Raw genomic sequence first — 241,244 nt, 5'->3', positions numbered from 1 at the left:
AGGATGATGGTTAAACTGGACGAATACCGGAAGTTTACAACATGCTATGGCAGTAGCCGTTATTTTCTCAGTGGGTTGGATGTGCTATGAGGTAATGCACACACACTGGAACTTCCATATGTTTAAGAAGAAAAGGAAAAAGAATATGAACTACTGACGTGTTCTAGAAAGTCTGCTGAATGACCTGCTCAACTTATAAAAAAAAATTGCTAGTTGAATCTATAACCGCCTCTATAGAAATTAGGGAATGTGAAGATATCATAGAGGTTTTCATTAACCCTTGGAGGGACAAACAGTAACGTCAAAGCTTATCAATTCCTTAATTATATGGTAGCTAGGTGCGCAGATGGATTCAAGCTAATTAAAGTTTATAGGATGCATAGTAAAAGTAAGAAAAGTTTTTTTAAAAGTACTCGTAATTTTAGGACAGGTTGGATTTAGAATGCCTGAACAAGATGGATTGGATTTGTTTCAATTTAGTATTTTGTTTCTTTAATCCTTGCACTGTGTTATCCTTGTCCGGATAATGGAGTCACATCTTACCTGATCCTCATCTTTGAACTTTCAGCTTCATATAAGGTCATTGATAAAATATTTCACCCAACTTGGTACTTTGCAGCTTTATTTCAAATCTACAGATGTATACAATGAGAAGTGGCAAACAGCATGGATCATCCCAGCGTTTTGGCAAGTCCTGTCATTCTTTCTCCTATGTGTTATTTGTGCTCTTTGGGCGCCCTCTCAGAACTCAACACGGTAAAGCCAAAGAAAAAGAATTTTTTTTCTTAGTTAAGGAACTCATTACCACATTTGGCATGACAGATATGCTTGCTCTGGAGATGTGAGCGAAGAGTTTGACAAGGACGACACAACACTAAACCTCATAAGACCGGTCCGAATGCCTTCTAAGGATGTTCGAAGTGCACCTGAAGCTACACCAGTGCAAGGTAGCAATGGAGTATCAAACGGTGATTCGGAAGCAGACAAGATCGAATAAATTTAAATCCGGTTGCAAATCTGGTGTCCTTCTTGTAATACCAAATTCCCAATAGCATGTATTCTCAAGTAGGGATGAAGACACAAAACATTCCCAATTCCAGGTTACGACTCTCACTTGACTTGGCTTTTCATTTGTTATTTCTGAAAATTTCTTCGTTAGTGTTGTCTCTCTGCCCTTGTCAAATTATTTATTGAATTGCTCAGTTATTGGTGTATGAGATGAGAATATAAATTTAAGTGGGTTCCCGTGCTCCTGATTCTTTAATATGATTATATGAAATTGATAGCTTTTTCATGCGAAGCTAAGGTCTCGAGTAGTTTCAACGACCTGATTTACATGTCGTTTTTCCTTCTTGGTTCACTTGAACGACAACTACAACTCCACTTTCTATCCTCCTTGATTACTAAACTCCACGTCGTCTTTGTCCTTGCAAAGTGCGAAGTGCCCGTAATCTTGATTTGGCTGAAAAGGCTTCTTATGTGAAATTACGACACTCGATGATTCAAATGTTTGGGTGGGGATCACGCATCAGATGCAAGTAGATATTTTTTTCCTTCCAAATATTCTTAAATGCAAGGCAGCAAAACATGGCAATTATTTTCCTGATCAATGGTTTATTTTTCTTTTCTTTTCTTTATTTTCTTTTAAGCTATCTAGACCCAAACAGAAGTTTGAGGCTCTAAGCTACAACAAAATTCTCACTGTTAGTGAATCAACCAACCTTAACACCTCGACATTTAGATCAATAAAGAAGGAAACTTATTTTGCCAGGATAGTCTTGACTACGAGATATGAGCTTCTGGAAATTCCAAACCACCTACAGAGGATGCGGCCTGGATTGCCAGCAATATTACATGGACTTTAACAATCTGAAACTTATATATGCAAGGTTTTTAGCTACCAAACATCTTGAGCAATTCTCCGTTAGTTTCCCATCAAATTGTGGACGCTTTGTCTAATCATACTAACTCAATCAGAGCTGGAAACATTAATTACATGGTATAAAAGTCACAAGAAGTCTGAAAAGGAAACTGATTCCATTTCCCATATGATCACAGCCAGAAATGCAACATGATACAAGATGCATCTAAAGCTACAAAAGGGAACTGCTTGTGGACATTAAAAACTGAAATAAAACACACATGCAACAAATTCCAGTATGAACAAAAGAAACGAAAAATAGAATGTGCTAAGCTAGGAGAACAAATCGAATGCTTACAGAGTAGAAAGCATTCGGGCCGAGGAACTTGGCTTGTTCCGGAGAGCTCTTCACAGACAAGGTGATCTCGCCCATCAGAGAGAACATTGAATGATGAAATTCAAGCGAAACAGAAAGCTCAGGAAATCCCAGATTGACCAGCCACAACATCACCCAGCCACTCCACAAAAAGCAATAAAATAAAAGAATCTGTACTAGGTTTGTAACTCTCAACTTCACTCCATCAATGAGATCTCCTTCTCATCATGTTCTGGGAAACAGCGTATCCTTCGAAGAAATCCAAGACAGCAGTCTCCAAATCCTCTGCAGAGTACTTGATGCAATTCTCCGGGTGCCTTCCGCTCTCCAGATGGCTCCTGAACCGCCCAAGAAACGATCTATAAGCTGGGATCAACTTCTCAGATATGGATATTCGCAGCTCCTCCCTGAGCTGAGTATCGGGCACCAACCACGCTGCTTGAGTCCTGTGAACCTCCTCAAACATGGTGTTGAACTGCTTGAACCTCTCTCGCAAAGCAGTCTTGGAAACGCCAGACGAAAAGCTCCCACTCACATGCAATCCCTCATCTCTCAAACAGTGCAACACCCCCATCCAACTCGCCCTCTCGTAACTAGTCGCGGCCTGCCTCAACTTTCCGGATAGCTTCTTCAGATAGTCGTCTCCGATCATTTCTCTCAGCTCCGGCAACCCTTTCACTTTCTGGACAATGTAATGCACGTTGTTCATCATAAACAAATGCGCTAAGGGTGCTTCCTTGTAATGCTTCGACTTGCCCTCCAGATTGAATTGCAAAATCACAATCACCCAAATCAAATGAAGCGCCAAAGGAGTCCTTCCCTCTAGCTCCGCAAACTCCATATCCGGAGTCGTCGGATCACCCGAATACCTTGACCCCGTAGACGGTTTTGACACGACGAGGTTATTCATAGTCTGCTTGTAATCCGGAATCAAGCTTATATAATTCATCACGTACCTCGTCAGCGGGTGAATCGTCCCTCCCGGCACCGGAACCCTCGATGGCTCCCGAAGTACCGCGTTCTCGAACTCCGATAAGATTCCCCTTGCTGCCTCCGAAAGCCGAGATAAAATCTCCGCCGCCTGAGTCCGAATCGACTCGGATGATTTCGATTCGAACACGATGTCGATGTCCGGTATCAAATTCATCAGCTCGTCGTGGAGGTCAAGGGTTTTGAACAACTTCTCGGGGGATCTCCGGCTTATACTAATCGCCTCGGCAAAATTGAACAACTGGAACGCCGGGCCCTTAACCGTCTCCAAGAAACACTCGTCGTCCACGGATGTTCCCATTTCTTCGAATATCTGTTCACAGAGCTTCTTCTCGCTTGCAAACAAAACCCTGACGCAGACTTTTGCGGCCCGTATCCACCGCCGTATCTTCGTCTCCAGCTGCTCCCACTCCAACCTCTGAATATCGCCGATACTCAGTTTTTCGATCCCTAGCCTCCGAAAACTCGCGTCGATTGCCGGTTTTCGGACGCTGCCGTAGACTTGAATGCACTCGCGGAGGTAACCGGCGGAGATCATCCTCTCGGCTATGCTTCGGAGGTCGAAGATCGCATCTGAAGGTACCAGATCGATCTCGCGGATGCTACTGGTGGATCTGTAGCTCGATCTTCTGCTGGAGTCCGCGAGATCCCCTCCTTCGAAATGGTCGTCGACAAGGTCTCCGAGTTCAGCAGAAGGAGTACGAGGAGTAGCAGAATTAAAAGAAGAAGAAGAAGAGTGAACAGAGGAACTGGGATCGCTGGTGATGCTGGTGAACGAGTCGGTCTCGAAGGGAGAGGTGTTGGTGAAGAGGATGTTGCGGAACTCTTCCTCGAGGCGAGCCATGGCGATCTTGATGGTGGCGTTGACCTTGTTGCCGCTCTGACTATCGAGGGAGGTAGAAGACAACGAGAGTTGGATTTCATCGACGGCCTGTAAGTACCGATCGACCTCCTGGCGATCGGACTCGAAGATCATTCTATCTCTCGCTTCTTCGCAAGCCGTCCAGTCCCACACTAGAATTATCTTCTCCGCCGCATCTAACAGTATTCTGCAATCCTCCGGCGGCGGCTCCATTCCAAGAAAAAAAAAAAAAAAAAAATCTTATCTTCAAACGAATAAATCTGGTAAAAGCCGGTGCTTTAGTTGGTGGTGGAACTATTTGGACTGAGATAGTAATTGGTAAGAAAAATATGGAGCTACAGAGAGAGTTTTGGAGATAACGGCTATGCTGATGGCGGCGATGATGGTGGAGCTCAGGACATGCATGTATGTATGTATGAATGGCTCCGCTCTCTTTTGCATTCTGGTTTTTTTTTGTTTTTATTAAAATATTTTATTTCGGGGTTTGTCTTGACAATGAATTTTTGGAGTACAAATTGCATACGTAAGATATTACGAGAAATTAAGGACTTGGTGTTGACAATTAGACTTTACTTGTGTTTGGCTGCCACTCTCTCTGTCTAGATTCTGTTTTGGGCCTGTCACACTTGTTTAATCAATATGCGGTAGAAAATTATTAATTGTTAAATATTCTCAGAATCTGAAAATAATTCTAACAATACGATATTTTTATAATAAAGTAGCATTTCACATCATCCATATTGAACAAATAATAATTATAAGAATTTTTAGTTTAAACTGGATACTCATAATATCTAAAATATTTTCATAATATCTCATTACTATTTAATATTTTATTATTATTTTATTATTACTATTTACAAAATACTTAAAAATGCTATTATTTTAAAATTATTGCAAGAGTGTAACCTGGCACTTTAAACAGATACATCTTATCAATGAGTTTTGACTGAATATTAATTAATCCTTTGCAGTGAAATTAGACCACAACAGCTCTTGACCTATTTGTCCGTACCATCTAAAATTTGACCAAGATGTAAAAATTTGGCCTACATTTTAAATAAGTTATCTTATTTATGAGCTAAAGTAGTTTATATTATTCTCTCTCTCCAAACAATATCATTTTCACGATACCTTTTCTCATAATTTCTAAGTTTTTATATATATTAATTTTTAGGTTGTTGGATATAACATGAAGCTAATTTTCTACATATTCTGATCCTTTTATTGGAAATTATGAAAATAAAGATAAAAAAATATATATTTGATATATTTTTAATAGAATATGAGTTTAAAAAATAGAAAAAAAATAATTAAAAAATGACTAAGATGGTTAATCGGTTCAGCTTTTGAATGGGTAATTAAAAATGGCATAATTGACTACAAACTTTGCATAAGGATATAGCTAAATCAATACTAATGCTCTTAGTGGATGAAAAATGTTATTTATCACCTTTTAAATCGTGGTCTCTTGATATATTATGAAATGATTAGTAAAACATGGAATAAAATATAATCATTTGATGTCGCATATTTCATGGATGAAATGGTGCTTAAAATAGAGATATCTTGTATGGATCATTTATTCATTTAGTTTGCACTCGTTATTGCTATTCGGTTGGTATTGTATTGTACAGGCTTGTTTGTTTTTACAACTCCTCCTAACTCATATTATTTCATCTCATCTAATTATTACAATTTTTTCAATTTTTGATATAAAATAAAATAAAAAAATTTAACTTTTTCAAATTCTAAAATAAAAATAATATTAAAAAAATATATTCTAATAATATTTTATTTAATTTTTAAGTATAATCTTAATTCATCTCATTTTATCTGTAAAAACAAACTAGACACTTACACACCTCTCGAAGCCAAAAAAATAAAAAAATAAAAAAAATAAAAAAAAAAGGCAAGGGAAGGGAGGCCTGGAAGGTTACGAAGTTGGCGTCCATTTGTCCACGTCAATAACTATTTGTTAATAGTTCGGATATTTTTGGGACCTAAACTCGGCCCAGTGTTTGGTCCATCGAATCTGTTAGCTTACTTTGAGAGAGGGCTATGGGCCACATACAAGCCCAGTTGAAGATCGAGCAAAAATGATCGAGTGATGCGCTGGCTCTTACACCCGGCCTTCTCTCTAGAAATTAGCGAACCTCTATATTCAGGCTTTCTGCCTCGGTACCCTATTAAAATGGGAAAATATTTATTTAGTATAAAATAATTTTAGTCATTTCACATAATGTTAGCAAATGAAATCATTAAAATACTCCATGTTTTATACTAAAATATATACTATTCATTTCACTTGAAATAGATCAGAGAATTCTTATCCAACGATATCAACCTAGCTATCCACTACCAGTATTCGACATTCATTTGCATGCATATATCGTTTATACATGTATGTATATATATAATATACAATAATTACTATTGAAGGGTACAAGACTATTCTTTAATCCATCAAATTATTGTTTATATTTACAATATAACGACTGAATTATCAAAGTAATTAATTCATCTATAAACTATATATATATATATAGTTTATTAATTCATGTCGTGTGTGTTCCATTGATCTCACCTTAATATGTAAAATTAGAGTCTGTTGAATTGAAAAATTAGAGACAACGAAAGACAGTTCAACAAAGGATAAGTAGAATTTGTGTCGGAGATGATGATCGTTAATGTTCCCTCTTTATTGCTTTTGCGGATAGACATTGCTTCGTTTGTTTTCACAATTCCTCTCGATTCATCTCATCTCATTTCATATAATCATTAGAATTTTCTCAAATTTTCTTACAAAATAAAATAAACAATTTAACTTTTTCAAATAAAAAAATATATATATATTAAAAATATATACTCTAATAATATTTTATTCAATTTTTAATTTTAATCTCAACTCATCTCATCTCATTTACGAAAACAAATACGACAGTAGCTCGATGCTAATCTTTGTGTTGCAAAATTTTTGGAAACATTTTGAGATTCTAGTAGCTTTTTTTAATTCAAGAAAAACACTTTTTTTTTTTTTCATGTAATACCGTCCGAAACGTGCTTAAGGAAAAAAAAAAACATTTTAAAAGTTTGAGAAAGAAAGTAATGTTTGAAATTTACATAATATACATAAATTGGGTCCATATGCATTAATGAATTTTCATTCGACCTTAAGTTCTCTTCGCAAAAGGAAAAAAAGAACTTCTTCTATGATGATATACCAACAACTAATTCGTTTTTAAATACTTGGGGATATCCTCGCCTGATCAAAAATAGAAAATGAAAAAAATTCTTTACACAGATGATGAGAAGTCAAAAGGAAAAATTATTATGATCACTATGATGCCCTGACCGACTTGCATTAATGCTGTCCGAGGAAATCATCCTCCCAGAGTACCCGCCAAGGCCTTCATGTGAACTTCTTGATACGTGAGCTTGTGGCACTGAATCTGCATAGCCGTCTCGAAGCGATGGTAAGACATGCATTGCCCTAGCCTCCCCTTGCCCTCCCTCCACCTGTATCTCCTCTATCCTTCTAACAGCTTCCATCATGTCCAGCCGTTGCTCTGGGTACGTTTCAGTGCAAGCTGCACCTATGTAGAGAAGCTTTTTCATCTCAACGACTGAATTCCCAGAGCTTGCAATCTCTGGATCAAACACCTCAGATTCTCTCCCATCAGCAATGGCCGATGCTACCCATTGGACCACATCAATGCCACCCTTAGTATTGCTTAGATATTGAGAAGGATATTTCCCAGTAAGGATTTCAAGAATGACAATCCCTAGACAATAGACGTCACATGCAGGAGATAGTTGTCCAGAATGAGCTGCCTCCGGTGCCTTGTATGCAAACAATTCTTGCGCTGCATTTGCAGGGTTGATCAATGGGCTAAATCCATACTCGGAGATCAATGGGTCATAGTCAGGGCTGAGAAGAACATTGCTGGATTTGAGATTGCCGTGGGGTATGTCAGAGGATGCAAGTTCGGTGTGAAGATAACCCATCCCTTTAGCAATTCCTTTAACAATCTTCAGACGGGCAGGCCAATCAAGTTCTGTGGGTGACGGTCCACGCTCACCTAAAGAAGTAAAATAGTCTTATTAGGACTCATTACTCATTAATCTCGTCAGATAAAATAACCTAAATCACAAAAAATGCATATATAGACTTCGCATTATACGTGCATGGTCCTAAGCAGACAGAGGAAACTTGAACAATTCATGTTCATTTTTCCTTCTGATATTCTTAGTAGTAAGCTGCATAGGTTCAAAGAATCAAAAGTGCAGAGTTCACAAGGGTGTTTTTCTATCAAGTCGTACCATGCAATAGATGAAGTAAACTACGTCCGGGAATGTACTCGTAGACCAACAGCTTCTCGTCTTTTCGGTAATGGTAAGCCAAAGGCGTCAAGATATTCTGGTGGCGTTGGTTGGCGAGCCGCCTCATCTCTGCATCAAAAACATCTCTTCCAAGTGTATTCATTTCTTTCATCCTCTTCACCACCACTGCCACCCCATTAGCCATCACGGCTTTGTATGAAGACACCAATGCCCCATTTTCAAGCACTTCTGCGGATGCCTTCATCAAATCCGACAACCCAAAGACACCCTTTTCTTCATTCACCACCACCAATTCTCCCATCCCGACGCCCTTGCAATTAATGGATCCTTTACGGCTTGAGTTGTTGCCCCCTCTCGCATTGAATCCGCTTCTTTCCCATTTCGCACAGACTGAGACACGTGCACCTCAACGGCTTCTTCCTCGACATCTTCAGGGGCATCGAAATCTTCTCTATTTCGCCTAAACCTCACAACGAGCACAGCAACAATCGAAATAAACGCCACTACTGATGTCATGATCGCGGCAATCATCTTCTTTGAACCGTCCCCATTGCCAGTGGTCGGCTGATCAATTGCCTTTTGGCACTCCCTGCCCAACTTTTCCCCACAAAGTCCAGCATTTCCGGCAAAGGAACTTGCATCAAACCTAGAAAAGCTGCTAGCCGGGATTTCCCCTTCCAATCTGTTGTTTGAGACGTTGATTGATGTTAATGTCGGTTGATCTAAAGAAGGAATTTCTCCTACAAATTGATTGTTTTCAAGATGCAATTCCATTAGATTGGAAAGTTGAGCTAGTGAAGAAGGGATTTTGCCCGTAAGTTTGTTGTCAGAAAGATAAATTTTCTTCAAGGACTCCATTTTTGCGAAGTAATCCGAGGGAATTTCACCCGAAAATTGATTCCCTGACAAGTAAAGGGCCTTCAAAGCACCTAACCGGTTGAATTCGGGGATCGGACCCGAGAAGGCATTATTTGTAATGCTAACACTTCTAAGCGCCGGCATTTCAAGTAAGGCTTCAACATCTATTTTCCCCGACAAGTTCATTCCTTGAAGGCGAAGTCCTGCCACAATGCCATTGTAACAAATTAGTCCGATCCAATAGGCCCCTTCTTTGCATGGCAACGAGCCAGGCACCCAAGAACTTAGCGCATCGGCTTTTGTAAATGAGTTTTTGAGCTTAAGCAAAGCTTCAGACTCGATTATAGAATGCGTCGTGGGAGAAAGGACCAAGAAAATAGATAAGCAAAGATATGGCCGAAGGAGAAGCTGAGCCACGGCCATTACTCAGCCGGTATCTTGATGCCCAAGGAAGGCCTTCTTGGCCGCTGAAGATTTTGTTGTAATCTTCTTCTTTTTTTATTTTTATTTTTATTTTCTTTTTGGGGCCTTTCTCCGATTTACCGATTTTTGGATCTTCCTTAATTTGATGGGCTATTTGTGAATGGTGTGTATTCTTCTGGGAGAGAGTGCGAGGAGAGCCACAAAATCAGAGAAACCTAAGGGCTTTACGGAGAATGAAAAGTTGAATTGGTCAATTCTCAAACATCAGAACACCTCTTGATTATTTTAGTCTAATTATCTATATATAACTAGCAACTAATTTTGCAAAACTAACGGAATTTCATGTTATACGTTACCTACTGAATTCTATCAAATTTTTATAACAGTTTTTGTTTTGTTTTTAAAAAAAAAAAAAGTTTTTTTTATCATTTTCTTTATTAGTCTACTTCTATTTTTAAAGACACATACAAAAATGCCTAATAAAATAAACCAAATAATTCTATTTAAAGGTTTTTATATCACACAACATCTACGTATCATAATTTAATTTAAAAAATAAATTTTTATATTTTGAATCTTACTGATCTAATCTTAACATATAGATGGTGTGCAAGATCTTTAAATAGCATTTTTCAAAAAAATTATAAAATATTTGTTTTCAAATTCGTTTCCTAGAATCAGACGTTAGGCAGTGTAGCGGTTGAGTCTTGATGTGGTGTTAATTTTTGTTCTTTAAATAAAGTGAAATAATATTTGTAGTAGTGAGTCCATACATATTATATAATTATTTTGAAAAATAAATAAATAAATATAAGATTTACATTAAAAAATTAATTTTTAATAATAAATTATAATTTTTTAAAAACAATTTTATAATATTTACACACTCTGCGACAGTACGTACCATTACTTTTAAATAAAATGATTGCTTAGACATTCTCAATCCTTCTTTCTCGAGGGCTGGAGGCCCACCAAGCAACTTTGATAGCCTTCCTCGAGAAAGACACATGGCTGGTTAGGCTAACAACTAACCCTAGTTATGCGTTCTGTTGACATGTGTTCATGCAGCTTCTGTGCACTGCTTTTCTTTTTTTTGTGCAGTGTTTTTTTGTAGTTTCTTTTGTGTGATGTTGTTTCTAGGAAAATAAAAATCTAAAAAAAGTAGTGTCTTCAGACTTTGGTCCGAATGGAGTAGTGGTCCCCCCCCTCCGCATTAACGGGATTTGGTGGGGTTTGGTGAATCATACCCTGCTTAGTCGAGGTATGTGGCTTTGTAACCTCTGTCGTAGACAGATGTGGTATTTTCTCTAAAATCTAGATCTTTAGAGATTTACCGTCTAGACTAGACCATGTCAGACATGAAAGTGTACTGGGAAGCTACTAACTATTGTAATTGTCTTGTTTTTCAAATCAACTTTGTAAGTCCTCTCTAAATGAAGGGTTATATCCATTTTATCCAAAAAAAAAATTGGGATGTTAGGAGAAATGCATGTATATTATAAAATTAAAATATAAAAATGATTTTGTATTTTTGGACCTTTTGGTGCTTGTTATAGGTTGCATTTAGATATTTAAGTATTTTCAGGTATTCTGTGTGTTGGATGGAGGGGTACCCACGTGGACAGACCCTTCCCCTGCATGCGTTACAAAGCAATGTAACGCATGCCATGCATTACTACCATTTAAATGACATATTGAAGGCTGGCCTTTAAGACCAGCCATGTGGGGTGGACTATATAGCCTCCCTCAGTTGGTTTTTTTGATCATTTGAAATACAAAATTCTCTCTCTTTTTGTTCTCTCTTGAAATAGTATTTAGACTGTGGATGTGTTTAGTATTACTACAGTCTATACTACGTAGTACACTTTGCCACTAAAAGGAGACGCTTAAGATTTGCTAAACTGGATAAACTTGTGAAGCAACTTAGTAAGCTGTGCTTGAGATATTTTTCGTTGTGCTTTCTAACACTGTGAATAGTAATAAAAAAGTAATGATAGAATATTGAATAATAGTGAATAGTAGTGAAAAGTATGTAAATAATAATAATAAAATAATAAATAATAGTGAAGTATTTTCAATACTTGAGTATTGAAATTAGTCCTTAGTTTAATTTTGAAAGCTTGAAATTTGTTTTAACATTTTAAAAATTTTTTAAAGAAAGAAGATATGTACCGTAAATTTATAAAAAGTACTTTAAGATGCTAAAAAAATTAAAATTATACCTTTTTAAAAGCACCAAATTGATACTGTTGATGAAAATATCATGTAAATGACGCTACATTTTTTAAAAATCATTATAGCAAATTTTAAAATTGTTTTACGTGCATGTTAACCATACAAGAAACAACTTTTTAATACTATATTTTTTAATAAATTACAAGCTTCAATATAAAAGTTGGATCATCGGGAAGCAAATTAAGGCATTGCCTCCTATGCTCCCACAAAAATTGATTAACTATAACATGATATTTTCATTGTCAGATGAAAAACGATTTGTGGGAATTTAAAGTCATTCTATGCAGACCCTTTTTTTTAAAAAAAAAAAAAAAAAATAGGATTTACTCGAGAAAAACTCATTTTTTATAATTAATCTCACTTGTATCTGAGATTTTTCTTGTAAAATATAGTATTGTCATATCCTTTCAATTACACTTTGTTCAGGCAGCATATGCATCCCATGCAATCCATGCAACCCACGGCACATAGCCTGCAGCTGATGCAAATGATTCTAAGCAGCACGCACAACGGCACCTCATGCAGACTCCATACAACGTACACAGCAGCATCAGGAGCCTTCCAGAATAACCTCAACAAACCACCTGTTGTAACCAACTCATTTGCTAGCTGTAAAATTATCCTGACAAGTAGAGAATATTCTTTATTCTATGTATATATATTGAGAGGCTCTGCCTCATTGTTTTTGTAATGGAAACCATATAATATACAGAGCACAAATTCGAGCATGGTATCAGAGCATACCTATGATACCTAAGACTCCTCGTCCACCCTCCTCTTTTTTTTCTTTTTCTTTTTTCCTTTCCTTTGCTATACGGCATCATGTATGATTCCTCAACCACCCTCTCTTCCTCCTCTCATTCTCTACCTTTACTTAATTTCTCTCATATTTTCTCAGTGAAACTTACTATCGAAAACTATCTACTCTAGAAAGTTCAACTGGTACTCTACCTGCGAGGCCAACGTCTCTTCAAATACGTTGATGGTTCTTGCCCAGCTCCACCTAACCAACTACCTGATTCCTCATCCAACCCAGAATACGAAATCTAGGTTCAGCAAGACCAACTGGTCATGTCGGCATTAATATCCTCTCTTTCAGAATCCATCATTGCTCAGATAGTGGGATGTACTTCTGCTCGTGATGTTTGGCTGTCATTGGAATCTACTTATGCCTCTCCCTCTCAACCTCATTTAATTCAAACCCAACTTTAGCTTGCCTCCCTTAAGAAAGGTTCATACCCCATATCTGCTTACTTTCAAAAAGTCAAAACTCTCGCTGACACCATGGCTGCTACTGGACGTCCTTTGCCTTCCACCGAGTTTGTGCCCTATCTTTTGGCTGGCCTTGGACCTGATTATGATGCATTGGTGTCATCTGTAACCACACAACTTAATCCCATCTCTACTAAAACACTTATGGGTCATCTTCTTGCCCATGAAGCTCGACTACAGCATCACGCTGCTACTGCCTCTATTTTCTCATCACCTGAAGTCCCAGCAAATGTTTCCACTTGGTCTCCTTCTTTTAGTCGTGATCGTGCAACACGTGGTCATCCAAACTATGGTTGAAATCGTGGAGCTTGTTCGAGCACCCGTGGCCATGGTTTTTTGGTTTTACAAGTACATTCTCCACCTTCCTTAACTGACTCTAGACCAATGGGCCAAGTTTGTAATAGGGTTGGCCATACGACTCTTACTTGTATCTACCGCTTCAATCAAGCCTATACATCTATAGCTCCTACCTCAGCCCATTACAGTACCTCCCACGATACATCAAATGGAGCTTGGTACCCTGACACAGCGGCAGCAAACCACATTACGAGTGAGCTTGCCAATCTGAACCTCCAGTCTGCAGAATACCATGGTCTCGATCAACTTTATGTTGGCGATGGCTCTTATGTCCCAATCACACACTCTGGTTCAGCTTTCTTCTCCTCTTCTTCATCTCAATTTATTTTGACTAAACTACTATGTGTCCCTTCCTTTGCCAAGAACCTCATTTTATTTGTCAGTTTTGTTCAGATAATAATATATTCTTCCAATTTTTCTCTAATCGTTTCTATGTAAAGGACTGCACCACGGGGAATCTATTGCTCCATGGGACAACAACTAATGGACTTTATACTTTCTCACCACAGTCCCCTTAGGTTCATTCCAACTCACTTTCTTTTGTCCCACTATGACACTCACACCTTGGCCACCCTTCCCTCAAGGTTGTCCGTTATGTCCTTCTTCAACATGGTCTTCCTTTTGATGAAACGTCCTCTATGAATTTTTGTAATGTTTGTGCTATGACCAAGCATCATCGTCTACCATCTTATACTAGAACCATTAAATCTGTTACACCTTTTAATCTTATTTTTAGTGATTTATGGGATCCTTCACACCATGTTTCAACTAAGGGCTTTCAGTTTTATATATCATTTGTAGATAATTACTAGGGTGTAAAATTTAACCGAAAAATCGGATCGGCCCGAACTGGTGTAACAGGTTCGGTTTTGGACCGGTCCGGTCTGGAACTGGTTTCTGTAATTCCAAAACTGGCCAATATCGACCCGGTTCTATACTTTTTAGGACTGGACCAGACCAGTTCCCTATATTATATATTTTAAATTAACTTTTTTAATATTATATATAATATTTTTTACATTATATACAATTTATATGTATAATATATATAATAATATAAATTATAATTATATATAAGATAATGTTATTACAATTTATAATAAAAAATTTTAATCGTAAACGTGAAGATTTATTTGATCATATGTTTTAGACATAATATATATATATTAATAACATTTTATGGCCTAATAAATTCTCAACACATTCATTTTAATAAATACATAATATATTACTAATACTAATATACATCAATATATTAATTACATTTCGCTTTAATTAATTAGTATACTAATATATATTCGTATATTAATTATATTTTATCTCATAATACTAATACTATTAAAATTGGAAAACCGGACCGGAATCGGTAAAATTGGAGGTACTGGTTTAGGAGGGTAACCAGTGCGTAATCGGTTTTAGGAAATGCAAAACCGGTGCATACTAGTTCAGTCCTGAATTTTGTCTAAAACTAAACCGAACCGGACCGGTTACACCCCTATTAATTACTCTAGATATACATGATTGTTTGCCATGCAACACAAGTCTCAAGTGCTATCCATTTTTATTAAATTTAAGGCTTATATTGAACTACAGTTTAATACAAAAATTAAGCAACTTCAAACTGATTGGGGAGGAGAATTCAAATCTTTTTTCTGAAATTCTTTCTACCTCTGGCATTATTCACTGTCTTACCTGCCCTCATGCCCACACTCAAAATGGCATAGTGGAACGTAAGCATAGGCACATTGTAGACTCGGGATTGGCCTTACTTGCACACGTTTCTGTCCCACTAATTTTTTGGCCCTATGCTTTTCAACATGCCATATGTTTGATAAACGTGCTTCCATCTTCTTCTTTTCATAACTCATCTCCATTTTTTCTTCTTCACAAAACTGTCCCTGATTTTATCTCTCAACGCGTGTTTGGATCAGCCTGTTGGCCTTTAACTCGCCCATTCAATTATCATAAATTTGATTATAGGGCCTTTCAGTGTGTATACTTTGATCTAAGTTCGGCCCATCGAGGATCCATCTGTTATCACATTCCATCAAAACTTGTATATATCTCAAAAGACATTAAATATGATGAAGCCTATTCTCTCTTTGCAAACATCTCCAAGACCACGCCATTGTCTGAGTCCAAGTTTGTTTCTCTCTCACTTTTCAACTTTACTCCAGGCCAAGCTCAACATGCCTAGTCCATTCTAGGCCCAATCCCCATTTCATCTTTTTCACCAAACCTTCGTTCATCTCAATCTATGCAACCTAGTGTTCTACTGCAACCATGTTCAATGGTCACTCGCTTGCAAAGTGATTCCTCTCGCCCTCGTCAGTTCACTGATGACACCATTCGGTGGCTACCCCTACGTGCTCATTTATCCCTTGCTTCCAAATTTCCTAAAACACCTTTGTGTTTCTCCGTTGCCCACAAATATTCAGAATTGAGAAAAGCCATGTCTAAAGAGTTCAATGCACTCTTAGCCAATGATACGTGGACCCTTGTGCGGGCCTCTGGCTCCTAAGCAATCGCCAAGGGCTTGGTATTCTCGCTTGAGTCAAAAGCTCATTGATCTTGGCTCTAACACTTCCTCTGCTGATCCCTCACTATTTGTCTACATTCATTGTGATGCTATAATTTATACATTAGTCTATGTATATTATTTGATTGTCACAGGTTCAAGCATAGACCTTATCACCAATCTTCTTCAAGCTTTATGCCTAGAATTTCCAATTACAAACCTCGACAAGCTAAACTTTTTCCTGGATGTTAAAGCAAACTACACAAGTGATGGACTTTTTCTCACTCAAAGAAAGTATATTGTAGACTAACTTGATCGAACCAACATGACCTTATCTAAACCTGTTAAGATACCAATGGAGACATCAGAGTAGCTAAGTATTCACACTGAAAATTTGTTTGAAGACCCCTCATTGTATTGTAGCACTGTCGATTCCCTCCAATATTTATCATTCACAATACCTGATTTAGCATTTGCCATGAGCAAGGTCTTTCAATACATACATGCTCTTAGAGTTCCCCACTGGCAAGCAGTAAAAAAGATTCTCATATACTAAAGCATACCTCTCAACTTGGCCTGTTTTTCCATAAATCCACATCAATGAACATCACTGCATTTTTGAATGCAGATTGGGCAGGGTGTCCCGATGACAGGAGATCAAGTAGTGCATGTTGTGTCTTCTCTGTTACTAATCTAATTTCATGGTCCTCCAAAAAGTAACCTACAATAGCTAGGTCCTCCACTAAATCAGAGTTCAAAGCTATAGCCAACACCTATACATAAATCATATGGGTTCAACATATGTGTCGGGACCTTGGAATTAATCTTACCACTGCTCCAACCTTATTTTGAGACAATTTGGGAGCAACATATCTGTCTTCTAACCCTGTTTTCCATGCACAAACAAAGTGTGAAAATAGATTTCCACTTTATGTGAGACAGAGTTCTCAACAAGTCACTGTCTATGACTTTTATCTCATGAAAAGAACAGCTTGCAGATATTCTAACCAAACCATTATCTACTGCAAGGTTCTTGTTGCTCTGCTCCAGACTTCGCTTATGTTCACTACCACTCGACTTGAAAAGGCATGTTCAAGCAATACAAGCATCCCATGTAATCCATGCAACCCATGACACACAGCCTGCAGCCGATGCAAATGATTCCAAGTAGCATGCACAACAGAACCCAACGGCACCTCATGCAGACTCCATGCAACGTATGAAGCAGTAACAGGAGCCTTCGAGAATAACCTCAACAAACCACCTGTTGTAGCCAATTCATTTGCTAGCTGTAAAATTGTCCTAACAAGTAGAGAATATTTTTTATTCTATATATATATATTGAGAGGTCTGCCTCATTGGTTTTGTAATGGAAAACATATAAATATAAGGAGCACAAATTCGAGCACTTTGTGTCATAAATAATTTCGTACAAATTGTCCTACCGAATTGAAGAGGTTTAAGTTTGCTTTCACGAGGTAGTAGATGGGACCGAGAAATAAAGTGAAAAAGTAATGGGAATTCTTTGTTGGAAAGAAAAATAGTTTGTTTTTATAATCAACCTAACCCAACTCAATTAAACTTAATTTAATTCAATTTTTAAATAATCATCTCATCTTATCATTATAATTTTTTTAAATTTTTATATAAAATAAAATAAATAATTAAATTTTTTTTAATTCAAAAATAAAAATAATATTAAAAAAATATATTCTAATAATATTTTATTTAACTTTTAACTTTTATCTCAATTTCTTTTATCTTATCTCATATTATCTTATATGTAAAAACAAACGAGACAAGTCTTTTGCATCTATCTTGTTGTTTCTTGGCTTTCACGAATGATTTTATTGAATACGAAACATTGTGAAATCCCAATTTAAAAGAAATTGTGCGACGTTTTGTTGCAATTAATGAAGGTTTGGATAGTAAATTGAGATGAGATGAAATGAGATAAAAGTTAAAAATTGAATAAAATATTATTTTTTAATATTATTTTTGTTTTGAAATTTTAAAAAATTGAATTATTTTTTATATTTTGTTTAAAAATTTAATAAAATTATAATAATTAAAAGAGATGAGATAAATTGAGAGGCTATCTCAATCCAAACAATCAATTAATTCAATGTGTTCTTTTTCGTTCAGAGAAATGGGAAATTCAGCTATTTAATTTCAGCCTATTCTATTAATTTGACTGACTCGAAAACGAGAAAATTAAACATGCCTTAACTTTTTCATCTTTGTAATAAAAACTGGGAGATGAAATCTTAAATTCATTTTTTATTGGTTATAGAGAAAAAAAAAAAAATGAGTGTCCTGTGTTCAATGCGTGGCTCAATACAAAATAATACTTTTACCATGGTCATGTAATTTTAAGGGAATTTGTATTATTCGTATACCAAGATATTCGAGGGAAAAAGAAAAAGGCATTTGAGGCTAGATTCAATGATTTACATTCTTTTTTAAATTTCTGGGATCCATATTATATTCTTATTGAAGATAAACAATAAATTTATATTTCAAACTTATTTCTACACCATTTTAAATACTTGACTATATGCTTTTGTATTTTCTTTTCTTAGCAGCTATATATTCAATGAGAAATTCTATTTAATGTATGTGTAGATCATTTATTAAATGAGAAAAAAATATCATTTTAAGAGGAATATTCTTGTAATTTTAAATAATTTTAAAAATAAAATTACTTAAACTTACATTGTAGTCTCCAAATAAGAATTGTACGTAGTATTGCTCTATATCTAATTCCTATAGTTTAAGGGTATTTATAATTTTGGTAAACGGAGATATTTATGGTAAAACAAAAATATTGACAGTATTTGAAGCCAAATACATGAATAGTTATTTGAAATTATTTGAATTCGTATATATCAGGCTGAGGCTAATCAATAAATTACTATTTTAATTTTATTTATAAGTCATTTTATATGCTTATATTGCATTGTAATATGCTTTTTATATCTATTGATGCTTATATACCTAATTCAAATTTGTCATGAACCAATTTTCGTCCTATTTCTGAATTCTTGTTGTGATAATTATTCCCAACTTTTATAAATTGTTTTGGAAAAAATTATAAGAGACACCTTCTAAAAGGCTACTCAAGCTTAACGGAGGGACTAATCCAAAACTTATCATCTTAATAGTAGTTATTTTAAAAAAATAATATCATGTATTAAGTTTTATTATTCTAAATTATATTATCGATGCGACATGCTTGAATTAGAGCTGAAATCTAACGTATTTGGTGCGATTTCGGTCAAAAATTAATGCCGCACTGACGGTTTTTGGAGAGCTTTAGAACTGCCTGATTAGGGGAGAGAAAATTGGCGTCTCCGGTGTCAACATGAGTTGGTGCGGTTCCTCAGTCTGTCATCGGTGTCGTTGTAAACGAGGAGAGGAGCAGCGGGTTTTGCTGTCCGTTTCACCTCTTTTTTTTTCTTTTTTTCTTTTTATATGAAACTCGTAACTAAAATGATGTTGTTTCATTTACTTAAATGAAACGACATTGTTTTATATACCTATAATATATATTATATATATAATTTGCCAGTTTAACGATTTAGGTTTGATTTTGATCGAAACTGAATTGATCGGTGTTGGTTTTCTTAATTTTATACTGTCGACCATGGGGAACTACTAAGAGGTTTGGTATTTTAATTAAAATTTGATAAAAATTAAGTTTTAAAAAATATTTTTAAAAAATAAACGATATAAAAATTAATATTTGATCCCTCAAAATTATATTTATTAACTTAATATCCAAGATTAGATTTTCTGATTCCGCTGCTGTCGGCTGACCGGTTCTGATTTAATTTCGATCGGTCCGCATCGACAAAAGTCAGTCCCTCCTAACTTGAGCGGGTATGCATTTAAATGGAAAATATATTAAATCATTTGAAATATCAAGTCAATAATTATAATAAAAATTGAAATAAAAAGTAACATCGTTGGAGGTGAAAGTTGCTACACGTGAATTGAGTTCGTGCGTGACAATGTCACAGTGCAGTGGTGCCGAAGGAGGTGGGCACGCCCCAAGGTGCAGGATCGCGAAACGTAGCGACCAAAATCAACGTCACTAAACATGTCATTGTCAACTCAAATAGTTATAATAAAAAGAGTCGGGCTACCTCCATTTGACCGACTGTGTTTTTTAAGTTTGTTTTTTTAATCATTAAATAAAAAAAAATTCTATCAAGCGGTCAAATAGATCAGTTCATTAAAAAGGTAAAGTAATTTTATTCTAATAAAAAATATAAATAAATAGCATCATTTTTTTAAAAAAATAAATAAATAACATCATTAAAATAGTTGGTGGAAGATGGTAAGAGTCAGGACGTGAATTGAGTGATTGCGTCACTGTAAGTGGCGCCAGTAGCTGTGGGCTCGCAGCTGCAAGGCGCCGTATCACGAAACGTGGGAATCAAAGCCGACACCATCTAAAATGACGGAACCACCCCTGCTAGAATTGTCGAATTGTTTTTCACGTGCTCTGAACGAGTCTCGACGAAACGTGGCGATGGCGCCGCTTGCTTTAATACACTTGGGCCCACTGACTACTGGTCCTACCGTTCTATACCTAACATCGTCAGTGTTTTAACTCCGTCAGTTCGCTAAGTTACTGAAGTAGACATCTAAATTCCTCGAACCACAAAAATACCCTTCAAGCAATGAAATTTTATTCGCGAAGAGGACTAGGAGTCCTATTTGTGGACTGTACGTAGCGCTATCCTATGAAGAACAGAACAGATTATGGCCATCTCTACATAGGCATTAAAAAAGTTTGAAAAAGAAAGGTAAGGAAACGTCATGTTTTTGCAACAGAATTTGCATAAATGTGAATTAACACAGTCCAATCAATATAGGCCACTTACTCTTATTTTGTGTGAAGCATCACGATCACGTGTGTGGGACATTGTATATTCAAGGTGTACGTGTGTGGGGGCGATGGGGCGAATGGATTTTTCTCTGTGATATGAGGAAGGAACGGATTTTTCCCTCTTCAGAAAGAAGGAGGCAAAAAATAAAATACTGCTATTTCATTAATAAAAACACTATGTAAAACAGTCTCTATTTATGGACTATAATAAGAATTACTTTTCTTTATATACAAAATCATATTTTTTAAAAATTAATTTTTCTTATTAAGAAAAACTCTCATATTAAATTATGTATTTTTGAGTCAAATAATAAAAAAATATTATTATTTGATTATTATTTATTTTTTTCTATTATTTTTTTATATTTTGTAATTACTACCCTTGTAAATTATATCATTTAGCCTCAATTAGATTTTTTTTTTAAATTCAATCAGTTGGTGGAGAGAGAGAGGAGAGAGAAAAAATAATAAAATAAAATTTGTACTGTAAACAGTATATTTTAAAATTTATAAAAATATTATTCATAACTATACAGATTTTTAAATATATATAATTCAATATAATCTAATTTAAGATAATATTATAGAAATATATAAATACATATGCAATACATAATCCAAAACCAGTGTTAGGTCCAAAAATAAAACAGGTCAGTTGTACTCTTTCAAAAAAAAAAAAAAAAAAACAGGTCAGTTGTAAAGAAAGCCGGATCTGACCACAACTCAATATAGGGCAAGTTTGTAAATGCATCAAACTGGGTAAGCATGTCGAGGATGACAGCGTCTCCCTGTACGATTAAATTGTCTACTCAATTGGGCAAGTTTCTATTTTATCTTCACGCAAAAAACATGTGCTCGAAACCAAAAGGCAAACATTTAAAAGATATCGTTTTCATATAAGAAGTTTTCATCTCACTGTTATATATTTTTATAATTTATAATATATAATAAATAATTTAATTATTTTAAATTTTAAAATAATATTATTATTAAAAATTAATATTTTAATAATATTTTATTCAACTTTTAATTTTAATATAAAATTATCTAATCTTTCTCAGGTTCAAAACACACACGCCCAGGCTCGTTCCGAGCAACCAGTCATTTGCCAAGCCCTCCACCCCCAAATATTCATACATTGCTCCCGAAGCAGAAGAGCGTTGAAAGCACCAGCATTTTATTCTTGTGAAAGCATATCTGAAGCTGCTTCTAGCCAGGAAAACATGTCGAATCCCAGAAAGGCACCAGAGAAGTCCAATTTTGCACAGAGATGCAACCTCTTGAGCCGGTACTTTAAGGAGAAAGGAAGTTTTGGAGATCTTGGCCTCGGGATGAGCAGGCAACTTAAATCCAAAGGTGCTATATCTTTATTTATCTTCGTATCTTTACTGGGTACCCTTATCGGTCGCGTTTGCTTTCTGTAAATCGTTTGTTGTTGGCTTGTGTTAATCGGCTGTCCAGAAAATCATGCTGCTTTTTTTTTTTTTTTCTTGTATTGAAACTGCGTATATTCAAATAAAAAATTGATGTTCTCTTGGTGCTTTGAATTAAGTTTGATTTACACGGAGTGTAGCTACGCTTTTAGATCAAAGTTTCTTATAGTTTGTTAATTGCCCATTCACGTTGCAGAAACTCCTCCCGAAACATCTCTGCCGGCGGCAACCACTCTGGATTTATTGAAAAACATGGAGAATTCAACTGATCAGGCTTTGAGACAAAACGGCGCCGTGGCTCCCTCAAATGCGCAACCCAAGGTTTTCCTTCCACAGCTTGGTTGTTTCGGTGCCCAAAACTCGATCGACATCGCTGCCAATAGGACTGATCTCAGGTGTGTGGCCATTTGTGTTTCCTTTCTCCGCCCACTAATATATAAACAGATCTTAAGAAAAGTACCCATCGTTTATTCTTCTGAGGCGCAAAGCTAATTACCTCAGATTTGATACATTAGGCCATTAATCTCAGACTTTCATACGTATAAGTACATTGTGAGATTACTGAAGGCCCCCAAAACCTAATAGTACCAAGGGTACATCGGGAAAAGAAAAATTCATGCACGTATAGAGCTTAATTTTATGCATACAATTAACTTTATAGCCATTAAATCTTCTGTGCTTTATTCTAAATTAGCAGTAGTATCTGTTTTGTGGCAGTACGAAACCGGAAATCAAGGAGCCTGAAGCGTTGTTGACAAAACAAAAGGAGCCTGAAGCAACAGCTCAGATGACAAAACAAAAGGAGCCTGAAGCAACAGCTCAGATGACAATATTTTATGCCGGCGAAGTACATGTACTGAACGATTTCCCGGCGGACAAGGCAAGGGAGATCGTCGCCTTGGCTAACAAGGGATGCTCTAGTATTTCTAGAGGCTCTACGTTTATTTCTGGCGTGAAAAATCTTAGATCATCAGGATGTTCTATGGCTCCCGAATCAAGTTCTGTAGCCATGCACAAAAAGAATTCCACCCAAGAACGCCGTCTGCAAGCTGCTGGTTCTGGTAATATATTGCCCCTCCTTTTTCCCCTGTGAATGGTTTACGAGGAGCTGTTAATGAAGGGTTACGACTAGAGACCTAAGAATTAACATCTTTATTGCATTTTTTTTTCTACATCTTAGATCTTCCGATTGCAAGGAGGGCTTCGCTTCACCGGTTCCTTGACAAGAGGAAAGATAGGTAAGCACTTTTTCGAAGCTAACAATTAAAGCAAATATATATATATATATATATATATATATATATATATATATATATTTTAATGGTTTTAGTTTTTGTCTGATTGATTAATAAACTAAAATCCTCTGGCCCTTTTTTTGGGTTGTTTTTCAGGGCTGCGGCAAAAGCACCGTATCAAGTGAAACCACCTTCCGAAGCCTCTCCAGATTCCGAGGAAAGGAATCCATGGTTTGGGCATGAAGATCAATCTTCAAAACATCTTGACCTTAACTTATAGTGACTGCCACCAGATCACCATTTTCTATGACATAGGTTACCTGATCCCTCCGGCTCCGGCGGCTTAAAATCCTAACTATACATGTAATACTTGCGAGGCATTCTGCATTTTTTATCTTTTTTTTTCGGGGTTCTCTTATTTAGAAAACTCTGTACATGTTATTAATCGATTAGATCCAATTTCTAAAAACATGAAATCTGGAAAAATTCCAATTCCATGTCGTTTTCGTACATATTTCGTGTGGTTAAAAATTCATTCACGTGAAGGCTCCACCAGGTAAAAGCTGTACCGAAAAAATGTATGGGCTTGTTGGACTCCTGGAGCCATTTTGTGTAATGTCTCGTTCACATAGTGAAATTAAATAGATGCTTTTAGTTAAAAATTAAATAAAATATTATTTTTTAATATTATTATTATTTTTAAATTTAAAAAAGTTGAATTGTTTATTATATTTTATGTAGAAATTGAAAAGTTATAATGATGAAATAAGATGAAACCATTTATATATCCAAACGGGCCCTAAATCTCGTATCCAGATGGGTAAAGACTTACTATCTGTCACTTAAAATTATATATCACAATATAGATATAAGTTTCAAATTCTTAATTATACATAAATCTCATAATTTTAAATCAATGACTCCAAAATAATTAACTAGGGATACTACGAAGTCTTAAACATCAATCTCTCAACATACCACGTCATCAGAGCACGACAAATTTACTTAATAACATTCTCCAATCACCATGATATCCTTCTTATGCTTAATTCACTATACTTAAATAATCTCACTCATGCTCCCTAATCTTGATTCTCAATTGAAACATTCATATTATCTAAAAAATATAGTAGAGATAAGGGGTGGGTTATCAATAACTCAGTAACCATAAAACATATAATAGTATGTAAACATTAGTCTTTTCGCAGAGTTCAAAATGGAAAACTCTATATACAAGCGTTTTCGCGTACCCTTGCGCACAAAACGTGACCTGACATCCCTTTAAACGCTGCGTTTTGTGGTGTGGGACTGGCAAAATTCAACCGCATTCCTCCTCTATTTTTTCCCCTCCGCATCCCTCCCCTTCCCTCCCATTATCTTCTTCTCCAATCTCTGAACCGTAGCAACCCCTTTTCTTATCTCCCTTTCTCTCATCTTCTCAATCTCTGAACCATAAAGACGCCTTCTCAATGAGCCTGTATGAAGCCCTTCTCTTGTCTTCTCCAGTCTCAAACCCTAGCCTGATCATGCCTTCTGTCATTCCCCCGTAGCAGCCCCTTCTCTTCTCTTCTCAATCTCTGAACTGTAAAAACGTCTTCTACATGAGCCCATACGAAACACTTATGTTGTCTTCTCCAGTCTCGAACCCTAGCCAGATCCCCCGTATCCAAAGCCCTCGTAGCCAAAGCCCATAGCAAGCCCTTGTAGTCAGATCTATCTTTGGTAGCCAAAGGACCCTAACATTCTCGAGGACTTCTCAAATCTCTCAACCCTAGCTAAAGCCCCAAATCATTCTTCTGTAGCTACCCACGACGCCTTCTCCATTCCCACGTATCAAGCCCCAAGTTTAGTCTCCACTCTACATGGGTTACTCTCTTTCACTCTCTCTCTCTCTCTCTCTCTCTCTCTCTCTCTCTCTCTCTCTCTCTATCTCTTTGTGATTTTGGATTGATAAAATTTAGGTGGATAAAGTTTGTATTGTGGATTTGTTGAGTGAAATATTGTTCCTTGCACTGTCCGTGTGTTTAGAAATGAAGCAACTGGATATATATCCACTCATGATATTGAGTGATAGTATTTGTAAATTTAGGTGGATTGAGTTTGCATTGTGGATTTGTTGTTAGTACTTGTGATTAAGTTTGCAATGTCAAGTGTAAAAGTTAGTTTTTGAATTTGTAGTTTTTAGATGCTAGAATCGTGAGTAATTGTTGTATTTGATTTGGGGAGAGGGGGGTACTGCAGTTGCAATGATCGATACAGTCAGAAACTGAAAAGTCTTGTTAAGTATTGTTTACTTCTTAGCTTTTAGAAACCTACAAAACAACATGCTTTCTCCAATCATTTGTTTATCTGCGAATGTTTAGTTTAGATGGGCCTTTTTATATTTTGTGTGACACAGTGTCTCTTGGTTGGATTTGTTAATGACAACCATTTTTGTTGTTGTGTGCTTTCCATAATTTAATACTGCGATTCCAATAAAAATGATGAAAAACCATGCATGGTGGGGCCATTCATAATGAGCCCTTTTAAGAGATTGATAGCTATTGAGAAAACTTTTTTGGTCGATAAAGTGAAAATTTTAATAACATGGGCATCCAAGAAAAATAGATGAAAGATAAAGACATATGAACAAATGATACTTTGAGAGACCAAGAAAAGTCTTTGGCCCAAAGCCTTTTTTTATGTTTAGCATGGCTTCCACCCTTACAGAAATCTATAAGATCATACTCCCTTAAATATAAAAACATGGATCAACTCAGATTACATTTAGGGGGAACTCAAGTTAATACATCAACAACTAGTAATTTTCAAGTTTGCTTCATTCATGCTATAGAATTGGTTGAAGTCATGGATAATGAGAACCTAGTTGGTGTCATGAAACCTAAGTCATGGATAATGAGAACCTGGTTGTTACACTGACAAATGTTATATATTTCATGTCTTCGTACAAAAATTTGAAATTTTACATACCGGTCGTTTGTTTGTTTATAATCAGGGATTACCAAACTACAAGTATTTCAAATGGACAGATAATAGTGAAGACAGAGAAAATAAACTTGTGAATGTAGAAATTGAACTGTCTTGGAAAGAGGAACAATTTCGCAAAAGAGAGGAAAAGATTGCGAAGAGGGAGTTGGGAGTGGAAGTCGACCAACTCAGTATTCAAAGACAACAAGCAGACATCCGGCGTAAACTCACAATACTTCGTATGTATTGGGTGATTTCCATCATAATTTCATTGTACTTCATACAATCACAATGAAATTCCCAATAAATGGAAAGTTTGTATGTCGAGTATTTGAAAACTTTGTTGTGTATAATCTTGAACTCCCAATTCGCTCACTTTGTTGTAAGGGACTTAGTCTTTGTGTTTAGCACTTGGATACAATGGCCTCTTATGTTTTGGTAGCAAAGAATTAATTAAGAATTGAATTCCGTGGTATGACATTATTGATCTAAATTCATTTGTCAGATATGGATGGATGGCTTCAAATAGTTATGGATTAATATGCCTAAAGGTAGTGTTCCTAAAGTGGGATTTTGATGCCTTTTATTTTTTAGATATTAAGGTCTAAAAGTATAAAATAGATTGTGGCCAAATGTGGCACATGTAATCCTGATTTTATGCCATAATATTTTGAGAGATGCAGAGGATATCATTCCCTCAATTCATGATTGGCCAAGAGCACAAGCCTATTATGCACCGGAATGTAGGTGTGGTATCAATTAACAACAGGCTAGAATATGTATCGCATGCACCTATTGGAACCACTGGAACCACCAAGTCAAACAAATCCCGATCTACTTGTGTCATCGGACATAGATATAGGAAAGGGCATATAACTACTATCTGCTTGTCAAATTAAATAGAAAATATGAATAAATTCCTTAATAAAAAAAAAAAGTCTATCATGCATTTGCTTCTTCCTAGAAATCAAGTACTTGTAATATGTATGCATGTAGACATAAAAAGTGTCTACAAAAATGGCACATGAAATTAAGGGTATACGTTGGACAAAGATCATCACTAGTAACCATATTCACCAGTGCATATAGATTGTTGTTTATACATGAAAAAAGTGTACAAAAGACCCATTACTCATCATCAAAAAGTGCTTCAACCAGTACTCTTAACTCTTTTAATATGTATCGCATAAAACAAGGGTCTACGAATAAAATCTTCATCAATATATCTTCACATCATATAATTTGCTACAATAAACCGCAAGACCAGATTACATCACTCCTCTGAGTGATCTACTTTGATATCCCCAACCACATGTACATACAGGTCCGGTTGTGTCCCAGACAAGCTATCCAACTGTGGTCCATCCACTCCAAGTTACATCTGTAAATATGATAAAACATTGACTTAAAAACTTGATTTAAAGATCATGCCAACAAAATCACCCGTATAAGAGTGCGTGACATCGTTAGCATTGTTAATTACACTTTCTTGACTCTCAATCATTGGTTGGCAAAGCTAGGTTTCACTAGAGTAAAAAACGATAGTGTTTCTTTGCGGCTAACAAAAAAAATAAAAGAATCCCATCAATAGAAACTCGTACAACAAGTCCAAATCATATAATTTAACCATTAACCATTTACACAAGATAATTTAGAGGCAGTTAGAGGTTGCTATAGTTCAATCATCTTATGTTGTATTAGCTCAAGCACTTTTACTATAAATTGGTATAGTTCAATCAATTTAACGATATAAAGTGACAAGAAATTACCATCAGGCTAGCATGATATAAAGTGACAATTTAGCAGTTCAATTCAAGTTTGAGACATGAAGCTGCTAGCTAGGTATAAGCTAAATCAAATTAAGAATCTAATATGCATGCTGATGATCTGCTTTTATTTTTGGGTATGGGTTTAGCGGTCTATCTGGTTGTGAAGAGAACGTAGGAGAGGAAGAAAGAAAGAAAACTGTGTCATGGGTTTATTGGTTGTTATGGACCAAATGAAGTTGATGCAAAAATCTCCATTTTCCGATTTCAATCTTAGTTTTACTTGGTTGAGGTGAGTTTTTTGTTTTTTGGGTTTTTTTTAAACAGTGTTCTATACACAAGTTAAAATGATCTCTCATTTCCCATTACATGGTTTTATTGAATTGCAGGGTAATAGATCATTTGTATAAGCTTCTCAATAAATAAGGAATCGTTTGGTAATTGCTTGACATTGAGATTTCAGGAAGCTATAGGAAACTCCATGCATTAATTCAATTGAATGGTTGAAATGACATGTCTTTTGGCTAGATGAAAGAGTAGTACCAAAGGATCATGAAGACAGTAATTATAAGCTTGCTAATGATGGGTTTCTTTCTAAGGTATGATTGTGGAAGGTGTTCTGATTTCATTTTTACTAAGACTGTTTGTTGGCAGATTTTGATTATACTGCTGTTTGCGATACCTCAGCGTCTTATGTTGAATATTACCCTCAGTTTACTTGGATAGCATAGTTATGTTGAATAATTATCTTACAAAACAAATTTAGGAGAGCATAGTTTGTTTATGACTTTGTTGAGCTAAATTATGATTAGTTTAGGTTCAGGAAAAAAAAAAAAGATGATGTTGGTCATGGGGAGAGGTAGAGAGCAGGGTGTTTGGTGGGGATGAAAATGTATATTGAGAGTGGCATAGAGGATATTCGAGTAATGTAATTATGTATACACGGTATGTATTATTTATAGATTACAATGTGCAATAAAGAATATTCTGACAGTGCTAACAATCATAACAGAATGAGAGTGACATACGTTTATTTCACCACTATACTTTTATCTGGTGGAACCTTGGGTAGCTGGGTCTGTTGTGGCTCAATATCCCCCTGTAAGATGGAGAGTAAATGCTGATTACTCCCATCTTGGATAACAATTGATTAAATTTTGGAGAATGTATCAGTTTAGTGAGCAAATCCGCCAATTGAGCAGAGGAAGGAACGTGTGCAATGGAGATTTGGCTAGCTAATATCTTGTCTCGAACATGGTAGCAGTCAAGTTCGATGTGCTTCGTTCATTCATAAAACATAGGATTTGCAGTAATGTGCAATGCTACTAAGTTATCACAATACAAGGTTGCAGGTGCTAAAATGTCAATGTGCAAGTCATGTAGAAAGTATCGCAAACATGTAAGTTCACAAGCAACGACAGCCATGGCTCGGTATTCCGATTCAGTCGAAGAACGGGAGATGGTGTTCTGCTTCTTTGACTTCCAGGAAATGAGGGAATGACCGAGAAATACATAGAAGCCATTTGTGGATTTGCATGTGTCAGGACAATTGGCCCAATTAGCATCAGAATATGCAATGCGTTCAATCTTGGAGTTGCTAGAGAAGAATATGCCCTAACCTGGGGTGCCCTTGATATATTTGAGGATCTTGAGGATGGCATTGTAGTGAGGAACTCGTGGCTTCTCCACAAACTGGCTGAGCAAATTAACACTGTAATTCAGGTTCGGTCTTGTGTTGGTGAGATAGAGAAATTTGCCAACTAATTTCTTGTGCAGAGAGGGGTCATGGAATACGTCTCCATCATCCTTGATTAGTTTGATATTCGGTTCCATGGGTAAGGGGGATGACTTGGCTCCAGTAAGCCTATTTCAGAGAGTATGTCTAGCGCATACTAGCGCTAGCAGAGCTGAATGCCTACCTTGGAGCGAGTTATTTCCATGTGAAGAAAGTATTTGTGTAGTTGAGGGATGCCCAGGGAGAGGCTTCATGTACAATTCTTCATCGAGCTCTCCATATAGAAATGCGTTATTGACATCCAACTGTTGGAGATCCCAACCTTTGATGGCAGCCACTACAAGAAGGCAATGGATAGAGACCAATTTAGCAACCGGGGAAAAAGTGTCATGGAAATCGATACCTTCACATTGTGTGAATCCCTTTGCGACCAATCTGACTTTGGCTGGTTTGATGGACCCGTCAGCATTGAATTTGTGTTTATAAATCCATTTGCATGAAATCGGCTTCTTTCCAGGAGAGAGATCGACCATGGACCATGTCTCATTAAGCTCGAGAGTAGTGAGCTCTTACTCCATTGCTGCAAGCCATATGGGTTCTTTGATAGCTTATGTATAAGAGGTTGGCTCAGTGTGCATGGAAATAAAGGTGGTGAAGGCTTTGAAGGAGGGTGAGAGGGTGTGATAAGAGAGAATAAAGGAGAGAGGAAAATTTACCTTCGAATTGTTGAAAGAACCGTGATCTTCATGCTCAAGTACTGATTGGAGAGAGGCTGGTACAATAGCTTGCTGACAATGGAAATCTTTGAGATAGGCTGGAGCTTTTTTTGAGTCTGGTGGAACATCTTGGGAAGCTAGTGGAAGATGAAGTTTCGGTAGCTGGGTGAATCTGGATTGTTGTGCCAATGGGTGAGGAAGAGTTGGTTGAAGTGGAAGGGTTGGAGGGAGTAGGAGTGATGTGAGGCTAAGAAGATTGGATTGTTATATTGGGAGGTGTAGGATATGGAATATGCGGAGAGGCAATGTATCGAAGTGAGGATAATTGTGGGCAATTGTTTGGCGGTTGTTTGAAAGGGAAAATAGCTTTATGGAATATGACATCACGGGATAGAAATATCTAGTTGGTATTGAGATCGAGAAGCTCGTAGCCTTTGACACCATACGGGTAACCAAGGAACAAGTATCGCGAGCTCTTGAGTTAAATTTGGAGCGATCATGGTTGTTTGTAGAGGTAAAACATAGGCAGCCGAATACTTTGAGATGTGAGTGGGTGGGTTTGGTGTTATAGAGAAGTTCGAAATGAGACTTGAAAAGAAGGAGAGGAGTAGGGGTTTGGTTTATCAAGTAAACGGCAGTGGTGATGAAGTCAGGCCAATAATGCATGGAAAGGCCAGATTGAAACTTTAAGGCCCTTGCAACATTGGGAATGTGCTGATATTTGCGTTCGGCTAAAGCGTTTTGTTGGGGTGTTGCAACACATGTTAATTGATGTATGACACCTTTGGATTGAAGATAATTTGGCATGTGAAATTCAGCTCCATTATCGATTCTAATTTTTTTTATTTGAGTTTCGACTAGAGAGAAAAAAGTTCTGGAGAGATTTTCGAGCCTCTGATTTGGTTTGAAGGATGTAAATCCAAGTGCAACGGGTATAATGATCAACAATTGTAAGGAAATATCGGGCACCATGTATACATGTGTTCTATTTGGACCACAAATGTCTGTCGAGATAAGATCAAAAGGCTTTGTTGCCATGATGTTAGATGGAGGAAAATGTAGCTTATGCTGCTTTGCAATTGGGCAAATTTCATTGGGAGTTTTAGGGATCACTTTGGGTCTAGAATTGTCTTTGTAAATGTCATTTAATATGCACTAGGTCATTGAGTTATGCCTAAACTGATAGTGCCATAATTCAAATTCATCAAGTTTGGAAACATTGGAGGAATTGACAGCATTTGAACATAATGCAACAAAAAATTAATGTAGAGCAGTGGGGTTGGGTCGCGACATTTGGAGGTGATATAAGCCATTATGCACCTTCCCCAATCCAATCGCCATCCTAAATGAAAGGTTCCTGATATAACAACAATCTGAGAAGAAAATTAGACAACAATGCAAATGATTTGCTAAGGACTTTGCTGAAATTAAATTAAAGGAAAATGCAGGTACACATAAGACATTTTTTAGTGTTAAGGATTTAGAGAATTGAACATCATTGAGATGAGTGGCTACTGTTGTGGCTCTATTTGGAAGTTTAATATTGTGTGAAGCAGAGGTAATGTTGTGAGCGAAAAGAGAGGGGCTACAGATCATGTGATATGTAGCTCCATTGTCAATTATCCAAGTGGTGTTTGTGGCTGTTAATGGGTGCTGTGAGTGAGTGAATTGCAAAGAGAGATACCAGATACGGGGGAAGAATAGGAGACACGAGCGTGGTTTGCTGCAAGTGTGGAGGTGGCAGGATGAGAGGGATGGAGTAGAGCTAGGAAATGGTTGTACTGCTCCTGAGTAATAGGTGGTCCATGGCTGATTTGTTTTTGCTCAAGAGTAGATTGATTAGCAAACGATTTATACTTATTGTGGTTCTTATGGCCAAGGGGGAAACTGTTGAGTTTATAACACTTATCTTTGTTATGCCCTGGAATGTGGTAATGAGTGCACAATGGAAGATGAAGATTAGCTTTGAAACAATGTTCCAGAGAATGTCCAGGGATGTTGCAGTGGGAACAAAAGAGGAGGTCCTTGCGTGAGGAGGATGAATTGCGTTGGACTGGTCCCCTAGTAGCCATGGTGATGGGCACTAAAGGTGAGTGAAGTTGCCTATGTCGTTCTTCCTGCTGAACAAGTGAGAGGACACGATTGAGCGCAAGGAGGGCATCATGAAGTAGGATTTGGGCCGAACAGTATCATAAGAATCATTGAGTCCCATAAAGAACTGCATGACTTTGCCGCGGTGTGTGTATTCCATGAGAGTCTTCACCAAACCACATGTCCAAAGAGGCATGGGTTCATAAATTTCCAACTCATCCCAAAACCTTTTGAGCTTGTTATAATATTGGCTGACAGAATCTTCTTCCTACTTAAGAAAAGAGATAGATTTGGTTAATTGGAAAATGCGTGGGGCATTTTGGATTGAGAATCTGTCCCAAAGGTCGTTCCACACGTTGGCCGCAGAATCTGCATGAGCAATGCTCAACCGATGTTCTGAACCAACTGAATGATGGATCCAGGTAATGATCATATTGTTGCAGCGTTCCCATGGGGCATGTAGATGATCAGAATCATTTGAGCGTTTGGGGATTTTGGGGTCAATGAATCCAAGTTTGTTTTTGATATTCAGAGCCCATCTTATGGTCCTTGCCCATGTTACATAGTTCTCAGTTGTGAGTAGGTCTGGAACGAGCGGATTTGAAGCCCCTTCCCCAGGCTGAATGTAGTAAGGACTCGCAGGATGGTGAGGATTGGTTTCGAGGTTGATTTCAATATTGCTAGGCATGGTGGAATCTGTGTTTGGGGAAAGTCCTGATTCGGCGTTAGAGGTGGGTTGGCTCATTGCTCGATACCATATTGAGAGTGGCATAGAGTAATGTAATTATGTATACACGGTATGTACTATTTATATATTACAATGTGCAATAAAGAATAAAGAATATTCTGACAATGGTAACAATCCTAACAGAATGAGAGTGATATGCGTTTATTTCACCATTATGCTTTTATCTGGTGGAACCTTAGGTAGCTGGGTCTGTTGTGAGCTCAATAGTGTATGAACCATGGGATGGAATTGCAACAGGAAAATTATACAAATTTTCTTCACTTCCTCGTATTAGAATCATCTAGTAAGCTTAATAAAGTTATTTTTTTTAAAGGTTTTGATTTTGCCAATTATAATTGATTATCAGTAATTTAAAAGGAAAGAAAACAAACGTTAGAAACTTTTACAAACTTGGTATTGAAAAGATTAACATTAAAAGATATAAGACAATAAATCTACAGTAACATGCCTCTGCTTTCCTTTTCATCTTTCATTTTTTTTTTTTTGTTTTTTTTTTGTTTTTGTGCTCTGATTAGGATATTTATTAGTTGCAAGGCACTAGTTTACCAGTAATTAACTACTTGGGTTTCGAGGGCTTTGCACAGTCACAGATTAATAATAAGTGAAAAAGAAATGTATGGTTTATTGATAACTAAAGCATTTTCGATGGCACACACATGATACATATAATCCCTTCAATGAAAAATGAGTAGTACTGATGAAAATCATCTTACATTTTTTCGCTGCCGTGCTAAAAGCTCCTCGTGAATTAGGGCTATCATTGATTCAATGGTTAGATTAGGTGCGAATCTTATAGCACGTGTTCAAGTTTGAGTCAAGCTCATAAAACACCACAAACACAAACACCAAAAATACAAATATTTGTCAATTTCAAATATTTAACTTTTTCATCTAATCATTACCTAATAATTATCTAATAGTTACAACTTTTCTAAACTTCCAAACAAAATACAGAATATAATTAACTTTTTCAAATCTCAAAACAAAAATTATATTAAAAAATTATATTATAATAATATTTTTATTTTATAATATTTTTATTCATATTTTTTTTTACCTTTCCTAAATCCTATAAAATATATTAACTCAAATAATTTTTTTACTATTTGCAAATCATTTTATTATTATTCACAGATCATCTCATCACATCTCATTATCTAAACATGATTACAAATTTTAAAGTAAATAGAAATCGCTGAACATCTTGAAATTCATATATAATTTTTTTTTATGAAAGAGTTTTGTCTCTACTTACGTACACACGCCACTTGCTATAAGGTCATTACAATCATATAAAAAAAAATAAAAATCAATACTTTTTATGTTAACTTTCACATCGTTGTTGATGTGTTGGCTGTTTGGGGCGAGGATATAAAATTATAATGTTAAATGAGAAGTCATGGAGAATGGATATATGTTCTAGTTTCAGCTTCAAGCCTTTGATGATGGATGGTGTTCTTTGTTGGCAACTGAGATTTTTCACAGTTATTCTAAAAATATGATCTTTGTAGCACACAATCAATACCGAATCAACATATCCATTATATTCTATCATTTCATTTCATTTCATTTCTTTTTTTAAACAATCAAGCAAATTTCATTATAAAAGATGATACATGAAGAAGGGGTAGGGTTCTCCTACAAACACTTAAGAACAGTAACAACAGTGCAAAGTGGTGGATAAAAAAGAAAAAAAAAATTTTTTGCGATCAATTTATTAGTCTTCACTCATGTCCTACAAAGAGGACGCTGTTTTAAAATATGATAATAAGTTGTTCGCAAAAATTTGCTAACAATGGAACCATCGTTGGTGGCGGTGGAATCTTTGTTGAAAGCAGTGAGAGTGGTGAGTGCATTGTTGTTTATTGTCTTGAGATGATTTTTGGAGAAATCTGCAATCCCTTCTTCGAGATCATCGATTGGGAAAAGTGATAACATAGTAGAAAACACGGAATCGAGTTGACTCATCTGCAACCAGTGATCATCTACGTTCCTGCGCTCCTATGATGGCACACGGAAGACATGCACCGATGGGATGGAGACGTGGTAGCCCAGATCTGGAAGATCTCGGCGAGATGAATCTGTTGGTACGACGCATGTAATTATCGGAGACGTCGGTGCTCAGTGACGAGTGAGAAACAAGTGTAGAAACAAACCGCGCGTGAGGGCCACGCGCCGATCTTTTTGGCGCCACTCCGCTCTGTCCCAATAGATCGGTGGCTGTAGGATAGGGTGGTGGGGCGCATGTAGGCAGATGGCGAACGAAAAGTAGCAAATCTGACCAAAACCAAACCGGTGGAGGGAGGAGGGACCAAACACTATTTTGAAAGTGTATACACAGTGTGGAAATGGAAAGGAGAAGGAGAGGTTCGGCAATGACTTTCTTTGAAATGGAATTTTCTAGAGAGAAGGAAGAGGTTCTCTCTCTCAAAAAATCGAAAGGAAGAGATGATAGAGTTAGTTACTATATTCTATCTAATTGAATATAAAGTATTGCAATGTACCTTATAATAATATTAGATATTATAAATACACGTTGAAGCAGCTAATTTAATTATTATTATTATAATTATTTGCAAGGTAAAATGAAAAAACTCAATCTCTTATCCAAATAATTCGTATAGTACAGACTTTCCCTTATTAATTATTGTCTGCAATCTAAAATTATAAAACAGAGTAATGTTCCATATTATTTTTTTAATATTTTCTTCTCATTATTTTATAATGTAGTATAAATAATTAAAAATAATTTATTATATTTTACTTATAAAATGATGATTTGATCTCACCTTATAGAATTCTAGAAAATGAAGAAAAAAGAAAGATATATAAAATTCCTATAAAGAAATGCTGATGTACACTAATCGTATCGCGATCCACAACAAAAAGATTTCTCTATAAATAGCTGCCCACTATTTTTCTATTTTCCTCTTTTAGAGGCCACGCTCTTTCTTTCTTTCTTTCTTTTTTTTTTTTTTTTTTTTTTTTTGGGTTTCCGTCACATTTTTCTCTCTCTTTATCGAGGCCCTTACCCGACCCCCCTCGTCCCCCAACCCTACCCTCAGTTTCTAGGAGCATCGATTTTCTCGAAAATCGACGTGAAAAATGCAGCAACAGAGGCTGAAGCAGCAGCAACAGGCTTTGATGCAGCAAGCTCTTCTTCAACAACAGTCTCTCTACCACCCTGGCCTCTTAGCTCCTCCTCAGGTTCGACCTCTATCCTAACACTTCCTATGATTCTCGGTTTTGATATTATCGGTTCCAATTTGTACTCGTTTTCGCTTCGATTTGCCTCTTTTTTGTTTTTGATAGACCAGTTTTGCATGTGGTTAGGCGGAATTGGATTGTAGGAGCTAGGGTTAACTCGGTTTCTTCGAACCTGTATTTGAATGCTAAGGTTTCCGATGTATTGTGTTTATCTATGGTTTCCTTTATTTCTATTTGGTAGGAGAGAATTGGATGGGGTTTTGAATCTGACATTACCTAATTTTTCCTTGTTCTGTGTCTGGTTACCGTGAAAATTTCGGGAATTCAATGGGACCTAAAATTCATTGAATGATGTTCTGTATGCTATTTTGGTGTTGTGAAATGAAACACTATCCTCTAATGAGCATGTTATCGTATCAGGCTTAGTTGATCGTGGGCTGTAAGACAAGTTATAATTTTTTCAGATGAATTTTTACCGGAGATCCTTATTTCAAAGTTTATGGGCCTTTTGATGAATTTGCGTTATATCTTTACCATTTCTCTATTATTGCATCATAGAAAGGTTTAGGTACTGTGCCTTACCATGAGTAAACTCCTCTTTTTAGCTAGTAGAATCTCTCTTGATTTTGTATCTTATTTTCTAGTAAATCATTGAGATTCTATTCCTTTTCACATGCATTGAGAGTCTTTGTGGTTGTGTTGTTCATGTCAATAGCTGCTTGGTTGCTCTTGGCTACTATTTTGTAAAGTTGTGCAGAATTCTCTCTCTCTCTCTCTCTTTCTCTCTCTCACACAGAATATGGAAAAGGACCCAATAAGTGATGTTGGTAGTCGACCTTAAAGTTTCGATTTGGTAGCATTTAACCAGGTTGGAAGTGGTGGGCAGTGGCTAGAGTAGAAAATTCCTGTGATATGACAGTATCAATCAGTTTGAACAGCACTAAAGTAGCATTTTTCATCTGTAATTTTAAAATTATCAAGGGCCATATTTGATTTTTCCTCCATTTTTTTGCATGAAAATTTTTCAATGAAATTTAATTTTTTGGCATTATATTTCATTGCTCGCCATCATTGCTAAAACCACCTTGACACATTCATTTTTGGACATAATACCCTTTTTATGGCAAAATATCATTTCTTTTTGCCTTTCATGCACTTGGAAGTAAATTGTAGCCATGTAACACCCCTTCCCTTAGATTGGGAATATTATGAACATTCATAACATAATGCCCGGTGAAGAGAATCGAAATCATGAAAATACCTCATTTATTGAATGATCAAACTAACTTAATAAAACAGTCTTTGATAACATAAAGCTGAAAACATAATAAAAAGGCATAAACTGGTTCTATGTGGTGATCACTTGTTCAAATATCATAATCATAGACTAAATCCTTGTGGAAGTAACACTTATTCCAATCTAAGTCTCTGAACTAATCTACTCCTGGCCATCATTACATATGTACATCGGTCCAATTGTCGTTGACCGTATATAACATAACATAATATGTAGTGAAACACACTTGGATCTGTGTTATTACTTAACATCTAGTGAACCAAGCTTGAGTTCGTGGCACCACAGAACGTATCATTCAATGTAGTGAAACACGCTTGAGTCCGTATTATCACATATCATATGGTGAAGCACGCTTGAATCCGTGGCACCCCATATTGTATCATAACATGTAGTGAAACACGCTTGGGTTCGTGTTATCACATATCATATGGTGAACCACGCCCGAGTCCGTGGCACCACATAACATAACCTGTGATGAAGCACACTTGGGTCCGTGTCACCTCAAAACATCATATCTTTCTTGTGATGGACCACATTTGAGCCTGTGGCTTGCACATCCACTCATAACATGAGACCAATTTTAAAGTTCCCTCGTCATTCATGTGTTTTCTATTAGCTTTCATGATGCATGAGAACATGTTTGACTTCATGAATTTACCAGGCATGGCATACTCTTGTGCATGGCATAACATTATACATGGCATATTAATATGAATTTTACCACCACATCGCATAACATAGGCATGGCATAACATGATCTAAATATTACATGAACATTACATGGCATACATGATTTAAATATTACATGAACATTACATGGTATACATGTGATTTTCATAACATCTCATCCATCTAACAATCCATACCAACATAGCATCATAAGCATATCATCAAAATTCATCGAGATTCGTGCAAAGGGGCCTAACCTTGACTTAGCTTGTAGCGTAGCGTAGGTAACGTCACATTTTTATGCACAATCAGAATAATTACAGCACACATATACTTGGTTTCTCCTTTTGATATATACAATATTTTTACTTATCAAAAAAAAAAAAAATTACAGCACACATATAATTATGATCATGCTACTTACCTCTTAGCGTTGCTTCCACAATCTCACGTCGTAGCTCGTGGCCTATACAAGACACTAATCGTCACTAACGTTTCTAGAAAAACGTGTTGTAACATGCTAATTACTTAAAATCATACCACAGAGATAATTTAATACATATTTAGTTATACTAAGGTTAATAGATAGTAATATTATTTAAAAATCATAAAATATTCCTTGATTTTCTATTTAAAGTATGACATAATAATTTTATTAAAATCAGACTAAATAGACAATGGGACTATTAACTAAAATAATAGACCCAATAGTATGCTTTAAAATATACTTTAAATCCTATAAATATTTTCTGATAACAAATAAGTCTATGACTACTATATTTATTTAAGTCAAACTTTGGCTTGACTTAAATTCCGCCCAGCCCCAATTAAGGAAAACAGCCCAGTTAAAATCACTAGAATAGTTTCTGTTAAAAATGCAATCTGGCCCAAACTAATTTTAAAACACAAGTTCCATTTAAACCCATGCTTAGCCCACGTAAATGAACAAGGTTCCTTCAAGAGGTGTTTTACGGAAAGGCTATGGGAAGTGGGTTGAAGGTATTTATGTAAAACCCATAATAATGCATGGGCTTTTTGGAAAAGTCTGAAACAAAATAAGCAAAAGAAGAGAAGCATAGAGGCTTGGGGGGGGGGGGGGACAAAAGCCGTGCGATACTTACCAAGAGAGAGGAGAACCAACTGCGACTGTGGGTCTGGGTGGCTGGGAGTCACCACGACACAACTAAAAGCTCCCCCTGGACATGGTGGCGCACGAGAGAGAGAGAGAGAGAGAGAGAGAGAGAGAGAGAGTCAAACGGAGAAACCAATGAGGAGAGGAGGAAGATTCTGGCATGGGCTTACCCAGAAGGTGTGGGTTTGATGGAAAGCGACCGGCCGGCAGTTTTTGAGTTGCTTGAGAGGTGACCCGACTTTTCTAGTGGTCGACGGAGGAATGGGCAAAAGCACACAAGGACTGTTTAGTTATTGATAGTGGAGAGAGAGAGAGAGAGAGAGAGAGAGAGAGAGAGAGAGAGAGAGAGCGACCGAGAGGTGTTTATGGCTTACTGAGAGAGGAAAGGTTGTGCAGTTGCCTCTGGGTCGGCGGTTTCTGTGGGTGCTTAGTTTGTGAGAATGGTGTCACGACTCTCTGTGTAGGGAAATTTGATTTTACTGGGGGTTTTGGTCATAGGATTTCGTGGGTTTGATGGAGAGGAAAAAGAGAGGATTTTATGGGAGGGTTTTTGACGTGAGAGTTGGTTTCCAATTAGGAAACTATCCAAATTAAGGAAAAAAAACACTGAGAGGCATATGGGCGTGAAGGGTGGAAGAATCCTACAAAATGACAATCACTATCTCAAAATAGATCTTAAAAATAATAACATTACTAATAATAATAATAAAAAAAAATTCTAAATCTTAGTCTAGGACCTGTATGTTACAAGCCATTGCGCTTAAGGCTTCCTTGGCATTACGCACTGGAGAAAGATTGCATCACACAAAGCTCAGAGTTTAAGGTCTGAAATTTCAGCAAAGGATGTTCTCTATTGAATAGTAAACGTCACATCCATATAGATTATAGTGACCTAAGGAGAACCCAAGCAACATTTGAACTTATACTCTAAAAAGAGTAGTCAATGTTTTTTTTTTTTTTATAGGTAATCAAGAAGTTTTGTTCATAGAAGTAAGCAAAGCTCAAGTACACATGGAGTATACATGAGAACAACCTAATTAGAGTTTACAATCGAAATGAGAAAATTATGGACATTTAGCCCATTACAAACATTGGCCCCCCGCCCATAACAGTGTTTTAAAGCAGAAAACTTTAAGCTCATCCATTGTTCTCTTGCGATCTTCGAAGCTTCTATCATTTTTTTCCTCACCAAATACACCACACATAGGAACCATTCTCCAGATTGTACACCAGTCCAACACCATTACTTGGCATTTCCTTCAATTATATGTGGTGAAGATCTTGTCCAAAGATGTTGTCCATACGAAAAAAACTGTTTTTGAAGGAGCTTTCGTCTTCCTTATACTCTACCATGGGAACATGGTCATTCCAGGTCATTAGAACTTGGTAGAACGATCTTACGGTGAGTTTAGCTTTCTTGGAAGGGCTCTAGCTCATCTTGTCTATGGCATCCTCTGTCATGCTTACAAAATTCAATGCCGCATAGAACTTTGTGGTAGTCTCGAACTCCCAATCTTGGGCTGCCCTAATGAAATCTACATTCGATTGAGGGGAGCCACTAGAAAAGACCCTAGAGATCAGCTATTGCTGCATCATTTTTTCATGCGAGCTCAAAAATGGCAAGGAAGGTGTCTTGGAGGCTTTGTTCACTCCACCATTTATCAAAACAAAATCTAACACGAGAGTCGTTGCCCACCACACTATGTTCATGTCTTCGGAAGATCTCCTAATGTATTTTCACAAATCCACCCCATATGGGCCGCGCAACTCATTTGAGCACCATCCTTTCCAAGCTTCCGCAAACTGTGAATCTATAATGGACTTCCATAGCCCCCCCGCCCCCCCCCCCCCCCCTTCGTGCTAGTACCTCCACAACCATTTACTCAACAAGGCTTGGTTGAATTTCATAAGTTACGGATCCCCAATCCACCCCCAAAAATTGAAGTACATACAAGTGACCAATTAATCAAATGAAATTTGAACTCTTCCCTCAATCCACTCCACAAGAAGTCCCGTTGTAGCTTCTTAATATGGTTGGCAACCTTTGTGGGGAGTGGGGGGATGACAAAAATAGGTGGGTAGGTTAGGAAGAGTACTTTTAATCAAAATGAGCCTACCACCTTTAGACATATACAACCTCTTCCAAGAAGTTAATTTGCGCTCCACCTTTTCAACCACGCCATTCCAAATCGTGTCTGATTTAAAGGTAGCACCCAAAGGTAAGCCAAAATACTTCAGGGGTAGAGATGATACCTTACATCACAAGGACAACCCCCACCAGCACCAATTTAGAGTTTGAGAGATTCTCAAAACCCGAGACAACTTCAAAACTAAGAAGTAGAAAACTCAAAAATTGGATATGCCCGAGATTTGCTCCACAAAAGATGAGAGTATCGTTACCAAAAAGCAAGTGAGAAATATCAATGGAGCCAATCACCATTCCCCACCGAAAAACCATAGAGAAAATCACCTTCTACAAGGCCCACAATCATCTTATTGAGAGCTTCCATGACGAATAAAAAAAGTAAAGGAGAGAGTTGTCTCAAACCATTGGAGGAGTCGAAGAAACCCATTGGTGAGCCATTCACCAAGATAGAGCATCAAACTGTAGAGATGCAAAACTCTACCCATATATGCCATTTTTCCCAAAAGCCACATCTTGCAAGTAAATAAAGTAGAAACTTCCAGTTGATGTGATCATAGGCTTTCTCCATGTCTAATTTGCAAAGTAACCTGGGTTATCTAGATTTGGGTTGTCCATCCAAAACTTCTTTTGCAATTAAGACCGATCTAGGATATGTCTACCTTTGACAAATGCGTTTTGTGGCTTCGAAATTAACTTTTCCATTACTGTACTCAATCAATGTTATAATTAGTAAGGAGCCAATATGAGACTTGACTCCTATATAAATAGATAACTGGTACCAAATGGTAATAGGACTTGGACTTTTTGGGCTTTGAATGCCATCCCATACCAGTTAACTAGTAAAATCCATAGTACGCCCAAAATAAAGCCTAATGGATCAAGAGCAAAGCCTATATCAGAAATGATGAGTTTACAAAAGCACCCCTAATTCCTAAAAGAAAGCGTAACTAAAATAGAAGAAACAAGCCTTTTGCTTCCTGTATCACATCATCATTAATGGCTTTTTTTGTTTGGAGAAATAAGCTCATTCTAGCTCAGATTTTTATATTTTTAATCTTCGATTATTATTTGAACCTGAATTTGTAGCCACAAATGCTGTAGGATTCAGTTTTCTGCCAGAAAAGGGGAAAATGTGTTTCTATTCTCTCAACTTGATCATGGCATGTAGTATTTTGGAAATGGAAGTGGAAACCAAAGCATTTGAATAACATAATGTCCAAAAGCTGAGCATCCTATGGAAGTTTCTAGGTATAGTCTTGTTTTAGGTTGAACAAGGGAACTCTATTTTCTTACGTGCTTTAGGTCGGTCTGCGTCTAGTTCTTTTCTTTTGAAATGTGGCAAATACCTTACTCAATTTGGTTTAATCCTTGGATTGAAATGGTCTTATGTTGGTAGAGCGATATTTTTGTTTTATTTTGTTCTTTTTATTTTCTTTTCTTTTTTCACATTTTGGTTTTGCAGATTGAGCCAATTCCAAGTGGAAATCTGCCTCCTGGTTTTGATCCAAGTACTTGCCGCAGTGTGTGAGTGTTTGTCTAGACAATGTTCTGTTTATCTTTGTTTTTTTTTTTTTTTTTTTGGTTTGATTTCGTGCTTGTTTCTTAAAGCTTGATTAACCTTCACACTTGTGAGCCTGTTCACGCCACTTTCATATTCCTTAACCAGAAACTGATAGTAACTCTCCTTTGAGTCTCTTGAGCTATACGAAGGGCTATCATTTTTATTTATTTATTACCTTTTTTAACCTATGCCACTAAAGTCATTCAGGATGGTATTAAGTATTATGATTAGGTGTGGGTTATAGCTTGTTTTGAGAATGAGATTGAGTAGATATATTTTGTCCCCCCCCGCCCCCAACAATCATCTACAGCTCTTAATCTCTTTACTGTTATTTCTTTTGAGAAGTAAAGATAATCTTTTTACTATTGAACCACAGATACGTGGGAAACATTCATACACAAGTAACAGAACCACTTCTCCAAGAAGTTTTTGCGAGTACTGGTCCCGTGGAAAACTGCAAGCTTATTAGAAAGGAGAAGGTAGCTTTTCACTTATCTTAGATGGTTATCCTTTCCTTTTTGGGTATTTGAATTGGTTTATACTCCATTCCTGAGTTCTTCAAACTTAATTCAACTGACAACTTAACAAAATTTTGTTGTTTTCTCTGCTTTTGCAGTCATCATATGGTTTTGTTCACTACTTCGATCGCAGATCAGCTGCTCTTGCTATATTGCATCTGAATGGGAGGCATCTGTAAGTGAAATGCTCAATATTTTTTTGATCTGTCTTTTGGTTCTCTCTTACATCTTTTTACGTGATTTTCAGGTTTGGGCAGCCTATCAAAGTTAATTGGGCATATGCTAGTGGTCAGAGGGAGGATACATCAGGTTGATGCTTTTTTCACACTTGCACTTTTATACATGCAATCAGTTTGCATTTATAAGCACGGGCTCTTTATTTTACTTGTAGTAATGCTGTGCAGGTCACTACAACATATTTGTGGGTGATCTCAGCCCTGAGGTTACAGATGCTACATTATTTGCCTGCTTCTCTGTTTATCCTAGTTGTTCGTAAGCTTCAGATCTCTGATTCCTCCTGGATTCTTCTTCTTCTTTTCCTTCTGGGTAGACTAAGATGCTTGAAGAAACTTTTTAGAACTTCCGGGAATACAAAATTCATTAGTAAACAACCATATTCATGATGTGTGATGCTTACAATAATACTTCATGCCTTATTGGGTGCACTTAGGCTCTATTTGGATTCAAAGATGAGTTGAGATGAGTTGAGATGAATTGAATAAAATATTGTTAGACTATTATTTTTTAATATTATTATTGTTTTGTGATCTGAAAAAGTTGAATTTTTTATTATATTTTGTGTGGAAATTTGGGTAAATTGTAATGATGAGATGAGTTGAGATGAGTTTCCAATCCAAACTGGGGCTTAATCTAATAGTTGCCGGTTTCAGAGATGCAAGGGTTATGTGGGATCAGAAGACTGGGCGGTCAAGAGGATTTGGGTTTGTTTCTTTCCGGAGCCAACAGGTGATGCTTTTGTTAGTGTCTGCTTGTATTTTGCATTTCTTTTCTGTTGTGATGTTGTTCATTACCATAGTTTTGACATTTTTCCTGTCTACTCAGGATGCACAAAGTGCAATAAATGACTTAACGGGTAAGGATTATCTTGTTATATTTTATATTTTCTTTGTTCTGCTGTAATGAAGCTGCAATTATTATCTTTAAGATGCTTTATTTTGGGTGATACCCTGAGGTAAAACTGTGGATTTAGCTCATTTTCTTGAATCCATTTAATTTTTTTTTATAAGTAAACAATTTTATTAAATAATGATAGGCATAGCCTAAGTACACAAGAATCGAATCCATTTAAAACAGCTGAGACTCTCAAATTTAGTGCGAAAAAAGGGATTAGATTTAGTAAATCAAATTAAGAAAATAAAGCATTATTAGTACTAATATTATAATCTCTAGAGTTATTTCTTTTTTTGACAAGTAAAAAAATTGATCAAAGTGTTTACACATGGAAGGGTTACTTCTTTCATGTATCCATGCCGTGTACCTATAAAAAAAAATGTCCCTGCGCTGTGCATATTGTTTCCGTTCAAGACATATACCTTGTATATTTCTTGTATCTATTCTTTGTGACCATAATGTGAAGTGCGGGATTAATTTTTCAGGGAAGTGGCTTGGCAGTAGACAGATACGCTGCAACTGGGCCACAAAAGGTGCTGGTTCCAATGAAGACAAGCAGAGCTCGGATGCCAAAAGTGTGGTAGAACTAACAAATGGTTCATCAGGTGAGTCCAGTTGGGTGTGGATCACCATTATACTGTTACCAGTCCAGTCTCTTTATAATTATGCTCTTTTCGGGGGACTGGATGGTGGGACCGCAGATTTTGGCCTACCTAAGTTCAAATTTTTGTCAATTCCCCTCAGACTTCATGACTAACTGTTGTTGTGCTAAGCATATGAAAATCCTTTGCTTTGTATCTTCATTGTGCAGAAGATGGCAAAGAGACGGCAAATAATGACGCTCCAGAGAATAACCCTCAGTATACCACTGTTTATGTGGGCAATATTTCTTCAGAGGCAAGATACCATCCCTTTGTATATCAGTTCGTTGTTTTGTTCATTTACATGTGCACACATACACTGCATGCTCACAGATACAAATTAGTATTTGTTCTGCTGTGGTTGTGAAAGTTCTATATACTTACTGTGGGTTACAGCAATGAGGTGAATTTCTGCACTTTATGCCTTCCAGCTTCTCAGACTGACTCCATAAATTTCCTGAGAATAGGGAGGGGGAAATATAGGATTTTCTTTCTAATCAGTTCTGCATGTTCCTTGGAATTATCTGTATCCTTTTGGATATGTAGGTTTTAGTTTTTCAGGCTTTTAAAAATCCGTCTCCAAGTAATTATATTTTTTCATGATTGCAGGTCACTCAGCTTGATCTTCATCGCCACTTCCATGCTCTTGGTGCTGGAGTTATTGAGGAGGTCCGGGTCCAGCGAGATAAAGGCTTTGGTTTTGTGAGATACAGTACTCATGCTGAGGCAGCCCTGGCTATTCAGATGGGAAATACTCAGTCATATCTTTGTGGCAAACAAATTAAGGTGTGTTTTCCCGCTTTTTAGTAAGGCTATATTGTCGCCACAGAAGGATATAGATTATACTTGCCCATGCTTGCAGTGGTACAATACTCATGCCAAGGCATCCCTGGCTGGTAAAGATGTCTTTGCTAGACAACTTGGGTCATTGTTATATGATTTATGAATGAAAGGACATGCTTATGCTAGATTTGTTAGGGGGGGGTGTTCAGACTTCTCTCTCTTCTCTTTCACCTACTCTCTCGTAAGTTTTATGTGGCCGGGCTTATCTTCAGATTCAGTAGCCTTTTTTTTTTTTTCAATTGCTGTTGGTATTGATATCTCAATATTTGGTAATGCAAAATGCTGTTTTTAGTGTTTTGATGTACGCCACATAACACTGTCTTTTCAATGATCGATAAATCAGTAAAATACTCCCATGAAAAATTAAAATCTATGGTAACTGTAATACTTTTGGTGCTAATATTTGTATTAATTCTTCATGATAGTAGAATTTTTGAGATTTTCACATATATATATATATATATATTTTGTCTTTGCGTTACAATTTCTGGATGAACTAAAATATCATTTGGCAGATGGTTTGGGAATCTTTAATAGAATTGTTCTATATATATATATATATATATATATATATTCTCTCCCTCTGATTAATTGGGGACTGGGTATATTGACCCTTAAATCGGTTTCTCCTTGTTTGTAGTGCTCTTGGGGTAGCAAGCCGACACCACCAGGAACAACTTCAAACCCACTCCCCCCACCTGCAGCTGCACCTTTACCTGGCCTTTCTGCCACTGATATTTTGGCCTATGAGCGGCAACTAGCCATGAGCAAAATGGGTGGAGTTCATGCTCTTATGCACCCTCAGGGGCAGCACCCTCTTAAGCAGGCAGCAATGGGCATGGGTGCTGCTGGAGCAAGCCAGGCTATATATGATGGTGGGTTCCAGAATGTTGCTGCTGCCCAGCAGCTCATGTACTACCAGTAGTATACGCAATGAGAGTTTGGTTATATGGTGAAACTCTTATATCCTGCTTTCTGCAGAATTTATTTCAGTTTGTAATCCTCTAGGAAGCTTTTATATTATCTTCTTCTTCTTTTTCCCCCGTTCTCCAACGGTGAGGTTGTTGTTACCCTATATCATTTCATATGCTTGCTTTCTGTTTGGATATATGTATCATGATGTATGTTGTGTTTTCTACTTTGTAGTGATGATGAGTGATTAATGATATTATTAGAGGGAATACAAACCATAGTCTCTCTTTAAGGCTTTTCAGAGTAACTGGAATCTACCCATGCATCATTTGTTCGTCTCATTTTACGTTTCCGAGCTCTTGGATATGTATTAGTGCAAAACTTGATGCTACAACCTCAGTCGCACGATGAAACCAAAAATAATTTCGCAAGGTATTCTTACATCAACTGACTTTCAACTTAAGCACAAAAATGAAATTGTAACACTCCGCATTTTAGTGTATTTTTACTAAAGGATTATTTTTATTTATTTAAATTTTATTCTCGTATTTTAAAATTGGTTGGATTTTTAATGAGTTTATTTCTATGATTTTAATTTGGTGAAAATTATTTTTATGTGCTTTCTTAATATTTATTTATTGTTATGCATTTAAATTGCTTTTAATATTTATTTAATTACTGTGGGATTTAATTATTTCAATTTGACTTTACCATTACGTTTAAATTATTTTATTTAACTTGAAGTTTTGAAATCGTTTCCGTTGGATCATTTTTGTGACCCAAGTTATGAGGATTGGACCTCATTTCTTTTCCCTCTAATTTTTCTTTTCCTTTTCTTTTTCTTTTCTTCTTTTCTTTTCTTTCTTTTTTTTTCTTCTTCCCGGTTTCCTCCCCGGTGCGCGAGTTCCTCTCTCTCTCTCTCTCTCTCTCTCTCTCGCCGTGCGTTGGTTTCTTCCCCAGCCCGCCGCCGTGCGCCGGCGGTGGTCGACACCGCCCGGCTCCTCTGCTCCCCCTGCCGCCGGCGATCACCCCCCTCCATTTCCAGCTCCTCCATCGCCGCCGTTAACCACCACGAACCCATTGAAGCCGCGGCGTTCCATGCACCACTGCGCCGCCGTCGCGCCACCTCCGGCCACCATCTTTCTACCACATCATCCTCGACCTCTTGGCAACCCATTGGACCCAACCCCAGCTCCGATCCGTCACCGGTGAAGTCCCACCAAGCCCATTTCCGATTTGTTTATTTTTGGCCTAAAACCATCCCTTGCGCCGCCACCCACGGCAAACCACCACTACCACTAGCTTCACCGACCTCTCTAGGCCCTACCCTACCATTTTTGGGTCTTCGTTTGTCCTCGTTGAAAAGTGGGTATCTGTGACCCACGGCCACAGTGTATTTTACACTGTGGTGTTGCTCAGACATCACCACTTGCAGCTTCGTGATCCTCCGGAAATTATTATATTGCACTGTAAGTATTTCTCCAAAGAACTTTCGTAATTTAAATGTATTTTTGCACTAACCCATTTCACTATATTTTTGGCATGCCGGACTGAGTCCGAGGAGTTCGGGGGTCGGATGGATTTGTGATTGGAGTTGTTTGGTTGAATTGGATATTGGTTGTTGATGGGTTGGTTGGATTTGTTGGTATTGTTCATTGATGGATGTTAGATATTGTGTTGGTATATGTGCATTTCATTATTTCATGCATGATCATATTTGTAAAAGAAAACTGGGTTTTCGTGTATTGCATTCATGTTCATGTGATTTGAAAAGCTATGATTTTATGTGATAATATTTTTGGTGCGTGTGTATCACGACCCCAAGCCGAGATGGGGTATTAACTCGGTGGAGCTCCTCTGGTTACTCGGGAGCGGAATATACTGAGTAACGTCCCCTGGATTGTCGTCGGGCGACAATGGGATCGGACGAGATGGTCTCGTGCCGACTCCGTGGTCCTTCTGCTGGCGGGGACTAGAGGATGTTTGGCCATGTACGCGCTGGGCGCGGAACTGGGCATCGCTCGTTGCGTAGTGTGGGTGCTTGGCCATGTACGCGCTGGGCGAGGAACTGAGCACCGCTGCGAAGCCAGGACGTGCGGATGGTCCATAGGGGAGGCCATGGTGCATATGGAAATAATGCATGGTGCATTTGGAATTAATGCACTATTTTCTGGGAAAATAGTGCGAGTTGATTTTTGGGTAAATCATTTTCTGGGAAAATATTTTACGGATAATTTGGACCAAAATGAGATTTTGGTGTGTGTTGGAAAATTATCATTTTCGGGAAAAATGATGTTTTGTGGAAAATGCATATTTTTCATGTGCATGCATGTTAGTTGCATTTAATGCATTTTATATTACGTTGTTTGAGTTATACTTACCTGCGATACCATTTTGTGGTAACGCAGATTTTGATGCTGAGGAGGAGGAGGGCGAGCCTGAGGAGACGGCTTTGCCTGAGGAGTGATCTGGGATCACTTGTTTGTATATCTAAAACTATTGTAAATTATTTTATGGATGACTGTATAACTGCTATTTAAATCTTTACTGATGTTTGATTGTAAATAAATTCTGGTACTTAGTTGACTATCCGCTACGTTATTTTATTTGTACACTGTTGCATGTACATACACTGGCACTTCGTTGGGATGTGTGACCGTGTTGTCACCATCCTGGCGTCTCGATCCCTGTGTATTTATATAAGGGGGATTGGGGGCGCCACAGGTGGTATCAGAGCAGTTCGGCTCTGGGTAAAATCACATGTCCCTTAGGATAGTACCAGAAAATTATTTTTATTATTATTTTAAAATAATAAAATTTTTGTTTAAGTGGTGTAAGTTAAGTTATTTATTTTATATTATGAGTTTATTGCTATTTTATTTTATGTTAATTGATGTTATTTGATTTATTTAATTTTATTGCTTTAATTAGTGTTTACCTTTGGTTGAGTATAGTTTTATTGGCTTTATTTATTTTATTGTATAATAATTCTGTTGTTTATTTATTTTACTGTATAATAATTTTGTTGTTTATTTATTTATTTGTATGTCATTTTAATTTAATTGTTTTATTTTATGGCGGATTATTTTATTGTTATATTTATTTTATGGTGAACTACTTCATTGGTTTTATGCATTTTGTCGTATGTTATTTTATTTATGGAATTTTATTTTATTTTGTTTTGTTCGAAATTGAAAGGCGGGTTAAGGGTTATGTTATGACAGGAAGATGGTACGACTGAGAAGGCCATTGTTAGGTTTAAACATTGGTATAGTAGGCCTGTACTCTTGGTGATTGGTTGTTTTAATATCAAGGCTTGAACATCAGGGTCTGGGTGAACTCTTTGGATTAGGTACTCAAGTTGCTGCTAAGGAGGGGAATAATTTTTAATTGCTTAGGATAATTGAGGATTTAGGTTCCGTAGAATTTAGGTAATGAGTCTTTGGGGTAGGAGATTGTAAGTTCAACGAATGTCAATGTTAGATTTATGAGAAGTTCATCTAAGGTTTGTGGCCCATAGTTTTTTAGAAAATAAGTTAATGGGATTTAAGCTGGTAGGTTCAACAAGCAATTAAGAGATTACTTAGACTAGAAGTTTTTGATCTTGCCGACCTCGATAAGAATTTGATAACATTTGGGGTTTTAGAATTTACAAGTTTTATAAGGCGAATGTTTTAGATTTGAGTTCATCGATCTTGAGGATTTCAGGAAATGATTTATATCTGGGTTAAGGTTTTAGAATTGCAGAGTTGAATGACTGAATTAAAATAGGATTGATCTGAGTTGAGTTATTGATATGAGAATTTTTTTAGGGGAGAATTTCTTTGGAGATGGAGGATGTTGATCTAGTTCGGTTAATAATTGTTTTTAGCTTGAGGTTACAGTGACAGGTTAATGATTTAATCCATATCAATTTTAAGGATAATAGATGGTGACGATTAAAGAAATGATTCTTATTGATTTCGAGGATATAGGTTTAGTGATGGAAATGGTAATGATGACCACCTGCACGTTTGGAGGATTATTGGTTTTGGCTAAGGGTGCGTAAGATTGATGTATAGTAGTGGTGAGTGGTTATGGATTTCGGAGAGTATAGGTCCTAGTCTCATTTGGTTTGGAAGAAGTGGTTTTGGTTGGTGTGGAAGAGGAGAACGCAATAGTAGTAATTCAAGAGACCTTGGCTTGGAGTTTTTGGTGAGTCGATCGAAGTGTGCAATTGAAGTGGGTTACTCAATGAATCATGGTTGGGAATAGTTATTGTGATTATCTTCAGGAATTAATTGTGACTTGAGGTTACCTAGGAATTTAAATTTTTGAGGCTATACTTTCTTTTGGAGTTTAAGCATCTAGTTGGTTGAATGAAGGACATTGTTATTTAATTTGAAGTGAGATTGATGGGATGTCACGTATGGTATATGAAAAGATATTTGAAGTTGAAGCTTAGGCATCAACAGTGGATAATATGATCAAGTATGTGGGGGTAATAAAGCATTAGGATCCTTGGGTGCTTTGCAATGGCTTTTGGTAGATTGAAGATTTGATCAGTATGGTTTGCCCTGAGGTTTAATAGTGATGTGCTATTGAAGGAACTAGTTGTGTTAATACTAGCTTATTGGAGTAGAAATAGGTGGGCAAGTTACCAAGGAGGTTTTGTTAATGTTTTGGTGAAGTCAATGGTAGTTCGTTGTGAGTTTAGTCACCGTTAGATTAGATGTTGTTTAGAATGTAGATGATGAGCTTTCGGGTTTAGGTTGTTAGGTAGAAGTCTCTAGGCACTCTTTTTGATTCGCTAGGTTGGAATTGAGTCTTTTAAAGTATGTTCCTTATCGTAGATGAGACGGATGTATTTTGGGTTGAGGTTGCTTATTTTTAATTTGGGATGCTGAGGTTGGTTGATATTGGTTTTCTGTCAATGATCATGGATGTATTTTATAGAATTTGATTTTGATCAAGGCAGTAGAAATTAATTGAGGAATTTGAGTTAGAACTCGTGGTTTTGGGAGAGAGTATTTTTTTCTACCAAATTGTGATAAGAGTTTTGGTTAGTAGGAATGGAGCCACCTTGTACTCGATGGTGTTAGTTTCATGAGAACGTAAGTTTTATGCATGAGGCGAATATCAGAGTGCGCAGCAGAAGCGTGGTATTTTTGTTGTAGTCAGGAGTTCAAATTGTGCTGATTTGAAGAATTAATGGTGACTTGAATTTTGAGAAGATACTTGTGATTGGTGATTAATCATTTGGTTGTGCAAAATCTGTTACTGATGGTTAACATTGGAAGTGGCTATTAGGTTTCCAATAGTAGAATTCAATAAAGGTTTAGAAGTTGGAGCATAGGAGTTGATTGCAGTTGGCACATATTATTGTAAGGGCTTTTGATCATTGGAATTTATTGGATGTTGTATTAAGGTTCTCGAGGAAATGAGATTTTTTGGATAGCAGTCACTCTAGGAATACTGGTCGTGATGTGTCATTGGGGGACTAAAATGAGTATGTTGGATAGTGCCATGTTCATTGAGGAATGTGCCACGTGCCGTCAAGTTAAGGCTGAGCATCAAAAGACCTACTGGTAGACTTCAACCTCTCCCTATTCCAGAGTGGAAGTGGGATGATATTTCTATGAATTTTGTTGTGGGTTTGCCGATGACTCCTAGTGGGAAGAACTCTATTTGGGCGATTGTTGATGTCCAAGATATGTTGACCATTTTCAGATCGTAGAGAAGGTTGGGTTTGTTGCTTATAGAGTGGCCTTGCCAGACTATTTTGGTGGTATGTTCTTAGTCTGCTCTTAGTTGAATCTTATTCCTGTCTTAGTCTTAATGTTGACCTTGCCAATTTCGAGGACGAAATTTTATTTAAGGGGGGGATGTAACACCCCGCATTTTAGTGTATTTTTACTAAAGGATTATTTTTATTTATTTAAATTTTATTCTCGTATTTTAAAATTGGTTGGATTTTTAATGAGTTTATTTCTATGATTTTAATTTGGTGAAAATTATTTTTATGTGCTTTCTTAATATTTATTTATTGTTATGCATTTAAATTGCTTTTAATATTTATTTAATTACTGTGGGATTTAATTATTTCAATTTGACTTTACCATTACGTTTAAATTATTTTATTTAACTTGAGGTTTTGAAATCGTTTCCGTTGGATCATTTTTGTGACCCAAGTTATGAGGATTGGACCTCATTTCTTTTCCCTCTATTTTTTCTTTTCCTTTTCTTTTTCTTTTCTTCTTTTCTTTTCTTTTTTTTTTTTCTTCTTCCCAGTTTCCTCCCCGGTGCGCGAGTTCCTCTCTCTCTCTCTCTCTCTCTCTCTCGCCGTGCGTTGGTTTCTTCCCCAGCCCGCCGCCGTGCGCCGGCGGTGGTCGACACCGCCGGCTCCTCTGCTCCCCCTGCCGCCGGCGATCACCCCCCTCCATTTCCAGCTCCTCCATCGCCGCCGTTAACCACCACGAACCCATTGAAGCCGCGGCGTTCCATGCACCACTGCGCCGCCGTCGCGCCACCTCCGGCCACCATCTTTCTACCACATCATTCTCGACCTCTTGGCAACCCATTGGACCCAACCCCAGCTCCGATCCGTCACCGGTGAAGCCCCACCAAGCCCATTTCCGATTTGTGCATTTTTGGCCTAAAACCACCCCTTGCGCCGCCACCCACGGCAAACCACCACCACCACTAGCTTCACCGACCTCTCTAGGCCCTACCCTACCATTTTTGGGTCTTCGTTTGTCCTCGTTGAAAAGTGGGTATCTGTGACCCACGGCCACAGTGTATTTTACATTGTGGTGTTGCTCAGACATCACCACTTGCAGCTTCGTGATCCTCCGGAAATTATTATATTGCACTGTAAGTATTTCTCCAAAGAACTTTCGTAATTTAAATGTATTTTTGCACTAACCCATTTCACTATATTTTTGGCATGCCGGACTGAGTCCGAGGAGTTCGGGGGTCGGATGGATTTGTGATTGGAGTTGTTTGGTTGAATTGGATATTGGTTGTTGATGGGTTGGTTGGATTTGTTGGTATTGTTCAATGATGGATGTTAGATATTGTGTTGGTACATGTGCATTTCATTATTTCATGCATGATCATGTTTGTAAAAGAAAACTGGGTTTTCGTGTATTGCATTCATGTTCATGTGATTTGAAAAGCTATGATTTTATGTGATAATATTTTTGGTGCGTGTGTATCACGACCCCAAGCCGAGATGGGGTATTAACTCGGTGGAGCTCCTTGGTTACTCGAGAGCGGAATATACTGAGTAACGTCCCCTGGATTGTCGCCGGGCGACAATGGGATCGGACGAGATGATCTCGTGCCGACTCCGTGGTCCTTCTGCTGGCGGGGACTAGAGGATGTTTGGCCACGTACGCGCTGGGCGCGGAACTGGGCATCGCTCGTTGCGTAGTGTGGGTGCTTGGCCATGTACGCGCTGGGCGCGGAACTGAGCACCGCTGCGAAGCCAGGACGTGCGGATGGTCCATAGGGGAGGCCATGGTGCATATGGAAATAATGCATGGTGCATTTGGAATTAATGCACTATTTTCTGGGAAAATAGTGCGAGTTGATTTTTGGGTAAATCATTTTCTGGAAAAATGTTTTACGGATAATTTAGACCAAAATGGGATTTTGGTGTGTGTTGGAAAATTATCATTTTCGGGAAAAATGATGTTTTGTGGAAAATGCATATTTTTCATGTGTATGCATGTTAGTTGCATTTAATGCATTTTATATTACGTTGTTGTTTGGGTTATACTTACCTGCAATATCATTTTGTGGTAACGCAGACTTTGATGCTGAGGAGGAGGAGGGCGAGCCTGAGGAGACGGCTCTGCCTGAGGAGTGATCTGGGATCACTCGTTTGTATATCTAAAACTATTGTAAATTATTTTATGGATGACTGTATAACTGCTATTTAAATCTTTACTGATGTTTGATTGTAAATAAATTCTGGTACTTAGTTGACTATCCGCTGCGTTATTTTATTTGTACACTGTTGCATGTACATACACTGGCACTTCGTTGGGATGTGTGACCGTGTTGTCACCATCCTGGCGTCTCGATCCCTGTGTATTTATATAAGGGGGATTGGGAGCGCCACAGAAATGATCCGCAAGGCAATGATGTTGACCAGCTGTTTGCAAACTCGACTAATACTACTACAATCTTAGTGCATCATTACTAAAGAAAAACTAGTTGGTTCTGAGAGGGACGCATCAGTCTGTTTCCAACCTTGCAATATATTTGTCATAAAATTTTGCTGCTCGTTCAAGATCTCCAAGCTCAGTGTAGCAATCGGCAATTGCTCCATAAGCTTCTGTGTTTCCCGAGTCCTCCCCTTCTCTCTCAGAGATTGCCAAAACGGTGGAATGGTATTTGATGGCTTCCTCGTACTTGCCTTGCCTTTGCAGTGACGCTCCTGAAAGATCATCTTTGAATCAGAAGAACTTGATGGTAAAATCACAACTATATGACCCAAGAAATTATGTTTTTTAAGCAAAACAAATAAACCAAAAGAAGGCTTAAAACAAAATAATAATAATAAAACCAAGATCCCTGGACCATGCCTTTGGCGGTTTGGTTTGTCGATTTTGTATCATAGAAGTAATCAATCATAAGAGGCCAATTGCAGGATAGAGAATGCAAACAAACCTAAACCCCTAGCAGCCTTCTTCTCCTCGGTAGGATCATTTGAATTATGAGCAAGCTCAAGAGCTGTTTTAAACTCCATCAAGGCCTTTTCCAGTTCTTGATTCCTCAAAAAATTCTTTCCAGTCTTCAGTTTAGAAATCAACTCACGCTTCTTTGGATCAACAATCACTTCATTCTCTGATATTCTTCCACCAACAGGAGCATAACTCAAGCTAGGCGCATAGGACTCAATTTTAGCTTGCCTTCTTAGAGCTGCATTGATCTGGCGCAGTTGTTCATTCAGCTGCTTCAATTAGGGGAAGAATGTGCATAACATAGTAGATCTACACTTCAAATTCATAATATATATACATACATACACATACCCCCCCGCTGCCGGGAGAGGGGGGGGGTGGTTTGTATCAGGAAGGGTAGCATGGGGCTCCTTTCCATTAATTCACATAGCCACTGCCAATTATAATCCTTACAATGAGGTAAGAAATGAAAATACTTCCAGGTGATATTTCCCATATTCCATTTCAAACTGAAAAATGCTTACTTTATGAAAAGAGAACGAAATCATCCTATATTCAGAAGCTTGGATGTCCTAATCAGCTGAGTCTCATTGTCTACAAAGTGATCCTTCCTCTACAAGTGAAGAGAGACCAAGGAAGTGAAGATATAACGCTAGAGGCGGCAGAGACATTAACAATTCATGCATGTTGGGAATTGAGTAGGGAATTTCCATGCCTCAATATTAAACTTCTCCGTGGCTGCCTGGGTAAAAAACCTGGCCTTTGGATCGTTCTATATGAGGCACTTTCTTACACTTTTTCGTCAAGATAATAAAAGAATGAACTTTGCAGTAAACAAATGAAATTGTTTTTTAAAGGACAAACAATTCTACCCAAAAAAATAGAGAAAAAACCAGATATATATTCTGAATACATTCTCCAAAGAAATCATAACCAAAAAAACTAGAGAAGGCCACAAAGCCAATGGTACCTTACCTCCAACAGTGGCTCCTATAAGGGCCACAAACAGCAGTAATGGCATGTTCATATTGAAAACAGAGTTATCAGCCTCGCATGTTTCTGCCAGAGCTTTAAGAGGTGTAGTTAACATCAAGGCATTACCAACAAGAAATGCCATCGTTGGGGTTCTTAACTGCATGTTCCCCTGTCAAACCGATAATTATTGATCAGATGGAAGAATTGACCACAGTACTCGCCGTAAAGGAGGAAAATGAAGAGGTGCAAAGAATGGAACCTAGAACACATACATGGTAATTTGGAGCTTGTATATATCGCTTGAAAAATTTACGCTGACTTAACTTATTTGTTTTTATAGTGATATATTGTTCATTTTTTACGTCGGTCGAATGAAATCCAAACCATGAAAATTTTATTTAGCGAGTTGTCTGTTGAACTCTTTTCTTTTTGGGAACCTCTCCAAGGCAGGGTCCTTTGGACCCACCCCTGCAGAGTAAACTCCGGTCCCGTGCACCGCACCCTCGGAAGTTTCCCTACACAGAACTGGTTAAATCGTTGGCTTTTCACCAGGGAGTGTGACCCCAAATGATTGTTTGCATCCATGAGGTGTTGAATATTGGACCTTGAAGGGAGTGATACTTCAAGACCAAGGCCTTCACCACTTGGGCCAAACCCTTGGGATTCATTGTCTGTTGAACTTGATAGGAGCGGCTAACTTGGAAGGTAGATGTTGTACTAAAAAAACAAGAGAGAAAATAAAGAAACAACCTGCAACAAAACTTTGCATAATATTGTTCTCTAAAGCAGTTTTTACAGGTATTGACTCTGCATTTTATCATTTGGAGTTTTCTTATTCTGCTACTGCAGCAGGAAAATGCAACATCTGCCAGAACCATCATTCATAGGAAATATATAGCCACTGATATTGGGGAACTCACCATCATACCTGGCATTGTAAGTTTGCCAAAATACGGCAAATCTCAGATGGCCCACTTAAAGTAGCTCTTGAGGACAACACAAACCTCTCCACTTCATATGAAAGAGAAACCAGCTTCCCTGATTCAGTCAATGAATATATTGGCATGTTAGTCAGAGGATGATTATCTATATTGGAGTCGATTTAAAAAACCCTGAAGAGATATCCACTTTCAATGATGGTGGTTTGATGAAATATTATGCATTGCAAATATATAAATATAGCTTTCATTTTTGGAAAGTTTTTATTTATTATGCAGAGCCATCATCATAAATCACGCAACACGTACCATCTTTTTTTTTTCAGCTTCTACTATAATCATCCCTCGATGATCTAAAATACCCTGGATTCTGGGAACGTATCTATAAACTTCTAATCAGAAAATAATATTTAGAAAAAAAAAAAATGTTCAAGACCCACCCATATACTTTTTTTACGTACTTACTTCAATAATAAAACATTCACAGTTCGTATTTAGCCATATTTTCAACAAAAAGTACGCTTATAGAATTACAAATTGAACACTGGTACCTAAAATTCTTTGCCTTTCCTATTTTGGACAACGAGATAATTCAAATAAAGTCCACTTCATTTTCCCTAGTATCTGTTTTTTCATCGGCAACGAAACGGAGCTTAAAATATGAACTCTTCGAAATCAAAAGGTTAATTGAGGTCTGTTCGAGCCCATTCTTAAGATTTTAGCTTAAAGAGCAATAATTTATTCAAATATCAGAAGAGATTATAGTAAGCAAAAAGGTGCAGAATGATTGGACAAGAAAGAAGTGATTGTATACGGGAGGGATAACTAACCGGGAGCAAGTGATTTTCCGGTGAGTGGAACGGGCGGTGGAGACCGGCAAGGTTTCGGGGAAGTGAAGAAGCAGGAACAACGGAGCAAAACCGTCATTGCTTTGGATAAACGTTGGGCGGGGGGCTGCTCCTTTACGCGAGATAGAACTGATCCGTTCAATTTCTAACAGAATATATTAGATTTTTCATTAAAGAGTAAACTTAATTTTATAACATATTAATATTTTTTAAAAGTTTTGTCCGAGTTTTAGATCAATTTTTATAAAATTATTTGTATGATTATGTTCATATTATCAATTATTTATTAGATAATATAAAACTTATTTTATATATCTATCTCTTCCTCTCGTCAAATTTTACATTTTAAAATATTTATTTTTTTACTATTTTCTTTCTAACTTTGGCTTTAATGATAGACACACAATGTAAGAAATTTTTTCCCTTTCTATAGGTCCAAATAACAAGTCCACGAGGGACCTCGAGAAAATAGGAGGTCCAGGAGAGCCCATCCTGGCCCAACAATCTTTCTTTAGGAGAAGTCATTAGGCCTCTGCGAAGCACTCGACCCATAAGCAAAATCAACCTGTGAAACAATTCCTTGCATGGAAAATACGAGCTATAGGGATAAATGAGATTCGTCACCCTGACACATCCCAATAACGGCTAGCCCTAAAAAACCTGTACATGCAAGTGGGTGAGAGATGCATAAAACCATCAATCTCCTGATGATAGGTATAAAGAGACTCAACAATGATCACTCGTAGGCTAAAGTTTAGTAAAGAGCTACGCCATATTATGACACCACTTTCAGAACTTTATACCACATTAATAATGCCACCTCAGGAGTTGCGTTCCATTAAATAATTTTGACCAAACAACAATTGAAGCGACATGAGCCCTACGAGGCAAGGTACGTGGTGTCTCCACCCAAAAACTTTGTATAAAATCTAACTTCATGTACGAAGAACTCTCTTTGATCTCTTTAAGCTATTATACAAATTACTAAAAAGATATACTAATTTAAGTATCGAAAACTCCTCGACCTTCAACATGGCCCCCCTCTCTCTCTTTGTTTTCTTAAATTTGAAGGTGTAAAAGCTTTAGACCCGAGTTTCTGAAACTTGACCTAAATGTATACGAAACACGATGTTAGCAAATTATTAGTAAATATTATTAGAAAAATAATATAAATACAATCATTTTTATAATCACATTTTTAATTATAGATTTTTTGTAAAATAATTTATATAAATAATATAATTTTTCAAAAAATCCAGAATTTAAAACTAGATTATATAAAAATGTTGTAAAGTGATTGTTCGATTATAATTACAATAACACGATTGTAACAGTCGTGTAACTTATGTTTATTGCATTGCTTTGCAATATGGTCGCTATCAGTTATGGCTAACTAATGTTGTTTGTTGCATTGGTGTCCAATTAAATTTGGAAAACCTTTTAATTTAATCGTTCAAAGTTAACGTTGGAGTATTTTAATTTTTTTTAATGGTTAAGGAAACAACTAGTGAAGTTGTATATTTTTTAAAATTTTTCTTAATGATTAAAGATATTAAAAAATATTTAAAATAAAATAAATAAATAAATTTGCACTAGTGGTACACCCAGCATTAAACGCTGGGCGGCCAACTAGCACCGCCCATTTAGTTTTTTACCGAAATGTGTTGGATCTTTAAACAATAGAAAATGCTAACTGTACTTAAAAAAAACTTACTCATTTCTACATTAGTTATTGATATGTTAAAAATTATGAAATTTAAATTTAAAAAAACAATTGATAAAAGGAATATTGTAAGGGAAATTATAGGACATATAATACTATTCTTAAACAATTAGATGGGTTAGAGAGACTGAATTATATATTTGTAAAAACTCAGTAAATGAAATTGGAAGGTAAAAATCCAAGAAAAAGTTATGAAATTGATGAAATGTCAAATAATGATTTCATTAATTTGTAATTCTCAATCTCAGATAGATACCGTTAATATCTAATTTTATATTAATTTTCGATTCTATTTATATTATGATTGACATTGTAAATATTCTAAGAAAAATGTTACTTTGACATTTAAATTTGACACCTCATTTTCACACCTTTTTTATTTTAATTTATTATTATTTTTATCTAATAAGTAATTGTTAGTGTATTCTTTTTTTAAATGTTTTAAAATGATAAAAAAATATAAATAAAAAATTGAAAAAAAATAAAAAACTCAATTTAGTTTAATGGTCAAATGAAGCGGTATTACTCAGGCGGCAGAGTAGTACCACTCATATTCTAATGGGTGTTAAACTTTGGAGCACAAATTAGTTTGGATAATGAGATAAGATAAGATATTTTAAATGAGTTGAATAAAATATTATTAAAATATTAATTTTTATTATTTTTATTGTTTTAAAATTTAAAAAATTAAATTATTTATTATATTTTATATAAAAATTTAAAAATAAGATGAGATTAACATCTATCCAAACAGGCAAGAAGTCTGGGTTTTTCGTCAGAAGAAAAACAGAATTCTCTCCCGCGTTTCCCTCTCATCTCTATTTTCTGTTAACAGATCCCTCAGATCAGATGCATCACAAAGACACCGAACAAACTACAACGTTCGTTTCCCGTTAGGGTTTTTTGCTTTGCCCCAAAAATTTCCGAACTTTCCCCCCCTTTTTCTCTTTTATTTCCCCGCCTTCCCATGACCCAAACACCACCTTGAACCCTCGTTTTCTCAAGACCCTCCGATATGGGTATCTCCTTTAAGGTCTCAAAGGCCGGTGCGAGGTTCCAACCAAAGCCTCTGCTTCCTCCCGAGGTGAAGGTCGTCGACGACGTGTCCGAGACCTCCAAGGATAGCTCAAGGAAGCTACAGGTAAAATTTTGTGAAATGATTCGATTGTTTGATTAACTACTAAGTCCGGTTCGCCAGGAAAAGAAATTGAAATTGAGAGAATTCGAAAGTGGAGGAGAGAATAGAATTGAAACGGAATTCTAGGTCTTTGATTTCATCTTGGTTGTGTGCCAAAAAGCAGAGAGTTTTGGTATATAAAGCAGAGAACAACAGGAATACTAAAACTGAAAATCTAAAACTTCTCTCTTTGTTTTTTTTTTTCAATCAGAAATTGAAATAGATATCTAGACATTTTCTTCTTTCTCAAAGAAAAATAATGATTTTACTTTTACTTATATTGCAACGAGAAAAACTCTTTTTGTATGATTTGGTTTGAAGCCCTTGAGTTGGAAGGCTGGGGAGTAGGTTTGATGTAATACTAACTTTAATTATATTAATTTCCTTGTATGATAGTTTCGATTGTGTTGTGATACAGTGTGATCTTGATCTTATTGAAGGAGCTGAAGATGCTGCAGGCGTGTCTGCACCATCCTGGTCTTCTGAAGGACTAGTTCCTTCTGCAGGTTAGAGGCATCGTTGGTTTAGTTGGCCACATAGTCAAGTTTGGATCCTGATGGTTTTTTCCCCTTCTTGCAGAGAATGAAGTTTCCTTCACATTGAACCTATTTGAAGATGGATACTCAATTGGAAAACCCACAGAGGTTTGTTGTAAAGAACGTTAGCTGGATGATACAATTGAGGAATAAGTTGAATGGAAAAATTGACTCCTCGTATCATTATATGTATTGCTTTCTAATACTGTTTACTTGTGAATTTTCAGAATGAAGCTGCTCATCAGGCTAGTCTTCAAGATGTTCCAAAGTTGTTACATCCGTATGGTAGAGCCTCCAAAACTCTCTTCTCGGTACATTTCTACTTGTGCCCCACTCCACCTTTTTTTCAAGTTTTTTTTGAAGAGGTGTGCGATTTGAACAAAATATCCTCTTTGTGGCTTCTTTGGTTGACGTTTTGTAACACCTCCTTCCCGTAGGATAGAGATATTACTAACATTCATAACATAATGCCCGGTAAAGAGATTCATATCCTGAAATACCTCATTTATTGAAATTCATAAAAAATATTAAAACTGAATTGAACATGATTGTTTCGAAAACTGAACGTAACGTAAAAGAACATACCTAAACTAATCCTATGAATGACATAAAAGAAATCTAATTCTTGTGTGAATATCACTTATTCCTTCCGAAGTCTTTATACTAGGTTTATTCCTGGCCATCTAGCTCTGCGTCATTATAGACACCATCTGCGAGAATTAGACATGGAAGAAAACAAGAAGACAAACAAAAATGAGTTGAATACTCAGTAAGTAGCACATCATACCGTAAAATATAATCTGGCCTAGCATGGACTTAATTTTTGAAGACTCTTCACAACATATTTACACTATCACAGATTCACAATCATACACATAACATAACTTTTTGAAAACTTTGCATACGTATACATATCATCACAAATTCACATGGTATATATATATTCATCATTAACATGAGCGGAAGCATACATAATCATGGCAAATATGTAACGTGAATGCATAATAACTTGTTTATCTTGTTTTAACATAGAGTGAAACACGCTTGGGTCCGTGTTTCACTTAACTGAATAACATGGAGTGAAACACGCTTGGGTCCGTGTTCCACTTAACTGAATCATGGAGTGAAACACGCTTGGGTCCATGTTTCACTTAACTGAGTAACATGGAGTGAAACACGCTTGGGTTCGTGTTTCACTTAACTTGTGGTTAACCACGCTTGAGTCCGTGGCACTGTCTTAAAACTTCTTATCTTTCTTAATGCATGAGAATCCATTAGGCTTCATGAATTTTCTTAACATGACATTTTCTTGTACATGACATAGCATAACATGACATAACATAACATGATCTGAACATTATATGACATGCATGATCTAAGTACTACATGAACATGACATACATGATCTAAGTACTACATGGCATAAATGATCTAAGTATTACATGTGAACAATGAGAATTCATTAAGCTTCATGAACTTCTTTAACATAGCATATTCTTATACTTGGCATAGCATAACATGGCATTTTCTTGTACATGGTATAGCATAACATGATATAATCATAACATGATATAATCATAACATGATATGAACATTTTATAACATTCCATGGCACACATGATCTAAGTACTACATGAACATGACATACATGATCTAAGTACTACATGGCATACATGATCTAAGTGTTACATGAGCATGACTTGCATAATCTGGCTATTCTATTACATGGCATACTTGACTTGAATTACTACATAAACATCTCATGACTTTCATATGATCTTAGTAACATTCAATCAATCAACAAATTCATTCATTCAAGCATAATCTCATATTTCATCAAGATCGTGAAGGGAATCTAACCTTGACTTGTTTCTTAGCGTAACGTAGATAACCATCATAAGCACATCATATTTTCATACATAACAATAATATGTATACATAACAATAATAACAATCATATTCACAGTACTCATGCATTTGTATGATCATACTATTTACCTCTTAGCGTTGCTTCCTGATTTCCAACTTGTAGCGCGTTACCTATAGGAGGTACTAGGTGATACTAATTTCCTAGCAAAACGTGTCGTAATGCTCTACGTAATTAAATATGTATAATGGAATTTAACTAAAATAATAGGCTCCATAATATACTTTAAAATCCTTTAAATAACCTTTTATAAAAATTGTGTCTATAGGCTCTTAATTAAGTAAGTAGATAAAGTCCATGTAAAAGTAATGTTTTTCTGAGAATATAACCAACCCAATAAAATACTAAAACATGTTTTTGTAGAGCACCACTAGCCCACTTTAAACCATAAAACAGTTTCTGTCAACCCAAGTTCATCCACTTAAATTATCATATATAGTCCTTTAAATATAAAATAGTAGAAAATATCTACATATTATATATTTTATAAAATAGCACTGTAGTGATTTTGCAACTCAAGTTTAATAATATTGAAGGCCCACATTAGAAAACAGTCTTCTAAAATAATAAACCAGTTTCTGTAAGATTGGGTCCAGCTTAAAACATGGCCCGTGTAGATAATAGGCCCTCTTCAAGTTTATAAGGCTCCTGGCTAAAAGGCTTAAGGCCCATAGCCCATTCTAATATCAGTAAAGTAAAAGCCTTAAGGGCTGAGAAAGAAATGCTCCTGAGAGGAGCATCGTGCGACGGAAGGCAACTCACCGAGAGAGGGACTGAGTGCGACGGCAGCTCTGGGTGGCTGGAGTGACCGGCGACGCAACTGGGGGGGTCCCTATGGTGGTGCGACACCGAGAGAGGGAGAGAGAGAGAGAGAGAGAGAGAGTTTAGAGAGAGAACCATCAAACCGAAAAACACTAGGGAGAGAAAATGGTGGCTGACGGCGATGGGCTTACCGAAAGGGAGTGAGCTCGATGGGGTTGGGCTGGCCGGCAGTTTCTGGCACCGTGGGTGGTGCTCCGCCGTCCTATGGTGGTCGGCGGCGGCTGGGCAGAAACTAAGGCTTATGCGAAATTGTTGTTCATCTGGGTATTTTAGTGTGTTTAAAACAGTGGGTTTACGTGAGATTTTATAGACGATGGGGAGGGAAACGACGTGACTCCTCAGAAGATATGCGACATTTGAAGTTTGCTACACTTGGAAATTATTCCTATGAGGATACGGGTTCTGAGAGGATTTTGGGGAATCAAGTTGTGGTTTCAAACTAGGAAACTAATCTAATATGCAAACTAATGGAAACGACGTGACTCCTCAGGAAATCACTAATTTACTGTTAGCATATTTTCTAAGATGATAATAGAAGTAAAATAAATAAATGTAAAATCTAATAAAATAATACTAATACTAATACTAATAATAATAATAAAACCTATCTTATGGCCTAATCTTAGGATTGGGTTGTTACACGTTTGCATGCACTTCTGGAGAGCAGTGTTTGCCATTTGGGTTGTTTGATTAACACAAGAAAGTTCACTCATGAGAATTGGTGATCTGGATTCACCAGTGCTGGATTTCTTTGTGCAGACCTTTGGTCTCATGTGGTGCAAGTGGAGAAAGGTTTTTTTTTGGATTTCTTAGGAACTACTTTATTTACTCTTTTTATGAATGTGCAATGTGTCAGTCTATTTACTCTATGCACTATTCTTTGCCTTCGGCATCATAACCACTGTCTATATATCCTTACAACTTTGCCTGTATTTCCTATAGGCTTTTCTTACTCTAATCTGTTTCCCTCTCTATTTGTGAATCCATTTGGAGGCAATTGAATCTGGCCGATTGCCTGGCGATATTCTAGATGATATACCCTGCAAGTTTGTGGACGGGACACTTGTATGTGAGGTGAGTCATCTAACTATGGGGTTTTACTTTTACCAGACATATTATGAATGTTTTGGCTCATCAGAATAAATGATAAATAGAAAACTTAAATGAATGGTACGAATACTAATATTCGTATGTATATGCCAACATACGTACATGTGTGAATGCATATGTGCAAGAGGCGAGAAATTGCTTAAGCTCACTAACTTTCTTTCCGATGATGTCATGATACTGCCACACAATTCTTTACCTCAATTGTGGACAGCAGTATTGTTAGCGAATCCTGTTCATTTTAGGTGACCATTTGAACCATTTGACCAACAGCAGCCTTCCTCTCTACCATTACTGCACAAGTCATACTAGACTATCTTGCCCCAAAAGAAGGGGAAAAGAAGAAGAAGAAGAAGAAGAAGAAGCCAGTGAACCAAATGAAACACCTCCTATGCTTGCACTGTTTTGACCACCATTATGTTAGTATTGGTATCATTGAGTTTGCCTATCACAAGAAGTGTACTGCCTCCACCATTATATCCATCGGATAGAGCAACTTTTGTGAACATCTAATGTCTACTGTTTTAGCTATTCGTACCGTTGACCATCTCTTAGACGTTTAGGTTATGATATGATTATTTAGTGCAATTTATATTTAGGATTCTTATAATTGCAGATACGAGATTTTTGTAGGTGCAGGATTATCGGAAGTGCGCTTTTTATCAAGGTTCTGGTGATCCGAAAAATAATGGATACCCTGTTGTTAGTAAAGTATGCCTTAAGATGTCATTGGAGAACGTTGTGAAAGATATTCCATTGATATCGAATAATTCTTGGAGTTATGGCGATCTGATGGTAACCACGATTGGCACCTCATCTCTGGCTACTAAATTTCTATCATGTATTGGGGTGAATTCTCATGTTTATATTCATTCAAATGCAGGAAGTGGAGTCCCGCATATTGAAAGCATTGCAACCACGACTTCATCTAGATCCTACACCTAAGTTGGATAGGCTTTGTAATAACCCAGTTCCCACAAAGGTAATGAATTGTTAGATAAGAGCTCATGTCACCGATCTGGAGGATGACTGTATCTTTCTTAACTATCTTGCACTCCATTTGCAGCTTGATTTGGCTCTTTCCAGTGTCCGGAAAAAGAGATTTAGGCAGCCACCTGAAGTTACTGTTACTTCTAGTATCAAGACGCATGGGAAGACAGTTTGCATAGATAGAGTACCGGAAAGCTCTAACTCAAGGTTGGGAGATGCAGGAATCATTTCTGGAAATGTGATGCCACAGCAAGTACATGAAAATCTTACTATACAACATGTTGGCCCAACAAATATGTTAGCCTTAAGACCAAAGAGCTTTGTATCAGATGCCTCAGTTTCTGCACTACCTGCTGCTTCCCATCAACCAAGGTATCAAATGGGGGTTGGGACCCCCAGAAGCATGCAGGATCCTGGTTCAGGACCTGCTATTAATGCATCAGGGGCTTCTCCTGCTGGGCAGGACATGATGATCTCTTATGCTGAAAATGTGAATTCAAGTGTCTCTGTTCTTGGAAAGAGGGAGAGTCAGGATGGGCAAATGTCACCCTTGTCCAGTTTTAACAAGAGAGCAAGACCTTCACCTGCGGGTCTTGACGGAATGCAACAGCAGCAAATAGGGCCGCATGGTGATGGACTACACCGTTCGGACATCAATTGGAAGAATACTTTGTTACAAGAGCAAGCAATGGCAAGGGGAGGTCCATATGCAAATACTGGCATTCAAAAGTTTTCCCAGCAGGCGTTTGAAGGGGCTCTGAACCAGGATGCTGGGACAATGCCTTCCGCTGCAGGACAGCAGGGAACACGATATGGTACCAAGGAAGAGCAGTTTGAGATAGATAAAATAGATGGTTCAGATATCTACCGCAGTAAAAATGATATGCAGGTGATGGAAACAGAAACAAGCCATTTGGACCCGCAGCAAGCACGGCAGCAAAGATTACCACATAATGCATTCATGAGATCTAATTTCCCCCAGACATCTTGGAATAATCTTGGTCAGCAAATGGAAAAAGATGCAAGAAAAGACGACCAGCTCCATAAAAGGAAATCAGTTCAAAGTCCTCGGATTTCTACTGGTGCTTTGGCTCAGCCCCAATTATCATCAAAATCGGGGGAGTTTTCTAGTAGTTCAGTGGGACCCCACTTTGGACAAGTTGCAACAGCTGCTGCTCTTGTAGCATCACAAAAGGAGAAAGCAATAAGCACCTCAGTTCCTACTGTTGGTGGGACCCCTTCTTTGGCTTCCAGTGCTAATGATTCCATGCAACGTCAACACCAGGCCCAGATTGCTGCAAAGCGCAGATCAAATTCTCTCCCTAAGACCCCAGCAATGAATGGAATTGGATCTCCAGCTAGTGTTGGTAATATTAGTGTTCCATTAAATGCAAACAGTCCTTCAGTTGGATCACCACCTTTGGCTGATCAAACCATACTTGAAAGGTTCTCAAAGATAGAAATGGTGACAATGAGGTATTCTGTTTAAGTGCTGCATTCTTCTTTTAATTATAAAAAAAAAAAAAAAAAAAAACTGTTTGCTTCTTCGTTTGTAGTGTTATCTCTATACTGGCTGCGTGAACTGTTAACATCGTCTTCATCAAGATGGACGGGAAAAATGTTCTCATCCCATCCTTTGAATATGTTAAAGCTCTTTATTATACTTGTTTCCTAACCCCCTACAATAGTCCATGAAGGGTTAGACAAGGGATATTTTTGTCAGATCTAAGCTCCACCACTTTTAATTTTGATTTCAGGCATTATTTTTTCCTTGCCGAGATAATTGATAGACAATTATTCACCACCTGCATTTTTTTCTTATTTTCATTTTTGTTTAAATTCCTTTTTGCTGCATCCTGCACGTTTTATACAATGCAGAAGTTTCAGGATGTATACATTTCCCAAATCATATTAATCTACATTCTATGGCAGTATAGTCAATCCCATCCTGTTATGCATATTTGATGGATTTCTGTTTCAGGCATCAACTCAACTGCAAAAAGAATAAGGTTGATAATCACCCCATTAGGAAGCCAAACACATATCCCCTTCAACCCCTGTCAACTCATCTCTCCACTGCTTCCAATAATGAAGATCTCAAAGATGATGCGAGCATGAGGTCGTTATCTAAGTCACTTGCAGGTGGCAGCATGAATATCTGCAAAATAAGAGTCTTAAAATTTATGCAGCCAGAGCATATTCCTCAAGGTTTGTTGTTTTGTGAGTGTAAAATATGTAATCCATTGTGATGTTTTGATGATTCGCTCCTTTTGCTAAAGTCCAACTTTTGCTTTTGTAGAAAATGCTGTTTCGTATAGGGTAAGAACTAGAATGATCATGTCAGAGAAGCCATATGATGGTACGGTAGCAATGCATTATGGAGAAATAGAAGATGGTGATTTTCTGTCTGCAGAGGATCGTCTTCCTTCATTACCGAATACGGTAAGTTTTGTACAAATTCTAAATTTGCAGTCCAAGAAGGATTCACCTGTTGATTGTTGAATTGGTTAACACGGGATATTTTCAGTTGGTGATATCAACACAGATGATTCTCTGATATTTGATCCTGTTAAGCCATGTCCTCAGTTGGAACTTGGAAATTTTGAATGTGTTTTCTAATAATTATATCTACATATTTTGTGGTTTTCTATTTTTTCTCTTTGCACCTTTAATTCTCCACTTGTCTTCTTTGAGACCCTTTATTTCGTAGCATCCACTTGCTAATGAAATAAAGGGTAGTTGTTATCGATTTGGATTGAGGCAGGAAAGCTTAGCACAGCATTAGTTTTGTGCTTTTCTGATAGTTTTTTTAATTATGTTTTTTTACTTTTTTTTTTATATATTTTATGATTATTATTACTTCTATTTTTTTGGTAGTTGAACTATCATTTTTTATAATTTTGTCGCTCTCATCTATATATATCTAATTCATGTGACAGCACTTTGCGGATTTGCTTGCCTCACAGCTTTGTTCACTGGTACGTTTTCAGAAATGGTCTTAAAAGATCACAGCTTTGTTCGCTGGTACCCCGGGGGGAAGGGGGTGGGTTCTCTTTTCTTTTATCTTATCATGATATATGTTGATGCAGATGATACGTGAAGGATACGTTGTGGAAGATCAAGTCCAAGCAAAACAAACCTGCACAAGTCTTGCCACAGCCAGTCAATCAAATACTGCTGGCATCCCTCACCATTCGGTACCCGACATTCAGCAATTTCCAGAAGCAGTTCCTGGTCAACAATCGAGTGAAGTTGCAAAGATAACTAACAGTGGTAATGCATCTCTAAACTCACCTCAGAATCTGTTACCGAATGCAAGGATGCTGCCTCCTGGAAACACCCAGGCCTTACAGATGTCTCAAGGACTCTTTTCCGGGGTTTCAATGCCCCCGAGGTCGCCACTGATAGACCCACAACCATCACTTCATCAACAGCAGCAACAACATCAACATCAGCAGCAGCAGCAACAACAGCAGCAGCAGCAACAGCAGCAGCAGCAACAACAGCAGCAACAGCAGCAGCAGCAGCAGCAACAGCAGCAGCAGCAGCAGCAGCAGCAACAACAACAACAACAACAACACTCCTTGATTCAACAGCAGCAGCACCAGTTCCAGAGGTCACCTATGATACTCCCAACCAATTCACTTTCTCACTTGTCTGCAATCGGGCAGAATTCCAACATACAGTTGGGCAATCACATGGTCAACAAGTCTTCTGCTCTCCCAATTCAGCTGTTACAGCAGCAGCAGCCACAAATGCAAAGGAAGATGATGATGGGACTTGGAACAGCTGTGGGTATGGGAAACATGGGCAATAACGTGGTTGGTCTTGGAGGCCTTGGCAGTGCTGTGGGCATGGGAGCTGCAAGGGGAATAGGGGGAACTGGAATGTCAGCACCAATGGGGCCTATATCTGGTATCAGCAATGTGGGGCAGAACCCAATGAATCTTAGCCAGACTTCAAATATTAGCAATGCAATAAGCCAGCAATTTCGATCTGGATTTAATCCACAAACTGCTCTCATGGCATCAAAACTTAGAATGGCACAGAACAGAGGAGCAAACATTTTAGGGGGGCCTCAGTCAAGCATAGCTGGGATCTCAGGAGCCAGACAGATACATCCAGGCTCTGCTGGTCTTTCAATGTTTGGTCAGAGTCTAACCCGGGCTAACATGAGCACAATGCAACGGGCAGCAATGGGGCCTATGGGTCCGCCTAAGTTGATGGCAGGAATAAACCTTTATATGAACCAACAGCAGCAGCAGCAGCAACAATTACAGCAGCAACAACAATTTCAACAGCAGCAGCAGCAGCAGCAATATCAGCAGCAGCAGCAGCAGCAGCAACAACAATTTCAACAGCAGTTGCAGCAACAACAAGATACCGCTTCACAGCTGCAGGCTGTTGTTTCACCTTCACAAGTGGGCTCACCATCAACCGTGGGAATTCCACAACTAAACCAACAAACCAGCCCTCAGCAAATGAGCCAGCGAACACCAATGAGCCCACAGCAGTTGAGCTCGGGGGCAATCCATGCGACTAGTGCTGGTAATCCAGATGCTTGTCCAGCTAGCCCACAGCTGAGCTCTCAGACCCTTGGTTCGGTTAGTAGTATCACAAATTCTTCTTTGGACCTACAAGGTGTGAATAAGAGCAACTCTGTAAATAATGCATAATGAAGCTTAAAAGGCTCAGGATTTTGCTTCTCGAGCAAGTTATTGCTGTGCTGGTTCCAAAGCCTTTCCCCCATCACATTTACGGGGAAGTTCGTTTGTTATTTACTTGGTCTCCATTAAACTGATATCTACAAAAATAAATTAGATTTCAAGATACCACATGCTTTAGGATCAAGTGTGAAGTGCATAAACTGTCTTGTAGGCGGTGCAGTGCAAATGGCTTTGGATTCATGCGATTGCTATTTAAGGATTGTAATCTTCGGAGAGGATGGAAGTCATGGAAACATGGTCTTTAGAGAAGGCGGAGTGCCTTAAAAGGAAAAGGATCAATGTAACAGCATACGATTCGAAAACAACATTTAGACACAATACCTTACTTGTGTAGAGACTGGTATATAATTAATTTTAGGAAAGTGCATTTTGATGGACAGTTGATGCACAGTAATTGAATCCTTGTTAACCGTTAAGCCAATAGAATTCTCTTCATTTAAGTTAAAATGGATAATATTCATTATCATTCATTTAGTATAAATATTATCCTGACCAGAGTGACCTTTGGCATCAGAGCCCACTGTTTGTTTCCTTTTTACTGATGCCCTCTCTCTCTCTCTCTCTTCCAAAAACTCCTCCCCCTTCCAAAATAAAATTGTGAAAACCTTTTGAGAGCTTAAAGTTAGCATATGACGGAAAATCTAGACTATTCATGGATGCCCAAGATTGATGAACTTTGTAGTATATGAGAAAATCTAGTGATTCTCAATTCAAATTCAATTAGGTTATTATCCTTTTTTTGTTTTTTTTTTTCTTTTGTTTTTGGTAATAAGGTTAGTATACAGTTTCACATGCACGTGTTACTGACGTTTTTCTTTTGGGAGAGGGAGGGTATCTCTTCAGAACCACCCACATTGACCAACAAGGAAACTGGCACAGAATATATAAAATTCAATCTGTTCAGCTTTGTGCCCCTAAATATTTTTAATTACCAATTTTTCAGATAGAACTAAAGTCAAAATCAAAAGCCACACAGAGTTAAAAAAGGTTGAGATGATCATGTTTAAAGTATTTCAATGTAAATGTCACGAGAAGCATATTAAATATAGCAACTAATAAACATATATCAAGGTTTCTCAAATTTTTCTGAAAAAATACATTTTTGCACTTTATCTGGTCTTAAAAGGCAACATGTCTCTCTTTCACAGCTTCTTGTTGGATCTATTCCCCCGAGGTATCTACTGAACTAGCTTCCTTAGCCAATGCCCTCCACCAAGACTAAAATTCATCTTGAAACACAACTCAACTATGCATGTGGATGGGCAACAGACCCGGACTCTAGAACTATTATGCCAACAGAAGCACAGCAAATGCGCGATGTTTTCAGAGTGGTCAGTTGGATCACCAGATCTTTGTTTTGACCCAGAAGAGAAGGAAGACAACTCCAAACACAATGGCAACCGGGGCCCATTTCCGAATCAATGCCTAAAATTGAGACGTATAAGCAGATAGGCAAACTTCATCTAGTAAACAAAATTCAGATGCATGAGAGAAACAATTCAATCTAGAAAAGCAAATGGCAGCCTGAAGGAGGATAATAAAAGAAAAATGTCACTTCTCTCATCAAATAACTACACTTAAATGCAATAAAGATAATTTTGGTAACAGAGATTACTAGTAAGTGTAGGCAAATTAAAATTACTCATGCCAAGCTCATAGAACAAGAAATAACACAAGCCTCCTAACAGCACCCTCGGGGGGTGTGTGTAGATCTAGTACCATAAATGGCTAAGACCATTATAGTCAGACGATCTCTCTTTTTTATCATGAATCTTCACTAGGAAAGGTGTCTTGTAGTCTCATCACATATAACATAACAACCTGCTTTCTATCTACAACTAAATAAGAGTTAATGACTCAACTAAGCTGGAGGCAAAAGTAATAGACCAATCCCAATGAAACCATTAGCGTTGGGAATCCTCTCTCTTAGCATTATCTGCGATTCTGCGGTGAGTTTCTTTGTATATTTTCATAGTGTGTGCATGCACGAGCGTGTGCTGGCTTGTGTCCCCTGAGTTTCGTCCCCTGCTGGCAAGGGTTAAATATATTTCTCACCCTTTCGTATAGTATTTCACATATTGCATCCCAAACTATCAAAATTGACACATTGCACCCCCAAATACCACCGACCATCAAATAGCATCCTCTGTTAAGATCCAACAGACAAGATTGTTCCACGTTGCCTACTTATCATCATCTTAACTGTCAAACTTGGACAGAGAGTGCTATTTGTCAGTTCTTGATAGTTTGGTGTGCAAAGTGTAAAATAAACATTATATAAGGAGTTTCTGTTTTTCAGGAAAAAAAAAACATAATAAGCAACACAAATGAGTCCTCACAAGCAATGCCAATGCACCAAAGAGATTGCAACTTCAGTTGTACATTTAAATATGTTCACAGAGAATCCTCATGGCAAGAGTTTACGAGGATGATTCTCATGTATATCATGAATTAGTGTGAGGAAACTAACCTGTCGATTTAAGTCTCTTGCCTTATCAGCATATATACGAGATTCTGATGTCAATCGACTAGACATTTCACTGACCTCTGCAACATTGAAATTTGAACGAGATTATACGATCAGCAATATGCACGGCATATGCTTTACAGAGGGAAAACATAAAAGAATTTGTCAACCAAGGAGAAAAAGTGGGGAAAATTTGTAACGCCCCAATGAAAGGCCCAAACTACATGATCTATACTCTAAAAAGATTAGTCAATGATACATTTGGAGCTCCATTATAACCTTATAAAGAGCAAGAACTTTTCCTTTCCAAACAGTGTGGGATCCCATACACCACCTACTTTATTCTTATTATATGGGGTATCACAATCATGGAGGCCATGTGGTTTGGGCTTTCCATTGGAGTATTGCAATTGGTATCAGAGCCTATCCCAACCAGATATGTGGGACTTGAGTCGTGCCACCTACGACGGACTGGCCAGACGTAGACGACAGAAATTTAAGGGGAATAGGTTGTGATATCCCATATGATAAAGATAAGGTAGGTGGTGTATGAGATCCCACATTGGAGAAGTTCTTACTTTTTATAAGGTTCTAATGAAACTTCAATTGTATCATTGACTAGTCGTGGAGTATAGGCCATGTGGTTTGGGCCTTCCATTGGGGTGTTACAAAATTACGAAATAATCTTTTGTTCTTTTAGATGAAATCTAGAGAAACATGTGACTTGAAAAAAGGGATACATATCTATATATATATATAGAGAGAGAGAGAGAGAGAGAGAGAGAGGAGAGAGAGAGAGGAGTGCAACTACAGTTTTGTGCTGACACCATATATAATTTGATTTCACAAACATAACTTCACATTCAAGAGGTGATTCAATCGAGTGCAAATATACTGCATAGAGGTCTCTTCAAAGACAATAGCAAACACCAAATTTTTATCATAGCTTGTTAACCCACATACCCACCTTTCTATATTTTTAAAGCTAGTCTGGCTTGGCTCTTGGCCCTCCTCATGCCATATGATGAGGTTTCTAGTATGGCAAGGAACGATCCCTTTACAGCTGTATAGATGTCATAGCTTGTTAACCCACATACCCACCTTTCTATATTTTTAAAGCTAGTCTGGCTTGGCTCTTGGCCCTCCTCATGCCATATGATGAGGTTTCTAGTATGGCAAGGAACGATCCCTTTACAGCTGTATAGATGTCAATTGCTCTTGTTTTGAACATGTTGAACATACCCATAATATCTTCTTGTTTTGAGTCTAAATACAACCATCCATCAACAAAACAACGTGCAGGCGTTTACAAGCACATGCATACGAGCACTTCAAGACATTGAGTGATGTTACCACGAACATGTGTGTGCAAAGAAATGCAGACCTGTTGACTAAACCAACCAATCGATCATAGACATGTATTACCGAATGTAACAATCCTTAGCTTCATGATTCCCATGCATTATGTTTTTTTTTTTATAAGTAAGAAATTGTATTAATCCACGTAAAAAGTAGGGGTGGCAATATGTGACACGACCCGTTAACCCAACACGAACACGACACGATAAAAGCGGGTTAGGGTTTACCCTTAACGGATTCGGGTCAAAACAGGTTGACCCGTTAAGACACGATAGCTTAACGGGTTGATAACGGGTTAACCCGTTATGACCCGTTATAACCTGTTATGACCCGTTAAGAAAGTTAAAGTTACAATTATACCTTTATACCTAAAAAATAAAATTGTTGGGATTTTAATTTCGATATTTTTATTGTTTGGATTGTAATTTTGGACTTGTAGTTAGTTTTATATTTTTTATAGATATTGTGATTTTAATATTTATATAAAATTATGCTAAACTTAACTAGATAAAATGAGTTAATTTTGGGTCTATTTCAATCCATTTACATAAACGGGTCAAAACAGGTTGACACGACACGACACGACACGACCTGTTATGTTAATGGGTCGTGTTAGGGTTTGAGATTTTGACACGATAAGCTTAACGGGTCGGGTTAGGGTTGACCTATATAGTATAATATACATATCTTGACACGACACGAACACGACCCGTTAACACGATTTGACACCCCTAGTAAAATAGCAATGCCCAAGTACACGGGAAGTGTACAAGAAAACACCTAATTACAAACTACGCGCTATAGAAAGTAGCGTAAAAGTCATTAAAATTCCTCCCATTCAATACAATAGAAGAAGCCCAAAGCAACAAAGTGTGATAGAAAAAGGCCCTAAAACTATCCAGAGAGCGTTCCCTGTTTTCAAAACATCGACCATTTCTTTCATTCCATGTGCACCACATTAAACATAGAGGTACCATCTTCCAAACAGCTGCAATGTGACAATTGCCCCTAATCCCTCTCCAACATGGCAATAAATCCAAGACCCTCCTGGGCATCACCCATGCAATACCAAGCCTAGTGAAAATGTCGTCCCATAAAGCCTTGACTACTTCGCAGTGGAGAAGTAGATGGTTTGCTGATTCGCTGCTGTGTTTGTACATAAAGCACCAATCGGTTAAGTAAAGGCCTCGCTTTTTCAGTTTATCTATAGTCAATATCTTCCCATGGGATGCCAACCAGTCAAAAAAGGCAACTTTAAGGGGTGCATTGCTCCTCCAAATGCTCTTCCAAGGAAATGCATTGGTGGGATGAACCGTAAAAAACTTGTAATAAGAGCGGACTGAAAATTTCTTGTTCCCGGTGAGTGTCCATATTAGTCCGTCTTCCCTATCTGCTTGTACCTTCAACGCATATAAAACATTGTAGAAATCAACAATGTCGTTCACCTCCCTGTCCTGTACAGCTCTAGAAAAACTCACTGACCAATGAATAGAATTTGCGGAGATGCTCATATTATCAGCCACAGAAGCATCCTTGTCTGACGCAATCCTATAAAGCGAGGGGAAAGCATTTTCCAAGGCCACATCGCCACACCAGTGCCAAAATCTGATGCGCGTGCCCCTTCCCACCTCAAATCTGAAATTACCGAGTGGGTCTTCCCATCCGTTTCGAATGAATTTCCAAACACCCACCCCATAGGCCCCTCTTACTGCATTAGAGCACCAATCTCCCCAAATACTCCCATATTTAATGTTGATGATGCTTCTCCAAAGAGCGTCCCCTTCCTTATGATACCGCCATAGGCACTTTCCAAGTAGAGCCTTGTTGAAGATTCTCAATTTTCTAATCCCCAATCCACTGCAAGACAAAGGGGTGCAAACTTTATCCCATTTAATCAAATGAAATTTCCTCTCATCTTCTAGCCCTCCCTACAAGAAATCACGGAAGATCTTTTCCAGTCTATTTGCCAACCCTGCAGGTAAAGGGAACAAAGATAAAAAGTATGTTGGAAGATTAGAAAGTGTGCTCTTAATAAGCGTGATTCGGCCGCCTTTAGACAAGTAAATTCTCTTCCAACCCGCCAGTTTGCATTCAATTTTCTCAACAATCCCATCCCACATTGCCTTAGATTTGTGGGGGGCCCCCAAAGGAAGTCCCAGATACTTCATAGGCAAGAGTGACACCTTGCAGCCCAAGATGGCAGCCACTTCACTTAGATTGTTAACCAAGCCAACTGAAACTAGCTCGGACTTTGATAAGTTCACTTTAAGGCCTGAGACAGCTTCAAAACACAGAAGGAGGGCTCTCAAGGAGTGAATTTGATCGGGGTCTGAGTCACATATAATCAACGTATCATCGGCGAAAAGGAGATGTGCGACTGATGATCTTTCATTCCAGGAACTACCCACCGAGAAGCCCGAGATGAAACCCCTATCCACCACCCCTTCCAACATTCTACTCAATACATCCATCACTATAATGAATAACAAAGGAGATAAAGGGTCCCCTTGTCGCAAACCCCTAGAGCTGCGAAAGAAACCTTCGGGGTACCATTGATCAAAGTGGAGAAACTAACGGTTGTGATGCAATGTTTTATCCACTGACACCATCTTTCCCCGAAACCGTGCCTGCCAAGATGTAGAACAAGAAATCCCAATTGACATGATCAAATGCTTTCTCTATATCCAATTTACACAAGAGGCCTGGGGTGCCGCTTCTAACTCTAGACTCCAAGCATTCATTAGTAATAAGAACAGAGTCTAAAATTTGTCTTCCTTTAACGAACGCACTTTGTGACTTTGAGATGATCTTCCCCTTAACTTCACTTAGTCGCTTCGCAAGAACTTTTGATATGATCTTATAGACCCCACTCACCAAACTTATGGGCCGGAAATCGTGTACCTCCACCGACCTTGCCCTTTTCGGGATAAGGGCGATGAAGGCGTTTAGGCTTCTCTCAAATTTCATGAAAGTGTGAAATTCAAGAAAAACTTTCATAAGATCCTCTTTAATAATGTTCCAACAACTTTGGAAGAAAGCCATTGTAAAGTCATCGGGGCCCGGAGCTTTATCTTTAGCCATCTCGCTAAGTACCTCGTCCTCCTCAAAGGACCTCTCCAACCAAGTTGCACTTGCTTGATCCATTGAATCAAAATCTAGTCCGTTTACCTTGGGTCTCCATTGATATTGCTCCGATAAAAGCTTGTCATAAAAATGAACAATGTGATTTTTTATCTCAACGCTGTCCGTCAAAACCCTGCCTTCCGAATGTAGGACCTCAATGGCGTTGTTTCTACGATGAGAATTAGCGACTCTATGGAAAAACTTTGTACACCTGTTCCCCTCCTTCAACCAAAGGGCTCGAGATTTTTGTCTCCATGAGATCTCCTCCATAAGGGTGATTTTTTCCAGCTCAGCTACTACTACCATTTTCCTTACTTTTTCATTCTCCGAAAGAGTCCCCCCCACTTCTTTCACATCAAAATGCTGCAGCTCTTGAGAGAGAGTAAATCGCTGGTCATTAATATTCCCAAAGACTTCCAGATTCCATTTCCTTAGATCATTTTTCAAAACTTTTAGTTTCCTAGCCAAAATGAAACTAGGGGTGCCCGTGAGTTGATAGGAGTTCCACCATGATCTAACTTTCTCCGAGAACCCATCAACCTTTAACCACATGTTCTCGAATTTAAAATATCTCCGTCCCCCGTGAAGACCCCCACAGTCTAATAAGAGGGGGAAATGATCAAAGCAAAGTCTAGAAAGCCTTTTTTGGCAAAGGTTGGGGAAGTGGGCCTCCCAGGAGGAAGAGACAATGAACCTGTCCAACCTAGACCAAGCCCTCCCGTTAGACCAAGTGAAATCTCCTCCCGCCAAAGGAAGATCAACCAGTTCCAACTCAAAAATAAGTGCTGAAAAATCAGCCATGGCTGAGCCCATGTTGGAATCCCCTGATCTTTCACTCGGAAACCGAGTGACATTGAAATCGCCTCCAATACACCACGGGATATCCCACCAACTACACAAACCAGTTATTTCGTCCCACAGAAGTTGTCTTTTATTGTCAAGATTTGGCCTGTAAACACGTAAGAACCCCCAAACAAAATCATCATCTACATTTGAGAAAGAGCAAGCTACCGAAAATGCACCAACGAAATCCTCCACCAAATTGACTACTCTTTTATCCCACAACACTAATATGCCCCCTGAAGCACCCTTAGAGACAAGGGTGGTCTATCCCACGGAAGGACAATTCCACAAGCTTCTTATTAATTGCCTATCTATATACTTCAACTTAGTCTCCTGCAAACAGATCACATCTGGCTTCCATTCCCGAAATAAGTTCTTTATTCTTAGGCACTTACTTGGATCATTCAAGCCCCGAACATTCCATGAGAGGATCTTGGGCTTCATGGACCATCAAGGTTCACCCTATCATTGTGTCTTCCCTTGCTCGCGCTTCCTTCTCTTGCATCATAGTTAATGGAGCAAGCAAGCCTCTTGAGCTCCCTATCTTTTTTAGCGACGAATTTAGCAAGCTGTGGCTGTCCTGCTTTTATGGCAATGATGAGGGCTTTAAACTGTTCCTCATAACCTTCACATGAAATCCCAAGGCAGTGTCGAAGAAAATCAACCTTTTGTAATACCCAATCAGGTTGTAATCCCGCCCTTGAAGGCACTGGTGGCAGTGAGCATAGAGGACTAGGAACATCTCCAGGATCCCCAGATCCGTGTCATCTCCATTCTCCTTACAAACTAGCTGTAGATCCGTGTGAAGACTCATCATCTGAGAGAGTCCCTTCAATCGAAGACTCATCATCCCCTTCTTCCACAGTACACAGAACCATTGAAGGGGTCTCCAAAACATTGGAAGAAATAGGCAATCCTTGAGCCCTAATGAGAACATCTGAGAGTTGAGAGGGACCATAAGTGTGCGAGGGGATGTCTGAACCCACATCCCAAGGCAGCCCGGTGGAGGTCGAAGCCTCCATGCAAATTTTCGTCACATCTGAGGTCGGAGGCGAGCCCAAAAAATTAGCCAGAGGCCTGGAAGAGGCCATCGGCACTGTCTGTGACTTGGACGAGCACGACAGCTCTTTCTAAGTCGCCGAGGAGCTCAAAGTGGTTCTCACAGCTGTCAGTGGTGGGTCCATTGGTGACACCAGGGGCCTGGGTAAGGCCATTGGCGAGCTCAAAAGCTCCAACTTACATAGCTTCAAACAAAAATCAGAAAAAAACAATATGACAATGAAGGTATTTCCAGGGGGGGGGGGGGAAGGTGAACATCTTACGGTCCAACTTTTCACCAACACCAAGAACTTCCTGAACATTGCGAGTCATTATTTGGTGCACTTCATAGAGTTCATCATTCAACTTTGCTATATTCCGCTGGGTACGGGTGTCCTGATACAATTTCTTCGTTTTCTGTATGAAGGTATCTTTTAAACATAAAAAGAAATGGGGAAATAAAATCCATCAGAAGAAGTACCAGAAAAATGCTGTCAGAATACAAAGGACATAAAACAATTACATAGAAAAAGTGAGCCCCTACCAAATTTGATGAAAGCATATGGTCTGGCAGCAGTTTCAATTTGAGCCCCGTTGACATGCTCAAATTCGTTCTTGAGGTCTTCAAGGTATTGAAAGGCAAGTTTCTTAGGATAAGCACGGTCGCACATTGTCAAGTAACAAACGCGTCCTTCAATAATATAGCTAAGAACTTGGGTTAAGGCAACGTTAAGATCATTCCCGCATTCAGAGAAAAATCAATACTTTAATGGAGAATATTCTCATTTGCAACTGACGTAGAATGTAAGTTCCATACAAAGGCTGCCATACCCATGACATCTCATATATGCTAAATAGGACACAGTTATTTAACTGACAACTACATCTACATGGAACTTAATATCACAAACTCATCAATGAGTCTTACTATGTCTCCATAATTTCGCATTGTGTTTGAAGCCTACCCCAAATTTATTTGGGATCAAGGCTAAGTAGTTGACTTGCCTGAGTCCTCTAGAGCAGCTATTACTGCATAATTTGGACTACACCAGACACAATACCATAATTCACTTTTTCCTCGTACGTAACATTGGAAAAATAATGAAGCAAATTAACAGAGCACCATGCATACTTTTTTGAGAAATAAAAAGGCAACGGGATGCAACCCAAGTTGACTAGCAGCATATGACAGAGAAAAACCTCAGTAATAATATATAAAAAGATAAAAAGAAATAATGTAATGGAATACCCACCCGAGGGTAGCCCAAACTGTGATTTAAAGTGGGAGGCCATGGCGGTGGGTTGTTGTGTGAGTCTCATTGGGAGTTTAGGTTCCATGGATGAGTCCTAAAGGCTCTGCCGTGGAGTGATTCCCCCGTCATTAAAAAAAAAAAAAAAAAAAATGTAATGAAATGAAAACTTCGTTAGGATACTGGAAAATATAAGGGCCGGTTTCAATTGACATCCTTGAAGGCTCATTCTGACCTCTTGAGAGATTTTTAAACAGAGCCTTGACTTGCTGTTTGTAGAATTCAGCGTCTTTTAAATTGCGGTCATCATCCAGTCCCTCTGCTAGTGGAAGACCATCAGTAACACGGGCAATCATCGTCAACTTCACCATCTTCAGTTCACAACTTCTCAGCTGTACAAAAAAATGAGAACCGACTCCAGTATGTTAGCCATTTAACCCCTGATTCGTGAGATCATGCGAAGCCAGGCCTCATCAAAAATAAATTCTAACATACAACTTCACAAATCAGCTTAAGATCAAAATGAACAGCTAAATTTTTATAATCCAAGAACTCATTTTTCTCTTTCCAATTTCCCATGATGCCCTTTAATCCTTTCCAACAACAAGGATTCACTTCGCTATGTCCAAAATATTTGCTTATAAAGATTACCAAGCAACCCTCCAGCCCTGCAAATTTTGTCAAATAACTAGTGTCCCCAATGCCATTTAAGATTTACATTCAGTATTGACAATCAGGTCTGCCACCACAACCCCGCAATTCAGATTCAAATCTCGGATTCCCATAATGCGACTCCCATTTTGACGGGAAAGAAACCAAAGAATCAAAAATTGGTTCTTCTGAGGATCACAGGATAAGGATTTAGGCGGAAGCCTTCTATCAAAAGGCAGGACCAACATTAAAATAATTATCGATTTTCGATAGTTTCATCAGAGCTTCATCCTGGTCATTTTGTTGTGCTAGACATGGGGAGAGGCATTTGTTGAGAACCATTAGGAAAAAAAAAAAAGGCATTTGTTGCATTCAATAACTAAAATAAGAGATCCCAAAAGTGACCCAATTCTTACTCTTCTTCACGTCTCTGAGTTTAACTACGAATACGTGATTTCAAAACGATGAGCATTCCCATTTTCATCAAGATCTCCAACGATCTATTACAAGGCAGCAAAGTAAGCCCCATGAACCGCTGAAATCACATCTTTACTCGTTCAGAGAGGTACCCACTAAAACCGAATTGATAAATTTGTTAAAAAATGAACATGAAATGCAACGTTAGTGTCGAATTCGTATCCGAGAAATCAGACTAATAAACTTCAATAAATAACCAGCACATAATATTTCTATGTATATGACGTACCTGGTTATTGCATTTGGACTTTGCTTTGATGTGAAAGATCTGAGGGACAGCGATGAGATGCTCCGAATCTGAGCGAGAAAAAGGCTAAGCTAAATAGGACGTGGGATTTGAAGGACAGAAAAGAGAGGGATTGCATCTTAGTATTGTACCTTTGAGCAGTTAGGAAGAACGGTATTATTTCAACCGTACAACAAACACTGCCGTAATAGTGCAGCCTGTCTGACTCACCTAATGCATGAAGATACCTTGTTTAAATACTTCACAATTTTTTCAATATTTAATTTCAGAAAAATTTTATTTGCAGTCCTCAAATAAAAATTACATATGCAAATCTTTCATTAAATAAAAAAAATATCATTTTAATAAAGATATTATTATAATTTTAAAAAAATTTAAAAATAAAGTTAACTAAATTTATAATCCAGTCCCATTTATACTAGCATTACTCTTAATTCCAAATGAATAGCACGAAAAAAATATCAATAAGTTGTCATCGCCAAAACCAAAGAAGTTATCAAACTTAAGGCCTCAGTACAAAATTTTTCATCTCACTGTAATTTTTTTAAATTTTCACATAAAATAAAATAAACAATTCAACTTTTTTAAATCTAAAAATAAAAATAATATTAAAAATATATATTCTAACAATATTTTATTCAACTTTCAATTTTTATCTCAATTCATCTTATCTACAAAAACAAACAAGGCCTAAATATAAAGATATTATCTTTATATATAATTATAAAGATTCCTAGAGTGACTTGAACCTCTATTAGACGGCTCCATGATACAAAATAAAAGGCTCGTGAGCACTGACAATGGCTTATCATCTTTATATTTGCATAATATCTCTCTAAATTGATCTATATTAGATTATGCATCTTTAAAATTTTGCATAGTTATGAATAGTATTTCTTCAAATTTGAAGAAATACTATTCACTCTCCAAGTATTATTTTACTTTTTTTTCTTTTCCCTACCCATTAAAATCAACTTTGTAAAATTTGTATTAAGTTAATGATACAAAGTGTTTTTTAGTACATATTAATATTTATTGATAAAATTGGTCACTTTGATATTTGAAATTGGTAATATTTAGATATATGAAATTTGTATTTTTGAGCACATGGTGCTAATTGTAAATATATAAAAATAATAATTTTAAGAAAAAAATAAAAAAATTTTATTATTATTTAGTTCAAAGATACATAATCCAATGTAAGAATTTTTCTTGATATGGAAAATCAATATTCAAAAGATGTGATTTTGAAGATGCATATAGAGAAACCAATGCTAGTGCTCTAACAGTCCCATTAGGTCTAGAAATCTGCAAGAACATCGTATGCTCGTTTACCACGGGATCAAATCACTCTCAGATAAGATTACTATAGTAATTAATGTTCCTTACCTTTAAGAAAACAACAAGATATTTGGAGTGTTAATTCTCGATATGTCAACTATTACCTTATGCGACCATATCCTGAAAATATGGCGATCAGAATCTGAGATTTGGGAGAAATAAACTATCCTTATCAGCAATAGTCTACCTCTCTATTAAGGGACCAACACTTGCAATCCAAGGTACGAGTTCAAACCCCTCTTGCTGAACAATACATTCATATTTCTAACTTAGGCATTAAAGATATCTAGGCACACCAAGCCACAATTTTTCCTTGTTGAGGTTTGAGGTCGTGATTAGTTGGCTGTGAAACACATTTTCAACAGTTCCTATTGAACGTATTGAGAAAAGAATCATTATATTAACATAAAAAGAATACATATTCACACTGTTAATATAGAAATAGTTGATTTATAAAATTTAAATTTATAAATTTTTTTTACAAATTAAGAATTATTGTACTCTCAAACTAGTGTGTAGAGTAGAATATGTGCAATATTTAAATGTTTAGATTTGATTTATAGGATAAATTTTAATATCTATATACCAAATCAATTATATCCTATAAGTATTTTATTAAATATATTATCTATACCGATTTATAAATAATTTTCTTTTTATAAATTAAATTATATCATATCATTGCTCTGTGCATTCTCCACGCTAGGTCGTGAATAAGATTTTTCAACTAAAGTTCATATATATTTTAAAAGGAAAATGCTACGAAAAAAATACTCAAAATGCATGTCCCCTGCCCTGCATGCCTCGGAGAAGACGAATAGTTTCGAACTCCTCGGCTTCTTCCTTCTCCTTTAAAGCCCCCTCACCGCAAATCCTCCCCATCGCTCCAATCCATCACTCTCTAATCTCTTGGTTTATATCTTCGCCCATCCGAGTTCACATCAAAGTCTGACACTTTCGTTTCCTTCACCTCCGTCTACCACAATTTATACACAAATTTATCCCCTGCTTCCCGACCCAGGAGCCAATATGAGTCGCGATCTTGGCCGTGGCGGCGGCGGAGCTAGGAACACCAGAGCCTCCTCAGATCCCAGCGGGGCCGGTAATTCCACGCGTCGGAACAGCCCTGTAATTTCACCGTACCCCTTTCGTGTTCTTAGTGAAATATGTGTCTTTTTGTCCCTTCTAATTTCTTTGCGAGTTTCTCTGACGAATGACATTTAGTTCGACAAAGATAGAGATCTTTGTGAATTTCTTAAAGTGCTATAATAACACATAGCTTTTATTCGTTTGATGGGTATCTACATTATAAATGTAAATTTAGCGGCTAATTTTTTAATTATGATGGTAAGCTTAACATATTTACGGATGAATGAATAATGTTGGATACAGTCATTTCTCTTGAAAAAGAGTGGGTCTATCATTAAAAAAAATTAATTTTTTCATTTAGATCTCCTATATATTCAATTTTTCAAAATGAGTGCGGGGCTTACGAATTCTATGAGTATAAATATTTTTTCTCTTTAGGGATAAAGTTGCAAATTTGAGATCTGGGTTTTCATAATCCATTGGATAAGAGTGGAAATCATTTGGAAATTTTGTGAATGGATTTGGAAAAGGCAGTGTCGATTTAGTGATTGTAAGTTGTATGAAATTTAAGTACTGAAGATATGCGCTTGGAGTTCTTCACTATCTTTTGGCTTGTGGTTTATATAGAACAGTGACCAGAAGATGGAGTTATAAAATTTAGTTCGTCTTGATAAGCTTGTTCCGATATATTTTACCGGATCTTATGAACGACTTTTGGTTTGTTAAAATATTGTATTACACAAACTGCAGTTTGTAGCAGACCGAGCTTTTGAGAACTCTTTTGGTGGTGAAGCTGGATTTTGCACAAGCAAAAAGAAAGATTTTCAGCGGATGCCAGAGGATTGTATTCCAAAGTACTCTCCGCTTAGACAAAAATTAGGTAACACATATAAGCAAGAGCGCCTTTCACATGGTTTGGAAGATGATTTCTCTAATGTTAGAAAATCTTGGCAAGGACTAAATTCACCAGCTGGTGTGGGAAGTAGATCAAACCAATCAAAGTTCTTGGTTACTTCAGAATCAGTGCATTCAGGTTCTGAGGACTCTGTTGCCTGGAGAATTCAGTCTGGGCAAATGTTGGGTTGCGAAACCGCTGATGGTATAAAATCACATGATGAACTGTCCAACTTGAGAATTTCAGGCCAGCAGAGTGAGGCTCAGCTGCCCTACAAATCTGCTAAAAAAGATGGGCCTTCCCCAAGGAAGTTTCCAAAAAGTCCATCAGGCTGTGATAATTCAGAGTATTCCGAACACTCTGCAGCTCTTCACGCTTTCGATATCTGCCCACCCAGAGCAAGTACTTCTGTTGTGCTCAAACCACCTTTACTTGTAAAGAATAGAAACAGGCGGAATGAAATCAAGCGCTCCATGGAAGGGCAAACTGGCACTGTGCTGAGGTCTGGAATGGTTCTTTTAAAGAGTCACATCTCCTCCTCTGATCAGGTCAAAATAGTAAAAATATGCCGAGACCTTGGTCTGGGTCCTGGAGGTTTCTACCAACCAGGTTACCGTGATGGAGCAAAACTGCATTTGAAGATGATGTGCCTTGGTAAGAATTGGGATCCTGAGACAAGGAAATATGAAGACCACCGGCCATTTGATGGCACTAAACCACCCCTTATACCTGCTGAATTCTCTGAGTTGGTTGAAAAAGCGATCAATGATTCCCATTCTGTCATTTGGAATAATTCTAAAGCAAGCAATGTAGAAAACATACTTCCCCGGATGTCGCCTAACATTTGTATTGTAAACTTTTACTCAGAAAATGGCCGGTTGGGTCTCCATCAGGTTTGTTATGAACCTTCTTACCCATATTATTTGAAATTTATGTATTTATCTATCGCAATTGCCGTTCTTGGATTTCGTTTTCTTTCATGTTTGTATTACCAAAACTTGAACCTCCCTCAATTCCAGATGCACCTTCAACTGTTTTCTATGACACTAATGACTCTGTTTCCATGCAGGATCGTGATGAAAGTGAAGAAAGTCTGCATAACGGCTTACCTGTGGTCTCTTTTTCCATTGGTGACTCGGCAGACTTCTTATATGGCGATCAGAGGGACGTTGGTAATGCAGAGAAGGTTTTGTTGGAATCGGGAGATGTTCTTATATTTGGTGGGAAATCTAGGCATATTTTTCATGGTGTTACAGCCATTCACCCAAACACTGCACCGAAACATTTGCTGGAGGAAACAAATATCCAATCCGGCCGGTTGAATCTTACTTTCAGAGAAAGTTGATAGGCTTGGTATATAGTTGGAGTTGTCTCAAAGCGGTTTATACTTGGGCTAGTTTTCTTAAGCTTTAGGGAGAAATTTGAGCCCAGGGTTACAGCCTTCTTCTATTTTTGGAAGGTGCCTGAGAGAATGACATATGGTAGATAATTGTACTGATTCAATGACCATTATGTAGATATGCTGGCGGTTAATTGTACGACATTTTCCCCTGCGAATCGATTATTAGCAGGTTTTGTTTCCTATAAACGACTTCTACTAGCATTCACCTTTTTTTCCCAAGAACCATTTTTTTTCCTAGTTCATTTTCTCCCTGCAAAAGCACGCACCCGGAGAAAATTCATTTTTCCCAATAATCTGGTGTTTAACATTATTAATTAATCTCTTGCTGGGAAGAAATAAACAATTTAGACTAATAAGGTTTTTTCTTGGAAGACGATTCTACATGTTAGGCTTAAAAAATTACCTATTCAGATGGGACGATGAGTGTGGTTTGTCTACATCTCCTACTTGGCCATGGTAGGTGGTCTGCATGGTCCGAGGCTACTACTTTATGCATCCATTTTTAATTTTGCGAACAAAGTTGGTACAAGAGGAGTGAGAAGGCCATAGAAGTTCAAAGTGTTACGGGCAATGTGTACGTGATTGGGGGAATTCTCGAAAAGAGAATGTTTCATACAGTAGTGATTGCGGGAGGCGGCCAACTTCGAGATTGTGTTCAATATAATTAACACTGTTGTGAACATTGATGGTATACTGTAGAGGTATAATCAGTTCAGTTTGGTTTGATTTTAGACATTTTTTAGAACTGAACCGGTATACACCGGTTTTATGCTTTGAAAAAGCAATACCACATCAGTTACACTCTTAAACCAGTACTTACAGTTTTACCGATTCCGGTTTGGTTTGATTCGGTTTTAGTATAGTATTAGTGGATTATATAGTTAATAACTTAGTATAACTATACTATAGTGATATAGTGATATACAGTGGATTATATAATGATATAGTATTAATATAATTATTAATATTATAATGATTTATATAGTTATTTATATATAAAAATTATACAAAAAAACTAAAATACGTATATGAACCGGTGCGGTCCGATTAAGTACTAAAAGAACATGGGGTTCATTTCATACTCTATGCATGCATTGGTAGGCTTCACATTTCCCTGGAATTTTTAATGCTTTGCTATTTTGGCAGCCAAACTTCAACGGTCACTTCACCAAAGTTTGTTTGGTACAACATGCGTTTATTTTCTTCTTGAAGAAAAAACTTTATAAATTCTTAGTTCATCAGTTAACCACAAGATCAACAACCACCCGAAAGCCTTTTGTAATTAATTGCTCACGTGTATCCCATATCATTCGATCATTGTTAATCTTGTTTAAAATCTACCAATCAAGCCTTCTGCAGATGGTCGAAGCCTTTTTGCCAATTCTCATAGGATTAAAACGGAAGGAAAGGGAGATGGGGAGAGGTTGAGCCATGCTGGAGAAGCAGGGCACATGCTAGATAATATCAGATCCAAGAGCTGAGCATTTCGCATGTGCTCTTGCTCCCCAGCTTGGATCCTCTTTCTTGCAACTTGCAAGCACAAATACACAGAGCAGCCCTATCAGAATCGAGGTGATCAGTCTCCTGTTAGTTTCATTTTTATTTTTATTTTTATTTTTTTATAAGAATTGCAATTTGTAATGCTACACTTCTATTTATTAGAGATATAGTTTAGTTTAATTGGAGATATACTTCATTTATTTAGTTTAGCTTAAAATTATTTTTCCTGCTTATTCTTTTGTATATAAAAGACAAATGTATTCATTAATCAATACTCCTGAATGATCATTTTTCTCTTCTTCATTCCAGTCTACACTAAAATGTCTTCTTCCTCCTCTCCTCTGTTTCTTCTTCGACACTTCCTGAGGATGCTTCCAGTCCTTACTAATCTTCACCATGGAGGTAGTCCAGGAACCCTACTTGTTACTCAAGTTCTTACGGGTGACAACTATCACACATGGTATAGATCCATGCTCATGGCCTTGACTGCCAAGAACAAGGTTGGTTTTGTTGATGGTTCTATTTCTCCACCTTCTTATACATCTTTGTTCTCCTCTTGGACCAGATGTAATAACATGGCCTTGTCTTGGATCCTTAATTCTCTTTCTAAAGAGATTGTTGTCAGCGTCATCTATGTTGATTCTATCTTGGAGATGTGGTCTGACCTTAGAGAGAGATTTTCTCAAGGTAATGGACCTTGAATTTTTCAGTTACAAAAAGCTATTGCTTCTCTCACACATGATGGTCTCTCTATAAGTGTTGACTTCACTCAAATGAAAGTTCTATGGAATGAGTTGATGAATTATAGGTCATTACTTGTTTGTTCATGTGGAGGCTTGCGCACCTTGATAGATCTGCAACAACAGAAGTATGTGATGCGTTTATTGATGGGGCTAAATGACTCCTACTCTCATGTTAGTGGACATATCCTTCTCATTGAACCACTTCCTCCCACTAACAAAATTTTTTTTCCTTGTTCTTCAAGAAGAACGTCAACGTGAAATAGGATCAGTTTTAATTCCCAATGTTCAATCTGCTGCTCTTCACATGCTTACTCTTCTTCATCTCCAATTGATTTTTCTGGTCCTTTATCAGGTAAGCAGTACCATATTTCTCATTCACTCTCATATTCTCATTTGTCTCCTAACCACAAAACTTTTGCCTTAGCCTTCTCTATCACTTTTGAACCTCAATATTATCATCAAGTTGTTTAGTTTCCTTATTGGAGAACTGTTATGGCTGAGGAAATTGCGGTTTTGGAAAATAACAATACTTGGACTTTGACTACTCTTCCACTAGAAAAAGTCTAATTGGATGCAAATGGGTCTATAAAGTGAAGCTTAGGTCTAATGGTACCCTTGAGAGGTATAAGACACAATTGGTTGCCAAGGGTTTTACACAACATAAATGTATTGATTACTTTGACACTTTCTGTTCTAGTTGCTAAGATGGTTACGTTTAAGTGTCTTCTAATTATAGCAGCAATTAAAGGTTGGCATCTAATTCAATTAGATGTCAATAATGTATTTTTTCATGGAGACTTGTTAGAAGAAGTCTATATGTCATTACCTCCAGGCTTTGGTGATAAAGGTGACAATAGAGTGTATCGGCTCAATATGGCTTAAAACAGCCTTCACGCTAACTGTTTGTTAAATTCTCTTCTGCCATCCTTGAACATGGTTTTATATAGTCAAATGTCAATTACTCTCTTTTTACTCAATCTCAAGGTTCTACTTTCATTGCTTTGTTAGTATATATTGATGACATTCTCATTACAAAAGTTTAAACTTAAGGATCTTGGATCTTTAAAATACATTTTGGGACTAGAGGTTGCTCGAAATAATACTGGAATTTCTCAGATAGTGGCTATTTGATTCCAAACCTGTTAAGACTCCCGTGGAACAAAATATCAAACTTTCTCGATTTGATGGGCTTCTTGTAGATGATCCCACAACTTATAGACCTCTGGTGGGTAGACTACTTTATCTTACCATAACCAGACCGGATATTAACTTTGTTGTTCATATACTCAGTCAAAGCATGGATTCTACAGCCTCACTTACAAGCTGCTTACATAGTGCTATAGTCCATCAAAGCTTCACCTGGCCAAGGATTGTATTTTCCTTTTAATTCATCTCTCCATTTAATTGCTTTTGCCGACTCAGATTGAGCTGGATGTAAAGACACAAGAAGATCTATTACTAGTATTTGTATATTTCTTGGTAGCTCTTTTATATCATGGAAATCAAAGAAACAGCCAATGGTTTCAAGATTCTCAGTTGAGGCAGAGTATAGGGGCCATGGCCACTATTGCTTGTGAAGTAGTTTGGCTTCTTTCTTTGCTTCATGACTGTACCGCATTCTCCTGCTGCTGCATTGTACTATAACAACTAAACTACTATTCATATTGACACTAATCCTGTTTTTTCACGAACGTACGAAATATATAGAGATCGATTGTCACTTTGTTCGTGACAAGATTCAAGACCATTTCATGTTTCCTCCCAACATCAACTTGCTGATTGTTTTACAAAGCCACTTGGCTTTCCTCTGTTTTCTGCTTTACTTTCCAAGTTGGGCATCATCAACATTCATGCTCCAACTTTAGGGGGGTATTAGAGATATAGTTAAGTTTATTGGAGATATACTGAAAGTTAGTTTAGTTTAAAATTTTTCCCGCTTATTCTTTTGTACATAAAAGACAGACGTATTCATTAATCAATACTACTGAAGGATCATTTTTCCCTTCTTCATTCCAGTCTTAATACTATTCATGATTACGAGTACTGCACCTTCAATTTACTGTTCCCATTAAGTGTGAGAGGAACAATTATTATGTTGCCAAGAAGCAAGCGATGCATAGTAGAAATCAGAGGCACTAGGACGAAAACAACCAAGACTAGGCAGCTTTCGATCTTAACTCCAAATCAGAAGATAATGCACAAGGCATCGAGGAGGCATTGACAACCGAAAATCAATCCTCAAAACATCAAAGTACACATCATCACTAGTTAAAACGTTCATATTCCAACTCTAGTTCACTTTCAACTATAAGTGCCTATCATTCCCAACAGAATTCAAAGGCATAAAGAACTCTGACGTAAATTGATTACAAGCATTCACAAAATTTCAACAAGAAAATAACCAAAAAAATAGGTGACTCTTCTTTCAGTAACATATACAAAATATTTTAACACGCTATCATATCACCAACTAAACCATGAGGAAGGCCTCATGAATCCAAGAAGGTATACACAGTCCATTCTAGATCTACAAATATTCGTATTGTTCTTACCTCAAGCTTGTGCATATCTCATAATCCTTTACACCCTACCCTTTCCGATAACCCAACACATTTGCTCTGCCTCTGGCCAATCCTCTCAGAGGTAATTTTATCTAAGCTTTGAATCACTTCCCTTGCTTCGAAAAGTTGAGAGCGAGAAAAACGATCTTGAAGCTGTAAGATTAAAAGAGTATCATTGTCAGGAAAATTCTCAGCAATTTTTTTGACAATCAAATGGAAGGATTTCATTTCAGATACATAATTCTGATCACGTGTCACCTCTAACAGAAACAATTTCTTCAGCCCTATCCCATTGATAACATTACTGCTAGGAAAGATAGAATAAATGGTATAAAACAAGACTAGTGCTGATTGACCATACCTTTTAAGGAGCTTCCAGACATATGGTCATCCCTCAGTTTGAAGTTTGACGGAGGTACTGGGATAGAGCTTTGCAAGGCTTGAACTGAAAAATGAAACTAAAGAGTCTTAATCATTTGCAAGACATGGACGATAAACACAAAGTCGGAAGCAGTTGCATGAGGCAAATATCTTTTAACAGAGTACCAATTGAAACTTAATACCATATAAGCGGGCATGTTATCAACAAAAAAATCCCGAAAGAATACAATGAGAAACAACAAAAAAGAACATAGGTTACCCTGTTCATTGAATTCACTCTCAGTGAAGCTGTCATCAGAAGGATGACCCTGTGAGAATCCCATTCTTGACTTCCTCAAGTCTTCTGAGGACCGATTGGCTGCATCCCGCCCATCTTCTGCATCATCATCTCCTTCTGAAGTTGTTGCAGAGATCCAGTCAACCAAACTCTCAGTCCCACGACTTTTCCTCCCAAATTTCAACAACCTTTTGAACCCTTTCGTCACATCTTTACGAGACTGATTGTGGGATGAATTAGCAACAACAATAGGCTTCTGAGCAGTTCCCCATTTCTTTCGCATTCGAGCTGCATCAGCCTCAGATTGGGTAAGACTATGTGAATTCCAGGAGGCAGGGCTCCCAATTGGAGAATCCACAGAAGCATCAATATCAGAGGTTTCGTGTGGAAATGAAAATGGATGATTCAAGCGTGAGTTCCATGAGACAGGGCTTCCACCTGGCGAATCCTGCAAGGACCGCACACCATGGAAAGTTGAAGGCTCAGTAGCAGGTAGTTCAGCGACAGAAGTAGGATCCACCTGAGAAAGAGATCTCACGGAATCATCAATTTCAGACTCAGAATTAGTTGAATTGTCAGATTCCTGGCTCAGTCTTGTTTTTCCATTATCCATGCCAGCATGATCTTTAACCTGAATGGTTTCAAGCTCTTCCTCTTCTTCCTCCTTGGCCATATCCACTGAATCTTCTGCCTCAAAGACTGATTCCTCAAACTCTTCATCATTTTCCAAACATTCAGATGGGACTGAAGCCTTCAACTTGGCAAAACTAGCTCCAACACCAGGACCTATGCCATTACCCTTCCTGAGAAAAGGCTTTGAATCAGCATTCTTTGGAGATTTCTCATACGAGCTATGTTCAATCTGATCTCTATCAAATTTTAGTGGAGCCAAAACAGAGTTGTCAGAGTTCAGGGGGACAAATCCTTCAACTCTACTGGATTACCAAAGCTTTTTCTCAAGGTCTGGGACCGACGTGGCTTCTCTTCCTTGGCATTTGGTACATCTTCATTGGTACTCTTGCTGCGGCCAAAGTTTCTAGCCTGTGGGCGGGTGGTTGTTTTGCTGACTCCAGAAGAAGGCTTTGTGTTTTCTTTCCTAAAATCCGAGAAGTTCGGAACTGACTGCACAAGAGGATTTTCGGATTGCATCCTTCGCTTCCCAGAACTGGTATTAGAAATTTTGGATGATGACCGTGGAACTGAATTGGATGTGGTGCGGGGGGTAGACGAAGACAAGTTTTTGTTAGGCAAAAGCTTCTTCGTTTGAGCACTTCTGGATGCAACATCCCCAACAGATGACTCATTGAAAATTTTGTCCTGTCCATGAAGTTTCTGCCCAGGAACTTTAGAAAGGTCCTCATCATCTTCACTTTGAAAAGAATCTATTGGGTGCTGTAAAAAAGGAAAATCTTATCTGATTGGTCAAGAGAACAAATTAAGAATCAAAATATGGCTTTAGGATACCAAAGATTCAGTAAAAAAGAATTCTACTGGTAGTCAGGTTTGTTACTAACTTCATAAAAACATAACTACAATAAGAGTACCTGCTCCCTCTTCATATTTGATCGAAAATTGAAAGATCTGAGTTTCTCTGCACGCCGACTAGCACTAGTAAATGAATCCTGTTTCTCAGCAGAGGCAGAAAACTTGGCCTTCATCTCAGCTCTGCTCCACTCAAGGTTATCCTGCATAGTCTTCATCTTGGCTTCCTTTTCTGATCTTTTAGAATTCCATTCTTCCCTCAGTTTAGCATCTCTTCTCTGCATGTACCTCCCATAGGATTTTCCTCTGGAATCTTCTGTAATGCTAGTTTCAGAAAAATTCTTCCCAAGTGCATTGCCAAAATCCTGATTATCTACCACCTTCATCAGCGGACTAGGAGTATTGAACTTTGCCATTTGATTGGTACTTCCAGCTCCCTCAATAACTGAGTTTTTGTTCGGCAATTGCATAGGAGTAATCTCAGCTGCTGCCGGTTTTCTGTACTGCAAACTTGCTGCCTGCTCCATCTGTTTGTCATCAAGCTTGTTTCTCCGTGCAGAACGAGACTGATCCCCAGGAACCCGAAGCTTGTGCTCTGCAAAAAGCTTTTCAAGCTCATTAGCCTTCATTTTCAGTTCATCATTGAGCTCCTGATTTCCCTTAGACTGCCTAACTCTCTGATCTTTCTCCAATGGCATTGTTGAAGTTGTAGAAAAACTCTCTCTCGTATCTGAAACTTTTTTACCAGGATAATCCAAATTGCTGTTTTCATAAGCAAGACCAATTTCATCCTTCCTACCCTGAGTCTTCTTAATCGGCTCACGACCAGAAGAAATTGGTTTCTGAATCTTCATGCTCTGGACTCCAGAATCTTCCACTTTGGTTTGTCTTCTATCCAATGACTGCAATTCTTTCTTACCAATCTCCTCAAGTTCTCCTGTATAAGATCTCCACTTGGGCTGAGGATCCAACTGATCACTCTCCAGTCCTTTGGGCTGAGCCAATGGAGTTTCCTTGATTTTTAGCCCACTACCACCATCAAACTGTCCTGAAAAAGAGCGGAAATGACTCTGAGAACCCCTAGAACGTGTCTGAGTCACCGCCTGATCTCCCAGTTCAGAATCCTCCACTCTATTGACAAATCCACCATCATATGTGCCATCCCCTGCCTTGTTTGCAAAAGTTACAACCTGATTCTTCTTTCCAACAACCTCAGTCCGGGTAGAAAAGCCTCTCGGCTGAGCCTCAATAACCACTTGATCTTTAACCCCACCAACACTCTCTTCGTGAGCCAAAGAAACTTTTAACTTCTCCTTGGAAACCACAAGGTCATTCACCCCAGCCGGCTCTGCTCTACCAGTAAGAGCCCCGAATTGGTCTTGAGATCGTGCTTGATCATTCCAATTTGTCCGCACCTTTGATCCCACCTCTTCCTCTTTATCCAAAATCCCACTAACCAAGCCATGGACTTCAATTTGATCTTTCAAACCAACATCACCATCTCTATCAGAACCACACTTTGAATCAACCTTAGACGAGCACTGAGTGTTGTTCAAACCCTTCCGGTCCTTATCATCTAATGCACCAGAAAATATATTAATCGACTTATCCTGCGAATGAGAAACAGAAGAAGCATACGATGGCGTACACAAAGGGCTCTCTACATCCTTCTTCTCCCCACTCAAGTCAATGCTCATGTCGCTCACACCGCTCCATCTTCGCAAAACAGCCTTCTCTGCTGCCGTAGGCCCAGACGAAACATCGGACGAGAGCCTCCGCAGCTCCAGAGGCTTCCCCACGATGGGTTTGCCACCCGAATTCTCTTTCTGCTTGTTCTCGAAGAGGTTGATGCGGTCCTGCACGCTGAGCCGCCTGGCGGGTTGACTCGCTGCAATGGAAGAAGACTCGGTCAAAGCCTCCTCTTTCTTTTTGTTCAGCGCATCGGGCTCTGGCTGGGTCGGTTCGTCCCTAGGTTCCCTTTTCTCGTTGAGGTCGTGTCGGGCGGGGAAGGTGGCAGCACTAGTGGCGAGGGACTTGGGCTGTTGACAAGTGGAGGCTAGCGATTGGTTAAGGTGGTACATACGTTGTTGTAGTTGGTCTTGACCGGCTGAGTGGTGTTCGTAGTGGGACCCAATTGTGTCTTCCATGGGATCATCGATTGACATGTCGGACCCTATCGATGATCTGACAGCTCGATCGTCGACACTTGGCTTCCATGAGTTGAGTAGGTCCGATCTTCTCTGGTACAGTGAGATAAATTTGGTGCAAGCTTCGCTGCACAAAAATTGAACTATTAAGTTTTTATTTGTGTCATTTTAATCACCGTCCATTTGGACGAATATGGTGCAAAGTCGTCACGTATACATTCCACTATTTTTACCTTCAATTTTCTATATTTTCATTCTATTTTTACTTATTTCATTTTTTTACCACCTTTTCCATTGGGCCCAACATGAATCAAATGGAAAAATCCATTAAGACCCAGACAAAGGCTTTTTTTTTAAAAAAAAAAAATGGAATCCCAATGCCACATTGGGTTTTGTGAGCTGTGGTAACTTTTGGCACATATACAAAGTTGGACCCCAAAATGGGATTAGACTCCCACGTTTTTCGTGCATACAAACACCTTGATGAACCCACAAACAAAATAAAGAACAGGAGCAAAGCAGCAGGACAGAGATTGGTCAATTTAAGGATGGACCCACTTACCTCAATTAAAAAAAAAAAAAAACAAAATCTGATTCTGATGATTTCCGGACCTAAATGGTGCAGCAAACTTGTGGTGGACCAAGCACCACCCATTAACTTACCAACCATTAAAAACAAAAACAAAAGCTACAGCCCATGCAGATTAAAGTGACCTGAAATATATATAATTGCACAATGCTTTCCCATTATGCCCATCTGAAAGATCTGATTCGCAGTCAGGACAGCCCATTTTAACGGGTATATTTTCAGGTTGCATGGTTAGTTTCCATTTCTCAAGATTGTTTGGCGGGGCCATAGACCCTCAATTTGGGCAACAACACTGTCACTTCCATAAGATAAAAGTCCATTATCAAACTCATCAAAATGATAATGACCTTGTGAAAAATAACACATTTTTTTATAGGTAAAAAAAAAAAAAAAAAAAAAAAAAAAAAAAAAAAAAACGATGAGAGCTACTTCCACCATTAAAAAATCTTGACCATTTGATGAGAAATACATTTGGAATCAATGCAAAAGGCACACAACCAAACCAGACTCGTGTTAAATGATAACAAACCATCTTAGCATCCAAAAAACCATCAAAACATGAGCTGTTTCAAAAGAGACTGTCTATACCAAAAATTAGTTGACGATGCAACGAATAAGGTAAAACTCCTTGCCAAAAACAAACAGACAACTACAACAAGGTTTCCACTTGGTTTGACCACATAGGCAAACTGATTGGGTAGAAAAGTGTCTCAAAATCCTTCGAATGCACAACGCATTGGTTGGCGCAGTGAAGAGGAAAGAATAGGTGAGGATAATCTAAGGAATTATGTGCTGTTATCAGAGAAAATCTAGTCCCAATGGACAGAATTTTATGGATAAATTAAAAACCAGGCAAACTTGCTAATGATCTCTCTATAAAAACCAAGACCAAATGGTGAGACGAGTAGAAGGATCCCAGTAAATAAAGCCATTTTACGTTATATACTTCTGTCTCATTTTATGCCTTTAGAATAAGATATGTTGTGGCTATCCAATGCCCTCACCACTTGACATTGGTATGACAGTAGCCAACTTCCACGGTACACTTTCTGCAGGTTGTGGAGATATTTTAATCAAGGGAGAGAAGTTAAAAGAGTACATCTACTTGCCCGCCGGTGTGGATCAGGATTTAATTTGCAAGAGATTTAGTTTTTAAACTTGTCATGTAAATCAAATCCTGCCAAGTTGGCGGAGGGTGTGTTTCACATTGGCTTGCAAGTATGATTTTTTGAGTTAAAAAAATTTGTTTCTCTTTCCTTTTGTGTTGGAAAAGAAAAGATGGGTTCACTTGATGCCACACACATGGCCATTTTTTTTTTGAAGGGGGGGGGGGGGGGGGGATCTCAAGACATAAAGTTGAAGATAGAGGTCTTACTTCAAGCGATGTGCGCCGAACTGATCTGCAAAAAACTGCAGTTCAGAGACTGAATCGGGGTTAAAACCAGCAGCTGATGCACGAGCACAAGCGGTGGTCAAGTCCTGCCTAACCGCAACAAGCCGTACATCGATAGCCCTCAGAAGCTCCTTCCTGCTAAAAGGTGAACATGCCAAAACAAAAATTAAAAAACAAACTATTTGGAGTGAATGTAAAATCAAAATAACATACTGCAACAACAAATCTTAGAAATTCCATGACCAGATAGACACGGCAATTCCTAAGTACCCAAATATCGAAGACCAACTAATCAAACCAATCAAGGCTTCATAGCATCATTGCAACATTGCAGAATCCAGCCTAAGAACTGAGTCACTGCTAGAAGCCAACCTCTCATTTTAAATAATTTGAACATCAAAACCATCTCCAAAGAATGATATCTAATGGGAAAGTGCAATTGACTAAACAAAATTTTGCAACATAAGATGAAACCCAAAGAAGTCAAAACCGTGTTCTAAAGTGAAAACTTAGGTAGCACATTGGCCGTATTGATTTAAATAAACATTGGGGAAAAAAGGAAAAGAAAGTATTACTTTGTTGCATCTGCTGCCCTTGTCGCCCCTGTAGCATCCCCACCTGGAGTATATTGTCCAAAACCATGTCAGCATATTAATGACTCGTGCTTCAAAAAGAATGCAGATTTGGCTGGACAATTCCAACATTTTTTTGATAAGCTGGACAATTCCAACATAACATGCTTCAAAAAAATACCAGATATCTAATAGCCCAGGCAAATCAAAACTCATGAATATTCCAGGGAAATGAGATACCAAAATTTCGCTCTCAATGCCCAACTCCCAACAGGTGCACTGAGCCCAATGAAAATTGACTTATTGCCAGCAGACCCAAAAGCTCGAAGGAAAATATCAAGGCTTACAGTAACAACCAATGGGCATTGCTCAGACCAAAGGACATGTCTTTTTTTTTTTTTCTTTCAATTTTCTGACATTGTACTGAAGATGAAAATGCTGTTTTCCTATAACAAAAGTCATGGCTTTAGTTTCCTCTCTACTAACTTCGGCAATACAATTCTAGCAAGACTAAAAGCAAGGTACAGGTGTTGATCTCCAAACTCTACAAGCAAATCAAAAAATGGAAAAATCTAAAACCTTAACTTCAGACATACTAGCTTCTAATTGTACATATAAAAATGGCAAAGGCACATACTAAATGCCTTATTAGACAGGATTCTATACAGAAAATCAACTAACTATTGTAAAGAGAAAGAAACAATACATACCTAATGCACCAGATTGCTGATCTCCGGCACCCTGACATAAAGTAAGTTTACAAATTCAGTAATAAAACTAATGGTATTCCAACTATTAGCACATTGGTTCTCTAATTTGAATTGTGGTTTTTACTTGAGAATATATTCTCCGGGCTGCTTCCAACTGAGACATCTCTGCATCAAATGTGTTCACCATCTCCAAGACCTCGGGTGTACTAACAAACCGGACAAACCTGGAGAAGAAATTCCAGACAAGTCAAAGAGAAAACCTGAAAAGCATTTTATGTAGAAAGGGCGAAAATTCAAAGTACAGGTAAAATTATTTCAAATGTCAACATGAGTATGTTTTTTTTTTTTTTATAAGTAAAATGTCAACATATGTATGTTACCTTTCAAGTGTTCCTTTTGTGAACCACGTCTCAGCATGCTTGTGATTCTCAATTTCAAGTTTAATTGTCTGAACTGCAAGCGCAGCCTGGTCTTCCGCAACCTTTAAATGGGTCACAAATGGCTTCACTAATCCCGATGCAAGCTTCTCAGTGTTTCCATTACTCGAGACAAACAACTCACATCTGCCCAGATAGGAAAAGTAATACATCCGCATATCAATACTATATGAATAGAGAGATAAAATGAAATAGAAAATTACAATCCAGCATCAGGTTATCCTCACCGTGTGCGCTTTGGCGACAATTGGAACACAGCATAATCAATTGCCATAGCAGACTTCATCTTACCCCTGCTTCAGGTTATCGCTTCCCTAAATTATTCATATACCCAGATGTACTTCAGCAAAATCACCTAATCAAACCATAGAACCTGCAAATTTTCAATCACACAACTTTTTCACCACAATGCAGGTTCCAGTAAATCGATCGAAAATACAATAACAAATTTCCCATCCACTACGAGTGTGAAGTAAATGCAATCTAAAGCTCATAAACTATACATCAATTTGAAGATGTCAGAGAGCGAGAAACTTTCATAATTCGAATCTATTAAGGGAGCCATACTATAGTAACCCAAATTTCAAAACCATATGGATTACTTAGGTAAGTCTTAATTAAGAATTAAATGCCCGGTGAGTAAAACCCACTATAACTTTGAGCAAAAAAGCTTACCAAAAATAACCAAAAGATCTCAATCCCAAAACCCAACTTAAAAACCAAAAGCACCCAAGGTCAAGCTATTGCGCTAAAATAGAAACCACACACGTCGCAAATTCAATCATGTTAGTCCCAGATCTGGTTGCATATATATCCACACCCAAATGCCAAAACAAACAACCCCACATCGACTTCACACCATAAAACCAAATTCCAATGCAAAAGCAAGCCAAACCCAGATAAATAAAACATGCGCATGTAAAAAGATATACGCATTAATACAGGAAATGAAAACAAGACTGCTTACCACATGCCAAAAACCCTAGTCTCAGAAACATTTGAAGCAATGTGAGAACGATCATTGAAATCGAAATGTATCTGGGAGGTCAATCTTCTGAGATCTCGGACTTGCGTAATCGGATCCTCCGATTCGGGTTCAAATGGGTACCAACATTCCGCTCTCCTCAGTTTTTATACTCTCTTCTCTCTTCTTCTACTGTGTGTCTCTCTGAGAGTAGCTTTTTCCAATTTCTTTAATGAGTTTTTCTTTTATTCTGCTTTAAGTTCAAAGAAAACCCTAACTACAACAACAACAACATGGTCTTTGCTTTACTCATCCCCACATATGCGTATCTTCCCTTCTCTCTCTACACTTCCTCTACAGTGGAGAGAGAAAGAGAGGAGTGTGCTTTCAGGCAAGTGTAATAAATACGTCATTTCTAAATCCTAATCTCCCTAACTACAATTGAAAGATAATGACTGTTGACGTAAATTACCAAAATGGGCTTCACAGTAGAGTGTTGGTGATGAATTTACACAAACGCGTCTGACTTGATATTACCATTCTGTCCACATTTTGGCCTACGTGCTTCAGAAGTCTCTACTTTATTTAAAAAAAATGGATAGTCGACATAAATTTTACGGCAAGTTAGTTTGTAAGCTAATTTGATTATACAAGTATTTTAGTCGCAAAATAATTATATAAAATTAAATTTTTAAAATGATGTAATTTGAGTAAGACATCAACTTATAAAATTATATTTTATTATAAAATAAATTTAACGAATCACATAAAATTACGTTAATTTATGATAATATTATATTATTTATAAACACGTTTAATATTATCATTATTTATAAAATTGAGATTTCTATAACTTCAAAAAATAAAAATAAAAAACACTTTCATGTCAAGGCAGAGAGAAGTATTTTAGATTGATATTCTGATGAAAAGCTAATGATATCAAGAAGAAAGAAACATATTCATTATTAGTGTTTTTTCTTTCTTTTTTCAGTGTTATTTCATGGAATGGAGGGCTACTACGAAGCAAGGCATTTTAGTAATTTGAGCTGTGGTCAATATGGACATTCGCTGCAGATGATCCTCTTAAGCGGGAATAGTTATTAAATTTTAACGGTTCTTTTCTTTACAAAAAGCTTTCGAAAGTGATAGCGAAAGAATTATTCTCTCACGAGAAAAAAAAATATATATCTCTTCTATTATATAAGTGGCTATTTAACGCCACCTAACGGAAAACCTTGTTTTCTGTTAGTTCTCTGTTAAAGTCACCTTTTTAGGTTTATAATTTTTATTCTTGTTATGCTCTGCAGGTTGAAGCAAAAAAGGAAAACTGTGGACTGAAATGCGTGATAAGTCTGCAGATCCCAGTCCCAAACGAAAAAAGGAAAACGCAAGTCACCTTTCTGTTAGTTCTTTGTTAAAGTCACCTTTTTGGGTTTATAATTTTTCTTCTTTTTATGCTCTGCAGGTTGAAGCAAAAAAGGAAAACTGTGGACTCAAATGCGTGATAAGTCTGCAGATCCCAGTCCCAAACGAAAAAAGAAAAACGCAAGTCACCTTTTTCTTATCCTTATCCTTTTGGCTTTGCAGTTTTGGCAGATAATAGTTATTTTGAGCTTAACTAATTTTCACCTTTTTTTTTTCTGCAAATCCCAGTCCCAAACCAGAAAAAGAAAACACAGATAATAGTTATTTTGAGTTTACTAATTTTCACCTTTTTTTCCTGCAAATTCCAGTCCCAAACCAGAAAAAGAAAACGATTGAGACACTACAGCAAGTGACCTTTTTCTTATCCTGTTGGCTTTGCAGTTATCAGTAACAGAAACAGCAAGCCTATCTATGTCATGAAACGGTCTCAGACTCTGTCATCACAGCAAAATCACATCCATCAATTTGGTTGAAGTAGTGCAAAACTCACGGATAAAAATAAAATCGTTCTCAATGAAAAAGGAATATCAGTGCATGTTTAGTCAATTTTGCAGTTTCATTAGATTATTTTGGGTTTATTATTTTTCTACTTTTAAGTTTTGACAGTTATGTCAGTTCCTCTTTAGTTGTATACTTTTTCTTCTTTTTATGCTCTGCAGGTTGAAGCAGTCCTGCTCTGCAGGTTGAATCAATGTGGTATTCATTTCAATTGTGCTGTTTAAAAACAAAACTCACGGATAAAAAAAAAATTACATCCTCACTGAAGAACAGGGAATAAGAAGGAATAAGAAAGAAGCAATAAAAAAAACAGAAAATAAAAGAAAAATAAAAATCATGTCAGGAAGATTTTTAAGTACAATACATCTAAGTGGATAAAAAAACTGTACAAAAAAAAAATCATACCCCTCACTAGACACAAAAAAACACATGCATGGGAGGAGAGGGGACACTGCAGTTTATAAATATAATGTGTTTTGAGAGACCAAACCTAACCAAACCAATCCACGTCTATGCAGCCTTTCTTCCAACTAAACAAATTCTGCTCTTTGCTCCTCATGCAACTTCACTTCCAAGTAAACAAATTCTTGTCTTTGCTAAGGATCAAACAAATTGTTATAGGTGAATAAGCAAATTTAGTGTTCATCTTTTACTGGTTGGGTGTTGATCTTGAGCAAAAGTCCTCTTCTTTCTATTTTTTACTTTTGCTGGTTTTTTTTATGTTTACTGATGGTTTTTATTGGTGATTTGTTTTCAGTTGATTTCCCAGTTCTGTGAGGTGTTCTTGGGTGTGGATCAACTGAACTTGCTGTGAGTGCATGATTATTCAGTGTAATATTTTCTTATGGTTGTTTAGTATAGTGCTTTCTAACTTTTTTTTTTTTTTTTATTCATTGATTATTGCTTAGTATTGCCTTTGAGTTATTTTTAGTGGTTTGTTTTCAGAACTTGTTAGTTGATAACTTTCAGATCTGCTGATTTTTACTGCTTCTTTTCTGGCTTGTTTTCAGGTTCTTCTAAAGTGTTCTCAGCCTGAGATTTAAAAAGCTGCAACTTTCTGTTGTTTAATCACTGTGAGTGCATGATTGTTTAGTGTAATATTTTCTGATAGTTGTTTAGTATAGTGGTTTATGACTTACTTTTTTTTCCCCTTTTTATTCATTGATTATTGCTTAATATTATCTGTGAGTTATTTTTAGTGATTTGTTTTCAGATTGCTTAATATTATCTGTGAGTTATTTTTAGTGATTTGTTTTCAGATTTTGGAAGTGTGTTGTTGCTATCTTTCTAGGTGCTGAATGTGAAATAAGAGGGGAAAAAATGAAGTTTTAAACTAACTTAAACTTAGTCATCTAGCAAATGAAATTTAAGCCAAAGTTCATGCCTTACATAGTGAAGATATAAGCTGAAAATGAAGGAAAAATTGCTGCAGCACAAGTAGCAAACATCATTGAGATGGGTTTAAATTGCAGCAGCACAAGTAGTATTTTGGACTCTAACAGGTTGGTTTAAACCTGTTACTTTCGGACTAAAAAGTTTATAATTATTGTATTATTATTACATGCACAGTAACAAATATAATATAAGATATCATTTATTTCCTAATTTTACCAATCCAACTAAATAAGATAATGAAAATCATGTTAAATAGTGATACATTTTGGACTCTAACAGGTTGGTTTAAACCTGTTACTTTAGGACTAAAAAGTTTATAATTATTGTATTATTATTACATGCACAGTAACAAATATAATATAAGATATCATTTATTTCCTAATTTTACCAATCCAACTAAATAAGATAATGAAAATCATGTTAAATAGTGATACATAAGTGTTAGAAAAAATTTCCAGAGCATAAAATTTTTACAACTCATTCTCAAACAATCAATAAAATTGTTTCATTCCATTAAAAGTAAATTTTAGTAGTATAAAATTACTCTACATGAAATCGGATCAAAGCAACCAGTGCAATACACACAATATTCACCCAACAACCAGCAGAAATATATTACAGATGAATGTTAATTTCCCAAAATCAAGTGATTTTTTTCTCGTTTGTAAATCTCCACATATTTCAGATTTGAAATTTGAAAGTAATTTTAACAACACAAGTCTAAACACAAAACCTAATAACACAAACAGAACCACAAAAATCCTAACTTTCGGATCCAAAAACCCTAATTAAACAATTACATAATATCATGAAGCAGATTTGAGATTTCAAAGTAATTTTAAAAAGACAAAAAAACTTACAATGGGGAATCGAAGACAGAGAGTGAGGTGAGGCCGACGGTCCGTGAGTGGTATCACTGGTAGGCTGCGGCTAGGTTGTGTGCGACGGAGAGTGGAAAGCAGAGAGAGGACGTGGTGGTGGGAGAAACAGAGAGACTCGAAAACAAGGGTGGATGAGTTCGGCGAGATGGGTATGGCGGCGCATGGTTCAGCAAGAAGAAGAAGAAGAAGAAGAAGAAGAAAGAAGAAGAAGAAAGAAGAAAGAAGAAGAAGAAGAGATGGGAGAAGGGAGGGGAGGGTTCGTGCGGCACATCAGAGAGCGGAAGAAAAAAAAAGTTTGGGTTTGAGCAAGAAGAAGAAGAAGAGGAAGAAGAAGAGAAGAAGAAGAAATGGGAGAAGGGGATGGCTTCGTGCGGCGCGATATGAGGGTGACGAAAGCGGAAGAAAAAAAAAGTTAGGGTTTGAGCAAGAAGAAGAAGAGGAAGAAGAAGAAGAGAAGAAGAAGAAATGGGAGAAGGGATGGCTTCGTGCGGCGCGATATGAGGGTGAGGAAAGCGGAAGAAAAAAAAAGTTAGGGTTTGAGCAAGAAGAAGAAGAAGAAGAAGAAGAAGAAGAGAAGAAGAAGAAATGGGAGAAGGGATGGCTTCGTGCGGCGCGATATGAGGGTGAGGAAATTATGAAACCCTTAGGGTTTTGATTTCAGATGTGCCAAAACGGCGCCGTCCGAAGGGCTGGGTTACTTCCCTTTACTCTTATACGGGCTGGGCCCGAAGTCACCCACAAAATCTAACTAAAATAAATAACTATAAAAAGCCCACTCTCAAACAAATAAATCACTTATATGGGCTTCCTTTTTTCTTTTTTTCTTTTTTTTTCTTTTAGATCTGAAAAATACATAAGTGTTAGAAAAAATTTACAGCTTAACTATAAAATGTTAAATAGTTTTTCATTACTGTATTTAAATGTTATTGTTGTTATTTAAAATGTTATTCATATTATTTTACTATTTTACAATAGTAAAATAAAATAATGAAATATTATTAGAAAATTGAAGTTTATATCATATATTATTGTGACACAGGAAGCTCAATCTGAAGAACAAAAATAATATATACGAAAACACATTAATACAAAATACACAATAATTTTTGCAATAGTAAAATAAAATTATGAATACAATCATAATAATAATAATAAATTGAAATTAAAGAGACAATAATAGTATAAAATATTATTAGAAACTGAAGTTTATCTAATATATATTATTGAGACACACACAGCCCAATTCCAAAAAAACACCTTAATACAAAATACACAATAATTTTGACAATAGTAAAATAAAATAATGAAGATGCTCATAATAATAATAAAAAAAAACGCACTCTCAAACAAATAAATCATTATATATCCCTTATACGGACTTTTTTTTTTTTTTTTCTTTATATCTGAAAAATACATAAGTGTTAGAAAAAATTTCCAACCTAACTATAAAATGTTAAATAGTTATTCATTACTGTATTTAAATGTTATTGTTGTTATTTAAAATGTTATTCATATTATTTTATTATTTTACAATAGTAAAATAAAATAATGAAATATAATTAGAAAATTGAAGTTTATATCATATATTATTATGACACAGGAAGCTCAATCTGAAGAACAAAAATAATATATATGAAAACACATTAATACAAAAATAATATATAAGAAAACACATTAATACAAAATACACAATAATTTTTGCAATAGTAAAATAAAATAATGAATACAATCATAATAATAATAATAAATTGAAATTAAAGAGACAATAATAGTATAAAATATTATTCGAAATTGAAGTTTATCTAATATATATTATTGAGACACACACAGCCCAATCCCAAAAAAACACCTTAATACAAAATACACAATAATTTTGACAATAGTAAAATAAAATAATGAAGATGCTCATAATAATAAAAAAAAAAACACACTCTCAGACAAATAAATCATTATATATCCCTTATACGAACTTCCCTTTTTTTTTTTCCCTTTAGATCTGAAAAATACATAAGTGTTAGAAATAATTTCCAACCTAACTATTTAAAATGTTAAATAGTTATTCATTACTGTATTTAAATGTTATTGTTGTTATTTAAAATGTTATTCATGTTATTTTACTAATAAAATAATGAAATATTATTAGAAAATTGAAGTTTATATCATATATTATTGTGACACAGGAAGCTCAATCTGAAGAACAAAAATAATATATACGAAAACACATTAATACAAAATACACAATAATTTTTGCAATAGTAAAATAAAATTATGAATACAATCATAATAATAATAATAAATTGAAATTAAAGAGACAATAATAGTATAAAATATTATTAGAAACTGAAGTTTATCTAATATATATATTATTGAGACACACACGGTCCAATCCGAAAAAAAACACCTTAATACAAAATACACAATAATTTTGATAATAGTAAAATAAAATAATGAAGATGCTCATAATAATAATAAAAAAAAACGCACTCTCAAACAAATAAATCATTATATATCCCTTATACGGACTTCTTTTTTTTTTTTTTTCTTTATATCTGAAAAATACATAAGTGTTAGAAAAAATTTCCAACCTAACTATAAAATGTTAAATAGTTATTCATTACTGTATTTAAATGTTATTGTTGTTATTTAAAATGTTATTCATATTATTTTATTATTTTACAATAGTAAAATAAAATAATGAAATATAATTAGAAAATTGAAGTTTATATCATATATTATTATGACACAGGAAGCTCAATCTGAAGAACAAAAATAATATATATGAAAACACATTAATACAAAAATAATATATAAGAAAACACATTAATACAAAATACACAATAATTTTTGCAATAGTAAAATAAAATAATGAATACAATCATAATAATAATAATAAATTGAAATTAAAGAGACAATAATAGTATAAAATATTATTCGAAATTGAAGTTTATCTAATATATATTATTGAGACACACACAGCCCAATCCCAAAAAAACACCTTAATACAAAATACACAATAATTTTGACAATAGTAAAATAAAATAATGAAGATGCTCATAATAATAAAAAAAAAAACACACTCTCAGACAAATAAATCATTATATATCCCTTATACGAACTTCCCTTTTTTTTTTTCCCTTTAGATCTGAAAAATACATAAGTGTTAGAAATAATTTCCAACCTAACTATTTAAAATGTTAAATAGTTATTCATTACTGTATTTAAATGTTATTGTTGTTATTTAAAATGTTATTCATGTTATTTTACTAATAAAATAATGAAATATTATTAGAAAATTGAAGTTTATATCATATATTAATGTGACACATGAAGCTCAATCTGAAAAATAAAAATAATATATAAGAAAACACATTAATATAAAATACACAACAACTTTTACAATAGTAAAATAAAATAATGAATACAATCATAATAATAATAAAAAATTGAAATTAAAGAGAAAATAATAATATAAAATATTATTAGAAATTGAAGTTTATCTAATATATTATTGTGACACACACGGTCCAATCCGAAAAAAAACACCTTAATATAAAATACACAATAATTTTGATAATAGTAAAATAAAATAATGAAGACGCTCGTAATAATAATAACAATAAATTGAAATTAAAGAGCGAATAATAATATAAAATATTATTAAAAATTTGAAATTTATCTAATATATTATTATGACAAAACAGGAGAAGTATATAAATAATTCTCATATCCTCATTAGGTTTGGGATTAATGAGAAAGTTTTGAATAAAATACTATAAACAAATTTTAAAAATTGTTTAAAATTTTTTGCATCATTCCAAAATGTTTGAAAATGATATATTTGAACAGTCTTTTTGTGCTTATAATAGTGTGTATGTGTACAATACAATCAAAATTTACAATGTATTTTGTGTCTAGACAGGAATTATCGTCGTTGTCAAGAGATCTAAATATATAAAAGACTCTCTACTATTCGTTACAAGACATGTAAGTGCCTTTTTATATAATATATATATTTCTTCTTTTGCTAGACCCTACTTGTACTTTTTAGTAGGTACTTACTAATAGCAAATTAATTGTTTATAGCATTTAAAATGCGACATGAAGGTATGCATTTCGCATTAAGTAGTTATTAATTATTCATTTAGTCTTCGTTGTGTGGAACAGTATCCAACCTTTTGAAGAATTGTTTGCTTCATTAACATAATGAGAAGTGGTAAGATTGTGTTAATAAATTATGTAACATTTATTTTTAAATAGTAATATTAATTTTGTAAAAGTTAAGCTTGAAAACTCTTTTTTGAAGATCATGGAAAACAACCAGCAAAGAAAATCCCGTATAAAGATTTACCAGAAGAGAAAAAGGAAGAAGTCCGTAGAAAACAAAGAGAAAGATATGCTAAAAAAAAAGCGTTTAGAAGCAATTCCATCCAGTTAAAAGATTCAACTTTATTTGGGGATGATCAAATGACTACGTCAATTGATGAACCTTCAAATAATGATGTCCAACATATAAACAGCATTCAGGACTTCGCTGTTCTACAGAAGGTGTCAAAGAGACAACGAATTTTTCGCGCTAATGTTGACATCAATGAATTGACTTCATCTCATGAAGTATGTGTTCCTCCTGGTGTTAATGTCTGTATGGTTGGTTCTGAGGCAACTTCATCATTAAACAATGTGACGAATCATTCTGATTGTCCGAGTGATTCTATGGATTCTCTGATATGCAAATCGGGAAACACATATATAGATGAAACAACCGTCTCTAATCAGCTTTTAATTCAACAGGTTTTCCTGAAAATATTTTTTTTATCTTTCTTATTCAAGCAACCTTATATTCTTTTTCATTGAAATTTGAAAACATCCTATTCAAATAGGCTCCATATGTTATTCGAGAAGAGTCAAGCTTTGAAACAAGTATACCGCCACCGTGTAGGGGTAAGAAACAAGTATAATTATATTATTCGTTCTTCTGATTCTTTTGTCAACTCTTGTCACTCTCCCAATATTGTCCTTAGTCAAATCATTCAAAGAATTCGATGGGTTTACGCCTATTGTCTTGTGTTCATTTTATTACTGAATAGGTGGGGGTCATCGCCGCTCTGTTGGACTTCGACAGTTATTACAAGTCGTGCCATATGAAGCATATTCTTTGCCATATGTCCCTTGTTGCAGACATTGTAAAGCAAAACGATTCTATCACGAGACAAACGGATTTTGTTGTGCTGATGGGACAATTTCTTTGGTCGCAAATGATGTCCCTGATCAGCTTTATGATCTTTTTACCTCCAACACAGATGAAGCCGTGCATTTTAAAACCTATGTTCGAACTTATAATAACAAGTTTGCATTTACATCTTTTGGAGTTAAATTCGATAGAAATCTTTGCAGACGGAATAGAGGGATTTATACATTCCGAACTCAGGGACAAATCTATCACTATATCAATGATTTAGTGCCTTTAAATGGCCGTCCTTCTTATCTCCAACTGTATTTCTATGATACTGAGCATGAATTGGAAAATCGCATTTCTGATTCTGGCAGAATGAATCCATCAATTATAGCTCAACTCATTGATATTCTTCGCATCAATCCATACTCTGTGTTTTTCCGGTCTCTTGGTGATTTGCCAAATTTGGAAAATCAAGTAATCCATATAAGATCAGATGCTGGCCTAGATCAGCGTGTATTCAATGCCCCGACATCTTCACAAGTTGCAGCAATATGGGTTGAAAATGAAGATGCAGATCAGTTGGAAGGACGGGACATTTGTGTCTTCAATCATTCCGGTGGAAGTCATATAGTTCAGTACTATTTTGGCTGCTATGATCCACTTCAGTATCCGCTGTTATTTCCTTTTGGGGATACTGGTTGGCATCAAGGCATTCGAAAGGTCAATAGAGGAAGCATATTAATACGTGATCAAACAACCCAATCAATAGATCCTCACCAATCAATATCAGCAGAAGAGTTGCTTAGAAGAGAACAACGAGGTGAGAGTGTAAATTTAATCTTCCCATTTTGTACTTAGTTTGTAGATATCCAATTTTATAATGTTTCATTCTTCTTCAACTTTTGTAGCATCAAACAGAAAAACGAAGGATCCCATTGTTTCATGTCGTGAATATTATTCCTACAAATTGCAAATCAGAGAGAATGTCAGATCGATTTTATTACTATCTGGTCGTCTATTGCAGCAATTTGTTGTTGATATGTATGTTAAGATCGAGACATCAAGATTAGATTATTTTCGTACCAAACAACAACATATTCGATCTGAGTTATATCAAGGTATTGTTGATACTATAACACTTGGGGAAACTAATGCTTCGAATGTTGGAAAACGAATCATTCTGCCTTCGTCGTTTATTGGAGGTCCAAGAGACATGCGAAAAAGATATATGGAAGCAATGGCTTTAGTTCAGCGTTATGGTAAGCCAGACATTTTTTTAACAATGACATGCAATCCAAATTGGCAAGAAATTTCAAATGAATTACGCGTCCATGAGGAGAGTCAAAATCGGCCTGATTTGGTTGCTCGGGTGTTTCGTGCAAAATTAGAAGAATTAAAGGATCGTTTATTCAAACGACAGATATTTGGAAAAGTTTCAGCATATGTTTATGTTATTGAGCATCAAAAAAGAGGGCTTCCACATGCTCACTTTTTAATCATATTACAGAGGGATTGGAAACTCTATGCACCTGAATCTTTTGATGAGATTGTGTCGGCAGAAATACCTGATAAAAATACGAATTTACACTTACATAATGCTGTTGTCAAGCATATGATACATGGACCATGTGGGGTGTTGAATCCAACAAATGTTTGCATGAAAAAAAATGGTTATTGCAAAAACCATTATCCAAAAAATTTTGCGTCGCGTACAACTGTTGGAAATGACTGCTTTCCAATATATAGGCGTTCTGACAATGGAATAACTGTCAACGTGAGAGGTCATAATTTGGATAATCGTTGGGTTGTTCCATATAATCCGTATTTGCTTGCAACATTTGACTGTCACATTAATGTCGAGATTTGTTCTACGGTAAAAGCAGTCAAATATCTATATAAGTACATTTACAAAGGGCATGATCGTGTTGCTTTCAATTTGGTTTCTGAACAAAATAATCCACAAATTGATGAAATCCAACAATTCCAATCGGCTCGATGGATTGCTCCGCCTGAAGCTATGTGGAGAATATATGGCTTCATTGTTAATGAAATGTATCCAGCAGTGTATAGCTTACATTTACATCTTGAGGATCAACACCAAGTAACTTTTCGAGCAAATGAAGACTTAGTCAATGTTCTCAACTCTGATCGGTCTGCAAAATCGATGTTAACAGAATTCTTTGCATTAAACCGAGTGGACGAGTATGCCAGGACGTTGTTGTATAAAGAATTTCCAGAATTCTATGTTTGGAACCAACAATACAAAGAGTGGACTTGTCGAAAAAATAAAACTGTTATAGGTCGAATTATTACAGCAAATCCATTTGAAGGTGAGAGGTATTATCTACGGATATTACTAAATCATGTAAGAGGGCCTTTGTCATTTGAAAATCTTAGGACAGTTGATGGTGTTGTGGCTCCAACATTTCGTGAAGCAGCGACTATGCGTGGTTTGCTACAGAGAGACAGTGGCTTAGAAGATTGTTTACATGAAGCAGCTCTATATCAAATACCATCCAGTTTGAGGCGACTTTTCGCAACTATATTGGTTTATTGCAATCCAACCAATCCGAGAGAGCTTTGGGAACGTTTTGAGCAAGATATGTCGGTTGATTTTAGGTCAACTGAAGATTCTATGTTCAATATAAGAATGCAAGTTTTGCGCTCAATCTCTTTTACACTTGAATCAATGGGAAAAGACATTAATTCATTTCATCTTCTTGATGACAATATTTGTTTCGATGAAGACCAATTCGAATCTAGAGAAATTGATGATGAATTGGCTGTTGAAATTCCAGAAGAAGATATTGCTGCATTAGAATCCCTTAATAGTGAACAACGACATGTTTATAATGAAGTTTTGGGAAAGGTTTTTTCAAATAGAGCTGCAACATTCTTCGTTGATGGCCCTGGTGGGACAGGAAAGACATTCTTGTACAAGGCACTTCTCGCAGCAGTGAGATCAAGAAAATTAGTGGCTCTTGCAACTGCTTCATCTGGTGTTGCTGCATCTATCCTTCCTGGAGGTCGAACAGCACACTCACGCTTTAAGATTCCATTGGATACTGATGAACATAGCATGTGTTGTGTCAGTAAACAAAGTGCCATTGCAAAGCTATTGCGTGTAACAAAGTTAATTATATGGGATGAGGCCCCTATGTCAAGAAAACAACACATCGAAGCATTAGATAAAATGCTACGAGACATTAATGATTCAGAGTTAACATTCGGTGGAAAAGTTATCGTTTTTGGTGGAGATTTTCGTCAGGTTTTACCTGTGGTTCGTAAAGGAACAAGACAAGAACAAATCGACGCCAGTTTGGTTTCTTCCTATTTGTGGCCTACATTCATCAAGTTTCATTTAACTCAAAATATGCGAGCAAGATTGGATCCAATTTTTTCAGAATATATCTTAGAATTAGGCAACGGAATGCCACCAATCACAGTTGATGAAACTATAAAGATTCCTGATGGTATGCTTGTTTCGTATGAAGATGACTGCACTTCTTTGGATCATTTAATAGATGCCGTTTTTCATGATATTCATGAATATTCAATAAATATTTCAGCTATGATGAATCGGGCCATATTAACACCGAAAAACAGTTATGTTGATGAAATAAATGCATCGCTAATTCATAGATTTCCTGGTGAGCTTAGGCAATATTATAGCTTTGATGAAGCAATAGATGCATCTGAACAATCAATCATGGAGGATTTTTTGAATACTCTAACCCCAAATGGACTTCCTCCTCATGAATTGTTACTGAAGATAAATTGTCCCATCATGCTGCTTAGAAACATCAATCCTTCAGAAGGACTATGCAACGGAACACGCCTAATTTGTCGAGCTTTTGATCGAAATGTCATTGATGCAGAAATCGCAGTTGGACACCATTGCGGAAAAAGAGTCTTTATTCCAAGGATCCCATTCTTACCAACTGTTGATGAAAATAGTGGTTTCCCATTCAAACGAACCCAGTTCCCTATCAGATTAAGCTTTGCAATGACTATAAATAAGTCACAAGGGCAAACGTTGGATTTTGTTGGGATATATTTACCTCAGCCTGTTTTCTCACATGGTCAATTATATGTGGCTTTATCAAGGGCTAAGACTGCATCTACAGTAAAGGTTTTAATACGGCCAGTGTCGACTGAACGATCAGAAAAGAACTGCACAAAAAATATTGTGTATACAGAATTATTAAGATTGGGATGTTCAGATTAATATTATATGGGTAATGATTCAATTGCATAATTTGAGTTTTATATTATATTCTTGAAATATTTATTGTATTCTTTAATTTTCTTTGCAATTTCCTTTCTAAATTTAGTATTGGGTTTATCATACTTATACGTTTAATATATTTGTATGTGAACAGCTTTAAAGATGAGGACGGTTTATACATCGATAAAAGATATCACTCCAAATATAAGAAATTGGAAAATAAAAATGATCGTGGCAGACAAGTCACCCAAACGAACAGGGCAACGCTCGCCAGTAAAGTACCAAAACCTAACGTTGATTGATCCAGAGGTATAATATTTATTTCTATCTATCATCTTTTATTTTTTTCCATATACTAAAAACTTGTAAATGATTTTCTTATTCTTGCATCCTATTTATTAAATTTGTTTATTTGTTTTTTTACTACTGATTTGTTGGGTTTTTTTTTTGTTTCATTTTTTAAATCGTTTCATATTATATAAATGTAGATGATGTTCCGTTTATTTAGTTCTCTTCCTATAACACATTTAAAAGAAATTATTTTTTTAAAACCCAAAAACAATTTAAAATTAAACAAAATTATTATGCTCAATTATTCACAATAATTTTTTGTTCGTTTCAATTTCTTATACTGTACAGGGAAATCGAGTCCAAGCCACAATGTTTGATAAAGATATTGACTCACGAGATAATACTTTACATCTTTTCCAGTCATATTACATCAGTAATGCATATGTGAAGCCGCTTGATCCAAAGTATAGAATTGAAAAATATGAATATCAATGGATCCTAAATTCTAGAACGATAATTGAGGAAGTTCCGAAAGATGAAGAACAATTGGAGCCACCGAAGTACCAACTCGTTCCATTCAATGAACTAGATGCTTACAAAAATTCAATTGCAGAAATAGGTAATTGACTCTTTATTTTAGAATATTTGATTATGAATATATTAAAAATTTAAATCTTATTTCTCAGATATTTTGGCTGTTGCAATCCACATCAAGCCATGTAGAGAGATAACTTCAGCGCATGGACCTACAACTATTCAGGAAATTTACGTCATTGATCAAAGGTAAAAATATTTTTTTGGGTAGGTTACTCTTTTAGAATTATGTTTCATTCTTTATTTCTTACATATTTTGTTAATTCTTTTTTTTATTCCAATTTTGTAGCTTAAACCCCATATGTTTAACTATGTGGGGTCAATTTGTTCAAGATGAATGCAAAACAATCTCAGAAATAATAAAGACAAAGCCAGTTATACTTGGAACAGGAATAAGAGTTGGTTCTTACAATGGTATTTTTAATAATTAACAATATTATATTTTTTTTATATTGTATATGCTTGCATTAACTATGATCTCTATTTCCAATGAAGGATTGTCTCTTTCATCGCGTCCGAAAAGTAAATTTGTGATCAATCCTGTTCTTCCTGAAGCAACTTCATTGCAGGAGTGGTAATTATTACAAATATAAGTCATTATTTGTTTCATGCCACTTGAATATTGAAATCTCCATATTTTTATTTTTTATGTTGCATTTGTTTTTATGAATTTTAAGGGCGGTGATTAATGACTTATTACTTGAGAGTATTATTGCAAAATGGTTGACATACCCGTCAACATCTCTATCTTCTGTTGGTATTCGAGAAATTATCAAGAATTGTGATGTTGCTGAGTTTATTAAAAGTTTACAACCCATGCAGGTAAAATCCTATTCTTTGTAGCAAATTGAAATATTTATGCAATCAATTCACCTAAAAAATTGTTTCTAATGTAATGTAGAAAGCAAGATTTTGGATAAAGGCGAAGATAATTGTGGTTGACTTGCGCCAGATATTTTTTTACATGTCATGTATTGGCTGCAATAAAGGAACTGGGTATGATTACAATGATACATTCCTTTGTTACCATTGTAAACATCAAAGCATTTCTCAACCACGGTATGTATCTTTCAAATTTTTTGTTTTATTTGATGATTTACGTAATAGATTTAATGTGTAGCTTTTATTGATTCTAACTTAAAATGATATTTCCATCAAATTTATAGTTCTCGAGCATATGTTGAACTCGACGATGGTACAGGAAAATTATCTGCTGTTATGTTTGGTGAAGTTGTAGAACAAGCATTCGGTTGTTCGGCAGTTGAACTCATGAATCACACTGGTGATGTATGTTTTCTTATTTTTCATTAAATTTATTGTTGTTAGTAAAAAAGTTCATCTTAGAATTTTTGACATGTTTACTACATTATCTATGAGCACATTGAGTTTTATATTAATTTCCCATATTTCTGTTCTTTAAATTTTTATTAATCATGGAAGCTTATTAAAAATTTTCTTTACAGGAGCATCTACCATATATTGAAAATCTTGTAGCAGAAGTTTCGCAAAAAGAATGGATGATCCAACTTTTAGCAGATCCCAATCGAATCAACCAGCAGCAATACAAGAATTTCAATGTCGTCTCTATTGATGCAGTAGAAAATGACACAAAATGATGCATCATAGTAAAAATATCAAATGACTCATATTATGAACTGATATTTTAGTTAGTTTTGTAAATATGTGTTTGATTATGTTATATTATAAACTAATGTTTTATAAATATTAATGTTTTACTGAACTAGGCAAACGTGCTTTGCACGTTGTTCCGACCTAGTATATATAATATATATATATACACATACACATAACAAAATGAAAAAGAAAATATATTGGGTGTTGATTTACCATAGTGCCCTTCGAGAAAGTCCACAACCAATTATTATGTGTCGAGGACCACTCGTAGTGTGACACTTGTCACCAGCTCTCGAGTCGGCACCACCCAATCTTCACCGACTTGGCAGCATTTTGACAGATTATTATAGATGCTTGAATTTGTGATTTATTTTGATGCCAAAAGGGCACCGACCAAGTTACCATTTTCATTACTTCAGAAGAAAATGTACCAAACTACAAATTAATTGAGGGAGTATGGTTTTCGCCATGTTCTTTTTCTTTTCCTCGACAGTTTGCATCAACGTGTTGTTCGTACTTCTCTTTCATATTACAAACTCATTTCATTATAGGATGATTCACACAAACACGTTCATGTACGTTTTAGAGAAGGCAAGCTGTAAAAAATTACGAGAGGAAAGTAGTTATGAGTTTTACATATCAATGTTCATCAAAACTAGCTTTTTTCTAGCCTAATTCGAGACACACTGAGTTTTGAAGACAGTTATCGAACCGGGATTTATTTGAGCCAGTAAACAAATTATCCACTTGTCCATATTCAAAACAAATACGGATATCCACATTGAGTATAGGTGGGTATCCAAATCCATATTTGGTGAACAGTATAAGTGTTGCACTCATCGTGAAGGTGCAAACCCCAATATGAAAATCTAATGTTTTATTTGTAAGTTTAGTGCCATTAAAGGTTGGATACACTAAAGCTCCGTTTGTTTTCAGGAAACATCTCATCTCATCTTATCTCACCTCATCATTACAACTTTCCCAAATCCTCATACAAAATAAAATAAATAATTCAACTTTTTCAAATCCCAAAACAAAAATAATATTAAAAAATATATTCTAACAATATTTTATTCAACTTTTTAACTTTAATCTCAACTCATCACATCTCATCTCATCTCTGAAAACAAACGAGCCCTAAATTAACACTAAACGCCATCAAAATGAAGTTTTTTTAGCTTTAATTTAAGTCAACATTCATCTAATCAACAGAAACATTTCACATAAGCTAGTATAAACAAAGTACTTTTGTTTTGAGTTTTTTTGTAATTAATATAGGTTTACAATTAGTAATGTAATTGTATTTTTATACACGGATTCATAAAATAGAGAAACGGTTTTAGGATTCATTATTCTTGATTTTATTTTATGTTTTTTAACATCATGAGCTGCATCAGTGTACTTTATTCGGTCACTAATGTTCTCCCAATTAACCAACTTTTCCTTCGGTGTGTAACTGTTTTAAAAAAAAAATAATAATAATAATAATCTTCATTACGAGCAGATAGAGATTGCCATTCTTTGGTTGGTGGTTTGGATGAGTGCCACTTGTGCAACAACAACAATCCAAATTTTGGCAACGTGTCAGCAACATAGGTCTTCCTCATATTTGAAATTTTTAGTGGCCGGTATGATTAGCATGGTTGTTGACATACTTTCCTCCGCCAATCTCCATCGAACACATGTCAGAACTGAATAAGCCATCATGGTTCCCATTACATCACGAAAGCACGTTGGGGACGCGCCATTAAGACTAGCTCAATTTGCCCCTCAAAAGACGCATGTTGCATCCCCTCCACACACCCCCTCCTACTCAAATGGGTGATTATGTTGCAATTATTAGCGCTTGATTGGGTTTTTTTTCTAAGATAAATTTCATTGATAAGTCTTAGTACAGATAACGAACATTAATAACTAGTCTACTTAATAATGAGTACATCCTTATTGATATAAAATTTGATGGAATTTTGATTAAGAGTATGCTTTCAAATACATTTTTAGATATTGCCTATTGCACAATTGTATGTACGCATCGATTATGAAAACGATGTATTTTTATCGTCTCTCAACTCTCAAAATTCTTCAACATTATTCTTGTATCTCTTATAATACCTTATGCAATCCACTCCTAGTTTCCTTGAATTTCTTTTAAAGCTAATATGGTTCTCTGGGAGTCATCTCTATTGTGATATTCTTTAGGTTATTGGACTGAGCTTCTTATACTTCTATGAACGCTGTCATAACTTCTCCTTGATTTGGATTATAGCTCCCCGAGTGCTCAACTATGATGAATATAGAAGCAGAGGTACTACCATCCGATCTGATTGCAACATCAAAAGCAATTGAATATTTTCCTGGAGGAGGTGGGCACCATTTGGTTTTGTTATTCAGTTCTTTCCATTCCCAAGTATTGCATTGAACCCTATATGACTGGCTGACTCTTGTAACAAATTGATCTATTAATGGATTATGAGAATCATGGATAACCTGATTTTTGTAAAACCACATATTATCCATGGCAATTACAGCAAAGAGTTGAAATTTGTAAGTATATGTTTCTGAAATCTAGAGTTCTTCCTCAAGATCTAGAGCACACTAAACCCAATTGTTCATGTCCTGCCTTCCAATGAAGGAGATATTAAGAGGCCATGTGATTGTCTCCAAATGATTCTAGAGAATGAGCACTCTAAGAAAAGGTGGGAGGCAGTTTCTTCTGCAGCTTTACAGATTGGACAGATGGTTTGATCCTCGTTAAGAAAAATATAGTTTTTGAGTAAGGATTTTGTGGGAAGGATATTGTTGAAGACTATCCACATGAAGAGGTTAAGCCTGTTTTGAATTTTCAAAGACCACAATTTTTCCCAAATTGAGGTATGATGCGATTGGATAGTGCTGTTGTTTTGAATAACCAAGGCTGAGCATGCCGACTTGACAGAAAATTTACTAGAAGAGTGATGCCAGAGAATCCGCTTGATTGGGTTTATTATTGAGGACAAAATACGGGGAAATCAGAGCTTTTAGACGAATTTAAGGTTAACCCAAAAAAGTGTGAAAAAAATCTCTTTTTGTTTGAGCCATGAGAACACACATGGGTGTGGGGGCAAAGATCGCACCATGGCATAATCTTCGCCTGACAGTGCTTGTTGTGTGGCTCCCACCATCGAGATGGATGAAAAATCATGTGCATTTTTGGGGTCCCAAAAGCATGATTGGTGGACTTTCTTTTCCCTCTCAGCAATCAACCTAGCTAGCTAGCTAGCTTGGAGTTCAACTTTAAGAGGAAGCCACCGTTTCTGAAATCGGTGGCTATAGATAGAGATGTTCAGATGGCATATACGATTGGCACATGTTGTGTTTTTAGCTTTGTGGTTAGTGGCTACCTGTTCCATGATATGATGGTATATATTCTCTTGAGGTACGATTCACGACACTCAGCAAGCAATAACGTTCGTGAATCGATCGACTATGTTTTTTCCCGAAATGGACAGGGCTGTTGCCTGTTTGTTTGGGCCTCTGTTACGACCAAACAAAGTGTCTCCTACCTATATTGTTTCAGGGAAACAGAATATAAGTGTAAATTTAGCCATTTCGAATTTATTGTTCTGCAAATATGGTCTCGGATAAGTAAAATTAAAATGAGATTCAATGCGAGGTTATGCAGATCTCTGCAAAATAACATTTGAAATGATCCTTTCCTTGGTGGTTATTTCAACCCCCTAGCAGACACAGTGACATCTAAATACTCTTTATGTAATTTGAGAAGCTGCTAGACAGGCCAAAAGATATGTCATTATCTCAATGTAAGGAGGTGTATAATTAGCATCGGGACCATATTTAGCCGATGGAAGAAATAAGCCTGCCCTAGTCTTTGATCAGTTTTTCACTAAAGCTAGCGATATTAACAACTAGCTCTAGAGTTTGGCCAGTTCTGTTTTATTTGAGCTAGCTTTACAAGCACAAGAGACAGAATACATGGTATGATCCGCCCAAGTACTACTCATTGCTCATTGGGAAAATTTGATCTCCTGGTTTTTTGCATTACTCCTCATTTCCAGCCATTCTGTGTGTTCAATCTCTTATATATGATTCAACTTGAAGTTACCTGCATTCATTCTCTGCATTTGTATATCAAGATCAAGTACTTAATTCGAGGAAGCCACTTTATATCTCTCCTTTCAGTACTTGATCTCAAGTATCTTATGGCTACATTTCTTGCTTCCTCATCTCCTTCGGCCACCCTTGATCATTGCACTCCCAATATGAGAAGCATCAATTTCCAATGCAACAGTACCCCACGCACCATTGTAAGGGCCAAACCTTCGTTTTGTTTACTTCCTGATCTTTCTATTTTCTCTTTCAATGGCGAGAGAGAGAGAGAGATTCACAAAATTTGCTTCTTTTTTTTTTCATTTGCAGGGAGTCCCCATGATTGGAGGACTGAGACTGGTGCCAAAAATAAAAATCACAGAGGCAGCTAGAAAATCATCTCGTCTTCCTAGTTGCCCCAAGACTACAATCTCAAGCTCCATTGTAAAAATTTGATTTTCACTGCACCATATGATCTATATATACCACTATACCATATATATGCTCACTTTTATTCCAATAAATATCTCATTCATCTTGCATGCATCCGGAGTACCAGAGAAAAAGCATATATGTACTTCTCAATGCTGAACAAATTTACCATGTACGTACGCATGCATGCTGCAGGCTCAACCGGAAACGGTGCAAACTGTCCAAGGCATCATAGCAAAGCAACTCTCCATTGATGAATCTACTGTTACTCCCCAAACCAAGTTTGCCGATTTGGGTGCTGATTCACTTGACACTGTATGCATGTCCTGCGCAGTTTCTAATCAATTCATTTTCTCATGATTGCAATCGTGACCCAAACTATTCACTCAACTATATATCGATAAGCGTATATGTTTAGATGTCACATATTCAATTATTTTTACTTGTTCGAGTATTAACCTTTCAAGATTAATTATTAATTAAGTACACTAATGAATTTTAATCAGGTCGAAATCATGATGGCTTTGGAAGAGAAATTTGACGTATCGATTGGAGAAGGGGGTGCGGAGAATATCTCAACAGTTCAAGAGGCTGCTGATCTGATTGAGAAAGTGAAGGCGGCCGCAGCATAGTCTAAACTTCCTTCAAATATTAATTCTGATCAAGAGTCGATCGATGTGATGAATTAATTAAGGAAATTCTTTGTTTTTGTTTTTCATGATTTCTCACCCTACGTTTATCAGGTTTTCTAAAAACTTTCCTAATTCTGTGACAAAATGTCACATGCATTTAACTGATAATAATAATAATTTCTGCTGGAATCCCCATGGAGAGCATGCAGTTCCTCTCGACACGCTATCAGATTCTCTAAGAACTTTCCATCTGACACAGCATAGATGCACAACAAACACACACACACACACACACACACACACACACACACATATATATATATATAGTAGAGATCAGCGATAGTATTAGCTGTACAGACTTGTATTCTGAATCCTCTCAATGAAAATCAAATGGAGCCTAGAAAATCATAGTCCACACACACACACGTACAGAGACGGTACATGTTCAGGAAGAACAAAAATGAAAGAAATAAAAAGAAACTAAGAATATTAACACTCCAAATTTCAATCACCCGAGATACCCAGAAAAATCAGATTCATGCAACTTGGTAATCAGCTGCGTCTTCCTAATTGGTAATCAAAGCATTGGTTCGGCCTGCGGCGACCATTCGTTACAGGAGCCATTATATTATTTTCAGTACGTACGTACTAGTATCGACTGAGTGGTTATATTTACATGCAGATGCATAAGATCAGCTAACCATATGGCTAAGGGTTCTATATGTACATATCAAAACATATTGCGACTGATATTTGAAACAAAATCTTCACTTGCTCTCTCAACCATCCAAAGCACTGATCGATCATGATCCTGCAAAGAACGTTATATAGGAATAAAACATCAGGAGGCCAGACCCCATTACAAATATATTTGCAACGAACAAAATAGGCCGTTTGATTTCTGCCTACCTAGAAAAGATGTAGTTTTTTAATATATATCAAGTTCGGTTAAGAGTACTTGTATGTGGAATTGGAGTTAGCTTAATTTTTCATTTTCCATGCAGTTAAATATAAAAGAGAGAGAACCAATATATTGGTAAGTGTTCGGACTTCTTGGCTGATCAGCGGCCTGTTCTAATGCCCCACCCGACGATTTTATCCTCGTAAATACCAGCTTGTTATCTCCGCCTGGTGTATGCACGCAAAATTACAAACCCTAGATAAATTAATTAACCACGTACGAATACAACATATAATCGGCCCCTCGGGGGCCGGAAGGGTCGGTTTTGTTCGAACCGGACTCAACCAAATCATAAACAAAGCTACAGTACTAGTACTACTTGATTTGGAAATTATGAAAATAAGGCCGGCTTGTTTGGATGCTGAGAAAACTCAGGAAAGTGAAATATATATGTTTGAAATTTCTTCGCCATTTTAATAGTCATATATGCATGTGAAGTGAATCCAAGCATGATATAATGCATGCACACACAATTCTCATTCATATATTCATTTCCTCATCCACTGATCTTCCCAATTATCATGATCATTAACAAACCGGCCATACCACATCTTGACAAATCAATCAAGTATAAGATCATCATGAGAAAAGGCCGTGCGTGAATCCTAAAGCATCCATATTTTAACACCTTCAATAGACAATGTTAACGTCAAAAAATGTGCACAATCTAGAAGGGAAGAGAGATCCATTCCCGTGACGTGCTGAGAGGCGCTGGGCCTCGACAGGGAACCCGGACTTCATGAAAGCAGGCATGATTTGCTCTTCAGACCTGTAGTATAAATAGCTTATCTCAGATACGAGGATACACTCTCTGATTCCTAGACTCTCTTACTTATTTACTACACTTCAAGAATATTTACTAACTTTAGCATCGGAGGTTCCTCGACCCCAAGGCCGCCTTCTCAAAACCGCAATATTTTCTACCTTGTGCATGGTTTGTTTTCGAAGACATGAGTTGTCAGAATTTGACCCAAATGTGTGCAAAGCACGACGTTAAATTATCTCCGAAAGTGTCGTCGTTTGTGGGATCGAGATTTTTTATACCGGAAGCGGAAGAATGACGACTTTCCAGCATGCTAAATTATCTCCGAATGAGAAGATGAAACTCTTCCAGATAAGTATCTTCAGTATTTTCACTTTTATTTTTATGAAAAACACTACTACAAGAAAGGGACAATTAAAAGTGTGCTACACTTTTTATATATTTAGCATGAAGGGCCAGGAACCAAACTTCCCGACCACTTGAGCTTAAATGTACACTGGGCCCATATACATGCATAGAGTATGGGTACTGTGCACTTAAGTGCATAGTGACATGCACAGTGCGGAAAGGGTGCGCAATTGTGCGCCCAAGCACCTCGCGGCACCCCACCACGAGACCCATTAACCAACTGGTGTTTGCCACTTGGACCATAAGTGGTCTCTGTCTCTTCGCGTCGATCTCCAGTCGTGGAGGCCGTGCTCAAGTCTCCACACAGATGTACATCCCTGTGCGCCGAGAAACCTACAGCCCACTATCCGTGGGTCCAGCTGCGGAGACTGGCGGCCACCGTGAGTGTCGCCAAAGTTTTCTGCTGCAACAACCTTGCTTCCCGTGGCTCCAGTAGGCCAGTGGGTAGCTGCCCCCCACCGCCATGTGTTCTAACAGAAAAGTTTATCCTGGCCTGAGTGACTCCGGCAAGCCTTAACGTATGGCGGGCAGACGTGGCCTTCGATCGTGTAATCCACGCACATAAGGAGCTTACAACACACCACCGTTAGCCCCTTGGTCCTGCCAGCGATCACCACGTGGGCCGCCGGCATCGTTTGCTTCTAAAAGGTAGACCCTGACCACCGTGGTTAACCTTGGTGGCCCTTCGGCCATGCACCTAGTGAAATGAACTCCTCGACCAGCTCATGGTCGAGGTCTCCTCACCCGTCCATGGCCACTACTCGCTGGCCACCTCACCCACAGTCATGCACAGCGGATGAAGCTCCACGGCCTCCACTCGTCGATCTCCATGTACACGGACTCTCCACGGTCTTAATTGGCTTTACGCGGCCAGAAGTCCCCACTCCTCTTCAAACTCCATGGCTCCTCCCCACGACCAAAGGTTATGCAGCCACTACATGTGCGCCATGCACTACAGCGGGCATGCACTCAACCACCAAAGATTATGCGGCCATTGCATGTGCGCCATGCATTGCAGCCACTAACACAACGAGCAACAGTCCATAGCACGTGTGTTTGTCGCCAGTAACCCATTGGCCAAAAAAATAAATCTAGACCCCACAGCCAGGGCACTCGTCACCAACAACTTATCAACCGCCTGCTCTTCATCTGCTCGGGCTAACCTCATTTGTGCAGGTTAAAAAAAAAAAAAGAAGAGAAAAAAGAAAAGGAAAAAATGGAAATGGAAATAAAAAGGAGGAGCAAGGAAGAGAATAAACGACAAAACAATTACGGGCAACTTCGGTCAAGTAGCGGACAAGCAGCAGCGGGCAAAAAAAAAAAAAAAAGAGGAAGAAGGAAAAAATAAACAACTGCGGGCAAAAATCAGTCGTAGTTACATGCTCCAATTTGTCCTCCTCAAAACTTATGTGAATTCTGTTTTACTAATGCAATTATTTTACGTGATGCGAAAATCGACTAATTTCAATCGGCAAAGTCAACTCCGCTAAACGAGAACTCCATCAACAACTTACCTCTCTAGGAGGCAAAAATGGAAAAGCAAGCTTAAAAGGTTGTCTTATCCCTCTCGCGGAGGAGTGCGGGTCGGCCCTTGACCACCCAAAAATAGAATCTCCATCAACAAAATCTACATCAACGGGATCGCCATTAATAGCTTATCTCCCCGTGAGGCAAAAGGAAAATGTAGGCCTTAAAAATTACCTTATCCCTTGGCCACCCGAAGACAAAAATCTCCACCAACAGACTTTATTTCAACAAAAGAATATTCAATAATGAAATCTCCACCAACGGATTTTACTTCAACAAAACAATCTTCAACAATGAAATCTTCAACAAAAGAATATTTATTAGCGAAATCTCCATCAACAAAATATTTATTAACGAAATCTCCACCAACGAAATCTCTATCAGTGAAATCTACATAACAGAATCTTCAACAACGAAATCTCCATCTAATGAATCTTCGCTAATAGAAACTAACATTCTGACTATACAGGAAAAAGTGAAAGGAAAGAAAAATGGAAGAAAAATGGCTCAGCGGGGTAAAGAAACAGGAGTGAAAGGAAAATGCGGCTAAGTAAATAGGAGGGAAAGGGAAATAAGACTAAGGAAATATGAACGAAAGGAAAAGTCTGTTAAAGGAAATATGAGCAAAAAGAAAATGTGATTAAGGAAATAGAAGCGAAAGGAAAAGGCGAATAAAGAAATAAGAGCGAAAGGAAAAGACGGTTAAGGAAATAGGAGCAAAAAGAAAGGTGGCTAAGGAAATAGGAACGAAAGAAAGGCGGCTAAAGAAATTGGAGAGAAATGAAAGCGGTTGAGGAAATAATAGGAGCGGAAGGAACGGAGTTAAAGGAAATAGGAGCAGGATAGAAAGTCGGCTAAAGACATAAGAAATGGAAGGGAAGTATCGTTAAAGGAAGTAGTTAAGGAAAAAGAAGGTTAAAGGAAATAAGTAGGACAAAGCGAAGACATGAAGGCTCGGCGGGGTAGAACCCCACCTAAAGGCTGACAAGCTAAAAAATTAACAGCCCAATAGAATGGAACAAGGCGAATGGAAAACAGAATAAAAGATTCCCATCAGACAGGTCTGATAGGAATTGAAGGGGTAATTGTGAGGAGATTTTTTCCAGACCCATGGAATTTCTTAAGCCCAGCCATTGGAGGAACTCACTAGAAGACAAAATATGAGAGAATGAGAGGAGACAAGAAGAGATTAAGGCATGGAAGTGTAAGGAGGCATGAAAAAGTAATGTAGGAGAGGAAAATAGAGGATTTGACATAAAACAAAGAAAAGCAAGGTGTTAGGAGAGAAAAAGTAGGGAAGTGACTTAAAGTAAGTGAGGGCAGACGAGAAAAGGCAAGAAGAGCCTACGGATTAGAAAACTCTCTTTTTGGGACGACTTCGACTTCTTCCGAATTTTAGACTTCTTCTTCAACCTGAGAGAAAAACAGAGAACTTCTTCTCCAGTGAATAGATCTACAACTTTCTTTGTACAGTGAGAAATGAGAGACTATTATAGATTGTAAACAAACTTATTATAGTAGAATATCTCCTCTCCAAATCTTGTGGACGTAGGCCTAGTGCCAAATAACGTAAATCTGTGTGTTATTCTCTTTTTAATCTCTATATTTAAATATTGTTTATTACCATAGATGTACGAACCGACACCATACAACCACACTGGACCACTGTTGGCGGCTCCATACAACACAGATCGAGGCCCAGCACCTCTCAGCGCGTTCTTGAAATGGATATATCTGTCCTTCTAGACTATGCGTCTTTTTTTATGTTAACAGACAAGATACTACAAGTTCGTATATCTTTTCTACTATTTTTCACCAACTAATGATAATCTTTTGTTTGAATTTGATCTTCCTTCTACTTTTCGAAAAAAACCAAGTGCTAAACCGTAAAAGAAACAAAAAACACCATATTCTACGGGTACACTTGATATATTTCATGCAGGGGGGAAAACGAGAGTGGTAATTGAACTTACGTGTGAGTGGTGTCCCACGGGTGCTCGGCACGGCTGGAGACTCTGAGGCCGAACCGGGATCAACCGAAAGGTTTCTAAAAGTGGACTTAGACCTGAGAATGGTAATGCTGCGAGTTATCGGCACCTCATTGGCTACCATAGAAGGCGATGGTTTAGCTGAAAATGAATCATACTTTCTCAGTTTGCCAAGGCCGGTGTCGGGTGCCGGACCGGCAAGTGTTTCGTCCCAAAGCTTGTGAAGGAAACCCATGACTTCTTCTGTGTAACAACCAAAAAAAGGCCGTACGTGTTTGGCTTTGGATTTGCCTATACAAAATAAGTATATATACGAAGAGAGATGGGGGAACGAAACGAAGTGATCTAGAAGATGCGACCGGGAAGGGTGTTGAGAAAGAGTTTTATCTTCCTATCCTGTGAAGAAAGAGGTATTAAATCTAGGGCTTTTATAGTGGAGTCTTGTCAGAGAGATCAGAGATCAGTTTGATGGCTAAATTATGAGAGTTGGGGGAAGCTCCGGCTAATATGGCTTTGTTTGGAGCCATCCAAATCTATCTGCATGGAGGGTTTTAGGAAATTAGCTAGGTTACTAGTTTATTATTACAAACTTAAGGCCCTGTTTGTATACACAATTTAAATGAGATTAGATGAAATATTTTAAATAATAGTGAATATTTTGAGTTAAGATGATATGAGATAATTTGTTAAAGTGTGTGTTTGGATAGTGAAGTAAGATGAAATAATTTTGACTTTTTGAGATTTGATAAAAGAACTATTAAAACCACAATTGAATATTCCCAGTTGGGATTTAATGATTAAGTAAATATATATTTTTTATTGATGTTGTAAATTTAAAAATATAAAAAATGCATGAAAAAAAGCACAAAAAAAAAAAAAAAAGAAGAGGAAGAAAAGGAACGGGTTGGATTCTCCATATGTGGGTGTAGAAGCACTCTTTGATAAATAGGTGAGTCATACCAATAATTGGGTAATAGTTATAAATATATTAATAAAAAATCATATTTAAGAGTAATTAAAAAATCTATCATAAATAAATTTAAATCCCAAAATAGATTGAGAAGTTGTTTGTCGAAATTACTCTATAATTCTAAAAAATAATTTATCTTTTTTAAAAGATATTATTCTTAAAGATATTATTATTCTAAACAATAATTTAAATCCCAAAATATTAAGAAGTTGTTGGCCGAAATTTATAATTTCTCTTTTTTAAAAGATATTTTTATCTATTTATTTATCTATATAGAAGAAATTCTTCATTTTTTATTCTAATTATAAATTATAATAATTTTGATTATTGTAATGAATAAGTATATGAATTATGTTGTAGATTTTTTAAAAAAAAATTATTAATTTCGAGTTTTCTAATAAAATCCCAAAATGCACTTGTATTCAATACTCACAAAACCATCAATTGTTTTGTGAAAATATATTATTCTAATAATGACTTATTGATTATTCTATTTTAATCAAAAATAATATTTCTTTACTGTATGTGATTCTTTTTATTGTTTATATTGTCAGAAAGTAATGAGATGAGTTTCAAAATTTAGAGATGAAAAGAGATATGAAATTAACCGTTTGGATAGACAAAAATATCTCATCCCTACAGACTAGATGAGATAGTTTCATCTCATTTTTTCATCTCATTTGGCAAACTAAACCTGGCCTTAAACTGTTCTCGTAGTTTCTGGACAGAGTTTTGCTATTCATTATCCCACACATCACACACCACACTTTATTTTATGTTTTTATTTTTTTTGTTTTATTCTTCTTAAACTAATTGAATTCTTCTACTCATCATCCATATATTACACATTTGATAAGAGAAAAAAATAATGTATAGAGATGATGATAGATTTTTTTCTTCTGAATAACATACGTACATAATTTTGTACGTACGTAACTATGCATAAAAGTACAAAATTATGTTGAGCAATGAGTTTTTTCTCATATTTGGTTTTGTCATCTATATATATATATCTACATTTTCAAACTTTTGTGCGAAACATTGCAATAAAAAATGTTTAGTCGTATTTAAATATTTACGACGAGAATGGAATATATCAAAAAAGAGAGCCCGAACCAAATTGTAGAAGCCATAATTGTAGGTAGGAAGAAGAGCAGTACTGCCATGAGTACTCCGGGTTAGCTAGCTAGGCTTAGGTCCAGTTCCATCGACCTGTACTACCGGAGAGCCAAGCTGTCGCCGGTCCCCACTACGTACACGTCAAGTGGATAAGATTGAACCAAAACTTGACGATGGCCACCATTATATACCAACACTGGATGTTGAGGTTTTGTGGTGTAGGTGAGACCCACCTCATCGGCACCGGCACCGGCACGTACGTGATTAGGATGGTGCATCCATCTTCCTTAATATTAATCCACCCCTAAGTCAAAGACAGATGGGTTCAGCTTTTCATCCAACCGGCGGTTAATGCCTGCCACATTAAGTCTTAAGAGATTATAAGAAGAAGAAATTAAGAATATATAGATAAATTGATAAATTGGCAGCGAAGGGAAAGAAAAATAATGAATTAATAATGCTGTTTTCTCTATATATTGTTGTGTTAACGGTGAAGTGGAAAGCTAGCTAGCTAGCAAAAGATTAGATATATAACTATGTTTAGATAGTGAAATTGTTTTATCTTATTTATCTTATCATTATAATTTTCTTAAATTTTCGTATAAAATATAAGAAACAATTTAACTTTTTTAAATTTTAAAATAATAATAATATTAAAAAATAATATTTTATTAAATTTTTATCTTAACTCAACTCAACTCACTATCCAAACGACATCATAGTTGAGCATTTTTTATTATGAATAATGATATATATAAGCTCAAAATACATAAAATTCATGCAAGCTTTTTATAAAATAAATGGATCCCATGATTAAAAAAAAAAGTATGATTATTATTATTATTATTATTTTGTGGAGTCTAATTTTTTATAAAAAACTTGCACAAGAATTCTTGTGCATTTGGAGCTTGTACTTTCATATTTTCCTTGATCTTTAAAGGATGCTCGCGAAAACGAAATGTGAATGCACGAGATTCTTCTCTTCTAATTATGATCTCGATTGAGAACTTTGATTTCTTAATTAGTAGTGTTTAATACAACGATATTTGAAAGAATGAATCCTGTTTGGATAGTGAGATGAGATGAAATTATTTTATATATAAAAGTTAAAAGTTTAATAAAATTTTGTTAAAATATTATTTTTTAATATTATTATTATTTTGAGATTTGAAAAAGTTGAATTGAGCTTTGAATAAATTGAATTGTTTATTGTATTTTGTGTGAAAATTTAATAAAATTGTAAGGATAAAATGAGATGATATGATATGAGTTGAAATTGTTTCTCAATCCAAAACGGGGTCTAAATCTTTTACGAATATGAAGATATGTGATCCTTTAAAATTTAAATCATAAAATATTACTCTAAAATCCTGATCTATAAGGTTGTGTTTGGATGTTGAGCTCAGCTCAGCTTAGTTAAGTTTAGTTCTTTATGAATAGTAATGAGTTAAGTAGTGGAGGAAGTTATGTGGGGTCTATCTAAACTGAGTTTAAGTATGTTTGGATGTTAAGATAAGTTTAGTATTTTTTATGGAAAATTGAAAATAGTTGTGAGTTCCACGTATAAAAATATTTTAAGTTGAAAAAGGTTGTGGGTCTCACGTAAGTTTTGAGTTTGGATGAGTTTAGTAATTTGAGAATTAAATATTTGAATGTTATACTCAGTTTAAAGTTAGATTAAACTCAGTTGAACTCACTTGAATTTAGGAACCAAACGCAATAGGCTCCACAAGTTTTGAAAGTTAATATGATCTATATATGTCCAACCAGATCTTAATTAAGTTATAATGTCAGGACTCTCACTAATTTTGCCGGGAGATAATTCGATCCCCTCCGGCCTTTTAATTAATAGATAATGGTCCCACGAATTAAGATCACCTAATTAATTTCCAGCATACGTACACTACTCTGCATAGATGTCTTAAGACTATGTCTCTTTGATCACATACTGATCTAATATTGCACTTGCATTACAGTATCTAATAATTTACTAATTCATGTTTTCTTTTTCTTTGTTTTCAAATACGTATTTATTTATTTTATTTATGTTTATGAAAGTAATTAAGCAAACATTAGGGCATGCATATATATTATATATCTTACACAAAGTTAGGTTTTGATAGTGATGAGTTGAGATGAAATGAAAGTTGAATAAAATATTGTTAGAATATGATTTTTTAATATTATTATTGTTTTGAGATTTGAAAATGTTGAATTGTTTATTGTATTATGTGTGAAATTTTGTTAAAATTGTAATGATGAGATGAGATGAGATGAGATGGGATAGGTTGAGAACCTCTCTCAATCCAAACCGAGCTAGTATATTTTGGATAGTGAGATGAGAGGAGATACTTTGTGAATAGTAGTGAAATGATTTGTGAATAGTTATGAAATATTTGAATTAATATGTTTTATGAGATTTTGGAAAATGAGAGAAAAAAAGTTAAAATATTATTAGAATATAATTTTTTAATTGCAGTTTTGAGATTTGAAAAAGTTAAACTACTTTTTGTATTTTGTTTAGAAGTTTGAGAAAGTTGTAATGATTAGGTAATGATTAAATTAAAAAGTTAAAGATTTGAAATTGAAAAGTGTATGTGATTGTGGTGTTTTTTTTTTTTCAAAAGATGGAGGTCAAGCCTCCTTATTATTAATCATCCTCATAAAGGCTGAGGAGAGACCGTGGTAACAAATAAAGAACATGAGCTTCACAAAAAAAATCTCAAAATCAAAGTAATAATAGCCAATTCCAGACATCTGCTCTAAATCTTAGAAACTAAGAAAACCACAATCCCCCTAATCCAACCGATACAGACCACGAAGATGTCTCAACAACTCTGAACGTTGATTCCAAACCTTGCATACTCCTGAGGCACCAAGACGAGCAAGACCATCAACCAAAGAATTAATTTCACTAAAAGTATGCCAAACCCGAAAACAGAGACTCTCCAACAGATTCAGAGCTTCCTTCCAATAATCTTCCAAGTACCAGAGGCCACATCTCTTCTTACTCAACCAGTCAATCACCAACAAAGAATCCATCTCAATCTCCACATTTTTAAAACCCAAAAAAACTCACAAGTCGAAGACCTTGAAGAAGACCCATAAACTCAAGTAACATTATTCGACCGAATGCCAATGAAGATAGAAAAATCAGAGATTAACTCTCATCTGTAATTATGATGTTTGAATATTGAGATGAGATGATATGTGAGGACTTTACTATCCAAATCAGACTTAAGTTACGAATAAGAAGATGAAAGCCATTCCCAACTCTGCCTGTTTTCAAGCTTGTAGTCCTCCCTCAAAATCTGCCTTCACGTTTCGGTCTTTTTTTTTTTTTTTTTTTTTTTTTTTTTTTAATTTTTATTTTTTAATCTTCAAAATATTATATAATTAAATTTTTTTTTTTTTGATAAATCCATCACTTCTTTGTTATTAAAACCCTGCCAAAAAAACAAAGCAAATAGTAATTGATTCATGATCGGGGCTGAACGTAAGATCGTGTAGAACCTAGACTTTACTTACTTTGGGGGCTTATTCCCTCGTGTGACTGGGCTATTCCGTTTTATTTGGATCTTAACCCTCTTCTTCATTTCAGCTTCGAATATAGATCTGGGCCCAAAATAAACTGATCATGGACTGGAATTAGCGAGGATTAGGAAGATAGAAATTAATAATAAAAAATAGGGAAACGATGATATTAAGCCGTCTGAGTTTGGCCCTTCAATTTGATCATTCATATATTTTTTTAATTTTTTTTATTTAATAATTAAGAAAGTGATTGTTAGTGTATTGGTTTTTTTTTTAAATGTTTAAAGATGTTTTAAAAATGTTAGAAAGAAAAAGTAAAAAAATAAAAAAAATACAGTAATACTATATACCACACTTTTATCCTATTTTGATCATACTAAGTGGTATGTTGCACATTCATCACTATTAGATGATAAAGAAACAAGCAATAAATGATTATTTAATAGTGATAAATGTGTCACATCATACTTAATGAGATGATAGTATAATATATAAAATTTTTCATTTGCACTAGAGTACACACCCAGTGGTCAAACTTAAGCGACATAGTAGCACTATTCTAATAAAAAGCATTCCCAAAATGGATTTTGTTCCCAATTACATTAATTTACGGCATAACCTAATGTGATTTGAATGCCTTTTAACAAAGAATAATGTTACAGGCTTACGATGTGTAAGGTTTGTAAATTCTTTTTGAAAAAAATAGAATCCATTTTTAAAAAAAATAATTTTTTTATATAGATCACTGATTTATCTTTCTTTTTTTAATAGAGTCTATTTTTTAAAAAATAATTTTTTTATATAGATCACTGATTTATATACATTTTAAAAAAAAAGTATGATACTTTTACACTCGAAAATTATAAATATAATTTCACTCTGGCTATAAAAAAACCACGTTTTTCAAAGGAGGGAGGGAGGAGGAATGTTGAAGATTTTTCCAAAACGAGTCAAGATTATTAATTATCAACTTGTTGCCTTAAACATCAACATCACATCATTCTATATATGATTTAGCTTTCATTTACTTTTTGTAAACCTCAACTTGTCCACCTTCACATCATGCGCTGTGTTTTATTTCCCTTCTAGCTACCGCAAATTGTCCCCTGCGCACTGTCATTTCAATTTGAAGGCTGAAGCTTTGTCTGGATTTTATGAAAATGAAGTTGGCTTGTCTAGCTTAACAGAATTTTAACAATCTGTTGACCACATTTTTGTTCTGTAAACTAAACTAGAAAGACATTTTCTTTCTCTCGAGTTTTCTTTTTCAGAGGTATATACTGTGTTAGAATATAATTACTGATAGAATATCTTCTTAATATTTTAGCATATATATGTTAATATGATTTATTCGCTACTGTCTTTAGTTTACTGTGTAAATCGATTAAAATCAAATAATATCATTGATTTATTGTATTTCTTTGATCTTATTCATTTACATAGACTTTATGAATGAGGCCAAAGTCAATCTTCCCCTTCTTCTCTCATTTCCACCTCGTTTTACTATTTTATTATATTTTCTACAAACTATAAAGACATTTTCTTCTCTTTCTGATAGACAGACGCAAAATGAGGACAGGATTCAATGATTATAAAAAGAGTTAAAGGGCACCGACCTGACTCAGAACCAGGTTTGCATGCAAGCCAAATCCAGCATAAAATAAATATAAAAGCAAATGCCACTTGCGAGCCATTTAGGGAGAGAGGGTGAGTGGAAGTTGCCCCAACTCGAGTGTGACATCTGATCTCTGAGTAGCTGATTGAAAAATAATCAGTAAAAAATAAATGGAAGACCAATTTTCTTGAGACCCAGTTGCATTAAACTTTTGGCAACTTGCATGCTGATGGACCCTACTTACTTTTAAACCGAAAGTTGCTGTGACGCTTTTTGTAAGCGTGAAGCTGCCACCTGCAACCGCACCCCACATGTAGGGTCCCTACCCACGTGCTGTAGGGCCATCCACCCAAAAGTAACATTATACCTAGTCTTGTATTATATGCAACATTTCTTGATAAAAAATATTAGAGACAGAGATCCACGAATTGACGTACTAACGTACAACTTCATTTTTTATTTTTTATTTCCCCTTCTCCCTTGTGGCCCCTCCCCCTCTCCCTCCTCCGTTCATTCTTCTCCTAAGTCGCAAGTAGAGAGAGAGAAACTGTCGACGAGGGGCAACATCGGTGACGAACGAGGAAGATGGCTGGGCTGCCGTGAGGGGGCAAGGAAGGTGAGGGTTGCAACAATGACATCAGCAAGAGGCTTCAACGACGATGTCAGTGAGGGGTTGCAGCAGTGCTGAGCTCGAGGGTTTTTGAAAAGAGAGCAGGGGAGGGGCACCGGGAAGGAGAGGACGATGGAAATTAAAAAAAAAATAAAGGACTGATGTGACACGCAGGTAAAATATCACGTTAATTTATAAAATCTCTTTATATCTCTAATAACCTCTTTCTTAATAATATTTTAATTATAAATTTAATTATTGTTATAATTTAATGTAGTACATTAGATTATAAAATTATTTTTATTACATAATAAATTTAAAGTATTATATGAAACCACATATTTTATTTTGTAAAAATTAATTTCTTGATGTAATACTTCTCTTTTAGATTTATGCTGCATTACCCCCAAGCACTTTAGTAGCAAAAAGACATGGCAAAAATAACTATAAACCATACGCCATACCCTTTGTTTGAAATCCCATTATGAAGGTTTTTTGGTGTCTATGTGAGGGAGGGAGGGAGGGAACTCCATTTTGGAAGCAAAAACGGGTGCAATTACCAACTAGGTTCGCGAGGTAACCAACAGCCTGAGCCCTTCGGACCGACGCTACATGGAATGCTTCGTAGGACACAAGCATGATGACAATGTTTGCTGCAAGAGTAATGATAGATGTGTTGCTTTCTAGGTGTTACTTGGGGCAGAGTTTTGTTGGAACTGCATAATTTGACATCCAAAGCAAACTTTTTTGTTTTCACATTCACAAACGCACGCATCCTCCTACGTCAACTTTTGGTTGGTATTCAGCATCCACTGATGAACACTGGAAATCTTAAGGCAAGAGACTTGTTGGATTTAGCTACCAATGAAGTGATTTAAAGTCTAAATAAGATCTCATAATTTCTTCCAAAGTAACATTAACAACTTGCAGCCAAGGCATTACATTACAACTGAACAATATGAATGAACACGAGCATAATAGTAGAATAGTGAAATGGGTCTACAAGGAGCAATGATTTCACTAGTTGCGACCCACCGATGTGAAAAAACCTTTTTCTGAGTAGTTTCATGGTCATATGATGCACCATTTCTCTCTCAGTGTCGATATTGTAAGAGGGCTGAAATGCTAGGATTGGATTTGGCACCGATTTGCTCGCAAATCGGTGGATAATCAAGCAGAGATGCCTGAATGGTCGTTGGTGGAGACATCAAGATCAGGTGAAAACTTTTGTTTCCTACCCTGCCTTCGTCTACCGCCGGCATCTCCCCAAACTCCTCTTACTCCCTTCTCCTTTCTGGCAGCTTGATTGTGTTCCCACCTGTCTTCAATAACATCATTGTCGTGATCGCATCAGAGTATGCAGCCGATATAAGACCAAGCAAAATAAAGTAAGATTAATGGTCAATAGCATTAAGGACTATATTGAGTAGTAGCCTTAATTGTAACAATAACACTAACAAACAGACAAGTGCATTATTTACCATCCTTCAATTACTTTTTATTTTAATTCTCACACAACATGAAACGATATATATATATATATAGAGAGAGAGAGAGAGAGAGAGAGAGAGAGAGAGAACTAACCCCAAAACAAAAGCTCTGAAAGTTAGCGTCAAAGCCAGAGGTACCCTCCAAGTTATTCTTCCCAAAATTCATCTCAGAGGAGCTGCGTTTGTTGTTGGAACCAGAACTCCCAGAAAAAGACGTGTAGGAGGAGGACAAACCAGAACAATTAGTAGTACGTGAGCTTGAGCCAAATGTGTCAATATCCCCTTGAAACAACTCTTCAAACAATTCCTGCAGTTCCTCAAAGGTCTCCTCCCCATTTCCCTGTATATAATTCCACATTCCACATACCATGACAGAGATATCGTTAGTAATGTTTCTTATCATTGTCATTTTACAATAATATATCTTTACTTTTCATCATGGCAATCACAAAGGTTCCTCCTAAGTATGTCATAGGGACCCACAAACGTCAAAATTACAGTTACCAGTGTGCTGCCAGTCACACCTGATGCTTTTTCATCATAGTGGGCTTGACAAAAGGCTGGGTGGACCCATCAGGCCAGCACATATGTGGGCCTCCGTCCGGCTTGATAGATTTGATAGCAACAAATCTATTGTGCACAGATGAGCGGTCTCTGATGGCCATTGATGAATCACTTCAACGAGTACCAATACTGGAACACATACCTGAGCATTTTCTCCCCAAGAAGTTTAGGACTATTTTTTAGGTTGCCTAGAAATGAATGAAAATTAGTTTGTATTTGGACGAATGACCTTTTAAGTGGCCCATTTAATATTACCCTGCTTCAGAAGAGATACCTGCCCACCATGATTCTTCTGTCAGGTCTCAGCTAAGCAAAAGCTGTCTTTACAAACGTGAAAAAATGAAAGCTCTAATCCAACGTAGGATTCGACAAAAGACATTCCTAATTTCATTTTGATATGAGCAATTATACGCATCAATCGCACTCTTTGCACACTCGATGTAATGTTTTTTTTTTTTTTTTTTTTCTTTCTCATCACGGTGTGCTGCGGTTACAGCGGCGAATATAAATAATTTTTCTTCTGATATTCTCTCGACTAGATTTAGAAAATTTGCACAAAAACAAGTTGACAGTGTGACATTAATGCTAATTAGCTAGGAACAAAAACTTAATCTAGTAATCAAACAATCATCAAGAGAGAGAGATGAACAGAGAAGCTTACGTTAGACTTTGTTTGGCTCATCATGGCTGTCATTTCATTCAGAAAATCGCCCATTCCCTGCACGAAAGTGATCTTAATGGGTTAAATCAACTGTAAAGCAATTCCTTTGGTTTCTTTTAGATCCCTTGGCTACGGCTCCAAACCATTGACGAAACCAACATAATTTGAAACCAAAACACATCAAATCCAAAACTCTTGACACATCTACCCTATAACAAGACAAAGAAGGGTAGGCAAACCTATCAAAAAGAACAATTATTTAGTTCGCCAAGTATGGACACTGTAACATTCATATCATTGATGTTTTTTGGGTTGTTTTAAATAAATAGAGTGATAAAGATGCGATGATAGGACGAGAATATCATCAAACTCGTAGTTCGAAACTATCTAATAATTAATTCTACATTATTCGTCGTATAAAGTGTTATCATGTCATGTCACGCTATGCTTATCGCTGCAAATAAAAAGATAAGATCCGCCCAGAAAAAAAGGGAAAAAATTTAAGACCCGCGAGTCACGACACGGAAAAATGCAAACCCAGTAATGAATGCAGCACACGACTTACGGCGCACGTTACGAGGTCATGGAGAAGAAGCTTACTTTTTCTTCATCATCGCTGTCGTAGATTCCTACATCGTACAGAAACCTTTTGTTGGCGTCAGAGAGAACTGCACACAAAGAAGAACAAAAGACAGCATCTTATGAATCCAATAACTTCCGCCCGATATAAAAAGAGCAATCGGGATGTTTTTTGATATTTTAAAATTTTAATACTGCGCCTTGCGATTCAAACTTTGAAGATCTTTGATAATCATATATTAATAATGGAAGTCAGCCTTACCAGAATAGGCTTGTTGAATGGCCTGGAATTTCTTCTTAGAATCTTCTACTTCCACGAACTTTGAATTCCCCGAAGCCGAACAACGATCTGGGTGCCATCTCTAGCCCAACAAACAAATTAAGAATGAAAGTTTCTCGAAATTTTCCCGAATACCAGTAAGGTTTACCGTTTCCAATTCCAAGCCCTTTTTTTTTTCGTTTTCATGAAAGCCCGAAAACAAAGTCCTCTTTAAGTTGCAAAACCATGACAAAAAGATCACTTTTTTCAAGGGTCCGGAAGGAACCCAGATGTTCATTTCAGAAATTAAGCTCCCGAAAAGGTATTATAAGGGCATGCTTAAGGATTTAAAGAAGATCCATTTGATTGAATTGTTAACAAAAAGTGGATAAAGAAAAAAGGTTTCCAATGCTAACCAGCGCAAGTTTCTTATAAGCATTCCTGAGTTCCGACGCATTGCATTCCTTTTTCAACCCCAAGACTGCATAGAAGTCATTGCTCTTGTCTTCTTGATTTTCCATTCTCCAAGCCACCACACAAACACAGAGAGCTTTATAAAAACACAGGCAGCACAACACAACACAAAACAAATCAAACAAAACTAAGACACCTTTCCTAGTCGACGAATTCACACAACCTACTGGCCTAGATATCAGACAAAAGCATGACCTTCTCTATATATATCTTACAAAACCGGGACTACATCTTTGGGGGTTGGAACACGAGAACCTTGCATTTGATTTCCATGGCAAAGAAGGGGTGGGAAAGAAAAGAAAAGAAAGAAAATTAGGAAGAGAACATGGCCCTCCCCCACTAAACGCTGAGACTCAAGGAACTCTCCAGAAACCGGCCCATTTTTATATAGTTGTTCAACCTTTTTTTTGTTCATTTGTTTATAAAGTTAATATTCCAGTTTTAGGAATGAATTCAATATATGTCTTAGGATCTGTTGACTGTGGGATAAGACCAGGGCGTGATGTACGGTTGAGGTCGCAAGGAGGTGGTAGATTTTTTTTTTGTTTCTCCAGAAACTTCTGTTTTCGCTACTGTGACTCTGTGAGGTGTTTTTTCGGGGTCCACAAGGCCACACTTCGTGAGAGATGCAATCAAACAAATAACAAAAGTTTTTGGGCCCCACTGGTAAGTTGCAACTCAATCGGCATGAAAAGAGGTGGAGGCTCCAACGTTGGAAAGAGACCCCCCATTTTTCAGAAAATTTGCTGCAATGCCATTTTTTCTTGATATTTTGGGGTCAAAGTTCATCAGTTTTGGAAGAAAGATTAAGGGGAGATTTTGACAGTGAATTGAAATACGGAGAAAGTTGAAAGTTAAATAAAATATTATTAGAATATTATTTATTATTATTATTATTATTTTAAAAATTAAAAAAATTAAATTATTTATTATATTTTGTATAAATTTGAGAAAATTATAATTATTAGATGAGATAAGTTGAAAATTTGAGAAGCTCTCTTAATCCAAATAATCCATAAGAAATTACCAATTTGTCAGGCCCGACTATGCAGCCTCTGGTGCAGCACAAATTTCATGCAGAAGATGGGTGATCTTTTCTAAGATTTTTTGAATGATTAATGCTAAATATAATTTTGGTGTAAGTAATTTATGTGTATTTCCTTTTAAAAAAATAAGGTCTACTATTAAAAATTAATTTTTTTTATATAAATCTTAAACTTATCCATTTTTTTTAAAATGAATATCCGAGACTTACGCTGTGTTGCACACCCTAGAACTTAAAAATATCATTTGTAATATTTGATCACAATTATTTGTCATTTTAATATGATTTAAGGGCATTTCTGACTTCCATGTTAGTGTGTGACATTTTATATGACTATAATTTAAGGAATAGACAGATACAATTATTTAAGATGTACCATACTAACATGTATAATTAAAAATGATAAGTCGAAAATGAAGAACAAGATTACTTTTTCGTATTATAGAACGTGGGGTCGCAAGTGATGTTTGAGATTAAATTTAAGCATTTAACTGGTAACTGCTTGTAGAAAATGCTTAACTAGACAGTGGCGTGATCGCTTCATGACAAACTAGAGGATTAAAAGTTGAAATCCTTGACTGCAAACAATTCTTTGGAACTGGAAAACTTCCTCTTGAATTATCGAAGATACACTTGCGGAAAACTCTTTGTCGAAAGTCTATACACCCCCGGAATTAGTTGGCACTTTGTTATAAGACACCCGGTGCTAATAAAAAAACCAGTTGAACCAAAAACAGAAGTCTACTTGTGAAAACATCCTTTGGTTCTTGATAAAAGCTTAATAGTGGAGATACATTTGTCACTATAACATAAAATCACAGCCGTTAAACATCCAATTCCCCCTCTACAAATGAGTCTACAAGAACTTATTGTGTTGATCTTAAGGCCTTGATCCAATCAATTTCAAAACGGAAATCACCCGGTCCTGATCTAGCACCTGGAACACCCCCTTCAGCGTTAACAGATAGAGACATCCCAAGTATACGTGATTGATTCATTTCCAAGTTTGCATCTATAACATTGCCTCTCCATGTTGGCAAATATCGAGCAAGAGGAATCTGAAAAGGGAAGTTGAATTTTGAGCATAACACAAAACATGCATTACTAGAAGAAAAGTGACACGAATGCAAAAGCACTATGGTGTCTCGATGCCCATGCATAATGGGAAAAGCTTCTTTGCCTACCTAGTTTGACCACCTTAGTTAACCGCTGGTCAATTTTTTTTTTTTTACTTAGTGATTAAAGAAGTAATTTTAAGTGTATTGATGTATTTTTTATTTTTTTAAAATATTTAAAATATATTTAAAAAAATATGAAAAGAAAAATGACAAAAAAATAAAAATACAAATTTTGCCTATTGGTCAAGTTGAGCGGGTTTGTTAGACCCCCACGTCGAGTTGCCTCTAGAGATGCCGCACATGCCCTAGTCATGGTGGGGACAAACACCTTGGCTAGCCCACAAGCATGCCTTGGCTCGTGGGGTGACACGCATGGGGCGCCCAACATGCATGCATGCCTTGGCCCACGCGATAGCACACACAGGGCGCCCAGCATGCGGGCTAGTGAGGGCCTGCCTGCATGCGTAGCCATGCGCCACATGCTCAATGGCGCAGTCCAGTGTCGCGCGCGCATGTGCGCGGCAATGCAAGCTGTAGCGCGTCGTGCGCGCTTGCGAGTCATAGTGCGTATGCCCATGCACTCCTTGATGGGCCGCGCGGCCCTTGCACGGGCCCATGCGCAACAAGGCCTTGCGCGGCACTGCCAGTCCACCCAATGCACGCGCGAGCGCACCTGCCCAGCCCTGCCGCACTCCAGTGAGGTTAATGGCATGCCTCACGGCTCCAGCCCGTGCCTTGCAGAGCAAGTCAGTGGCATGCCCATCAGGCATGCCATCCAGCGCATGGCTCCAGCCCATGCCCTGCAGACTCAGCGCCTAGGCCACCAGTCTGGGCCATGCCGTGCACCACCATGGCTCACCATCAGCAAGCCATGCCGCACCACCTGACCATGGACCAACCCGAAGACCACCATGCACCAACTTAGCCCACCATGGGCCATGCATGCCACGACTAGCCTTGGTCCATGACCACTATCATGTTATTTATTTTATTTAGTTAATTTGATTTAATTAATTATTTTCAATGGACCTATTGGGAGTTTCCAATTTGTATTGCTTATAAATAGGACATCTTTCATTTGCTTGAGAATCTTTTGGCAAAACTCCTAGAGGGAAGACTATTGTTTGAGAGATCATAAACGGTGCCTTTGCACTTGGGCTTTTTGGGTGAAATTCGTGAATCCCAAAGAGAGAATCACACTTTGCAATTTTTTGAATAAGTGTGATTCATTTATCTTGTTATTTGTATCTTGATGCAATTCGTGAATCCAAGTTGAGTTTATCAATATATGAGGTTTATTCAATTCTTGTGCAATTCGTGAATCAAGTATTGGATTATTATTGTTTATGTTTATATTCATTCAAGTTCATAAGTATTTGCTTGTGTTCTTGAGTGTTCTTCATTTTGTTCTTTGTGTTCTTCATAAGTTTGCTCTTCCAATCCATTCCATTCATAAAAGTCGACCAACACATTGTTAGTTAACTTTCCATAAATTGTTTGCTTCATCTTTGTTGCCCTAGCCGAACCTCCTATCCATTTGAATTTGAATTCATATTTCGGCAATCCTTGCTTAATTTGAATTGTCCTAGCCGAACACTCCTCTTGCCAAATTAAGGTTCCTATAATTTAGGAACCCTGGTTGATCCAAACACTTCACCATACTCGGCTAACTCCTTTCCAAATTGAGTTCCTAGATTTTAGGAACAACTTCCTAAAATCACTCCCTAGCCTTGTTCGGCCAACCCTAGCCGACCACATACCTTCCCATCTTCCAAACACTAAACTTAAACCCTAGCCATCCATCACACACTTTCCAAACCCTAAACCTCATCTTCCAAGTGGAGCCAACCCTAGCCCATTCTAGTGCCGTGCGACCATCATCCATTGTACCTCATTACATTCCTTGACCATTACCCCCACTCCATACACCCATCTTAGCCAAAACACATAACCTCACCATACCCAAGTGGTCATCTTGACCACCATTGCTCGAGAACCAAGCAAGAGAGGAACAAGGATTCGGTCATCACAAGACCACCATTGGCGTGGAGAACTTATTATTTAGGGACTTGACCGAGGTTCCTAACAGGGCTACTCTGGGCGGCAGAGTAGCCCAACTCCATGCATAATATCAGTCACCTTTTATAGTGTAATCAGAGTAAATAAAGCATTTCAGCCAACAGGCCGTTCCAGAGGGGCGGTAATTGGATAACATTGAAGATATCTATATCAATCCATTCATCTAATTTCTGGTATTTTTAATTGGGAATATGATCTACGAAGTGGCATCATTTCCTAACTTAAGTCCACGAAGATGCATTATGCACTAATGCTTTCGACTTTCGTGCATCTATTAGCTGTTAGTTCAATGCTCTAAAAACAAAAGCTTTAGCAAATGGAATAACTGATACTAAAATAATCTACATCTAATATGGCCCCGATTTTATTTAGTTTATCCATATAATGGTCGTAAGCATCTATAGTCATATCATATAAAGAACCAACAGCTTTTTTTTTCTTTTTTGATAAGTTGAACCAACAGCTGTCTATGAGAGCTAAGTATGTAAAATCATGTTTCTAAGCAAAGAAACTAAGAAACTAAGGAAAGTGAAACTTGCCTTTGCAATATACCAATTGTCTTTGGGTACAAAAACAAAAGATTGCCAAGAGTTATCTTCCTCTTGTCCAGGTGAGTTTACCCAATTTTCTGTATAGATCTGTATCACAATTTGACTGAGGTTCAGTACAAAACTTGCAAGTTCTACATCAATAAAAAAAGGTTATGAAAACGGCTACGGCCGCAGATATAAGGTGCTGCTTTTCTATTTCCTTCTCTTATGACAAAAACAGGGGAAGGAACACTCACGGTAGATATGTAGCATCTTCCATCTCCTTTAAGCTTTAGTGCTATTGTATCATATGCATCCAAATCAATGAAGCCATCAAACTGCAGAAGATAAATATTGATAAGGAAAGATACTCTCTGCTAATAGTTTCCCCTTATGGGTTATTAAGAGAAATGAACAAGGGGCTGTTACATATTGATATTGAATTGCTTCGATATGCTTTTGAGTTCATTACAAGAATAAAACCATAAATTTGTAATGTTAGTCATTATGAAAAGGGACAGCCAACAATGAATAGTGAGCGGCTATACAGGACTCAAATTGCAGCCTAACAACCATGAATATGAACTCAAATAAATAAAACATCTTTTGCAATTCAAACTCTAGATATAAACATTCATAAGAATCTTGAAGATATATATGATATATATACTACCTTTTTGGACCGCATTCCGCAGAAGCCACTGCGAGAAATGTTCCATTTTGAACCCTCGGTAACATCAGAGGAAAGGTTCCCAGAGAAAATCCCTATCAGATAAATTCAAGATGATAATGGCATCAGAATTCAAAGGAATGTGAAGTGAAAACTTGTCAAAAGTAGAGATCCAATGGAATATGCAAAATTTTTAGCAGTAATTTACTAACTTTCTATCTCAAAAATTAAGAACGTATTCTTCATATGTTTATTTATTATGACAGATTCCCATGTCTTCATTTACAGGATCGTAAGAAGCCATGGCCAAAAGAGACCCCCGCCAGAAAAACAAACAAAAATGGTGATGATGGCACAAGAGAACCAATCCAAATCCAAAAAGTTAAGCCTATAGAAATGAGACTCAAGCTCAACGAATCTGTTTTACGACCACCTCCAAGTTGACCGTACCAAAGGGTTGAGTCAAAGAACAACTAAAATTTATAATGTTAGGGGCAATGGATTATTATTAATGAAGATAGACAATAAATTATCTAAATGAATCAGCATAACTTGGAGATGGTGAGGATTCATAAAGGAACAAAAGAATATTACTCATTGCATTCTTCCATACGATTGTAGAAGGTATTTTAAACACAAGTTTCCTAAGAAGGTTATCGAGTCCATTTCTTGGGGCGAGGGATTCCACCAGCATGTCTATCTGGTCAAAAAATCAAGTAATAACCATTTCTTTTGTCAACATTTCAATGACCATAGAAATTATCATGCACCACAAACCATTCAAAACACACATCCCTTGTGAAATATCATTTCCCTTTTTTCACATGAGCTAATTGCTAATATGTTACGACTTGTGAAAGTATGTAGAAGAAGTACCGCTGAGTCCTTTTTCAGATTCTTTGATCTCCAAAGACGCTGAGGACAAGCCTGCAATACAATTAAACATTGAGATCTATAGTAGTCTCATTACATTTTCTAAAGTAACCTCCAATAGTATACAAATTACAAATTATAAAGAGGAAGTTGATAAACAGTAAGAGCTTCATAAACAATAAAGGGGTTTCTGAAAATCAAGCCTAATACTGCCATATGTATTTTTATCAATGACATGGAATCATGGATAAACATATGCTCTGTTTCACCCATTATGAGAAAGAAATAATATAAGACTGAAACTTGCAAAATTACAGTCAGACAGCACATAATGGCGTTCTGAATGCAATGGAGACTTGAAGTAAATGCAACAGAGACTTGAACTCTTGACTCAGAAACAGACCTCCATATTCAGAATCTGAATACAGATGCCACCTTTTTAGTTCTTCCTTCGAATTAAAAGTGAATATGTATCTTTCTGTAGGAGGCATCAAGTCTTCAGCATTCCATGCGATAGCTATTGATTGATTTTTCCAAAAAGGAGAAAGATAGAAAGGATCAAAATTAGTGATCGCAAATATATTATACAAAATATAGCTAAAGGATATCGAACAGAAAAAAAGGAACTACATCGTGCAGACAGAGGCAACCCCCCAAACATAGCTACAACGTGTACAAAATCTCCAGAAGCTTGAGATGAAGGTGGTAATCATATAGTACCTCTCTTCGTTGCATTCAGAGAAGCTTGCCACAATGATCGAAATCTGGACATCTCCGATAAACTTCAAGTTCCTATAAGAACAGAGGACCAAGTATTTAGAAAAAGGAAGGCTCTTCCTTGGATTATCACGGCAATAATTTGACATGTGTGCGGTAGAATTGGACGTCCCATTGTATATGACATGCTTGCATTATTTTTTTGTCTAACTTTTACGTCTTATGCACAATCACTAGAACATATACAAACATATGTATATATACAAGAATTGTAGCAAATGCCTAATGCAACAATAAAGTCTTGGGCCGCGAAGCACTATTGTGCAGAGTCAAGCCTCGGGATTCGAAACTTCATGCAAAATGTTTAAGGATAAGACCATAGCAAAATCACCACTCTCAGGACTCCACACAAATGGGATCACTAGGTAATGGCCCTATGAAATTGCAGCAAATGCACGAAAACTAAACACAAAGTGCCATCAATTACGTTAGAGAACAATTAGTTGAATGATTGCCCTCGATTATATAAACTGGCTCATTTCCTAGGACACATGAATTTATCCAATTCATTTCCAAAAGGCAACCAAATGCAACCTAAAGGAATGAAGTACAAGCAACCATTCTTTTTTTTTTTTTTTTTTTTTTTTTATGTAAGTACAAGCAACCATTCTAACCAAATGTAAAAAGTAAACACATCCATCAGAACATACATTCCGAAAACCCCAAAATATTGGAATCAAATTTGTAATGCCCCGTGTCCGAATGGGCCGGAGAGTTACTTCCTGTCGCCTAAAATCATCATTTACAATATAAATAGATATTCCAAAAGACTCCATAAACATAACCTCATCTAATTTTCAAAGACTCCATAAATATAAATTCATCTAATTCCACCAAATATACATATATATATATATATATAATACCACTACAAGTCAATGAAGTCATCAAAATAATAATCTAACAAATAAATCAACAACTCCTTAAGACTTAATAAAAGTGTCAACATCCTAATAAACCAAATCAATAGAACAAATCAATCTACTGAATAATAGTCTTCAGTAATCTCAATACTTATTCCCTACACTCAACAATCTTGTCCCCGCTACCTATTCTAGATACTCAGCTGAAACATTCACTTCATCCGAAAAATGTTGTTGAGATAAGGGGGTGAGTTATCAACAACTCAGTAAGCAGAGAACATATACTAGTATGTAAACATAAGCCTTTTACAAAGTTCAAAATGCAGAACAAAACATTTTAGTGTTAGAATGTTATGTTATCAAAATATCAAAGCGACATTTCAGAAATATTCATTTCAAAGTCCTTTGGCATAGCATGAACTGAACATCATCATCGTATCATATCATATCAAAGCATCATATCATAACAAAATCATCAATCATCATACCGGAACCGAGACCATGTTTAAACCCCATGGTAGGGTTGTGCATTCTGCGCAAAACCAAGCAGAACATAAATCACGATGACACCAAAGTGATTGCACTCAGAACAGAGACCACTATTATATCCCGTGGAGAGGCCAAAGGCCATTATTATATCCCGTGGCGGGCCTAGAGGCCACTATTGTATCTCATGGTAGAGCCGGAGGCCACTATTATATCCCGTGGCAGAACCAGAAGCTACTATTATATCTCGTGGCAGGGCCATAATCAGAGCAAAACAGAAATGTTGGTATCAACCATATAACAGAGGCCGCAATTTTACACCCATGATAAGGTCACAACAAAACAGAAACAAAAACAGAATCAGAATGTCATGCCAAAAACTTTTCAAATGCCACATCATATCAAAACAGAATACTGAACAGATTCATATCATCTTAACATGACCAAGCAGATTCAGAGCATCTTCATGTAACATGTACAAATTTTCAGATTTCATATTCGCTCTTTTTGCACAGTTCAGAAACAGAAAGCCAAAATTTTGCTCATGTCTACACCACTCATGACAGAAAATACTTTTATCTTTTGCACAGATTTTATGAGTAATGCAGATCAAATAATCGAGGTTGTTTCAAATTTCTTTTCAAAACAAAACATGCATATTTTTTCAAAATGAACCTCAGTCCTTTACTTTTATGCAAAGTCTAACATAGAAACCCCACTTACCTGACCCTTCAACTTTTCTGAAAAATCCTCTGAATCTTGTTAAGCAAAATTTGATTGATACCTAGACATAATTAAACATACAATAAATTAATACAATTAAACTGGCATATCTAAAATAAACAACACAACTAAACAACTCCACGACAATAAATCTCATGGTTCCAATTCTTCAAACCCTGCTACTACTCATCTCCAACCCACAAAATAACTTCCCGAACCTCGCCCATTAGAGGCATTCACACTTATCCCATCATTATACCCAACATCCAATCACAATACAAAATACAAATTTTATCCCAACACTTCGCAAGACACACCAACCAGATCACAATTACCTATTTTATCTCAACATTTCACAGGGCACAACAACCACATTACAAATACACATTTTATCCCAACATTTCACAGGGGCGCTCGGCCACTACACAGATTCACAACTAGTGCTACAAGTCAATCCCAACACTTCACATAGTTATTTTGATCACAACCACAGCGCACATTCATAATTTCTCAAATTCCCATCACTTCACACAGCACCCAATCAACACCATAATCGCACAGTTTCCCAAAACTTCGTACGGCACACAGTTCACCATATCGACGTGAAATCCATAAATACCACCAACTACGAGGCTGCAGCGTGGTGATTGATGGCGTTGCGTGTGGAGTGGCAGCGGCTCACTGGTTATTCCGTGAACAATGTCAATCTCGGGCATATGAAAACACACGGAGGGAGAAAAGAAGAGAGAGAGAGATGCTAACCATATAGAGAAAAAAAGGGACTGGCTCACTGGTTATTCCGTGAACAATGTCAATCTCGGGCATACGAAAACACACGGAGGGAGAAAAGAAGAGAGAGAGATGCTTACCATATAGAGAGAAAAAAAAAGGACTTACCGGCGTGATGGGGCAACCGACGCCGCTCAGGCGTGGGGCTCTTCGGCGGCAAGCAACGCCTAGATGGACCAAGTCCGAACCGAGAGAGAGAGGATAGAGAGACGTGGGGGGCTAGGGGTTACTGCGTGAAACGGGGCCGTGGGCGGCGTGGGGGTATCGGGGGTGCTGGTGGAAGAAACGGTGCGTTTGTTTTTTTTTTTTTTTTTTTTGGCTGGGTTGGGTTTGGCACTTGGGCTTGGCCCGGGACTGGGGTATTACAAAAGTTGCCCATATATTCTCATATGCACAAAACTTATAAAAATCCCATAAAAAAGGGTCGGTGTTCCTGAAAAGTACATATCAACGGTTGTTCCGTTCTTGGGGCATTTAACAGCCCCAAATAATAGTAGGCTATGTCAGCAATACTACACTGCACATTATCAGACTCCTCGCATCCGATAAATCGGCATAAGTGAAGGTCTAATAAAGCAAACCAGTCATCGTCCTATTTGTAAGTACTGTTTTAAATATCATACCATACTGGTTACTGATTCGATATAGATATTATACACATTTCGTACCGATCGGTATCTGTCATATTAGTTGATATTTCAGTCTTTAATTTTTTTTTTCAAACTATAATTTTATTTTTTAACCTCCAATTCAATTATACTATTTATAATTTATATTTATATTTATATATAATTTATTTATATAAATTATTATTTTAAAATATAATTTATATATATAATTTATTCATATATCGATTATCTCAAAACGATATTAGTATCAAAATATTTCATTTCAATATCTTAATTAATACGACCTTCCATACGATATTTAAAACAACTTTGGGAACCGTAACAAATTCCAGATCGCCCCATGACAGCAATTCTGTCACCGCCACAATCAGACAACTGCGTCGCCACACAAAGTAAAGTTCCATGAACCACCAAGTTTCCCTCGCAGCAGTTTCTGTAGCATGGAAATCTAAGAAAAAATCACTCATTCAATTACTGTTGGAGAATCTTCAAAGTGCTCGGCAGCTCGAGACTGGCACTTATATCAGATTAAAATGAAAGGGAAAAGAATGAATTTTGACTGATAGATTTTTGCAAGAAAAATGCAAAGAATAATTTCATCGTCGATTCCCAACTTATCTCTCAAACAAGAAAAATCAGCCTTTTACCAATTTAACCCCATATGTGAATATGCAAATTTAAACCTCTAAAAGTACTAGTATTTGTTTTTCTATATGTATCTTTAAAATCACATTTTTAAAAATTAATTTTGTATATAAAAAAAAACTCTCACATTACATTATACACCTTTAAACCAAATAATAATAAAATATTTTTATTTTTATTTTTTTTCTTAAAATTATTATTTTTTATATATTTTACAATTAGCACCATGTGTTCAAAAATACAAATTCCATATATCTAAATATTACCAATTTCATATATCAAAATGATCAATTTTATCAATAAATATTAATATGTACTAAAAAACACTTTGTTTCATCAACTTAATACAAATTTCATATATCAAAATCATCTTAATATAAATTCCACAAAGTTGATTTTAATGGATATGAGAGAGAAAAAATATTAAAAATATTTTTTAGAGAATGAATAATATTTCTTCAAACTTGAAGAAGAACTATTCATAACTATGTAAAAATTTAGAGATGCATAAGTCAATATAGATGAATTTAAAGACATATTATACAAATATAAATATAAAAATAAAGATGAATAAGTCATTGCTAGTGTTCTCCTCGCAAAATACCATGAACATTCACCATCGAAGAGGTCCGGTTGCTTTTGTAGACTCAGTCTCCAAATAGAATATGCTAAAAATGCTTTTTTCCCCATTGAAATTAATTAGCAAACCACAAAACAAAATACATATATATGAATCTATTTTGTGTAGAAACCGCGGCAAGGATTGTAATGAGGAAACTTGGTGGGCGACTGAATTTGGGACAAAGAGGGAATATGGTCGAGAAGAAATCGAGGGTCTTGGGGATTTTTGGAAGAGAAACCTGAAGATGTTCTTGGGCGAGGCCATGAGCATTTGGGAAGTGGAGGGTCATCATGTGTTATGCAGTTCAATGTAAGTATCATGGGATGACGTGGCAACCGATAATTTGAGTCTGTTTTTAAGGCTTTAACGGAAGCTTCGGTTATAAGATATTCTCTAAACTATATGTACAAAATCGGTGTATACCGATCTTATTGTGAAATCAAACAACAGCATAAAGACATACAAGTTTGGAATCTAAAAAAAAAAAGAAAAATGCTTTGTTTTGTGAAAATAGAATCTGTACAAATCTTAAAATTTATAAATTGATGTGATTTGATACGGTTCGTCAGATTGCGAAATTTTGTTTACTATAAAGCAAATTTAACATATTAAATTACGTCAGTTTGTAGTATGGGTGTAACCGATCCAATTCGATCCGGTTTTGTACATGTTTTAAAACCAAACCGGTATACACCAATTTTAAAAATTTAAGAACCAATACCGGACTGATTTACTACTGAAATCGGAAGGTCTTTTCGATTTTAGTCCGATCTGGTCCGGTTTTTTTAATTTTACAGATTATCTATATTAGTAATAATATGATATTTACATATATTAAACTATTAGTCTATTTATATTATAATATAAGTACATTATTTTATAATAATTAATATATACTAGTACAAAATTGAATTTGTATTTACAAAAAGAATATATATTATAATTGATTATGTCAAAAATGTATTTATCATTGATATATATATATATATATATATACTAGTAAAGGACAAACACGTGTGCTCAATTGTAAAAATATAAAAAATGTTTTTAAAAATAACGTTTATGAAATCTAAAAATATGTAATAATAAAAGATAGATTAATATATATAATTATAAAATATAATAGTTTTGTCAAACACGTGAACATACAAAGCACGTAAACAAGATTTTAAAAAATAAACAACAGTGCAATTATCTATATTTAAAGCATAAATAAATATTATCCAATCAATAAAATATGTTTAATATTAAAACCAAATTATTTAATATAATATTGAACTATTTACAATTAAAAATCTCAATACAGATATAACAAATATTGAGTAATTCTAATTAATAATCACAACTCCATATATTTGCAAGATGTCTTGTAGAAATAAATGCATTAAATATTAAAAAATATAAATACTAATATATATTTCTATGAGCAATAATAAAACGTATCTGGAGATAGGGGCAAATAAAATGTCAGTAGAAATAGTGCTAAACAACGAACGGGAAGACAAACACAAAACGACAAAATCAAAATGCATGTTGTAAAGGAATATATTATATAAGATAACGTAATCATTTTAATAATACATTGGTGTTTGTTAAATAAAGCTACACTAACATATTAAAATATAATCTATTAATTTTTTTTTATTCGAATTCAATTATAAAATGTGACTTATTTTGACTACAGTTGCATTTATATAAATTAAAAAAAAAAATTGAATAACAACATCTATTTGTATAAATAATAATAAAACATATCTGGAGATAAGGGCAAATAAAAGATCAGTGGAAATAGAGCCAAATAATGAACAGGAAGACAAGCACAAATGACAAAACCAAAACACCTATTGTAAAGAAATATATTATACAAGATCATGTAATTATTTCAATACTATATCATTTCATTTCAATAATTATTTCTAGATGGTAGCTAAAAAAACAATGAGAATAGGAGAAATGGACAATAACCAACTTGAAGAACAGCAAATGAACGATAGAAGCAGTGAATCTATAAGTTAAAAAAAATAGAAAACATTAGATCTATATCAATAATTATAGTTCATTGGATATGTAGTATATTTATTACTTCCGAAATAAATATATAAACAGTTTGAACAAATTGTAATATATTACAAATTTTAAAAGTTCTCAAATGTTGTTATTAATTTTGGATTAGGTAATAAAGTAGGAATTAAAGGGAAAAAATGCGGAAAAGAAATAGAGTATATTTTTTGAAGACTCTTTTTTGTTATTATAATTTTATGAGTAATTGATATATTAATTTAGGTTGGAAATTATTTTTAACACCTATGTATTTTTCACATCTAAAGGCATAAACAGGAAAAAAAAATCTGAAATTTTCACATTTAAAGCATAGCCCCTAATACCTCAACCTCATGATGCAAGGAGAAAAAAATAACACATCCGACTCCAGTACGGCGCCGTTTGCAAGGAGAAACCCTAAATTTTTTTTCTCCCCTCTATTTATTTCCTTCTCTACGCCGACAGCCTCATTTTTCTCTCTCAAAAATTTCTCTCGTTCCAGTCTTCTTCCCCATGCTCTTTTCTCCATTCTACCTCTCTTAAATTTTTTCTGCTCTACCTCTCTAACCAGCGTTCACCATCTCAAGAAGCCGAGATCCTCTCCCCAAGATACAAGTCTTTCTACACGGCTAAGAGGCTATTTCTATCATCTCTATTTATATCTCCATCGCACAAGCTCGTTCTTTCTTTTTCTATTTTTTTTTAAAATTCTTTTTACGTTTTCATTGCTCTGTTGGGGTTTTTTTTCATATACTTTTATTTCTTTAATTTTTCTATTTTGTTTTTGTTTTCTACATACAGATCGGAGTAGATTTTTTATTTTTTATTTTTGAAGTTGGTTTGTCTAATTTTTTTTTTCTTTGTAAATCTGAACATATATTCATATATTTGAAGGCATCGTGTTTCAGATATGAATGGTATTATTTATTTTTTTCCCTATAGATCTACAGATCCTCATATCCGAGTAGATCTTCATTTTTTTCTGATTTTTTTTTCCGTTAATTTATTTTTCTTCCTACAGATCTGACTCGATCTATATTTTTTTTTTTAAGTTGGGTTTTTTCTAATTTTTTTCCTCTATAAATCTGGACAGATCTTTATATATTTGAAGAGATCGTGCTCATATCTCATTGGTTTTTTTTTTTTTTTTAGTTTCTCCTTCATTTGTATTCGCTTTTGTTTTCTCTGTTCTTTCACGTTCTTTTGGTTATTTTTTTTCCTTTTTTTTTGTTCGATATGCACTTTCTCAGACTTAGAAATGATATTTATTTTTTGTTTTATTTCTCTTAGGTTATATTTATTTCGTGTTTTGGGTTGCAGTGGTGATTTCTTTTGCTGAAGGGTCTTTTTATTTTGGATCCCTACAGATCTGTAGATCTGTTTTGCTGGTTTGAAAATGTTAATATTTTCTTATTTTCTTTCTATATATTTTTTTGTAGCCCTTGATTTATTTCTTAGCATTTTTTTTTTCTGAACTCACACATATCTGAAATTTTATTTCTCAGATTTGAAATTTTGTTTCATTTTTTTTTTCATTTTGTATCTTTATTTTTTTGGCTGTTGTCATTTATTTCTAACAAATCTCAAAGTTTTTTTCTCAGATCTTGAGGAACTTTTTTATAGATCTTAAAAAAGTTCTTTTTTTATTATTCTGTTTGTGTAATAATTTTTGTCATTTTCTTGTACGATTTTTCTTGTCGGTATGGATGATATTTGTTCGGATGTGATCTGAACACATCTATAATTCGTAGGTTTTGAAAAGTTTACTTCTTTTCGATCTATATTGATCTTTTTTTTTTTGTGTCAGTATGAGTTTCATTATAAGTTTAACAGATCTGTTTACATGTACACATATAATACATCTTGTGACTTGTTTGATTTATTGAGTTCAAACTCTTTATTCAATCTGTTCCTTTTACAACCTTTAGGGATGACCATATCTAGTTTTATTCTTCTAGCTTGTAGGCTGTAGTTTTTTAACTTGCATGTGTAGCAACTGCCTGATAAACATTTCATGGTTTCTATTTTAGCATATATGTTTAGATGAGAAGCTTATTTTATAGCTTTTAAGGATGATCATATCTAGTTTATTTTAAGCATCGCCATATATACGCTTAGTCTTCTAGTTTGCAGTCTTAGTTTTCTAACCTGCATGTGAAGCAACTATCTGATAAAACAGTTTGTGGTTTGGATTTTAGCATATCTGTTTAGATGAGAACTTTATTTTACACGTTTTAGGCAGTTTGTGGTTTGTAATGTTTTAATTTGAATGTGTATGAACCATGTGATAAAAACATACACAATATATGATCTAATTGAAAACAGAAATGAACAAATGCATATCAATTTCAATATAATTTAAAGTCATTGAAAAATTAACTAACAACAAAAGGCTAACAATTACACACAGTGTTAATTTTCAAAGTAAGAAGATATCCATCATATTTGTTTAGATGATAATTTTATTCTTTCAGTCTAGTGTCTTATTTTCCTACAGATCTAAGTTCATGTATAATTTTTTTGAAGTGGGTTTATTTATGAACACATCTTCATATATAGTTTTATTCTTTGAGTTTGTAGTTTGTAATTTTTTAACTTGCATATGTAGTAACGTAAACTGAGAATGAAACGTAAAAGGAGCAGAAAGGAAATTTTCAGATACTGTATATACCAACAGAGAATGGAATTTAAAGAGAGCAGCAAGAAATCAAGATTCAGAAAATAACAGTGACAACAACAGCAACACAATAAGTCCTCTTTTTGAAGTAGATTTATTTTTTTTAAATCCAAATAGTGATGTAAATTTTTATATTTCTCAGCCATTTCATACATGTAAATAACGCAAGGAAATGGTCAACAAACAGAGATAAAAAAACTAACCTGCAAGATTACAAAAATGGAAGACAAATTTAGAACCCAAAGTCAGTCGAAAGAAACAGATTTCATGAAGTTAAAAGGAGAGATAGCAAACAGTAGAAATTAAAGGAGAGGGAATCCATTTTTATACGAGGTAGTCAGGAGCTTAAGCGGTAGAAATGTAAAAATGAAGATAATTCCTATAGAAATAAAGAAGCGGTGGAAACGGTCGAGAGATGTAAAAAAAAAAAATCCAGAAGCCAACGAAAAACTGTAGAAAAAAAATTTAAAATCTGATAATGAGAGCACGTAAATTCGAGAACAACAAATGTAAAGACAAAAGGAAAGAATTATAAATGAAAATATTCGAATTTAATAAGAGAAACGGTCGAGGCGGTGGGAAACAGATAGAAGGAAATGTAGAATCGAAAACAGATAGAAGGAAATGTAAAATCTAATAAGATGAGAAAAAGTTAAATCTAGAAGGTAGTGAAAAACAGAAGAAAAAGAAAAATAAGGATAGAATGGGAAAATAAATATTAGAACAGGGACAATTCTGGTAAAAAAATATTAGACGACCGAAATTGAATGATAGAATGGGAAAACAAATATAAAAACAGGAGCAATCTTGGGAAAAAAGTATCAGATGACCAAAATTAAAGGATAGAAATGGAAAATGAATAGAAAAAGTAGGGGTAAAATTAAAAAAAATAATGGACGACAGCTGCCTGCTTATTGGCACTTATTATATATAAGATATATAGAGTTTATATTAGAACCTGACAACATTGCTCCTATGATCACAGACCACAACAGAGATTACGTAAGGCGGCCACGCATAAGTCTGATAGATGATCAATTTCAACTGGCTATACATCGATTTGGGTACGTATAAATTTCTAGATAATTGGGTAAGCAAGTTATATAACTATTATGTCATGGAAAAATCTAGTTGTAAACAGTTCTGCGTATTAATATGCGTACACATTCAATATGATTGGTCAGAAAGTAGACTTTATTAAAAAGAGTGTTAATTTGAATTTAGATTATGAAGATAATAATATTAGAACGTAAATTGATACACAAACTTACTTGTATATAGCAAAACTCTTTTGTCATGCATTCAAAAAATGAGCATTTACTCCAAGACCACAGACACGTACGCTGCTGCTGTGGCGATGTCGTGATGTACAGACCAAATAATATAGTAAGATCAACCTAGCGGTCACGGCATGGAGTCTAATTCCTCTAAAAAAAACAAAGTGCTTACAATTTAAATATGACCATGACGTGCCCCCAAAAACAAAATCTCTCTAATTAACACCCAAGGAAGGACACCAATTCAGTACATGTATCTTATCTGGCTTTATTTATGTGTTAGGAATAGGAGCTGTGTATACAGTAAAAATCTAAAGCTTTAGAGGGCACTGATTATGGGAGTGAGAGGCAGTAAGTTGGGCAAATTGCTTGGAGCTCGAGAATTTAAACGCTTGAGATCATCAGGCCCTCCTCCTCCATTGACACCCAGAGGTTACATTCCTGTATGTGTTGGTATGAACAATGATTTTAGGCGATTTATGGTTCACGCAACCACGCTTGGAGATGAAGATTTCTTGGAGCTGCTCTACAGGTCAGCTGAAGAATATGGCTTCTGTAATGAAGGGATTCTGAGGATTCCTTATGAAGCAAATGCCTTCGAGGAGAGGATATTGATGAGAACGTCCAAGAGAAAAGTCTTCAGGGTCAAACCCATCTAGCTGTTGTCCATTCAGCTTGTTGCTGCTGTAAAGCTATGTTCATCGGCAACCTTGGTTCGGGCATCATTTTATGCGTGTACGTAACACACAACTGCCTCTTCAGATCAGCCTTTTTCACGCAAATAAGATTGCCATTTACATTTGATCAGGAAAAAAACGGCCATTTCTTCAAATTATAATCATAGCTGTCTTGATTGATTTACCACTACAAGGTGTTTGAAAATACTAATTATTTAATGATTGGTATATATCTTTCTATCAATTTTAATTTTTGGGGCAATCGTTAATTTAATGGCAGGAAATAAAATCATCTAATTAGCCGTGTGATTGATTTAGGCTGCGTTTAGATGTTGAATTGAGTTGAGTTAAGATGATAAAATATTGTTAGAATATTATTTTTTAATATTATTATTATTTTGAGATTTGAAAAAGTTGAATTGTTTATTATATTTTGTATTGAAATTTGAAAAAATCATAATGATAAATTGAGATGAGTTGAAATGAATTTAAGAATAAAAGAAGCCAAAGTTACAAATTGTAACTGATGACCATTCTTGTAATTATTTGGATAACCATGCAGCGCTGCTTTTTAGTAGCTGTTCGCATGAGATTTTCCACTTGGTTTGCATAAACACCCACATCAATGTCAGAGTAAATCACTGGCAAAACTATCGATCGAGTCATGAGTTTGGTCGACATTCAGAGGGCGTTGTTTGATGACTAGTGAGTCTGGTCTTCGAGAAAGGAAAATACAGTACTCCTTTAACTAGATGATCCATATATGCAGGCGAGCGAGCGAGCGAGCGACAGTAACTTGGCATGGCCGTGAGGAATTAATGCTTTAAAAAGGAAAGATTTAACACAATTAAATGAATGGGGACGACCAGTATTGCGCGCAGCTGGCATGGCATTTTATGATGATCATTAATATTGGCTGCCATTTTTGGAAGTGACAATCACAGCAAATTGTACATGATAATTTGTGTGTGTTCAGAATCACATGCAAGGCAAAAGTTGCTATCCATATAAGCAAGCTGCATGCAGCATGTTGATTTATTTCTCTCTCTGTATCTCTGTCACAACTTGTCCTCATTAACTGTCGCCAATTAGGGGGCCAGCTCCGGTTTGCCCATTATCTTGTCCGCCAAATGGCTTATAAGTCAGTGACTCAGCATCTCATGGGTTTGCTTTCTTCTCCCAAATATTTTAATATTCCTTCTACTTTTTTTTTTTTTTAATAAATTCAAAGACCTTAAGTGAAGAGAGATAAATATTACAAGATCAGTTTTATAAGTATATTTAAAATATGAGTAATGTTAAATATAGTGTGTAAGTACTATGTAATCGTCTTAAAAAAGATCAGTATGGTTTACTATTAAAAAAATTGATTTTTTCATATATGTCTTGTATTTATTCACTTTTTAAAAAAAGATTGTACAGTACTTGCACACTCACGATTGTAAATATCATTTCTTTTTTTATTTTATCTACTAATGTAAATTTTTCGAGTAACTTTAAATGCATAATAAAATTATAAGACTTAACTCCTTATATATTTCTATTCCTCCAGCTACTTGAGCGAACTTGAAGATCCCTTAGTTCTTATAACATGTTCAATTTTTTTGTTAAACGTGGTATTCAACTGATCATCTTCCTTAATTTAAACGTACGCTGTTCTTGGGATTAAACACTTCCTCAATCTATCCGCCAAATTTACAAACGTGATCTGGGACTGGGAGGGAGTAATTAAAGTGCATGCAGCATGGATCCAGCGGTCATATATGGCTCCTGGTAACAGCACACCGTATATTGGCAGCAGGTTGCCTTGGCATATAGCCGCTAATTTCGTTGCAGTCTTGGCAGCTCAGACGCTAGCTGGACCCTGCGTGAATGACCTTGCAGCTTTTGGAACGTTAAGGTGGACAAATCTAAGGCTCAAGTCTTGTCATATTCGATTCTAAAGTATGAAAATAAGGAAGCCCTAGCTTTGTCCATTAGCTAGCTAGGGCTAGCTAGCTTTCCAAACATATTCTGACCATTGAAAGATAGAATATATAACGGATAATTACTGGTTAAGTTAAGTTGATTATGAATAACAGTTAATTGAAATGATAAAGTAGATTTTGTAAAGTTTATTTAATATGAGTTTAAATATGTTTAGATATTAAGATGAATTTAATTGTATTTATAAGAAATTGAAAAAGAATGTGGGTCTCGTGTGTAAAATGTGTTAAGTTAAAAAAAATTGTAAATTTTATATTTAAATAAATTTTAAATTGAGATAAATTTAATAATTTGATAATTAAATATTTAAATGTTAGAAAGAATTTTAAATCTTACCCGAAATCGGTCAATGAATCAAACGCGTGATGATAGAGTATCTTGATCTCCAATTTTGTACTTTCCCATTTTCCCAGCTCGATCGCTCGATCATCATTGCTCGTCAATTACTATTCTGCTAAGCTGTAACGTAGATAAGCAGGCAGCCTTCAACAACAAGCAAAATGTGTCTGTCAGGCTCAGACAATAAAATAAGCTAATTAAATTAGTCGATCATCGGGAATATATATATATATATATATATATATATATTTATATATATAATTAATCGTATATGGCAATTTATACTTAATAAATTAATTATTAAAGAAGTGTGCGTCAAGCCATGTATGTTCATGTTACAGATGATCTGCAAGCGTCTCTAGCTAGCCAACTACTACCAAATCATTTGCGAATTGCATCATGCTATATATCTTTTTAAAAAATTTGCCTAACATGCTGCATGATTAATTGTTTTGACTTTTGATAACTTCGTCATGATCTTACTTCCCTGCAGCTAGCCTAGCTGATCATCTTCCTTCTCAACGTACAGTACTGTGAAATAATCCGCAATTTACCTAGTAGTAATAAAGAGACCCACATGCAATGTTACACCAGTCTGAATCTAAAGGCCGTCATTGTCGTCCCAGCTGTATGTTCGAGCTACAAAAGCTAGGCGATGTGATAAAAAGGGGAAAAAAAGGTGTTTTGTTTTTTTTTATACATGGGGAGTGAGATATCATCTTGATTCTGAAAAATTAAGTGTTGTCAATTAATCTAATAGATCTTGACGAAAAAAACGTATTTTAATTTGCTGTGTTAATAAATTGAATTATAACACGTACAATATTTAATGAGTTGGACATCAAGGATATAGTAATTCATGTGTCCATTAATTGTAGAATTGCAACCATTATTTTCCGACTTTGGACAACTAATTAAGCAGAGGAAATAGCCAGCATGCATTTTCATGATGATCAGTAGTATGCATGATATTTTTGTTTGTAATTTGTTTGTTTGTATGTTATTTCAAGCTGTGATCACAAGCAATATTGATTAGTCTTACCAAAAAAATAAAATATTAGGTCCATCATGATCAACCATTCAGAATTATAATGGGTAATTTTTATTACTAATAAAATAATAATAATAATAATAATAATATAAAAAAAAAAAAAAAAAAAAAGGGGAGAGAGGAAAGGTACGCCAACTTTCTTTATAATGTTCACTGAAACACATATAGGCAAAACTACAATTTTAAGAAAATTTAATTTCTCTTACAAAAATTAAGTGAGATTGACCTTAATTAATTTTCTAGTACAATATGGTAAGACCCAAATTAGGGGACCAGTACTCGTCTTAACTAGGACGAGTACTAGTCCATTTGTTTTACTCTAGTGATTTTTTTCTCCAGTTCTTCTATATATACTCGGTAGATACAACTGGTGTACAGTCGTCCATGCCACATCAGATTTAAAATGTATTCTTCCTCTCTCATCAGCTCGGTCTCTCTCTCATAAGCTCGGTCTTTCTCTCTCCTCAGCTCTTCTCATCTATCTCTCTCATCAGCTCGATCTCTCTCTCATCAAGTGTCTCCACGTCAACCACATTTGCACCAGGCGCTTGCAACAAACATTTTTCTTTTTTCTCTCCCCTTGATCTCTTTCTTTGAGTTTGGACCTTGGGGTTGGCTTGCGTAGACTAGTACTGCGGTCTGAATCATTTTTCGCTTAATTTTTTGAGTGATAAGTAGCGATTTCACAACTCTCCTCTCCTTTTGGAGTGCATATATATATATATATATATATATATATATGGCTGGTTTTTAATGGTCGTATACGGAGGAGGTTTCTTTATGGATAGCTATATATATCTTTGCTTCCGCCTTAGGTCTTTGGTAATTGATCGAAGTGGGTAGCTCTAGTAGACCCATAAATCATGGAACAGAGTGGCTTCTAATTAAGTGGCCAGCAAATTCAAGCTAACCTGTGGGGCTAAGAGGCATAATGTTAGTAAGACACGAGGAAGAAAAAGAGACATGAATTTGGTTGAAAACAATAGCCAACTAACAAGCAAACCGTCGAGTAAATTAAGTGGGTTGCTCGATCGACATATATATTTGATGTTTATTTCCCTTGGCAATTTTGGATATAACGTCGATGAATAGGAATACATTACAAGCTGCAGCCTGCTGCTATCTAGCTAGCTAGCTAATCATCAAGTTCTTACACATGATCATGATCAAAATCCCCGGCCGTTAAAATAAAATGGGTTAATCCCCATGGAACAGCCAAACAAATAACTACCTAGCTAGTACTATAATATCTGTACAACTAATTCAAATCTTGTCATAGAATTTTGAATCATCCGCCATTGCTGCCCACCGTTGTCAAATTCAGCAAGTACTGTAGAACTCGACAAGCTCATCCGTGGACCCCATCTGAGTCTCGGCATTCTCGAGCATCCATAACAAGTGCTCGAACAGCACTACCTCGCAAGCAACAGCTACCCCACCATCGTATTCACCCGCCGATGTCTTGTCCACCAGCTCCTGAAAAAGAGGGTGGTCAACGATCTCTGATCTTACGAGGTATTGCCGCCGAGACTTTCCTACGTAAACTGCATGAAGTTGGTCCTTCGAGGACTCGTCTGATTCGTTTGCCGCAGCTACGGAGCTGGCGGTGCGGGCTAGCTTGGTGAAGGAGGGCCATCTTTTTATGGCCGACTTGAGCTTTGTAAGCTTCCCCAGTTTGGCCATCTCTAATAAAAAAGTGTTAGATTGTGGATTGGAAGAGAGAGAGAGAGAGAGAGGGAGAGAGGATTTGTTGTGTGTGGGGGGAAAGAGGGAGGGAATTGCTCGTATATAAAGCCACGGAGGAGAGAAGAGATGAGAAGAGAACGGAGGAAACGTGCAAACATGGCCCACTGTTTGAAACCAGCTAAGGATCAAAGCAAAACCAGTTGCGCCTAGCTTGCTTATTTGGCGTCTGGTGGGAGTGGGGCTCCTGTCTATAACTTTATGTGTTGGTAGGGTTTGGATATTGAGATGAGATTGGTTTAGATGAAAGTTAAAAATTAAATAAAATATTATTAAAATATTTTTTTAATATTATTATTATTATTTTAAGATTTTAAAAAATTGAACTGTTTATTATATTTTATATAAAAATTATAATGATGAGATAAGTTGAGATCATTTCATTACTATTTATAGATTTCAATTCATAAATGTTACTGCTATTAATAAATTATTTCAACTCATCACATCTCATCTCTTAGTTCAAACTGAACATAATGTTCTCTGCCTTTAGTACTGTACATGTACGTAAAAATGTAATGTTCCGACCCCTGTCCTCCAATCTCCATGACCTTTTTAATTCCTTTTTAAAATCTTTTAATTATTTGAGTACTCTTATCTGATCTTAATTCTTATATATGAAAGCTACGTACCCATGTACGTAGTAGACAAAATGTTGATATATCTTCTTTGAAATATTGGTTTTAATTTATTAGCCATGCAGTTTTCGAAAACTTCTCAAATTCAATAGTATTTTCCAAAATAATAGTTATATGGACCCTATACATGTACACAGAGTAGAGACATAAACAGTAAAATCATGAACAATCACCGTTTATGTCTTTGGTTAGTGTACACGTGATAAGGACCGTATAGCTACGATGTTCTTGTTCTTTTCTTGTGTCCACATGTAAGTAGTACTATGATTAACAGCAAAACCAAGTTAATTAAGTTAGTTAAGGTGTTGGTGGGTAATTAGCAGCCAGCCAACCAGCTGCTTCCATCCCAAAAAAAGCAACCTGTTTTTGTTTCCAAGAATGAGTATAATCGCTTTAATTTAGTTAGTTCAGTACCTATTAATTGTTATAACATGTGTGTAATCTATATCATTAAATTTTATGATTTTCTCTTAATTAAATGAAAAAAAAAAGTATCTCCATCTGATCACCTTTACAGCTAATACGGAGTAAAAATAAAAATAAAAAATCAAACTTGGAAACATTATTTTTACAATTTATTTTATATTTCTAAAAACGTCGCTTTTAGAAATCTTTCTCCTTCTAGGGTCATTATTGATTTTAATGGACTTATAGGCCTAGTTTGTTATTTTGTTTTCATAATATTTTTCAACTCATTTCATCTCGTCTAATTATTACAACTTTTTTAAATTACCATATAAAATAAAACAAACAATTCAAATTTATCAAATCACAAAACAAAAATCATATTAAAAATATATATATTCTAACAATATTTTATTCAATTTCAACTTTCATCTCATCTCATCTCATTTGCGAAAACAAATGAGATCGCTTCGTTTATTTTTACAAATATTCTCATCTCATCTCATCATTACAACTTTCTCAAACTCATATACAAAATACAATAAACAATTCAACATTTTAACATCTCAAAACAAAAATAGTATATTTTATTCAACCTCTAATTTTTATCTTATTTCATCTCGTCTCATCTTATCTTTGTAAACAAACAAGGCTTAATGTCTATAATTTTTAACTTTTGATTGTAAATCCTAGTTAAATACTTATAATGTATACATCTTATGTAGTACTTAGACTATGCCTCTTTTTCCTAGGAATAAAATTTATTAATCACCTTAAAAAAAAAAGAGAGAGAGAGAAGCTTTAATTTGACCCCGGAGCATTTATTTTCACTTAAGACTCGTATTGACAAGAATCTGTCCATTCCCAAGTTACCAAAATGCTAATCTTTAAGTGAATGAAACTCAAAGTTGCATCTATTTTTCATTTGGTTAAAAACAAAAAAAGAAACCCATTATCAGTTTTCGTCATATAAACTCATATGTTTTTAGAGTAATGTTATATATAGTTATAGAGTTCATAAGCGCCGTATAATTTTTTTTTGAAAAAAGAAGATTTACTATTAACAAATTTATTTTTTTCATGTAAATCTCGTATTTATTTATTTTTTTAAAGTGATTATACGACACTTACACATTTACGCCTGTAACTGTCATTTCTCATTTTCTAACTCACACTCTATTGTGAGCTTTAAATGTGGGTAAAAATAAATAAAAATATTGCTCATTTTTATAGTTTGTTTGTTTTTCCATATGATTTACACTTGAGCATCATCCCATGCGCGAGCATGTCGTCAAATATTCAATAAACATTTATTTAGATTATTAGATTTTGGTTTGTTATATATAAAAAATATATATATATATATATATATATATATATATTGAGAAAGAAAACAACATTAATAGTATGATTAATGTCGACGTTGTTTGTGGTCCAAATGGCAGGGTGCCGGGGTCAGTTACTGTGGTCCAGCAGTATAGTTTCGGTTCGGCCTAGTCTTGCCATGTTTCTTTTTTGGATATGGCTCCTCTTGAAAACTCGGGCTAGTTAGATGGGATCTAACTTGCAAGATACACCTAATTATTTGCTTTATTATATCTCGTTTATATTTATTTTTTTATTGACACTAAATATTCAAGAACATAACATAATGTCAACTATTTAAAAAAAAAAAGTAATAGCTATAGTCGTGAATGTATAAGTTTTATACAATCATTTTTAAAAAAAATAAATAAATATGAGATTCACATGAAAAAAATTAATTTTTTAATAATAAACCTCATTTTTTTCAAAACGACTATACGACACTTACGCATTCTAATTACTCTTAAATCTTTTTAAAAGTTTTGGTGTAAAGATGTTTAGATTGAGAGCAAGAAAATTTTGAAAAGATTTTAAAAACTGATCCTTGTCGGCAAACATGAATAAAATGTAGGGGCACGTGCCAAAGATTTTGTGAGCTTGTATCGACATGTGCTGTTTACAAGACACTATAAAATAAAATCCAGATATCAAACATGATCATGGCTACGTTCTAAACAATTATATGGAAATGAAGAGACCAGACATATATTTATATGTATGCATGATGTCTGAGGACTGATTTGGGGGACACGATATCAAAGGACACTTGCATGGTGATTGTGATGTGCATGTAGAAAGGGACATACCATGTTAAAAAAATCAGAGCAAGGGGACATAACCTCCGGATCTGTAATTCAAAGTATTAATTTATATAAAAAAAAAGTGTTGGTTTCACAAAAAAATATATGGTAAATATACAGTTTAATTTTTATTTTTATAAATGTGATATATTAGATTTATTTTATAATAAAAAAAAACTTGCGATCTTATTTATTACTGTAAATTATATTAGTTTATAACTTTTATTTTTATAGAAAAATTGTTAGGAACCAAACAACAATGGATAAAAGTTATCTGTCTGAGTTATTACATGTTAGTAATTAAGAGGAAATTATTGTTCTAATTTATGCATTAACTTACTACTAAAATCGAACAAATAGTGAGAGCCCATTAGCAGAACATCAAGGTAAAATGATCTGATCTGAGCTGAGCCTTCCTCCACCAAACAAGCCCACAACCCTCGAAAGTTGTTTCCTAAAGAAGATTTGGAACAAAGCCCGGGTTATTGGCTTCTAAGCCCAAAAGGTCGCCCGGGTTATTAGTTTTTAGCCTTTTAGGCCCATAACAGCCGGAGTTCATATTTGATTTATCCTTATGACTCGTTTGGATAGTAAGATGAGATGAGATAGAATAATTTTAGATGAATTAAATAAAATATTTTTATAATATTATTTTATAATATTATTATTATTTTAGAATTTGAAAAAGTTAAATTTTTTGTTATATTTTGTGTGAAAATTTGAAAAAGTTATAATGATGAGATGAGATATAAAATTGTATATTTGTTTGATAGATTTTTGTTATTGTAATCAACTAAAACTTGCTTATGTATGTTTTTATGTAGAATAAAATAAAATTTGTCATTTTAATATATAAATACTTTACAAATATCAATACAAACAAATAATTATCCTTGCATAACCATAACGATATCCAAAAGCTAAAAAAAAGTTAATAATTTATTGGTGATGTGTAATACTAGATACAATCTTAGAATATGAGAATTTTGCATAATTAATTTGAAAAACAGTTTAACCCACTTAAAAAATAATATTATTTTTGATGATATTACACAAAATTCACACACCAAAAACTATATAAATTACTAGTAATGCTATATAGATCGTATAGCATTACTTAATTTTAAATCAAATTATATTATATGTAGGATGTAAATATAAAAGTCTTATAATAGAGTTATTAAATTTTTAATAAAATTTTATAATTAAAAGTGTGAAAAATGAATAATGTTACATATAATCGTGCAATCGTCGTATAATTTTTTTTTGAAAAAATTAAAAATTATTATTAAAAAATTATTTTTCTTCTACGCACAGTCAAGGGGTGCAAGAGTTGGCTGATTCTTGCAATGCCACATCAGTCGATATTAAAAAAAAAAGTAAAACACTACTTTACCTCCTATTTTGACCGCTCAAAGTGATTACTTGATTTTTTTTTACTTAGTGATTAATGAAGTAATTTTAAGTATATTGATGTATTTTTTTTTATTTTTAAAAAATATTTAAATATATTAAAAAAATATGAATAGAAAAATGAAAGAAAAAAAATAAAACTTGAAAAATACTATGCGTCAAAATGAGCGCATGAAATACGACTCTAAAAAAAAAAAAAGCCACGAGTGCTGCGTGAAATCTTTATCCAGAAGTGAAAAGGAGATTACCACCAAGTCCTGCACATCCCAAGCCCCATCAATCCCAAACCTTACCACCAGCTCCAAAACCAAAAGACCAAGAAAATCTCTTATTCAAAGCCAAGAGACCAATGCACGAAAATATCTTACAAGACAGGTGATCAAGATGTGTTATCGGATTACGATCCGGTTTTCTCGTTGGTTCCGGTTGCACAAAAGAAGAAGACTCAAGCTGTAAATGATAAAGATGAATCCTCTGTTTCGAAACCTGTCTCTTCGTCGTCTCGCTCAAAATCTTCTTCGTCCGACCAGGTTCATTCACAAGCTAGCTCTCTTTTCATTTGAATGCAGGAATCAAAGAAATGGGAGAATCATTGGCAAGGTTATTTTCGTACGATCCACATTGATATTCATGAAATATTTGTATCTATCTATCTAGCTATGAGATTGTTCTATAGATACAAGCTTAAATTGGATGGATGTAACAGCAAGTTGCAACTTATTTTTTTTTTTGGTTATTTTTCTTAAATCTAAAGTTGCTCTCTTTATAAACCGTTCAAAAGAGAGAAGCAAAATTTCAAAATCTTGCAATTTTTTCTTGTGGAGTTGTTACTGTAACGTATTATGATGGAGGGAGGGAGGGAGGGAGGCTTCACTGGAGAGAGGACTCAAGGGAGCTGGCTTTAGTGGAAAGAAACGCAGAGGAGGGAAGACGAAACTAATGTAGGCCAGGGAGCTTGAATGGTGGGGGGAGAAATATTTGGGGGTCAAACGGTGCGTTTCCATTCTTTTTATCAAACGATACATTTTCATTTTACCACATCAACCGCGCCCCTGCTCTTACGCGAGGCGACCAAGTTTAGCTTTTTTTTTTTCTTTCCAAAATTATAAATCTTACCGTAATCCCAAAACAGGAGGGCATTTAAGTCATTAAGAGAGAAGGGTGTGTGTAGATGCCATATAAATTACCGCTAGGGTTAGGGCTTTGCAGCCGTCTACTCTTTCTTTGATCGGCTCTTCCACTTCTTGAAGCATGGCTACTCCCGCCGCCCCTCCTCGCCAGCTCTCGCAGAAGGAAGCCGACATTCAAATGATGTTGGCCGCGGAGGTCCACCTTGGAACTAAAAATTGTGACTTCCAGATGGAGCGTTACGTATTCAAGCGCCGCAACGATGGTATTTCTCGCTTCACTTTCTCAGATCGTTCAGTCTTTTTTCTCCTTGCCTGTGTTTTATTCTGATTAGGGGTGATGAAAATGAGGGGGAAGTAAAGAGATAAATAAGGATTTTAAGTTATGGGTATTTTGGGGGGGGGGGGGGGTTTGGAACTGAATTGATGGGTATCAGTGGTTTTTCGGAGTGAGCAAAACAAAGAACGATGCAAAGTGGTGTTGATCTTGTTGGCTTTAGCGAAATATTCGAAATGCTGAATGGTTTAGTCGTGTTCTGTTGATTATGAGTTCTGTTCTTTTATACGTACATCAGTTTTTTCTTATCCGTGTTATTAAGAACACTGGACTCGGTTATCTTTCACTCTCCGTATTTGTGTAAAAGTCGTGCATTCGTGTCGGTTACCTGTGAAAATTTACTGAGACTTGTGAGTGATGTTTTGATGGTTAGGCATATACATAATCAACCTGGGGAAGACATGGGAAAAGCTTCAGTTGGCAGCCCGGGTGATTGTCGCAATTGAGAATCCTCAAGACATGATAGTACAATCTGCAAGGCCTTACGGCCAGAGAGCAGTCCTTAAATTTGCTCAGTACACTGGTGCCCATGCCATTGCCGGAAGGCACACTCCTGGTACCTTCACCAACCAGCTGCAGACATCGTTCAATGAACCTCGTCTCCTCATCCTAACTGATCCAAGGACAGATCACCAGGTGATTACTGCTTCCCCACTTAATGTGATGCCTGGTTTAAGTTCTGTTGCTGGTTGGTTATTTGTTTCGCATATTTTTATTGTGAAAGCTATTCGCATAAGAGTTTTGAAGACTTTGAATGCTATCATATATTAGAAGATTATTTATATTGCCGTGATCTGTGTGCATCTGTGTTTGCTCGTGTTGTTTTTTGTTTGTCCTGATTTTTACTCACTACTAAAAGCTGCTTGCAGCCCATTAAGGAAGCTGCTCTTGGAAATATCCCAACCATTGCCTTCTGTGACACTGACTCACCAATGCGGTACGTTGATATTGGTATCCCTGCCAACAACAAGGGGAAGCATAGCATAGGGTGTCTCTTTTGGCTCTTGGCAAGAATGGTTCTGCAGATGCGCGGTACTATTCGTCCTGGACATAAGTGGGATGTGATGGTGAGGAAGAAACTAGAGGGCTTTGTTTGGTGGAATCTTGTCAGAGCTCTAAATTGCTAATTGAAAATGGGTTATCCTTTGTATGTGCAGGTGGATTTGTTTTTCTATCGTGAACCCGAGGAGGCTAAGCAACAGGAAGAGGAAGAAGCAGTTGCCATTCCCGATTACGGACTCGGTGATTATTCTGCTCCTCCCCTTGCCTCTGACCAGTGGCCTGTTCAAGTTGCTGATACTCAGTGGAACCCTGATGTTCAGCATCCTATTTCAGCAGTTCCTACTACTTGGGCCACAGAACCAGGTAGAACTATGCTACCTTCTTTTGTTTTGTTTTTTGTTTCTTTTTGAATAATTTTGGTTTGTTGGAAAACCAGGTGGAACTACTTGTAGAATTAAAAGCTTTATGCAGAAAAACGACTTTTTTGGCTGGCATATGTTATATTTGCTGGCATGTTTTATTAATTAGTTTTAACCCTTTTTTGTTCAACTACAGTTGCTTTAGCAGGGGATTGGGATGCTGCTCCCGCTCCACCAGTGACCACCACTGTTATTGAAGGTGCTGCACCTGCTGCTCCTGCTTCTGGATGGGGTGAATGAAGTTAGCAAGCTTTTTGCTGCCATAATTTTGAGTTAGCAGTTTGATCAATTTCTTTTGTGATATGAACTTGTTTATGGGCACGGCTTGGTATAATTTCAGGGATTTTTGACTTTGTAGTTGGTGCCTTTAAGAGAGTTGCTTTATTTTGATCTCTTCAAGAATCTGATATTTCCAAGCAATGCAAGACATGCTTTATGAATCTCCTGAATGCTACTAATCGAATTGCATGCTTATTGTTCACTACATTTTGCCTATAAACTTTCAAAGGAGTAAATAATTTAAATGACTTAGATTTTCTGAGAAGCCAATGACGGCTAATAATGCCTGTGAAGAGTAAAGATGTATTGTTGTCAAAGTATTTGCATTTTGTGTTAAAAGATATTCCTCTGAATGCTAACGGTGGTCCTCTCCAAGATTGAGATTATGAATGGAATCTCATAATCTTGATTCTTGGCATATGAGTGGAATTAGATCTAAAATGTTGTTCTCCAGATCCTCATCATCATAAGTTGATTGGCGATATTCACAATTCGTCTATAACCTACAGGCTACAACAAATTAGTTAGACGTGTAATATTTTCATTCTATTATAAAATGTTCTCTTAAAAACTAGTGCTTATGTAAGCAAGTTTTAATTATAGACATCAGAGAAAATGCCAAATAATACTCAATTCAACTAATACCCGTCAAGTTGTTGTCAGCTTTCAATTGAACTCTTAACTTTAATTTTCTCTCCTCACTTGCCCAAGGATTGAAAAGAAAAAAGACATTACTCGTGCTCTGTATAGATTAATCAGAAGATGTGCGAATGAACGTTATGGGTAACTAATCTTTTTCAGTCTTCTAAGGAAGAGTGCCTCTTCAGTCATCTTCTAAGGAACAGTGACTCCCCATGAAAGACCCACTTCACAAAGCTTTCAGAATATCCACCACGCAATACTCCCTAAGACAGGAGAGAGAGAGAGAGAGAGAGAGGGGTAAGAATTCGTTTCCAATTGTAGCAAATCAAGAAGAACGAAAGCAACATGCTGACAATTGTGTAGGTAGCAGCTTATGGCTGCTGCTGACTACTTAAGGTGATTCGTCATTCCTATTGCATGTAAGGAACAAAAGTAACAATCATATGAAATATAAATGAACTAAATAAAAGAAAAGAAACAATCAGCGGATGACAACTTTTCTCATGCCATGAGTTCAGAAGGGTTGAAAATTTAAATATAGGAACTCAAATGTCTATTGGTGAAGGGAGATAAATCAATTGTCACCACCCTACTGAATCTACTGATAAGGCACTGCAGGCTGTCTGCAGCAGTACTAAATACACTACCTCATCCTGGTTAAACCGTCGCAGGTTCTAATCATGAACATGCAACAAAGATTAAGTGCTCAGATATCTTTGGATATTTATTAAAAGAAATAAGCACAATCCTATGTTATAATCTAGCAAGGTCAGCCAGGTTTGTTTAAACATGACTAACTTGTTTTTAATCTAAAGCAAGACACCATTAGACACCAATCAACAATAAGATACTAACATACTGACCTTCATTCGATGAATTATAGTCTCACATGAAAAGCACCTGCGGCCATAAAAACAGGGGTCAATCAGAAGACATCCGCTGTTGTTTCCAGGGTCCAGACCAATTTTCACCCAATTGAAGCCACTTTCGGATATTCTCCACATGAAAGTCCTATATGATTCTTATGGGTGGTTTAACAAAACATGAGATTGATTGAATAAAAGAATGATTTGTGGGTGTGTCTATTTTGCTATGTGCCAACAAAACTTTCCCTCTGTGGTGTTCTGCCCCCTGCCTGCTTTTGGTCCAAAGATGAAATTATTGATGATGGTTGTATCCACCGATTTTGCTATAATAACTTTTCCCACTGCGAGCTTAATTATATATTATATTTTCAAATCTACTTACTTTTAAGGGCTCTTTAAATATTTATTTTTAAAATTATATTAGTAAAACCAATTAACTTGTTTTTTATCCAATATCTCTATCGGCAACAATAAAGGACAGTTTTTTAATTGTTTATTATCTTTCTTAATAATTTTTTTTAAAAAAAAGTGGCTGAGTAGAAGGCATAAAAGATAAATGATAGCAACCTTTCATTTGCTTCATAAAAAGAATTTCCAGCTGAAGAATGCCAGTCCATATCAAATAAACTTGAGTGAGCAGATGCATTTCTAGTTTCCTCATCATAAATATTGTCACTTTTCAGGCTTTGGTCCTCTTGCATGCAACCCGGAGACAGCCTGTTAGAGATCGAAGACACCAAGTTACAAAAAGAAAGCCAACTTACCGTTGTTAGACTATAAACAGATGAAGCTGAACTATTGGAGTAAAGATCAGTTCAACCAAACATAACAATTTGGCCAAAATAAATCCAGAACTAATTATGAAGTATACTGAATTTTGTTTGAAGCAGCATGTTGGTCTAAGCGAATCCAGTCTGAGCAGCTGGAGTCAACAAGATTTTTGAAATACAAATCCACAGAGATTGAAAATGATGAGAAAATATATTAAGATGATATCAGCTCTGTCAAAAATGACTAATTATTGACCTTAAACAGCCCTTGCCCCCTGGCCTAAATTCTAACATCTGTGGCCATAATAAAATAAGGGTGACTAACATGGGGAAAAGTTAACAGTACTAGAAGACCAGAGCAGTTCAATAAAAAGCTCTTCTAAGGGAACAATTATATAAATGGGAAATAACCAGACCTGGTACCAGTTGAGATCTCTGGCATGAACGCTAAAATACTTGTGCTACCTCCTTGAGCTTGGGTTTGGATGTCTGCCAGGAAACTTAAAAGATTCATGCTGCTTCCTCGCACTTTTCCAGAAAAAGGCGGATTAAGCGTTACATCTGTGCTCACCATAGGTGAGTTACTCATAGAGTGAATATCACCATCTGACAGGGACCTTTTAAAAGATGACCTACAATTAAAGAACTTCTCCCCATAAGTTCTTGAAAACAAAAGAGAGTACTATCATTAAAAGGATATTCAAAGTGTATAATCAATTTATTTCCCACCCTCACACACCCACATATTTGTGTAAATATCATCAAGTGAAGATCAGAGATCTAAAATGACTTATTTTGATTTTCACGAAAATATTAAAGAAGTTCATTAGCTGTTCAAAAGCCAGAGAGTTGAAAAAAAGATAATTATTTGTTCTCAAGTTAATCCTGTTGTTGCTCCAAAAGCAATCCAAAATTAAAACAAATGTTGTATGTGCATGTGTGTGGGCATGCGCTTGTAGCTCCAATAAAATTTCTGATCCACATTTTTCCTGATGGTTGGTTTGCTTCAATGAGATAACGCTGCAGAGATTTTCATGTGGCTGGAAAAAAAACATAGAAAGAGGGAGATTGAGCAGGTGAATGGTGCAGGGAAAGGTCTGTCGAGTAGAACAGGACGAAAGACAACAGTCAGGAAACTAAATAAAACATGGAAAGCCTAAGCTGGAGTTTGACCAGAAACTTCGGCAACATTCAAGTCAAGCATCAAGTGAATGCCATAACAACATGCTCTTAGTGAATGCCAAAGCGTTTCAGATAAAGTCAGCAATACAAACATTTCCCTAGTGTTCCTTAAACATTTTCACAAACTTTGCGAACCGCCTTTGTTCCTAGGTTGGAAACTGATTTTAGAAACTCTGTTAACCACAGATCTAAACTGGACAAACAGGAAAGAAAAAATGTGAAATAAAGTCCAATACTTACAGATCATTGTGACTTAAAAAGAAACTAAGCTCAATAAAGCATTAATCCCAATGATTGTGACTGAAAATAATTCTGGATGAATATAAAATTCTTGCTAAACTAATTTTCTCAGATGTTACATTAAATTCAAATGATAGAATGTTGCTAGCACATCAATCCGTATCTAACACTTCCATCATAAAGCTAGGGCAATACCTCCCAACATTGTAACGCTGGTCCGAATCCAACTCCCACAGAACTTGCTTTCCCTGTTGTGGACGAAAGTAACCCAAGAACCTGCCCACATATCAAGTCATATATTAGAGATCAGATGCTTCCAACGCTCAAGGTTGATTCACTTAATCTTTAAGGATTCAATTTGCAGACTCTTTGGATTTTCCATTGTGAAACAAATACAGTAATTATTTAATTAGTTGGCTCACAGATTCATTGCATCCTGTCTCACGAAATCCAAGAAAGCATTGCTGCAAAATCGTTTTATGGTTGTAATGAGATCTTGGTAATCAATTGCTGGTCTCCATTGACCTCTAATATCAGCAAATATCTGTTTAGCATCACCAATGCAAAACTTAAGAGCTAAATACTGCTGAAATTAAAAAATAAGAAACAAACTAACAAGTTAGGAAAAAAGACTTAAGGTCAACTGGAAAAGTATCGCACCAAAGGCCATGAGGTGGGGTCAAATTATAATGAAACCAGGTGTGGTTAGGTTCTCTCTTAAAAAACTCAATCCAGTTTTGCCTGGCTATGGGTGTTGGGCATTCTGAGTAAGGCGATAACAAACTTGGTGGCTTGGAACTTTGGGTCAATCATGGAGTTGAGAAATTAAATTCTTCACCATTTTCTATAGCAGATGCCCACAATCAACAAGTGTACTAAAGCAGTAGCATTATTGTATCCGGTTAAACAGATCTTTCACTCGTCCCTGCAATTTTTAATTAGTGAATAACACACTATCATATGCTACTGTGAGTGCTTCTATTAATATGTGTTATTGTCTTTTCTTTTTAATTTAATTTCAAAATTAAACTAAAACCTTCCATCAAAATTCAATGATCATAAAACCTTGAAATCCATGAATTTATGCATGTGCATCAGAACTCCCAGGAGACAATCATTTCAGCTGTCAACACAAAAAATTTCATTGCCATTCACATGTAATCATTTCAGCTAGCAAACACAAAAAAATCTCATTTCCATCAACATGTAATCATTTTTAATATTTTAAACACGCACAAAATTTTAGAAGGATTACCTTATTGTGTGCTGGGGAACCACCATATTGTAGTGCAAGTGTGTCACCCATAGCCTCATAAACTGTCATTAAGTTCTCTGCCAAAGGATCTTCAAGATCAATATTTGGGGATTCTATAAATCCTAAAGCATGCAGCTGACGTCCAAGGGCAGCTAGTCCATACGCATATTGGACAACATTTGTGCGATCTAAGCAGTCCATGCAGTTGCTCCTCAGGACCCCATTTTGAGACATGCATTTGACGCCATAGTTTTCATTTGCATCACAGCCTCCACCACCATCAGTAAAATTTGCTTCCAAGTTACCAGCATCCCCATTTTTATTAAAGAAATCCTCTAAAGTGTGACCATTATATTTACTGCATCAGAAGGAAATGATCAGCAATCTGAATATTACATCCTAAAGACGAAGCAATGGTATGCCATTCAGAGATGCCTCTAGGAAGCTGAAGTAGCTTTTATAGCAAGCTAATCCAACAACAGTTGCATACACAACATACAGCAAATTATTTGTTCATATTCACCATATAAAAATTGCAAACAACAGGTAAGTCAATAAATCCACTCTTTGAAAGTGAGAGCATGAGAATAACTCCTTAATTTACATAGATGTATAAAAGACAGGCCGGACTGGAATGATAATTTTCAGTCCATGATAGTGGTACAGAATTTAACTAGTGCAACTAAGAAAGCACAACGGGCTGCCCTGAAAAATAAGAAACTGCAATCCCATGAAGTGGAAAGACAGCTACATCTTCAAAAATATTCACATCGATATACAAGAAAGAAAATGACATGAGATACCTTCTTAAAGTATGGTATCCGTTATTTACAAGACTTACTCAAAGTAGGATAAATTTAAAAATCCATCCTGCCATAATTTTGGGGGTACTTGACAGTAGAAGATGCCAGTAGAGTCCAATGTATCAGCAGCCAAGTCTCCTAACTGTTGCAACTCATATATAGGTCTGCAGTTCAGTTCTATCCAGGTCAATCATCATTTACTATAAAAAAAAACTGTAGTTATCATATGAGGGAAAGTCAGAGTACCTTCTATAGTACATGTGTGTATGTAAATCCCATCGACAAAATCTTAGGTGATTCATCTCTGGTAATTTATCAATGATGGATGCGATGGCTTTTGCATAGGTTGCCCCAAGAGTTTTTTCAGCACGCTTCTTTCCACGTGTCTGTTAATAATCAATCATAATAAAAAGGAGGTTGTTAGATTCAGAATTCAATGAACACCCATACGCAACAAGCATGGGGAAGGAAGCAGACCCAGAAAACCTATACAGTGTGCAAATTCTAGATATACTTAACTCCAGGAGAAGTTCTGCACATGATGAGTACTATTGCTTAGAATGGATTTAAGAAGTCTTTTGAAAATTTGCTCATTAATATTTTAGGAGAGGATAAATTGAAATTTCCAGTCAACAGTAGAAGAGGGAGAATGAAGAGAGAAAACGAAGTGATGAAAAAACTTTTTATTTTTTTAAGTTTCTGGCTAAGCAAGTGGTTCTAGCAATTAGCAACACAATAATATGTTAATATGTTCAATCCTTTGTTATTGCACCAAAATTCTATTTTCCAGGACTTTCATATTTCCTCTCTTATGTATTTAATTGTTTCCCAAGTCTACCGAATGCAACTTCACAGCTCAATTGGGAGAGTCAGAATTTTTGTCATTAGATAAATTTACCCAAGTTTCCATACAGCGCATTTAAACTTTTGGCAATAATAAACGATACATAAGATATGCTAAACTCTCTTTATCTTTTCTTCCCTTATTGTTTGTATGAGTTTAAATTTCGATTATATAACAAATTAAATTTTGAACATCTACAACTCTAACGGCCCAGCCTTTCCTATAAAAATGTCCTGACTCCAACTTTGGTTTATCATTAAATGCAGAAATACCTTAAGCAAACTCAATATAACTATTGGCTTTCCATATCTCTTGACAAGATTTCTAAAATGAAGTCCCATGGCTTCATAATTATGTTGTTCCGCTCGTACTGGAAACAAAAGAAAAAAAGTTAACAGAATAATGAAAAGTTACCAAGGAGAAATGAAGATGCAAAAATTTGTTGGGCCCGAGTCATACAAGAAAACACAGGTCTAAATTTACGAAATCCCAAAGCATTCTGGGACCAGAACAATGGGACTGAACCACGATATTGCACCACAGAACTCATTTGCGTTGGGCACCCTTCAGCAGGATCTTCAGAGACGATCTGTTCTGTCTCAACATCATTAGCTACTCTACCTTTGTCATTTACACCACGTTTCAAATATCTGCATCAGAAGATAAAAAGACAAAGTGAGAATCATGTCTAGCATGAATGTTTATTTTAAAGAAAGGGAGTCTTGAGAGAAGCAGTATTTAGAGAGGTTATTACTCTCAGCAAACGGCTGTCTATGTTGTAAGCATCCAGGCGCCTATGCAAATTGGAATTTGCAGAGCAAAACTAACTAGAAGTAGAAAGAACAATGCAGGGAGATATGCATGGTAAATGATAAGTACAAGGAAATTGTACCATTTCTTAACCCTAATTCATGCAAGAATATCAGGAGAAAAGCCTTCTTCATATCTATTGATTCACTTCATTATAAGGATTGAAGTTATCAAGTGCTGAATCATGCATGAATATTGAATAAGACTTAAAAATACCAAGATTGAAGGTATAAAAACATAGGAATGCCAAGAGATTGAAAAAAAGGACATATTATCCAAAAGGGTAATGATACACTTACACCTTCTTTATTAATCTTTTACTACTTAACTATTTTTTATTTTTTTTTTGCTCTTTAAATTTGGACTAAAAATCTTAGAACATGACCTTCTTGCATAATCTAGAAGAAAATAAATTCAATCAACTAACATAATCATGTAATTTAATTAAAAATAAATTCAATTTTATAAAAATTGACCTTCTTTTGCTCTTTGAGTCAATTTTTATAAAATTGAATTTACTTTTAATTAAATTATATGATTACGTTGGTTGATTGAATTTATTTTCTTCTGGATTATCCAAGAAGGTCATGTTCTGGAATTTTTAATCCAGATTCAAATAGCAAAAAAAAAAAAAACTTGGTAGTAAAACAATAGTAAAGGAGGTGTAAGGATATCGTTATCCTATCCAAAGTTCTACTCTGAAATTCAAGAACTGTTCTTGCTTGCGTTCTATGCTAATCAAAACCTTGAATAGAAGAATCTATGAAAAAATAAACCAGATATAAAATTCGCCAAATCTGACAAGCATAAAAACGAAGGCCTTTTGGAGAGTTCAAATCTATTTTGTTTGAAGCAAGTTTGAACAGGTCTTCACGCGTATCCTCTAAAGAGTTCAGAAAAAAACATTCGAACAACATCCATCCAAAGAGTTCCAAGATCTTTGTCGAAAATCATATAAAGAAAACCTTCAAATGGGTGCCGGGGAGTTGCAAAAGTTTCGTTTGAAGTGTATACAAGGTGTTCCGATGGTTGGCCTTACAGAACAAATATTTAAATATGTTTGTGTTGCCAGAAAAGCCAAAGGGTAACCAGGTCTTGCATACCATAAAACTTCATTCAACTCAATGTTTGAATGGCACATTGGATGGGCAACTGCATTCAAACTGTCTTGCAAATATGCATTACTCAGCCTTATCTCTTTGATGCAGAATGCATAGCAGAAAAAAGTGTCTTTCCGTGAGCATAAAATTACAATAAACTAGTCATAATTCACCATATTGGTCCATATAATCCGTTTTGAGCAACAGGTCAAGGAGATGGAACTCAAGTAAACCAGACACATCAAAAGGATGTATCTCTGAATATTTAAGTAATTCAGAAAGCATGTTGTAGAGGTCTTCATACCTAGTGCCTGCAAAACAACGTGAGCGTCTGGCAATGAGGGTCAACTTGAAGTCCCTTCCAGGTACAGAAAGTTTGACCTGGATAACCAAAGCTTGCATCGATCAATATCATATAAAACTATTCCAACTCTACTGTTAAAATACATCAAACGATGCACCGCTTTTTCCAAAAATATTTGGGGAAGTACTTCCAACATAAAAGGATTTCTTACATACAAATAGCCTTTGAAGACTCAAATGAGAAAGCTACTAGCTGGGATAAAACCAAGTAAGAAGATAAAAGAAAAGGAAAATCATGAGATATATAATCGCGGGAAGAAGTATAGATTTTGAAAAGGTAAATAGTCAAAGGAACTTAATTTAACAAAACACTCACTATGGCAGCCAGGTTTCCTACTGTGGGCTCATTGTAGGGTACAAGGACAAACAAAAACCAATATAAAGCTATTCAAGAAATGTTTGGTTCAGAAAGAAATCTCATAAAAGTAAAGTTTACAAACTGATACGGCTTGTTGTGATACATTAGATTGTAAAGCTCTTTTATTGTAAAGTAGATCTAACGTATAACATCTAGCCACATTAGTTTGCGAGTTTTACTTTTGCAAGATGTTTTTGTGAACCTAGAACTTCTCAAACTGTTTATGTTTCGGTTAGTAATTCTAAATACCCATTTATAATCAGTACCCTCGAAAAGTTCTCTATTGTATACCTGTTTAAAGAAGCCATGAACTAAAGCAACTGTCCAGAGAGTATTGCCAAGTCTATTTCGGATTTCACTTGTTAAGAATTCGTTCCAAACACACATTTTTTTATAGAGGTGTTGTCCTGTCTTATAATCATACAGGTTCTTCTGAAGACTACGCATGACATGGTATGAATAGCTGAAAAAGAAGTCCTTTGTAAGGTCCATTGTGCAAAGAAGCTTCTTGTACCTATGTCAAAAAAGAATAGAAAAAACAAAGCATATTCAACATATGGCAAAGGGAAATACAATAATGAATATCATTTAGTTATATTTTTTTGGGGGGCAAGTCATTAAGCAATTCATTCCTCAAAAGATAATCAATACAAAAAGCATTGCCAAAAATTACAAGCCTATTGACCCAAAAAAACCATATACCCAACCGCGCACACAAAAATTCACCCAGGAACAGAACATTATACACACCAACCACCAGACAGCAATCTCGTATAGTGTATCATAGACGATGCCCAGCAATACTCAGCAACAACAAACTTGCAATACAGCAGCTAGAAAATACTATCAACTTGTTCAGTGCAGAAGCAATACAGAAACTTGAAATTCCAACCCCGCCAGAACACAACAACAAGAAGCATCACCACAACTACCAATTAAGTAACAGCAGACAGCAAGCAAGGAGCAATAACCAACACTGACCACACCACTGTCCACCATAGCAATGAGGCTTAGTTATGAACTACTACTGTGTCCACAAACCCCCATTTGCCCACTAGATTTTTGTTCTCAAGTGGTGCAGGAAAGCCTTGGAAGATGCTACATTTACTTTGACTGTATTGGTGATTTTCATTATATCTATTTCCTCACCCTACCTCCCTAAAGCCTCGAGTTCCTCTTCCTCCAAACAAGGAAAACCAAGCAGCTATCATGAAAAACTCTACTCTGCGATTTAATTAGAAATTCTGACAAGGAGAAGAACTGAAGAAAATGATTATCCACAATTTACACTCAGGATGCTTGTCCCATTCCACAGGTAAAATATAACCATCGGAACAGTAATGAAGATTTCCCCTGAAAGTTTTCAGTAGCCTTCAAAAGGGAGTAAACAAGAGTCCAATAACAATTTTTTATTTGTTCTGAAAGATCAGGAAGATATATGCTCCAACTCCAAAAAGAACAAACTATAGACTCGGGCGGAACAAGAAAGTTTAATGGGGGGGCCAAACTATAAAAAAATATTGGGAGGGGGGGGGGGCAGCAAAGTTGATTTTCATATAATTTCCCTTATAAAAGAACCTCGATTTTTTTTTTTTTTTTTTAATATCTGAAGTTTTTCGTGGTTCTGCCCATGACTATAGTTATCAAAAGATCATGTTAACAGAATGGAGAAATGTATGAAACTGAATGCTGTGATCTTCTTAGAATCCAAGGACATGTTACATCTACATGCAGAATTGACAAAAGACCTGTTCTCGTTCTTAGAATGAGCCATTAAGGTCCTGACGGTAGGATTTGGAATGGGAATCATCTCTCTCTTTGTAATGGCATATATCTTATGGCCACCGATTTCACCAATCTTCTTTCTTTTTGTTATAAGCAGCATGTAATAAGGTTCCAGAAATTTGACAAACCCTAAATTCAGAAAAAAATACAACGAGGTCCCAAAGGTTAAAAACAATATATCTTTTTGTGTGTGTGTGTTGCATTATTATTAAAAATTGCAAATATAACATACCAATGATCCCATAAATAGTCGTGACTAATTTAAGTCCACCTGTTATCTTATTTCCTTCATCTAGCCGTTTTAATAGGTCCGAGCACTCATTTTCAGAGTATGTTGCAGAATCTTCATCAATGTCTAGCTCAGAACACTCCAACCGGTCAATCTTCAACACTCTCCAAAAGGCTCGCTTCTTGTCTCTTCCTATAATATAATACTTCTGTTGCAAATAAAAGGTTATATAAGTATAGCATTTGCTTTGTGTAAGATGAGAGGGACTCAACATAACGCACAGATTAATCAGTTTATACACAAATCCTCAAAATAAAGATAACACCCACTAGATACGATCTATCGTTTGATCTTATGGAAATAAAGGTGAATTATGAAGAGAGAGAATAGTAGACACAAATATTTAGAGTGGTTCGATGTTATGTTTAACATAAATTAGAGTTACACATACATATTCAACTTTATCCCGGGACATTAAAATTCTCAATATATCCTCCTCCCATGTTTCCTCTTATTTTACTTATAGAGAATAGTTTAAATCCCTCATTTAAATATGAGCCACCATCGCCAACCACAGGTCCACAATAGACATAAGTATAACAATAAAAAAGGCAATCCGGAATTTCCCATTAGGAGGTCAGTCATAAATCATCGGATAATGCAAAACTTTGCTTACAGAATTACCCTGTCATGTAGGATTTAAGATTCTTGCAATTTTTAATAAACACGGCATAAGAATTAACAAATGAACAAAAGCCTAGCAGCTAATCGTTGGAAGTATACCAAACAAAAAATCAGTTGTATAACGGAAAAGTTAGAAATCCAAAGGTTTCAATACGGATACTGACCATGTGAGCGACCATATCAATCAAATTTTGCGCATCCGCAATCTTACAACGTGAAAAGGCATTTTTATGTAGGCAAACACTCAAACATATTACAAGCAAAATGCCGTACGATGCAAATGCAATTTGATTTACCTTTCCAAGATATGAAAGGCATCTGAGTAACTTACTATCAGGTGCTAGTGTGTGCGTGTCAGTGTATGCTAGAGGCCGCATGGAATCCATTGGTTCCAACACTCCCTTTGCCACATTGACAGAGTGAACTACGCTTGTGGTTTGTGTCAACACCACCTACAGGAGCCTCACTGTCAGTCGCCACAAGAAGTGGGGGTGGGTAATTGACGTTAGCAGTCTCCAACATAACCATGGATGCATGCATGCAATAACTTCCTGAAACCAAATATCCACGACTCGCTGACCTAACTCTCCACTGATATATGATAAGAGATGAGTTTTCCAGTAAAGTTTCCCGCTGAAAATTGGCACTCGGCATTAATGTCTCCCTCTTCTTCAGTTCTTCCTTCTGTCTGGTCATGCTGATCAAGAATATTATTATATATATATGTATGTATGTATGTATACGTATAACATATGAAGTCCTGGAGTCTGGAGTGCCGTTGGTATGATTTTTGGGTTTTCAGTTGTAATTAGCAGTCGGAGCTGAGAAGACAAAAAGTACTCTTTAAATTAATTAGAGGTAGCGCCGACTAAGAATTTGTTAAGGCGACAAAAAAGGCCCCTCGTTTAACATGATTTGGTAAAGCCTCCTTGCAATGGGGAGTTACGACGAGGCTTTCCTGACATTCCTGTGTCGAATTGCATTCTTACGACGTCATGGATACCAGTCGCCTCAACAGACATATTCGTAATGCACCCCTGTAACGGGGAAATGAGAGCGGCTGAAACATTAGTCATAAAAGATGCAGATAAATGATACAGTTATTACGTAAATTTTTTAAAAAAAATAAATTAATATGAAATTCACGTGAAAAAAAATTATTTTTTTTAATGAAAACTCTATTCTTTTTCAAAAAAATTATATGACACTTGTATACTATACGACTATATATAATATTAGTTTAAAAGCTACATAGCGTGACTTCTTGCATACTTGGCGCTCACCGTACAGTTGAATGGGTTGCCTTCCATTTGCTCCAATGAATGATTCAAGATGCACCACATTGCATGCATGCATGCATACATACATAATAAATGTACGAGTATATAAGAGTTAGTCAAATTAATTTGTCCAGTTCATGAACCTAGCTAGCTAGAATGATGAATGTAACATGTTACCTTGGGCAATGATATAGGTCACTGCATTGAAAAAATTTTCAATTCTCAGAGTACAGTGCATTCATTTATATATATATATATAAATAAATATTTATGACAGATTATTTATGGTAAAAATAAATTCATTTTAATAAAAAATAATCATTTTCATAAAAAATAACTGGTCATAATTAAGTAGTTTTCTTGTAGTGTATATATATAATTTCAAAAGATAATTAATTTAAAATATGCAATGACAAAAGACGATAGCATATAATTTTTTAGTTAAGAATTAATACTTTATCTATACATTGCATTCGGAATTAGGTGCAATGTATATTTCATATATATAGTAAAACCAAGCAAGAAATGTTCAAACCTCAAAGATCCATCATGATGATCTGTTTTAATAATAGTCAATTCTAAAGCTCTGCACGCAAGCCGATCGCCAGCCCAAAGTCTTCTTATATATCTAATTCGTAATGGGCATCACGTTCGATCGATGTGCCAACAAAAGAGAGATATATGCATACAGAAATCGTATTTACGATTCAGATAAACACGAAACTCGATGCACAAAACTCCAACCTGTGAGCTGACCAGAAAGAAATGAAGAACCGTACTACTACAGTACATACGACCACATACACCTAATACAACAGATAAGGATATATAGATAGAAAGTACCGAAAGATGCATGTTGAAACAAAATACATAAAAATATCTACTCAGCCATTAATAAATAAATAAATTGCATATAGGATAATACTAGTCTTCCCGGGAGCTCGGGGCTCCCGCTGGGATTTTTTTTTTATTTTTTTTTTGAATTTTCTTTTATTTCTTGATTAAAAAATGTTTTTTAATAGTGATGTGATTTTTTTTTTTTAAATATTAAAAAATATATCCTTGCATATATTCACGATGGAAGGAGGCTTCTTACCGAAAAGGTCTCATAAAGCCTGAAGCTTTGCAGGTAGTAATTAGCAGTAGTACTCGCGATCGGCTCTGAACCCATATCGTATATGCTCAAAGAGCACCCAGAACTCTAATGATCTGCTCTCAAAAGATCGACCAGGACGTCTGGATTCATGAGGAATTCTTGTTATGATTTTTCTTGGAAACTCTCGTTGAGTTCTGCAGGAAGAGTACTATCAAAAGGAGGGCAATAAGAAAGATCACGAAACGAAGCTCAGAGAGAGACCGAGAAAGAGAATGAATGCCATGCGAGTAACGATGAGGAAGATCAAAGAGGTCAAACCACGCGTCGAAGCTTTCGTTTGGGGTTGTTTCCCGAGAAAAAGAGGGAGGGAAGGACGAAGGCGGCAGGCAATGAGCAACGGGAACCAAAAACTTGTTAGTTTTGAACTACTTCTCTTGCTTCGCCTCTCTCTATACGTTATGTGCTTAATTTAATTGTATGCTTAATTTATAGCGGAAATATAAAAATAAGAAAAAGAAAAAGAAAAACTCTTTCAAAATTCTACGGATTCTTTCATTGATGTTTATGTTAATGAAACAGTGACGGCAGATATTACAAGCTTCCTTCATCATGAGTTGTCCTTATTATCCACAATATTCGGTCAAAGTCTTGCAGCAACGGTTAGTTTATTCAATTTTTTTGTCTGAATGAAATAACCACTGGTCCACTAGCAATTAGGATTCTTTTTGTCTATCTACTGTGAAGCGCAAGCATGGCGTTGCACGTACCAAATTGTGCGTATATGAATCCAGCAATTCTACTTTTGGACCTTAGGCCTCAAAGTTAGAGAAAACCGGTGGTGGCAATTCGTCTTCATGGGTAGTGTTGTGCCATCATGTCGTCATCGACATTATATAAGTCAATCTCACCACAACGATTATATAAGTCAATCGGACCACAATCCGTTAAATTAAACGAATCAAATTTTTATATTTTAACTTGACCTATTTAAATAACGAATCGTGTCGTATCATTCAATTTGACCTGATTAATAATCAATTAGAAATAAGTAAACACAACACTATTCATTTCAATCTGTTTCATGTAAATGAGTTGAACTAATACGTATAACCCATTTGACTTGACTAATATAATTTGACATAAAAGTTAAAATCTAAACTTATTAGTTGCCACAATATCTATAAAAAAATAATAATAATAAGACTACCTACTAATAAAAAATATCAATATTTTCTACATTTTAACCTATAATAAAATCAATATGATAAAATCTATAATAACATATATGAGCATATATACTATCCGGAATTACAATCTCAATAATAAAAAACAGAAGCATATTACTATTTACAACTCAATAATAATAAAATTATAACATTAAAATAAAATTTAATTAAAATATTAGAAATTAATTTCGAGTTAAGTAGGTTGACTCGTTATTAACTCATTTATTAATCATATCTTTACAAGTCAGTACATATTTATCAAAATTCATTTATATCAAACTTAAATTCGTTAATTTTATATTATTTTCGTATTGAATTTAACAATCGTATCGCATGTTGCCATGTCATCCCTAAATTAGCCGGGGTAAGGAATAGTATCTCGGAAACCAGTTTTAAAGAGTCGTGGACGCAACCATTATTTCATGGCCACTTAAGTCGTGGAGGTCTATAATGGATCTGTCAGGGATTCAGGATCCGTACCCATGAATGGTATGGGCATTACCTTCGGCCAGCGACCCACTAATATGGGAGGAACAGAACTCTATATCCTTACCACGTAAACACGACATCATAAGAATCTATAATGTAAAACTTCTACGATTTTCATAAATAAAATAAATAATTCAATTTTTTTAAATTTTAAAATAAAAATAATATTAAAAAAATATATTTTAAAAATAATTTATTTAACTTTTAACTCAATTCAGCTCATCTCATCTGAAAAAACAAACGAGGTTGATGTTTGAGATGTATACAAGATTATTACTTATTGACATTTACGAGGTCAAAAACTTTCAGAGTTTAAAACCTACAGGAATCAGTGGAGTTAAGATATCATATTTACAGAGTCAAGCTTTGTGGATTGAGAATCTAGAAGATGCTGTGGAGTTGAGGGCTCCAGGAGGAATTAGCTGGCTGATATATACTCGTCCTTAATGTATCATGTCTGTCTGCGAGGAACATTTTGTGATCAAATTAATGCTGTAAATCTTATTCGACTTGAGAATTAGTCTTCAACAATATATATCCATTCGCCATGGTATGTTCTCTTTCCGTTGCTATCTTACGATTTATTCTGTGCAGGAACCCACATCCTTCGGACGGGTTGAATAAGATGATGATGACGATGATGATGAGAATAAATGTAATCACAAAAAAAACCTTCTACTTTAGCGGTAACAGTATTGCCCCATGAGTTACCCAGTTCGCAAAGCTTTCAGAAAATGCAGCACGGGTGTCATCATGCGTGATCTCTCTTCCATTTTGCTCCCTTTCCTAAATAAGCACCAATGGAATTCAGTATCTGTTTCTAACGAGGCATGTACTATGTGCTATGTAGTATTAAATATGTTATATGTTCCATATAAAATATAGTTTCTTGTTCTCCAGCAATTCACTCTGTCGATTATGAATTTTCTCCAATGTATGTGTATCCATACAAATGTACACATATGCATGCATGCGTACATATGTACATGACAGAACAAGAAAGGAATAAGGTCATAAATCCGGGGCCAAAGTTTAGAAAGCCTAGAATATGTGTATTAACATACATCAAAGACTAGAGAGATGTGCTGAAATAATATTCGAGTTTCCCACTTCCTTACCCGCATTGCAAAATACTTGAAACAGTCTTGTCAAGCGTTATGCAGGAAGGCCAGTCGTTTTGTCAATCATGCAATAAATGCCTTTGGGGAAATTATCTCTTATAAACTCTTTCTTAACAAAGCCCAAATGCTGCTAAAAATTAATAATAGAGTCCAAATCCGGATTTCCATAAAATTAGAAGCAGCAAGATAAGAAATACTTACCCTCATGCTGGAATTACTCTCACTTGTGGATGTGGTAGTGTCAAGTTTTAGTCCATCCACAACATTTTCCGATGAAAGGCCGGTGATAGACCTGCAGCCAAATATATCATTTGTCAGTTGCCGATGAACTCTAACTCAAATGGCACCTCTTTGTTAAGAAAAAGGTGGAGGGTAAAGTCATGGATTCAAGACCTAAACTTGTCGACAACAAAGATCACAATTGAACATTCTCTTAATGCAACTACCAATTTAAGACCTAGGTTCAGGCAGAGAAAAGTTAAGACAGGTCCAACCTAAAAGACTACCACCCACCAAGGTTTAAGCATTATTAGACTATTGCACACTTCTAATTCTTTACAACCTTCCTCCATAGAAAAGACTCCGAGTTCAAGAAATTGATTGATGGGATATTACTTTCCAGAATACCACCAAAGATTCAGCATGATTTGTTGAGTTGAGGTTTTGCGGGAATACATCATCTCACATTTTAGCTATAGGAACAAGGCTTACCTAACATGAGATTTTTCCTTTTCTTACCCTGTAAAAATTCAAAATAAAGCTTATCTGAACCCCCTCTCTTTTCCAAGACAAAATTAACAATTAGAAACACTAAAGAATGTCCATTAATGCCTACACTAGATATGAACCAAACTGCCTCGTGACATTCTGAACTCAGCTCATGAACCACTTTTAATCAACAAACAGCACAACTCTAGGAACCATTTAACCATAATGAGCATGCATATAAGTAGCACAAAATAAAATATTTTAATTCTTGTATCCTATGGCAGAATGGGAGGCATAAGCTACTCGAGAATTACCTTTCATATATTTCTTCTTCACAAGAGTTTCCAGAAGAAGAAAGCCAGTCCACATCAAGAAAATTTGAGCAGGTACATGCATCCCCATGGTCGTCATAACAAATGTGATTACTTTCGGGACATTGGTCCTCTAGCACATCTTTAAAGAGCTGCCTGCGAGACATTGAGGGAGTAAACCTACAAGGATAACCAAAAATTATTGGATGAATTGCAGATGATGGTCCATATGACCAAAATATAGACAAGGACAGAAAAGGATAAAAAAGAAAAAAAGAATAGTCAACAAACAAGTACAGTTAAATTTCAACTTATGAGAAAGATATATTACACGAATGAAAAAAAATGGAAAAGACTGAAAATAAAAACCTCAAAAGTTCTGGGACCAAAACCTATCATTATTAGAGTGTTGCCTCACAAGGCAGCAAGTATAGAAAATTAACAGACCTGCAATATGATATATCACTTTCACAACTTGGCATCTCTGGTGTTGACTCTGAAAGACCAGTGTTAACTCCTTGCAATTTTCCAGACAAAGGCTCCTCATGGCTGACACCAGTGGTTACCTCAGTTGAATCCCTTTCGCAAATAATATTCCCATCTGATAGTGATCTTTTAATAAATGACCTACAAATAAAGAAATAAGACTTGATAATTTTTATGTAGAAGAAGCAACATTTTTTTATTTAATTGAATTTTTATCATAAAAAAGACAAACTGTAGATTTATTCCCATCCCTGCACAAATACTATAGCATTCCTTTTTTTTTTTTTATAAGTATTTATTCAAGAGATCTGTAAAAGGCATTCCATCCACAGAAAAACCTGAAATTCTTTCACCATGCTTGGATAGGAAAAAATAGTCAAAGGATGAGGGTGGAGGCAATAGGGAGGGAAGCAAGTGTCTTTCCATTGTTTGCTTGGGTAGAAAGGGAAGGGAGATGGATGGATTCCCTTCCCAGTAGGCCCACTATTTTTCATCCTCCCAAATTTCCTCCCAATTTGGGAGGAGATGAAGGGGTGAGGTGAGAGAGATGAGGTTTAGTTTTTAATGGTTATGAAACCCACTAATATAATTATCTTTTCATCTAATTTCCTCTAAACACCCAAAGGGAAGATAACCTTCGCTTCCCTTCCCCCCTCACCTCTTTCCTTGTTTTCCTTTCTAACATCTTTCTTAATGAAATGTGTTTTGATTTTATTGTTGATGAGCATATAAAGTCTCTGTCTATAAAGTCTGTAAAAAACGCCATCAAAATTGAAATACTAATGACGACAGAAAACTTATACCGAATATTCTCTTCGGCAAGATTAGGAACGTGCCGCCCTACATTGTGATGCTGGTCTGAATCCAGCTCCCACAGCTCTGGTTTACCTGGTTGGGGCTGAAAGTAACCCAGGAACCTGAAAAACCATCAATTCAAATTATAAACCACAACTCTCACACCAATCCCCAAGTATAATGGAATCAACTAGAAGGCTCCTCAGATAATCTTTTACAGAGACAATATAGGATTCTAAGTGAGGTGCCCAGAAGAAAAAGGGTTCTAAGTTAGGGGGATAGTTTGACTTACACATTGATGGCATTTTGTTTCTCAGGATCCATGCAGGTATTACTGTAAAACCTTTGTATTGTTCTAAAGAATTCCTGCGATTGAGTTGCTGCTTTCCACTGGCCTCGTCTCTCAGAAAATATCTGTTTAGCATCACCTAGGTATAATCAATGAATGACAGAGATGCTAAAATTCTATCAGATACTAAAATCACTTCCCAACCTGAAAATACAGACCAGACTCAACTTATACACCACAGGCCATTAATAGGGGGAGGTTTTAAAAAAAAAAAAAAACTAGAGGTTTTAAATTGCCTCCTTAGAAACTTGGATCCAATTATGGCCATGCCAAGGGCCTGATACCTCTTTAATAAGGCATGACAAGAATAGTCAGTCAGGAGTTTGGAACTAATAATGGCCAGGCTAAAACCTAACAAATATCTACACTTCCATTAAAAATATTCATTGAAGAGTTCAATGCCCAGAATTGTCACAGGATGAAGAACAGGGGTATGATAACTAAGAAACAAATATTATTCCCCTCCAATCAGCTCCACTTGCTGTGCTGCCCTACAGTAAAGTTGCAATATAATTTTTCAACTCTTTTTATTGGACTCTTCACACTATTATCTATATCAGATAACCATAGTGGATCCAACATTGAATCCCAATTTTTCCAAACATAAAGTTTAGAAGTGTTACCTTATTGTGCGCTGCAGAACCACCATACTGTAATGCAAGTGTGTCACCATAGTTTCATAAAGTCCCATTAAATCCTCGGCCAGAGGATTATCCAGATTAATGCTTGGGGAATCCAAAAGTCCTAAAGCATGCAGCTGACGGCCAAGGGCACCTAACCCATAGGCATATTGTGCTACGTTTGTGCGATCTAAACAGTCTATACAATTGCTTCTTAGGACTCCTCTTTGAAAAGTTTGGGGTTTGACACGGTGGTCTCCACTTGCATCACCGCTACCACAACCATTGCTATCTTCTTTCTCCAAGTCAAAACAATGCTCATTTCCACTGGAAATGTTCTCCGTAGAGCATTTACTAGCAGAATTTTCCCTGCATCAACACGAAATTGTCAACAGTGAAATTAATTAGAAAGTATCCTCAAGGATTAATAGCAAATCCTGCAACAAAGCCTTGTAAGATAGGCTCTGGACAGCGTGACTTATATATTAAGCTGATCCTGCAACACACACACACACCCACCCACCCACAACCCCACATCTAGAAACATATTTATTCAGCCAGGCAAAATGACATACGTATGAATCGTAAAGAAATTTCTATGTGAAAAAGAAAAACAATTTGAATACAAGCATATAACACTATTAGTCAAAATGGATTTTTTGCTTTATTCCACTGTCTGATCTGGATTGTACTAGTTAGAAATGATGAGACCATGGATGGGGGAAACATTTTAGGCTTCAATCACACAAAGTGGATAGAGAGAGCAATTCAGACACACTAACACAGGATCTTTGAAATGTTGCAAAAGTAAATGGACAGCGATTTCATCAAGGTAGGCTAGGTAGCATCCCTTTGTTAAAAACTTACTCATAGTAGGAACAATTTAGTAATCCCTCTGGCTTTAAACTTGGTGTTATTTGACAATAGAAGATGCCAGTTACATTCAGTGCATACGCTGCCACTTTTCCTAGCTGTGCCAACACATTTGTAGCTTTGCTGCAAATGTACAGATTCCATTTAAGTCATCATGATTCAAATGAAAAAAAAAAACTTGAAGTTTTTATATAAGCCAGGGGAAAGCCAAAGCACCTTGTAGAGTGTCTATGTAGATCCCAGTGAAGAAACCTAAGGTGGTTCTCCACAGTTAAACTTTTATTAATAAACCTGAGAGCATTTGCAAACTCTGCACGAAGAATAGTTTCTCGAGGCTTCCTCTCACGAGTCTGTTAAACCTCAACCGTATAACAGAAAGGAAATAAAATGAGAACATAGCTCAGGAAACATACCTCAGAGGTCACTGAAATTCACACACAAGATTGTATACAAGAAGCATGGATAGAAACATGACGAGCAATATCTCAACAAATGCAGAAATGCCCACCTTAATTAAATTCAATATGAGTATGGGATTTCCATATCTCTTGACAAGATTTTCAAAATGAAGTCTTGTAGCTTCATAATTAGGGTCCTTCTTTGATACTGGAAACAGAGAGGTACATCATCAAAATATGAACAGAACTCGAAAGGTTACAATGATAATGAAATATGCCAAATTCATACATATAATGTCAGGTTTAATATTCAGTCGTGAAGTTTCCTGGGACCAAAATAGGGGTATTGAACCCCGATTTTGCACAACTGAACTTATTTGCATAGAGCATCCTTTGGGAGAATCTTCAAAAACAATCTGTTCTGTCTCAACATCATTAGCTACTCTACCCTTCTCGTTGACACCTCGTTTTAAATATCTGCTCCAGGAGACAGGAAGAGAAGAGAGTTATGTCTAGAGGAGAAATTTTTATTCTACCAAATGGGAAGCAAAACATGTACTGTGCAAATCATCCACAGTGACCTACTACAGAAATTGAAAGCATCTAGAAGGACCCAGCAAAGATCAAAAACTTTGCTCATAGTCAACTTGAAATCACAAAGAAGCAGTTATAAACAGTCATTTGCCCAGTGTAAACCACTTCTAGGTGCATATATGTGGCAGTGGGTCGAAGAGGTGGGAATCCAAGTATATCATGTATAATATCAAAAGAAAGTAGCTTAACCAAACAACTACTTGCAGGAGTATGTTAGAGCAGTCACCAAACCTGGTGCCAGCAAAATGACGAGAGCGCCTAGCAATTAAGGTCAAGTTAAAGTCCCTGCCAGATACAGAAAGTTTGACCTGGAAAACCAAAGGATGGAATATAAAATCAAAGGCTTTTCAACGTTCTCTTTCTAATACATAATAGTATGCATGAATCCAGGAAAAATAATTAAGGTTGCAAGCCTGCATGTGTCTCTAAATTGTCCAAGTATTCTCACAAGTAAGCTGTCTGATTAACTGCAATGCACATTCCCAAATTGATTTATTCTCAGTTTTAATATATGTTGAGAAACTGCATATGCTAACTTTCCTGAAATAGTACTCTTTTAATAGGTCCTAAAATAGTATTCTTAACCGAGTTATTCTCAATTTCAGCCAAAATCCTGGATGTCTCAGCAAGCAAACAACTATAAGGGAATAAAATCAAAACAAAACAAATAAGAACTTTTTAACAGTCAATCCTGTACGTAATATTTTTACACAGCTCGTCCTAACCCTGGTGACAGCGAAAGGAGGATGGTTGGGATGGGTTGACTCCAAACATAAAAGTCAACTACAGGGCATTAAAAAAAACTCAATAATCAAAATTGACAAGTTTTTAAAATGGGTATATCAGGCAAGTACTTGAACAAATAAGCAAAAACCAAAACCAAAAGAAAATGGGTTACTTGAAGTTTCATTATGGATGCATCCTTCTTGGTGGTGGCTCGCCACAAAGATATAAAGACAGAGAGCCCCTATATAAATTAATCAAGTTCCATATTCCATACCTGTTTAAAGAAGCCATAAGCTAAGGCAACCGTCCATAGAGTATTCTTGAGGTTATTTCGGATGCCACGTGTTAAGAACTCATTCCAAACAAACATCGTTTCATAAAGGGATTGCCCTGTCTTATTATCACACAAGTTCTTTTGAAGACTACGCATGACATGGTATGAGTAGCTGAAAAAGAAGTCCTTTGTAAGATCCACTGTTCCTAGAAGCTTCTTGTATCTATGTCCACCAGGAAAAGAAAGGCAACAAGCATCAATATACATCAAATAACTTGAACAAAGAGGAAACAATGAAATAAAGCAACAGTTTAAAATATAAAGTTTAACCTCGAAAAGGAGAAAAAAATAAAAATAGGAAGAAAATAAAAAGGAAGGGAGTATCCCCGCAAAACCCTGATGAAACCTCGTCTCATTCAACATGTTATATTTACATCACAATGACAATGAACTTTTCCCATGTACATTTGCAGGAAACAAACTGGTAAAGCCTCTATAGGAAGGTATTAACGAGGATCCAACAATAGCACAACACTATATATTAAAAAACACGAATTGTATGTTTCCTATTATAGTAAATATAAAGTACCAGACGAACATGACATAAGTTTGAATCAAGGAAGCCTGCGCCATTGGTTTCACACAAAGGGGTGAATACAAGTATGGTACCGAGATTACCTCCAAAATGGTGAACTTGTCTACTATTAAGAGATGACACCAAACAAGATTACTTTTCCCAGAACGAGTTAATTCAAGCTAAAGATAAAAGAGCAACACTATAACGAAATTTTCAATCCATTACAATGGACAATCTATAATTCTGAATGCTACCCACTTAGGTCTCCTTAGAACCACTAAGGGCATATTACATTTACATGCAGAATGGACAAAAGACCTGTTCTCATTCTTAGAATAAGCCATTTTGGACCGCACAGTAGAATTTGGAATTGGAATCATCTCGCTCTTGGCAATGGCATAAATTGTGTGCCCAGAAATTGCACCGATCTTTCTTCTTTTCGTAATAAGCAGCATGTAATAAGGTCCTAGAAATTTGATGAACCCTATTATCAAAAGAAACAACATGAGTTCAATAATTCAGAAAGAAAATGAACTTATCAAAAAAATATTTGAGAAAGAAAATGAGCAAAGTTATTAACTCTTATAGACAAAACATACCAACGATTCCATAACAAGTGGTGACAAATGTAAGTCCACCCGTGCACTGGTTTCCTTCATGAATCCTCCTTAGCAGGTCATAGCATTCATTTTCTGAGTATGTTGTACAGTCTTCAAGAATGTTTAGCTCAGAAGCTTCCAGTCTGTCAATCTTTAGTACCCTCCAGATAGTTCTGTTCTTGTCTCTTCCTATCATATAAAAGTTCTGTTGCATACAGAAGGCATATTAACATTGCATTCATGTAGTTCAATACAAAAAGCTAACAATCAACGCAGCTAGCTCAGTTTATAGAGAAAAAGCAAAAAAGAACACGTTTTAGAATCCATTATAAAATAAACATTGCCTAAATCCATGCTCAAGTTTGTTAACAAACCAGTGTCAATAGTTTCATAGTCTACGACAAGCACCGAGTGAAAGTTTTAAAGTACAAAATTTAAATATGAATAAAAATAACACCGAAATATGAAATGCAAAATATCATAGACGATAAAGCAATTATTGATCTCTGGCAGGATGAACATAATACTCTAAACGTGAAAAAACACTGGAGACAGATAACAACCAGAAATGACACCTATAATCCATCATTTGACAGCTATGCATGGAAGAGTGGCAAATATATGAATCACACTTCAAATTAAATCATTTCCACACTACTCATTCAAGACAAAATCAAACTCTACCACCATCCCCAAATCACGAATCACCAAACCAAAATTCATTTTGAAGCCATGCGAAGATATATATAATTAAACATATAACTCAAATAATAATAATTCATCATGCACAAATTCACACCTATAATTCAAATAAAGATTAATAGTAAGTCACTCGAATACAAATTCACACAAACAATCCAAAATCAAGTCCAACGAACAAAAGCAACAGCAAGAGGATTTCCAAAAATACCAAACACAACACAGAAATTATAAACCTGACACGGACATGAATTTGAGCAGCAAGACCGTAGGAACAAATCAAAACCTCAAAACAATGTTGAAGAACATATATGTACATACCGAGCAAGTCTCGTAGAGTCGGAATTTCTGCAAGTAGCAAGAGTTCAGGTCTGCTTCCTCATCAGTCGAGATGTAGAGCTCTTTCTCTGACGCCATGATCCGGATCCCCGAGCCCAAAAGCTCGGGTACACTCCCAATACTCAGAAAACAAACACAAACCACCAAAAACAACAACACAAAAACAAACACAAAAACAAACACAAAAACAAAAAAATCTTTCACTGCAGAGGCTCAACCCGAGTATACAACATACACGTAAGCAAAAACGTACACAATGAGACAAAACAAAGACGCAATAGAAGGAGGGAGAAGAAGAAGAAGAAGAAGAAGAAGAAGAAGAAGGAACAAAGAAGAAAGTAATTCGGATCGAAGCTCAGAGAGAGAGAGAGAGACAGAGAGAGGTGGCGTCAGATCGCGATGGAAGAAACCAACGGAGCTACGGTGACTTCATCCACACAAATAGATCAAAATAATCCACATTTTCATTTATATATATATATATATATATATATATATCTCCAATAATAATGTTTCCTCAAGAAAATAAATTTTATTTATTTCATTAGTTTCCGTTTTTATTAGGTAAACTAATTTGAATAATCAGCGCGGGTTCCGAAAAAGCAAAAGAAATAAACATATAAAATGACTTTCACTCTAATAAACTTTTTAAACATAAAATTTATTTTATATATTTCTTTTTTCTCGGAGATGGATAAAGTTTTACAAAATCCAAATTTATTAATATGAGAATTTGGATTTTATTATTAAATAATGATATTATCACCTTATCAAATAATGCCTTACTCGCTATACGAGAATTTAAATTCTTTAAAAATGGATTATGAGGTGCTTTGAGTTTCCAAATACTTTTTATTTATTTCTCTCGTTTTATTATTAATCCACTACGGTGAGAGGCTATTGACAATAATGTTCAATTCAAACACAAAATAAATGACTTCATAAGGAAAAAACTAGAGAGAGCATTCCACTTAGAAGATAAATATATCAAGATAATTTATATTTACAATTCTAGAATATGTAACGGTGTAAATTTTGCCTACTTATTTTGAAAAAAAAGTAAGGTTTATTATTAAAAAAATTATTTATGTGAGTTTCATATTTATCTATTTTTTTAAGAGAATGCACGGAATTTACACATCTTAAAAAGTGAAATGATCAAGTGTCGCGCAAATTTTTTTTAAAAAAAATTGAGGAAATACAGATCTATATGAAGAAAAATTAATTTTTTAATAATATATCTCTTTCTTTTTCGGAATGATTATCCGGCATTTATAAATTTTACAACTGTACGTAACTTTACTTTTTAAAAAACATATATTTCACAAATTGCAGCCATGACTAATGATGCCAATTTGCCAAATTGTATTTACACCTCAACAAATCAAGAGTGGGTACGTGTTTTTAGAGGTGCCTTGGCATTGCCATGTTTACATCATTACGCATGTTCAGCCAATAATATTATGATGTTTCTTAAACTAATGAAAGATGAGGCATGTTGTGAACAAAGACTTGCCTTTAAATTGACTCGCACAAGTAAAACCTGTGATTGGCAGAGAGAGAGAGAGAGAAGAGAAGAAGAAGAAGAAGAAGTGTTATATAGGCTTTGCTTCATCATTTTGGTTTTTGTGTGGCCTGCATGAACCGTCCAGGGAGGTCTTCTGCTAGCATGCATCATGTGTACAACGTGTTACATACTAATTGATCATTATTTTCAGCCATTCGTGTTATCTTAACTCCTTTCTCCAACATTATCTTTTTACCTCTTCGTGGCCTTTAGTTTGAAGATTCCCAATTGTTGGGGGTAAAACAAGTGCAAGAGTATAAACCGAGAAGGTAGGCAAAAATGGAGAAGGGGGCTTCCATGTCAGCTTCATTTGAAATCTTAGCTTCTTTAAAATCTTGAGAACTGATGCAGAGAATAAGAGAACTAGAGAGCTCCACAACCATTTATTTATATGCAAGTAATTATATAGATTTTAGTGATGATGAAACGCTTTTATTAAACTCTACTTACAGTAGATTTTATATTCTGAACTTATGGATATAGACCTTAGTGTCAAACCACTTAAATACTAGTCTTGTTTATTTCCCATCATTTATTACTGTTTAGCTATAAATGAACACATCAAGAACTATTACATGAGAGGAAAGGTTTAACCGATCATACTGTTGTGGCTGAAAAATAATAAACATCAATGATTTATAAGATATTTTTTTTTCTTCAGAAGAGTGAAGAAATGCGATAGTATAACTTCTCTTTCTGGGCGTGACCATAAAAGTCTACATTCACTTGTGACATGTTCAGATTGAACCAAAACTACTGATCAGGTGAGGGGCGACCCGTCACTATTACCCATCAAAGTGTTAGCATGCAAATGCGTCTAAGACTTTGGTTCACAAGTTTTGATAAAACAAATTATTTCGAAGAACATGTGAACTCGGACGAAGAAAGGAAAAACGATTTCCTAGATCTTGTCAACAAGGCTACCACTTGATGTTGATTTATAGGATAATTTACGGAGCGGGTTTTGATTTTTTTTTCCTTGTCATTATGTATAATTTGTTTAAACTGCTTGTTAATATTGAACATGAATCAGATTCAGATGCAAACTATATAAATAGATACGGGTGATCGGACCCATATCGAATAGCTAGGCAATAATTAATTAATTTAAGGTACTTAGTGTAGTCTATATATATATATATATATGGACGAAATTTAAGACCCGGACATGGCCTCCTTCCATCATTTTCCCATTACGTGTAAAGGATGGTAGCAAATATTCAGCGGTTAAATGGAGACAGAATTAAGGAGCGATGAGAGAGAGAGAGAGAGAGGGGGGGGGGGGGGCGCCGCGATCGTACGGCTACTATTGATAGAATGGAGAAGAAGGGCACGAGGAGCTAGACCCACGACGTCGTCGGCTGACATTTTCAACGTGGCCAGATCCTATACGTATCTGGAGACAGCTGGAGTGCACGACGTGGCATTATAAGGATGTCTCATCTTCAGCCCACGTGATTTGTGCGCATTTTCCCCCCATTTGCTTGACCCGACAGCGACGACACGCCACGTGTCTCTGCCTGTGTCTTTATTGTATTGTCCAGAACCATCATCATTTATTACGATGGAGGATCCGAGAGGGCATAGGTTTTGGTCCTACTCGTACTCGCAGCTATCCACCACCCTCTGTCTTCTACTCGCCGAATGTGCAACACTTGAACATTCATAAACGTGTCGTACATAGGGGTATAATAGTATCTCATTAATACAATATGATATAATCAAGATTAGTATGTAGTAGTATATTGTATTTTTCATTTGAAATTAAAAAAATGTTTACTACTTATAAAATGATGTATAAATAAGTTATTTATTGCATAGCCCTTTATAGTTAAAAAAAAGTGATACTTTTGAAAAATTAATAAACAACCAATAAATATATATTTTTAAAAATACTAAATATATTTAAAAAAAATTTACTACTCTTCATGTCAATTAACATCACTCTCTCAATCTTTTGTTTCTTTTTTTTTAAATGTGTTTTGTTGGTTCGGTTTCAACTAAAAAAGTTATAAATATATCATGTCATGTCATGTTATCTCATGTCAATGAATTGCGACTTAAATCAGATGAGATTATTATGGATAAATGCAGAGGTAGAGATGTGGAGAGAGAGAAGGGGCCCAATAATTAGAACGTGAAAATAAAAAAGTAGTGGCGTAAATTGTCAAATAAAGGGGCTTTTATAATGATTTCCATCAATAATAATCATTATCACATGGTTAAATTGCACGTCTCATTCTCTTGCGCACTTTATTATATATATATATATATATGTATTTTGGTCTTTTTACAATGCACTAGACTACTTTGCGGCATGATATAAAAGGCCTTTTGATGTGCATAGAAACAAATCCAAGTCTTTATTTCTCGTTGAAGCCTTTTTTTTAATGACTGCGGTACAATTAGTAAGTACTGGAAAAACATCATTGTCATATATGAACGTTTTTGTCGTGAATTGGGACGTCGGAGATGGTTGCTCCTACGCTACCACCTTGCCTTTTTTTGTAGTGGGTTGCTTTTACTCCTCATCTTTCACATGCATGCATGTGCATGGTTATTTGTTTGACACATTAATTTCGTATGGTTGACATAAAAGATGTCCATTCTTCTAATTGATGAAGAGAAAAATCTTTTCTGAGGTCCTCGTGATCCTTTATTTGACTTCAAAACAACTTGAAGTGAGGTGAAATAGGGAAAAAAAATGATTGTTTAGTAAAGTGACAGTTGTTTTAGAGAGCAGGTAGCACAGACAATTATTGGCTTGACTCTGTTTTGTTTCTCTCGCAGTACTGAATGAATCATACAGTGTTCACACAGTTTATATAACGAGAAATATTTTAGGTACAAAGTTATTATATAAAAATAATCTTATAAATTAATATATTTTGATATAATTTATCAGATTGTATAGTTATTTTTATTGTAATACAGATCTGACGATTCACATGGAATCATGTTAAATTATAAAATTATTTTTATATAATCTATTTATGAGTGTAGCACTCCTCTTATATAATTGGTACTATAAACACGTTTCTATTAGTTGCACATATAGAGTTTGGGCCATCCCAAACCAATTGGCACCAGAATGAGCCAGTTTGAAATATCTGTCTATGCAATAGTAGTTTTACCGTATATTTAGATATTGTGGTGATATTAGATGATTTATAAATAGTAATAAAATAATAATAATAAAATATTAAATAATAGTAGAGTGATCTCACTATCCAAACATAGCTATGTGTACAATTATTTATTTATTATTTAATCTTAGATTGTATATTTTTAATCATACATATTGATATTGCCTCACCCAATATAATTAAAGATAGATAAAATTTAAGATATATTATAACCCGGTGTACAGTGACAACCTCAGCCGAGCCCCAAGCCCAAAGTCTTTTAAGCCCGGCCGGGTAAAGCAGTATATCTAATCAGCTTACTAATTTTATTTAAATCAACCACTCTCTATTTGCTTTCAATAAAAAAGTCATTGAAAATACAATAATTTTATATAGTTAAAAGAGTAAATTTAGATATAGGTTAGTGTAAACAAGTCTTGCGTACTCATTTTAAAGAGTGTACTCATTCGCCTCTACACCGCACACCCTGAACATCTTTCTATTTATATTTTAACAATTGCCTGCATATTCATTTTTTTTTTTTTTCTAATAATGAATCTCACTCATCTTCTAATTTTATTTAATTTATTTAATTTCTATAGCCGGCTGCATCTTTACTTTTTGGTTGGTCTACATCTTCACTTTTTAGAGATTTAGACAGTGGGTTAAAATGAAAATTAAAAATTAAAAATTAAAAAAATTATTACGTTAGAATATAATTTTTATTTTAAAATTTGAAAAAATTGAATTATTTATTATATTTTATTTAAAAATTTGAAAAAATTAAAATGATTAGATGAAATGAGTTGAGATCAACTTTGAATCTAAACAACCATTTAGGTGCAGTTTGTAGTGAATTGAGATGATATAAGTTGAGATAAAAGTTGAATATAATATTATTAAAATATTATTTTTTAATATTATTATTATTTTAAAATTTAAAAAAATTAAATTATTTATTATATTTTATATAAAAATTTAAAAAAATTATATAATTATATGAGTTGAAATGGACTGAAATAAATTTTGTATCTCAACATAACTTAGTCTTTTTTACTTTTTGGTTGGTCTGCATATTCACTTTTTGGTTGGTCTGCATATTCACTTTTTGGTTGGTCTCTTGCTGCTATAGAAACAAAATAAATTAAATGAAATTAACAGATGAGTTAGATCTATTGTCAGGAATGCGGTGTGAAGGCAGGCGAGTAGAAGTTTTCCATTTTAAAATGTGGGGTCCACAATTAGTATTTTCAGTTAAATTTTAGACTTTTTCTAATTTTTTTAAATTATTTGATTACGCTGAATTTATATAAATTAGAACTTAATAAATAACTTTATTTAATTAAAAATAATATTTTGCAGTAGTAAAGTTAACAATTTGTACAACTCGTGCAGACGTATGACTAGTAATCATATATAGTTTTCGGATATTTCGGGAACTGATATAGATCGGTTTGGAACGTTTTACTTGGTGCTGGATTGATGGGAGAAAACATCGTATAGTGATGGGCCGATGGGTATGTTTAATGACACCGCTTATTATTTATTAATGCTGCGATCTTTCTGAAAATAAAGTTTGCAGGATAAAATATTAAATACCAAAAATATCTTAAATTTATATTCGTGATACCAATTAATTTGAATTAGAATGACAGCTAAAAAAATAATAAAATGATTTTAAGTAGGCTTGCAACCTGGTTAGGAGTGGACAGCGAGACCTTGCACCCTTGCTCTGCCCCCGCCCCGCATCTACTGCCCCTAGCGGGGGTGGGGAGGGTCCAACCTCTCTCCCGCATTTCCCCATCTTGCTACATGTTTATATATGTAAGCATACCAAATTTAGAATTGGACAGTTGAGGTACAATTTTCAAGCTCTATTCATGCTTCCCGAGGTTCCCTTTGATCCTCAGACAACCTGAACCAAAGAAAAACATAATATTTCAGCTTTAGCTTCAGCTTCAAGAGCATCTTAGGTCTCAGATCTTGCCTTCAAAAATATTAAAGATAACTCCATCCAAATTAACATTGCAAATAAAGCATACCGAGAGGTCATGCTCTCATTTCTTTTTCTTCTTCTTCCTGTCTTTATTTTATTTATATTTTTTTTCTCCTCTTTTGTTTGGGCTGGGGTAAGGTGGTTGGTATCCCTTTCCATCAACAAACGTAATATCTTTATTTCCATCAACACTCGGTGAAGCTCCGAAGCACGTCGATAGCGCAAAATCCGACAAGCACAGGTTTTTCCCGCTCTTTTTGAGTAATACCTGATTGCTCCTTTTAGAATTCTCATCCCCAGAAAACCTCCAAGTTGAAACTACGCCTTATTGAGTTCGAATCCGTCAAAAGCGATGATGTTTGCTGCTGGCCATATTTGGTGATGCCAGTGAAAGTTCTCGGGGTGGCGCCTCTGGTTCGCCAGGAACGTCTACGGCAAATGATGATGATTAACGGCAATGGAGAACTTCGATGGAGACGACGACAGAGAACAGCAAGGAAGAACGCCACTGGCTAGGGTTTCTACAGGCAGTGAGGGAGAAGAAAATCGGTTTCGTCGGAACACAACCTGCTTATTATATCTTGACTCGATGAACCCGTTTTTGTCGAATCGGGCGGATCGGTTAGTCGAACGGATTGGGCCCAAAGCCCTTTATGCACAACCCTAATTTTAAGTTACTCGCAAAGTTTATTTATTGAGCAGATATCACGAGGAACCAAACCAAAACCATGTATCCTTTATCCTTTTTACGGTTGAGATGGTACAGTTCAATCATTAATGTTCAACTAAAGCTTTTATACCGCAAGGCCAGGTGATATTGGGATCTCCAGTCCACATTGGCTTGGCCAGTTGCTGGTACCGGGGTACGCCTTTTCAGTTGGGTGAGCAGCGTCAAAGAAGACATGCTCGCTGGGCTTCCCACACAATTCATACTCCTCTTTTAATGTTCCCTTCCCACATTTCAGATTTTCTCTGTATGAACCAGATCCGCAGCATGCCATCTTCCCTTCCTTGAAACCTAATTCATTACTTACAGGTATTAGAACAAGAGTAATGTTAAGTACAAGTTGATTCAAATAGACAAATTTTATATAGATATTTTGTAAATATGTGAGTCCACTAAGAATGAAAGGTAGGGAAACTTGTCCATTATAATTTGTATAAATAATTTCTCTTAGAATAAATCTAAATTATGTAATTGATGCAAATGGGTTTAAGAAGAAGAAGAAGAAGAAGAAGAAGAATTTGAATGAATTGGCCATGAATACCATATTTTAAAGGGTCGTTAATTCTTTCAGTAACGAAAGTGTATAAATCGGCATGTGAATATAATTTGAATCCTTTGAGCTGGGTCTCCAGTATCTGGAGGACATGAGAAAGTGCTTTATTGTGCAGTTTTACCAGTGCTGTCAATTCCTCCATGCACGCACCTCCGATTTCTGGTTTTATATCTAGCTTTCGCCAATGGTATGCAACCCAGGGGCTCCACGTTTAGAAACGCAAATTGCCTTCCTCCTTTCTTGTGTATTTCCTAACGGATCGAAGTACGTACGTACGTACATTAATAATATATAATTACCAATTTAATTTATTTTAAATACTGGAATTAAAGAGCACTAATTCATGCGATATTACTTTGATCACATTTGTCAAGTTGCCGATCACCATACCTACGTATTCTTCTCGAGAGTAGGAATTAATATTGAAGCGTGCTGGAGTTGGCGAAAGTGACCAAGTAGTCGTTGGCTCCGATGCTAATTAAGTAAACGGCTCTGGACAGCAATGTTCTGGTCTCTGCTTCACCTAGTTTTTGTCTCAGCTGCCTCTCCATTTTCTCGAAATAATGGAATTGGGTATGTAGGTCTGTCACCTGACAAAAAGGCAGGAGAAAACAAGTTAACGGCCGTTTATTTTTTGAGATGAGTTGAGATTAATGTTAAAAAGTTGAATAAAATATTGTTAGAATATATTTTTTAATATTATTTTTGTTTTAAGATTTGGAAAAATTAAATTATTTATTTTATTTTATATTAGAAGTTGAGAAAGTTGTAATGATGAAATGAGATGAGATGTTTTTTAAAAACAAACGAGACAATGGAGTAGTACTAATACTATTGTTGCATGTCGAAGATCCAACTACACATGTAAACAAACATTTCCTACGAGTACTAGAAGTCAAAGCGCACATCGAGATATAGGTTTTAATATGAATAACGTCGATATATACCAATCCTCGGCGGGTTTCAACGAGAGCACCAGCTCCTGCTGATGCAAAGTTAGCACCGTCGGTATATCGATGATAACCGGGATGTAGATAGGGTGGAATGAATGGCAACTTTAGATACTCAGCAGCAACATTAATGCTTCAAAAGTCAGTTTTAGTAACAATTCATGATGTCCTCCTAGAGAAAACACATGCATGCATGACTAAAACTGAATTACCAATGAAATCAGGTATTAGACGGCCATCGGAGGGTCTTCCAGAGGGATACTTGAAGTAGCTTTCGCCATATGGCCAAACATTTACCTGAAAAACAGTCGTGGTGTTGATGTAGTTATTGTTTCCAGCATCAATCATTGAATCCCCGAAAATGAACAAGGCAACATGCTCCTCCGGCAGGCAGATGTGCCGGCCAAGACATTGGGTTGGGATCATAAGGCTTGCACACAAAACCATCAGACAGAAATAAAACCTTAAACCCATGATCATGATCGTGTTAAATCTCCTATTCACTTTCTGTTTTCTTCTCATTACTTGGCGATTTCCATTTATAAGCTGCATGCATTGTGCTTTAGTTGAACTTTCAAAACAGGCGAATTTAATTATAAGTTGATTATTTCTCATTAAAATCCCTGCAGTGTGGCCGGGCTAGCTCATCGTATTCGTTGAAGATTGAACAAACAACACCCAACAAGCTGTAGACTGGTACTTTAGTCAAAATCAACGCTCGATTTTACCACATTAGTATATTCGTGTCTACAAATGATCTTTTCAACAATAATATTAGACAGGCATGCAGCCCCCCAACTTCTGTTACAAGTAAACTGCGCCGGCCATCCTAGAAAACAAGAAATAATATAATCAGAAACAATTAATAATTAATGTCATGATTTCCCATGAGTTATCGCTTACAAATAACAAATGGAAATCCACGATTTCTGTGACACTATTAAAACAAAATAATATTCAATTTCTTTGGGAAAATTCTTATTTTGTATTAATTTTCAAAATACGATTGGTTTTATAATTTGCGCGCGCATATAAACTATCAAAATTGGCAATTGCGACTCTTATATAACCTATCAAACTCTTACAATGTATATGTACAATCAATAAAGATCACATGACTGTTAAGATCAACGAAAATAGAAATATAATATTAATTAATTAGATGCATGGGACACAATTAATTTTCTTACCTTTTTTAGCCATATATTCGACATTTACTTGTCAAATTAGATTATGGGTACATTTATATAAATTTTATTTGCTCAATATGCATTTTATAGTACCCTAGTAGTCTATGGTACGTCCACAACAACATACATACATATTATAATATATATATTATAAAAAACTGCTTATTTATGATTGGATATTTTTTACGAAAATAATTATTTTCTGTTAAAATAAATATATTTTTATTATAAATAATTCATTATAAATTTTTATTTTTCTTTTAGAGCTTACAAATTTAGACCAAGATGATGTGCCGGCCGGCTGCGGGCCTGGTAAGTTGTCACGCTAAGACCGGAATATTAATTTTCTTGATTACAGGCTAGTACTCCAATATTTACGAAAGACGTACGAGAGAAACAATGAGAAACTTCTACTACATCACAACCATCAGCGCATCCAGAGTCGATATAATTAATATATATACCTACTGCATCACAGACAACTCAGGCATGATTATATCAATATTTTCTGAACTAAAGGTTGAGGATATTGAATTTGGAGAACTAGAATGAACAAGTACCCTTTGAAAGTTCATAATGGATCCAAACATCTTTATCGTTTCTGTAAAGTTAAAGTTATTTCTTGAAGGTTTGACTTATTATCATACGGTTTTTAAATTGTCAAAAAATAGTTTAGTTATAAAGAGATTACATAAAAATAAATTTATAAGTTGATATGATTTAACGTGGTATATCATATTTTAAAATAGATTTAATATATTATATGAATCCATATCATTTAATATATCTGTGAATTTATTTTTATAAAAAAATTTTTGTGACTATAAAAATACGTACCTCTCAAAATTTCCGGTGTGATAGCATGCGTGCATGATTGATTAATAAACGTAATTAAATTAAGAATAAACTAAGTATATAGACCAGTTCTACAGTCAAATTCAATGCTTGATTTCGATGATCTTTACATTTAATTAGTATATTAGCTTTCGATATTAAAGGGTTGGTCAAATGGAGGATAAAGACCAAATTACAGTACTGATTTCCACGAAACTGATCTTTACGCTTTTCCTAATTAAAGTCGACGACGTTCGCCATGAAAATGAATGAATTAATAATGTGTGTATATATATATATATATATATATATATATATAATTCTTTTAAATATAATTTGTGTTCTTCTTTCAATTTTATTCAGACGTAAACGCAGCTATTCCTACACATTTTGTAGATTTATAACTGATCACTCAGGCAAAATAAATGCTCAAAAAATAACGTATGAGTTTGGATCGATGAATATCAGCTGAACTCTGGAAATGAATTGATGGGAGCAAACACCCTTCTTTTTTCTAGGTAAAGTAAAAAAAATAGAAATATATATATATATATATATAACTAATTATTTGGTATATAATTAACACAATACAACCACAAAAAGATTCTAAAAAAGTAAATTCATAAATTGACACGATGACTAATTCATATGATATATTAGATTTACTTTATAATAAAAATAACATTATAATTATGATCTTACATGTTACATCAAACGGCCACGTCAATTTGTAAATTTATTATTATAAAATTCCTTTGTAGTCAAAACATTTCTCATTTGGTAAACTTTATTTGAGCATATGCAGAAGCTATATATGCACTTGGACATTTCTACAGAGTGCGCTGCAGATATCATGAGGAACTAGCTAGAACAAAGCAAGAACCCTGAATCCTTATTAATTGTTTCACAACACTGATCGAGCTTATAATTTAGTTGAGTTGGTACAGTTCATGGACTTATTTATGTCCAACCAGTGCTTTTATACCGTAAGGCCAGGTGATATTGAGATCTCCATCCCACATAAGCTTCGCTAGTTGCTGGTAGGCCTTTTCTGTTGGATGAACAGCGTCAAAGAACACATATTCGCTGGGGTTCCCACACAATTCATACTCTTCTGTTAATGTTCCCTTCCCACAGTTCAGATTTTCTCTATATGAACCAGATCCGCAGCATCCCTTCTTCCCTTCCTTGAAACCTTCATTAATTACACAGATTAGAAAAAACCTAAATTATGTAATGAGAAATGCTTTAACACAAAGGGATTTCATAAAGAGTTATGTTTATATATACTTCATAGTCGTATCTCACTTTCATCTTACAATGATAAGGTGACATTGTACATCAATTTTTTTAAAAAAATAAAGGATTATCTAAGGGTGATAAAAGTGCTGTGGATTTATTTCTGTGCAATCTTTTTTTTATGACTGTAGTGCTTCTCTGATGTAATTAATGCAGATGATGACCTTCATACTGTGTTAGAAAGAAGAAGAAAAGAGAGAGAACATACCATATTTTAAAGGGTCATTAATTCTTTCAGTAACGAAAGTGTATAAATCGGCATGTGAATATTTGAATCCTTTGAGCTGGGTCTCTAGTATCTGGAGGACATGAGAAAGTGCTTTATTGTGCAGTTTTACCAGTGCTGTCAATTCCTCCATGCAGGCACCTCCGATTTCTGGTTTTATAGCTTTCGCCAATGGTACGCAACCCAGGGGTTCCACGTTTAGAAACGCAAATTTCCTTCCTCCTTTCTTGTGTATTTCCTAACGTACGGATCAAAGTACGTACGTACGTACAATAATATATATAATTACCAATTTAATTTATTTTAAATTCTGGAATTAAAGAGCAGTAATTGCGATATTACTTTGATCACAGTTGTCATGTTACCGATCACCATATCTACGTATTCTTCTCGAGAGTAGGAATACTGAAGTGTGCTGGAGTTGGCGAAAGTGACCAAGTAGTCGTTGGTTCCGATGCTAATCAAGTAAACGGCTCTGGACAGCAATGTCCTGGTCTCTGCTTCACCCAGTTTTTGCCTCAGCACCCTCTCCATTTTCTCGAAATAATGAAATTGGGTTTGTAGGTCTATCACCTGACAAAAAGGGAGGAGAAAAACATATTAAATGGCCGGAGTACCATATATGGTTAATGCATGTCCAAAGTTCCAACCACATATGTAAACAAATATTTCCTACGACTAAAAGAGGTAGCTAGGAATTACTATATGGATAGAAAGCATACCAATCCTCGGCGGGTTTCAACAAGAGCACCAGCTCCTGCTGATGCAAAGTTAGCCCCATCGGTATATCGATGATAACCGGGATGTAGATAGGGTGGAATGAATGGCAACTTTAGATACTCAGCTGCAACATTAATGCTTCAAACGTCAATTTTAACAACAATTCATGATGCCCTCCTAGAGAAAATACATGATGACTGAAACTTACCAATGAAATCAGGTATTAGACGGCCATCAGAGGCTCTTCCGGAGGGGTACTTGAAGTAGCTTTCGCCATATGGCCAAACATTTGCCTGCAAAACAGCCGTGGTGTTGATGTAGTTATTGTTTCCAGCATCAATTATTGAATCCCCGAAGATGAACAAGGCAACATGCTCCTCCGGCAGGCAGATGCGACCAAGACATTGGGTTGGGACAATAAGGCCGGTTGCACGCAAAACTACGAGACAGATCAAGTAAAACGGCCTTGAACCCATCATCATGTTAAATCTCGGCCACCACTTTCTGTTTTCTTCTCATTACTTGGCGACTTCCATTTATAAGCTGCACGCATTGTGCTTCAGTTGAACTTTCAAAACAGACTAATTTAATTATAAGTTCATTATTTTTCTTTAAAATTCCTCATGTGTGGGTCGGCTTATTCGTATCCGTTGAAGATTGTGCAAATTAACATTAACATCCTCCAACAAGCTATAGACATGTATCAGTCAAATTCATGCAACGCTCGATCATACCATGCACATTAGTATATTCGTGTCTACAAATTTTTTCAAAAGTATTAGATAGGCAACCCCCAACTTCTGCTACAAGTAAGCTGTGCCAGCCATTCTAGAAAAGAAGAATAATTTAATTAGAAACAATTAATTAATATCATTTTCCCAGTCGTTATCAGAGGATGATGATGATGATAATGATAAGAAATTATACGATAAAACAATGGGAAATTTCTACTCTTTATCACCATCAGCGCATGATATTCCACAGTCAAGATTCAAGATCTACTGCATCACAGACAACTCATGAATAATAATTATATCAATATTTCCTGAACTAAAGGAGGAGGATATTGAATTTGGAGAGTTAGGATGAACTAAGGGATCCCTTCGAAAGTTAATATATAATGGAAATATCTTTATCTGTTATATAAAGACATCGATATTAATAATAAAATCTCTTTCTTTTCATGCATGCATCAGTTAAAATGAGGCTTTCAGTTGATTAAAATCCCTGTGTGATATTCGCACATCGATTGCATGCGTTTATAATGCATGATTGATTAATAAACGGTAAATTCATGAGGTCGAACTAATTCTAAGTAGACCGATTCGATCTACAGTCAAATTCAAATTCAATGCTTGATTTCGATCTTTACATTTAATTAATTAGTAAATTATTATTAATTAGCGCGCGGCTACACATGAATTAATGGTCCTCTGATTCAACAAAGCTTTTAATATTAAAGCATTGGTCAAATGGAGGATTTAGACCAGATCACATTGATTTTCTAATTCTAAATTCAATGTGGCTACCAGCTCATTATTCACGAAGTAATTCTTTATACGTACGCTTTTCTTTGTCATTTTTGTTGAAATTAGTGATCAACGACGTTCGCCATTAAAGTGGATTAATTAAAAGTAGTATATAATTTATTTAAAATATTTGTATTGTTCTTCCAATATTTTTATTCACTCAGGCAAAATATATAATTGCTCAAAAAATAACGTATATATGATCAGTTCGGATCGATAAATATCAGCTTAACTCTGGGAATCATGAATTGATGGGAGAAAACACCCAGCTTCTTTTTTCTAGGCAAAGAAAAAGAAAAAAAAAAAAAGGAAAGCCAAGGGTTAATAAATGGTAAACTTTTTTGAGCATATATATATATATATACAGTAGCTATGCACTTGGACATATGCATCTCCAGACTCCAGAGTGCAGACTGCCGATAGATATCATGATGAGGAACTGGAACGTCAAAGCTAGCTAAGCTAGAACTCTGATTAATCCTTATTATTTGTTTCACAATACTGAGCTTATTATAACTTAGTTCATGATCAGTTGGTACAGTTCATGATTCATTTATGTCCGACCAGTGCTTTTATACCGTAAGGCCAAGTGACACTGAGATCTCCATCCCACATAAGCTTCGCCAGTTGCTGGTAGGCCTTTTCTGTTGGATGACATACTCACTGGGGTTCCCACATAATTCATACTCTTTTACTGATCCCTTCCCTCCACAGTTTACGACTCCTCTATATGGACCAGATCCACAACATGCTATCTTCCCTTCCTTGAAACCTTCATTACATAAATTGGATAAAGCTAAATTATAATGCAGATCATGGGTTTCAGACTGCGATAGAATTAGAAGAAGGAAGACTAGAAAAAGAAAATAATTGAATTACCACAATAATCAGATATGTTTTGTACTATGATAATGGCCTTGACAAACCATATTTTAAAGGGTTATTCATTCTTTCAGTGACGAAACTGTATAAATCGGCATTTGAATATTTGAATCCTTTCAGTTGGCTCTCTAGTATCTGGAGGACATGAGAAAGTGCTTTATTGTGCAGTTTTACCAGTTCTGTCATTTCTTCTATGCATGCACCTCCGTTTCCTGGTTTTAGTGCTTTCGCCAATGGTATACAACCCAAAGGCTCCACGTTTAGAAACGCAAATTTCCTTCCTCCTTTGTTATATATTTCCTAACAGATCAAAGTACAATAGTAAACAACTTAATTACAAAAATGAAAACAGAAATATACCCAAAAAATAATTTATTTTAAATACTGGATCATGAAACACTAATAATTGCAAATATTACTTTGATTACAGTTGTCATGTTGCCAATCACCATGCCTACATATTCTTCATGAGAGTAGGATTGAAGCATGGTGGAGTTTGATGTGAAAGGGACCAAGTATTCGTTGGTTCCAATGCTAATGAAGTAAACTGCTCTGGACAGCAATGTCATGGTCTCTGCTTCACCCAGTTTTTGCCTCAACAGCCTCTCCATTTTCTCGAAATAATGGAATTGAGTATGTAGGTCTATCACCTGAAATGGAGGGATAGAAAAAGGGGAAGAAAGAAAGAGATCAACAAAAGCGAGTATTCAACCATGCCACCATATAGAATTTGCTTGGGTCTCAAATGATAATCTATGAACACATAAGATGAGACGTACAGCTAATATAAGTTGCATGTCCAACCACATATGTAAACAAACATTTCCTAAGACATAAACTTGGAACTATAGTAACATAGTTTGTTTTGCTATTTATTTTTCGGGACTATACATATATATGGGAGTGTCGGGCAACATCCTCACTTAGCTCTGGATCACTGATAACTGTTATGACCAGCTTCTATCCGGTAATGTTAACTTTGAGCCCAACTTGAACTAATACTGTGCCATCAAAGCACAAATACTCTTGCTATAATTATTGGCACTCAGTTTCTTAGAATCTCAAGGAAAAAATCTATGTATGCCAAGGAGCCTGGTTAATGGGTAGAAGAGCTCGATCTGGTACTTATTAGCCAGGTAAACATACATGCAATTCATGAGAAAAAGCATACCAATCCACGGTTAGTTTCAACAAGAGCACCAGCTCCTGCTGATGCAAAGTTAGCCCCGTCAGTATATCGATGGTAACCAGGATGTAGAAATGGTGGAACGAATGGCAACTTTAGATACTCAGCTGCATTAACAATCCTTCAAAAGTAAGTTTAGATCAATTCAAGTCCTAAAGAAATACATGATGACTGAAACTTACCAATGAAATCAGGTATTAGACGGCCATCGGAGGCTCTTCCGGAGGGGTACTTGAAGTAGCTTTCTCCATATGGCCAAATATTTGACTGCAAAACAGTCGTGGTGTTGATATAGTTATTGTTTCCGGCATCAATCATTGACTCCCCGAAGATGAACAAGGCAACATGCTCCTCCGGCAGGCAGATGCGACCAAGACATTGGGTTGGGATCATAAGGCTTGCACAGTACAAAACCATCAGACAGAAATGGAGCCTTGAACCGGCCATCATGTTAAATCTCCTTCACTTTCTGTTATCTTCTCATTACTTGGTGATTTCCATTTATAGGCTGCATTGTGCTCAAGATGGGGAAATAAGTTGATTATTTTACATTGTATCCGTCCAAGAATGAACAGACATCATTGAACAAGTAGAACAGTACTAAGATCAAAGTCAACGCTCGATTTCACCACATTAGTATATTCGTGTCTGCGCTTTTGTTACATATAAACTATGCCGGCCATTCTAGAAAACAAGAATTAATGAATAAAAGAGATCATAATTGATTAATTTCATATGATCCCAGATTTCGGGTGATGATGATGAGAAAGACGATAAAAGAATGGGAAATTCTATTACATACATCATCAGAATCGGCGCATTCTCGGTTAAGACCTACTGCTGCATCGATCACAGGCAACTCAGCGAAAATTATATCAAGATTTTCTGAACTATAGGATGAGGATACTGAACTCGATCGGTCCAAGAATTAGGATGAACAACCCTTTGAAAAGTTAATAATGGAAACATTTTTACCTACCAATTACGTGTTGCATGAAGAGTTGACAGTCCAATTCAACGATTGATTTCTTTACATTTGGTATATTCGCTCGCGGCTACGTAATGAATGATCCTCTGATTAAACAAAGTTAGCTTTCATTAAATTAAGGGTTGGTCAAATGGAGGATAAAGACCAAATCATGCCATTGATTTGTAAATTCGTGGCTACATGCATATTTAATAAATCTCTGATAAAACTAAGCTTTCATTACAAAGTTGGTCAAATGGGGAGAAAGACCAAATCAACCACATGATTGTCCTGTTTAAGGTAAAAGAACGAATTCTAGGTACAATCACATGCAATTTTAAAGGTTGCCTAAGGTGCTGAGGGATATTGAAATTGCAATCAAGGTCACCTAGATATTTCAACTGTGAAATACGTTTCAGAAGGGAAGGAAGTCCTGACAAACTTGACAACCTTGTTATATTACTAGGATAAAAGAATAGAAGGAGCAGCTTCTTTTTCATTTACTCTGGTTTCAGTAAGATTACACGCAGCAAAGAGACATTAATTCGAAAGTAAAAGGACTTTTAGAGAGTTTGGAATAGATCCCTCAGATTGTAAGGCCCAACAACACTGTTGGTGTTGTTTGCCCTACCCCACATTTCATCTGCAAATTGTTTGTGGACCCTTTCTGTGAGATGGTAAGAGTCCCAAAAAACATACTCTTTGGGATTCTCACAGAGTTGGAACTCTTTCCCTAGTCTTTTTCCTCCACAACTGAACACTCCTCTGAACTTCCCTGTCCCACAGCATGCTCCTTTTCCTTCCTTGAAACCTTGTCAAAAAACAATTTTCCCCATTTAACAATTTGCAACTTCAAGTAAATGAGAACAGAAAAGCTATCTTTTTCTTTTGGCAGCAGCTAGCCAGCAACATATAGTGTATATTGGTAATGGCTGAATCCGAGAGATAATTAGTTCGGCCACTTTCTCATTGGATGGTTTTGCTACAAGGGCTGGCCTTTGAATTGCATTGCTCTCGCCCAATTATATAAGGGCTAGGCAGTTCAGCTTGGCCTGATGAATAACGAATCCAGGGGTTGATAAGAAACTGGATTTTTTATTTTTTATTCGAATTTGAGGACGTCAAGTAAAAGAAAGATAAAGACATAAATTGAGTTATACAGTTCATTGAGCGTTTAATTTGATGCCTTGAAGCTCATGCATCTATCTCTGTTGCACTTAAACTATTGAATTGAGACAAAACCTGAGTAGAATTAGACAGCTCTATTGCTGACCACCTCACAGGCTGGAGAAAAGAGATGCTGAGAGATGTACATGTTACATACCATATTTTGAGGGATGATTCATTCTCTGTCTGAGACTGATGTTGAGGTTGAAAATTGAATATTTAAACCCCTTCAAGTGTTTCTCTAGTTTTTGGAGGAGCTTAGACAGAGCTTGATTGTGTAATTTTGCCAGTGATGAAGCTTCTTCCAAGCAGTTACCATTGTTATCTGGATTGATGGTTCTGATACCTGGAAGACAGCCCACGGGTGGCAAATTGATGAACCCAAATTTTCTACCGCCTCTGCTATATATATCCTGCCAAAATGGCAATAACCCCAAATATTACCTCACAACATGAAGGAGAAACTATTGCAATTTTGGGTCATAGAGAAAAATATAACAAGAAAGCTTACTTTGATGATGGTTGTCAAGTTGCCAATCACAATTCCAACATATTCTGATTTGGAAAAGGTGTCGAGCACCGTGGAATTGGTTAAGAAAAGACTCATATAATCGTTGGTTCCAATGCTAAACAAGTAGACAGCTCTTGATAACATCATTTTGGCTCCAACATTGCCTAACTTGCTTCTCAACCAAGTCATTACCTGCTTATAGTAACTTAGCTGCGTTTTAAGATCAATAACCTGCAAATTTTAGTAGCACTTAAACCCGGAGACTCATTTAAGCAAATGACAATATTCACCTGTCATAATGAAACATTTCATTGTAATGGTTTGTATCCACTAGACTCATTTAACAGAGATCATTTTCAATTGTCTGTTCGAACTAGTGAATTTATGAATTTACTTAAGTATTTAATACTGTCATGTGTATCTCTCTACATTAAACCATCTAATTTGAGTAAGAAATTAAAAGAATCTCCGTTAAACTTTACATTGTATTATATATGGGACGTGTCCATACACGAGTACTTTTGATACAGACGTTGAAAAACTGTAAATGGGACAGCTAGTAACCCCTTTTGGGCCTCCCTTGACGTTTGACAAATCAAGTGTGCACTCAGAAATTGTGGCCCAAACTATTAGAAGTGCTGAAAAAGTAAAACTGGCTTGTAGCCACAAAAAACAAAAAAAAAAAAAAAAAAAAAAAAAAACAAAAGCTTACATTGCCACAGATTTAAAGTCAACATCTCTCGTATGATTACACGATGAAACTAGAAAGGTTGTCTTCTTGGAAGTGCTTCAACTAACACAAGTGGATCGAAAAGGTCTCCCTTTGGGAAGCACATTCTAACTCTCAATAAACCAGAAGAACTTGCAAAATAAACTCATATGCAAATGCCATTGATGAAAGGAATTAGTTACATATGTATATATATTTCTCCGATGTACTGAAATGTGTACGTACCGCACCTTGAAAGGTTTCTGCTAGAGCTCCCGCCCCAGCGGATGCAAAATTCACCCCGTTGAAATAATGAGGATTCCCAGCAGGTTGTAGAAAGGGTGGAATCAAGGGTAACTTCGCATGTTCAGCTACAATATTGAAGGACAAGAAAGAAAAAACGGAGTATTTTTTAAGCATAGATCAGAATATTTGTTCTTATTTGACCAAAACAAATTTGTACAAGCAACAAAGACATGATATGGTTTGAAAATCAAACCAATGAAATCTGATATCAAACGGCCATCGGAAAACCTCCCGGTTGGGAACCTGAAATAAGTTTCTCCATAAGGCCAGAAATTTGCTTGGTCGAGGGTTGTGGTGTTGATGTAATTGTTGTTGCCGGCATCTAAGAAGGAGTCGCCGAATATGAAGAAAGCAACGTGTTTTCTTGAATGCTCGGATGATATACTCCCGCAACTCGTTGAGATGAGGATCGCTACATGAACAGCCATAATGAGAAAGACAGAGCTTGGCCTTGCCATGGCTGACATCCTTTCCACACGAGTTCCATTCATCCCAGAATGTCTGTAATATATGACCAACCCTTTGATTGCATATGCTTTTGAGTGCAGTGCAAAGTTTGGAACAGTACTCGGGAGTGATTCGAAATTTGGCATGATGCATGCTTGGATATTCAAGATGAAAACTAAAAAAAGGTGCATCTCTGTAAAAAGTTGGACGGTAAGTCAAACTAATCTAAAGAACTTGAAACGTCAACTTTCCTATATTTTTGGCTCAAAATTCAAAACGCTTGTATAAGCTGTATTTGTTTGAAGACAGCGATAAAAAAAAAAAAAAAAAAAAAAAATTAAGCCAGAAAATATTCACTAATTAAAATACATGAAAAGATTGTTCTCGATTCAGACGATGCATGCCTGCCTGCCTGCCTGGTTTTCAAACGTGCATGTCAAGTTGCATAACTTTGTGCAGCGGCTGGCATAAAGATTTGGGCAGGAATTGCATATAGAGATCATCTATTTGACATTACCAGTACTACTGTGGATGTTGGTTCAGTGATGAGAGATTTATTTTTAATCAATTAATTGTACAAATATATAGAATTATAGCTTATTACTTACTTCATAATACCGGCAATCATATCCTGTTATCTCTTTTGGATCCACCTCAAAATTAATCTGCAGTATGTTCTTTACCACATTCTTTGACAAGAAAAACACATAAAAACTTGATTTATTTTTCTATATGCGTCCCCAGAAAGTAGCAACCTTTGTCGAATGAATGCTCTTGGGTTACACTCACATAGACAGTGCCAATCCTTTCATTACCCTATTTAATGAGAACTAGCATTTGAAGATTGTTTTTGTATTAATTTAATTAAGAAATTCATAAATTAATTGTACTTCAGTACTACTCTAATCCAATGGAGACTATGAACGAAAGTGCAATGATACTTATGAAGCCTCGACCATTCCCATTATAGTTAACCATTGAATAATTTTATGTCTAATTATTTTGCATATATAATTCGTAGGAAGTGTTTCTAGGTTTCACATGTGGCGCCATCTGGTAGCTAGGACTTTTGGGTAATGATTTATTGTTTGAACATTGCTAAGTGCCACAGACTTGAAAACTTGAGTTCCTTCTTGACCTAATGGCCGATGGGGGAGAGTTTGAAAGCAAATATATAAGCTGCAAATATAAATTGCGATAAAGGTGGGACTGTTCCGTGGAGGAGTTAGGCTTACTGGAAATAAGTTAAAATGATGGTGAGCTCGATGGTGATACGTATCTTCCATTCTTATCGAGAAATGAATCACGTAACTGACAGACTTGCCAAATTGGGTTCTAGTGGACACGAGGCTTCTTTTGAGTCAACTCACAACCTACTGAAAGACAATCTGAGACCTGTTCTTATGGATAAAGCTAGCTTATACGTTCTCTGTTAAAAATAACAGGTTTGGTTATAGGTTTGTTTTTTCACTGGCCTTTTATTTTATTTTGGTTTATCTTTAACATTTGTTGCTTTTGTTATTTTGTTAGTTTGGATGCTTTTGTTAGTTTATTGCTTTTGTTATGATGCACGGTATAGTGTTTACTGTTTAGTTAGTTTGGATGCCTGGGTTTGATTTTCTAGTTAGTTTTTGAATATGTGTAAATCCTAGATGTCAAGTTATAACCATGTTTTTCTTCCGTCATAAGTGAAGGTTATTAATAAGATATCGTCATCTTTTTAAAATAAAAATAAAAAGAAGAAGAAGAAGAAAGAAGCTGCAACTATAAATGTATAATTGGCTGCCAAAGCATAAAGCTGTGTCCTTGGCACAATCCATAAATGCTCATCAGATGGTTTAGGGTGTTTTTAAACTCATGTGCACCGAGTTCTTCATGAATATTGATTCCAGAATACAGTATGGTACAGAGTATGCATGGAACAAGAGAAATAATTTGTAAAAATTCTAAATGGATAAGTTCGGTATAAGTTTTTATAAAAAGTGAACTCTATTTTAAAAAAATAAAAATATTTTTTTTTAATGAGATTTATTTTTTTACAAAAATATTACGCAGACTTATCTATCTATTTAAGGCATCTAACTAGCATTACGAATTTACTGATATTTATATGTGAATTTTTAATTTTCACAGTTAGCACAGGTCATGCATGAGCAAGAAGTGTGAAAAAAAAAAAAAAAAACTAAAATGGTACAGTTTCCCATATAAAAGCATAATTTTCCTTCACACAATCAATAATTTCATGACTTAGCCTCTTTTTTTTTTTTTTTTTTTTATCCCTTGGAAACTTCATACGAAAGTACTACTAATTTGGGAATATTAGGCATTAAAAGCAAGTGGATAGACATGCTACCTAGACATAAAATGTTTAACAAGGATAATTTTCCTTCCACTAGATAAAGGACATGACCTCCAACTAGCCGATTTCTTCATGATATTCATTACCAAAGGCTCAAGCTAGCATAGATGCTAAAAGTCTCCCATTGAGCACTGGTGCTCCGAAAAAGAGAGGCTTCTTTATATCAAATAGCAATATTCCAGAAAATTATAGATTTTCTGGTAACAGAAGTTTGAGAAGGAAAGTACTGTACATTATGTCCACAGAAAGAAATGCATGGAGAATTATGTACATGATATGGTTCACATCTTGAGGCTAGCTCCAAGAAAACTAATTATTTATAATCAATTATTTTCTATAAAAATGATTATGTCTACTTTTTTCATTATAAATAATCCGTCATAAATATTAAATTTTCTCATAACGCGCTTAAAAAGATCCATGAAGATTGCAACTTCCATGTGCATGGGTTTTGGCTTCTTCCTAGAAATATATATACTTATATATATATATATATAAATAGCTCGCAAGTCATGAGTGACTCCAATGGCAATAATTACAGTGCAACAGTAGAAGCAGTGATGGAAAGCGCACAAGAAGACGAGGCCAGAAGTTCATGTATGTACTATGTATCCATAGTTGGATTTGACAACTGATATTAAAACTTTTTAGAGAGGCATCATAATCAATCTTTGATATCAGGAACTGACCCTCAAATGTGACTTTGGGCCTTGGCTGTCTTTATGCGTATAAAGCTAGCGCGCACTTCCTGAAGATAAATTTGGAGTTGGTTGGAAAAGAAGCCTGAAAAACGGAAACCATTGATAGATAGAGATAGATAGATATAATGATCTTAATTGTTATGGTATCTGTGAAGCTAGCTCCAAAAACAGAAGGAAAGAAATAGAATGAAGTAAGTAATCAACACATACGAAGTGATGATTTTGAACAACCCTTTTGGCATCAACTTCGTTTTTTAATGCAAGCTCCCTGTAGTCAATGTCTATGTCACAATCTAGAGCAACCTACAAGAAATAGTATTAACATCAATGACTGAATAAAAGATCTGTCCTTGAAACATGAATGATTTTTTGGAGTTTGATGATGGCCCGAAAGTATAAAGTAAATGGCAATAAAAGAGTAAAGCTTTATTTTAGCCAAAAGGAGATACGCGACAAACCTTCATTCGTAACAAAGTCATGTGAAATACCCACAGCTGAGCTCTAACATCACCTAATATATTCATCTCAATTATGTCTTTCCCTGCAACAATCTGGCTGAGGTTCACATAATGAAACAGAACCCTGGTTCGCACACTGACATTGTTGCTGTGAGCAGGCTGAAAGAATCCTGGAACTCGGATTGCTCCTATTGGCACTCCTTCATGATAGACACTAAGCCGTGAAGGACTGTACCTTAGGCCAACCTTGTTAGGATTTTGAGCATTCAGGGTCAAAGTCAAAACGGATGAAACAAACAGGACTGAACCAGAATAAGCATCTAGCTCATACCAATCCATTCTTATTGATTGGAAGGAGAAAACAGGCTTTTCAGGCTTCAAAAGGAAGATCACAATTAATGTAGCCATCCCAACTGCCAGAACTATAAACATGAGGAAGATAAGAAGAAAGCAGCAGCATCTCTTGAAAGAACACTCGTGCCAGAGTTCCTGGCAACAGAAACAGTCTGAATTTTGCCTTGGAGCATCCATGCATGGAAGGCCATGATCAGCTTGGAGTTTAGGCTGATCAAGTACTTCAACATTAATGGGAAATCGTTTATAATCTTAAGCGGTAATTGCTTCAATGTAAAGGTGGAATGTGATGTCTTTCTTTTGACTGTAGCATTCTATAATTACTTTTTTTTTTTTTTTTTTTTTTTTTTTTTATATGTAGAATGATTCCAAAACCTTTCAAATGTTAACTTGAGCCGGAAGGAATGGCTTTCTTCAAACTGTTATACACTTTTAGAATTCGACTTTTGCAGATGAACGACAAATGTGTGTGGGATTTATATAGAGAAATGATAGTTGTAGTATTGAATGCGCAAGCCTCGTGCAATCATTTTGAAAAAAATAAATAAATACAAAATTTATATGAAAAAATAATAATTTTTTAATAGTAGATCTCACTCTTTTTCAAAACGACTACACGATATTTGTGCAATCCATAATTACATGTAACATTACTCATTTATATATGAACGGTGCTACTCAGGTTGGCAGAGTAGCACCGCTAGTTGTAAAATTATTTTTTTTTCTATTTATATTTTTTAAATGTATTTAAATATTTTTAAAAAATAAAAAAAAAATACATCAATACATTTAAAATTATTTTTTTATCATTCAAAAAAAAAACATCAAGCGGTATGATTCGGGCAGCATAGTAGACTTTTCCTTTCTATATAACTGATCAGCCAACATCAAATCCAGGAGTAGGTTTTTTAGGCTCTTGAAGGTGGATTTAGCTCTTCTAAACTTCTTGCTACAAGGCTTAAGGCTTCGTTTAAGTAATGAGAATGTTTGAGAAGTGTTGAAAGTATTTGTGAATAGTAATAAAAAAGTAATAATAGAATAATGAATAGTAAATAAAAAGTAATGAATAGTGCAAAAATAGGTGAAAAATAATAATAAAATAAAAAATAATAGTGAGAGTACTTGAGGTACTCTTAGTATCCAAATGTAGCCTAAAGCTCTTGAAAAAAAGTAGACGCATAAATTGAACTTCATAACAATTATAAGTATCGAAGTGATTTTCTTCGAACAACATTAAATATTATAAGATTCATTTTATGCGTAGTTCTCACTTTACGTTTTGAATAAAAACTCTAGTAATTGAAATCCTGACCTTTAAAATCATTGCCAAAGCAAGTGAATGGTGAAAGCATGCCCTTATTTCCTAAGAAAATTTCACTCGATCAGAAAAGTCGGCCAAGGACAATTTTGAACACACGCACTCCATCAACAAAACCAAGGCAATCTTCCCCCCATTTGGTCCCCTTCCTGTGTCCACATGAGCCGTATACTTCTGCTGAAGAGAATACCCGTGATTGGGAATTTGGTAGGGCGTGCTCAGCAGTCGCACCACCCGACAGCCAAACTGCTCCGGACACCTTGTGCCAACCAATCCCGAGTGGTAGCTCCCATGTTCATGTTGCCAGGGGGTGCTGTGCTGCTGCACCCACCGACACTCTCCATCGAGAAGGCCAAATTTTCAAACATTTCTTGTTTAGTATTACAGAAGCAATATAGGGTCATCTTCCTAGATATTATAAAATTTATGATCCCAAAGATGTTTCAGTCTAGGGTCCTCAACACCTCAATTTTGGAGCCAGACGAGACTGAACATATATAGAAGAAACTTCTCGACCCTTTTCCCATGACTGCAGAACATCGACCTCAGTGTCTGCCACGTGGCCACACCTTGCATATATAGATTACGTGTGGCACGTGTCTATAGGTAATATTTGTTGTGATGGTGAGTATAGAACCAATCTCCCATGCATGCTGCTGTGATGCTGCTGCATGAATGCATATTAATGAAGATGGCGAGGTCCATCCATGTCTCCTTGTGCAAACTGATGGGGGTATTAATGGCGGGAGATTAATGATAACTGAGACGATGTCAGATTGTTCAAGTTTCAGACTAAGAACGGCATTGCTGTGATGATTTCTGTATACTTTCTGTGCAAACAAAAGTCGCATTGTCTCTCAACATGGAAATTGAGGTGAAGCAACAAGTATATATGTGAACGAAATTCGACCATAACTGATGGCAAAATGCCGCGCGCGATTCAAAGTAATACTCAAGTCTCGTATCTTCAATAATGAGTTGAGTTGAAACTTAAATAAAATATTATTTTTTAATATTATTATTATTTTAAAATTTAAAAAAAATTAAATTATTTATTATATTTTATGTAAAAATTTAAAATAATTATAATAATTAAATGAAATGGTATAAAACATTTTTTTTATATCCAAAGCAGCCTAAAAGAGCTTTCATGGTAGCCCAATTAAAGAAGATAAAGTTGGGAAGGAAAGTAACAAATAGTTAAAAAGTCCCTATCAGAGTGAGGAAAAAAGAAGAAGCAAAGGACCATTGAAAGCAGTAGGTAATCTACAAGAGACCAAAATATCCAAATTCGCAATCCAAAAATTGATGGCCGGCCCCTTGTAGAAGACACAAGAAGCAAACAAACACCAAAGTTGACATTTATCGGGTTTAGTAATTTTATCACAGATCACAAGTCATCAAATCAGTACAGATATCGATTGAGTCCCAAATTCAAAGTCTTCAAGGTAGAAGGAACCTAAATACCTATATACTCCCATACAACAGAAGCTACTTCAATACATCTTTCCATAAAAGCCTCAAGCAGAATGAAACTTGTTTGTACTCCATCTCCATCAAAGATGACACCACTCCTGTAATAAGTACAGTTAAGATCAAGATAAAACTAAGCATTCAAGGATAAATGAAAGGAAAACAAGACAACGAGACAATAACATGCAAAAGGACGAAACATACTGGCATGTAGCCTTTATTTACATACTAGCGAGCATGGGAGAAATTTGCTCAGAATATTCCCCCATCAATAACTGGGAGGTCCTCAAAGCTCCAAAGATCCATTGGGTTCACACCATCCTGAGTTGTATCTCCACTGAACAATGTCTCAATGGAGGCATCCCAGTTACCCTGATCAAGATATGGCAGCTGAAAATTCATCTGGGACTCAAAAGCTGAGAGTTCCTCAGACAGCGTCTTTGCAGTGTTGTTCTCAACAGACACAACGTTCCCAGACTGAGACTTCAGTTTCTTCCTTGGACTCGTGTCCTCCAAAAATTGAGATTCAGCCCCTTCTATGCTAGCTGAAAATTCAGATGTGATTTCTGGTGTCTTAGAACCCTGTTCCCCCCACACCAAGTCGGAATAATCAAAGGTGTTACTCCCCTGATCTGAATTAAAGTACACGGGGGTGGTACCAGAGGAAACAAGGGGTTTGAGTCCAGCATCTTCCTTGACAGGGATGTGATCCGTATACCCATACTGGTTGGTGAAAGGCTTCTCTTCCATCAAACCCATGGTACAGTCTTGATCGTAGTTGTTGTTCATGGAATCAAAATTTTGGTTCAGGTTGGACTGCACAGAGTTCAGGGGAAGTGTCTTCAGCAGATTTGCCTTTCCAGATCGCTTTGAAGAGGCACGGGCACTCTCATCAGGGAAATTCACTTTAGCTTTCTTTCCACGAATTTTCCGTGCCTCGGCATCATAAGCTCTTGCAGCTTCTTCAGCAGTGTTAAAAGTCCCAAGCCAGACACGAACACCCTTCCTCGGATCTCGGATCTCGGCAGCCCACTTACCCCATGGGCGCTGCCGGATTCCCCGATACTGATTCTTCCTCTTTCTCTTTGCGGATTTCTCAGCTTGCCCATTGGATTCCACAAATTTTTTAGTCTTGGATCCTTTAATTACAAGAGTAGAAACAGATGAGTCATCAACAATCACACATCACTCTATAAGGATAACAGGGTAAGAGGCAAAGATTAAAAAGCCTAGCAGGGAAACTCCTTCAATGCAGCATTAGACATTGAGGTAACACATGCATGAGCTAAGACGTGACTTCCTCAGACTTAATAATTGTACAAAAGCACGAACCAATAAGGGAAGGCATCATCAGATGCAGAAGAGAAAATTATGATAAGTTCTGGCCGTACCACAAACACCAAAAAAAAAAAAAACAAGTGACTTATACAGTTCATACACAGACTTCCAATTTTCTACTAACCAGCAATATAAAGCAACTTCAACAAAGATAATCAATCATCAGTAGACAAAAGAAAGGGAAATGAAAAGGAAAAGGAAAATTACCCTATGGGTGGATTTTTTTTAATCAATTACATTCTACACTTCAGTTTCTACCGAGTATCAGGTAATCCAGAGTAACTCAAAGTGCGAAATCAAACCAGAGATGTCTAAGCCAACAGCTCATCCTAAGCCCAGCCATTGACCACTAGGATGCACCTTGGAGAGTTAAGAATTATAACTGACCAGTAAGGTAATAGAGCCTGATCAATCTTCATCTCATACGATATAAACAACTAATGAATATATAAATAATTCAGTCTCCTAATATTAAACCAAACATGATCCTGATTCCTCATAATAGGGCGACCAAAACAGGGGCAGGAGAAATTGATATATACTGACTGAAAGTTTGGAATGAATAACATTGATTCATTGTTTGATAATTAAAAGATAGAAAGAGTATGTATCTTGAACGAGCAACGATTCCAGATTTGATATCCAAAAGATCAAAACAAAAAATAGAATTGACGGTATGGCAAAAGAAGAAAAGGAAAATAACTCACAGATCAGACATCTTTCGAAGGAGCAAAAAATAATTCATCTCCTTGAGTAAAACATGTGCAGCTTTGAACCCCAAATGTTTAGGATAAAATAACAATATATACGTGCATGTGTGTGTGTGTGTGTGTGTGTGTGTGTGTGTGTGTGTGTGTGTAATATTATATATATATATATATATGCACATAGAGTTCTTCAAGCGTTTCTCAGAGACCCAGAATCGCAGTATTTTGTCATATAAATAATCACTGGCAAAAATATTTAAGCTATTTTCACAGATGAGATAGAAGTTAGCACCAGAGGGCAAGAAGTGAAAGGAACGGAAGGGGGAGCCGGGAATTGGCAAATCAAAAGACAACTTTCTGTAAAGTCGAGCACTGATTTCAAAAGTTAAATAGAATTCATAAATTCGATGCTCAATTGTTTAACCAAGAAAAAATAATAAGGATTAATAGATCCATAAGAGATAACATCCCCTTTTCAACAAAAAAACATGTTACACTGAAGATCTCTACCCCAACGATAAACCATAATAAATATTAATTTAAAAGAATAATATAAATCTTATGTAAAAAATAAATAAATAAATTTGCAAAAATGGCCTGCAAAGCATTAAATCTGATTTTATTTCTACATATAAGTCAAATTACAACAGACATCTAATTCATCATCCACAAGCACGTCAAGAAACACAAAGAAATATACAAAATTCTGAGAATAAACACGAGCCCTTCCACATCAATCAAAAAAACCCAGAAGATGTAATTCGAGATCACCAAATCTAAAAATGACCTGTAAATTTACAGACCCATATTCATTTAAAAAAGTACAAAGAAAAGTTTAATTCAACCACATATAATGTGTCAAACAAACAGATGGTACTAAAAATTATTAAAAATGTTAATTTGATTTACAGAACCAGAAATCCAGCATTGATATAAACTAAAATCAACCATTTATTAACCCAAAAAAAGGTGTAAAAACAAACAAGCAACTCTTAAGGGAAAAAAAAAATTACTTTTGTCATAAAAAAAAAAAAAAAATACATTAAATTTGATCGGTAAAATCGTAAAGCTACGATATTTCATAAAAACAAAATCATAAAACTAAGACACCAGAAAGATAAAGGTTAATACCAGAGTCACGAGCAGCAGAGAAAGCGAAGGGTTTGACATCGACGTCGACGACCTCCTCCTCGTCATCGGCTTCAGACACGTTGTCCTTGAAATCCTGAAAATCAGCCTCGAAACCGTTGTCATCGTCGAAGAAAGGCTTCGAGAAACGCTTCCCTGAAATGGGTTTCTTAAGATTAGGCCAGAGGAAGTCAGCCGTGACCCGCCTCGACCGGTTCGGCGGGATGAAGTCGGAGATGATAGCTCCTCCACACATGGTAGTTTTCTTTTCCTTTTTCTCTTTTCTCAAAAAGGCCGTAAACGAAAAGGTACCTCAGAAAATGTCTGATTTGTGAGCTTTCTTGGTCTGGACCTCAAGTTCTCAGTAGTTTTTCAGAGAAGATGAATTGGAACGGTATATAATATATATATTCGGAACAAAAATTGGTGTGGGGTGGGGGGGGGGGGGGGGGGGGGGGGGGAGGGCAAACTGTGATTCCAATGAAGTGTCACTTGACGTTAATGGCCTTCTTCTGAGATTGAATTTACAGTTCTACGTTATATTACTGTAGTTAGTAGTACTATATAGCCTAGTGGCAGTACAATAGGATGATCCGTACGTAACACGTGTACATAAAGTGTTCCTCACGTATTTGTTTCTGTACACTATTTTTCCTTATGTAATTATTTACATAAATATGTATCTGCAATACATCTCATATACTGAGTTAAAAAATAAATAAAATATCAGTGTGAAAAGTGCGACTGATGTTTTCTTTTACCAAGAATAATGTTAGATTTTCTCTAAGGCATGTGAGTATACGATTGGAATTTCTTGTTTCAGTGCAATATCTGTTACACTATAAAATATATATATCCTTATTTTGTTTCATTTTAAATATTGGCCAATTTCAACAGTCAATTTCGGCATGTTTCGATTTATATTTCATTCTCCACTGTTTTAATGATAAATTTGTAATTTTTTTGAGTTTGTATGATATTTTTATAAATTTTAAATCTAAATGGCATTTATATAGTTTTAAAATGTAATAGTTATCTACATAATTTTAGTTGTTTTGCAACTTTAAGGCTTAGTTTGTTTTTACAATTCATTTCAATTCATTTTATATAATTACTATAACTTTCTTAAATTTTTATATAAAATAAAATAAATAATTTAACTTTTTCAAATTTTAAAATAAAAATTATATTAAAAATATATATTATAATAATATTTTATTCAACTTTCAACTTTTATTTCATCTCATCTGAAAAAACAAACGAGGCTTAAATATGTTCCCTCATTCTCTTATTTTTTTCATCTCGTTATTCTTAACTATTTCTCGATTATTTTATTCATTTTTCTTTCTTTTCTTTTGTATGTCTCAACTCAAATTTGTTATTTTTTTAATATTATCTTTTATCACCATTACAATTACTTTTTTTTTTTATGTTTTATATTCATTTTATAGATCTCCAATCCTTCCCCACACACATATATTTATATATACACAAATACATACACATACACACTTACATATACATATATTTATTTTATTATTATCAGTTTATATGTTTTAATATATATATATATATATAGTTAATCTCAAAATGCATAGATATCGAAATATTATGTTCCAATATATCGAGATGATCAACAGAACGAAATTTAAAACATTATATGCAAATCTCACACACTATCTTAAAAAAAAAAGTGAGAACCATCGAAAAAATTTGTTCCTTCACGTATATTCTGATTTTGTTTTTTTAATAGAAGACGTTGTACTTGCATTCTGTACAAGTACTCATTTTCCTTACTCTTTAGAAAATTACGTATTGTACTTCCAATTTTATCTTTTTTTACCAAATGTAAACTCAATTTGATAAAAGGAACCTATTTTTAGTGACCCTTACGGAAGTTAATTAATGAATGTGTTTCTTTCGAACAACCACTGCTTTTTCGTGCATTCCATGAACAACATTGATCATGCATCTCTCACTTGCAAGAGATGGAGCTTGAGTGACAACTTTCGACAACTAGAAATACACAGATCACCTTCATGTGTTTTGCTTTTCGTCATGTGTGTTAATAGAAATTACATGCATACAACAACGCTTCCGATTGATTGAGATCAGTTAGGGCATATATAGATAGATAAACGTAAAAAATGTGATCATGGTTCGTGATTTCACGTGATACGTCATATTACAAAATTAATTTTATAATAAATTTAACCTAACTAATTGTATAAAATCACGTCAATTTATGTGATTAATTTTATTTATTTTTATACATATCGTTGTAATTGTTCTATATATATTAATTATATTGTTCTAAATGTTATATATCTAGTTATTATTTAGATCGAACCACCCCAATTTACGTACATTGCAACATTAATAATTCTTCGTGTCGCAAACAATATTTCACCAACTCTTATTTGGCGACAAAAGGTTAGTTGAACATTTTGCCCAAGAGATGGGTATATGTTGAAATTGCTTTTAAATTATCACAAGTACTGCTTTACTACTGTTCATGCACTTGAAATACAACACGCTATCAGAGTCACTGTACAGTAGTACAAGTGACTGGTAGATGCATCTAATTAAAGTATATATAGATGCATTGGTTACCCTAATGTTTGGAAGTAATCTCTTTATCATATTTATTTTAAAAAATTCATGATTAAATGATTTATGATTGATTTGGATTCAGAGATGAGATGAGATAGTACTTTTAGATAAAAGTTGAAAAAAAAAATATTGTTAAAATATTATTTTTTAATATTATTATTGTTTTAAGATTTGAAAAAATTAAATTGAGATTTGAAAAAGTTGAATTATTTATTATATTTTATATAGAAACTTGAAAAATTATAATGATAAAATGAGATAAGATAAGATGAAATATACAATATAATAATAAAATTATATTGTGTATAATAGATTTTGGGAAGGAAGAGATACTCTGGGAAGGAAAATGATTTATACATAATATTTTTTATAATATTTTACATAACCATATTTTAAATAAAAAATATTTTTATAAAACATCTTATAAAAGTTACATAATTTTATAAAAATATTATTATTTTATAATATTATTTTGTAATATATTATAGTGTAAATTATTACTAGCCGGGAAACTCTAGTAAGGCTGGCCGGCTGGCATACTACCTAATTGCATGGAATGTTAGGTGTTTCATTTTGATTTGACCGGCCACAAAATGAAAAGTCAGTTGAATCGCCAAACTTTTATTGAATTCGTGAGGTCCACAGATGCATCATGGATGCAGGTACACACGGAGTCCAATGTACATGTCGCATTTTCTTACCATATTCAAGCCAGGATTTTACGACTGACTTCCCAACTCGATCGATCGGATGTTACCAGTTACCACCTTTAATTATCATACCCAGACTGCCCTGTTTTTGGGCCAATCGTTATCATTTATTAATCAGCTTGAAAAACGTACATGCAGAGATATTGGGAAGCAGCAAAAGAAGAAAGAGTAGTCGTGGCATCTGTTGATATTTCCCAATTTTATGCACGAAATTAAAGTCATTGATTAACTTAATTCCATAGCTAGCATATTGGTTGGTGCATGCTGAGCTGCATGGTGACGAACGCACGCGTGCATGCAAATGTAGCGTCCAACAGTACTAACTACTCGGGATATATAGCGTGCGTATGCATATACGTCATCCACCAACAGACTGGGAGGAAAATATAATCTTTTACAACAAATTCACAACATGTAAATTCATAAAACTCATGAAAATCTATAAAAAAAAAAAAAAAAAAAGATACATTCTAAAAAACAATCTAAAAAAATACACAACCAAAAAGTCCGTAAAAAAAAAAATTGTCAAAAAATACAAAAAAAATATACAAACTCAAATCATACAAACCCATAAAAAAATATATATTTACCAAAAATGTGATAAAAAAAATATGAATCAATAGCAGGAGGGGAAAAAAATCCATATAACAACCCGAATAAAAATACAGAACAACCAAAAATATGTAAATGAAAAAAAAAATCCTAACCTTACATAGAACAAACTTGAAGAGATACCAACCAAAGTAAAAATGCAACAAAAAATATGAACCAATAGTTGGAGGAAAAAAAACCCACAAGGTAACTCGGATGAAAATATAGAACAACCCAGAACATGTAAATAAAAAAAAAAAATCTCAATCTTGTAGATAACAAATTTGAAGAGACACCAATAGAAATTAAAACACAAATAGAAGAGAAAAGATGAAGATAAACGGTTAACAGAGAAATTAAGAGAAAGCTGAAGAAAAAAAGGAAGAAAGAGAGATGAAGAAAATATAAAGAAGAAAAGATAAAAGAGAGAAGATGGAAGGCCAAAAAAAAGTAAAACCTGCAGCCTCTCTCACACCATTACAATAAAAAAGATCAAATCATCCTTACGTAAACAGATAAAAAAAATATAAAAAAATAGAAAAGATAAAACACCAAAAAGACAAAACAAATGAAAAGTATGGAAAACGACAATTTTATTATTGGAAAATGATTTTTTTACAATAATTTATATGATATATTGTATAATAATATATTAAATAAAAGATATTTTTATAAAATTATGTTATTTTTATAAGATGTTTTATAAAAATATATTTTATTTAATACATTATTATATAATATTATAAGTATATTATTACTCTTTACTATTTACCTCTGCCGTTACTTATTTATTCATTATAGATATGTATATGCATTCAATTTCTACCGACAGCGCATCACCCAGATCTGGAGATCATTCTAGAATGATCAATATTCATCTGGCTTCCATTCTCTCTCTGATCTGATCAATTCAGTGAATATATATATATATTATATGTATACACTATACATGTAGTCGGTGATAATGAATCGATTTTGACGCAGGAAGAAAGGAAGGGTGATTAGACGGGCTTTGCTTCTTCCTAACAAGTCAGAGACCGTACGTACAAAACATGCAGTTTCATTTTGGTACCCAATCCGCATTGGAATCTCTTCAAACCAGAGTAGGTGAAAAATATTAATGAAAATTAGGTAAAAATTAATAATAAATGTGAAATACTTTTTGAACCGATGGACTATCAATGATTTGACCGATATTTTTTTTTAATTTAATAATTAAGAAAGTATATATTATTTAATTTATGTATCTTTTATAAAAAAAAGTATTTAAAAATATAAAAAAAATACTTAAAAGAAAGAAAAAAAAAAAAACTCCAAACATCGGTTCACTATCGATCGGTTTCAATAATATTATTTATAATAAATAATAATAAGATATTTTGAAAATATCAAAACCTACGTTAGGCCTTAGGCCCGCATAAATGCCTAAAGATTCAAATGTACTTTTCATATAATTAAATGTTTTTTTATAAAACAAAGTCAATCACCAAAACAATCTCAATTTTTATAATAAATGATTATTATAAAATTCAAATCCTAAAAAAAATATTTTCTTCTCTCGAGATTATGTCAATTATCATTATTATTCAGATATTTTGTTTTTGCTAAGAAAGGGTGAGATGGGGGATGTTAACCGAATGATACGAGTGGGATATTGATAGAGAGCAATAGAGAAAGGTGGAGCAGTGGAATGGCAAGTTAGTAAATAAATAAAGGCAAAAAGGGTAACCTGGGAAGGAAAAGAAAATGATGAATGCCTGAGGGAGGAATCTTTTATGCGCATAATTTTTACCGCCGGGTGGACCAACTCAACAATCCCATCCCCAAAAGTAAAGGCGAGTAAAATCCAGTCAATTGGAGGGTGCGGATTGTAACGAGTAATTCCACACTATATATTTTTACAATATATTTTATAATAATATAAAAATACTTTTTATTTAAAATATTATTGTGTATAAATTATTTTTCATGTGAGAAGTCAGGTGAGGTTACAATAATACGTTATGTTACAGTTATAAAAAAAGAAGAAGAGGAGGTTCATGCACCCAAAATAATGTCGACGCCATCCATGTGGCTTTGAGATAGATAGATAATCAGAAGAACACAAAACGACAAAGTTTTGAAAAAAGGTTAAAATATTAAAAGGTGGAAAGGTAGGGCCCGTAGAGGCCTGTGGGGTCGACCACGCCTGATTATGAATATTTAGCAGATCTGTATTCCTCCTTTTTTTTTTTTGTTTTTTTTTTTTTTTTTTTTTTTTTTTCTTTAGGGATGGCTAGTGGCTACCCTGTGGCGTGTAGTTTGAATATCCCAGCCTATTATATCCGTTTAATCTCGTGTTGAGAGATATTATTCTGAAAAATCTACATCACACGTTAAAATCTCTTTTGGGTACAAGATAAGATGAAATCAGAAATATATGAATAATAATAAAATAATTTGAGTTAAAATATTTTATAAAATTTTAAAAAATAAGAGAGAAATAATTAAATAAAAATATTATAATGTTAAAATATTAATATTATTTTTTATTTTGAAATTTGAAAATATTAAATTATTTTTTTAATTTTATTTAAAAGTTTCGAAAATTGTAATGATTATATAAAAAAATTAAACATTTAAAATTAAAAAGTATTTGAATGGTATTTGAATATTGAGAATATATGAGATACGATAGAATAAGATAATATAAGATATTATAAGATATTATAAGATGAGATGGATTAAGACGGACTTAAGAAATTGTAGTATTTTTTACCTCGTTTGCACTCAAAATCTACTTCAATTAATCTGAACTCATTTCATCTCATCTCATTATTATAACTTTCTCAAATTTTTAAATAAAATATAATAAACAATTCAACTTTTATTCTATTATTTATAAATTATCTCAATCCATCTCAACTCATTTCTAAATCTTTAAGTTCTTAACACTTTTTTTTCTTCATTTTATTTAGGTATAAGTTTATTTAAACTTGCCTGCAATAAGTGGTCAAATTCTCTAAATTAAATTATGTTACGTAAATAATACGTAGTGTAGAGATCTAAAAAATAATGTTAGAAATGATTAATTGAACAAAAAAGCAGCTTATATACAGATGGATCACACTTTGAATTATGGAAGCTTGAGGCGGTTTGGCTTTTAGTGAGCGTCACCTTTTTGTATGGGCCTCTCATATAATTTTACAAGTACTTGTATCGTTTTGGTGCGAATATTTATCAATCGTTTTACTTTGTTGCAAGTTGCAAAAACTTTGTTCCGATCGATGTGCCAATATTTTAACGTTTTCTTTCCAACCATTTGATTTGATTTATAATTAATTTTTATTTTTTAAATCATTAACCATAATAGAATCAAAATGTTTGGACAGATCGAAAACGATAAAAAATAAAAAAAATAAAAAATAGTACTTGATTATAATAATTACCATCATTTTTCTATATTTTGCTACAATCCTTAATTTATCTCTATCTCTATGTCAAGTTGCACTTAATTTTAAGGGCATGAGTGTCCTTATTCAAATTTGGCCTAGCTTTTAATAAATATTATTAAAAATCTTAATATATTGCCAAGTGACAAGTCAATTATTAGATTTATCAAGAAAACCTCACTCTAAAAAAAAAAAAAAAAACCCTCCAAATCTGAATTTTGCTGGCCTACTCCTCTTCTTCCCCCTCTCACTCCCTCATTTATAATTTCTCACTCCCATTCCCTCATTTTTTACTTTATTTTTCTTCATTCAATATTAAAAAAGTCAGATCTATAATTTTTCGGTAACATTTAAGAGACATGCGCAATACAAAAAGACTCTTGGGTCGCAAATCGTTCAGAAAATAGTGGCAATTTTGCCGAAATCATTGTGCATGGTCCTCACGCACTGCTCATAACTGTGCGTGGTTCTCAAGCGACATGCACTGGATCACTGGAATCACCACCACCAGATCTTTCGAATCTGACTTTTTTGACTAAAAAGAGATAAGCTTATTGTCTTCACATGTAGTCAAAGTCTATCGAAATTGGTTCAAACTATAATCCATCTTTTTTCATTTTTATTTTCTTTATTGTATAGTAAAAGTAAAAAAGGAGTTTGTCTATTGGACGGTTTGTCCTTAAAGGTTGAGTCATCCCTTTCTATGAAGTGTGAGATTGAGTCTTTGTTTAGGTAAAATATTATTTATTTGATATTTGTTTGTAGAAAGTATCAGTTACAATGAAGTCTAAATCAGACTAGTAGTGTACTAGTAAAACTCCAAGAAAAAGTCTACTTTGCCTCCCTAATTTGACACCTCTATTTGACCCCTAGCCAAAATTTATTTATTTATTTATTTACTTAGTGGTTAAGGAAGTGATTTTAAGTGTATTGGTGTATTTTTTTATTTTTTAAATATATTTAAATATGTTAAAAAAATGTGAAAATAAAAAAGAAAAAAAAAAATACTGCCCAGCGGTCAGAATGGAACGGCATAGTAGTCGCCCCTAAACTCCAAATAGTTGATATAAGAATATTTCTATATATATCTAATTATGGACATAAGTTTCTATTGATAAATAAATGAATAACGATATTTCCATTTAAAAGAAAAAGAAGTGACAGGTCAATTATTGACAAACCCCGCGTATGGTTGATGGATTAATATTCTTTTTACTGTCTACGTTTTTATTTTAACTGGACATCAAATATTAGAGATACGAGCTACTGGTAGTCCGTGAAACAAACTATATAATATTTATTGAATATTTAATAAATACTGTAAAACTTATTTGATATATTTATCTTTTTTTTTTAAATTTATTTAAAACTCTCAAAAACATTAATAAAGTCCATTCCACATTTCGTATTAGCAAAAATAATATATATTTGGGGGACACTTAGGAGGCATCGAGTGGACAAGTAATGTCTGCAGTGACTCATCATTCATGTGCTATAAGTACGGATATGCTGCTTTTGTGCTTGCCGTAATTGACTGTCTCAATAGCTCAAGCACCATCATGCATGCATATGCATATGATATTGGCATATTAAAATATATATATATATATATTTATATTTATATAATATATGGGTTTGCTATATATACACATTAGTACCAGCGGCCGGGTGTCTTCAGCGGAAAGACATTACCATTTTCCAATTGTGGTGGGTTAATCCTATGTTAAAATCCAACCCTATCCAGAGCATGACACCGATGCAATAGAGTTGAGTTGCAATTTTACCTAAGATTTTAAAATAAATATATGAGTTTTGATATATGCAAGTAAGTTTACGTATCAATTTGTGTATTAATATTGTTGCATTCATATTCTAATTCAAATTAATACTGTTTTTAATAAAATCTACTTTCTGATCAATCATATTGAATGAGTGAGTATATTAATGCGTATAATCGTTTACAATTAGATTTTTCTTAAATATATAGGATATTTCTTTGCTAAAGATTAAAATTTTAAAATAAATGATAATTTATATGATATGAAAGTGACCCTAAAAATATTTAATTATTTTTCATTGCTTATATAATTGTGTTTGAGGGGAAAGAAAGAGTCACCACTTGATTAGGGTTGTTGATCAACACGGAATTAGGTGGTAGGTAAGCATCATATGTTGTACCAAACGTGAAAGCTACAAATATTATCCCAAATAATAATAATAATAAAAATAATATTATATATAGTGATGGAACGTGCAAGCGTTATGTAATCGTTTTAAAAAAGAGTAGAGCTTACTATTAAAAAATTAATTTTCATATGAATTCTGTATTTATTCACTTTTTTCAAAATAATTACATGACGCTTAGGAACTCACAATTACAACTATTATTTCTCAAAAAAAGAAAACAAAGAAATTATATATCATCGGGGACTGATCTATATATCGATCGTTTCGTTTTAATCTTATGATCATGTATAGCTAATTAATAACATCGTTAATTAAAGCTAGTTAGTTAGCTAGCTGCTACGTACCTTATCAACATGCTGTCTTTTTTAGTACTTATTTCATTTACATTGGACAACACCTATAATATTAATTAATTACCTTTCTAGCTAGTTCAAGTATTATATATACCTCATAATTTAACATTTGAACTCAGGCAACTTGGATTAATACCGCATATAATATATATATATATATATATATATATATATATGGTCTTTCGGATCGCCTGCATGCGCGCATGCATGCATTTAATATCTCCCCAGGCAAGGCAAGGCAAGGCAAGGCAAGCAGCTATTGATTTATCTGTAAAATGGGCAATAAATTTCAGTTACCGTTTCAGACGCGTTAATGTTGTTTTTGGATGCTCGATTAATGCTTTATAATTATTTGGAATGATATGTTTAGATTCTGAAGAATATCTTCCCCAGATTTGGTTCTTGCTGGCCTACACGAATTGACATTATTTTGGCTGTCAAAAATCAATGTCACACAACAGATAAATTAATGCTCCTGTTGCAGATCAAGCTGTACGTGGAGCATCCAACGACCAAAATAATAATAATAATAATAATAATAATAATAATAATGTTAGAGACAATCATAAAGTATATAAACGTCGTATAGTCATTTTAAAAAGTAGTGAGATCTATTATTAAAAAATTAAATTTTTTTTATATAAATCCTATATTTATTTACTTTTTTTAAAATGATTATGCAGCGCTTGCGTACTCACAATTACAACTATCATTTTGAAAAAAAAATAAATAGCATACTATATATAGGGAAATGACTTAGACAATTCTAAAAAATTTAGGTATATATGAGAGCCATGTTAAAAAAAAATATTTTTAAATGGTAGGTTTCATTCTTTTTTAAAAACAACTCTAGAATTGTAAGTATATACCTATTATTCCTATATACAATACTGTCGAAGGCATGGTGATTGTTGGTGGGCCTTCTTTTGTTCAGTTGCTAAGCCACTGATTGGGCTTTGCAACCTAGGCCAGTCCATATTTTGTCAGCCCGGCTTATTCAGATAAACCATGCAGTTTGCCGGCCATGGTTAGCAAGGTTACTGAACTTGGAACTTCTCAACCGGCCCAATATTGTTGTGCATGACCTGGTTTAGCTGCAATTAGGCCTATTGTCGTGGTTGCAATTTTATTGATATTTTGCTTAATATTTAGCCAATAATAATTAGGAGATCAGCTCAATGCTATTTTTTTGATAAAAAAGAAAAAAGAAAAAAAGAGGACGGTACTCTAATTTTATTAATTACCTCACTTGTGATGAAAGAAAACCGTGATTACATCAAGAAGCCTGGGGATACAAATAGATCAGCTCAATGATTATATGTAACTAAAAACATTTTATAAGCCTCTTTGATCACCCAATACTAAGTGTGATTAACCAAATCTAATGATTTTATAAACATTTAGCAATCATGTTTTAACTTTTATATACATTTCCCAACAGTGATTTAATATATTGTGCTCCAAATTGAAATAGTGATTTAATTATTATCACATTAATCGAGACGATGATAATTTAATTATGCAGTTTATGACATTTTCTTTTTGTATATTTGATGCAATGAAAGAAAGAAAGAATCTTGTACTAAAAGGAGTGGTGTGATGTGGTCTCACGGGTGATTGCTCATGTTGGTATGTGCGTTTCTTCTCATCACGCTTTCTTTCTTTGTTTTCCTTCTAATTAAAGAGAAATGATATCTACAGTCATAGAGTGCGCAAATGTCGTATATTCCTTTAAAAAAAATGAATAAATATGAAACTCAAACTAAAAATTAATTTTTTAATAATGGATCACACTACTTTTTAAAATATCTAGTATTACTTTGAAAAATACATCATTCACGTTATTGATATGACATGATTTGATTTGTAAATTTAAATATAAATAATTTTTCTTACAAATTAAATGATGTCACATTAATGGTATTTAGTGTGTATACTCCACATCAACATATTAATACATCTTTCCATAAATTAAAAGTGAGACCTTATCTTACATGAGATTTAGTTTTGACAATTGCAAATAACTTCCAATTTTCTTTTACCATTTTTTACGGTAATTTTGATGATGCGAGATGAGTTTGCAAGTTGCCAAAAGGTTCACAGGTTTTGACTGAAACTGAAGGGCCGGATGTCTGGCCGACGAAGTTTACCCCACCAATTCTATCCAAGTGCAAGTTAGACTACAAGACAGAGTTATTCCGGCTAATTTTTTTTCCATTGTAATAGAAATCACCGCAATAGCATACTATTTGCAGCGACTTTGAATTCCCTGGTCGCTTTTTACAACAACTTCCACTGTTCTAATTTTATGGGTATCGATCTCTTTTTTGCAGCGATATATTACTCTATTGCGTCGAAATGATTTGTCGCAATAAAAACAATTAGTTTGCGACTTTTTCTCCTTTGGAAGATTGTGTTTTAACGGCAAATATATCTAACACACCAAGTTGTCTTTCTCAAGCACTCAAAAGCCAAAACGTAAATTTTAACACTGAATATTTTCTCTTCCATTCCCGCACACCTCACAGTGCTTAGACAAAAATTTTGATCCCCTTCTCCATCTTCCCAAACCTCGATTCGTTACATCTATTCCATTCTCGCAACTAAAACTCACATTCTCCCTAGCTTTGATTCCTCATCCACAGATTTGACCCCTGGCATTTCTCCTCCACTGGATTGAACATTCCTCGAAAGGCCCTTCAATTCGTCGCCTCATCCACAGGTTTGGCTCCTCCTCATTCAAAGTCGTCGGTGGCATTCTCCATCTTCTACCATTTTCAGAGAAAAATTTGGCACAAGACATA

At 35.6% G+C, this 241,244-nt stretch overlaps 22 protein-coding genes, 1 long non-coding RNA gene and 2 pseudogenes across 46 annotated transcripts; 7 read left to right on the top strand and 18 right to left on the bottom strand.

Annotated features, from left to right (window-relative positions):
- Nucleotides 1-1,965: 1,965 nt before the first annotated feature.
- LOC121246568 (exocyst complex component EXO70A1-like) lies at nucleotides 1,966-4,542 on the bottom strand. Its single transcript, XM_041144741.1, has 2 exons — nucleotides 2,220-4,542; nucleotides 1,966-2,106 (listed from the first exon to the last, which is right to left on the bottom strand). The coding sequence occupies exon 1, from the start codon at nucleotides 4,300-4,302 to the stop codon at nucleotides 2,443-2,445; it is 1,860 nt and encodes a 619-aa protein (XP_041000675.1). The 5' UTR covers nucleotides 4,303-4,542; the 3' UTR covers nucleotides 1,966-2,106; nucleotides 2,220-2,442.
- Nucleotides 4,543-7,238: 2,696 nt separating this feature from the next.
- LOC121245769 (pollen receptor-like kinase 3) lies at nucleotides 7,239-9,833 on the bottom strand. The gene is given in 3 exon segments (XM_041143627.1): nucleotides 7,239-8,171; nucleotides 8,413-8,779; nucleotides 8,782-9,833. Coding segments are annotated over 3 exon segments (2,067 nt in total). The 5' UTR covers nucleotides 9,715-9,833; the 3' UTR covers nucleotides 7,239-7,404.
- Nucleotides 9,834-19,073: 9,240 nt separating this feature from the next.
- LOC121247221 lies at nucleotides 19,074-41,332 on the bottom strand. The gene is made up of 3 exons (XR_005937236.1): nucleotides 41,201-41,332; nucleotides 29,434-29,440; nucleotides 19,074-19,084 (listed from the first exon to the last, which is right to left on the bottom strand). It is a non-coding gene; the product is annotated as an uncharacterized LOC121247221 (long non-coding RNA).
- LOC121247219 (protein TIFY 10A-like) lies at nucleotides 22,054-24,323 on the top strand. Its single transcript, XM_041145593.1, has 5 exons — nucleotides 22,054-22,349; nucleotides 22,623-22,821; nucleotides 23,144-23,487; nucleotides 23,607-23,664; nucleotides 23,818-24,323. The coding sequence occupies exons 1-5, from the start codon at nucleotides 22,217-22,219 to the stop codon at nucleotides 23,939-23,941; spliced, it is 858 nt and encodes a 285-aa protein (XP_041001527.1). The 5' UTR covers nucleotides 22,054-22,216; the 3' UTR covers nucleotides 23,942-24,323.
- LOC121247217 (oligouridylate-binding protein 1B-like) lies at nucleotides 36,616-48,048 on the top strand. 2 transcript variants are annotated; one of them, XM_041145591.1, is made up of 13 exons: nucleotides 36,641-36,891; nucleotides 37,607-37,714; nucleotides 43,598-43,659; nucleotides 44,073-44,175; nucleotides 44,313-44,389; nucleotides 44,462-44,523; nucleotides 44,619-44,706; nucleotides 45,105-45,180; nucleotides 45,277-45,307; nucleotides 45,831-45,950; nucleotides 46,157-46,242; nucleotides 46,596-46,772; nucleotides 47,470-48,048. In XM_041145591.1, the coding sequence occupies exons 1-13, from the start codon at nucleotides 36,790-36,792 to the stop codon at nucleotides 47,752-47,754; spliced, it is 1,377 nt and encodes a 458-aa protein (XP_041001525.1). In that variant the 5' UTR covers nucleotides 36,641-36,789; the 3' UTR covers nucleotides 47,755-48,048. The 2 variants fall into 2 exon arrangements, with proteins under 2 accessions (XP_041001526.1, XP_041001525.1); XM_041145592.1 differs by lacking the exon at nucleotides 37,607-37,714 and having other exon boundaries at nucleotides 36,616-36,891.
- A 40-nt stretch (nucleotides 48,049-48,088) lies between these two features.
- Nucleotides 48,089-59,281, bottom strand: LOC121247220 (protein FLUORESCENT IN BLUE LIGHT, chloroplastic-like). Its single transcript, XM_041145594.1, has 6 exons — nucleotides 59,157-59,281; nucleotides 58,317-58,426; nucleotides 57,357-57,557; nucleotides 56,400-56,685; nucleotides 55,853-56,166; nucleotides 48,089-48,217 (listed from the first exon to the last, which is right to left on the bottom strand). The coding sequence occupies exons 1-5, from the start codon at nucleotides 59,251-59,253 to the stop codon at nucleotides 55,964-55,966; spliced, it is 897 nt and encodes a 298-aa protein (XP_041001528.1). The 5' UTR covers nucleotides 59,254-59,281; the 3' UTR covers nucleotides 48,089-48,217; nucleotides 55,853-55,963.
- A 2,379-nt stretch (nucleotides 59,282-61,660) lies between these two features.
- On the top strand, nucleotides 61,661-72,562 carry LOC121245943 (protein PHYTOCHROME-DEPENDENT LATE-FLOWERING-like). Of its 4 annotated transcripts, none has more exons than XM_041143872.1 (13): nucleotides 61,661-62,038; nucleotides 62,493-62,580; nucleotides 62,654-62,718; nucleotides 62,838-62,921; nucleotides 66,353-66,433; nucleotides 67,100-67,261; nucleotides 67,350-67,448; nucleotides 67,533-68,932; nucleotides 69,438-69,664; nucleotides 69,756-69,898; nucleotides 70,396-70,434; nucleotides 70,546-71,205; nucleotides 71,710-72,562. In XM_041143872.1, the coding sequence occupies exons 1-13, from the start codon at nucleotides 61,913-61,915 to the stop codon at nucleotides 72,130-72,132; spliced, it is 3,597 nt and encodes a 1,198-aa protein (XP_040999806.1). In that variant the 5' UTR covers nucleotides 61,661-61,912; the 3' UTR covers nucleotides 72,133-72,562. The 4 variants fall into 4 exon arrangements, with proteins under 4 accessions (XP_040999806.1, XP_040999804.1, XP_040999803.1 ...); XM_041143870.1 differs by having other exon boundaries at nucleotides 70,546-70,900; nucleotides 70,961-72,288; XM_041143869.1 differs by having other exon boundaries at nucleotides 70,546-72,288.
- A 674-nt stretch (nucleotides 72,563-73,236) lies between these two features.
- Nucleotides 73,237-83,635, bottom strand: LOC121247078 (25.3 kDa vesicle transport protein). The gene is made up of 5 exons (XM_041145411.1): nucleotides 82,447-83,635; nucleotides 81,558-81,718; nucleotides 81,298-81,444; nucleotides 74,654-74,730; nucleotides 73,237-73,608 (listed from the first exon to the last, which is right to left on the bottom strand). The coding sequence occupies exons 1-5, from the start codon at nucleotides 82,632-82,634 to the stop codon at nucleotides 73,525-73,527; spliced, it is 657 nt and encodes a 218-aa protein (XP_041001345.1). The 5' UTR covers nucleotides 82,635-83,635; the 3' UTR covers nucleotides 73,237-73,524.
- A 2,097-nt stretch (nucleotides 83,636-85,732) lies between these two features.
- Nucleotides 85,733-88,544, top strand: LOC121247077. The gene is made up of 3 exons (XM_041145410.1): nucleotides 85,733-86,107; nucleotides 86,819-87,856; nucleotides 88,033-88,544. The coding sequence occupies exons 1-3, from the start codon at nucleotides 86,009-86,011 to the stop codon at nucleotides 88,306-88,308; spliced, it is 1,413 nt and encodes a 470-aa protein (XP_041001344.1). The 5' UTR covers nucleotides 85,733-86,008; the 3' UTR covers nucleotides 88,309-88,544.
- A 4,305-nt stretch (nucleotides 88,545-92,849) lies between these two features.
- On the bottom strand, nucleotides 92,850-102,520 carry LOC121247075. The gene is given in 12 exon segments (XM_041145409.1): nucleotides 92,850-93,322; nucleotides 93,531-93,614; nucleotides 93,810-94,742; nucleotides 94,745-95,219; nucleotides 95,372-97,583; nucleotides 99,421-99,573; nucleotides 100,014-100,056; nucleotides 100,721-100,751; nucleotides 100,845-100,944; nucleotides 101,101-101,283; nucleotides 101,385-101,530; nucleotides 102,125-102,520. Coding segments are annotated over 11 exon segments (4,338 nt in total). The 5' UTR covers nucleotides 101,444-101,530; nucleotides 102,125-102,520; the 3' UTR covers nucleotides 92,850-93,257.
- A 19,226-nt stretch (nucleotides 102,521-121,746) lies between these two features.
- Nucleotides 121,747-123,484, top strand: LOC121247099 (acyl carrier protein 1, chloroplastic-like). The gene is made up of 4 exons (XM_041145436.1): nucleotides 121,747-122,545; nucleotides 122,658-122,771; nucleotides 122,955-123,074; nucleotides 123,266-123,484. Exons 1-4 carry the CDS (start codon nucleotides 122,219-122,221, stop codon nucleotides 123,389-123,391), a joined length of 687 nt encoding a protein of 228 aa, XP_041001370.1. The 5' UTR covers nucleotides 121,747-122,218; the 3' UTR covers nucleotides 123,392-123,484.
- Nucleotides 123,485-123,863: 379 nt separating this feature from the next.
- Nucleotides 123,864-129,548, bottom strand: LOC121247891 (dormancy-associated protein homolog 4-like). 2 transcript variants are annotated; one of them, XR_005937304.1, is made up of 2 exons: nucleotides 124,442-125,088; nucleotides 123,864-124,202 (listed from the first exon to the last, which is right to left on the bottom strand). XR_005937304.1 is itself a non-coding variant. In XM_041146357.1 (2 exons), the coding sequence occupies exons 1-2, from the start codon at nucleotides 129,271-129,273 to the stop codon at nucleotides 124,195-124,197; spliced, it is 258 nt and encodes an 85-aa protein (XP_041002291.1). In that variant the 5' UTR covers nucleotides 129,274-129,548; the 3' UTR covers nucleotides 123,864-124,194. The 2 variants fall into 2 exon arrangements, 1 of the variants encoding a protein (XP_041002291.1); XM_041146357.1 differs by lacking the exon at nucleotides 124,442-125,088 and adding an exon at nucleotides 129,024-129,548.
- An 8,216-nt stretch (nucleotides 129,549-137,764) lies between these two features.
- Nucleotides 137,765-141,311, bottom strand: LOC121246984 (dnaJ homolog subfamily B member 6-like). Its single transcript, XM_041145317.1, has 6 exons — nucleotides 140,856-141,311; nucleotides 140,443-140,542; nucleotides 140,202-140,269; nucleotides 139,602-139,658; nucleotides 138,471-138,716; nucleotides 137,765-138,208 (listed from the first exon to the last, which is right to left on the bottom strand). The coding sequence occupies exons 1-6, from the start codon at nucleotides 140,958-140,960 to the stop codon at nucleotides 138,164-138,166; spliced, it is 621 nt and encodes a 206-aa protein (XP_041001251.1). The 5' UTR covers nucleotides 140,961-141,311; the 3' UTR covers nucleotides 137,765-138,163.
- A 1,389-nt stretch (nucleotides 141,312-142,700) lies between these two features.
- On the bottom strand, nucleotides 142,701-151,081 carry LOC121244831 (probable complex I intermediate-associated protein 30). 8 transcript variants are annotated; one of them, XM_041143085.1, is made up of 11 exons: nucleotides 150,975-151,074; nucleotides 150,697-150,758; nucleotides 150,078-150,138; nucleotides 149,031-149,083; nucleotides 147,949-148,020; nucleotides 147,632-147,745; nucleotides 147,232-147,282; nucleotides 146,359-146,450; nucleotides 145,943-146,023; nucleotides 145,695-145,793; nucleotides 142,701-143,016 (listed from the first exon to the last, which is right to left on the bottom strand). In XM_041143085.1, exons 5-11 carry the CDS (start codon nucleotides 147,998-148,000, stop codon nucleotides 142,825-142,827), a joined length of 681 nt encoding a protein of 226 aa, XP_040999019.1. In that variant the 5' UTR covers nucleotides 148,001-148,020; nucleotides 149,031-149,083; nucleotides 150,078-150,138; nucleotides 150,697-150,758; nucleotides 150,975-151,074; the 3' UTR covers nucleotides 142,701-142,824. The 8 variants fall into 8 exon arrangements, with proteins under 8 accessions (XP_040999019.1, XP_040998989.1, XP_040999012.1 ...); XM_041143055.1 differs by having other exon boundaries at nucleotides 149,031-149,071; XM_041143078.1 differs by lacking the exon at nucleotides 150,697-150,758 and having other exon boundaries at nucleotides 150,975-151,081.
- An 8,010-nt stretch (nucleotides 151,082-159,091) lies between these two features.
- Nucleotides 159,092-159,415, top strand: LOC121247445 (auxin-responsive protein SAUR71-like). The gene has a single exon (XM_041145791.1). The coding sequence runs from the start codon at nucleotides 159,092-159,094 to the stop codon at nucleotides 159,413-159,415; it is 324 nt and encodes a 107-aa protein (XP_041001725.1).
- A 4,404-nt stretch (nucleotides 159,416-163,819) lies between these two features.
- Nucleotides 163,820-164,576, bottom strand: LOC121244887 (auxin-responsive protein SAUR78-like). Its single transcript, XM_041143126.1, has one exon. The coding sequence runs from the start codon at nucleotides 164,490-164,492 to the stop codon at nucleotides 164,130-164,132; it is 363 nt and encodes a 120-aa protein (XP_040999060.1). The 5' UTR covers nucleotides 164,493-164,576; the 3' UTR covers nucleotides 163,820-164,129.
- A 5,740-nt stretch (nucleotides 164,577-170,316) lies between these two features.
- LOC121244795 (40S ribosomal protein SA-like) lies at nucleotides 170,317-172,498 on the top strand. The gene is made up of 5 exons (XM_041143004.1): nucleotides 170,317-170,566; nucleotides 171,011-171,273; nucleotides 171,507-171,704; nucleotides 171,795-172,002; nucleotides 172,195-172,498. The coding sequence occupies exons 1-5, from the start codon at nucleotides 170,425-170,427 to the stop codon at nucleotides 172,296-172,298; spliced, it is 915 nt and encodes a 304-aa protein (XP_040998938.1). The 5' UTR covers nucleotides 170,317-170,424; the 3' UTR covers nucleotides 172,299-172,498.
- Nucleotides 172,448-187,093, bottom strand: LOC121244730 (phosphoinositide phosphatase SAC2-like). Of its 3 annotated transcripts, XM_041142938.1 has the most exons (18): nucleotides 186,963-187,093; nucleotides 186,645-186,838; nucleotides 183,588-183,792; nucleotides 183,319-183,484; nucleotides 181,862-182,084; nucleotides 181,154-181,230; nucleotides 179,399-179,589; nucleotides 179,212-179,309; nucleotides 178,342-178,481; nucleotides 178,134-178,259; nucleotides 177,293-177,650; nucleotides 176,460-176,581; nucleotides 176,233-176,313; nucleotides 175,032-175,247; nucleotides 174,413-174,562; nucleotides 173,843-173,879; nucleotides 172,587-173,242; nucleotides 172,448-172,528 (listed from the first exon to the last, which is right to left on the bottom strand). In XM_041142938.1, exons 2-17 carry the CDS (start codon nucleotides 186,717-186,719, stop codon nucleotides 173,165-173,167), a joined length of 2,343 nt encoding a protein of 780 aa, XP_040998872.1. In that variant the 5' UTR covers nucleotides 186,720-186,838; nucleotides 186,963-187,093; the 3' UTR covers nucleotides 172,448-172,528; nucleotides 172,587-173,164. The 3 variants fall into 3 exon arrangements, with proteins under 3 accessions (XP_040998872.1, XP_040998865.1, XP_040998881.1); XM_041142931.1 differs by lacking the exons at nucleotides 186,645-186,838; nucleotides 186,963-187,093 and adding an exon at nucleotides 184,565-185,274; XM_041142947.1 differs by lacking the exons at nucleotides 186,645-186,838; nucleotides 186,963-187,093 and adding an exon at nucleotides 184,600-185,258.
- A 1,437-nt stretch (nucleotides 187,094-188,530) lies between these two features.
- Nucleotides 188,531-198,290, bottom strand: LOC121244723 (phosphoinositide phosphatase SAC2-like). Its single transcript, XM_041142919.1, is given in 18 exon segments — nucleotides 188,531-188,964; nucleotides 189,071-189,145; nucleotides 189,682-189,772; nucleotides 190,503-190,679; nucleotides 190,947-191,126; nucleotides 191,789-191,902; nucleotides 192,073-192,194; nucleotides 192,753-192,805; nucleotides 192,808-193,118; nucleotides 193,617-193,745; nucleotides 193,839-193,972; nucleotides 194,131-194,228; nucleotides 194,310-194,497; nucleotides 194,846-194,922; nucleotides 195,615-195,837; nucleotides 196,510-196,675; nucleotides 196,791-196,995; nucleotides 197,811-198,290. Coding segments are annotated over 18 exon segments (2,463 nt in total). The 5' UTR covers nucleotides 197,907-198,290; the 3' UTR covers nucleotides 188,531-188,940.
- Nucleotides 198,291-205,290: 7,000 nt separating this feature from the next.
- On the bottom strand, nucleotides 205,291-207,226 carry LOC121247444 (annotated as a pseudogene).
- Nucleotides 207,227-209,503: 2,277 nt separating this feature from the next.
- LOC121244777 (GDSL esterase/lipase 1-like) lies at nucleotides 209,504-211,580 on the bottom strand. Its single transcript, XM_041142989.1, has 5 exons — nucleotides 211,224-211,580; nucleotides 211,018-211,139; nucleotides 210,638-210,868; nucleotides 210,278-210,533; nucleotides 209,504-209,965 (listed from the first exon to the last, which is right to left on the bottom strand). Exons 1-5 carry the CDS (start codon nucleotides 211,495-211,497, stop codon nucleotides 209,727-209,729), a joined length of 1,122 nt encoding a protein of 373 aa, XP_040998923.1. The 5' UTR covers nucleotides 211,498-211,580; the 3' UTR covers nucleotides 209,504-209,726.
- Nucleotides 211,581-212,963: 1,383 nt separating this feature from the next.
- On the bottom strand, nucleotides 212,964-215,059 carry LOC121247443 (annotated as a pseudogene).
- LOC121244747 (GDSL esterase/lipase 5-like) lies at nucleotides 214,945-219,515 on the bottom strand. Of its 3 annotated transcripts, none has more exons than XM_041142967.1 (5): nucleotides 218,466-219,515; nucleotides 218,213-218,337; nucleotides 217,258-217,488; nucleotides 216,904-217,159; nucleotides 214,945-215,120 (listed from the first exon to the last, which is right to left on the bottom strand). In XM_041142967.1, exons 1-5 carry the CDS (start codon nucleotides 218,908-218,910, stop codon nucleotides 215,059-215,061), a joined length of 1,119 nt encoding a protein of 372 aa, XP_040998901.1. In that variant the 5' UTR covers nucleotides 218,911-219,515; the 3' UTR covers nucleotides 214,945-215,058. The 3 variants fall into 3 exon arrangements, with proteins under 3 accessions (XP_040998901.1, XP_040998891.1, XP_040998895.1); XM_041142957.1 differs by lacking the exon at nucleotides 214,945-215,120 and adding an exon at nucleotides 215,139-216,390 and having other exon boundaries at nucleotides 218,466-219,513; XM_041142961.1 differs by lacking the exon at nucleotides 214,945-215,120 and adding an exon at nucleotides 216,467-216,631.
- Nucleotides 219,516-221,613: 2,098 nt separating this feature from the next.
- On the bottom strand, nucleotides 221,614-224,734 carry LOC121244801. 6 transcript variants are annotated; one of them, XR_005936495.1, is made up of 5 exons: nucleotides 223,904-224,734; nucleotides 222,569-222,812; nucleotides 222,238-222,483; nucleotides 221,990-222,082; nucleotides 221,614-221,861 (listed from the first exon to the last, which is right to left on the bottom strand). XR_005936495.1 is itself a non-coding variant. In XM_041143021.1 (5 exons), exons 2-5 carry the CDS (start codon nucleotides 223,913-223,915, stop codon nucleotides 221,799-221,801), a joined length of 732 nt encoding a protein of 243 aa, XP_040998955.1. In that variant the 5' UTR covers nucleotides 223,916-223,954; nucleotides 224,100-224,730; the 3' UTR covers nucleotides 221,614-221,798. The 6 variants fall into 6 exon arrangements, 5 of the variants coding, with proteins under 5 accessions (XP_040998955.1, XP_040998969.1, XP_040998946.1 ...); XM_041143021.1 differs by having other exon boundaries at nucleotides 222,238-222,801; nucleotides 223,904-223,954; nucleotides 224,100-224,730; XM_041143035.1 differs by having other exon boundaries at nucleotides 222,238-222,659; nucleotides 223,904-223,954; nucleotides 224,100-224,729.
- A 512-nt stretch (nucleotides 224,735-225,246) lies between these two features.
- Nucleotides 225,247-229,081, bottom strand: LOC121244766 (ethylene-responsive transcription factor RAP2-12-like). Of its 3 annotated transcripts, none has more exons than XM_041142978.1 (3): nucleotides 228,559-229,081; nucleotides 225,612-226,521; nucleotides 225,247-225,483 (listed from the first exon to the last, which is right to left on the bottom strand). In XM_041142978.1, exons 1-2 carry the CDS (start codon nucleotides 228,809-228,811, stop codon nucleotides 225,635-225,637), a joined length of 1,140 nt encoding a protein of 379 aa, XP_040998912.1. In that variant the 5' UTR covers nucleotides 228,812-229,081; the 3' UTR covers nucleotides 225,247-225,483; nucleotides 225,612-225,634. The 3 variants fall into 3 exon arrangements, with proteins under 3 accessions (XP_040998912.1, XP_040998917.1, XP_040998909.1); XM_041142983.1 differs by having other exon boundaries at nucleotides 225,587-226,521; nucleotides 228,559-229,064; XM_041142975.1 differs by having other exon boundaries at nucleotides 225,591-226,521; nucleotides 228,559-229,047.
- Between the last annotated feature and the right edge of the window lie 12,163 nt (nucleotides 229,082-241,244).

This window comes from Juglans microcarpa x Juglans regia, chromosome 1S, assembly GCF_004785595.1.
Source record: "Juglans microcarpa x Juglans regia isolate MS1-56 chromosome 1S, Jm3101_v1.0, whole genome shotgun sequence".
In the NCBI taxonomy this organism is placed as follows: domain Eukaryota; kingdom Viridiplantae; phylum Streptophyta; class Magnoliopsida; order Fagales; family Juglandaceae; genus Juglans; species Juglans microcarpa x Juglans regia.
The sequence above is the reverse complement of the archived record's forward strand: the minus strand, read 5'-3'. Positions and strand labels throughout refer to the sequence as shown.

Coding starts and splice junctions, on each gene's coding strand:
- LOC121244747 (XM_041142957.1), bottom strand. CDS start 218,910: ATGCACCTTTTTTTAGTTTTCATCTTGAATATCCAAGCATGCATCATG. Junction 218,338..218,465: donor TTTGATATCAGATTTCATTG/GTTTGATTTTCA, acceptor TCAATATTGTAG/CTGAACATGCGAAGTTACCC. Junction 216,391..216,903: donor GAATCATCCCTCAAAATATG/GTATGTAACATG, acceptor TTTTTTGACAAG/GTTTCAAGGAAGGAAAAGGA.
- LOC121244887 (XM_041143126.1), bottom strand. CDS start 164,492: ATGGCCAAACTGGGGAAGCTTACAAAGCTCAAGTCGGCCATAAAAAGA.
- LOC121246568 (XM_041144741.1), bottom strand. CDS start 4,302: ATGGAGCCGCCGCCGGAGGATTGCAGAATACTGTTAGATGCGGCGGAG.
- LOC121247217 (XM_041145591.1), top strand. CDS start 36,790: ATGCAGCAACAGAGGCTGAAGCAGCAGCAACAGGCTTTGATGCAGCAA. Junction 44,390..44,461: donor CATCTGAATGGGAGGCATCT/GTAAGTGAAATG, acceptor CGTGATTTTCAG/GTTTGGGCAGCCTATCAAAG. Junction 45,181..45,276: donor TTTCTTTCCGGAGCCAACAG/GTGATGCTTTTG, acceptor CTGTCTACTCAG/GATGCACAAAGTGCAATAAA.
- LOC121247099 (XM_041145436.1), top strand. CDS start 122,219: ATGATCCGCCCAAGTACTACTCATTGCTCATTGGGAAAATTTGATCTC. Junction 122,772..122,954: donor CTACAATCTCAAGCTCCATT/GTAAAAATTTGA, acceptor TGCATGCTGCAG/GCTCAACCGGAAACGGTGCA. Junction 123,075..123,265: donor GTGCTGATTCACTTGACACT/GTATGCATGTCC, acceptor AATTTTAATCAG/GTCGAAATCATGATGGCTTT.
- LOC121244801 (XM_041143012.1), bottom strand. CDS start 223,943: ATGCTTTCACCATTCACTTGCTTTGGCAATGATTTTAAAG. Junction 222,083..222,237: donor TGACTTTGTTACGAATGAAG/GTTTGTCGCGTA, acceptor TATTTCTTGTAG/GTTGCTCTAGATTGTGACAT. Junction 221,862..221,989: donor TTGTTCAAAATCATCACTTC/GTATGTGTTGAT, acceptor TCCGTTTTTCAG/GCTTCTTTTCCAACCAACTC.
- LOC121247219 (XM_041145593.1), top strand. CDS start 22,217: ATGTCGAATCCCAGAAAGGCACCAGAGAAGTCCAATTTTGCACAGAGA. Junction 22,350..22,622: donor CAGGCAACTTAAATCCAAAG/GTGCTATATCTT, acceptor TTCACGTTGCAG/AAACTCCTCCCGAAACATCT. Junction 22,822..23,143: donor GCCAATAGGACTGATCTCAG/GTGTGTGGCCAT, acceptor GTTTTGTGGCAG/TACGAAACCGGAAATCAAGG.
- LOC121247078 (XM_041145411.1), bottom strand. CDS start 82,634: ATGGTGAAGTTGACGATGATTGCCCGTGTTACTGATGGTCTTCCACTA. Junction 81,445..81,557: donor ATATGCTTTCATCAAATTTG/GTAGGGGCTCAC, acceptor TATGTTTAAAAG/ATACCTTCATACAGAAAACG. Junction 74,731..81,297: donor TGTTGGTGAAAAGTTGGACC/GTAAGATGTTCA, acceptor TCAATGTTGCAG/AGGTCAGTGAAATGTCTAGT.
- LOC121244831 (XM_041143078.1), bottom strand. CDS start 148,000: ATGTCCAGATTTCGATCATTGTGGCAAGCTTCTCTGAATGCAACGAAG. Junction 147,283..147,631: donor TTCAGATTCTGAATATGGAG/GTCTGTTTCTGA, acceptor ATTGTATTGCAG/GCTTGTCCTCAGCGTCTTTG. Junction 145,794..145,942: donor GAAGATGCTACATATCTACC/GTGAGTGTTCCT, acceptor ATTGTGATACAG/ATCTATACAGAAAATTGGGT.
- LOC121247445 (XM_041145791.1), top strand. CDS start 159,092: ATGGGAGTGAGAGGCAGTAAGTTGGGCAAATTGCTTGGAGCTCGAGAA.
- LOC121244777 (XM_041142989.1), bottom strand. CDS start 211,497: ATGATGATGGGTTCAAGGCCGTTTTACTTGATCTGTCTCGTAGTTTTG. Junction 210,534..210,637: donor ACATGACAACTGTGATCAAA/GTAATATCGCAA, acceptor TCCGTACGTTAG/GAAATACACAAGAAAGGAGG. Junction 209,966..210,277: donor TAATGACCCTTTAAAATATG/GTATGTTCTCTC, acceptor TAATTAATGAAG/GTTTCAAGGAAGGGAAGAAG.
- LOC121246984 (XM_041145317.1), bottom strand. CDS start 140,960: ATGGAAAATCAAGAAGACAAGAGCAATGACTTCTATGCAGTCTTGGGG. Junction 138,717..139,601: donor TGAGCCAAACAAAGTCTAAC/GTAAGCTTCTCT, acceptor AATTATATACAG/GGAAATGGGGAGGAGACCTT. Junction 138,209..138,470: donor TTCAGAGCTTTTGTTTTGGG/GTTAGTTCTCTC, acceptor ATGTTATTGAAG/ACAGGTGGGAACACAATCAA.
- LOC121247220 (XM_041145594.1), bottom strand. CDS start 59,253: ATGACGGTTTTGCTCCGTTGTTCCTGCTTCTTCACTTCCCCGAAACCT. Junction 56,686..57,356: donor TGGCTTTGTGGCCTTCTCTA/GTTTTTTTGGTT, acceptor CCCTAATTGAAG/CAGCTGAATGAACAACTGCG. Junction 56,167..56,399: donor GAAGGCTGCTAGGGGTTTAG/GTTTGTTTGCAT, acceptor ATGATCTTTCAG/GAGCGTCACTGCAAAGGCAA.
- LOC121245943 (XM_041143869.1), top strand. CDS start 61,913: ATGGGTATCTCCTTTAAGGTCTCAAAGGCCGGTGCGAGGTTCCAACCA. Junction 66,434..67,099: donor ACGGGACACTTGTATGTGAG/GTGAGTCATCTA, acceptor AGATTTTTGTAG/GTGCAGGATTATCGGAAGTG. Junction 67,449..67,532: donor ATAACCCAGTTCCCACAAAG/GTAATGAATTGT, acceptor CTCCATTTGCAG/CTTGATTTGGCTCTTTCCAG.
- LOC121244795 (XM_041143004.1), top strand. CDS start 170,425: ATGGCTACTCCCGCCGCCCCTCCTCGCCAGCTCTCGCAGAAGGAAGCC. Junction 171,274..171,506: donor ATCCAAGGACAGATCACCAG/GTGATTACTGCT, acceptor AGCTGCTTGCAG/CCCATTAAGGAAGCTGCTCT. Junction 172,003..172,194: donor TACTTGGGCCACAGAACCAG/GTAGAACTATGC, acceptor GTTCAACTACAG/TTGCTTTAGCAGGGGATTGG.
- LOC121247077 (XM_041145410.1), top strand. CDS start 86,009: ATGAGTCGCGATCTTGGCCGTGGCGGCGGCGGAGCTAGGAACACCAGA. Junction 86,108..86,818: donor CCACGCGTCGGAACAGCCCT/GTAATTTCACCG, acceptor CACAAACTGCAG/TTTGTAGCAGACCGAGCTTT. Junction 87,857..88,032: donor GCCGGTTGGGTCTCCATCAG/GTTTGTTATGAA, acceptor GTTTCCATGCAG/GATCGTGATGAAAGTGAAGA.
- LOC121244766 (XM_041142978.1), bottom strand. CDS start 228,811: ATGTGTGGAGGAGCTATCATCTCCGACTTCATCCCGCCGAACCGGTCG. Junction 226,522..228,558: donor CTCTGCTGCTCGTGACTCTG/GTATTAACCTTT, acceptor TTGTAATTAAAG/GATCCAAGACTAAAAAATTT.
- LOC121247891 (XM_041146357.1), bottom strand. CDS start 129,273: ATGGGTTTCCTTCACAAGCTTTGGGACGAAACACTTGCCGGTCCGGCA.
- LOC121244730 (XM_041142931.1), bottom strand. CDS start 184,654: ATGGATTCCATGCGGCCTCTAGCATACACTGACACGCACACACTAGCA. Junction 178,260..178,341: donor ACACACATGTACTATAGAAG/GTACTCTGACTT, acceptor ACTGAACTGCAG/ACCTATATATGAGTTGCAAC. Junction 174,563..175,031: donor GAGATCTCAACTGGTACCAG/GTCTGGTTATTT, acceptor GATCTCTAACAG/GCTGTCTCCGGGTTGCATGC.